Source organism: Bos javanicus, chromosome 17 (genome assembly GCF_032452875.1).
Source record: "Bos javanicus breed banteng chromosome 17, ARS-OSU_banteng_1.0, whole genome shotgun sequence".
Taxonomy (NCBI): domain Eukaryota; kingdom Metazoa; phylum Chordata; class Mammalia; order Artiodactyla; family Bovidae; genus Bos; species Bos javanicus.
Window position 1 is genome coordinate 36421201 of NC_083884.1, and position 288358 is coordinate 36709558.

Sequence of the window (288358 nt, forward strand, 5' to 3'; positions counted from 1 at the left end):
TGACACATATCTGTTGGGGGATAAATTTCCAGGGTAAGCATGAATGATTTTAATTTCATGACACACCACTTTTCTAGAATCAAAATGTATTTAGAAGCTCTTGGATTTTACAATTTTGCATTCTTAGTTTTATAGATTAAAGAGCTTTGTAGATTAAAGATTATTTATATCAAAGCCTTGATTGTATAGGGAAGTGGAAATAGTATCCCAGAGTGGTGAAGTAAACCACTAGTTCACAGTTAGTTAAACAGAGTAAAACAGAGCTCAGAAAGCACATTCCAATAACATACATCTCTGACTCTGAACATTTGAGCATTTTCTTGTGTAATTCTTCATGCTTCAGGTTTTGCTTTTCATATGATATGCTTTGAGGAAATCCAAGCTTCAGCAAAAATCTAGGACTAATTGGCTTATGCGAGTGAACATTCTGATCTGGAACACATCTTGTCAGAAGAAAGAGCGGAATAATTAGACACAGTTTATGCTGGATGAAATTTAAATAAAGATAAATCTAGAAGTACTTCCTTAGAGTTAGTAAAGCTACTGTTGTATTATTTGTTCAAAGATTATTTTTTCCAATAGGAAAACATTTTTATCTTAATCCCTGTCAGAAGACCTAACGCTATTCTCAGAGACACAAATTTTTCAAATTAGGGACTTTAATGTTTTCAGATACACTTAGCATTTAAAAAATGTTAGTCAAATCACCTTTGCTTCACACCAGTAAACAATTCTCTGAATTTTTATTTTTTTATTACAGTCAAGTAATTCTCCTACATGAAGTGTGTGTGTGTGTATGTATATGTGTATATATATATATATATATATATAAACATATATGCTTCCCAGGTGTGTGTGTATATGTATATGTGAGTATATATATATAGGTTTCTCAGGTGTACCCAGGGATCAAACTTGCCATCATATGTTGGCAATAACAGCCAATGCTGGAGATGTAAGAGACTCAGGTTTGATCCCTGGGTTGGGAAGATCCCCTGGAGGAGGAAATGGCAACCCACTCCAGTATTCTTGCTGGGAGAGTTCCATTGCCAGAGGAGCCTGGTGGGCTACAGTCCATAGTATTGCAAAGAATTGGACACCTTTGAAGTGACTGAGAGTGCATGCATATATGTGTGTGTGTATATATATATATATATATATTATTTCAAATGAATTCATGTTTGAAGCAAAATTTAATTCATCCCTTTCTATATCTTTACCAGTAAAGTAGGGATGTTTGGGGACAGTGTTTCCATGTCTCTTTTAAGATTTAAATTTCTTGAGACATTCTGTGTTCATTTATCCTTTGAGAGCTAAGAAATGATCTCATCTATAAGCCAGTGGACTCTCACAATGTTGTCATAGTCCTCGGTGCTTTCCCTAGATTACCTAACATAACAAATATTTCTTGACATTAGAGTTGACAGTATTTCATTAAATATTCAACTGGACATTCACTTTATCGTATTCTATTTTTCAACTATATATATATATATATACACACACAATTGTGTGTGTGTGTTAGCCAGACAGTCATGTCCGACTCTTTGTGACCTTGTGGACTGAGCTGTAGCCCTCCAAGCTTCTCTGCTCATGGACTTCTCCAGCAAGAATGCTGGAGTGGGTTGCCATTTCCTTCTCTAGGGGATCTACCTGACCCAGAGATGGAACCTGGATCTTCTGTATTGCAGGTAGTTTCTTTACTGTCTGAGCCACCAGGGATGAGGCATATATATCACTGAATACTCTTTACTGCAATATTTAGGAAGCTGTGACCTATTAGGTATGATACATCATTTTTCATTTTATGCTGTAATTAGGTGCTTATTTGTTTTCCCTTCATTTCTATATAGGGTGAGCCCATTTATCCCAAAGATAGAGAATCAAATCTCTTCAAGTACCAGGAGGCAAGATCTGAATAATCTTAGATTTTCTTTCAGAGAAAATACAGGGAAAGATATTTAAAAAGCAGTGTGACTTTTTTTTTTCAATATAAAAGCTTTTTTGAATTAATAAATTATTTTTCTCTATACAGTTCTCTAAGATATAAATTATACATAAATGTAACTACTGCTGTATTATATATGTATATATATATGTATATATATATGTGTGTGTGTATATATATATATATATACTATCTTTCATATTTGTAGCTTATTTTGACTATTTCATTAAAAAATTATCTGCTAGTACACATAAACTCTTTAAAGGAAGCATGATGGTTAATTTCATGTGTCAATTTTCCTGGGCAATGGTGCCCAAAGTGTTAGTCAAACATTATTCTGGATGTTTCTGTGAAGGCATTTTTTGGATGAGATTAGCATTTAACTTGGTGGACTTGAGTAAAGCAGTCCTCATATGACGTTAGTACTCATCCTAAATGTTGAAAACTTTAATAAAGACCAACGTTCTGAAAGATAGAAGAAATTCTTCTAGACACACAGTCTCTGAACTCTGCCATTTTTTCCTGGATCTCTAGCCTACTGCCCTATAGTGCAAATTTTGGATATATCAAGTCTTCATTATCACATGATCTGATTCCTTAAAAATCTCTCTCTCTCTTAGTAAGAAATGGAAAAAATATATATATAAAATTAATATCATGTACTATGCATGACATACATAAATATGTATAATATATAATAAAATGTGTATTAAACATAACAAAATAGGTATTAAGTGTATTACACACATGTATATATACACACACATACATCCTGTTGACTCTATTTCTCTGGAAAACTATAACACTGATAAAAATGGATTTACAACATTAACAATTCCTTAATGTCACCTTTCCTAATCTTCTTATTTTTAGTAAGATAATTAACATCTGACACAAATATAGATACTATTTTTATTTGAATTATAAATGTGACCTGCAACTTTATTTAAGCTAGGTTAAATTTGAAACTAAACATTGAGCTGTTGTGTAGAATTCTCCTTGGTTAAATGGCTTTGCTCCCTTCCTTTTCATTTTTTTCAACCTCTGATGATAAAGGAGCTTTGCATCTTACCAGGGACTCAGGAGAAAAATGTTATTAGCAGGAGTTTTCTATGAGAAAATTGCGTTGAGCCATATGGCTTTCCAAATCTCACTATTACATACAAATGGGGACTTTAGAAGAGTCGAGGGAAATAAATGCCTCATATCCACAGTGGAAATTATTTGAGACATCTAAGGAGGAGGATCAGACAATATTAATGTTAGTGTTTCCAGAGATGTCTTTAGATTTTGCTTTGAAGATATGTGATGAAAACACATGAAAACTGTAACTTTTATTGAGTGTTTAAGAAACTTTATTATATATTATTATATATTAATGATAATTTTAAAGGATTTCATGCAGCTGTAAGATGAAAAATAATCCAATTTTGATAAAATAAAAAAATAATATCTGCTACAATTAACGGTTTCAAGAGGTCCATGAACACAGCTAATAGCTATTCACCTCTGGCAATTTCACAAATAATTGCTTGCTTTGCCTAGGCCATCATGTCCTTCCATTGCCATTACTATTAACACCATTAATTGTCTATTGGCTGTTTCAATTAGTACAGATGTCACAGCAATAATTAGATACTCTGCTCATTTTTCTCCTCAACTGTCCCATTTTATTTCTCTAATTCCAGTTAAGGAATTTAGGACTATCCCATTTGGGGCTGTTCTTCTGTTTAGTTCATCATAATTGATTGGGTAAACACAAATTGATTTAATTTTGCCTATTTCTTGCTACTAATTTTCATATCCTCATTAGATTTCATTCAACATTATTATTCAAAGATTATTTCTCATTCAGGATTCCCAAAGTAAGCCTATTGAATCAAAGGAATTCAGTGTCAAAGCAGTCTTTAAGAATATATTATTCATATTATTGGCCTGATACTCAGCAGTGTCTACATAATTTGTAGACTTCAGTAGTAAGTGAAAATATAGGATTTCTTGTCCAAAAAATTAAGAATTTCAGGACAGTGCCTGCAGAGTATGAACTAATGTTATGGTCCTTCTGAGCATAGGGCCCTCTGCAATTGGCCAGTTCATATGCATAAAGCCAGACTGAATTCTTCCCATATCATCTTAACCATGTGGTTATTGGGCCTCTATTTACACACTTTCAGAGACAGAAAACACACTACTTATCAAAGCCAACCATCTTCAGTTCAACAGTTGCATCTATTAGAGGGTTCTTCCTTATTCTTTCAGGGTGGGAAGTATGATGGCACATGATGAACTAGTGAAGCTTCTAAAATTATTGTTGTTTATTACTAGATTTTTTTCCCTCACATTTCTCCCTTGCATCCAGTGTTTCAAAGGCAAATGTGGGAAAGGAACTAAGATGATGTGAGCATCCCTCCAACTACATTACTTTCACTCCATTGATCTTCTTTACTAATTAGATCTCTTTTCTCTCCTGAAACTAGAAGGAGCAACACTTTTAACAATACATCTAGTATAAATTTTTAAAAGGAAAAAATAGGGTAAGAAATGAGGGGTAAAATGGGACATGATGCCATTGAACCTAGTGGCTCTTGGATGCAAATTATTTTGAGAACACATAGTTTCAGAAATATAGATATTGATAGAAATTCCAAATGTAAACTTCATTGTCAAACTAAATACAATCCGGATCTCTTATTCATTGTTGTTAGAGCAATGAAAACAACTAGAGATCTGTTCTGTTTGAGGTACCTTTGATTAGGTAACTAGATGTATTATTTTCACATATCTACCCTTAATGAAAACATTAATATTACTAATATTTTCACATTCATTTCTTTGATCACTACATGGGTTAACGCCATTAGTTTAGGCACTTCAAAATGGCATTTGTACCCCATGCTTTTTTAAATCCTGTTATATATGCTTAGGGCTTCCCCAGTGGCTCAGACAGAAGACACTAGTTTGATCCCTGGGTCAGAAAGATCCCCTGGAGAAAGGAATCCACTCCAATATTCTTGCTTGGATGATTTCATGGACAGAGGAGCCTGGTGGGCTACAGTCCATGGGATCGTAAAGAGTAGGACATGACTGAGAGACTTTGACTTTCACTTTTTCATGCATACTTAACATGATCTCTTTCTCCTTGTCTGTTATAAGAAATCTTATTTATCTCTGTAAGACTTTTACTGCCCTCCTAATTTTGAATCCTTCTCTCTCTCCCCAATTATATATAACCTCCTCCTCATTTGAATTCCTATAAATATTGATTTGCTTTTTCCTCAATGTATTTCTTATTTTATCTAACTTCTACACTGAAAGAAAAATTGGAGGTCGTCCTTATAGCATATAGCATAGCTTTCAATGAACATTTACTTTATTTATTGTGCAAAATATAATTAATCATAATTTTACTCATTGAGTTTGATAAATACTTACTGAATTTATTTATAATGCATGTAAAAAAGGAAAAAAGAAACCACATAAACCCCAAATCATAAAGAAAACAGTACTGCTTGGTTTTACATATATTCAGATAGCTATCTCTATCTTTATACATATACATATGTATTTTGGGGCTTTAAAGTAAAATAAATATTAGTTTTTGACACAAAACTAATTCATAAATCATATAAGAATGTTTTCACAATGACTAATATTTGTTGATTTTTCTTCTCCTTCTGGAACCCATATAATGTGAATGCGAATATATTTGATATTGTCTCAGAGGTAATTTGAACTATCCTCATGTTTAAAATTTCTTTTTTTCTTTTTGCTGTTCCAATTCTCTGATTTCCATGATTCTGTTTCCCAAATTGGTGATCCTTTCTTCTGTCCATTGAATTTGCTATTGATTCTCTCTAGTGCATTTCATTTTAATTTCAGTTTTTTTTCAATATGTATATGGTCAATTAATCTATGATATTTAAGGCATGAATAAACAGTGGAGAAAATACATCTCTTCAATAAATGGTGTCAGGAAAACTGGACAGTTATATTCAAAATAATAAAACTAACTCACTTTCTTATACCATATACAAAAGTAAATTTAAGATGGATTAAAGACTTAAATGTAATACTTGAAAAACTATAGTATTCCTATAAGAAAACATAGGTGGTGTAATCATTGACATTAGTCTTCAGTTTAGTTCAGTCATTCAGTCGTGTCCGACTCTTTGCGACCCCATGAATCGCAGCACGCCAGGCCTCCCTGTCCATCACCAACTCCAGGAGTTCACTCAAACTCACGTCCATTGAGTCGGTGATGCCATCCAGCCATCTCATCCTCCGTTGTCCCCTTCTTCTCCTGTCCCCAATCCCTCCCAGCATCAGGGTCTTTTCCAATGAGTCAACTCTTCACATGAGGTGGCCAAAGTATTGGAGCTTCAGCCTCAGCATCAGTCCCTCCAATGAACACCCAGGACTGATCTCCTTTATATGGACTGGTTGAATCTCCTTGCAGTCCAAGGGACTCTCAAGAGTCTTCTCCAACACCACAGTTCAAAAGCATCAATTCTTCGGCACTCAGCTTTCTTCACAGTCCAACTCTCACATCCTTCCATGACCACAGGAAAAACCATAGCCTTGACTAGATGGACCTTTGTTGGCAAAGTAATGTCTCTGCTTTTCAATATGCTATCTAGGTTGGTCATAAATTTTCTTCCAAGGAGTAAGCGTCTTTTAATTTCATGGCTGCAATCACCATCTGCAGTGATTTTGGAGCCCCCCAAAATAAAGTCTGACACTGTTTTCACTGTTTCCCTATCTGTTTCCCATGAAGTGATGGGACCAGATGCCATGGTCTTAGTTTTCTGAATGTTCAGCTCTAAGCCAACTTTTTCACTCTCCTCTTTCACTTTCATCAAGAGGATTTTTAGTTTCTCTTCACTTTCTGCCAACGGGTGGTGTCATCTGCATATATGAGATTATTGATATTTCTCTCAGCAATCTTGATTCCAGCTTGTGCTTCTTCCAGCCCAGCGTTTCTCATGATGTACTTTGCATAGAAGTTAAATAAGCAGGATGACAATATACAGCCTTGACGTACTCCTTTTCCTATTTGGAACCAGTGTGTGCTCCACGTCCAGTTCTAACTGTTGCTTCCTGACCTGCATATAGGTTTCTCAAGAGGCAGGTCAGGTGGTCTTGTATTCCCATCTCTTTCAGAATTTTCCACAGTTTATTAGTCTTACCAATATATTTTTGAATCTGTTTCCTCAGGAAATGGAAACAAAAGCCAAAATAAATGAGACTACACCAAACTAAACAGATTTCACACATAAGAAAAAACTATGAAAAAAATAAAAAGTTGCCTACTGAGTGAGAGAGAATATGTGCCATGATAAGTCCATAAGCATTGATATCCAAAATATATAAAGAATTTAAACTACTCAAAAATAATAAAACAATCTGATAAAAAAATTGACAGAGACCCAAAATGGACATTTTTTTTTAAGACATAAAGGTAGCAAAAGACACATAAAAAGACACTCATCATCACTAAGCATCAGGGAAATGCAACTCAAAACCACAATGAGATATAACTCATGCTTGTCAAAATGGACATTGCCCAAAAAGGTAAGTTGGACCATAAGGAAGGCTGAGCACCAAAGAATTAATGTTTTTGAATTGTGGTGCTGGACACTCTTGAGAGTCCCTTGGACAGCAAGGAGATCAAACCAGTCAATCCTAAAGGAAATCAACCATAAATATTCATGGGAAGGACTGATACTGAAGCTGAAGCTCTAATAATTTGGCCTCCTGACATGAAGAGCCTACTCATTGGAAAAGAAATTGATGCTGGGTAAGATGGAGGGCAGGAGAGAAGCGGGCAGCAGTGAATGAGATAGTTAGATAGCATCACTGACTCAATGCACATGAGTTTGAGCAAACCCCAGGAGATAGTGAAGGACAAAGAAGCTTAGTGTGCTGCAGTTCATGTGGTTGAGAAGAGTCGGACATGACTTAGTGATTGAACAACAACAAAGCCAGGATGTGGATAAAAGAGAACCCTGCACACTATTGATGGTAGTATAAATTGATGGATTCAATATGGAAAGCAGTAGGGAGGTTCTTCAAGAAATTAAAAATGGAACTTACTCAAGCAAACAAAAACACTAATTCAAAAAGTTACAAGCACATCAATGTTTATTGCAGCATTATTCTCAGTAGTCAAGATATGGAAGCAACTTGTGTCCATTGATAAATAAAGAAAATATGATAATGTGATATGTGTATAGATACAAAACTGAAAGTTACTCATCCACCAAAAATAATGAAACCTTGCAATTTGTAACAACGTGAGTGAAACTAGAGTGTATCATGTTAAGGGAAAAGGTCAGGCAGGGGAAGACAAATACTATATTATTTTGGGTTCCCTGGTAGCTCAGCTGGTAAAGAATCTGCCTGCAATGCAAGAGACCTGGGTTTGGTCCCTGGGTTGGGAAGATCCCCTGGAGAAGGGAAAGGCTACCCACTCCAGTATTCTGGCCTGGAGAATTCGATGGACTGTATAGTCCATGGGGTCATATTATTTTACTTTAAATTAGAAGCAATGTATTAATATAAGAAAACAGACAAACAAAATCCTCTCATAAATACAGAGAAAAAAAAAATTCGTCAATGCCAGAGGGGAGACAATGGGAAGTTGGGCAAAATAGGTGAAGGAGATTAACAGGTACAAACCTCCAAATATAAAATAAATAAGTCACAAAGATGTACATAATACAGAATATAATAATAATGTAATCAATTTGTATGGTGACAGATGGTGACTAGGTTTTTCCTGGTAATACATGAAAATAGGGAATCAATATGCTGTACACCTGAAACTAATATAATATTGTAAGTCAATATTCTGCATTAAAAATTGATTTTTAAAAACAATGAAATTTTGTGGTCACAGTGGCATAAGCTAAGTGACTATTGATGCTTACGTACAGACGAAGCAGTACTGAAAAAAATTTTGTTCCATTTTGAGCAAATTTGTTATACTGAAATGGAGAATTTTTACCTAAATCCTCTATGTTTCTTAACAATTTTTATTGAAGTATAGTTGATTTACGATGTTGTGTTAGTTTCAGGTGTACAGAAAAGTGACTCAGTTATACATATATCTGCTCTTTTTTAGATTCTTTTCCCATACAGGTCTGTATAATTTAAACTTACTAATAAAAATAATACATTTCACCAATACATTTTAAATAACTTCAAATTATTTAAACTTTAAATTGAAGAAATATTTGTTACTATGGCTATCAGAATCATTTTTTCACCATTTTAATGACTTTTAATGAGCCTTTGCAGATATTTACATGGATTTATTTTTTCTCATTATTTGCTGATTCTATTCTATCCTTTATAGTAGATTAATCCTAATAGAATGATATGCTTAAACATTTCAATGCCAAATTTTGAAGTAATGATGTATTATGTTTTCTCATAGATAATGAGAAACCGCTGTCAGTTATAATTTAATAAAGATATATATTTCATTTCTTATTTATATGCATTTTATTAAATGAACATTGATTGAGTTTTACTATGCCCTAGGAAGATACTCGGAGAAGGCACTGGCGACCCAGTCCAGTACTCTTGCCTGGAAAATCCCATGGATGGAGGAGCCTGGTAGGCTGCAGTCCATGGGGTCGCTAAGAGTCGGACACGACTGAGCGATTTCACTTTCGCTTTTCATTTTCATGCATTGGAGAAGGAAATGGCAACCCACTCCAGTGTTCTTGCCTGGAGAATCCCAGGGACGGGAGCCTCGTGGGCTGCCGTCTATGGGGTCGCACAGAGTCGGACACTACTGAAGCGACTTAGCAGCAGCAGCAGGAAGATACATACTATACATCTATAGTATGTATAGATGTATAGTATGTATATAGTATGTAGTATAGTATATATGTATATATGTGTGTGTTTATGTATATATATAATTTGTAAAAAGATATAATTGTCATATAAATGTATGATTTAAATATAAACAGATAACTGAGCATATATGTTAGTGCTATTGAAGATAACTTACTGTAGTTCTGTGAATAAAGAAAACAGAACAACTTCCTGAAGGGAATTGAGGGGCCATGCAGAAGTGATGTTTAATGTTTGATCCAAGGAAGAAATGTTGAGGACCTACACTTGGGTGGTGACAGGTGGGTGGTAAGAATAGCATGAATTTGAGAGAAAAGTGTGAGGGAGAATTGACAGCTTTGGTGACAGAGTATTTTGCTGCCAATCACAGTAAAAGTGCTTTATTATAAGAAATATGTAATATAAAATACATACACTATCGCTAAGTATTGGTATTCTCAGTTTAGCAATTATCTTAAGGTGTTTAATCACTTTTATATAGCTCATGATTAAAGAGAATGTGAGGTTGAAATATTGATAATAAAAATAGGAAACATTTGTTTATGCAAAATATTGGAATTTCACAATCTGTACAGAAGACAACTCTTTCAGAGGAGACTTAGGTCCAGGAACATAGTGGCAGAATCCAGGACTCCTGACTCTGTTGATCTGAGGCATGAAAATTGACTTAAGTCATTTCATTGTATCACTGAAGTATGTTTATATATTTTTGGAGTAATATTTATTCCTAATTTATTAGTACCCAGGACACACCACATTCAACTGTGCTATATAATAGACCTGTGGTAAATATTTGATGAGTGAAGACATGCTTCAGAGAGAACCAAAGTAAATTGTGAATGTATCATTTCCATTCACCTACTATTTTGGGGGGGGGCTGTAGAAGTGTGATCGGTCCCTAGTGTAGTACATTATGAAAGAAACAGAATTATACCATTCTTAGATTTTACCTTCTTGTTGAAGAAAAATGGAAAACCAAAAGATGATGCAGCAAAATAAATCAGTATCTAAAATAAAATGCATAGCAAACAAAAGAGATTTTGAAAGCTTAATTGGGAAAGGAAAAGTAACAAGAAATTTAAAACATATAGGCACACAGAAAGAGGTCAAATTAGTTTGATGTTTGTAATGACATCTAAAGAAATAAGACTGGAATATATCAAACTTGATTTTGTTTTTAACTGTTTTAAATATAACTAAAATGATTACAATTCTGTAAAGATAAGTAGTTTTTATTAAAAGAGAATGAATTTAAAAAGATAAATAATAGAGCACTTTTGAATTGAGGTAATCTCAGGTGAAAAAAAATTTTTTTCTAGTTTCCAGATCAACATGTTCAGTTTTTTTACAAAGGCAAAACAGAATGCAATATTTATGAAGATGGGGAAAAATACACCCAGGCAGTGTATCAACACTTACTGCAGGGAGTTCTGTGTCAGCCATGGTGGTCTGTGGGACGTTTTGGAGGCAAGGATGTATGCAGCACCATGGTCAGAGTGAGTGCATTCAGAAGTAGAGTATCCTTTCTGGCTCCAAGTGCACTCCAGTGAGTTGTGCAGATCTGGTCTGCCCCGCTTTGAGTACAGGACAGAATGAGGAATGATTCAGTGTTGTGCCAGACTTCAGAAATGGCCCTCGCAGAATCTGTGAGGTTTCAATACACAGATCATCCTGCCCGGGGGTGTCTGGGCTGCTTTGATAACAGAATTAAATTGGCCTCTGAAGAAGGTATGATCTGTTGGTAAAAGCATTTCACAGAAGTGATTTTCCCTCTAGTTCTTCATTTATCAACAAAAATACCAATAGAGATGGAAAATAAAATCATGAAATTATAATCTTCTGAGTGAGGGAATTGAGACACCTAGAGGGTTCTTAAAAATGGTATTTTAAATAATGGGCTTCATAGAAGACCCCATATTAAAAAAGAATTAGAAAATTATCCCATACTTGGAAGTTTGACAATAGGAGAGCAAGTAAAATTGAGAGTCTAGATAAAGTTATATGTGGTTAGTGTATGTTATCATGTTTCTAACATTAAAGAAAAAAAAAAAACTTTGAAGTGCAGTTACATTTATTTATCTGAGCACTCTCTCTGTTTTTTTTTTTTTTCTTTTAAAGATGTAAATGCACTTATCCAGCTGGAAAAAGAGCTATAATGTTGCAGATTATATTATTAGTTACACAGATTCCCAGAAGATGCAGAGAGAATTTTAAAGTTAAGAAAATATCCAAGTTCAAAGAAACTTTGGCCACCTGATGTGAAGAGCCGACTCATTGGAAAAAACTCTCCTGACTGGAAAGACTGAAGGCAAGAGGATAAGGGGGTGACAGAGGTTGAGATAGTTGTATAACATCACTGACTCAATGGACTTTAGTAAGCAAACTCCAGGAGATGGGAAAAGACAGGGAACCCTGACATGCTGCAGTCCACGGGTTGCAAAGAGTAAGACACAACTTAGCGACTAAACAACAACAATAATATGTAAAGAAAGAGCAGAATTCACTGAAGGAAAAGTGAATTTTTACATTGTCTGCTCCTTTATCTCCTTGTTAATATAGGCAGACTTTGGAAGTCTGGTTTTAATGACATAGTTGGTGGCATTTTTAGGCTTTATAGACTTTTGACAGACGGAATCATAAATTTGTTGATTTAATATCCTTAAACCTAAAATATTCCAGATGCAGATGTAATATAATAAGCGTTTATGGCATAGTTAGGATTAGTTATGATGTATTTTAATATTTTTATCCTTATAACTGGATTCATTTTGGATATCAAAATATTGTCATGGTCTGTTATAAAAGGACCTAAATTAATCTGATGAAAGCATCATCTGCCTATATGCAAATTTAAGAAGGGTTTTTCTAATTGATGTGCCAAATTCCACACAGTGTAACTAAATTGCCACAGGAGATTTAAAGCAATTATATGAGCAATCTAGTCAAGGCAAAGTTATATCATCAACAAATATTTATGGAGTGTCCACTGAGTGCCTAGCTTTATATGAATTGCTATAAATTTGTTTTCATCTCTGGAAGTAGATTGGGATGGTAAGGACTGAAATGGGAGAGAAGAAAGTACAGAGGGCAAAATTCCCATTAAAAAAGGATTTAGATTCTAAGTCTATAAAAAAGATAAGCTAGGAATTTAAAGAAATAAATTCTTATTTATACTTTGATTTATTATATTTTCTGGTAATTCTAAAATAGGACATGTGCTATTTTTTTACAAAGTCTACTAAGATTAGTTTTTTTACTTTAAGGAAGATTATAGCACTCATATAGGTATATTGAGTCATTTTACAGTTAAATTTTGAGTGAGATATTCTAAAAAAGGAAGAAAAAGGTGATGTGTGTGCTGATTTAGAGGACCTATTGTATTTTCATTTTTGGTAGGAGAAGAAAACTTCAGACAAAATGATCATTCTCTTCTTAAAGTATTTGTCTTATACACATAGATCTCTAAAATAAGATCTTACATTTATGTCTTTTTTTTCTGTACAAACTTTTAAAAATATACAGTTAGAAATACATTTCATATCATGGCCCATTTATTGCAATGTACACAGATGTTGCTAAGAGACCATGTGATGTGTTGTGATAGTTTCTATTCTACTTCATTCTCTTTATTTCGTCTACAAGTTCAAAAATACACTGCATTTATTTCATTACCCACCAATGGGTACTGACACAAGATTTGGAAATGATTTTTCTAGAATTTTGAGAATAAGCACAAAAATTAAGAAAAAAATAGACAATGGAAATTGAGCAATAAATGCATGGATCCAAATCCTAAATACACAATGGAAGTTCTTGTATTCCTAAGAATTGTATTTTACTGCTAGTTATATTTTAAAAATTTTCATGGTAACAAACCACTTGTTAATAGACTTCAGTAGGACATTTCAAAATAGTTTGTAAATAAGCACAGCACCTCTAGTGGTTAACCTGCTTTTAATTTTCTCCCTGAAGCCAGGCAAGCTGAGATTAATGAGTTGTAAGGCATCTTTGTACTTCTCTGTATATTAACATAGGCTGCACTGTGACAGAGTGTGCATGCGAATCCATCCATATTGTTCAGTAGAACAGCAGACAGTGCTTCCAGTTTATGGATCAAGTTGGCATTTCAGACTGACTGTCCTACTTGTGTGATTCCTTAGTAGCCATCATTAATTCTTCATCCAGAAAGATAAATAAAAGTATCATAATTTTTCCAAGGACACATTTGAATATATTCAGCACTACCAAATTAACATTGTTTCCTTTTCTTTTAATATATGTACAGGTAATATACACACATATAGATCTTGCATAATGTAATGATTAAAATGATTATAGGAATGAATTATAAAATACAGCAAGTGTGACCCTTTGAAAGTTGTGTTGAAAATAGATATGGGAGCTATGGCAACCAGATCTAGACTATCTGTATTGAACTTCAACTCATTTTGAATAATACTGAAGGAGAAAAAGAGGTCCATAAGTTTGAGAGCATCTCATTTTCCAACAGAACCCATGAATATGAATGTAATATCTTCCTGCTTGAAAACAAAAAGAAAACTGCTGTCAAAACCCACATTTTTTAATTCTTATTTTTTCAAAGGAAATTTATTTTTTATTGTAAAAGATTTCCTTTATTTTTCATATTTGTTTCTGATCGTAGCTTTAATTAATGTCATATCACATAGCTCTATGTTAAATCATTATAAAGCACATAATGATAGAATTATAATTATAAAATAATAATCTCATTTTGAAGTGAAGTGAAGTTGCTCAGTTGTGTCCAACTCTTTGTGACCCTGTGGACTGTAGCCCACCAGGCTCCTCCGTCTATGGGATTCTCCAGGCAAGAATACTGGAGTGGGTTGCCATTTCCTTCTCCAGGGGATCTTCCTGACTCAGGGATCGAACCCAAGTCTCCTGCATTTCAAGCAGATGCTTTAACCTCTGAGCCACATTATAAAGCACATAATGATAGAATTATAATTATAAAATAATAATCTCATTTTAAAGTCATCTAAAAAGCAGCATTTTCTAAGCATGGTGGAGGGGAAGTGATGGACAATTTAATGAAGATGGCTAAAGAAATACAAATAGCTTTGGCTATTAAAAAGGCAGATTAATAAAAAATCTTTATATTCTATTTTTTCTGGAGAATTTGCTAAAGTTTGGATGATTGTAAAAGTTATTTTTGGCTTATTTTTGTCTGCATTAATTGTTTTTATTTTGACTGTTATGATAATAATAAACAAAATGGAATAATGAGAGCGACTGTATCAGGATTTCTGGGAAAAAAATATGTTTAGGGAATGTAAAGATTCTAGAAATGTAAACTGAGGAAGCCATGGCCTGTAGTGTACATGGAAAAGGTCATGTGTTTAAATGGAATTAGTATTTATTAAATAACAGAGAATCTAAATACTTAAATGTTGGAAGAAAGAATTGTAAAATGAAACAGAAGTTAGATAGCTTAACTGAGGGTGTCTTTGACACCTCCAAGTCCTTACACCTGAACACATAGAGCGCACAGCAAACAGACTCTGCCCCCAACAGCACAAGCTCTATCCACTGAGATAATAATTAGGAATGAAATAAATATATCAAGACTAAAAGGGGAGAGGAGAAAGAGTGATGTGGAACACTAAATCTGTTAAAGGGCTGATTAATATGTGAGAGATTGGGGGCAACCACCAGAAAGAGCAAGTCTAAGAAAGATTGCATCATGAAAGTGAGATTTATGGTATTGCAAGAAAAAAGAAGAGATTCAATTGCTATATATATATATGTAAATCCTTTGCAATTTCTCGACTTTTTAAATATATTGTTATTGTTGTTCAGTCACTCAGTCATGTCCGACTCTTTGTGATCTCATGGACTGCAGCATGCCAGGCTTCCCTGTCCTTCAACATCTCCTGGAGCCTACTCAAACTCATGTCCATTGAGTCAGTGATGCCATCCAGCCATCTTGACCTCTGTCATCCACTTCTCCTCCTGCCTTCAATGTTTCCCAGCGTCAGCATCTTTTCCAATGTGTTGGCTCTTTGCATCAGGTGACCAAAGTATTGGAGCTTCAGCTTCACCATCAGTCCTTCCAATAAATATTCAGGATTGATTTCCTTTATGACTGACAGGTTGATCTTGCAGTCCAAGGGACTCTCAAGAGTCTTCTCCAACCACAGTTCAAAAGCATCAGTTCTTTAGCACTCATCCTTCTTTATGGTCCAACTCTCACATCCACACATGAGTACTGGGAAAACCATAGCTTTGACTAGATGGACCTTTGTTGGCAAAGCAATGTCTCTGCTTTTTAATATGCTGCCTAGGTTGGTCATAGCTTTTCTTCCAAGGAGCAAGCGTCATTTCATTTTATGGCTGTAGTCACTGTCTGTAGTGATTTTGGAGCCCAGTAAAATAAAGTCTGTCACAGTTTCCACTGTACCCCATCTATTTGCCATGAACTGATGGGACTGGATGCCATGATCTTAGTTTTTGAATGTTGAGTTTTAAGCCAGCTTTTTCCACTCTCCTCTTTTACCTTCATCAAGAGGCTCTTTAGTACCTCTTCGCTTTCTACCATAAAGTGGTGTTATCTGCATATCTGAGGATAATGATATTTCTCCCAGCAACCTTGACTCCAGCTTGTGGTTGATCCAGCCTAACATTTCGCATGATTTACTCTGCATGTAAGTTAAATAAGCAAGGTAACAATATACAGCCTTGATGTACTCCTTTCCCAATTTTGAACCAATCCATTGTTCCATGTCTGGTTCTCACTTGCTTCTTGATCTGCATACAAGTTTTGCAGGAGGTGGAAAAGGTGCTCTGGTATTCCCATCTCTTGAAGAATTTTCCACAGTTTGTTGTGATTAACACAGTCAAAGGCTTTAGTGTAGTCAATGAAGCAGAAGTAGATGTTTTTCTGGAATTCTCTAGCTTTTTCTATAATCCAACGGATGTTGGCAATGTGATCTCTGGTTCCTCTGCCTTTTCTAAATCCAGCTGGAACATCTGGAAGTTCTTGGTTCACATACTGGTGAAGACTAGCTTGGAGAATACTGGTATGTGTGGATATATATATATATATATATATATATATATATATATTTTTTTTTTAAACAAAAAACTCAGATCAACAACATGTAACATGAACAACAAACAACATGTAACAGTAAAGAAAATTGTAGAAACCATTAATTAGAGCCCATTTTGGTGCAAAAAGCAGCTGAAAAAGAGTGTCCAGAAAAAGGGCAATGGAGTTGGCAATATATGCTAGGGATTTTATTTTGATTTCCATTTATTTTTAAATATTTCAAGTATTTTTTCCAAGTTGTCTGTGATATTCTGAGCAAGATGTCTACTAATAGGTGTGGCTGGATAATATCTTGCTATTTTTCTTTTTCTCTTGGTACTTACAAGTCCCCAAGAGAAATGCTGACTCTGTACTTATTATCTTCTAACAAGTTTGTGATGTATTGAACAGAGAGAATAGAAGTAGTACACATATCTTTTCTGGTGTTTGACTTCATAGGAATTTATGCATACTCAAAAATAAGTATTGTGGTTTTGGAAAAAGCAATTTACCCATACAATTAATGGTTTTCCTCAAGTTGAGAGAAAGAGAAGTGTGAGTGTGGTAGATGGCAAGAAAGAAAATAGGCTAAGTAGCTCCTAAGAGGCAGCAAGAACCTATGCTGAATATGCAAGACCACATGCAAAATTACAAGATAAAGATTCTGTGTCTGAAGCGTGGGACAGGAACATTATAAAACAAACATATTAGAAAGATAAGCTGATAACAATAAAAAAAATGGAGGTCAGTAATCTATTTCCATCTCTAAAGAGTTGAAATTGCAAAAGATACCATAATGGTGGTAAAATCCCAGAAACAAGTAAGTTTAAATTTAGTAAAAGTTGACTTTTCATTTTTCTCATCAGATTTGAAGAATGTGAACTCATAGTTAGAAATCAAGTTATAAAAAACAGGTGGCACTAATGGTAAAGAACTCATTTGCCAAATGCAGGAGACATAAGAGACACAGGTTCAATCCCTGGATGGGGAAGATTCCTGGAGAAGGGCATGGCAACCCACTCCAGTATTCTTGCCCGGAGAATCCCCTGGACAGAAGAGCCTGGTGGGCTACCGCCCATAGGATCACTAAGATTTGGACGCAACTGAAGTGACTTAGCACAATATTGTAAAAGCAACTATATTCCAATAAAAATTAATTTAAAAAAGTAATATTGTATATCTTTGAGTTTTCTGTGATTCACTCCTATACACCTGCTAAATCTAAGTAGAAAACAAAGCATGATGGGTGCGGAAAGATGGTGGCTTGTTATCCTAGGAGTTAATCTGATTCTGCCCATCTTCAGGGCTTTCGTTGTTAAAATAAACTTGTTCTCTTTAATAGCTCCCTTTAAAAAAAATCTTTTATTTTGTATTGGTTAGAGCCAATTAACAATCAATGTTGTGATAGTTTCAGGTGAACAGTGAAAGGACTCAGCCATACACACATATATATATATATATATCCATTCTTCCCCACACCTATCTCCAATCCAGGGTGCCACATAACATTTAACAGAGTTACATGTGCTATATAGCAGGTTCTTGCTGGTTATTCATTTTAAGTATAGCAATGTGTTCATGCCTATCCCAAACTCCCTTCCCTCCATCCTTCCCCCTAGAAACCATAAGCTCATTCTTGAAGTCTGTAATTCTGTTGCTATTTTATAAGTAATTTAATTTGTATCATTTCTTTCTAGATTCCACATGTAAGGGATGTCATATGATATTTCTCCTTCTCTGACTTCACTCAGTATGACACTCTCTAGATCTATCCATTTTGCTACAAATAGCATTATCTCATTCTTTTTTTATGGCTAATATTCCATTGTATGTATGTAGCACATTTTCTTTGTCCATTTCTCTATTGATGGGCTTTTAGGTTGCTTCCATGTCTTGACAATTGTAAAATGCTACAATGAAATATATTGGGGTGCATGTTTCCTTTTGGATCATGTTTTCCTCAGGATTTATGCCCTAGAGTGGGGTTGCATGATTATATGTTAGTCTATTTTCAGTTTTTAAAGGAATTTCCATGCTATTCTCCATAGTGGCTGTACCAATTTACATTCCCACCAACGGTGTGAGAGGGTTCCCTTCTCTCCATGTCTATCTCAGTATTTATTGTTTGTAGATTTTTTTGATGATAGCCATTCTGGCTGGTGTGAGGTGATATCTCACTGCAGTTTTGATGTATATTTCTGTAATAATTAGTGATATTCAATATCATTTCATGTGCCTATTGGCCATCTTATGTCATCTCTGGAGAAATGTCTGTTTAGGTCTCCTGCCCATTTTTTGAGTGGGTGTTTTATTTTGATGCTGCTAAGCATCATGGGCTATTTTTAAATTTTGGAGATTAATCTTTATTGGTCACATTATTTGCAAATATTTTCTCCTAATCTATAAAATGTCTTTTCATTTGTTTATTGTTTCCTTCACTATGCAAAAGCTTTTGAGTTTAAGTAGATATATTTGTTCTATTTTTATTTCCATTATTCTGGGAGATGGATCAAGAAAGGTATCTCCATGGGTTATGTCTGAGAGTGTTTTGCCTATGTTTTCATGTAGGATTTTAATAGTGCTTGTTCTCACATTTAGGTCTTTAAACCATTTTGAGCTTATTTTTGTGTATGGAGGTAAAGAATGATCTAATTTAATTTTTTTACATGTAGCTGTACAGTTTTCCCAGCACCATTTGTGAAAGATATTGTCTCTGCTGCTGTTTAGTTGGTTCAGTGATGTCTGACTCTGTGCTACCCTATGGAATGTAGCCCTCCAGGTACCTCTCTCCATGGGAATCTCCAGGTAAGAATACTGGAATGGGTTGCCATTACTTCTCCAGGGAGAGACTGTCTACAACATTATATATAGACTCGCCTCCTTTGTCATGACTAATTGTCGATAGGTGCATGGACTTATTTCAGCGTTTCTATTCTGTTGCATTGATTTAGATTTCTATTTTTGTGCCAGTACCATGCTGTTTTGATAACTGTAGCTATGTAGTACAGTCTGAAGTCAGGCAGCCTGATTCCTCCAGCTCCATTTTTCTTTCCCAAAATTGCTTTGTCTATTTGGGAACTTTTTTGTTTCTATACAAACTTTGAAATTTTGTTGTTGTTGTTGTTCTAGTTAACAACTACCTTTTAAACTTGACTGTTTCAGAGCTTAGATAACTCCTATAAGTGTTTTTATGCACTTATTTCTCATATGAGAAACTATGATATAAGTTCAGTTCAGTTCAGTTGCTCAGTCGTGTCTGACTCTTTGCGACCCCATGAATCACAGCACGCCAGGCCTCCCTGTCCATCACCAACTCCCAGAGTTCACTCAGACTCACGTCCATCGAGTCAGTGATGCCATCCAGCCATCTCATCCTCTGTCGTCTCCTTCCCCTCCTGCCCCCAATCCCTCCCAGCATCAGAGTCTTTTCCAATGAGTCAACTCTTCGCATGAGGTGGCCAAAGTATTGGAGTTTCAGCTTTAGCATCAGTCCTTCCAATGAACACCCAGGACTCGTCTCCTTTAGAACGAACTAGTTGGATCTCCTTGTTGTCCAAGGGACTCGCAAGGGTCTTCTCCAGCACCACAGTTCAAAAGCATCAATTCTTTGGCACTCAGCCTTCTCCAGAGTCCAACTCACACATCCATACATGACCACTGGAAAAACCAGAGCCTTGACTAGACGGAACTTTGTTGGCAAAGTAATGTCTCTGCTTTTCAATATGCTATCTAGGTTGGTCATAACTTTCCTTTCAAGGAGTAAGTGTCTTTTAATTTCATGGCTGCAATAACCATCTGCAGTAATTTTGGAGCCCAGAAAAATAAAGTCTGACACTGTTTCCACTGTTTCCCTATCCATTTCCCATGAAGTGATGGGACCAGATGCCATGATCTTCGTTTTCTGAATGTTGAGCTTTAAGCCAACTTTTTCACTCTCCTCTTTCACTTTCATCAAGAGGATTTTGAGTTCCTCTTCACTTTCTGCCATAAGGGTGGTGTCATCTGCATATCTGAGGTTATTGATATTTCTCCCGGCAATCTTGATTCCAGGTTGTGCTTCTTCCAGCCCAGCATTTCTCATGATGTACTCTGCATGGAAGTTAAATAAGCAGGAAGACAATATACAGCCTTGACGTACTCCTTTTCCTATTTGGAACCAGTCTGTTGTTCCATGTCCAGTTCTCACTGTTGCTTCCTGACCTGCACACAGGTTTCTCAAGAGGCAGGTCAGGTGGTCTGGTATTCCCATTTCTTTCAGAATTTTCCACAGTTTCTTGTGACCCACACAGTCAAAGGCTTTGGCATAGTCAATAAAGCAGAATAGATGTTTTTCTGGAACTCTCTTGCTTTTTCCATGATCCAGCAGATGTTGGCAATTTGATCTCTGGTTCCTCTGCCTTTTCTAAAACCAGCTTGAATATTTGGAAGTTCATGATTCATGTATTGCTGAAGCCTGGCTTGGAGAATTTTGAGCATTACTTTACTAGCGTGTGAGATGAGTGCAATTGTGTGGTAGTTTGAGCATTCTTTGGCATTGCCTTTCTTTGGGATTAGAATGAAAACTGACCTTTTCGAGTCCTGTGGCCACTGCTGAGTTTTCCAAATATGCTGGCATATTGAGTGCAGCACTTTCACAGCATCATCTTTCAGGATTTGAAATAGCTCAACTGGAATTCCATCACCTCCACTAGCTTTGCTCATAGTGATACTTTCTAGGGCCCACTTGACTTCACATTCCAGGATGTCTGGCTCTAGGTGAATGATCACATCATCATGGTTATCTGGGTCATGAAGATCTTTTTTGTACAGTTCTTCTGTGTATTCTTGCCATCTCTTCTTACTATTTTCTGCTTCTGTTAGGTCTAAACCATTTCTGTGCTTTATCGAGCCCATCTTTGCATGAAATGTTCCCTTGGTATCTCTAATTTTCTTGAAGATATCTCTAGTCTTTCCCATTCTGTTGGTTTCCTCTGTTTCTTTACAGTGATCAGTGAGGAAGGCTTTCTTATCTCTTCTTGCTATTCTTTGGACCTCTGCATTCAAATGGGAATATTTTTCCTTTTCTCCTTTGCTTTTCACTTCTCTTCTTTTCACAGCTGTGTAAGGTCTCCTCAGACAGCCATTTTGCTTTTTGCATTTCTTTTCCTTTGGGGATGGTCTTGATCCCTGTCTCGTGTACAATGTCACGAACCTACATCCATAGTTCATCAGGCACTCTGTCTATCAGATCTAGTCCCTTAATTCTATTTGTCCCTTCCACTGTATAATCATAAGTGATTTCATTTAGGTCATACCTGAATGGTCTAGTGGTTTTCCCTACTTTCTTCAGTTTAAGTCTGAATTTGGCAATAAGGAGTTCATGATCCAAGCTACAGTTAGCTCCCAGTCTTGTTTTTCTCACTGTCTTTGGCTGCAAAGAATATAATCCATCTGATTTCGATGTTGACCATCTGGTGATGTCCATGTGTAGAGTCTTCTCTTGTGTTGTTGGAAGAGGGTGTTTGCTATGACCAGTGTGTTCTCTTGGCAAAACTCTATTAGCCTTTGCCCTGCTTCATTCTGTACTCCAAGGCCAAATTTGTCTGTTACTCCAGGTGTTTCTTGACTTCCTACTTTTGCATTCCAGTCCCCTATAATGCAAAGGACATCTTTTTTGGGGGTGTTAGTTCTAAAAGTTCTTGTAGGTCTTCATAGAACTGTTATATAAGGGTGCTGGTTAATTTCTAGAGCTTGAAAACCTGACACTTCTGAGTTTATTCTATTTACATGTTTATATGACTGCTGAATTTTGGAAGAGTCAGAGGGGGATAGCCATCAGTTAAGCTAACTAAACTAAACTAACTAAACTATAATTCAGTTACTCAGTTGCTTAGTCATTTCTGACTCTTTGTGAGCCCATAGGTCATAGCCTGCCAGGTTCCTCTGTCCATGGGATTTTCTTGGCAAGAATAGTGGAGTGGGTTGCCATGCCCTACTCCAGGTGATTTTTGATTCAGGGAATGAACCCATGTCTTCTGCATCTTCTGCATTACAGGTGGATTCTTCCACTGAGCCACTGGGGAAGTAAGTAAATTATTGGGTTTTATTCCATGACACCCACTCATAACCTTTGAAGAATTTTTTCTTTATACAATTGATTTACATTTCAAATATTTGACATTTAATAAGCAGTATAACATAGGCATATGAAGACTGTAGCTAATATTGGTTTTCTTTATTTAGTTAGATACTTTCTTATATTAAAAGTATTTAAAATTGTATTAAAGAAGAAGAATAAGTTTACTTCTGTGCATAAATGAAACACAGAATGAAGGGAGAAGTATACATACTTTCAGCAGAGACCTAAGTGGAACAGAGAAAAACATTGAGGCAGTAGAATTGCTCATTCATTTTCTGAGACCTGAGGTAAAAAGGGGGCTTCCCAGGTGGCATTAGTGGTAAAAAAATCCACTTGACAATGCGGGAGACATAAGAGACATGGATTCAATCCCTGCATCAGGGAGATCCCTTGGAGGAGGGCATGGCAATCCCTAGTGTTCTTGCCTGGAGAATCCCATGGACAGAGGAGCCTGTCAGGCTATGGTCCATAGGGTTGCAAAGAGTCAGACATGACTGGAGTGACTTAGCATGCACTCACAAGATAAGAAGACTGCTGTATGGGATTACTTATTTGTTGTTTCCAGACAGTAGGAAACATATAACAAAATATGAAGATTTAAATTTAGAACCAATATATTTTGCAGATTGTCTTACTAAAGACTCAAAGTTACATGTAGTTTAAAAAAGGCATTCATTAAATATAAAAAATTACTATGAAAATGTCATTTCTTTACTATATAAAAGTAAAAGTATATTATTTCTACCAAGTATAGAAAATATAATGAATTCATTAAAACAAAAATTTATATTTACTTAAATTTAAGAAAATGAAGTGATTATCTCCAAGACAGTGTACAGAGAGAAAACAAAGGGGTAATCTCTTAGCCCTAAAATTTCTAGATAGTTTTTTTTTTTCCAAATGAAAGTGAGAATTTACCTTGAACTGTATTGTGAAAAGCATAAGGGTTTTGTGTGTTTGTTGTTCCCACAAAAGCCATAATAAAGGAAAGTTACAATTAAGAAGATGGGGAGATTATAAGTACTTGATATGATAAAATGAAGGTCATAAATGATTGTGAAAAGTATAATGTCACTTTTCCAGTGATTGAGATTGAATACATATTAAAAGGATATGGAGATTTTTTCTTTTGGGTAACATGGAGAACTTCATATTAAAAACTAATAGCTACAAGACCTTTAGAAGATCTCAGAAAATGAACATTTAGAGGAAATTTCCTTTTGGTCCACTGGTAAAGACTCTGAACTTCCATTACATGGGACACATGTTTGATCCCTGGTTGAGGAATTAAGGCCCTCCATGCTGTTCATGTGGGTGAAATAAGTAAATAAAATAATGAACATCCATCATGATCATTTCACAATTTATACAAATATTGCATTAGTATATTGTACACCTAAAACTAATATAATATTGCATGAAAATTATACCTCAATAAAAAAATTTTAAAAAGAATACCCAACTTTCCAGAAAAGTAGAGACATCATTCAACATTAAGAATCAAAAATTAAGGCAAAATTGAAACTCAGAGTGATTTGCTATTGTGAACATTTTAGCTGTTTTAAAATTTTAGAGGAAGCTTGTATATCCAGGCAACTTTGATTTTAATGAACAGTAGAGACAGGGTTAATTACCTTGAGCTATTGAAAAAGAGATCTTGAAACTAAAATCCTTGAAAAAAAGATAGGAAACAGTGTAAAGGAAGAATAGAAACAATTCACCATTTAAAACAAACAACAGCAACAAAAAAGCTCACATAGAACTTGTCAGCCTTGGCTCATTCTCTAGGTGAAAAAAAATGTTTTCCTTTTTCAAAGATTTATAAGAACTTGCCTGTCTTCATACAGGATCGTGTTCAAATCTATACTAATGCATCACCATTGGAAACATAGTGTCCTGTTAGTTCTAAATTACCTTTCTTTTGAATACAATCCAATACAATGAAGAAATCATATTATTTCTTAGAAAAATTAAGAGTCTGAGGAAATCTCAAATTATAATTTATATGTAAGACTTCCCCAAAACAATTCAGATAATCAGAGTACTTAGGAGGGCTCACAAGTTGCAAGAAAATAGCAAAAAAGCATAGCCAGTACTGAGGGATCTAATGAAGCCAATTCTTTGAGTCTTATATTTTCTCAAAGAAGAAAGCACTCTGAGTGCAAATTGCAAGGATTAAGGCTAAGACCAAATAGTATATAGAAAGTGCGGAAGCTGAGCAGCAAAGGAAAAAGTGCGTAGGGGAACCCAAAGAACAGGAAAAAGAAAAACAAACATCAAACATCAAATAAACCTTCTGAAAGAAAATGCATTTCTTGGGATGCAAGGATTTTGCCCCTTGGTACTGCCTTCTTAGTTACTGAAGGAGCTCAGAGCTGGCAAAAGAACACTTCTTAAACCTGGGAAATTCTTAAGAGGCATAAGAAATATAACCTTTCAAATATGCCAAATATCAGCCAAAGAACAGGTCAGTGTAACAACAGAGGGACAGCCCTTGACATAGAAAGACAGAACTTCCCATGAAGGTTCACTGGACTCAATCTCACCTCGACAGGAATATTTTGTGAAAAGCTGATCTAGAAAAAGAAAATTATTTCAAAAATGAATAGGAAAAAGAAGTGGCACATAAAGACTTTGAGTGGAAAGAGCAAGTGTTTTTGTGAGAGAGATAAGACTAAAGGTAAAAAATAGCCACATTTCTTCCTGGCTAATTTTTAGAGACAACTAAAATTCTCCCCTGAAGAAAATTCATCTTATGTTGAAAAGACACAAAATCTATCTGGAAAAGTTGATTCTAAAGAGTAAAAATGAAGATAATTTCTAGAAATATTACAGGCCATCAGAGGAGACTTCACTTTCCTATTTTTCAAGGAGTACAAAACTTTCAGATATCTTTAAGAAGATGAGGTTTTTTAATAAAAGACTGAGAAAGTATAATTAAGTTGTAAATTCTTGATAAAGTGGGAGAATTCAGCTCACACTGATACTGAAAAATAAGGGGTGCCTCTTGCACTTCTTAGTAAAGAATAAAGAAAAAAACAGAAGCAGACATTGGTATGTTCATAGGTAGGCTTACTCTCAAGAAGATTGAAATGTTTATGACAGTTTCCATTTTCATGATGAAATATGAGGTAATTATCAGCTCAAATTGGGTACCTTATCATGATAAGGGATGAGGGAGGCTTGAACAGTAAGAAAGAAGGTGAAAATGTCACTGTACAGAAGAAGTATAAAGTTAAGGATGCATCATTTATAAAAAATGATACTTAACAGCAGGAGAAGAGGATATTACATGGTATGAGAGAAAACTTGAAATATCATGCTTCTTACAGAAGTTATAATTTTCCTAATGCTTAATACTCATAATATAGTACTTTATAATAATCATAAAAATCATTAGTACATAAATTAAAATGAATTACATTCCACACTCCCAAACCCACAACCTATATGTTCAGATGACTTCCCACTGAATCCAGATGGCAAATGTTAGTAGTTTGAAGGTGTCACCTTAGAAAAGATTTTCTATTGATGCATCGATGTAGATGCATATGTATAAATATGCATTACTTATCAATATATTTATTTCTAGCATCTAATTTATTTTCTTTTACAAAATAGTTCTTTCTTTTTCAGTGTGTTTTACCTATTTCATTCTTATAATGCTTCTATGGTACCTATAATACAAATAGATTATGCTTTACATCCTTTCCTATTTCCAAAGATTCAAATAATTGCTAGATTTACTATTAAGATTACAAAAGTGATTTTATGAGCAGTTTGCATATATGTTTACATGCACTGGTGAATTCAACTCAAAAGAGATTGAATTAATGTCATTTTCTGGAATCTGTTATTTTTAAGTATTTTGTGTGACATTTATCAGAGTATGCTTACGTGTGTTCTTTTATTACACTTTTGTACCATTTCTTGTGAAAATAGCAGATATTTTGCCTATGTTAATTGATGCAAGTTACAAGATAAACTTGATTTTAACTAAGCCTGGTTTAGATAAAGTTAAATTTCTCAAAATCTTCTCAAAAATGTGCATGTGAACTTGACTCTATTCTGAGCCCTGACCCTCCTTCTGATGGTAGACCATGGTATTGCTCTTCCTACTGTTCATGACACCAATTGTCTCACTGTATCTCACTGTCTGCACTGCTCATTGAACCCAGGGTAGGCAAGGCATGAAATAAGAGGCTGGAAGAAGATTCAAGGAGCCATAGGAACTGCAGACACGTTTATTCTTTTCTGGCTGGCACAGTAGACCTAACAGCAGATTAACATAACACAGCATAACTGCACACAACCTCTCTCCTGGCTGACACAGGATCCATAACAGTATTCTTGCTATATTCTCTCCTCTCATGGCTGGACCCAACACACAAAGCCATGATGCAACAGTAATGCCACCACTTTATGGGTGGAGCTTATATATCCCCACTGCAAAAAGTAGCCTGTGACCAAGTGAATACCTCATGATGTGTATGCAGTGGTATAAATGATCTCAGCTGTTACATAGTCATTATTTATAAACTCTGGGGCGAGAGAGCCTAAACACACCATCTTGGCTAATTTGCTCTCTCCCCACAGTCACCAAAGAATGTCTATAGGATTATTTGGAATAGTGTATCTTCATTCTGAAGAGCAGACTTGGTAAACATATTAACATATAGTACCCATAAATAATAGGTATATATACATTGTATACCATATATATATATATAATATTATGTTTATAATTAGTTACAGGAGACAAAGAATTGGATACAAATATTTGTGTATATGTGGAGTATCTATGATTCAATACAAAAGAAATTGATGAGATTTATTGCTCTCATGAAGGGAACCAGGATAGAAATAAAGGCTTAATTTTACTTTTCATCAACTGATCTTTTGAAGATTTGCATTTTTAGGGTATCACACATATGCACTATTTCAATAATAACAATTATAAAATGCATTGAAGTAAAATTATGTGGGTAATTTTATACCCATTCTGCCTTTCAAGAATAAATTTTCTAACCTCTTGTCTGTTTTTATTTCAACATATAATAGTATCAACAAAAGAACTAGCGTTTTAAAAACTCTGAACAATATTAATGTTGGTTCAGTTCAGTTCAGTCGCTCAGTCATGTCCAACACTTTGCGACCCCATGAACCGCAGCACGCCAGGCCTCCCTGTCCATCACCAACTCCCAGAGTCCACCCAAACCCATGTCCATTGAGTCGGTGATGCCATCCAACCATTTCATCCTCTGTCGTCCCCTTCTCCTCCTGCCCTCAATCTTTCCCATCATCAGAGTCTTTTCAAATTAGTTAGCTCTTCTCATGAGGTGGCCAAAGTATTGGAGTTTCAGCTTCAGCATCAGTCCCTCCAATGAACACCCAGGACTGATCTCCTTTAGGATGGATTGGTTGGATCTCCTTGGAGTCCAAGGGACTCTCAAGAGTCTTCTCCAACCACAGTTCAAAAGCATCAATTCTTCTGCACTCATCTTTCTTCACAGTCCAACTCTCACATCCATACATTACCACTGGAAAAACCATAGCCTTGACTATATGGACCTTTGTTGGCAAAGTAATGTCTCTGCTTTTTAATATGCTGTCTAGGTTGATCATAACTTTCTTAGGTCTTAATATATGTTAAAATATTTAATTCTCACATCCTGTCATCTGTGTATGAAAGTGACATGATTAGTGTACTTTTTAAAAGAGCACAATTAGTATGTCAAATAATTTACTAAAAGCTGAACAATTTTAGTTTATAGAGCAAAATTTGAATCCTGCTCTCACTGACTACACAATAATATTACAGGTAATGTGTTTAAATGACATTGAAAATATGGAAATAACATTAAGGTAAATGTATAAGAAAAGAGAATGTATTTCAGAATAACTGTATATAAACAATGCTAAATCGCTTCAGTTGTGTCCGATTCTGTGCAACCCCAGAGACGGCAGCCCACCAGGCTCCCCCGTCCCTGGGATTCTCCAGGCAAGAACACTGGAGTGGGTTGCCATTTCCTTCTCCATTGCATGAAAGTGAAAAGTGAAAGTGAAGCCGCTCAATCGTGTCCGACTCTTAGCGGCCCCATGGACTGCAGCCCACAAGGCTCCTACATCCATGGGATTTTTCAGGCAAGAGTACTGGAGTGGGGTGCCATTGCCTTCTCCGATATAATCAATAAGAGAAGCTTAATCAACAGGAGAGAAATCAGGTGGAAGAGAAAAACAATAAGAAACAAGTGTATTCCTGGAACTACTAGATTTTAAGAAAGCAAAAAAAAAAAAAAAAAGTAGAATACAGCAATAGTGAAACATCAAGGTGGAAGTATGTGAAGTGAGAACTGAAAATACATCAGACAGGAACAAAAGAGAGAGGAACCAGAATGCATTATTCAAGTCATAAAATTGCAGAGAACAATAAAAATATCTGAGTCACAAGCAAAAATCAGAATCGAGTGAGCCATGTAACAAATATGTCAAAGTGAATTATTGCCTTAATATCATACACATTCAAAAAGGTAGGTGATAATTAACATACAATATAAAAGTAATGGCTAACCCCTAGGTATAAAACACAACAATCTGAACACAGGAGTCAATAATTAAAAAAAAAAAGAAAGAAAGAAAGAACAATTCCCATTGTGGAATGTGTGTGTGTGTGTGTGTGTGTGTGTGTATGTGTGTAACAATTGACATTTAGTACAAAATGTAAAATTTCTATTAAGGTGTGAAGGTAAACAACAGAAACTTCAAGAATCAAAAGTCAGTGACAAGTAAACCAAAAAGCAATATACACATTAATAAACCTATAAAAAAGAACCTTAAAAAGCTAGAATTATATAGTTCACAGTAAGAAAATTTAATATTGTTTTAAATTCAGGAGAAAGAAAGTGATTACCAGGAAATTCATAAGTTCTAGTAACTCAAGATGGAATTTTGGGGTATTTCTTTGAAGTTATGTGAAAATGACAATATTATCAGTATAGCTTGCTGCTTGTATGTGTGTTTGTGTGACAAGATAATTTCATAAATAATTGGAAGTTCTAGGAAAAAAGCTTCCTTTCTATGTAGCAGACCTTAACAAGCATAAGGAAATTAAAATTGTTAGAAGTAAATTATGCATAATGGAAGATTAATGAGGAGATAAATTAGGACTCAATAAAGGGAAATTAATTTTGAAAATGACAAAGGAGGATAAGAGAAGTAGAGGAATTAAGTTGGTTGTGTTAACGTATGTATTAAAATATGAATAATGATTTAGGAAGATATAGAATCTGTATATGAAAGAGAAAAATAATAGTACAGCAGTTTCAAAGAAAGATAATCCTGAAGGAGGAGAAGATGGAAAGCAGAGAGAGAAATACATTTGAGACTAAGAAAATTATATGCATAGGGAAAAGAAAAAACACAAATGTATGAAATATGCATGAGTTTTTAAAAAGAAGCATAAAGAGGAGATGGAAAACATCAAAGATCTAAAACTTAAATAATCCCTTCTTTGTGAATAATCAGCCTATCTCATCTTCTAAGAACTCTTCATTTAGATGATCTCCAGTCCTATTTCCACAAAGAAAGGAAACTCCCAACTATCAAACATCTGTGTATTTTTCTGAGTTTCAAACCTTTTATGCATTGAGGAAAACAAGGTTGTATGAGGCACAGATGTGGAGCCACGGAGGTGTGCCTAGCAGAGCCTGGTATGACTGGGAGCCAGTTGCACTATAGGCGTCCATGATGGACAGGTTTTTAAATACATATTGTTTTTTCTTTCTTAAAACAGATATTTATACTAGTGTAGGCCAAAAATAAAGGTTTACAGATTTAAGTGGATGTAGCAATAGATTATGACAGTTAACCCATTTAAAAAAAAATACTACCAATCCCCCAAATAAAATATCATTCATAGCAAAAACATCCATCTTGTTTCAAGATTACTTGCCCTTGACTCTCCCAACAGGTAGCATTATTTTGTCTTTAAAAACCAAAGATCAATTTTTTTGTGCTTATTTTTGAAAAAACAATATGGAACAGTGTAAATATACATACCTTTATAATTTACCTTTTTCACTCAATAGGGTATTTAAGCAATTCAACTATGCTCTTGGATAGAGCAGTAGTTTCTTTTTACAGTTGTATAATACTCTATTTTAAGAATGTATCACATTAAACATACATTTTATGTTAATATAAATTAAGTTATTCACCTCTGAGGTATTATGGCTGTGACAAAAATTTATAGGATGTAACTTTGGAAGAAAAATATTACCAAGTTGATTTAGGTAAGTCAACTAGCTTGTAAGGTATGTATATATTAAACTTAATGGATGCCATTGATTGTTTTTCCCTATAGTGACTTTAACAATTTCCTGACCAACTGTCTGTGTAAGAGAGGACAGAAATATATAAAGCTTGTTCATTCACATAGTAGAAAACTCAGTATTGCTAAGATGCCAATCCTCCTTAAATTGATCTACAGATTTGATGCAACCCTAACTTAAATGTCTAACATACTTTTGTCTTGGTAGAATTTTACAAGCTGAATCTAAAAGTTATAGGACTATAAAATACTTTAAGAAAATAACCTTGAAATAGTAAAATAATGTTAAGATATTCATTACTGTATTTTAAGAATTACTAAGAAGTTACAGTAATCAAGATAGAATTCCATTGGCCTAGAGTTAATGCTGGTGCACTAGTAAAGAACTTACCTGACAACACAGGAGACTTAACGAGACGTGGGTTCAATCCTTGGGTTGAGACAATTTCCTGGAGGAGGGCATGGCAACCCACTCCAGTATTCTTGCCTGGAAAATCCCATGGACAGAGGATCCTGGTTGGCTACAGTCTTTAGGGGTCACACAAAGTCAGATAAGACTGAAGCGACTTAGCACACACGCACATATGATTAAAAAATATATCAGAACAAAATAGAGTATTCAGAAATAGACTCATATATATATATATACTGTGAAAATAAACAACCCTCCCCAATTTCCTCCTAAAATCTAATAAAAGCTGACCTCCCCTTTGTGTCTTCAGATTTGCCTGTGATTCACCACGGTTTGCTTGTCCTCAACTGCAGTTCTGCTATTCCCGAATAAACTGATTTTGCTTGTAAAATAACTGGCTATTTATTTTTGAGGTTGATTTACTGTTCTCTTTGTGTACGCAAGCTCCACTGTCTTTGTGTTTCAATCTGCTTTTATGAAGCTTCCTGGTAAGTCACCCATTCTGTTCAAAAGAGGGAATAAAATAATTCCTGGTGTTTTAGAACAAGTTTTGGAAAACAGAGCTCCTCATAATTAACATGCTTTACAGAATTCAAAGGCAAGATAGATTCCACCTACTTCTTGGAAAATGGAGTTGTGTCTTCTGGAAAAAGTGAGTGTACTTTTAGATAATTTAGAATTATAATGGCCTTTCTAGAGAATCTTTGTTTAGATACGTCCACATTAAGGGGTAACCTTAAAAGAGAGGATCTCAAAATTCTCAGTGGATGGAAAGTATTCTTGATTGATTGATACACATAAGCTTCTAAAAATTGAAATGACTTACAGTGCAAATAAAACATCTTTAGTAAAAATGCTTTGGCCATCTGAGCATCAGGGGAGTTTGTAATTTTCTTGGGCTTTGTATCGCTGCAGCAAAAATTTGAAGTGATGGATGGACCAGTGTTGCAGCTACGTGTAACAGCTCAGTTTTATTTGGCAAGCAGAGGAGAATACATCCTCGAGGCGTGAGGGCAGGCTGATCCAAAAGATGCTAAGAGAAGAGAAGTCTCCAGCTCAATTTTGGCTCCTCTTTTTAATGTTTTTTTTTCCTCCCCCGAGCCTTCCCTATGTAAATTGGGCTAGCCGTGAGGCCTGTTTGTTTTACATGAGGACCCACTCTGGTCCTTGGACTTTCCTTTGTTCTATTTTCGCATGCTTTTCCCTTCTTTGTCTTTTTAGCCGCCGCCACTCTGGACTCCTTTTTCCTATTCTAATTACCTAACATTTCCCCCTCAAGAGATGTGAGGACCAATTTTTTGGGAATAGGGGCGTTGAGGTCTCTCTGGCTATTTCCTGCTGAACTGGGATGACGAGGGTCATTGGGCCTCCCCCTCTTGCTAGTCTCAAGCCTCAGAGTCCTTATAGCGGTGTCCATCTAAGGGTGAGTGATGTTTTACATGGTCAGCTGTAGTTTTATATATCCTTGTTGAACTGGCACTGCATGTTGTAGCTTGCTGAGATAAGCTGGGCAGACACAAAATGGGTTGGACAATCGACAATACATGGAGCAATCAAAACCAGCATCTATATGGTGATAACAGGGATTAGTAGGGGCATTAGCCAACTCCAAATTCCCCATTGCCAGGAGAAGGATCCCCCAAAGAGAGATCGTAGCCACCCTGAGAACTCTCTAGCTCGTTCATTGAGATCCTGTAGGATCTTAATGTTTTTCTTGAGGACTGTGAGACTTTCTTTAAAAGTTGAGGTATTAGCTGGAGGTATTTACCCAGAAACAACATGTCTCATTCAAGATGGCACAAGTCCCTCCTTGTTCATGGATCAGGAGATCTATCTCCTGTCTTATTTTGGAGTACAACCCCTGCCAAGCTGTGTTGGCTCTTTAGAAAGAGAAATCTTATCCCCAGAAACTTAATTTGGGGGGTGTTCACTAGAATGACATTCATTTGTAGCTCTGAATAGGTATCTGAGATCTCCCAGGGGCTCACAGGTGTATTTCTGTTTTCTTGACTCGTGAGTAGTGAATCCAGGAGTCGTGTCCTGGAACCTTGACTACTATGGAGGTAGAAAGTCTTGAAGAGTAGCCCCCTTCCATGTGGGCTAGAGTTGAGCCTTTGGGGACCCATGTTTCCAGACTTTAATCAGCACTTGAGTCCCTGGAGCATATAGTGATGGCTCTTTAGCATCTTTTGGGTCCTGGTTGACAGCCCACAAGTATCTTGTTGGAATTGCCCAACGGCCATGGTATAAGACTGGAGGGTCTAAGCCTCTGGATCTAGAAAGAGGTCATTGACATAAACAAATGATCTCCCACATGGCCTCTTTTAAGGACTAAGGTCAACCTGTTCCTTAGGGGCAATGCAGGTGTGGAGGAGAACTATTGGTAAAGTCTCCTTCCATCCCTGGGAGATCTCTTGGGTTATCTTTTTTTATTACTGATTATAAGAATTGGTTGGCTCTTTCTGCTTTTCCTGAAGACTGAGGCCTCCAGGCATAATAAAGATAATAAGTAATGCCCAATGCTTTTGAGACCCCTTGGATGACCTTAGAAGTAAATGATGTCTTATTGTCACTTTGTAATGACCTGGGCAGATCAAATCTCAGAATGATTTCATGGAGCAGTTTTTTTTTAAACCACCTCCTCAGCCTTCTCAGACTGAGTGGGAAAGCCTTCAATCCATCCTGTGAACATATCTATCATGACTAATAGGTATTTATACCCCTGAGAAACTGGCATCTTGGTGAAGTCCATCTGCCAGTCCTCTCCCGGGTAAGTCTCACATCATTGGACAGGCTGGGCCAGCTGGGTTCTTTAAGCTTCCTGGGGGTTGCTTAATTGGCAAGTGGGACAAGAGGAGACCACTTGTCTTATAGTCATTTGTAGGCCTGTTCCTCTGAAGGACCTTTTTAGTAATCTTTGAAAGGCCTTCTCCCCTAAATGAGTGGTGGAACATAAAGAGTTAACCAACTTCCATTGGAGGTGCCCAGGCAGAAAAAGGAGTCCCTCCTTTCAGAACCACCTCATATGATCTTGAAAGCTCTTACTCTTAGCTTTAAGAGTCTAATCTTCAGTTTATGAAGGAGTTTCTGGCAAATTAGTCTGTGGAACGAAGGTGGCAACTTCTATTATGTCATTGTTTTGTAATGCTGCTCTCTTAGCTGCCTGATCAGCTGCTTGGTTCCCTCATGCCACTTCTGTGCTCCCTTTGTGGTGTCCTTTATAGTGGGAGACTGAAACCTTAGCAAGCAGATGAACTGCTTCCAAGAGCCTAAGGATTTGATCACCATATTTGACTGGGGACCCTTGGGTGGACAAGTGGCCTCTTTCTTTCCAAATAGAAAAGCATGTGCTTGTAGCACCAGAAAGGTATACTTGGAGTCAGTGTAAATGGCTACTCTTTTCCCTTTTCCCAGCTCTACAACTTGAGTCAGGGCTATGAACTCAGCTAATTGGACTGAAGTCGCTGGTGGCAAAGTTTAGCCTCTGTGGTCTCAAAATTGGAGACTACTGCTTATCCAGCTTTTCTTTTTCCATCCAAGACAAAGCTGCTTCCATCAGTGTACCAGATTTCCTCAGGATTGGCCAGAGGATCTTCTGACAATCCCTCTCAGGGTTTTGCCCAGTGGTCCTAAGTTTCTAGGCAAGAGTGAAAGGGGAGAGAGCTCTCAGGGGTAGACAGGAGGGTAGCTGGGTTAAGAACTTCACAAGGGGATATAGCCAGGCCTGGGTTTTCCATCAGCACTACTTGATATCAGAGGATCCTTTGATCAGATTTCCATAAGTGGCTTCTCCCATTCAGGAGTTGTTTACTTGGTGGCTGGTAAAAATAGTTTGCCTCCAAAAGAGAGTTTTAAAGCATCTTCTATCAGGACTGCAGTAGCTGCAAGATTTTGAAGGCAGGGAAAGATCTCTTCCCAAGAAGGGAATAGGACACTCAGTAACCATCAGAAACTGGTGGAAAGTATTTGTCCATTCCAGCTACAAAGAAGTGCTCAGGTCAATCTTTTTGTAATTGTTTTTCTTGTAGCACTCCAAATGGTGCAGGTTTGGGAAGAGAAGGCTCCAGATCAGGAAGTCAGGACAGAGTATGTAGTCCCTGTGTCAACCAAGAAATTCTCGGGCCTACCTGCCACATCCAGTTGCACCCTTGGCTCTAGTCCTGTGATGGTTATCTGTGACAGGCAGGCTGGCTGGAGCAGGCTGTTTCAGTCCTTTTGAACCATCATGAGGGAAGGCTTGGTGCTTGATCTTGAGGCTCCTGGGTCCCAAGGTCAGAGTGCCACTCAATGTCCCAATTGATGGCAGTTGTAGCAAGTCATTTTAGGACACTAGTCATGGTTTGGACACTCTTTGGCCCAATGTCCTGCCTGTCTACAGATTAGGCATTTGCCTCGTGCCTTGTCCTTTAAGGACATGGGTTTGTCATAGGGCTTCCCTGGAAGGCGGCCAGCATCTGGGCATGACTTGTCTCTTTCCTTTTCTCCCTCTCCTGGGCCTTGGCCTCCCTCTCTTGTTCTGTTATAAAAGGTATTGGTGGCTGTCTGGACTATCTCATCTAAAGAGGCAGCAGGGTCCTGCTGCTGTAGATGTTGTAATTTTATTGTGATGTCTGATGCACATTGAGAGAGGAATTTGCCCTTTAAAATCACCTGTCCCTTGTAAGAGTCTAAGTCCAGACTGGTAAATTTTTGCAAGGCCTCTTTCAACCTTTCCAGAAAGGGAATGGGTTTCTCGCTGGGCTCCTGAGTTATTGCTAAGATCCGGGTATAGCTGATTACTTTTTGCTGGGCTTCTTTAGGTCCTGCCTTTATACAGATCAGAAAATGGTCCCTTTCTCAGACGTGCTCAGGGTCATTATAATTCCAATTAGGATCAGAGGAGGGGACTGCAGTTTCTCCTGCTGCTACAGCTGCTAGGTCGCTTCAGTCGTGTCCAACTCTGTGCCACCCCATAGATGGCAGCCCACCAGGCTCCCCAATTCCTGGGATTCTCCGGGCAAGAATATTGGAGTGGGTTACCATTTCCTTCTCCAGCAGTTTCCCCTACTGGGTATTTATTGCTTGACATGTGAAGCCCCATAGCCTACCTTTGGGCTTCCTTTAAGACCCTAGCATGCTCAGGGTCAGATAAAGTTGGACTAAATAGGACCATTATGTCCTTCCACATCAATTCAAAAGCCAAGGTAATGTGTTGGAATATAGATATATTTGCCTGTTTCATCTGTATAGCTTCTCAGATCTTGTTTGATCTGTCTTTATTGCTAAGAGGGATAAGGGCTTATGGACGTGGGTTGGACCAAATTCTCCTCCAGTTTCAACTAAGGGACATACTCGAGTTGGCTTTTGTGAAGGGGATGGGCCCAGATGGACACATTTGGATACAAGGAAGGAGCACCAGGCAACTCAGGAGCTGTGGGAGGTGAGCCTTTACTGGGGGCTTCCTTATCTTGATTGTTTGTGCCTAACAGCATTTGCCTAGTAGGATTACTTTTAGGGCATACAACAACCCCATACTTAAGACAGAATTCCTTCATATCTCTTAGTTGGAAGAAAATTTGGACATAGGGGAACTCTGTCCATTTCCCTTGTCTTTTGCAGAATATGTCTAGCTGCTGGATAGTATTATAATTTAAACTCCTATCTGCAGGCCAGTGTTCCTTGTCCCCTAGAGGATACTGTGGCCATGCAGTGGCACAAAAGAATTTTAAGCAACTTCTATTTAGGATTAGAGGATTGAATAGCTTACACTTATAAAGGTGTCTGTTGGGAAGTGGATTGGTTATTTCCTATCTAAAAGACAGTGATGATAGGGAGGAAAAAAAAAAAAATTCTTATAGGCATCCTTCTACTTCCATGGGTGGACTTCCTTAGGGGTGAGTCTTTTTTTAAGCTTATCCTACCCAGTACTGTTGCAACCTGAGAGCCAGGCATCCATGGGTCAGGGTGAAGATCTCCAGGCAGGCTGAGGCATGATCCTAGAGATCAAATTCCCAGGCAGGTCGAGACATGTCAACCTCCTGGGACCCCCGGACTGGCAGATCCCTGAGCAGGCGTGACAAAATTTTGAAGACCAGACCCTAGGCAGGTCAAGGCAAGTCGACCTCCTGGGACCCCTGAACTGGGAATTGGGCATCCCCAAGATCTCCAGTGTGACCAGTGCTGGGTAGGATTAAGGGGTTGTAATCTTAAGTCATTGCTCATTTGTCCACTGTGGATGGGAATAAATATCATGATGTAAAGTAATCCAAGCCTGTGCCCTGAGACTGCCAATGTGGTGCAACAGCCATAAGCCTTTTACTTATTGCTCTGAGGGAATGAAAGTCACTAATTTCCTCCCCTAGTCCTCCATAAGAGCAGTTTAGGGTGTCTCCAATGATAAACATTTCATTGTCATAGACCCACTTTAGGTAATAACAGAAGTAATGACAAATGAGTGGGTTATCTGGTCCTGTTAGGGGCATTGAGAGTATTTTAATAATAAGTGGGGTGGAGCAATGTTGCCTACAAGGGGGTGGGGGGGAGGGATCTTGGTTGCAGGAGTAAGTAACTGGCTTAAGGACAAATTGATAAGAGGCAACAGACCAGATGTTCCATAAAGGTGGAGCAGAGATTTGACCCAGGGATATGTTTGTAACTTTAGGAGAAGGGTGGTAACAGTTTGGGCCCAAAGGGCCTGCAGGGCTAACTCCCAAAGTGGCAAACATTATCCCTGGAAGCCCAAATGCCCTTGAAGGGATGCCACTAACAGATGGGCTTCTAGCAGACACTGTGTGCCTGTCACATTGTGTGCCCACCTTAGCAGGTTCACTGAGAGTTGCTATTGTTGCACATGTTGTAGGAAACATGGAAGTTCAAGGCCTGAATATCTAGAGGGATTGGAGATTATACAGTATTTCTCTCCCAAAAGCCAGTTATTTTCTGGTTGTCCCTCCAGAATATTTTAGAGGCAGCATTGTGGGCCCTGACAGGGCTCAGGAAAAAAGTGTGAAACAGGAGGGAAGGGGGGCAGGGCACAATTTTGGAAGAATGAGATAGCCCAAGGGCATAACATAAACTGATTAAAATCAAATGGGTCCAAGGTGACAAGTCAAATTCAACTAAACCTTGATCCTCAATCTGCAAGCTAAATGACACACCCAGAGGTGCCAGGACAGTTCCAAGGCATTGTCAAAAGATGGAGGAGTGGGTAGTTCCCCAGTTGTTGGAATGATTCTCCCACTCATTCACGTATGAAATCACCCAACATGCAAAAACCAACCACACCACATTCCATGGCCTCGACACTCACCCTCTGCAATGGCCCATACCCTGCAGAATGTGCTTTTCTCTGAATCTGAGCAAATCTACCTCTTAGCTATGCTGTGTCTCTCACTGAATTTTTTGCAATGAGACATCAAGAGCCTGAGCTTCATTAGGTCCTAAAACCAGGCACTGTAGGTTTTGGCTGGGCTCAAGTTCAGGGAAAGAGAAGCTGAAGGACGGGAGGAAAAAGCAGTGGGAAAAATGTGCCAAGGAATCCCTTTCATAACCTGCCAGAAAATCTGCTAAATACCTGACCTGTGCTCAGTTTTCATTGGCCTGATCCTTGGCACAAAGAACATTCAGGACAGAAGAACCTCCACTTGCTTGGGCAACAGCTACTAAGTAGCCCCTGCCAGAGTTACTCAGTTGCACCCACTGCCACTCACCTGTTCGTGAGGGGTTCAAGGAAACAAGAAATGAGAGATTGTAAAGGAATTAAGATTTTGTTAGCCGTATGTCCTTACAGCCATTGGAGTGAGGACCTTTTACCTTAACCCGAGTTCTCCTGTAATCTGAGACTGAGCCACATGAGCTTTCTGCTGAGTTTGTTTTTGCTGTCCTGGTTTCTAGCTCACTCGGCTTCTTGTCACTTCCACTGTGCTGGGTTTTCTTCATGTTCAGCTTCTACTGTGGGAACTTTTCCCGAGTTGGGCTTCTGCTGTGCTTGGCTTCCCCCTCACAGGGGGTGAGCCGTGGTTGTTTCAGCCAGGTTAAATCCGAGTCATGGCACCATACATGTTGAGGGAGTTTGTAATTGCTTTGATTCTGTCTTGTCGCAGCAAAAATTTGAAGCCACGGACGGACCAGTGTTACAGCTCAGTTTTATTTGGCAAGCAAAGGACTGAACTGAACTGACAAGGCTTATTTATTTCAACCAAATTATCCATTTAATAAAATGGGAGAAATGAAAATCTTTCAATATTTAGTTTGCAACAACTAGTATTTTAAATGGGAGGGGGGAAAAAAAGCCTCAATTCTTACCTCAAAGATGTAACAAACAAAAAGATAAATATGAAATATAGACCTAAAAGTAAAAGTTAAAACTAAAATTTATTGAAGAAATCAGTATATCATCAATGCAAACTTGTGTTACTCGCTCCGTCGTGTCTGACACTTTGTGACTCCATGGACTGTAGCCCTTCAGGCTTCTCTGTCCATGAAATTCTCCAGGCAAGAATAATGGAGTGGGTTGCCATTTTCTCCTCCAGGGAAACTTTTCCTCCTCCGTGCAAACTTAGATTAGGCAAAATATCTTAAACAGAGTAGTCATCATAAAAATAAACTTTAAAACAACAACAACAACAAAAAATTCTGAAATTTTGAATGACATTTAAAGAAAAATAAACTTCAATTTGAGAAAAGATATTTGCAATATTCTTCTTGGATATAAAATATATCTAAAATGCATAGGAAGCGTGCATGCTCAGTTGCTCCGTTGTGTCCAACTCTTTGTGACCCCATGGGCTGTAGACCACCAGACTCCTCTGTCCATGGAATTCTCCAGGCAAGAATACTTGAGTGGGTTATCTTCATGACCCAGGGGTTGAACCCACATCTCCTGCATTGGCAGGTGGGTTCTTTACTACTGAGCCAGCTGAGAAGCCCATCAAATGTATGAATTACACTTTATAAAAGACTTTCAACCCAAATTTTAAAATATCAAAAATAAATCAGTAAACACATTACCAAAGAAGATATGTATTGTGACTACATACACATAGCAGTGACTAAAATTTACAAGGAAAAAAATAGCAATAATTTCCAAGAATGTGGAGCAATTGGAACTATCATATAATGTCCTTGAGAAAATGGAATGGTAAAACTAATTTGGAAAACACTTTAGCACATTTTTTTTTAAGTTAAAAATAGCATAGCCTCTCATCCAGGGATGAAATAAGAGATGAAATTATACACTTTAAAGGAGATTTTTATAAGACTGAATATATAAGCCTTATTCACAATAGCCAAAATATCTGAAGCAAAAGAATGTCTTTCATCAGATGAATAAATAACCATAATATACTATGTTTATACATATATATGTATACTACTGTACTGTATAGGTATTATGTTGAGCAAATAAGTCAAATACAAACTAGAACATATTGTGTGATTCCATTTATATAAATACTAGAAGAGGTAAAATTATTTAACTGTACATATGAATTTGATTTATTTTGAAGTGTGTAAATTATATGTCAGTTTACATAAAAGGAAAAGGGATATAGAGTAGAAATACATTAAAAGTATTAACTTGATTTTTGTATTTTGACAAGTAAGCTATGTTTTACATTATTTTCCAGTTTTATTGAGAAATAATTGATATATATCAGTGTGTAAGTTTAAGGCATGCAAGACAATGATTTGACTGACATATATTGTGAAATGATCACCATAATAGGCTCAGCTAACATCTATCTTTTAATATAGAAGCAATAAAAATTTTTTTAAAGAAAATACTGTTTTCCTTTTGATGATAACTCTTCAGATTTAGTCTCGTTATAATTTCCTTAATATTATACAGCAGTGTTAACTATGGCTATTCTATTGTACATTATATCCCTAGCAATTATTTACTTTATAACTAGAAGTTTGTAACTTCTGACCACCTTCTTTCAATTTCCCCTACCCCAAATTTGCTTCTGATAACTAAAAGTCTGATCTCTTTTTCTATTATTTTGTGTTTGCTGTTCACTCAGTCATGTCCAACACTTAGCGATCCCATGAACTACAGCATGCCAAACTTCCCTGTGCTTCACCATCTCCTACAGTTTTCTCAAACTCATGTCCACTGAATTGGTGATGGCATTCAACCATCTCATCCTCTGTTACCCCCTTCTCCTGCCTTCAATCTTTCCCAGCATCAGGATCTTTTCTAATGAGTCAGCTCTTTGCCTCAGGTGGCCAAAGGATTTTGTGTTTAGATTTCACATATAAATGGATGGCGTTTGCCTTTCTCTGTCTGACTTGTTTCAGGTAACATAATGCTTTCAAAATTAATTCATGTTGTTGCAAATAGTGGGAATTTTTCTTATTTTATGGTGGAATAAAAGACCAATCCCATGGAAAAGAAATGCAAAAAAGCAAAATGGCTGTCTGGGTGGGGGAGGGGGGGCTTACAAATAGCTGTGAAAAGAAGAGAAGTGAAAAGCAAAGGAGAAAAGGAAAGATATAAACATCTGAATGCAGAGTTCCAAAGAATAGCAAGAAGAGATAAGAAAGCCTTCTTCAGCGATCAATGCAAAGAAATAGAGGAAAACAACAGAATGGGAAAGACTAGAGTACTCTTCAAGAAAATCAGAGATACCAAAGGAACATTTCATGCAAAGATGGGCTCGATTAAGCAGAGAAACTGTATGGACCTAACAGAAGCAGAAGATATTAAGAAGAGATGGGAAGAATACACAGAAGAACTGTACAAAAAAGATATTTACGACCCAGATAATCACGATGGTGTGATCACTGACCTAGACCCAGACATCCTGGAATGTGAAGTCAAGTGGGCCTTAGAAAGCATCACTATTAACAAAGCTAGAGGAGGTGATAGAATTCCAGTTGAGCTATTCCAAATCCTGAAAGATGATGCTGTGAAAGTGCTGCACTCGATATGCCAGCAAATTTGGAAAACTCAGCATTGGCCACAGGACTCAAAAAGGTCAGTTTTCATTCCAATCCCAAAGAAAGGCAATGCCAAAGAATGCTCAAACTACCACACAATTGCACTCATCTCACACGCTAGTAAAGCAATGCTCAAAATTCTCCAAGCCAGGCTTCAGCAATATGTGAACTGTGAACTTCCTGATGTTCAAGCTGGTTTTAGAAAAGGCAGAGGAACCAGAGATCAAATTACCAACATCTGCTGGATCATTGAAAAAGCAAGAGAGTTCCAGAAAAACATCTATTTCTGCTTTATTGACTATGCCAAAGCCTTTGATTGTATGGATCACAATAAACTGTGGAAAATTCTGAAAGATATGGGAATACCAGACCACCCGATCTGCCTCTTGAGAAATCTGTATGCAGGTCAGGAAGCAACAGTGAGAACTGGACATGGAACAACAGACTGGTTCCAAATAGGAAAAGGAGTACGTTAAGGCTGTATATTGTCACCCTGCTTATTTAACTTCCATGCAGAGCACATCATGAGAATCGCTGGACTGGAAGAAACACAAGCTGGAATCAAGTTTGCCGGGAGAAATATCAATAACCTCAGATATGCAGATGACACCACCCTTATGGCAGAAAGTGAAGAGGAACTCAAAAGCCTCTTGATGAAAGTGGAAGTGGAGAGTGAAAAAGTTGGCTTAAAGCTCAACATTCAGAAAACGAAGATCATGGCATCCGGTCCCATCACTTCATGGGAAATAAATGGGGAAACAGTGGAAACAGTGTCAGACTTTATTTTTCTGGGTTCCAAAATCACTACAGTTGGTGACTGCAGCCATGAAATTAAAAGATGCTTACTCCTTGGAAGGAAAGTTATGACCAACCTAGATAGCATATTCAAAAGCAGAGACATTACTTTGCCAACAAAGGTCCGTCTAGTCAAGGCTATGGTTTTTCCTGTGGTCATGTATGGGTGTGAGAGTTGGACTGTGAAGAAAGCTGAGTGCCGAAGAATTGATGCTTTTGAACGGTGGTGTTGGAGAAGACTCTTGAGAGTCCCTTGGACTGCAAGGAGATCCAACCAGTCCATGCTGAAGGAGATCAGCCCTGGGATTTCTTTGGAAGGAATGATGCTAAAGCTGAAACTCCAGTACTTTGGCCACCTCGTGCGAAGAGTTGACTCACTGAAAAGACTCTGATGCTGGGAGGGATTGGGGGCAGGAGGAGAAGGGGACAACAGAGGATGAGATGGCTGGATGGCATCACTGACTCGATGGACGTGAGTCTGAGTGAACTCTGGGAGTTGGTGATGGACAGGGAGGCCTGGCGTGCTGCGACTGATCTGATCTGAATATTCCGTTTGTGTGTGCTAAGGCTCTTCAGTCATGTGTGGCTCTTTGTGACCCTATGGACTGTAGCCCAGTCTCCTCTGTCCATGGGATTCTCCAGGGAAGAATACTGAAGTGGGTTGCTATGCCCTTCTCTGGCTTCCCTGGTGGCTCAGATGGTTAAGCATCTGCCTGCAATGCAGGAGATCTGGGTTCAATCCCTGGGTCACGAAGATCCCCTGGAGAAGGAAATGGCAACGCACTTCAATACTCTTGCCTGTACAATTCCATGGAGAGAGGAGCCTGGTTGGCTACAGTCCATGGGTTTGCAAAGAGTCAGACACGACTGAGCAACTTCATTTTCTTTTCTTTTTTTCTATGCCCTTCTCCAGGGTATCTTTCCCACCCTAGGAGCAAACTGGTTTCTCTTATGTCTCCTGCATTGGCAGGTGGATTCTTTACCACTAGTGCCACCTGTGAAGCCCAAAATTTTAAAAGGAGAATGAAAAACATCCTGTCTTTGGTTTTCATCATTAAGGAATGAAAAAGTAGCCTTCCATTTTTTTTCTTTTTTATGGTGGAATAATATTCCTTTAGGGATGCCCTGAGGCTTCCCTGGTGGCTCAGCAGTAAAGAATCAACATGGGTTTGTTCTCTGTTTTGGGAAGATCCCCTGGAGAAGAAAATGGTAACCCATTTCAGTATTCTTGCCTGGGAAATCTCATGAACAGAGGAGCCTGGAAGGCTACAGTGTATGGGAACACAAAGAATTGACTTAGCAACTAAAATAACAATATTCCCTTAGGTATATATACCACTACTTCTTTATTCATTCAACAATGAACACATAAGTTATTTTTATGTCTTAGATATTCAAAATAATGTTGCTATAAACATGGGAGTACAAACACGTTTTTATTTCCTTTGGATGATTCTCAGAAGTGGGATTGCTATATCATATAGTAGTTCAATCTTTATTTATTTTTTTAGTATCCTTCATATTGTTTTCCATAATAACTGCATAAATTTACATTCCCACAACATTGCATAATATCCACCACACCCCACCCCCCCGTTTTCTTTTTTAACCATATCCGTGTCAGAATTTGTTAGCTCTTATCATTTTGCTGATGGCCATTCTAACAGGTGTGAAGTGATATCTCATTGTGATTTTAATTTTTATTTCCCTAAGTACTAATGATGTGCAACTTTTGATGTACCTGTTGACCTTCTTTGGAGAAATGTCTATTTAGATCCTATGCCCAACTTGAAATAGCTTATTTGGTTTCTTGTTATTAAGTTGTATGAGTTCTTACAGATGTTGTGAGTATTAGCTTATCAAATATATAGTTTGCATTTTTTTATTCCATGGCTTTTAAGTTGACTTTTTTTAATGTAGTCTCAATTGTTTATATTTTATTTTCTTGTCTGGGTTCAGGATTCTAATCCAAAAAATGAGTCTTTAAGGAGATTTATTCCTATGTTTTCATCTAGGAATTTCATGGTTTTAGGTCTTACATTTAAGTCTTTAATCCATTTGGAATTAATTTTTGTGAGTGATTTAAGATATTGGTCTACTTTCATTCTTTTATCTGTGACTATACAATTAACCCAGTGCCATTTAGCCATTTATTGAAAAGACTATTCCCTCCCCCCACCCCCACCCCCGAGAAGTCTTGGCTCCCTTGGCAAATACTAATTGACCATAATGCATTTGGGTTTATTTCTGGTCTTTCAATTCTCTTCTATTGGCTGGCCTATTTGTCTGTTTTGAGTCAATACTATGTTGTTTTGATAAGTATAACTTTATAGTAAAACTTGAAATTAGGAAGTATGATAGTGAATTCTGCTCTGTTCTTTCTCAAGTTTTGTTTGGCAAAGCAGGGTCTTTTGTGTTTCATGTAAATTTTAGAAATATTTTATTTTTACTTTATAAAAAATGACATTGGGACCTTGATTGGGATTTCATTGAACCTATAAATGACTTTTGAAAATATTGATTTGACATTTTAACAACATTCATTCTTCTAATCCATGAACCTAATCCTTTATTTTTTTGCATCTTCTTTGATTTCTTTTTTCAGTATCTTATAGTTTTCAGAGTAGAGATCTTTCACTCTCTAGTTAAATTTATTCATAAGTATTTTATGATTCACCATTTTTTCCTTAACAAATAGGTTTGTGACAATCCTGCATGAAGCATCAACAGCATTTTGCCAATAGAATTTGCTCCTTTAGTTTCTATGTCATAATTTGGTAATTTTCACAATATGTTATATGCTTTCATTATTATTTTGCTTTTGAAAAGTGAGAATGAAAGTGTTAGTCTCTCAGTAGTGTCTGACTCTTTGCGACTGCATGGACGGTAGCCTGCCAGGCTCCTCCATCCCTGGAATTCTCCAGGCAAGACTACTGGAGTGGTTTGCCATTCTGTTCTCCAGGGATCTTCCCAACTCAGGAATAGAATCCAGGTCTTTTGAATTGCAAGCAGATTCTTTACCATCTGAGCCATAGGGAATCTGTAATCAGTAATCATGATGTTGCTACTGCTAAATCGCTTCAGTCGTGTCTGACTTTGTGCGACCCGAGACAGCAGCCCATCAGGCTCCACCGTCCTTGGGATTCTCCAGGCAAGAACACTGGAGTGGGTTGACATTTCCTTCTCCAATGCATGAAAGGGAAAAGTGAAAGTGAAGTCGCTCAGTCGTGTCTGACTCTTAGCGACCCCATGGACTGCAGCCTACCAGGCTCCTCTGTCCATGGTATTTTCCAGGCAAGAGTACTGGAGTGGGGTGCCATTGTCTTCTCCGAATCATGATGTTACTGTTGTGATTATTTAGGGACACAATCAACTGCGCCCGTATACATATTATGTATGTTCTGACTGTTTCACTCACTGACCATTTCCCCATTTTCCTTCCTCTCCTCAGGCCTCCCTATTCCTTGAGACAAAACCATGTTCAGATTAGGTTATTAGAAACTTTGAAATGGCCTCTGAGTATTCAAGTGAAAGGAAGAGTTAAGCTTAGTGAGGAAGGCATTTTGAAACTCATTGGCTAAGGTGGTCCTAAGATGGCAGAGGAATTGGAGGGGAGACCACTTTCTTCCCCACAAATTCATCAAAAGAACATTTGAGCACCAAGCAAATTCCACAGAACAACTTCTGAATGCAGGCAGAGGACATCAGGCACCCAGAAAAGCAGCCCATTGTCTTCGAAAGGAAGTAGGACAAAATATAAAAGATAAAAAGAGAGACAAAAGAGGTAGGGATTGAGATGTGTCCCGGGAAGGGAGTCTTAAGAAAGAGCGAAGTTTCCAAACACCAGGAAACACTCTCTCTGGCGGGTCTGTGGTGAGCCTTGGAATCTCAGAGGGCAAGATAACTGGGAGGAAAAGTAAATAAATAATTAAAACCCACAGATTACACGCCTAGCAGAAACTCCCAGCAGTGCAACAGCCCAGAGGCTTGCATCCCCCATTAGCAAGCGGGGGCGTGACAGGGAGGCACAGGTTGCATTGCTTAGGTTAATGACCAGGCCTGAATGCCCTGAGGGCAATCTGAGGGAACTAGCTTGAGATAGCAACCCAGACTGTGGGATAGCTATCCCGTGATCCCTATCCTGCGAAAAGCCCTAACCACCGCCAGGCACGCTCACAGAACAAAGGACTGAGCAGAGCTAGCTGGCTGAGGACCGGCCCTTCCCCCGCCAGAGACAGGCAGACAAGGGCAGCCAATGTTGAAAGTGGGCAATTGCAGCCCCAGAGAGGCATTCTGTACCAAACTGAAAGCAGACTTCATTGCTAACCAAGACTTCCTGGGATTCTGGATGCTCGACATCCGCCAGGAGGGTCGCAGCCAGAGATCAGCTTCCCAGAAGTGACACACGGCACACCTGAGAAGGCCCGCCCGTTGTACACCCAGAAAACCGAGTAGCTGTGACGGGGGAGTGGATAAGTTGCAGCCTTCAACTGGGGGCGACTGTGCTCGCCAAGCACCTGGTCATCTGAGCTGCTCGGACCTGGGACGGGCACAAAACTCAGGCCCAACCAAGTCTGTGCCTTTGTGGAATACCCGAGAACCTGAACCTGAGTGGCTTAGACCTGGGATGTGCAAACCAGGGCCCGCATCAGACAGTTCCCAGCAGAGCAACCTAGAGTCTGAGCAGTGTAGACTGGGAAAGCACACACGCTGTGAGTGGGGCAAATCCAGTGTGGCTGAATCACTGTGAACACATGCCAGTGATATTTGTTTGCAATGTTCCTCCCTCCCCAAAGAATGACTGAACAAGTGAGCCTAAAATAAAAATTAAAAAGTGACCACCAACTGTGCCCCTTGTGTCAGGGCAGAAATTAGACACTGAAGAGACCAGCAAGCAGAAGAATATAAAATAAACAGAGGGAACCGCTTTGGAAGTGACAGGTGCAATAGATTAAAACCCTGTAGTTAGCACTGACTACATAGGAAGGGGCCTATAGACCGTGAGAAGTACAAGCTGAAACAAGGAACTATCTGAAAATGAACTGACCTCACACTGTCCACAACAGCTCCAGAGAAAGTCAGATATATTTTTACTATTATCATTTTTTAAGTTAAAAAATTATGTTATTTAATTTATTTATTGTTATTTTAAAGTTCCCATTACTCCTTTTGAAGGAGGAAACAGACAAAGCTGGGCTCCATCTTAGGCCAGGCTGTGAACATTAGCTACCTGCATGGTCACCCTCCCAGTAGATTCTGAAATTTGTGTCCGGCATCTATAGAAATGGCATACCAATGGAAAACCAGACCCCCCAATAAAAGAGCCTCAGGACTTGTACTTGAACTCTCCATTGCCTAAAAGAATATGCTAATTATCTCTGTAACAGAACAAAGTGGTAAATTCCATTATGTTTATCGGGATATGACCACAGGCCTATTGATAAATATCCACTGTTTATCTAGTCTTGTGACACATGAATCATGGGTTAACTTTGATCATATCTCTCTTTTACCTTGTCCAGACTAGTTTCAAGGAATTTGGGGAGGTGGGTTTGAGCAAGTACACTTAGGGTATATAAGGTTTTCACAAAAACTGGTGGGGGTCCTTGGCTAAGAGGAACTCTGCCTTGGGCCTGCCGGTGTAATAAACTGTACTCAACTATCTGCATTGTCCTTCTGAGTGAGTTTGTTTACCAGAACGCGTGGCTACAACACTTTAATTTTCATTTTTATAATCTACTATTACCTTGCAAAAAAAAAAAAAAAAGACCCTACGTTTAAAGCAAACTTCATATATATGTATATATATATATATTTTTTTAATAATTTCTGTGACTTTGTGTTTTTTGTTTGGCTTTTTTTTTTTTTTTAATACTGTATTTTTGAGAATCTAACCTCTACTCAAGATTTTTAATCTTTGCCTTTTTGGTATCTGTTATCAACTTTGTACCCTTAAGATTGAACCCAATCTTCAATACCCATTTTTACTTGGAAGTGAGATCACTGGCCTGATGGCTCTCTCCCCCTTTTGACTCTCCTTTTCCACCACCAGATCACCTCTATCTCTCCCCTCCCCCTTTTCTTCTCTATCCAACTCTGTGAATCTCTTTGTGTGTTCTGGGCTATGGAGAACACTTAGGGAACAGATTACTGGCTGGATCTGTCTCTCTCTTTCTGATTCCCCTTTTATCCTCCTGGCCACCTCTTTCTCCTTCCTCCCTCTTCTCTTCTCTGTGTAACTCCATGAACCTCTCTGAGGGATCCAGACTGTGGAGAGCACATAGGGAAGTGATTACTGCCTAGCTTGCTCTCTCCTCTTTTGAGGAGATTCCCCATCGTCTCCTCCTGGTCACCTCTATCTCCCCACCTCCCTCTTCTCTTCTCCATGTAACTCTGTGTAACTCTCTGGGTGTCCCTCACTGTGGAGAAACTTTTCATCATTAACCTAGATGTTTTATCATCGGTGCTGTATAGATGAGGAAGTCTTGAGGCTACTCAAAGAATAAGACTGAAAACCAGAGGCAGGAAGCTTAAGTCCAAATCTTGAGAACGCCAGAGAACTCCTGAATCCAGGGAACATTAATGGGTAGGAGCTCATCAAATGCCTCCATACTTACACTGAAACCCAACACCACCCATGGGCCAACAAGCTCCAGAGCAAGACATACCACGCAAATTCTCCAGCAACACAGGAACATAACACTGAGCCTCAATATACAGGCTGACCAAAGTCACACCAAAGCCACTGACATCTCAAAACTTATTACTGGACACTTCATTGCACTCCAGAAATAAGAAATCCAGTTCCACCCACCAGAACACCGACACAAGCTTCCCTAACCAGAAAACCTTGACAAGCCACCTGTCCAACCCCACCCACAGCAAGGAACCTACACAATAAAGAGGAACCACCAACTGCCAGAATACAGAAAGGCCACCCCAAACACAGCAATATAAACAAGATGAAAAGGCAGAGAAATACCCAGCAGGTAAAGAAACAGGATAAATGCCCACCAAACCAAACAAAAGAGGAAGAGATAGGGAATCTACCTGATAAAGAATCCTGAACAATGATAGTGAGTTAGTTCAGTTCAGTTCAGTTCAGTTTCTCAGTCATGTCTGACTCTTTGCGACCCCATGAATCGCAGCACACCAGGCCTCGCTGTCCATCACCAACTCCCAGAGTTCACTCAGACTCATGTCAATTGAGTCAGTGATGCCATCCAGCCATCTCATCCTCTGTCGTCCCCTTCTCCTCCTGCCCCCAATCCCTCCCAGCATCAGAGACTTTTCCAATGCGTCAACTCTTCGCATGAGGTGGCCAAAGTACTGGAGTTTCAGCTTTAGCATCATTCTTTCCAAAGAAATCCCAGGGCTGATCTCCTTCAGAATGGACTGGTTGGATTTCCTTGCAGTCCAAGGGACTCTCAAGAGTCTTCTCCAACACCACAGTTCAAAAGCATCAATTCTTTGGCACTCAGCTTTCTACACAGTCCAACTCTCACACCCATATATGATCACTGGAAAAACCATAGCCTTGACTAGATGGATATTTGTTGGCAAAGTAATGTCTCTGCTTTTCAATATGCTATCTAGGTTGGTCATAACTTTCCTTCCAAGGAGGAAGCGTCTTTTAATTTCATAGCTGCAATCACCATCTGCAGTGATTTTGGAGCCCCCCAAAAACAAAGTCTGACACTGTTTCCATTGTTTCCTCAACTATTTCCCAGGAAGTGATGGGACCAGATGCTATGATCTTCGTTTTCTGAATGTTGAGCTTTAAGACAACTTTTTCACTCTCCTCTTTCACTTTCATCAAGAGGCTTTTTAGTTCCTCTTCACTTTCTGCCATAAGGGTGGTGTCATCTGCATATCTGAGGTTATTGATATTTCTCCCAGCAATCTTGATTCCAGCTTCTGCTTCCTCCAGCCCAGCATTTCTCATGATGTACTCTGCATATAAGTTAAATAAGCAGGGTGACTATACAGCCTTGACATACTCCTTTTCCTATTTGGAACCAGTCTGTTGTTCCATGTCCAGTTCTAACTGTTGGTACCTGACCTGCATATAGGTTTCTCAAGAGGCAGGTCAGGTGGTCTGGTATTCCCATCTCTTTCAGAATTTTCCACAGTTTATTGTGATCCACACAGTCAAAGGCATTGGCATAGTCAATAAAGTATAAATAGATGTTTTTCTGGAACTCTCTTGCTTTTTCGATGATCCAGCAGATGTTGGCAATTTGATCTCTGGTTCCTCTGCCTTTTCTAAAACCAGCTTGAACATCTGGAGGTTCATGGTTCATGTATTGCTGAAGCCTGGCTTGGAGAATTTTGAGCATTACTTTACTAGCATGTGAGATGAGTGCAATTGTGCGGTAGTATGAGCATTCTTTGGCATTGCCTTTCTTTGGGATTGGAATGAAAACTGACCTTTTCGAGTCCTGTGGCCACTGCTGAGTTTTCCAAATTTGCTGGCATATTGAGTGCAGCACTTTCACAGCATCATCTTTCAGGATTTGAAACAGCTCAACTGGAATTCCATCAGCTCCACTAGCTTTGTTCGTAGTGATGCTTTCTAAGGCCCACTTGACTTCACATTCCAGGATATCTGGTTCTAGGTGAGTGATCACACCATCATGATTATCTTGGTCGTGAAGATCTGTTTTGTACAGTTCTCCTGTGTATTCTTGCCACCTCTTCTTAATATCTTCTGCGTCTGTTAGGTCCATACCATTCCTGTCCTTTATTGAGCCCATCTTTGCATGAAATGTTCCCTTGGTATCTCTAATATTCTTGAAGAGATCTCTAGTCTTTCCTATTATGTTGTTTTACTCTTATTTCTTTGCACTGATCGCTGAGGAAGGCTTTCGTATGCCTCCTTGCTATTCTTTGAACTCCATATTCAAATGCTAATTCTTTCCTTTTCTCATTTGCTTTTCACTTCACTTCTTTTCATAGCTATTTGTAAGGCCTCCCCCAACAGCCATTTTTTTTTTTTTCATTTCTTTTCCATGGGGTTGGTCTTGATCCCTGTCTTCTGTACAATGTCATGAACCTCCATCCATAGTTCATCAGGCACTCTGTCTATCAGATCTAGTCCCTTAAATCTATTTCTCACTTCCACTGTATGATCATAAGGGATTTGATTTAGGTCATACCTGAATGGGCTAGTGGTTTTCCCTACTTTCTTCAATTTAAGTCTGGATTTGGTAATAAGGAGTTCATGATCTGAGCCACAGTCAGCTCCTGGTCTTGTTTTTGCTGACTGTGTAGAGCTTCTCCGTCTTTGGCTGCAAAGAATATAATCAATCTGATTTCGGTGTTGACCATCTGGTGATGTCCATGTATAGAGTTTTCTTTTGTGTTGTTGGAAGAGGGTGCTTGTTATGACCAGTGAGTTCTCTTGGCAAAACTCTATTAGCCTTTACCCTGCTTCATTCTGTATTCCAAGGCCAAATTTGCCTGTTTCCCTAGGTGTTTCTTGACTTCCTACTTTTGCATTCCAGTCCCCTATAGTGAAAAGGGCATCTATTTTGGGTGTTAGTTCTAAAAGGTCTTGTAGGTCTTCATAGAACAGTTCAACTTCAGCTTCTTCAGCATTACCAGTTGGGGAATAGGCTTGGATTGCTGTGATATTGAATGGCTTGCCTTGGAAACGAACAGGGATCATTCTGTCGTTTTTGAGATTGCATCCAAGTACTGCATTTTGAACTCTTTTGTTGACCATGATGGCTACTTCATTTCTTCTAAGGGATTCCTGTCCACAATAATAGATATAATGGTCATCTGAGGTAAATTCACCCATTCCAGTCCGTTTTAGTTCACTGATTCCTAGAATGTTGACGTTCACTCTTGCCATCCCCTGTTTGACCACTTCCAATTTGCTTTGATTCAGGGACCTGACATGCCAGGTTCCTACGCAGTATTGATCTTTATACCATCAGACTTTACTTCCATCACCAGTCACATCCACAACTGGGTATTGTTTTTGCTTTGGCTCCATCCCTTCATTCTTTCTGGAGGTATATCTCCACTGATCTCCAGTAGCATATTGGGCACCTACTGACCTCGGGAGTTCCTCTTTCAGTATCCTATCATTTTGCATATTCATACTGTTCATGGGGTTCTCAAGGCGAGAATACTGAAGTGGTTTGCCATAACTCTCTTTAATTCTATGAAGGCCAAGAGAGGTGAGGAAGCTGCCAAAGAAGAGTTTGAAGCTAGTAGAGTTTGGATCATGTGGTTTAAGAAAAGAAGCCATATCCCTAATTTCTCCATAATATCTAAAAGCAAAGTAAGTGCTGATGTAGAATCTATAATGAGCTATCCAGAAGAACTAAGAACTAACTAACTAATAATTAACAAAGGTGACTGCACTAAACAGCAGATTGACAGTGTAGACAAAATAACCTTCTATTGGAAGAAGATGCCATATAAGAACTTCAGAGGTAGAAAGGAAAAGTCAGTTGCCATCTTCAAAACACAAGCTATTTTCTTGTTAGGGGCTAATGAATCTGATGACTTTAACTTGAAGCCAGTGCTCATTTACTTTGAAATGTAAATAAGCACTTTGAAAATCCCAAGTCCCTTAAACATTATGTTAAATCTACTCTACTTGTGCTCCGTGAAGGGAATAAAAAAGCTTGGATTGCAATACATTTATTTACAACATGCTTTACTGAATATTTTAAACTCACTCTTGAGACCTACTGCTCAGGAAAAAATATTCCTTTCAAAATATAACTATTCACTGACAAGGCACCTGGTCACCCAATTGTTCTTTTAGAAATGGACAATGAGATTAATATTGTTTTCAGGGCTGCTAGCACAGCAATCTTTCTGCAGCCCATGGATCAAGCAGTAATTTTGATCTTCAGGTCTTATTTTTTAAGGAATACATTTTTTTTAAGTCTATAGCTGCCTTTTAGTGATTCCTCTGATGAAGCTGGGCTTTCTTGGAAGGGTTCACCATTTTAGATGCCATTAAGGAAGGGTATTTGTGATTCATGGAAAGAGGTAAAAATATAGACACTAAGAGAAGTTTGAAAAATGTTGATTCCAACCCTCATGGATAACTTTAAGGGTTCAAGATTTCAGTAGAGAAAGTAGCTATAGATGTAGTGGAAATAACAAAAGAACTAGAATTAGAAGTGGACCCTGAAAATATAAATATGTGAATCGCTACAGTCTCATCATAAAACTTGCATATATGCAGAGTTGCTTCTTATGGGTAAGCAATGAAAAGTGATTTCTTGAGATATGATCTACTTCTGGTGAAAATGAAATGAATTGTGTTGAAATAACAATATAGGATTGGAATATTTAAAAATTTTAGTTGATAAAGTGGCAGTGTTTGAGAGGAATGTCTGCAATTTTGAAAGTAGTCCTACTGTGAGTAAAATGCTGTCAACCAGTGTTGTATGCTATAGAGAAATTGTTCCCAAACAGGAGAGACAATTAATGCAGCAAACTTCATTATTGTCTTAATTTATTTCCACCACCAGCTGATCCTGCAGCAACCACCACCCTGATCATTTAGTAGCCATTGACTTTAAGAGCAAGACCCTCCACCAGGAAAAAGATTATGAGTCATCGAAGGCTCAGATAATGGTTAGCATTTTTACAATAAATTAATATCTTTTTTAAAAAATTACTAGAATATAATCGTTTTACAATGTTGTGTTAGTTTCTGCTGTACAACGATGTGAATCAGCCATATGTATATATACATCCCCTCCCTCTTAGATCTCCTTCCCTCCCTCAACTCCTTCCATACTTCTAGGTCACCACATAGCACAAACTGAGTGCTCTGTGCAATGGAGTAGGTTCCCACTAGCTCTCTGTTTTACAAAGCATGATAGTGCATGTATGTCAACCTTTTTTTTTTTTTGGTTTATTTCCCACCACTACAGTATGTTAATCTTAATGTCTCAGTTCATCCTCAAAACATGTATGTGGAATCTAGAAAGATGGTACAGATGAACGTAATTGCAGGACAGGAGTAGAGGCGCAGACATAGGGAATGGATGTGTAAGCAACAACTTATTTTCATTTTTTGTTTGTTTTTTCTTTTTTATTATAAATTTATTTAATTGGAGGCTATTTACTTTACAATATTGTATTGGTTTTGCCAAACAAATTATATTTAGAATAAAATATGTACATGGCTATTCCACACTTACAGTATAGTATAAACAAAATTTTTATATGTACTGGAAAGCCAAAAAATACTATATGATGGTCTATTCTCAGTATTTACTTTATTACAGTAATCTGGAACAAAACTCACAATTTCTCCAAGGTATGCCCATATTTTGAATATGCCATCCCATCCTCTCTTGGCCTGAAAGTTTCTGATGAGAAATTGTGTTATGGGAAGTTCTCTTGTATACTGCTTCTCTATTTCCTCTTGCTGCTTTTGTGATTCTTTCTTTGTCTTTGACTTCTGACAGTTTAATTATAATGTGTATCAGTGTAGCCCTATTTGGGTTCAACATATTTAGGACATCTTTGGGCCTCATGGATCTGGTTATCTGAGGAAGTTTTCAGCCATTATTGCTTTAAATATATTTTCTGTCTCTTTCTCTATTTCTTCTCCTTCTGGAATTCCCACAATGCAGGTGTTGCTTCTTTTCATTCTGATCCATAGTTTCTACAGTTTTTCCCTTGTTTTCAGTATTTTTCCTTTTTGCCCAACTATCTGGGTAATTTTTCAGTGTATCACCTCCAGATGGTTATTTCTTTTTTCTGCATGTAGAGTTTACTTTTGAAATTGTCTAATTAACTCTACAGTGCAATTACTATTTTTTTCAGCTTTGAGATTTATGTCTTTAAGTTCTAAAATAAACATAAATTTATTTATTTTTTTAAATGGGTTTCTGTTTCCTTGTTGAACTTCTCATTTTGTTCTTGCATTATTTTCCTAAATTTGTTTAGTTATCCATCTGTGTTTTCTTGTGGTTCACTAAACTTACTCAAGAGGAGTATTCTGAATTCTTTGTCTGACAATTCATAGATATCCTTTTCTTTATGGTTAATTGTTGGGGATTTATTAGTTTATTTTGATGGTGTAATTTTTACCTGATTTTTTTTTTTCATGATCCTTGATTCTTCAGATTGGTATCTGCAAATTTGGATAATTGAGTTTCTCTTCTAGACTTTATAGGTTTGCAATGTCAGAGACAGTTCTTCATCAGTCAACTCAGTTTGGGTGTCTGTGTGTGTCTGCTGATAATATTTGGGCAAGTGGGGTTTGCTATTATGATCTGTTTTGGAGTGAAACAATTGTTCAATCTCTGAGGATAGAAATGGTGATTGTGTCACAAGCTGAGAATAAATAAGACTGCAGGCTTTGTTCCTTATCTAAGCAAGTGTCTAGGATAGACTTTACCTTACCTGGGCTCTCTGGTAAGGTTTGCTAGATAATTGAAATTTATTACTATACTCAGTAATAAATGGATCTATAAACTAGCTTCCCTGTAGGACGGGACCCAGGGCCTGCAAAGTTTATTGTTTGAAGACCTGAATCAGGCTAGAGTGTTCACCGAATTACCTGGTCAGGTGAGATCCTTGGCTTTTCTCTACAGATAGAAAAGCCTGCTCTCTGCTCAAGTGCCACTGTACTTCTGAATGGGCTACACAGCTTCCATGTGCTCTGGTTAGGTTCACTGGTTGGGCAAGCTGAATGTTGAATGGGGTTTCAAATGAGATTTCTTGCCTAGGCTCAGTAGGGAAAGCAGTTCTAAAGCTGGTAAAGCTCTTTGCTTGCTGTCTGAACTCAAGCCAATTTTCTCCCCTAGTTCCCTAGTTGAATAGAGCCACAAGATGTTGCTCTGCAAAATATCGTTATTACTCTGCCTGTTCATCTCTCAGCTTAAGTTCCTCTGGGCCGCACAGCTCCCAAGAGTACAGGTGAAGCCAAAAGACATTCTCCACAATGGCTAAGACTATGACTCAGTCTCATTGCCTGGGCATAAGGGGGAAAGGCCACTCCAGGCTACCTTCATTTTCCCAAACAGGCCCTCCATTTGGGAGGGGCTGGAAGCTACCTGAAGTCCTGACTATGACTTAATCTGCCCACCTGTGTTTAGTAAGAAAATGTTCCATATTTAGTATAGGAACAAAGGCTCTGGGGGCAATAGTTTTGTCTGCCCGCCTCTGGGTTTAAGTGCCACTAAGTCATACTGCTTCCAGGAGTTGTAACCAGACAGATACTAGTCAGAATACACTTTTGACAAGCAAAATTATTGGATGCATCTACCAATGGGATGTTGAAATCATTCAAGAATATTAAGGGTAGAAGATAGACTGAGATAGATATCAACATTTCAGTGAATGGGGTCATGACTATAACATCTGTAGCTAAAGGCAAAGTGCAAAGGCACAGTATAATTTCAGATTTTATTAGCTTCAATGGGTTGTTTATTTTTTATTTTTATTTTTTGCTAATAAAAGAAAGGGTGAGGTGGTAATGGTATGGAATGATAGCATTTTCTATACTGTTTGATTGCTAATATTATGTTTCTAGGACTGTGAGAAGAGCTGTTTGCAGATGATATCAGTTAGGTGATCATAGATGATCATGAACCAATGATTAAATACAACAATGATTTAAATACAAATATTTGTATTTAAACTCCAGTAGACTGAAGGAAGACCTATGTGCATAGTCACTGTAGCTATTGCTTGAATTAGCATCAATGCACAAGTCTGAAAAATATTTGAGTGTCCTGCAAAAAGACATTATTTTGAGCATTGAGACAGTCTTTAGTTAATGAATGGAAATAGTGGGAAAATTTACTGACATAAGGGACCCAGAATAAGATGGAAAAAAAATCGTTGTGAAGGACAGAATTGGGAGAAAAGAAAAGGTGATAGATTGGGCTCAAGAACATTACAAGCCACTTGGGAATAAGAGAAATCTAAAAAATGGGATACTGGGACTCTAAGTTTTGAATGTTGACTATTGTAAAGAAAGTAAGTGGTACATTTGGTTTAGTATCAGCAGTTTCTTCAGTGAGAGTGGACACTGGAGTCAATGGCCATTTCCTGATATGAAAGCCAAGGCTGAACCTTTTCTTTACTTTTCCTATGATGACAGCAACCTTTGTAGCTCCACTCTCTGTGTCCAGGGAGCTCAGACTGGTAGTAGCATCTGTTTATGAGAGGTACTAAAAATAATATCTCATACATTTCCTAGACTAAAACAATAGAACAGTGAACAGAAAGATGACTTACCTGATTATTAACCATGTTATCTGAATATGAGAACTTTTTATCTGAATATAAATTCAATTTAAAAATCCAAAGATCCACCTTGTATATATCATTTCTATTAAAATTTTCTGTCAATTGTCAAATAAATATCTACTGACTGCCTGTGATGTGTTCAGTCTTATCCTTAGAGATGAAGATATAATGGTGAACAAAAAATAAGCAGTCACAGATTTTAGGATCTTAGAAAGCTTTAAATTTAATATAAGGACAGGAGACAGACATTAATCAAATGAATATAAACAAATGTATAGTTACAAATTAGTATACATACATACTCAATGGAGAGGGACATAAATAATAAGAGTATGACAACATTAACAACAAGAAGAAAAGAATTACCTTAGGGGGAAAGCAAAAGTTTCCTGAGAAGATTACATTTCTAGTGAGATGTGAAAATGGAGAATTGTTGATTATGTTTAAGTGGCTGGGGAAGGTCATGTAACATGATACCAAGCAAAGAGCAATGATTAGGCAAAGAATCTGGAATGGGAGGGAACATGAGATTTTACACATTTGAAAAAGTCATGTCTAGCTAGGGCATGGACAGAGTGTGTTTGGGATGAGAATGTGAAAGTGAAAGTTGATCAGGCATGTCTGACTCTTTGCCACCCCATGTACTGTACAGTCCGTGGAATTCTTCAGGCCAGAATACTAGAGTGGGTAGCCTTTCCGTTCTCCAGGGGATCTTCCCAACCCAGGGATTGAATCCAGGTCTCCCACATCGCAGGAGCATTCTTTAACCAGCTGAGCCACCAGGGAAGCCCAAGATGAGAATAGGGAAATAGAAAGAGGTAGGCTACAGAGTCTGATAGACCATATTGAGGATTTATTTTTGTCTGTTTCCCTGAGAGTAGTCAGAAACTAGTGCAAGGTTTCAGAAAGGATTTATGAGATTGTATTTGCATTTTGCAAAGATTACTGACTGCAGTGTAGATTGCAGGAGGAGGAAGCTGGATGCCAGGAGACTAATAAGGAAGCTGTTATCATAGCCTAGGGCTTCCCTGGTGGCTCAGCTGGTAAAGAATCCACCTGCAATGTGAGAGACCTGGGTTTGATCCCTGGGTTGGGAAGATCCCATGGAGAAGGGAATGGCAACCCACTCCAATATTCTGGCCTGGAGAATTCCATGAACTGTATAGTAAATGGGATCTCAAAAAGTCGGACATGGCTGAGCAACTTTCACTTTCACTTTATCTTAGCCCAGGCCAAGCTGATAGTAACTTGGACCCTGGACAATTTGAATTGTACCAGTAAGAACTGGCATTCTGAATTCCGTTTAAACTCTTCCAAATAGTTTCAATGACACACTGGTATTTTAAAATATTAATGATTTTAACATTTCATATAAGTACACAGTTTAGACATTTCTACCAAACACAACATTAGGCTTAATTGTAGCTGCCTTTTCACTGACTCAAATTAAAATTGCATAATTTTACTTATGCTGATTTAAATTATATTTATTTCACAAATATTTCTTCATTATTAACTTCTCTTGTACTTTCTTTCTATACATACAACTGTCCCTGTTATTCACTCAAATAGCACCCTTTTGGGTATGATTGGCATAATAGCTACTTAACATTGGAAAATAAATATTTCATTTATGTGAAATACGTTCAACTTACTTGATAAAATATTACTATATACTATATAGGAATTCCTATATTCCCTGAAACTGTTCTTCTGAAAATGATGTTTTACTAAGAAATTTTGACACTTTTTTTCCTGGTCACTTTCTTTTTCATTTTACTGCCACATTTACCACTTCATAGCCCATGCAATTTTGCTTTCATAGAATGGAGACAGACTGTGGATTGCTCTGTCTGTATCAGAATAGCTGCTGCCCTATTTAGCTACTGCAGACAATTAACTCATTTTAGAAAACATTTTACTAGGCAGAAGTGGAGAACAAAGAAACTAAAAGGTCTTTGGATATATATTTTTTTAACTAATAAGACATTTCTAGGAAATCTTGTAAAATAAGATTCACATTTTTTTTTATGGTAAAAGATAGTAAAGAGTATTTTCATGCATGTCAGATAGCCCAATATTCATGAAAGAGCAAATGCTGTATGGTCACAGTACGTGTGTTCAAGTTTTGACCCAGTCACTTTCTAAGTGTGTGAAGTTCACTTAATATTCTGCCTCCATTTCCTCATTAGTAGATGGGTACAATACCACTCTACTTTTCATAGAGTAGAATTGATGCTTTTGAACTGTGGTGTTGGAGAAGACTCTTGAGAGTCCCTTGGACTGCAAGGAGATCCAACCAGTCCATTCTGAAGGAGATCAGCCCTGGGATTTCTTTGGAAGCAATGATGCTAAAGGTGAAACTCCAGTCCTTTGGCCACTTCATGCAAAGAGTTGACTCATTGGAAAAGACTCTGATGCTGGGAGGGATTAGGGGCAGGAGGAGAAGGGGACGACAGAGGATGAGATGGCTGGATGGCATCACTGACTCGATGGACATGAGTTTCGGTAAACTCCAGGAGTTGGTGACGGACAGGGAGGCCTGGCGTGCTGCAGTCCATGGGGTCACACAGAGTCAGACACTACTGAGCAACTGGACTGAACTTAACTGAACCACTCTACTACCTCATAGAGTTATTGAGAAGAAGGAAGGTCTTATAGGATTTCATGTCTAGTAGAAGGATGGTAGCCTTTGGGAACTTTAGAAGATGTGCTTATTTATCTAGTAGTTGTTAACATTAGTAGGACCATGTCACTGTAGAGTTGGAACAAAACTTAAAATCTGTGTTCTACCATATGTAGAGTGCAATAATTAATGTACTGTTAAGTACTCAGAGTTATAGCTCACAGGAAGCTGAATGTGAAAATGAAGTTGTTCAGTCGTGTCTGACTTTTTGCGACCCCGTGGACTGTAGCCCACTAGGCTCCTCCATCCATGGGATTCTCCAAGCAAGACTACTTGTGCAGGTTGCCATTTCCTTCTCAGGGGATCTTCCCAACCCAGGGATTGAACCCGGGTCTCCTGTATTGTAGGCAGAAGCTTTACCATCTGAGCTACCTGAACCCTAGCAAATGGCTAGCATGTAGGCATCATTCAATACATTCAGGCCTGTTCTTAACCCCTCATTTTATCTTATTTAGTTTTTGCCACCAAAGTATAAGGACTTCCCAGATGGTGTTAGTGGTAAAGAATCTGTCTGCCAATGCAGGAAATGCAACAGAAGTGGGATTGATCCCTGGGTTGGGAAGATGCCCTGGAGAAGGAAGTGGCAACTCACTCTAGTTTCTTGCCCAGAAAAGTTCATGGGCAGAGGAGCCTGGTGAGCTACAGTCCGTGGGGTCACAAAGAGTCAGACATGACTGAGCACACAAACACACACCACACTGCAAGGTACTTTTATCCCCATTTTATAGTTAAAGAAACACGCTTTAAAAATTTCTTATGGAACATGGTAAAAGACCACAAAACTAGTAAGTGCAAAATCTAGATTCAAAGCCAGGTGTTTTGAGTTTTAAACTTGTCCTATTTCCTACTAAAAATTATATTAAAACGTTGGTTATATTATTCTCAGTCCATTGCAATTTATATCTACTTGATTCATACTGCAAATAAACTATATTTCATTCATATTTCATTCTACTTTGTAGGCATGGTTACTAGCTGCAAGCCAAGTCAGTGGCTGATGACAGTCACTGATGACTCTCACTGATGATCAGTCAGTGACTGATGAGAATATCCAGGGTAGTTGAAAGGCTCTTAGACTGTTTCCTTTTGCTAGTATTTAAAAATATGTGGCAAAGATGATGGCTATATTTTGCTTCAAATAGACCAAAGGAACAATTGGAAAATAACTCGAGCTCAATAGCATTTATACATATCATTTTTAAATCTAATATGCAAAATCTTTCCTTTTATTCACAAAGACTCACTGAATGAATAAAATAATTTAAATTAATTGAACTTTCATTGTTTTGGTTAGATATTTAACAGTCTGTTTACTTTTTTCAAATCCTATTGGATTTGTTTTTATTAATTGATCATTTTGTATTTTATTCTTTCAATATGAAATGCACCTCTATCACACATATTAAAACTTATCTTCTAAAATATTCATTTTTATTGAACAAAATTATAAGTTTATTTGTACTGAATGTGTTAAATTATGATTTGTAGGATCTTTTGTAAAGGAAGTCATCTATATACTCTCGTATTTAATATGAATGACTCAGTTCAGTTCAGTTCAGTTCAGCCCCTCAGTCATGTCCAACTGTTTGTGACCCATGGACTGCAGCACGCCAGGCCTCCCTGTCCATCACCAACTTCCGGAGTTTACTCAAACTTATGTCCACTGAGTTGGTGATGCCATCCAACCATCTCATCCTATGTCATCCCCTTCTCCTCCTGCCGTCAATCTTTCCCAGCATTAGGGTCTTTTCTAATGAGTCGGTTCTTCGCATCAGGTGGCCAAAGTATTGGAGCTTCAGCTTCAGCATCAGCCCTTGCAATGAACATTCAGGACTGATTTCCTTCAGAATGGACTGGTTGGATCTCCTTGCAGTCCAAGGGACTCTCAAGAGTCTTCTCCAACACCACAATTCAAAAGCATCAATTCTTTGGCACTCAGCTTTCTTTATAGTCCAACTCTCACATCCATACATGACCACTGGAAAAACCATAGCTTTGACTAGATGGACCTTTGTTGGCAAAGTATTTAATATGCTGTCTAGGTTGGTCATAGGTTTTCTTATAAGGAGTAAGTGTCTTTTAATTTCATGGCTGCAGTCACCATCTGTAGTGATTTTGGAGCCCCCAAATATAAAATTTCTCACTGTCTCAATGTCTCACTGTCTCTATGGAGACAAATAGATTTCCCCATCTATTTGCCATGAGGTGATGGGATGGATGCCATGATCTTAGTTTTCTGAATGCTGAGTTTTAAGACAACTTTTTCACTCTCCTCTTTCACTTTATTCAAGATGCCATTTAGTTCTTCTTTGCTTTCTGCCATCTGTGTATTTGAGGTTATTGATATTTCTCCGGGAAATCTTGATTCCAGCTTGTGCTTCATCCAGCCTGGCATTTTGCATGATGTACTCTGCATAGAAGTTAAATGTTGGTCAGTTTATTATTGTCCCAGAGGTCTCTGATAATGTGCTCTTTTCTTATCATTCTTATTTCTTTATTCTGCTCTGCAGCAGTTAATTCCACCATTCTATCTTCCAGCTCACTTATCTGCTCTTCTGCCTCAGTTATTCTGCTATGGACTCTCTCTAGTCTATTTTTTATTTTAGTTATTGTGTTATTCATCACTGTTTGTTTATTCTTTAGTTCTTCTAGGTCCTTGTTAAACTTTTCTTGTATCTTCTTGATCCATGCTTCCATTCTTTTTCTGAGATCTTGGATCATCTTTATTATCATTATTTTCAATTCTTTTTCATATAGATTATCTATTTTCTCTTTATGTATTTGGTGCTGTGGGTTTTTTACCTTGTTCCTTCATCTGCAAGATGTGAAGTTGTTAGCTCTCTTCTTAGGTTTAGATCCATTTGGCTGGTTCCCATGTTGTCCTCTATTAAGTTGCTTCTGATGTAATATCATTCTTGGCAGTATCTCTTAATTGTGACCCTGGTCCCATTTCTAAACTCACTTTTCTGCATTATTTCTCTGGTTGCAGACTTTACACTACTCCCACAAATACTATGACTTGGATGAAATCCATTATACGTAATAGCCTTTGTGATTATTGACCAAGTGTGGTGTCACCACTCTGGCATCATGTAAAAACCAGTGACTTCACACCCAGTCATAGAAGTAGATCTGAAGTGATCTAAAGGAATCATGGTGAGTTGGTCTACATTTATCACATCAGTTAATGCAGGGCTAAGTCCATCAGCTCACAGATTTTACATGGCAAAAATTGATTATTTTAGAGTGAAGTGTAGAATGCTGGCTGGAAATTCTTGTACACAGTCTCCTTCTGGATAATATTGGTAATTCTGTAGTCTGGTACTACTGCTGTCTCTTAGTACAAGTCCAGGAAATATACAAGCAAATGTGAGTTTAGCAGAAGGAGAAAGACTGGAGAAATGAGTCAGTGACATGATTAAACCGAACTTTAACTTTTAGTTACTTAGGGAACTGACATTCTCTGAATGCTTAAGCTAGTATCAGTTGTTATGTACTATTTACTACCAAAAAAGTCCTACCAAAATATTCTGCCCTGTTTCACTCTGTTTTAAGCAAAGCCCTGAAAAACTTTTCACGTACCTTTGCAAATACAAGGTTTTTGTTTTCTTTATTGAAAAGAAGAAATTTAATTCACAACCAATTCATTTGCTTTTTCCAACAATAATCATAACATTGTTGAGTAACATCACGCTTAATTGTTTTCTCTCCCTGGAAGAAAAACAGTGTTCAAAATTCTGAGTAAGTTGAAGAAATGGAGATAAGACATACATAACTCAGATTCATTTGAGCCTACAACAGTCTTCAGAGCCAAGTACTGTAGAACTTTGTGAGTGGGGCCAAGCTATGAGATACCCCAGTCAATATGTCTAAACTCATTCTCTTTCTGGTTTCTTTTTAATTGTGGTGAAATAAACAGAACATAAAATATAGCGTCTTGACCAATTTTAAACATACAGTCTGTGGGCATTAAGCTCATTCACATTGTTGTGCAACTATTACCAGAATCCATCTTCACAATAGTTTTCATCTTGCAATACTAAAAATCTGTACCAAATAAACTTTAAGCAGAAAATCCTCATTCCCCATCCTCCCATTTGCTAGCTAGAGAACATATGCTTGTTCACTTTGAATAGTGGCATAGAAAAGTGATAAAATGAGATTATATATATGCAGATTTATAGACCTATGTTGTTGTTATTGTTCGTTTGCTAAGTCATGACCAACTTACTCTTTGCAGTCCCAGGCACTGTACCATGCCAGTCTCCTCTGTCTTTCACTATCTCCCAGAGGTTTCTCAGATACATGTTCATTGAGTGAGTGACACTATCTAACCATCTTATCCTCTGCTACCCCTTTCTCCTTTTGCCTTCAATCTCTATCATCATCAGTGTCTTTTTCAGTGAATTGACTCTTCACATAAGGTTGCCAAATTATTGGAGTTTCAGCTTCAGCAAGACTCTGTGCAATGAATGTTCAAGGTTGATTTTCTTTAGAATAGACTTGTTTGATAATCTTGCAGCCCAAGAGACTTTTAAGAGTCTTCTCCTGCACCACAATTTGAAAGCATCAGTTTTTCGGTACTCAGTCTTTTTTATGGTCCAACTCTAACATCAATACATGACTACTGGAAAAACCATAGCTCTGACTATCTTGACATTGTCAGCAAAGTGATGTCTCTGTTTTTAATAGCCTGTTTAAGTTTGTCATACCTTTTGTTGCAGGCATCAAGTGTCTTTTAATTTCATGGCTTCAGTCACCATCCACAGTGATTTTGGAGCCCAAGAAAATAAAAATCTGTCACTGCTTCCACTTTTTCCCCTTCTCTTTGCCATAATATGATGAGGCCAGATGCCATAATCTTAGTTTTTTTTTGAGTTTTAGACAGCTTTTTCACCCTCCTCTTTCAACCTCATCAAGAGGCTCTTTAGTTTCTCTTCACTTTCTGCCATTAGAGTGGTATCATTTGCATATTTGAGGTTGCTGATATTTCTGGCAGTAATGATGATTCCAGGTTGTGATTCACGCAGCCCAGAATTTTGCATGGTGTACTCTGCATATAAATTAAATAAACAGGGTGACAGTAAACAGCCTTATCATACTCATTTCCCAATTTTGAACCAGTCTATTTTTCCATATCTGGTTCTAACTGTTGCTTCTTGACTCACATACAGGTTTCTCAGGAGACTTGTAAAGTGGTTTGGTACTCCCATTTCTTTAGGAATTTTCCAGTTTGTTATGATCCACACAAAGGCTTTAGCATAATCAGTGAAGGAGAAGTAGGTGTTTTTCTGAAATTTCCTGGCTTTATCCATTATTCAATAAATGTTGGCAATTTACTCTCTGATTCCTCTACCTCTTTGAAACCCAACTTGCACATCTAGAAGTTCTCGGTTCATATACTTTTGAAACCTTGCTTTAAAGGACTTTGAGTATAACTTTGCTAGCATGTGAAATGAGCACAGTAGTTGGAACATTCTTTGGCATTGCCTTCCTTTGGAATTGGAATGAAAACTGACCTTTTCCCATCCTGTGGCCAATGATAAGATTTCCAAACTTGTTGACAAAGTGAGTGCAGCACTTTAACAGCGTCATCTTTTAGGATTTTAAATAACATAGCTAGAATTCCATCACCTCCACTATAGTTTTGTTTGTAGTAATGCTTCCTAAGGCCCACTTGACTTCATACTCCAGGATATCCAGCTCCGAGTGAGTGACCCCACCATCATGGTTATCTGGGTCATTAAGACCTTTCTTGTATAGTTCTTCCATGTATTCTTGCTACTGCTTCTTAATCTCTCCTGTTTCTGTCCTTTATCATGCTGACCCTTCCATCAAATATTTCCTTGATACCTCCAGTTTTTTTTGAAGAGATCTCTGTCTTTTCCATTCAATTGTTTTCATCTATCTCTTTGCATTGTTCATTTAAGATGGCCTTCTTATCTCTTCTTGCTCTTCTCTGAAACTCTGTATTCAGTTGCATATATCTTTTTCTTTCTCCTTTACCTTTTGCTTTTCTTATTTCCTCAATTATTTGTAAAGCCTCCTCAGATAACTACTTCACCTTCTTGTATTTCTTTTCCTTTGAGACAGCTTTGGTCACCACCTCCTGTAAAATGTTATGAACATCTGTCCATAGTTCTTCAGGCACTCTGCCTGCAAAATCTAATACCTGTAATCTATTTGTCACCTCCACTATATAATCATAAGGGATTTGATTAGGTCATACCTGAATGGCCTAGTGGTTTTAACTACTTTATTCAATTTAAGCCTGAGGTTTGCAATAGGAAGCTCATGATTTGAGTCACAGTCAGATCCAGGTCTTGTTTTTACTACATGTATAGAGTTTCTCTATCTGTGGCTGCAAAGCGCATACTCAGTCTGTTTTCAGTATTGACTGTCTGCTGATGTCCATGTGTAGAGACACCTCTTGGGTTGTTTAAAATGGTTGTTTGCCATGACAAGTGTGTTCTTTTGACAAAACTGTTAGCTTTTGCCTTGATTCATTTTGTTCTCCAAGGCCAAATTTGCCTGTTTTCCCATGTATCTTTCGGAGAAGGCGATGGCATCCCACTCCAGTACTCTTGCATGGGAAATCCCATGGATGGATGAGCCTGAAAGGCTACAGTCCATGGGGTCACGAAGAGTTGGACACGACTGAGCGACTTCACTTTCACTTTTCACTTTAATGCACTGGAGAAGGAAATGGCAACCCACTCCATTATTCTTGCCTGGAGAATCCCAGGGACGGGAGCCTGGTGGGCCACCATCTATGGGGTCGCAGAGTCGGACACAACTGATGTGACTTAGCAGCGGCAGCAGCAGCCAGGTATCTTTTGGATTTTTACTTTTGCATTGCAATCTCTTATGGTGAAAAGGACATCTTTTTATTTTTTTGGTGTTAGTTCTAAAAGGTGTTGTGAGTCTTCATAGAGACAGTCAATTTCAGCTTCTCTGGCATCAGTGGTTGAAGCACAGACTTGGATTGCTGTGATATTGAATGGTTTTGTTTGGAAATGAATCGAGATCATTCTGTTCTGAGATTGTACCCAATTACTGCATTGTGACTCTTTGGTTGATTACGAAGGCTACTCCAATTGTTGCCGAGGGATTCTTGCCCACAGTAGTGTACATAATGGTCATCTGAATTAAATTCTTCCCTTCCTGTCCATTTTTGTTCACTTCTTAAGATGTCCATGTTCAATCTTGCCATCTCCTACTTTACCATGTCCTATTTGCCTTGACTCATGGACCCAACATTCCAGGTTCCTATGCAATATTGCTCTTTACAGCACTGTTCTTTCACCACCAGACACATCCATAACTGAGCATCATTTCCAGTTTGGCCCAGCCACTTCATTCTTACCAGATCTATTAGCAATTGCCCTTTACTCTTCCCCAAAAACATATTGGACACCCTCTGACCTGGAGGGTACTTCTTCCAGGGTTATATCTTTTTGCCTTTTCATACAGTCCATAGATTTCTCCAGGTAAGAATATTGCAGTGGGTTGCCATTATCCCCTCCAGTGGATCATGATTTGTCAGAACTCTCCACTATGATCCATTCTTTTTGGGTGGTTTTGCGTGGCATGGCTCATAGCTTCATTGAGTTGTGCAAATCCCTTCTAAGCTACAAGGCTTCAATCCATGAAGGAGATGTAGACCTATAATCATATAGAAGATGGCTACCTGTCTGCAACAGAATGTGGAGTTAAACATTGTTGGAGAGTGAAAGCTACATTCAGATGCGATTCAATTAATTTGTATTCAGTTATATGATTAATGAGTATACTGCTGCTGCTGCTAAGTGGCTTCAGTTGTGTCCGACTCTGTGCGACCCCATAGACGGCAGCCCACCAGGCTCCTCCATCCCTGGGATTCTCCAGGCAAGGATACTGGAGTGGGTTGCCATTTCCTTCTCCAATGCATGCATGCATGCTAAGCCACTTCAGTTGTGTCTGATTCTATGCGACCCTATGGACAGCAGCCCGCCAGGCTCCTCTGCCCACAGGATTCTCTAGGCAAGAATACTGGAGTGGGTTGCCATTTCCTTCTTCAGTGATTAATGAGTATAAATGTAATCAAAGTTTAGAGAAGAGAAAAATCAGTGTGGATTGGAGTGTTGGAACAAAGCTTCATACAAAAAGTGGTGTTTTAGTTTGGAACCCTTCATCTTGTGACACCCTGTGAACTTAGGTTAAAAAGCTAAGAAAAAGAGTGAATTCAGAAGAATGGGATTAAGATTAGTGAAAGATTTAATATTGGGTCAAGTTTTAAGCAAATAGTAAATTTTAAGTCATATAATAATTCAAAATATTTGTTAGCCTGTAAATTATATGAGTGAATATGTAGACAGGAACTTGAAAAATTGCATGTCTGAGGAAGTAATCAAAATGGATAAGTATCATTTCATTCTTGCCCTTGTTACATGTTGATATTTGGGAAAAAAATCAGACATCTAATTATTGTAATCTTATTCAACACCATTTATTTTCCAGCTGTCAATCCTGTAACATGTATTTGATTTCAATATCAAGGTGTTAAATTTCCTTGAGACACTCATCATTTATGTTTGCTCTCTGAGCTATTTGCTTTCCTTCTTGTCTTCTCTGTATTGTAAAGGAGATAAAGTGAAAGAGATTTATGTCTGACTAAATTTTAGCATCTGTTTCATCCTCCCATTATGTTGCTATTCTATGTGTAGTGCTGTTGCTGAAAAATTGCCCTTGTCAGCAAGAAAAATTGCTTAGCAATATGATCTAATATATTTCTCTTGTTCTTAAGGCACAGATCTTTCTAGTAAACATATTGCATGGATGAGTTTCATGTAATCTAATAAACACCTTATGAAAATACCACTAATTAGCAGAATGTTTACTATGGACCCTATAATTGAGGACCTGTTTGCCTTTTCTGCATGTTCTAAGGGACATTTTCTCTTAGATCACATCTAACTGACAATAAATTAATGCTTAGGAAGGAAAGTTTTCATTAAATTCTTTAAAATTTTATAAGTGTCTTACCTGGTAAAACCAAAGATTTTAATCCCAAGGTGCCTACACTTTGCCCCCTGCAAATAAACCGTGCACACTCGACTGTTTCAGCCCTCCTTTTCGAGGAGGAATAGTAAGAATATTAAGAGTTGAAATTCTTGGCTGTGGATGGAAAAGAGTGATAGTGTTGATTTTCCTTTGGTGGGAAAAGTAATATCACCAAATCATTGAAGGTGGATGGCTACGTAGGTTGTGGAGTCTCTATAGCTCTTAGGGTTATCTCTGATGCTCGCCTGGAGAGCCCAGGTGGCTGTGAGGTTGAAGCTCACTTTGGTTTATTTTCAAGTGTGGACAGCAGGTAGTGTTCACAGGGTGTAGAGTCATTCTGCAGATTCCTATATGACTTCCACTTTTTTTCTGTCAACTAGCCCCTTTGCCCTTGTAATACTGCTCTCCCCACAGCCTGGATGGCTCAGGTAAGTACCTCACAATCATCAGTTGAATCTTGCGTTTGATGTTCATTTGGCTCAGAGGGTAAAGCATCTGCCCGCAATGCGGGACACTGGGTTCAATCCCTGGGTTGGGAAGATACTCTGGAGAATGGCAACCCATTCCAGGACTCTTGCCTGGAAAATCCCATAGACAGAGACGCCTGGTAGGCTACAGTCCATGCGGTCACAAAGAGTTGGACACGACTGAGCGACTTCACTTTCACTTTAGCTTTTCTTAAACCTGCTGCTGCTGCTAAGTCGCTCCAGTCGTGTCCAACTCTGTGTGACCCCATAGACGGCAGCCCACCAGGCTACCCTGTCCCTGGGATTCTCCAGGCAAGAACACTGGAGTGGGTTGCCATTTCCTTCTCCAGTGCATGAAAGTGAAAAGTGAAAGTGAAGTCGCTCAGTCGAGTCCGACTCTTAGTGACCCCATGGACTGCAGCCTATTAGGCTCCTCCATCCATGGGATTTTCCATTAAACCTGCTAGTATACTAATAAGCAAACTTTGAACAAGAAGTATACAAATGTTGGAGAAATGTCAATCAATCCAACAAAAGTGGCCTGAATAAACAGGTGGACAAATAATGAGATTTCCCCTTCCAGGTGAGTACAACCTAAGGCCAGAGCAGGGTTTTGAGTATGTGGTATATTAAATGGAAGGACAAATGAATAGATACTATAACTTTATGCCTTAGAGCATCAACAGGAAATCATTCTCTGTTTTTAAAGTCCAAGACATTTCCATTGTTTATTTAGAGCACAAGATGATGGTGTTCAGCCAGGGAACATCTTATTAAAAGTATAGGGCCATTTGGGAAATTGCACATTCTTGGAGTGTATGAGGGTGAATAGGATTAGGATTCGTAAAGAAGTCAGTTGCTTGTTATGAAAAACTTATCAGTTTTCCTGACACTCATCTCTTGCTCAAGCAGAATTCCAAGTGAGAATGCTGGTCTAAACTGGCCAACTTACAACACCATTAAGTATTTCAGGATAACTCAGAACATTAAAATAAACAAACAACACACACACAGCAACAAACTTTTCATTTACTCTGATGTACCTTGTTAGGCTTTCACAGCAATGGATTTATGTTAGCACCTAAAACACTGAATTTGTATTTTTTAAAATTATAAATCTGCCTTTTAAACTGGATTAAAATTGTCTAGCACAGGCATAAAAAGTAGAATATTTAACAAACTAAGCAGTCCTGATGAAACATGCCACAAAATTCTTTATTTGAAAACATTTACTTCTGAGGGGTGAAAATTTGCTAAACATTTATAGCTGCATGTGAAAGTGCTTACCTCTTATAGGCTAAGAGGTGAGGGGAAAAGCAAGATGCAAAGAGTATGATAATTCATTAGTGTATTTATGATTCTTGATATGTTTTTCAGTTATTATGTTAAATGATGTTTATTTTTTTAATTTTCTAATTGAAACATAGTTGATTTACAATGCTGTGTTAATTGTTACTGTACAGCAAAGTGATTCAGTTATATATACATTTTAAAAATACTTTTCCATTATGTTTTATCACAAGACATTTAAAATGGTTCCCTGTGCTATACAGTAGAACCTTACTGTTAATCCATCCTATATGTAATAGTTTGCATTTGCTAACACCAAGCTCTTGGTCTGTGCCTTTCACACAGACCACCCTCTGCTTAGCAACCACAAGTCTGTTCTCTATGTCTGTGTCGATTTCATGAGAGTTCATTTGTCACATTTTAGTGATATATGTATTTGTCTTTCTCTTTCTAACTTATTTAACTTATCTGATAATCTCTGGTTGCACTCAGGTTGCTGCAAGTGGCATTATTCCTTTTTTTTTTCTAAAACTGAATAGCATTCTCTAAATTATTTTTAAAACTTAGTTTAAACAAAAAGTTCTTTGGGGAGGGCATTTAACTCCCCCCCCCAACTTTATTCAGGTATAATTGACAACATTTTCTATATTTAAGTTGTACATCGTGCCTTTTAAGATATACACTGTGATAATTTAATATACACTGTAAAATGATTACCATAGTCATGTTCATGAACACATCCATTACCTCACACAGTGATTTGTGTCTGTATGTGATAAGAACACTTACAATCGAATCTCTTAGCAAATTTCAAGTATAGAGTACAGTATTATTAACTCTGATTACCATGCTGAACATTATATTCCCAGCTCTCACGCGTCTTAAAACTGAAAGTTTGTCATTCTGATCAGCATTTCCCCATTTCTTCCACTTCTTAACCATTTCAATTCAGTTCAGTTCAGTCGCTCAGTCCTGACTCTTTGTGACCCTGTGGACTCCAGGCCTCCCTGTCCATCACCAACTCCCAGAGCCTACTCAAACTCATGTCCATCCAGCCATCTCATCCTCTGTTGTCCCCTTCTCCTCCCACCTTCAATCTTTCCCAGGATCAGGGTCTTTTCAAATGAGTTAGCTCTTCACATCAGGTGGCCAAAGTATTGGAGTTTCAACTTCAACATCAGTCCTTCCAATGAATATTCAGGACTGATTGTCTTTAGGATGGACTTGTTGGATCTCCTTGCAGTCCAAGGGACCCTCAAAAGTCTTCTCCAACACCACAGTTCAAAAGCATAAATTCTTCAGCGCTCAGCTTTCTTTGTAGTCCAGCTCTTACATCCATACATGACTACTGGAAAAACCATAGCTTTGACTAGACAGACCTTTGTTGGCAAAGTAATGTCTCTGCTTTTTAATATGCTGTCTAGGTTGGTCATAGCTTTTCTTCCAAGGAGCAAGCACCTTTTAATTTCATGGCTGCAGTCACCATCTGCAGTGATTTTGCTCAACCACTGGCCACCACCATTCTACTTACTCTCAGATTTGAGTTCAGTTTCTTCAGATTTCATATATAAGTGAGATCACACAGTTAATACATCATTTTTTCAGATTAATAAAATTAATTAATAGGTCAGTACATATTATACAAAATTTATGTTAATATTTGATAATTATTGATATTTTGCTTTCTAAACCTTTTCTAGTCAAGTCATATAATATATATATGGAATTGATTTTAAAATCACTTGCTGCTCTATGTGTAGGAATAGTTAGTATATCAGTTTCAGATTTTATCTCCAAAACTATCTCATAAAGACATAATCTATCACTTTCTAGTCTCACAGAATTAACCACACTTAACCTGGGGCAAATGATTTTGTTCTAATTTCAAAAGACTAGATGAAACATCTTATATTTAGCCAAATGATTATCCTCCAAGATACTGAGGGAAAAAATTCTGTTTGTACTCCTATCTATTACTACTTAGTTTGGGGAAACAAAAATAATTAGGAAAAAGAAAATTACTCATGTTATAGAAATAAAATAACTTTGTTAATTGCACTTATTAAATTTCCTTATGAAAAACTACAACCTACCAAATTGTAATCTAAACCAAGTGAACTTATAATGCTTCTCATTGATAGGTTATTAATTTGAGGAGAAAAACTGAGTATGAAGGAACTTGATAGAATGATTATGTTTACAGACTACACCATATACTTGTGCATATAGTTGATAAAATTAAATCATATGTTTAGTAAATATACACAGACACACATACATTATAATCTAAATGCTACTTTCATGAACACACACAGAATATTAAGGGTACTTTATCCATAACAATTGTTTTCTTTATCATACAAAAACAATTTTTAACATAATTATTTCAAAATCCACAACATTACTGAATTAAGTACTTGGGGCTGCCTTATAGAACAGTTATTTAAGCATCAGCATTTTATAGATATTGAAAAGTATATAATGATATTAAGAACGTGGACCAAATGAACAAACAAACTGTAATGTAGTAGCCACTAACTGTATTTATTAGATCTTTAAAAGCATGTGATATTAGATGGGGGAGCTTCCCTGGTGGCTCAGTGATAAAAAATCCACTTGCAATGCAAGAGCCATAGGAGACGTGGGTTCCATCCTTGGGTTGGGAAGATCCCCTGGAGAACGGCATGGCAACGCACTTCAGTATTCTTGCCTGGAGAATCCATGAACAGACAAGCCTGGCAGGCTATTGTCCATAAGGTTGCAAAGAGTCAGACACGACTGAAGTGACTTAGTATGCGCTCACAATGTTAGATGGGACATAGGAAAAAAAAAATGAGAGAAATAATTGTTACAATTATTAAAAAGTATCCATTTGCTATTTCTGTTAATTTATCATTCTTATTTACCAAATTATGTTATTTTGTGTATTTCTCATAGGTTTTCTTATGGCTGTGTAATCATGTTTTCCTTTCTCTCTCTTGTCTTTGAATATACAATGATGCTCTTTGCTGACAGTGGCCGCGACCTTTGATTTGAATGTCATCAGAGTGAGCAAAGCACATTCCAATACATCCTTTCTAGAGGTCATATCTCATTGTCTCTCTCAATTTTTTCTGCTGACTCTTTGAAACCTGGCAGTAATTGCCCTGCCCCTTACTGTCAATGATTCTTCCAATAATTGGCATATATTACATATAAGAGGTGTCTTCCTATTAGGTTCTGTCTGTTTCAAAAGTAAAAATAAATAAAGAAATAGCTATGAATTGTGAACATATTTGTTCATGTGATATGCAATATTTAGCAAGTGAAAATTTTTCTAATCAATAGTTTTCTTTTCTACTGGAAAATTAAGTCTCAGAATATTCACCCTGTAACACCTTTGTGAAGGATGGAGAAAATGATCAGAACTCAGAAAGGGATGCAGGAATAGCATAACTCTATACATTCAGAAAACTAAGATCATGGCATCTGGTCCCATCACTTCATGACAAATAGATGGGGAAACAGTGGAAACAGTGGCTGACTTTATTTTTCTGGGCTCCAAAATCACTACAGATGGTGATTGCAGCCATGAAATTAAAAGACGCTTCCTCCTTGGAAGGAAAATTATGACCAACCTAGACAGCGTATTAAAAAGCAGAGACATCACTTTGCCAGCAAAGGTCCATCTAGTCAAGGCTATGGTTTTTCCAGTGGTCATGTATGGATGTGAGAGTTGGACTGTGAAGAAAGCTGAGTGCCGAAGAATTGATGCTTTTGAACTGTGGTGTTGCAGAAGACTCTTGAGAGTCCCTTGGACTGCAAGGAAATCCAACCAGTCCATTCTGAAGGAGATCAGTCCTGGGTGTTCATTGGAAGGAATGATGTTGAAGCTGAAACTACAATAACTTAGGCCACCTGATGTGAAGAACTGACTCATTTGAGAAGACCCTGATGCTGGGAAAGATTGAGGGCAGGAGGAGAAGGGGACGACAGAGGATGAGATGGTTGGATGGCATCATCGGCTTGATGGACATGGGTTTGGGTGGACTCCGGGAGTTGGTGATGGACCGGGAGGCCTGGCATGCTGTGGTTCATGGGGTCACAGTGTCGGACACGACTGAGTGACTGAACTGAACTGAACTGATCTCCATTCCCTTTCCTTTGCCTGTTTGCTGCTTATTCCTTCTCTCTTCTATCTTATACTTTCTGAGTGCAGTAAATTTTGTAGTAGTTAGCAACAGAATGTTAGGGAGCAGCAGTACAAGGGGTGGCTTGATGGTGATAGGAAATGAATGCAGTGGTATTTGGTGAGGGCATTATAAGTGTGAAGCAACACAGGCCTGGCTAAAGCAAGGGCCTGGACAGTGGAAATGGACAGCTGAAAGGAAAACTGTGGGACAGAATGGATAAAACTAACAACATCTGTGCAAGAATTGAAGCTTAAAATATTTAATAAAAGGATGTAATAAAAGGTAGGAGAATATTAGGATTTAATAAAAGGTAGGAGAATAGTAGGATTTAATAAAAGGTAGGAGAATAGTAGATTAGATTAATAATATAGAGAAATTTAACAACAAATATGATTCTTTGTATTTATCTTTGTTCTTTGAACCACTATTCCAGGGAACAGACCGGTACAATATCCTCTGTGCATTGTACTCTGTAGTCCTGTGTCTACTATTTGGGGAATACAGTAATGAATAAGGCAGAGAAACCCTTGCCCTTATGCATCTTATATTCTACATCAGGGGTTACCAAATATCTTCTGTAAAAGACCAGATAGAGTACATTTTAGGCTTTGCTGAATATTAGGTCTTTATCTTAGTAGCACTAAATCTGCCCAAAGGCAATAATTAAACATATCAACATATGTATTTTCTAATAAGACTTCTATATATGGATGTGCATGTGTGCTCAGTTGTTCAGTTGTGTCTGATTCTTTGAGAGCCCGTGGACTGTATCCTCTCAAGATCCTCTGTCCATGGAATTTTCCAAGCAAGAATAGTAGAGTGAATTGCCATTTTCTACTCCTGACCCAGGGATCAAACACATATCTTCCACGTCTCCCACATTGGCAGGTAGATTCTTTACCACTGTGCCACCTGGAAAGCCCTTATGTATGAACCCTAATATATAAATTTTATATAATTTTTTTGAAAGCACCACAAAATACCATTTCTCTTTTAATCCTTTTTTCAACCATTTGAAAATGAAAATAGCAGGTTTAGGTCATACAAAAGTAGGAAAAGTGAAATGGATTTGGCAAGCACTTCTAGGTCTACATTCCACATGAGAAATCTGACTTAGCTTATGATGAGCCTGGATGCTGTGGGCCATCCTCGAGCAGATATTTAGAAAATATTTGAAAGAGTAGAAGGTGGAAGGAATAAGGTCAGGTGTAAACATGGAGAGTTAGTAATCCAGCACAAGAGAATTCAGAGCAAGGAAGAGAGAGACAAAGGAAGACTGGAAGGAGTGCAGTGAGCCCCAGGATTTAAATTTGCATTAGAACTTAAAAAACCAACTGATTTCCTTTCATATTAGATTCCAGAAAAGGGAAAAATCAGACTAATATTCTACAGAGAAGAAAAAAAAGATTTTTGAAACTAAGACACATAATTTGATATAAAGCAGTTCACTCAGAGATCAATAATGTTTAAAACAGTTTAAAATTAATATTATCTTTTACCTAGACCTTCTCATAGCACCACATGAAAAGATATCAGGACATCAAAAGTGAGGGAAAAAACAGCATGACTGCTAAATAGTCTGATCCATATTTCAGACTTTAGAATAAAACTGAGAAAATGCAGCTTATCATGAAATATTCTTAAAAATGAATCAATTAACTCTTTACTATGGTTTTGTGAATAAAATCTATGGTCCAATCTTTCTTACTATTTCATGATAGATTGTTGAATTATTTTTAATGATTGTTAGCTTGTGCAAGAAAACTTTATCACATTATTCATCACCATAGGATATTTATACTCAATTTTTCCTCATAGTAATAGAATACTTTCCTGATGATTATACATTTTGGTCACCATCTTAGACACGTCCTTTTCCCTCTTCTTCAATATACAAATTTCTTACAAGTCTGTAAACTCTATTCCTCAGTGTGTATTTAACACTGCAGAAAATGTGTTTTTTGTGACATATCAAGTACATTGGACAATTTGAATCATTAGTACCTGCTGCCATCTTGAGTTTAACTGATGGCCAAAAAGCAAAGTGATATAAAAGTCTTACTTTCCGCAAAATTTTTCTTGGCTGAGTGCTATCAGTGTCAGAAGGTAAAAGCAAAATATTTTATTTTAACTCCATCATTTCTAATGGCAGTTGCTTCACCTGACATGTTTTTGGGAAATTGGGGTGAGGGAGAATGAATGGAGAGAGAAGTATAACAGAAATTTGAGTAAAAGCAATGTAAGAAATTAAACCCAACAAAACTTTTTACAACCCCTTATAAATTACTCTTTCTCAGTTCACTCACTCAGTCGTGTCCGACTCTTTGTGACCCCGTGAACTGCAGCACTCCAGGCCTCCCTGTCCATCACCAACTCCTAGAATTTACCCAAACTCATGTCCATCGAGTCAGTGATGCCATCCAACCATCTCATCCTATGTTGTCACCTTCTTCTCCTGCCCTCAATATTTCCCAGCATCAGGGTCTTTTTAAATGAGTCAGCTCTTCGCATCATGTGGCCAAAGTATTAGAGTTTCAGCATCAACATCAGTCCTTCCAATGAACACCCTGGACTGAACTCGTTTAGGATGGACTAGTTGGCTCTCCTTGCAGTCCAAGGGACTCTCAAGAGTCTTCTCCAACACCACAGTTCAAAAGCACTAATTCTTCTGTGCTCAGCTTTCCTTATAGTCCAAGTCTCAAATCTATACATGACCACTGGAAAAACCATAGCCTTGACTAGATGGGCCTTTGTTGACAAAGTAATGTCTCTGTTTCTTAACATGCTGTCTAGGTTGGTCATAACTTTCCTTCCAAGGAGTAAGAATCTTTTAATTTCATGGCTGCAATCACCATCTGCAGTGATTTTGGAACCCCCCAAAATAAAGTCTGACACTGTTTCCACTGTTTCCCCATCTGTTTCCCCTGAAGTGATGGGATCGGATGCCATGATCTTAGTTTTCTAAAGGTTGAGCTTTAAGCCAATTTTTTCACACTCCTCTTTCACTTTCATCAAGAGGCTCTTTAGTTCCTCTTTACTTTCTGCCATAATGGTGGTGTCATCTGCATATCTGAGATTATTGATATTTCTCCTGGCAATCTTGATTCCATCTTGTGCTTCCTCCAGCCCAGCATTTCTCATGATGTACTCTGCATATAAGCTAAATAAGCATGGTGACAATATACAGCCTTGACGTACTCCTTTTCCTATTTGGAACCAGTCTGCTGTTCCATGTCCAGTGCTAACTGTTGCTTCTTGACCTGCATACAGGTTTATCAAGAGGCAGGTCAGATGGTCTAGTATATAATTACTCTTTAGACAGATTATAATATGTTGAAAAGAACTGTCCCCATTTAAAAAGTTAGAGACTCCAAACTATAAAACTGTACCTTTTACTTAATGTAAATTTAGCATACTAGATTCTGTAGTCATCATAATAACTGAAGCTATGAGTGTGACTTGAAGCTTAAAAAAGCTTTGAACCTATCATGAATGCACCTTCCTGTAAAGGGCACGCCCATCTGTAAAACCGATGCCCTATTTCTAGTCTTCCTTGACTCTCGCACTATTGGGACATTATATGTTCTGGAAAATTTAGTACTCTTGAAGACCTCAATATAAATTCACAAGGATGACAACAGCTTTGGCTGAGAATCATGACTTGGTCTGGAGCATGTGGACTTGAGCCAATGGAGTCTGACTTATGCCTAATTAGAAAGAGGTTCTCATTTCGTTTGCCAAAAAAAGCACAAACAAACAGGCAGAGAGAGGGAGACAAATAGAGACTACTTGAGGAAAAGAAAATCCCCCAAATTCCAAAAGATATTTTCAAGATACTATTTAGAGGGACAATAAATTCTTTGTGATATAGTTTATCCTTTCTTCTTTAAATTCAAATTCATCATATAACATTTCACTTATGTTATAAATCCTTATTGTGCTACATAAAAGTCTCTTTTATTTTGAAGCATAATAGAAACAAAGACTTAGGTAATAATCTAAGAACTTATCAAAAATAGTCATTTTCAATAAGTGTGATTTATCAGCAATATGGATAAGTGATTTATTTGTAAAATGAAACCCTTGTAAAATGAAATGTTTGTTTATAAGGAAATAATCAGTAGGTTTTTAAAGAATTTATCATTATACTTCCTTATAAAGATAACTAATAATCTATCTATTACACCTTAAATTCCCTGAAATATTAGGAATAGCAACATAAAGCTTTATTGTGTAGAGTATACATTATTAGTTGATGAAATCTGGAAAAACAAAAAATAAATACAGGAAGATTTCTTTTGATCTATTATAGTGCCAATCATTTAGGATGGAGACAAAATTATAATACAAACCCACACTAGCTTTGAGAGAGAAATTTTTCATCTTTGCAGGAAGTACTATGTTTTTGCAGCTTAGCCAGAGAGTGTTACTATAGTATTATTTTATATTAAATTAAATCTACTTTATTTCCTTGGTCTAAGAAAACCAAAACTATTATGACTTTTTCAGAAAGAATGTTGGCCATTGTTTGGCTTAAACTTCTTGCTACAATGTGCCAGATAGAATTTAGGTTGTATATTATGTATGAAAACAATAAATTTGAGTGACAGAAATTTTGGAGGAAATAAAAACATACCTTCTGTGATGGTTAATTTTATGTGTCAGCTTGACTGGGCCACAGAGTGCCCACTTATTTGGTTAAACATGATTCTGTATGTGTCTCTGAGGTTGTTTGGGGATGAAATTAGCATGTGCATCATTGTCTTTCCCACCATGCTTGGGCCTCATCCAATCCACTAAAAGGCTGAATAGAAAGAGAAGAGTGAGGGAGGGTCTGCTCTCTCTCTGCATGACCATCACTGAACAGGAATATAGGTCTCCCATGCTCTTGGACATGAATTCAGACTGGAACTAACAATATTGGTCTGTTCTCTCAGGCTTTGAACCTCGACTGAAACTATACCGTGAGCTTTCCTGGCTATAAAATATCACAGTGATACTTTACGTTGATGGCATGACCATTGGACCCAGTGACAAAGAAGTAGTACTACCTTAGATTTATTGTTCAGATATTTGTGTGTGAGGGTAAGAAGTAAAACTGACAAAAATTCAGAGGCTTCTACCTGTTTCTAGGTTCTAAGGGTCCAGTAAGACTTGTCAACATATCTCCTCTACACCAAAGGACCAGTTGTATCGGCCCCCTCCTCTAACCAAAAAAGAGGGCCGATGTGTGATGGGCTCCTGGATTTTAGAATAAATAAACACTCATTTATGTGTGCTTCTCTGGCCCATTTATGCAGTGGCTCGAAAGGCAGCTGGTATTGAGGGGAGTCAAGAACAAGAAAAGGCTCTACCAGTGGTTCAGACTGCCGTGTAAGCTTCTTCACCCCTTCTGCCAAATGATGCAGCAGATCCACTGATGCTTGATGGACGATGGGGATGCTATTTGGTGCCACTGGCAGACACTTACAGGTGAATTGCTGAGCAGTCCCTTAGAATTTTGGAGTAAAGCCCTGTCTTCCTTTGCAGATACCCACTCTCTTTTTGAAGGTGAGGGCAGGGAAACAATCTTGGCCTGCTACTGGGCCTTAGCAGAGAATGAAGGCTAAGCATGAATCAAGTAACCAGAGGACCTGGGATGCCCATTATGAAGTGAGTATTATCTGGCCGGCCAAGCCATAGGTTGGGCAAGGACATCAGTGCTACATCGTCTTATGGAAGTGGTTTATATATGATTGGGACTGAGCCCTGAAAGCACAAGTAGGGTACATGAAGAAGTGGCCCAAATGCCCATGGTTCCCTCTCCTGCTACTCTCATTCTCTTCCCCAGCCTGCACTTATGCTTCATGGGGAGCTCCACATGGTCAGTTAGAATAGGAAGAGAAGACTTGGGCCTGGCTTACAGGTGGGTCTGCATGGTATGCAGGGACCACCTGGAAGTGGACAGCTGCAGTGCTACTGCCCCTCTCTGGGATGTCCCTGAAGGACAGGGGTAAAGGAAATCCTCTAGGTGGGAAGGACCTTGAGCAGGGCTCCTGGTTATTAACTTCATATGGGAGAAATAGTCAGACATGTATAATATACTTATTTATGTACTGTGACAAATGGTTTGGCTGGATGGTCAGGGCCTTGGAAGAAACATCTTTGAAAAGTGGTGACAGAAAATTTGGGGAGGAGGACTATGTGGATAACTTTCTCTGAATAAGCAAAAAGCATAAACACATTTGTGCCCCAGGTGAATACTCACTGAAGGGTGGCCTCTGCTGTGAAGTGAAAGTCGCTGTCGTGTCTGACTCTTTGCGACCCCATGGACTGTACACTTCATGGAATTCTCTAGGCCATAATACTGGAGTGGGTAGCCTTTCCTTTCTTCAGGGGATCTTCCCAACCCAGGGATTGAATCCATGTCTCCTGCATTGTAGGTGGATTCTTTACCAGCTGAGCCACAAGGGAAGCCCAGGCCTCAGCTGGGGAGGATTTTAATAATCAAGATGATAAGATGGCCTGTTCTGTGGATACCAGTCAACCTCTTTCCTCAGTCACCCCTATCACCCAAAGAGCTCATGGACAAAGTGTTCATGGTGGCAGGGATGGAAGTGACACATGGGCTTCAGTCACAGACTTCACCCAGGCTGACCTGGCTACAGGTACTGCCGAGTGCTCAGTCTGCCAGCTGCAGAGACCAAGCCAATATGGCACCATTCCCTGGAGTGAGCATCCAGGTACCTTCGACTGATACTTACTCTGATATGGGTTTGCATTCGCTGCATGCAATACTTCTGCCCAAACTATCATCCATAGACTTATTGAATGTCTTATCTGCCATCATAATATTCTACATAGCATTGCTTCTGATCGAGGAACTCACTTCACAGAAAAAGAAATGTGGCAATGGGCTTAGGCTCATGGACTTCCTGGTCTCAATGGTGGAATGGTGTTTTGAAGACTCAAGTGTGATGTCAGTTAGGTGGCAATACTTTGAACAGCTGGTTATATGTTGGTTGTATGTGATCTGAATCAGTGTCCAATATATTGTTTTGTTTCCTCTGTAGCCAGGAATCATAGACCTAAGAATCAAGGCATGAAAATGCAAGTAGCATGACCAACCATTACCTCTAGTGATCCACTAGAAAAATATTTGCTTTCTGTTCCTATGATGTTGTCCTCTGCTTGCCTATAGATCTTAGCTTCAAAGGGAGAAATACTTCCCAAAGAAATAGAGCAATGATTCCATTGACCAAGAAGTTGACTGCCATGCATCTTTTTGGGTCTCTCCTGATTGTTAATTAACAGGCAGAGTTACTTGCTGGTTGTTGTGATTAATACTGACTGTCCGGGGAATTGGACTTCTACTCCACAATGGAAGTATAAAAGAGGATATCTGGAATACAGGAGACCTCCATGTCTTATTATTCCCATGTCCTGTGATTAAAGTCAATGAAAAACTTGAGTCTTAAGGGAAAAAAAAGTTGGATCATTTCACCATGTAAAAGCTATGTTTTGCTAAAGTGATTGCTAAATGTAAAGGAAATAAAGAATAGGTAGTGAATAAAGGTAGTTATAAATATCAGTTACTGTTACATGACCAGTTAACAGATAGGCAGATTATAACTGTCATGAGTATTTCCTTCTTATTTTGTTATGAATATATGTGTGTATATTCAACAAATACCATTTTCCCTTCTTTTTTTCACTTATTATGTAACATAAACAGGCTTTCCAGGTGGCTCAGTGAGTAGAGAACCTGCCTGCAATGCAGGAGATGCTGGAGACATGGGTTCAATTCCTGTGTCAGGAAGATCCCCTGGAGAAGGGCATGGTAATCCACTCCAGTATTCTTGCCTGGAGAATCCCATGGGCAGAGAAACCTGGTGGGCTACAGACCATGGGATTGCAAAGAATCAGACATGACTGAAGTGACTGAGCATAGCACATGTAACATAAGAGGCAATGACTTTATATAATAGGAGGTTCATGCATGTGTGTGTGCTCAGTCACTTCAGTCATGTTCAACTCTCTGCGACCCCATGGACTATAGCCAGTAGGCTCCCCTGTATAATAATGTGTAGCTATTATTAATTTTGCATCATAATGTTTAGGTTCTGGATTTCAAGGGGAAAAAAGTAATCACTCAAAGATGTTACCTACTCATCTAGGCAAATGGTTAATTGTGCTCTCAGTTGTAAACTGGATAGTTGTATTCTGTCAGGCAGAATTAGGATCTTGTTGTTATCTTCATTTGGAGATTTGCTGAGATTTAAGGAGGTGCCAAGTTGACAATGAGTGATGATTAATTGTATAAGTCTTGTTGATTGAGCCCCGATGTGTATAGATATCTGGTAAACAGTAGTGTTATGTGTGTGTTTGTGGTGGGGAGATGTTTCTTTTAATTAGATTAACTTTTGAATTGGTAAAGCAGATTGCCCTCCCAGATGTGTATAGGTCTCATTCAATTCTTTGATGGCCTGAATAGAAGGAAAGGCAGATGTGGATTTCTGCCTTCATATTCATATCATCAGCTCTCCTGGTTCTCAGGCCTTCAGATTGGGATTAGAATTGGACCATAGGCTCCCCCAATCCTGCAGGTTGCCAACCTGGGGACTTCTTTAACCTCTGTAACCATGGGAGCCAATTTCTTAAAATAAATCTCTTTGTGTATACAATAAATACATAGTAATCTTCCCTGATTTACTATGGGGTTATGTCCCCATAAAGCCATCACAGGTTGAAAATTTATTAAATTGAAAGTGCATTTAATATACTTAACCTGCCAAATGTCACAGCTTAGCCCAGTCTACCTTAAAAGTGCTCAGAATAGTTACCACAATCTGAAATTGGGTAAAATCATCTAACACAAAGCCTATTTTATAATACAGTAATGACTATATGCTATAATTGATTGAATACTATACTGAAAGTGGGAAGCAGAATGGTTGTCCGGGAACAGATGGTTTGTATCTTCGGTTTACCCTCCTTACTTGATGCTACAGGACAGGCCACTGCCCAGAATCACTAGAGAGATCTTACCACATACACTGTTCCCCTGGGAAAAGTTACAATTCAACATCTGAAGTGTGCTTTCTACTGATATGTATTGTTTTCATACCATCATGATTTTGAAAAATTATGTCAGAAAACCACCTATGTATATAAATTCTATTGACTCCGTTTTTCTGGAGAAACTAGATTTATTAATCTATTTTGAGACTTCTTGAATATCCTTTATTATTTTATAAGAAAACATAAGCTCTCCACAGAGGGCATCTCAGAGATATTCTGGGTATTTCTATAAGGTAGAGAAATAACAAGTAAGTGATTTAGACCTCGGCCAAAGATCCATGGGGATAGAAGTGATCACTAATGGAAGATAACAGTCATACTGTTTAAAAAGGATATATTTATCTTGCTTATGTGCTCATAAACAGGGAAATAATATCTAAAAATTATGAACTGCACTTATTTCTGATACTTGTATGGTAAAGATAACTAGTTAAATTTAAATTCAAATTTATTAGCTTCAAAAAAAAATACTAGAGTTTGCTTAGCATTTGAAAAGTTTCTTTCATAGGTCTAAAAGGTTAGGGAGGAGGGAGGAGGGTTCAGGATGAGGAACACATGAATACCTATGGCAGATTCATTTTGATATATGGCAAAACCAATACAATATTGTAAAGTTAAATAAAATAAAATTTAAAAAAAGTGAAAAAAAAGAAAAATAAATAAATTTTTAGTAGAATTCACCTGTGTGTGGAGGGAATAAACATTTTATTATTTCATTTAAAATAAACATTTTATTATTTTACTTTTAAAATAAAGTAAAAAAGTCTGATTTAAGTTTCCTTTTGGATATTATTTTCCTGTTTAATAGTGTGTATGGATAAATGTACATATATAACTGAATTACTTTGTTGCACACCTAAAACTGACACAACATTGTAAATCAACTGCTCCAACACAAAATAAAAAATAAATGAAAAAACAAATACCACCACCACCAAAAAAAAAAAAACACACAAAAATTACAATGAAATAGTTAATTGATAGAAAAGAAATGTATAATAATTTTAGATTGATTCTTACTTATTTTCACTTATTTTGAATAACACAGTCACCTTTTACTTACTGGTCATGGTCTGATGAAATATTAGAAATAACCATCCAAAATTCTTGATACTGATTCTTCATTTGCTGAAGAATAAATTGCACTTTCTGAGTATCAGTTTTGTGGTTGATCCTCACCCTCTTGTGTGTCTGTTCCTCCAGTGGCACTCCCCCACCCCAAATCTCTTTGCCCACTGATCCTGACATAGTTGATTGACTTGAGTTGACCACTCCATCTCATGCCCATTTTGTTCCCTCTGTTTGGATTTCCTTAACTCATTTCTTAAGTGAACATATATCCAGCAGAATGTAGTCATGCAATGTGCTATGCTCAGTCAGTCATGTACAACTCTTTGTGAACCCATGGTCTGTGGCCCGCCAGGTTCCTCTGTCCACGGAATTTTCCAGGCAAGGATACTGGAATGGATCGAGTTTAATTTTTGCCAGATGTCTTGATTCATCAAAAAAGTTTCAGTTCAGTTCAGTCGCTCAGTCGTGTCCGACTATTCCTGACCCCATGAATTGCAGCACGCCAGGCCTCCCTGTCCATCACCAACTCCTGGAGTTCACTCAGACTCACATCCATCGAGTCAGTGATGTCATCCAGCCATCTCATCCTCTGTCGTCCCCTTCTCCTCCTGCCCCCAATCCCTCCCAGCATCAGAGTCTTTTCCAATGAGTGAACTCTTCGCATGAGGTGGCCAAAGTACTGGAGTTTCAGCTTCAGAATCATTCCCTCCAAAGAAATCCCAGGGCTGATCTCCTTCAGAATGGACTGGTTGGATGTCCTTGCAGTCCAAGGGACTCTCAAGAGTCTTCTCCAACACCACCGTTCAAAAGCATCAATTCTTCGGCGCTCAGCCTTCTTCACAGTCCAACTCTCACATCCATACATGACCACAGGAAAAACCATAGCCTTGACTAGACGAACCTTTGTTGGCAAAGTAATGTCTCTGCTTTTGATAATGCTATCTAGAGGGTCATAACTTTCCTTCCAAGGAGTAAGCGTCTTTTAATTTCATGGCTGCAGTCACCATCTGCAGTGATTTTGGAGTCCAAAAAAATAAAGTCTGACGCTGTTTCCACTGTTTCCCCATCTATTTCCCATGAAGTGATGGGGCCGGATGCCATGATCTTCGTTTTCTGAATGTTGAGCTTTAAGCCAACTTTTTCACTCTCCTCTTTCACTTTCATCAAGAGGCTTTTGAGTTCCTCTTCACTTTCTGCCATAAGGGTGGTGTCATCTGCATATCTGAGGTTATTGATATTTCTCCTGGCAATCTTGATTCCAGCTTGTGTTTCTTCCAGCCCAGTGTTTCTCATGATGTACTCTGCATATAAGTTAAATAAGCAGGGTGATGATATACAGCCTTGACGTACTCCTTTTTCTATTTGGAATCAGTCTGTTGTTCCATGTCCAGTTCTAACTGTTGCTTCCTGACCTGCATACAGATTTCTCAAGAGGCAGGTCAGGTGGTCTGGTATTCCCATCTCTTTCAGAATTTTCCACAGTTTATTGTGATCCACACAGTCAAAGGCTTTGGCATAGTCAAGAAAGCAGAAATAGATGTTTTTCTGGAACTCTCTTGCTTTTTTGATGATCCAGTGGATGTTGGCAATTTGATCTCTGGTTCCTCTGCCTTTTCTAAAACCAGCTTGAACATCAGGAAGTTCACGGTTCATATATTGCTGAAGCCTGGCTTGGAGAATTTTGAGCATTACTTTACTAGCGTGTGAGATGAGTGCAATTGTGCATTAGTTTAAGCATTCTTTGGCATTGCCTTTCTTTGGGATTGGAATGAAAACTGACCTTTTCGAGTCCTGTGGCCACTGCTGAGTTTTCCAAATTTGCTGGCATATTGAGTGCAGCACTTTCACAGCATCATCTTTCAGGATTTGAAATAGCTCAACTGGAATTCCATCACTTCCACTAGCTTTGTTCCCAGTGATGCTTTCTAAGGCCCACTTGACTTCACATTCCAGGATGTCTGGCTCTAGGTCAGTGATCACACCATCGTGATTATCTGGGTCGTGAAGATCTTTTTTGTACAGTTCTTCTGTGTATTCTTGCCACCTCTTCTTAATATCTTCTGCTTCTATTAGGTCCATACCATTTCTGTCCTTTATCGAGCCCATCTTTGCATGAAATATTCCCTTGGTATCTCTAATTTTCTCGAAGAGATCTCTAGTCTTACCCATTCTGTTGTTTTCCTCTATTTCTTTGCATTGATCGCTGAAGAAGGCTTTCTTATCTCTTCTTGCTAGTCTTTGGAACTCTGCATTCAGATGCTTATATCTTTCCTTTTCTACTTTGCTTTTCACTTCTCTTGTTTTCACAGCTATTTACAAATAGCTGTGACGGCCATTCTGCTTTTTTGCATTTCTTTTCCATGGGGATGGTCTTGATCCCTGTCTCCTGTACAATGTCACGAACCTCATTCCATAGTTCATCAGGCACTCTATCTATCAGATCTAGGCCCTTAAATCTATTTCTCACTTCCACTGTATAATTATGAGGGATTTGATTTAGGTCATACCTGAATGGTCTAGTGGTTTCCCCTACTTTCTTCAATTTAAGTCTGAATTTGGCAATAAGGAGTTCATGATCTGAGCCACAGTCAGCTCCTGGTCTTTTTTTGGTTGACTGTATAGAGCTTCTCCATCTTTGGCTGCAAAGAATATAATCAATCTGATTTCGGTGTTGACCATCTGGTGATGTCCATGTGTAGAGTCTTCTCTTGTGTTGTTGGAAGAGGGTTTTTGCTATGACCCAGTGCATTTTCTTGGCAAAACTCTATTAGTCTTTGCCCTGCTTCTTTCTGTATTCCAAGGCCAAATTTGTTACTCCAGGTGTTTCTTGACTTTCTACTTTTGCATTCCAGTCCCCTATAATGAAAAGGAAATCTTTTTTGGGTGTTAGTTCTAAAAGGTCTTGTAGGTCTTCATAGAACCTTTCAACTTCAGCTTCTTCAGCATTACTGGTTGGGGCATAGACTTGGATTACTGTGATATTGAATGGTTTGCCTTGGAAACAAACAGAGATCATTCTGTAGTTTTTGAGACTGCATTCAAGTACTGCATTTTGGACTCTTGTTGACCATTATGGCCACTCCATTTCTTCTGAAGGATTCCTGCCCGCAGTAGTAGATATAATGGTCATCTGAATTAAATTCACCCATTCCAGTCCATTTCAGTTCGCTGATTCCTAGAATGTCGACATTCACTCTTGCCATCTCTTGTTTGCCACTCCCAATTTGCCTCGATTCATGGACCTGACATTCCAGGTTCCTATGCAATATTGCTCTTTACAGCATCGGACCTTGCTTCTATCACCAGTCACATCCACAGCTGGGTATTGTTTTTCCTTTGGCTCCATTCCTTCATTCTTTCTGGAGTTATTTCTCCACTGATCTCCAGTAGCATATTCAGCCCCTACTGACCTGGGGAGTTCCTCTTTCAGTATCCTATCATTTTGCCTTTTCATACTGTTCATGGGATTCTCAAGGCAAGAATACTGAAGTGGTTTGCCATTCCCTTCTCCAGTGGACCACATTCTGCCAGATCTCTCCACCATGACCTGCCCGTCTTGGGTTGCCCCACGGGCATGCCTTAGTTTCGTTGAGTTGGACAAGGCTGTGGTCCTAGTGTGATTAGATTGACTAGTTTTCTGTGAGTATGGTTTCAGTGTGTCTGCCCTCTGATGCCCTCCTGCAACACCTACCATCTTACTTGGGTTTCTCTTACCTTGGGCGTGGGGTATCTCTTCATGGCTGCTCCAGCAAAGCATAGCTACTGCAACTTACCTTGGATGGTATCTCCTCACCGCCACCCTTCCTGACCTTCAAGGTGGGATAGTTCCTCTAGGCCCTCCTGCACCCACGCAGCCAATGCTCCTTGGACGTGGGGTTGGTCCTCCCGGCCGCCACCCCTGGCCTTGGGCATGGGGTTGGTCCACCTGGACACCACCCCTGGCCTTGGGCTTAAGGTAGCTCCTCTCGGCCGCCGCCCCTGACCTGGGACTTGGGTAGCTCTTTTCGGCCGTTCCTGCACCATTGCAGCCTGGCACTCTCGGCCACTGCCCCTGACCTCGGACGCGGGGTAGCTGCTCTCGGCCGCGCTTAGTGCACTGGTCGCAGCCACCGCCGCCGTGCTTAGTGTGCTGGTCACAGCTGCCGCCGCCGCCGCAGCCATGAAACAATCCTATAAATATATAATATTATTTAACTTTTTATATACAGAAGGAAATTTAGGGAAAACTTGCCAAAGAGACTCATTAGACTAATCCTAGAAGTATGGCCTTAAAATTAGCAAAGCTTTGAGAATAGCAGAGAATTCAATCATAAGCCATTTAGATATATTAGAAGGAAAAAATGTAAGCATAACTGATATCATATAAAAATTTATTTATAATCGAATTTACAGGGTTCAGACTCCTCACAGTACATAAGCACTTAGTAATAATGGATATGATATTAAAGTTATTCATGTAAGCTTTGAAAGCAAAGCTTACTAAGGTTTTAAAGTTATGAAATTTCTGTTATTACAACTGTAAACAGGTCTCATGTTTTCCAATCAGTACTGGAAGCAAGAATCTTTTGATCTGCATCTTGGGCAAATTCTCTGGTCAATATAACATCTGAGCTAACTGGGAAGATGCTTCATCCTGGTGTTTTCATTGATTTTAAGTTCAAAACAAGGGAAAAAAAATAGAAATCTCTGGTGACAGAAGTCAACATAATGGTTTTCTCTTTGGGATGTTGATGGGGAAGGCTATAAAAGCATCTTCCATGCTGCTGATTCTACTATTTTTTGTTCTGCGTGCTGATTATTTAGTCACATAAATTTTTTGAAAATTCATTAAACCATGCATTTAGACTTTCACAATTGTCTTTATGTATGATATACATCAATGAAAAATAGAAGAAAATTGCTTTGGTTGATAACCACAAACATATCAACTGGCTGCCTTCAGTTATTCATTTAAAATTATTTTTATTATACCATGGTTTTTCTTCTGTTGCATAAATATTTCAGACTGGAAAAGTTAAATATAAACTTCAAAATGGAGAAGCAAATCAGTAGTAGTAATAATTATGTTACAAAATGTGTTTAGTTTCTAAGTGTGTGCAATATTTAAAATGCTTTACTTAAAAATAGGTTAATATTGACATTTTAATTTAAGATGTTTAATTGTAAAAAATGATTTATAGTGTAGTTTAAATAGTAATCTTAGAAATTACATAAAGCTGTATATATACACACTTCAGAGGGATGAATAGTCAACATATTTATAAACTGAATTTATTATTTGTACAAAAACATTTAAATTTTAAAGGGTTTATTAGTAAATGTGAAGTAATACTTATAAAGCTAATACAATACAGTAAATTATAAATGCAGTATCTAAACATTAATGTTAAACTATGACAACCAGTTGTTAAACCAGTAGTTCAACAACTTGAGGTTTATTTGTTTTCTGCACTAAGGAAGTGAACTCTAAAATAACTGTGGAATACCCCTCAGTTAGGATGAAACAAGGAAGTTTTTTTATTTGTAAAACACACACTTGGACTGAATGGTTCTGAAGTGGCCATGGCAAGTAGATGTGTTGATTTTCCTGAGGTGAGGCTATAGGAGTATAGGGTTCACTGACTGTTGCTACTAGATGAAGGCAGCTTAGCAACAGAGTATCTCTGATCTGTGTTCAGGGGTCATGATCAATCATACAATAAGTCATCCATGAGGAAGTAGCAGTGCCTCCAAGAAGAGGGTTGATGCAATACTTGAGAACTGCAGCATGACCTTGGAGAAACAATTTCCTGTTAACTTTGCCGCTGACTTTAACCGTGTCTTTTATAGCAATCTGATTAATGTCAGGATCGATTTTCATGTTTGCAGTCCCAAGCTGACTTCATTTACTCTTTCAGTTTCAGATTCGTTTTTTTTTTCAAATTAGTTTTCAGATCAGGTCACAACTCTTAACTTTCTTTCCTTTTTCTTCCTTCTTTCTCCCATTCATCCTTCCCTTCCTTCCTCTCTTCCTTGCATCCTTTCTTCCCTCTTTCCCTTCCTCCCGCCATCCCTTTTTTCCTTCCTTTCCCCTTTTCTTTTTGGAACGAAGGGATGGAATTAACATACACAAACTTTTTTCTCTCTCGTATTTACTTTGTCCTCAAAAGCAAAGAACATGTCTCAACAGACTGCTGTTTGTACTCACCTCAAAATGTTGATGAGACTCTGGAGAATCCAAGACAGAGGTAGTTGTTTAGAGGGGAATCAGAAACTTCATTTTGGTCCTAAAAAGTAAGATCTATTTTTGGCCCTAAAGGGCAAAAACAATTATGACTGAGTGATTGATATTCACAGCCATGGTTTTTGCAAGCAACAAAACATCCCTCCTGGTGTTAAATTTCAATCAGTTTGAAACCAAATCATACATAGTAACATTCTAGTTGACTAAAACCTCAAACTAATGTGGCCTATACCACTCAGAATTTTTATTTTAAAATTAAGATATAAGCAAAGACATTGACAAGAAAGCTATGATTATAGAAACAACAAAACACACTTAACTTGCAAGGCTTGAGTTTTCCTAGAGGAAAAACCTCTCGGGAAGGGGCAATGGGAAACCAGTGTTCACTGCATACTTTCAGTGGGGCCTGAACCTCCCTGAGTTAGAGGAGACCGCCAGCAAGAGCTCTGAAAAAATCCAGTCACACACTACTCCAATTGCAAAACATGCCATTTATTCAGTTCAGTTCAGTCGCTCAGTCATGTCCGACTCTTTGTGATCTCATGGACTGCACCTTGCCAGGCCTCCTTGTCCATCACCAACCCCCAGAGTTCACCCTAACTCATGTCCATTGAGTCGGTGATGCCATTCAACCATCTCATCCTCCGTTGTCCCCTTCTCCTCCTGCCTTCAATCTTTCCCAGCATCAGGATCTTTTCAAATGAGTCATTTCTTTGAATCAGGTGGCCAAAGTATTGGAATTTCAGCTTCAACATCAGTCCTTCCAATGAACACTCAAGATTGATCTCCTTTAGGATGGACTGGTTGGATCTCCATGCTGTCAAAGGGACTCTCAAGAGTCTTCTCCAACACCACAGTTCAAAAGCATCAAATTTTCAATGCTCAGCTTTCTTTATCGTCCAACTCTCACATCCATACATACCATTTACTAAACGTTGCGTAATTATGGCCACAATACATCTTAGTGGTCCATCTCTTCTTGTTAGCTTTGGATTCTAATGAATGCTTTCCTCTTTATGCCATGTGAATGAATTTCTTAAATATTCCTAATGTTAGAGTTCTAACCCCTGAGACTGAAAGACCTTCTCAGTCTTTAAAGCAGCTGTTCAGTTATATAAATGACAACTAGTCTATTTATCTATAAATTATTGATAACTTTCCCACCCATAACCAGGGACTAGTCTGTATATAGATGGGTAACCCAAGTGGGTATAATGAGAACTAATCCTTTGTCTTATTTGCAGGATTTGCCTGGTCTATCTCCCTCCTCATCTCCCTAACTGCCTCAACACATCTCATCTCTGTCACTGATAGTTAAGAAGAGATGATATAAGTCTGGATCTGTTGGTGGCCTGTCTGCATGAGGAGTGGAAAAATATGCCAGAGATCAGAGGAAATATCAAAAGCAATAAGAAAGTAGGCTTATATGAAAATATGAGACTAGATCTTGATAAGTTTATTTGAGCTTGTGAATCCAACAGTGTCTGATGGAGAAAACCTCCAGATTTTTCAGAAGTCTGAGCTAATATTTTATAACTTTTTCAAGATTTACTTTCCAAATGAAATTTTCTTCCTCTGATACCAGAAAGAATAGCACTCATGGAAATGACTCAGCAAAACAAAATGAAAGTGAAAATCACTCAGTCGTGTCTGACTCTTTGCAACCCCATGGATTATACAATCAATGGAATTCTCCAGGCAAGAATACTGGAGTGGTTAACCATTCCCTTCTCCAGGGGATATTCCCAACTCGGGGATCAAATCCAGGTCTCCTGCATTGCAGGTGATTCTTTACCAGCTGAACCACAAGGGAAGCCCAAGAATACTGGAGTGGGTCGCCTATCCCTTCTCCAGTGGATCTTCCCAACCCAGGAACAGAACCGGGGTCTCCAGCATTGCATGCCAATTCTTGACCAACTGAGCTATCAGGGAAGCCCATAAAACAAAATGACTTATGCTCTATAATGATTCTTCCTCACACACCCATAATATAGACACTTTTAGGAGAAAATCAAAATAGCTTAGTCCACATTCACCTAAATACATTTAAGTTCTGGTCATAGGGATTCTATAGACAATTTTTTTTTAAAAGGAAACCTTGCTGGAAATATTTCTCAAATGCTTATTGTATGCAAAAGGAATCCAAATTTAAATTAAAAATATTCCTCTTTTTCTCTAGGGAGCATTGTAATTTTGGGTCCTCCAACAAACGGATCTTATTAGAGGATTAGAACTGAAAGATATTACTGGGAGGAATAATTTCCTGTGGAAAAAAAGGAGAAAGAGCCAGAGAAGGGGAAAATAGAAGGTGTGACCATTGTAAAGCTGAAAGGGAAGGAAAAAGGAATAAGTATGAAATTACTGCCCAAAGCTGTCCGTTAAATGAGCCCTGCAACTCAGAGAAGTGAACTGCCTAGCCAGGGAAGCTTAGCTTCAGTAGGTGCTCACAGATGTATCCAGAGGAATCTGAGTAGTGGGAGTTGCTAGTCAACTCTGCTGCCTGCAGCAGGAGACTAGATGAGTACATTTTCATAGTCACACATAAAACTAAATGTAACAATGAACTAGAAGAGAAAAAGCATGATAATGAGGTTAACAAAACCGTGATATCAACACAAATACACACACACACACAAACTTGAAATTAAATTTAAGAGAAAACTAATATTTAAGGAATTAAGGAAAGCTACAAAAGAAAAAACAATATTTGACTTCGACTTGAAAGACAAATAAGTTTTCCATAGCACAAGAAGTGGAAGAATGACTTTCCAAGCAAAGGAACCAGATAACTAGAGCATGGAGACATTGGAATACAGGGCTGGGTGGGGGCATCCACTGATGGTCCTGGTATAGTTAGGTAACAGTTTGGACTAGATTGAGAAAAATGTATCATGCAAGTGAAAGTGAAAGTGAAGTCAGTCAGTCGTGTCCGACTCTTTGCGACCCCATGGACTGTAGCCTATCAAGCTCCTCCATCCATGGGATTTTCCAGGCAAGAGTGCTGGAGTGGATTGCCATTTCCTTCTCCAGGGGATCTTCCCAACCCAGGACTGGAAAAGGTCAGTTTTCATTCCAATCCCAAAGAAAGGCAATGCCAAAGAATGCTAAAACTACTGTACAATTGCACTCATCTCACATGCTAGTAAAGTAATGCTCAAAATTCTCCAAGCCAGGCTTCAATAATACATGAACTGTGAACTTCCAGATATTCTAGCTGGTTTTAGAAAAGGCAGAGGAACCAGAGAACAAATTGCCCATATCTGCTGGATCATCAAAAAAGCAAGAGAGTTCCAGAAAAACATCTATTTCTGCTTTATTGACTATGCCAAAAACTTTGACTGTGTGGATCACAATAAATTGTGGAAAATTCTTAAAGAGATGGGAATACCAGACAACCTGACCTGCTTCTTGAGAAATCCGCGTGCAGGTCAGGAAGCAACAGTTAGAACTGGACATGAAACAATAGACTGGTTCCAAATAGAAAAAGGAGTACGTCAAGGCTGTATTTTGTCACCATGCTTATTTAACTTATATGCAGAAGACATCATGAGAAACACTGGGCTGGAAATAGCACAAGCTGGAGTCAAGATGCCAGGAGAAATATCAATAACCTCAGATATGCAGATGACACCACCCTTATGGCAGAAAGTGAAGAGGAACTCAAAAGCCTCTTGATTAAAGTGAAAGAGGAGAGTGAAAAAGTTGGCTTAAAGCTCAACATTCAGAAAACTACGACCATGGCATCTGGTCCCATCACTTCATGGGAAACAGATGAGGAAATAGTAGGCTTTATTTTGGGGGGCTCCAAAATCATTGCAGATGGTGACTGCAGCCATGAAATTAAAAAATGCTTACCCTTGGTAGAAAAGTTATGACCAACCTAGACAGCATATTAAAAAGCAGAGACATTGCCAACAGAGGTCCGTCTAGTCAAGGCTATGGTTTTTCCCGTAGTCATGTATGCATGTGAGAGTTGGACTATAAAGAACTTGAGCACTGAAGAATCGATGCTTTTGATCTGTGGTGTTGGAGAACACTCTTGAGAGTCCTTTGGACTTCAAGAAGATCCAACCAGTCCATCCTAAATGAAATCAGTCCTGAATACTCATTGGAAGGATTGATGTTGAAGCTGAAATTCCAATACTTTGGCCACCTGATTCAAAGAAATGACTCATTTGAAAAGACCCTGATGCTGGGAAAGATTGAAGGCAGGAGGAGAAGTTGATGACAGAGGATGAGATGGTTGGATGGCATCACCAACCCAATGAACATGAGTTTGAGTAGACTCCTGGAGTTGGTGATGGACAGGGAGGCCTGGTGTGCTGCAGTCCATGAGGTCGCAAAGTCGGATACAACTGAGTGACTGAACTGATACTGACAGACTGAATCTTAAGATTAAATTATTACATGGCTATCAGGCTCTATTAGAATATATTTATTGCTTCTTGTATGTTATATATTTCCCTATTTTGCTTATTTTTTAAAGAAGGAGCCTCCAAGGAATTAATAGGAAATTAAAGGAGATAGACAGCATATGAAAATGCAGAGACATGCTTTGTCAACAAAGGTCCATCTAGTTAAGGCCATGGTTTTTCCAGGGGTCATGTATGGATGTGAGAGTTGGACTGTGAAGAAAGCTGAGTGCCGAAGAATTGATGCTTTTGAACTGTGGTGTTGGAGAAGACTCTTGAGAGTCCCTTGGACTGCAAGGAGATTCAACCAGTCCATCCTAAAGGAGATCAGTCCTGTGTGTTCATTGGAAGGACTGATGTTGAAGCTGAAACTCCATTACTTTGGCCACCTGATGCAAAGAGCTGAGTCATTTGAAAAGACCCTGATGCTGGGAAAGATTGAGGCCAGGAGGAGAAGGGGACGACAGAGGATAAGATGGTTGGATCGCATCACCGACTCAATGGACATGGGGTTGGGTGGACTCCGGGAGTTGGTGATGGACAGGGAGGCCTGGAATGCTGTGGTTCATGGGGTCACAAAGTGTCGGACATGACTGAGCGACTGAACTGAACTGAAAGGAGATGAAAGCTTATAGTTATTCTGGGTACTCTATGAATGAGAATGTTCCTGGTTTATCTTTTACCTTGATTGACTCATGGATTGAATCAAATGTTAAGATTTGCTTTTCTTCTGAATTTTAAAGGCTTTCCTCTCTTGTCTTCCCTTATTTGTTGCTTCTGAGAACCAAACTATCATTCAGATTGCCTCTCATTGTTTTGGGAATTCTTTCTTCCTTTTCTTATAAAGCTTTTTCTATCTTTTTTTCTCATTTGAGGTGCTAGGGAAATACTTCGCCATTTTCAAATTGGGAAAGGATGCTCCTCAGTTCTGGAGAGTTATGTGCTTGATTTGCTATGGTCAAAGCAGTATCATCATAACCACCTTCTATCTGCTTCTCATGGGAAAAGAGAATGATCAAAATCCCCTTCCCAATGAATTATGAGTTAGACTTTGTCAATGAGAGGTACTCCAGGGACTGCTGTATGCACATACAAATGGTAGACTTTTTATGCAGGATGGCAAGCACTAAAATCAACAGCAGTGGTCTACCTTCCTTGAGATTCTTAAATTACATTTGGTTGGTGCAAAAATAATTGCAGTTTTGAATTGTTGAAACTGGAATGCATTCTTAAATAAATGTGGTTATGTTATAAACCATTTTAATGTGCATTTCTTGCTATTTTTTGCTAGTGACTTATTACTTGTTAGTTATATTTGTTTTAGGTTATAGAGATGACATTAAACAAAAAGAAAATTTGAGCAATTTTCTTATTTGAGTTCAAAATGTAAAGCAGCAGATGTAACCTGCAACACCAACAACGCATTTGTCCCAGGAACTGCTAATGAACATACAGGCAGTGGTGATTCAAGAAGTTTTGCAAAGGAAGCCAGAGGCTTGAAGATGAAGAGAATAGTGGCCAGCCACCAGAAGCTGACAACAACAAATTGAGAGCAATCATCAAAGCTGATCCTCTTACAACTACATGAGAAGCTGCTGAAGAACTCAATGTTGACCATTCTATGGTCATTTGGCATTTGAGGCAAATTGGAAAGGTGAAAAAGCTTGATAAGTGGGTGCTTCATGAGTGGACTGAAAATCAGAAAGATCGTCATTTTGAAGCATGTCCTCTTTATTCTACACAACAACAAAGAACCATTTCTCAATAAGATGGTGACTTGTGACAAAAAGTGGATTTTATGTAGCAATCGACAATGCCCAGCTCAGTGGTTGGACTGAGAGCTCCAAAGCACTTCCCAAAGCCAAACATGAACCCAAAACAGTCATGGTCACTTGCCGGTGGTCTGCTGCTTGTTTGCTCCACTAAGCTTTCTGAATCCCAGCGAAACCATTACATCTGAGAAGTATGCTCAGCAAATCGATGGGACATACTGGAAACTGCAATGTGTGCCGCTGGCATTGGTCAACAGAAAAGACACAATTCTTCAGCATGACAATGCCTGACTGGAAGTTGCACAGCCAAGGCTTCAGAAGTTGAATGAATTGGGCTACGAGGTTTTGCATCATGGGCCATATTCACCTGGCCTCTCACCAGCTAACACTTCTTTAAGCATCTCAACAACTTTTTAAAGGGAAAATGCTTCCACCACCAGCAGGAGGCAGTAAATGTTTTCCACGAGTTTGTCGAATCTCAAAGCATGGATTTTTACACTACAGGAATAAATTAACTTATTTCTCATTGGCAAAAATGTAATGAGTAACGGTTCATATTTTCATTAATAAAGATGTGTTTGAGCCTAGTCATAATGATTTAAAATTCACAGTCCAAAACCACAATTACTTTTGTACCAACATAATAATAGCTGCCAGGCACTGACTTTGCAGTTGAATCTGAAAGAAGTGGCTTCCCTTGAGCCTATTCAGTTAAGTTCAGTTCAGTTGCTAAGTGGTGTCCGACTCTTTGCGACCCCATGGACTGCAGCGCTCCAGGCTTCCCTGTCCATCACCAACTCCCAGAGCTTTCTCAAACTCATGTCCATTGAGTTGGTGATGCCATTCAGTCATCTCATCCTCTGTAGTCCCCTTCTCCTCCCACCTTCAATCATTTCTAGCACCAGGGTCTTTTCAAATGAGTCAGTTTTTCACATCAGGTGGCCAAAGTATTGCAGTTTCAGCTTCAGCATCAGTCCTTCCAATTAGGTGCCAGATATTTTCTGAAAATCTCCCACCTTGGCACTTCAGGAAAAAGTGGTCAATATCCATGAGAATTCTAAGACTTGAGATGGGTGTGTAGCAAGGTCCTGGGTGTCACCTCCTTCTATTCAGTTTCCTCTACCCTTGTGTTTTCAGTCCTTACAAGCGTATGTGCATCTTTAATTTTTTTGTACTGAAAAACGTCCTACTTAGAATATCAAGATTGGCTTCTCTTTTCCTGAACAAACTTGGCTGAAGCACATTCTTTTGATATTTCCTCGATAAGGTTCTCCTTATGATTCTCTTTGCCTACTTTTTCTAGAACCTCTGTTCTATCATTTCATCAATTTTATTCTTAGATTGAGGCTTTTTTGTTTGTTTGTTTTTGCTTGATTTTCTATAGTGTTTTTCATTTCTTTTTACTTTAGTTGTGCACTTAGGAAGTTTTCTTGATCTCCTTTGATCATTTTATTACTTTTTTTTTCCATTTTAGCTATAAAATTGTTCACTTTCTGATCTCAAATTGACTTTCTTTTATTGGTTCCCATTATTTTATAGATAGTGTATCTTTTCAAGGATATTTAATTGCTATAAATTTTATTTGTGTTTACCTCCTATTCCCAGCATTACCTTTTCTACTATTGACATATTTTATTTAAATTAGGGTCTATACTAAGGGAGGCATTCCACAAATGTCTTGTGACATTTGGAGTCTGATTTCAGAATTAAAAAAAGCTCAGTGAAAGCTATATTGCTGGAGATGATGAATGGATGGATTTTGATAAAAGTTGCTAAGTTACAGAGCTATTTTAAAAAGTTTCCTTAATTACCAATATTCAGGGAGCTTTCTTGGCACTTTTTAAGAATAATTTTCCATTTCTCCCAGGAGTCTATACTTGGCTAGAAACATTCTGTGAGTTGGAAGAGAGAAGTCTGAGGTTCCCTTTGTTGAATGTGAAAAAATTTAATTGATCTCTTAGTTTCTACTCCATAACTCAGTCCTTCCATCTGTCATTTTTGATGTGCCTGAAGGAGAGAATATATTGTTCAATGTCTATAGAGAATAAACTTGTCTTATGCCTGGTGATGGGACACTTCAGCCCAAACTCTTCCAATACCTGCTTTTTTTTTTTTGTTTTTGCAACTCATGAGTCTCATTTAGTATTTTCTTTAAAAACTATAGTTTATCTCTTTTCTGCCTATCCTTTTACCATCCTGTCTCCTTTTTATCTGCAAAAATATAGTTAACATCTCCCATCTACTGAAGTCACCTCTTACATTTTATTTGAACTGGTAGTTTTATATCCTTTAAAATCTATATATTGCCATTTTGTGGATGTCTTGGGAGAGAAAACAGAAATATACATGGTTAATCTTCCATGTTCATTTGAAACCCCAGAGCCTATTACTTATTCTCTATGATCCACTGCTCCATGGTCTTACTTATTCTGGGGAGCAGAGATGTGTTAGAGTAGGGACTGAAGGAAGAGAGGTTAAGCTTCACAAGTAAATTCCTCTTCCTCTAAGTAATTAGACAACTTAGACCACATGCTCGGACTTACAGAATCTCTTTTAACTCTTATTCCACAAGATCACTGGAAGCTCCACAGCTAGGGGACAAAACTCACGTGATTAGTGTCTGGTTGTGCTGTCCTCCTAATTAACTATGTGGCCTTATCATTTGTCCCACCTGAACATCCAAAAGCTGCTGAAATCAAAGCAAATAAAACCATGTCTCATCTTCTTCTGTGTCAGCACCACTGGCATCCTGGAGGCCTTACCTATCCCACATCACCCTACCATTTCTCCATGGCTGCTGATGTCCCATGTTGGGTTGTGCAGACCTTGGGCAGGAGTTGCCACCTAGAGTCACAAATAAGAAATTAGGAGAGCTCTTCCTTTCTCAGCTTTCCCCCCTGCCTGTTAGAGTTTTGAACCTGCCAGTGAAATCAGGAACCAAGCATCTGAACTCATAATAGCATTCTTTGATATATTCATTAATAGTGGAAGTATATTTTAAAATATATTTTGATAAGCATGTCTCTTATAGTATATCTTATATTTCATTTACCTTTTACTGACAGTTATTACTGACAAAAATGCTCTCTACTTTGAGCTGCCCAGGCCTATATTAGATATGCAAGAGAAGTTGAGAAAATGAAAGAATATAATGAAAATAATACAAAATAACATAAACATTACTATACACCTCTTATCATGGTATCAGCTTTTCTCTTGCATGCTCCTGAGTCCCACATGAGAAGCTGGGTGATCTGTGAACATATTATAACTTCTCCCTAACAACCCAATAATGCATGGAGGCTTCCTTCCAGATTTCTTTCACATTAGAGAGAAGGAAAGTTATTAGAAGGTCAGAAGCTGTCATACCTTAATTTCCTCAATTTAACATTTCTTTTATGTAAATAAATAAATAAAAATAATTTCCCACATTGAAAATCCTTTATAAACCACTGTATTATGCATCTAGAATAAATATAGTAGAATATACAATGGTTGCAAGTGTATAATTTTATACTGTAAGTATTTAAAATGTGCAAATAGCATGACATATTTTCATTCATTATTTTTTTCATTTTCTAGTTTTGGCAACTTTGATAAAAGTAAATTACGTTTCCTTCTGAATTTTCACTTGATTTTCTAGAGGGCAGAATGCCAATATAAACAAATGAAAAACACTTCCTTCAAAGTGGGCAAGTCAGAAATGCATGCTGTGTCTGGTAGCAGAATTAGAGTCTTTTAACTGTAGAAGTTAAATTGCTTCTTTTCTAAATACAATATTAAAGTGTGTGCAATTATTAAGTCACAATTGAATAGATATGAATATTTTGCCAACATCAAACACTGCCTGCAGTGTGCTTGAATAGCTATTCCTGAAATACAATGCAAAAAAGAAATCTAAATTATGTATTAAATTCTTAAATTGTTTAGTGTCTCTTATTTTAAGAAGGTTTTCTCATTTATCCACAGCTATCAATTTTGGATTAACTCAAGGATTAATTATCCATTTTATGATTTGTCCATACTTTCCCCTCCTCCCTATTTCTGTCTGCCTGTTGGCCGTTTTCCTATTAGATGACATCTGAGTCATGGCCTGGAAAAGAATTTAATGTAGGTTGAAACACAAAATGCCTCTATGAGAGGGCTGAATAGTACTAGAATTAACATTTCTATCTGAATCTAAATTAGTCTGTAATCATTTCTATGTCATATCCACACACATCAGTCAAAAATGTTCCGTGAGAAGAATTTTCATCCAAATACGGACAATAAGTCAATGAGTAAAGCAAGCTAGTTAGTTGTTTAAAATCATATATCACAATTCAAAAGGTGAGAAAAGAATACCTATTCTTTTATGCCTGTGTGGAAAAACTTCTAAATAACTTTAGAAATTATTTTACATAAAAGGGAAAATATAGATATTATTTTTTGTTACACAATGGAAAAATCTAAGTATTCTTTCAGAGACATAGAAAAAAGAAATGAACACAGAGTCATCTGCCAGGTGCTCCCCTGATTGCCCAGTGGTTAAGAATCTGCCTTGCAATACAGGGCATATGGGATTGATCCCTGGGCAGGGAAACATGATCCCACATGCCATGGAGCAACTAAGTCCATGTGCTGCAACTGCTGAAGCCGAGGAGCTCTGGAGCCCCTGCACCACAATTAGAGAGCCTGCTTGCCACAACTTCTGAGCCTGTGCACTCCAAAGGCCATGATCCACATCTAGAGAGCCCGTGCACTGCAACGAAGAATCCCACAGAACGCAATGAAGATCCTGCATGCTGCAACTAAGACTGATATGGCCAAATAAATAAATATTAAAAAAAGAATCATCTCCAATAATCATGTGAACATTTGGTGGCAGCTCACTGTGTTTAATCTCCAACTGACCTGGAGATTAAAATATAATATCCTTTTAACACACGAAAATATTTAATCTGTTTATATTGGCCTAACACTAAATAAACAAAAATAAAACCAAACAATACCGAGATTGTTATGGTGTTTTTCATGCCACGGTTTGTGGCTGTCATGTTAATTGACATGTTTCAAATGCCACTTCTCTTGGAATTCGAGTTTGGTACCTCACTGCCAACCACATTGAAGTTAATGTGCCAGGAGGAAATAAACAAACACACCTGTCTTTAGGTCTTAGTTGGGGGAGAGAAAGTTGATTTCAAGTCTCAGCAATTACATTTTTCATGATTTAAATCTACTTTAATACTAGGAAATGGCTTTCCCCTTAATATTTATTCATATTTAGTCAAAAATTGTTGTATAAAAACTATGCTTGTGTATTGTGCTATTAAAAATATTTTCTTTTATGACTTCAAGACATGTCTCTGGATTTTATTTTATTAATGAAAATCAGGAAAATCATTCTTCAAAATTATATTGATTAAAAGTATTAGTGACAGCGAGAAGACCTTGCCTCTGCGTTCTCCCCTACTTCTGAATTGATATTTATGATAAGCTTTTATACTTATCTTTTCTATATTCTATAGATTCTATAGAAAAGATGTTCAATTTTAAAATAAAATATATTCAATTGTAAAATCAAGTCATAATTACCACCTGTTTCACTTAAAGGAAGTTATAAAAGTTCTGGAGATGAAAGCCTTCAAATATTTTGATCTCTCTAGATCAAAGTTGCTTCATAAATATGAAGTAGTTTTATTTCTTTAAATAAATTGAAGAATATGTGCATTGTATTTAAAGTAACTATGCCTCATCACTTGCCACTCCTTATAAATACAAAATAATCTAATTAGCACAGTGGTTCTTCTGCTTGAAACTGCTTTATGAAATATGAAGAGACAAGGGTATCCTTCAGCATACATAGAAATAAACTCCTGGAAATTTTGAGGGGAAATGGCTTTTACTTCTCTGCTGTTCTTAGTATATTTGTGAGATTAGTATTCCTTTGCAGTTAAATATTCTATGCCATAGCTTGAAAATTGAACTGAAAGAAAATATTCTACTAATTAAAACAAAGGAAGTTATATTCTTTTATCAGTTATAAAGTTATCTTCCTACAAATACTTGAAAATAACAAGAAATTAACTTGCAAATTGTTTTTAGATAAGTTTAAGTACAGTTGTCCACTGTAAAGTAATTAAAGGAAAAATTGCAACAGCATCAGGAAGACCCTGCATGAGTGCTCAGTTGCTTCAGTCATGTCAGACTCTTTGCAACCCCAGGGACTGAAGCCTGCCAGGCTCCTCTGACCATGGGGTTCTCCAGGCAAGAATACTGGAGTGGATCGCCATGCCTTCCTCAAGGGAATCTTCCCAACTCAGGGATTGAACCCGCGGCTCCTGTGGCTTCTGAGACTCCTGCATTGCAGGCGGATTCTTTACCCACTGAGACACCTGGGAAACCCCTTAGGAAGACCAGCATCACTGACAATGTAGGAAAGATGGCCATGGTGATAATCTGTCACCCTTCAGTGGCAAGGCATCTGAATCTTCTTTGACATTTGAGGTCTTCCCCAGCACATGAATTGTGCAGAGGCAGAGTGTGTCATCCACTAGAGAAGTTGAAAATGAGGGACCAACTCACTTTCCCAACATCCTTCACAGCCAAGATGCAAGCACATGAGCCAAGCTGTGCCAAGGAAACGCAGTAACCTCAGAATTAAAGTGGGAAGCTAGTGCCACATGCACACTTGACCTGAGGGACTCTTATGGGCATCAGTGGCAGCACTGGTATCCAGAAATATATAATTGGCCATGCCAGGTACAGTATTTAGCATCTTACCAGCTTGGCAATTATGTTCTCAGACAACTAATCACAGTGCAAATTTGAATGTAACCTTCCTGTCTGTGTAACCTCAAATTTAATTTTGTATTGACTCTGGCAGTTATGAAACACTTATAGAAACATTTCTTCTATAATCAGAGAGAGATGGTATTATGTGGCTTGTAATTGAGGATCCTAAGTGATTCAAAATGGAATTAATAGCTATATGGTATTGCTCTTTTACCACATTAAAATTCACTTAACACAACATGGTGACAAAATATTGTTATTTTAATACCCAGAATGAAAAAGATCAGCAAGTTATTTTAATAAAATATTAGGAAATGGGTTGGATTATCTCAATGAGGTCTTAATAAATAAAAAAAAAGATTTCATTCTAAGAAAAACATTTCGGCCTATATTTGTGGGGAAAAAAAGGATAACCCTTAGAGTATATCAAATAAATTGGTATTTGGCTGTTTTACTTTTCATCATGTGGGTTTAGATAAGTCATTTAAACTCTCTGACTCCTGATTTACTCCTTCATATGGAAAATAAGACAGAGACTCTTTATGTCACGTGATTGTTGGCTTAGAGGTAATATATTTCACATGTTTACCATAGTGTCTGGAGCATGACAGGTATCCATAAAATTATATAATATATTACTGGATATGAATGAATTATCTTCTCAAACTGTCCTTTCTGGTATGAGTTTTAGTTCTGGTGTGTTCTTAAACACCTACACATGCACCTCAGTGTTCATTGCAGCCCTATTTACAACAGCCAGGACATGGAAGCAACCTGGATGTTCACCAACAGATGAACGGATAAAGAAGATGTAGTACATACAATGGAATATAAAAAGGCTAAAAGGAACTCAGTCATAAAGAGGAACAAATTTGATCATTTATTGATGTAGGTGGACCAGAGACTGCCATACAGAGTGAAGTAAGTCAGAAAGGAGAAGTCAGAAAGTAAGTCAGAAAAGAGGAGAAGGGGACGACAGAGGATGAGATGGCTGGATGGCATCACTGACTCGATGGACGTGAGTCTGAGTGAACTCCGGGAGTTGGTGATGGACAGGGAGGCCTGGCGTGCTGCGATTCACGGGGTCACAAATAGTCGGACACGACTGAGCGACTGAACTGAACTGAAGTCAGAAAGAGAAAATTAAATACTGCATATTAACACATCTATGTGAAAAGCGAACATATGTTAATGCATATATATGGAATTTAGAAAAATGGTATAGATGATCTTATTTGAAAAACAGAAATAGAGATATAGAGAACAAATGAATGGAGGAGGAAAAGGGGGATAGTGGGATGTATTAGGAGATTGGGATTGACATGTATACACTATTAATACTATGTGTTAAATAGATAAGTAATGAGAACCTAGTGTACAGCACAAGGAGCTCTACTCAGTGCTCTGTGCAGACCTAAATGTGAAGAAAAAGGGGGATATATGTGCACATATAGTTGATTCAATTTGATGTACAGTAGAAACTAATACAACATTGTAAAGCCACCATATTCCAATAAAAATGAATTTTAAAAAATCTACAAGGGGGATTCTGAGCTGGGCTGTACATGTGGCACCCCTTGGATATTACACCCAGTGTTCCTAGCTGATGGTTTGAAGTCTCTGCTATATTGCTGACTAAAGTTTTTATCCCTCTTTGTCCTTCAAGAAGAAGATAGAGATGTAGACTGGGAATATTCTAGATTGTGCACACTGTGTTATAAAACAAGAAAAACATGTTTGTATACTGTGACTCATCATTCATGTTTGCATTTTGAATCTTTCCTAACCAACTGTGGCCAACACTGTAAGCTGGCCCCCTATGATGATTTTTCCATTTTACTTGTTGATTGCTTAAACTCAAGCTGAAAATCTATGAAATAATGTATATTATCTGTTCCCAAGCTTTCAACATGATTCTTCAGATTGACTTTAGTTACCTTTGATACAATATTAGACTGACGGTTTCCTTGCCAGGTGTTCTGAAAAGATATTCTAGACTTGTAATTTCTATTCCAGTTACATCTCTGTCTCTATTCACAGTCTCACTTTCAAGAATACAGAATATAACAGAATCTGAATTACCCATAGTTATTCACTGGTTTAATTCCACATTTCATGTGTGATATTCTCATTTAACAATACCAATACTACTTACAACCATTATGATTCAAAAAAGAAATTGTAAGTAGTTTTGGTCCTTTTACTCCATTTAAATACTGTATATGAATTATCAGAGTATATGGACTTTACACAGAGTTTCTCTGTCTTAAAACTCTCAGTTTTTATACTAAACACAAATCTTTATCTACTGCTCACAGTGAGTGCTTATGTCAATGTCTGACCAGTTATTTTGTTTCTTTGAGATCTGAGCTCTAGTAGATTCCTCTTCCAAGTTACCTGTAACTTATATTCTTGTAAACCAGTTTAGCTTCAAAAAATCCTTCGTTCACATTTTCATTCCTTGCAACACCAGATATATTTATTTTGGCAAAACAAATTGTTATTGAAAACTCTGACAATTCAAATCTGGCTATTTCTCCTGTGGTTTATTTTTCATCTCATTGAAAAGATTTGATCTTTTCACTTGGCTATTTTAAAATGTCTCTCTTGCTCCCCCTATTCCTCTCCCTCCTTCTTCTTCCTTGCATTTTCTTTTCTCTCTTTTTTTTTTTTAAATCTGATAATTATACTGGAATTTATCTTGTTGGTTTTTCTGGGTCAATAATATTAGATAAGAGTTCTTCTAAATGTACTTTTATCTTTTTTTTTTTTTTTGAGAGGGGAGCTTCTTTGAGCTATAGATTTTGTTCATTGATTTTTTTTTTCAGGAATTTTATTATAAGTTTTAATATTTTTTCTTTATTTGTTGAGCTACATATGTATCTGTGTGCTATTCATGCCTGTTTATTTTGAGTTTAGTCTTCATTTCTGAAATGGTGTTTTCCTTTTATTTAAATACCCCATATCAGAGTTTTCCAATTCTAATTTTTATGCTATTCTATCAAATCATATCATTTGAAATATGTGTTGCTTATTTTGCCATAATGTTCATTTGTTCTGTGGTCCTGTTTTTCTAGAAGCTTTTCTTGGTCTATAGCAGTGCTGTTCTACACTTCACTGTTTGAGAATTCCTAGTCAATCCCTTTTCTCCAAAATCACATATTCAATAGTCCGAAACCATTGTTTCAAGTGCTCCCTAGCTCGTGGCCAGTGTGCTTCCATAATCTAAGTTAGATTCTCTATCTTGACTCAAATTATCCTGAGTTGTTTTCTTTATATGTTCACCTTCCACCTCTCCCCGACACCTCTAACAACAACAACAAAAGTTGGGAGGAGTAAGATATTAAATCCACACAAGCAAATCTCACTAAATTTTTTATGAGAATTGACAGAATGATTGCATTATACATTCTTCTATTTAAGATTAATCTTGTATATGTCTGTTCATTGGAAGGACTAATGCTGAAGTTGAAACTCCAATACTTTGGCCACCTTATGCGAAAAAGAGTTGACTCATTGGAAAAGACCCTGATGCTGGGAGGGATTGGGGGCAGGAGAAGAAGGGAACGATAGAGGATGAGATGGCTGGATGGCATCACCCACTCAATGGACATGAGTTTGGGTAAATTCTGGGAGTTGATGATGGACAGGGAGGCCTGGCGTGCTGCGATTCATGGGGTTGCAAAGAGACGGACATGATTGAGTGACTGAACTGAACTGATGTCTGATATCACAGGTATTTTTAAGTCATAGAACCAATGATGGAATCCAAGTAGTGGTGAAGTGATGAGCATTATCTCAGTGGAATTCCCTATTTACCCATATCTTCTTCTCTAAAAGAATGTTCATCAATGCTTTCAAGCAAGAGAGGAAACACTGTGCTCTAACATAAGGCATTTCTAGCTGGTACATTGTTCTATGTTGGTAATAGAAGTAATAATATTCCCTTATTCTATCTGATCTAATCATCATTTTAAATTTTAAAAAAGTTTTCTTTTTGAATTCCCTTGCCAATATTTTATAGATACACAGAAAATGTAGAGCATCAGGATACTTCTTACTTCAAATAAATGAAGAGGATAACAATGATTAAGTAAAAATTAGTCTTGCATCCCCTAAAGTGATATTTTATAGCTTTCTGTGAATAGCAATCTCTGACTGACTTGCAAATATTAATTAAAATCTAAAAAAGGACTTTCATTTAGTTCATTTTTCTTTATCAAAATAAAACATTTTTTTCTCTTCTGGTAGCCTAAATTATATTACTTTATGGACACAGTTCATTGATAGCTGTATATTGATTATATTCACACACACACACATACATACATATAAATATATATGCACACACACTGCTAAGCTCCTAAGTCACTTCAGTCGTGTCTGACTCTGTGTGACCCCATAGATGGCAGCCCACCAGTCTCCCCCATCCCTGGGATTCTCCAGGCAAGAACACTGGAGTAGGTTGCCATTTCCTTCTCCAATGCATGAAAATGAAAAGTGAAAGTGAAGTCACTCAGTCATGTCCGATTCTTAGCGACCCCATGGACTGCAGCCCACCAGGCTCCTCCACCCATGGGATTTTCCAGGCAAGAGTACTGGAGTGGGGTCCCATTTCCTTCTCCATACACACACAGTGATTAAATAAGTATATTCTATATTTACCTACAGAACAACAAATACAGGCACTAATCTTCTAGCACCATGAAGGAAGAGATATTTGTTTCAGTAGTAATATCCAGTACCACAAAATTTGTAAAGATATTTGGGCTTCCCAGGTGATAATGGTTTAAAGAACCTGTCTGACAATGCAGGTGACACATGAGATGCGGGTTCGATCCTTCAGCTGGGAAGATCCCCTGGATGAGGGTATGGCAATCCACTCCAGTATTCTTGCCTGGAGAACCTCATGGAGAGAGGAGCCTGGTGGACTACGGTCAATAGGGTTACTAAGAGTTGGACGCTACTGAAATGACTTAGCACACACCACAAACTTTATCTGGAACATATTTTGTTCTCCATAAATTATTCTTGAATGATTGTTCCTAATATATCACTTCCTTTCCTCCAACTTCCTCACAGGGGGGAAAAAAACAGACAATATCATTGATTATGATGTTGGATATGGTGTTTGATTTTGCCTAACATTGTGCTTCATTCAGGATTTGGAGATCTGGAAGAATAACATGCATAGAAGAATATAGTATATGTTGAAAAACAGTGTGTACTACATAAGATTTGCATGAATGTATTTGGTTGTGGTTGCAAGTCCCACTGTTAGTACTTGAAAGAGCTGGATTATGCATTGTGCAAGGGCTCTTTGGGTGCAATAAAGTGAATAAATACTAAATTTAAGAAGAACCCCAATTTTTACTACCCATGTGACATATTTTTACACACTAACCCATACAACTTCTCAGCCCCCTTTTACTCTGAAGATATCATTGAAGACTAAATTGACTAAAGATCACAGTCTTCACCTGATTTAAATCTTCCACCCAGAAACTCAAATAGGTCATATGCTGAAGGGTTGATAAACAATAACATTTATACTTGAAGGGGAACTGCTTTCATCTGAGCTGTTTCTGTTTACTTCAAAACAATTAATCATAGTAACATTAAACTCCCTATACTTGTCCCAGGTTGGCAGTTTGTATGATCAACTGCCAACTTCACATCCAACAATTTGTAATTTTTTGTTTCCAGTACTACTCACAGGCTGTTCAGAGTCACAGCCAGAGGAAGTGTCATGTCTGTATCTCAAGAACCCTCTTCCTCATTCTTGGCCTAAGACAGAAGAGATCTAGCTAGTGCTTGGTTAGACAGTCAGCAATTCTTGGTTGTCCTGAGAAACATGCTTTACTATTTTGTGTGCTAATTGCTCAGTCGTGTCCAATTCTTTGTGACCCCATGGACTGTATGTAGTCCACAAGTCTCCTCTGTCCATGGAATTCCCCAGGCAAGAATACTAGAGTGGATTGTCATGCCCTCCTCCAGGGGATCTTCCCAGCCCAGAGATCAATCTCAGGTCTCCTGCAATGCAGGCAGATTCTTTACTATCCGAGCCACCACAGAAGGATAAAACAAAAGATACAACTTGAATAACTAACTTCTTTTACTAGAACAAGGACTTTGCTTTTTCCAAAATCTGACTGTGAATAAAAAAGAAAATAAACACTGAAAAAAATATATTCTGATCTGATTTATTTTCATAGATAATAATTAGATGATCCTCTGACATTTTTTCAGCTCAGATTTCAAGTCCATTAGTGTTGGCAATAGGGATTATTTATTTATAACTGATCATTTTTATAATTCCCTTTAGGTTTATCTTCAATAATATTTTGTTTTAAATGGATTATCTAGTATCACATTTTTGTTCCTGCATTTACTTTTTCATTCCTTCACTGTTACTCCAATTGCATATAATTAATTAATTATTTATTTATTTTTTATTTATTTTATCAAAGCATGGTTGATTTATAATATTGTGTTAATTTCTGCTGTACAACAGTGATTCAGTTATGCATATATATATATATATATATATATATAATTTTACATGTTATTTTCCATTGTGGTTTATCACAGGGTATTGAACACAGAGTTGTGATGCTGATCTTGGTCCTGGCATGAGGATAAGCTCAGAATGTGAGTCCCTTCAATGCTTGGGAATAGGCATGGGATGTAAATGAGAAATCAACTTTAATTTTTATAGGTTGCTAGCATGTTTGTCTGCTTATTTTTCATTGATCTTATTTATCTCTAATGCCAATTAAAAAAAAAAAGTGTTCTGCTTGCTAGTAATCAATTTACCAACCAAGGCATTTCATATTCTCAAAAACTCTACCACCATTTTAGCTGCATCTTAGTATGCACAAAATTATTAATTTCCATTAATTCTTTCCATTAAGGAACCAACTTCTTTTGTCTGCTTGTTCTTCTCTGCTCTCAGTATAATGAATATATCTAATAATTTATTCTGCTGAGGTGATGGTTGTGACAGCAAGAGAAGTATCCTAACTTTCCAGTGATTCTCAGTCTTAGTCATATAATGAATGGACTATTGTGAATCATAACATCTTCCTAGTGGTTAAAACATTTGTTACTGGGCCAATTTTCTAATGTTTGTGATACATGATTCCAAAATAACGATTGGGATCCCTTCATTAGGCAGGAGGACTATCTATTCGGGGTTTTGTTTCCTTCTGTAGAGCACCTTGAACCTGCCATAGATACATTATTTCAATGTAATTATGGAATAATTAATTATATATGCCCCACTGATGAGATGTAGAGACCACAAAACACTAAATTCATAGTTAAGTGTACTGGTAGAAAAATAATCAAAAACTAATAATCAGTTTCTGAACTCATAGGAATCTAATGAAAATTGCAATATCCTTTTAAAAGGTAAAACTTTCGAGACCCTTTAAAACATCATTTGGATTTTCTTCCAATTTCTAAGCAATATAATGAAGACGTTTTAGAAAATTCTAATAAATATCATATTTCTTACAGCATGTACCTAGACCACATTTTGGTCAGAAACTGCAGGTGAGCACAATCTCTCCCCTGAAATCTGTAGATGTAGGGTGGTTGGCTATGAAAATCATAAGGGATGTTATTCTCAGGTGAGATTATATTCCATGGCCAAGGGCAAATAACTATACTGGTCACTTGACTTGTTTCTAAAGATTTGTGTCTAATGAGGAAGAGGCATGGGAAGGAGTTGTGAAAATTATTTTATTTGATGACTTTCAGTGTACCTGTGGGCCAACTATGCCAGTATCCTTTGATGTCAGGATTAATAATAGTTCACTGCTCTGAACTGGGCTTTTAGATTTAATTAGGTCCCATTTTCTTATTTTTGTTTTTATTTTCATTATGCTAGAAGATGGGTCAAATAAGATCTTGTTGTGATTTATTTGAAAGAGTGTTCTGCCTGTGTTTTCCTCTAAGAGTTATACATAGTCCAGCCTTCCATTTAGGTCTTTAACCCATTTTGTGTGTATTTTTGTGTACGATGTTAGGGATTGTTTTAGTTTCATTCCTTTACATATAGCTGTCCAGCTTTTCAGCAAAACTTATTGAAGAGACTGTCTCTTCCACATTGCATATTCTTGCGTCCTTTGTCATAGATTAGGTGACCCTAGGTACATAGGTTTGGGATGGGAGAGAGGTCCATGAGGGAGGGGATATATGTGTGTATATATATATATATAGATAGATAGCTGATTTGAGTTTTCCTGATGGCTCAAATGGTAAAGAATCCACCTGCAATGTAAAAGACCTGGGTTCGATCCCTGGGTTGGGAAGATCCCCTGGAGAAGGGCATAGCCACCACTTTAGTATTCTTGCCTGGAGGATCCCCATGGACAGAGGAGCCTGGTGGGCTAGAGACCACGGGGTTGCAAAGAGTTGGACACAACTAAGCGACTAAGCACGAAGCTGATTCACTTTGCTGTACATCAGAAACTAATACAACATTGTAAAAAACTATACCTCAGTAAAAGAGATACAAAACATAAAAAAAAAAAAATTAGTTGAAATTTAAGCAAATTCAGCCACATCCACAAAAAGCCCAAAACAAAACAAACAAACAAATTTCATTAATTATAAAAGAGCCAGGTTCCTTTGAGGAAGAGCCCTTCAAAGTCATAACAAACCTTTAAAATAAATATCAGTCCAATTCTTCCCCAAAGACACTTTTTAAAATTCAATGTACTCTACTTGTAGAAAAGAAAAATCCAAGATCCTTTGAAAGCTGTGGAATTTCAGCTGACACGAAACACCACCAAGGGCCTATCCCCACTTAGTTTAGATACATAAGCAGGCTAGATGATACATGACCTGCTGTTACAAGTCCACCCCCTGGGTGTCTCACTGTCCTGCAGGCCAAACTTGTGGTTATTTCCATAGTCCCTAAATGTATAATTGGGAAAAATATAATTAGTAGCTGGCAGAGCTATCACAATGGTTTCTAGGCTCAGGGAATGAGAGTCATCCTGGTAGGAAAAGCCAGATGGAAATCTCTGAAACGTCCCCCTCTTCCTAGAGAAGATAATAAATCAGCATTAGTGTCATGTCCCATGTAGAAATGCAGAAATCAGTGTTTTAAAGCATGCTGTGTTACAAGTCCTCATCACAATTTATTTAATTCACCAGTCTGGTCACTGCAAAAATCAGATGGATATTGACAGAAGACAGTGGACCACTTAAACATAATGAAGTGGTAGTCCCACTGCTGTGAGAGATGGGATATCTTTATTAGAAAAGATTTAATCAGTTCTGGAAATTGTATGTAGTTAATGATCTGGTGATGTGCTATTTTCAGACCCCATGAAGAAAGAAGATCAGAGCCAGGACACATTCAGTGTCTTGCTCCAGAGCTGTGATAACATTCCTACACAGTTTTAAATAGAGTCAAAGAAAATTTGTTCACCTTGACATTCTCTAGATCAGATTCTCTTTTGATGAATGATATTGAGGGGGCCTGATGCGCAGAAATAAGCAAGTTTTTTCACTTCCTTGCTAAGATTCACGTGTGACTAAGAGTCAAAAATAAATCCTGGGATGATTCAGGGACCTGTCACATGGGTGACCTTGTAAAGTCTCTAAAAGCCTGGAGATGCCAGAACATTCCTTCAATGAAAATATAAATTATTATATTTTACCTCTCCTAACACGGTAAAGGGAATAGCACTCTGTAGGCATTTTTGGATTTTGGAGAAGGGCATAGCTCTTTTGGAATTCTTTTCAATCTATTTATTAGAAAATTTGGGGACTTCTCTGGTAGTCCAGTAGTTAAGAATCCACCTCCCAATGCTGGGGTTGTCAGTTCCATCCCTGGTGGGGGAACTAAGATCTCACATGCCACCAGACAACTAAGCCTGTGTGATGCAAAGAGAGAGAAGCTATAACGCAGCAACGAAGAATCTGTACACTGCAACTAAGGTCCAATGCAGCCATGAATAAGTAAGTAAGTAAATAGATATCAGATAATTCAAAGGTTGCCAACTTTTAGTGGACCCAGAGCAAGACAGGGCTCTGCAGCAGGTCTGGGCTTTGGTAAATCTGTCCTTCAGCTCAGTCACTTTAGTCATTTTATTTGATAGACTCAAAGGTGCTAGGAGTGAATGAGCATATTGTATAGTGTCTCTGGAAACAATAATAAGGGAATAACAGTGAAAACTCATGTTTCTAGAGAAGCATTGTCATTTGTGTAGCAGAAACCAGCAGCTTTTGACATGCTACCAGGTCCCAGTAGATGAGGAATCCTTGATGATGGAACAGTAAGTGACTATGAAATCAGAGTTGACCCTTGTGAACTCGAAGTACCAGACATGCCAGGTTGTAAGTTGGGTACTGATGGAGTCTAATCAAATGTAGAGGGTATAAGTAATAAAAATAATTGTGTGTGTCTAGGTCATCTCTCTTTGTTATGCACTGATGTTGTTTTTCAGTCATCCAGTTGCGTCCAACTCTTTGTGACCCCCATGGACTGCAGCATGCCAGGTCTCCCTGTCCCTCACCATATCCCGAAGTTTGCCCAAGTTCATGTGCGTTGCATCGGTGATGCCATCCAGCCATCTCATCTTCTGATGCTCTCTTCTCGTTCTGCCCTCAATCTTTCCCAGCATCAGGGGATTTTCCAATGAGTCAGCTATTCACATCTGATGACCATAATACTGGAGCTTCAGCTTTAGCATCAGTCCTATCAACAATTATTCAGAGTTTATTCCTTTTAGGATGTTTGGTTTGACCTTCTTGCTGTCCAAGAGACTCTTGGGAGTCTTCATCAGCACCACAGTTCAAAGGCATCCATTTGTTGGCGTTCTGCCTTCTTTACAGTCCAGCTTTCACAACCGTATGTGATCACTGGGAAGACCATAACCTCGACTATACAGACCTTTGTCAGCAGAGTAATATCTCTGCTTTTCGACAAACTGTCTAGGTTTGTCAGAGCTTTCCTGCCAAGAAGCAATTGTCTTCTGATTACATGGCTGCAGTCATCATCCACAGTGATTTTAGAGCACAGGAAGAGGAAATATGTCACTACTTTTACAATTTCCCCTTATGTTTGCCATGAAGTAATGGGGCCAGATGCCATGATCTTAGATTTTTAATATTTAGTCTTAAGCCAGCTCTTTCACTCTCCTTCTTCACCCTCGTCAAGAAGCTCTTTAGTTCCTCTTTGCTTTTGGCCATTAGAGTGGTATCATCCACATATCTGAGGTTGTTGAAATTTCTCCCACCTATCTTGATTCCAGCTTGTAACTCATCCAGCCTGGTATTTCTCATGATGTGCTCAGCATATAGGTTAAACAAACACAGTGACAGCGGACAGCCCTGTCGTACTCCTTTCTCAGTCTTGAACCAATCAGTTGTTCCACACAGAGTTCTAACTGTTGCTTCTTGGCCTGCATACAGGTTTCTCAGGAGACAGATAAGATGGTCTGTATTCCTATCTCTTTAAGAGCTTCCACAGTTTTTTATGATCCACACAGTCAAAGGCTTTAGTGTAGTCCATGAAACAGAGGTAGATGTTTTTCTGGAATGCCCTAGATTTCTCTACGATCCAGTGGATATTGGCAATTTGATCTCTGGTTTCTCTGCCCAGCTGGGACATCTGGAAGTTCTTGGTTCCCATAATGCTGGAGCCTAGCATGCAAGATTTTAAGCATGACCTTACTAGCATGGGAGATGAGTGCAATTGCTCAATGGTTAGAACATTCTTTAGTATTACTCTTCTTGGGGATTGGGATGAGGGTTGACCTTTTCCAGTCCTATAGCTACTGCTGGGTCTTCCAGATTTGCTGATATATTGAATGCAACACCTTGATGGCATCATCCTTTAGGGTTTTGAATAGCTATACTGGAATTTCATCACATCTACTAGTTTTATTAGCAGCATGCTTCCCAAGGCCTACTTGACTTCACACTCCAGAATGTCTGGCTCCAGGTGACTGACCCTACTATTGTAGTAATCTCGTTCGTTAAGATCTTCTTTGCATTGTTCTACCATGTAGTCCTTCCATCTCTTCTTGATCTCTTAGCTTCTACTAGGTCTCTACTGTTTCTGTCCTTTATTGTGCCCATCTTTGGGCAAAATGTAAATAAAATTTATTTTCTAAACTATAAGAAGCAGCAAAATCATTACAGACAAATTGAGTTCACTATTTATAATATTCAAAAGCAAAATAGAATTAAATAACACTTAAATAATGTCCACCAGGATACAGAATCTGAGTGCTGCATGCTTCAGGTTAATTTTATCTGAGTCACAGCTGGGGACACTAAGCATTCTTGATAGCAGTCTAGTTTAACAGCCTCTTCTACATTCTTGACCCCAATCACCTGGTGATGTAGGGGATCTTCAGATATTCCAGCTGCGTCCTTTCATTGTCCCAGATTTTGACTGTGCTATTCTGCGCCCTGTGGTTTGTGACCAATTAGTTGTCACTCTGGTTCTGCACTTTCAGAAAATTTCCATTTTACTCTTGGGCAAGAGGTATCATCATGATGAGGTTCATAGCATATGTGAGCCAAAGGTTTCAAGAGAACTCCCTCTGCTCTCTTCTACATATACACCAATGTTCCTGTGCAATTATGAAAATATAGTTGGGATCTTTCACAATCTTCCTTCTTATTACCTGTGTTGGATCCATCTCAAGACTAAATCATAAATCTCCTAAAACTTCTAGAATTCACTCACTTCTCTCTATTTCACTCATTATTGTCCTAATTGAAGCTACCATTATCTCTTGCAACGGACAACTACGTATACATTGTGCCTGTCCCAGCTCTTATCTGCATTCCCTCATTCGTAGCCAGATGCTATTTTTGAAATATGAATGTGACCTGTCCATTCTCTTTCCCTCCTACCTCATTGATTCACATTCAGGTCATTCCAAGGCTTAGCACAGTGCTTAGTCCTTAGAGCCGTCAGTCCCTGGGGCTCCACACAGTCTTTGTTTCTGGCAGCCACTCTATTTGTAATGCTTTTCCTCCACACTCTCCCTGTGATTATCTCCTAATCATCCTACAGGTTCAGCTGTCACATACACATGCAAGCCTTCTATGAGTCTCCACATGCTGTCATAGTATCCTGTTGTTGTTGTTGTTCAGTCACTCAGTCGTGTCCGACTCTTTGCGACCCCATGGACCGAAACATGCCAGAATTCCCTGTGCTTCAATATCTCGCAGTTTGCTCAAACTCATTTCCATCGAGTCAATGATACCATCCAACCATCTCATCCTCTATTGCCCTCTTCTTTTCTTGCCCTTAATCTTTCCTAGCATCAGGGCTTTTCCATGTATCATGTACTTGCCCTAATTAGCTCATCATTTAATTTTTGGTTGATTATGTGTTTACTTCCCTCATTCAACTGTCAGTTCCATGTGGTAAGGGCTGGATTCACTCACTACTGTATTCTTACATACTGGCCTGTAATACACTTCTGTTGAAAAAATTGCCTAAGAATTTTACCTTGCATAGAATACTTCTACCTCAATACTTCATACTAGTTCAGAAAGCAAATGTGAGAAATTCCTGTTGTCCCTTTTCTCCTGCACTTATGAGATAATAGGAAGGTAGATTTTCAAAGTACAGAGTGAGCCTATGTTGGGAGAGTGTGAGAGGCTGCAATAATGATGTTAAAGTTGGTGAATTAGGGAATATGCTAGAGTCCAGGAAATCAAATGGTGGCCCATGGAGTTAATGAAGGAAGGGAATGCTGTTCAGTCACCAAGTTTTGTCCAACTTTTTGCAACCCCATGGCCTGCAGAACGCCAGGCTTCCCTGTCCTTCACTATCTCTCAGAGTTTACCCAAGTTCATGTCCATTGCATCAGTGATGCCACCCAACCATCTTATCCTCTGTCACCGTCTTCTCCTTTTCATTTTTTCTTCCCTTTAATCTTGTGTGGGAGCAGGCACTTCTAGGTTTAAAAAAAATGGAGAGAATTGAATGAATCAGAACTTTTGGTGCACAGCCCATTTACAACCTGAGGACTCTGTTTATTAAAGACAGGCTCTTGGACAACATTTTTCAGAACTGTGTCTCAAAAACACTTGTGTTTCATGAAAGGGCAAGGAAAAATACCTTCTCCCTGAAGGAGAAGATATTTTCATAAGAGTGTTTTATGTACATTATAGAAAATTGTTGGATTTACTCCAAGTAAATTATTCATCATTTTTTCCCTTGGCAAAGCTGAGATTTTAAAGTAACGGCTAAGTTTTTGCTTCATCTCCATAACATAACTTTTAAAATGTTTCCAGTAATGTTTTAAAATATGTTTCAGAATTTATGTTAGCAATAACAGCTACTCATAAAATTATTGAAATCCTTAAATATATTTTGAATAATAAGCCATCCATTCTTTCACAATTACAAGTTTACTGTCTAGTAGAAAAATATAATTTAAAAAGTGTTACCTATGCTGCTGCTGCTGCTGCTAAGTCACTTCAGTCGTGTCCGACTCTGTGCGACCCCATAGACGGCAGCCCACCAGGCTTCCACGTCCCTGGGATTCTCCAGGCAGGAACACTGGAGTGGGTTGCCATTTCCTTCTCCAATGCATGAAAGTGAAAAGTGAAAGTGAAGTCGCTCAGTTGTGTCCGACTCTAGCGACCCCATGGACTGCAGCCTACCGGGCTCCTCTGTCCACGGGATTTTCCAGGCAAAAGTACTGGAGTGGGGTGCCATTGCCTTCTCTGGTTACCTATGCATGAGCTTAATTTCCCCAGGTCTTAACTGTCTGTGGTTTACATTAGCAATATTGACTTGAGATCCATGGACATTTACCTACAACTTGTCATGGAAGTCCTTAGGATCCTGCATATTTCCCCTTAAATACTTATTCATTATTCATGTGCAGGATTTTTTTTTTTTGAAGGTCCCAAGAGATTTCTTATTTGCCTGTTATGTGTGCAGCTATCTCACTGAGTACTGTTCTGCCAGCTCCCTGGTAGCTTGACCATTGTTCAGCAGGCAGTGCAGTGTCCTTCTTGGCAGAGTGAGGACCGTTCTGAGTACAGTGTTTTCACCTCAATGGGCATCTCCACCACACTGTTAGGCACGTGGATGCTGCCTTGGGACAAGTCTCCTTCAACAGGTGCTGCCACTACTGTACTGAGTACCATGGTCTCAGTCTCTGCTGCTCCTGCAGCTGCTTTCCCCTTTGTGCATCCACGGAAATGCCTTGAGACAGCAGTGGGTCTAAAGCTAATTTGCTCTACTGCTGGAAAAATGCAGAAGAAGGCATCTTTCCCCTCATAATACATCCTTTTAGATTTAGAAAACCTTTTGCCAGGTACCTTGTCTTACATAGTTTTAGGCAGTCATTCTTTCCTCTACTTATTTTGTCTTATTTACACTATCATATACTTTTTTCTATAGTTCTCAAGCATGAATCCATTAGAGATTATGCTGTGGTACAAACTTCAGCGTACTACCTCTGATCACAACCTTAATACAAAGGTTGTATTTGTATTTGTATGGTTTTGGTTGTGGCAGATTACGTTGTTTTTGTTCAGTTGCACAATTGCATCTGTCTCTTTGCGACCCCATGGACTGCAGCATACCAGGCCTCTCTGTCCTTCACCATCTCCCAGAGCTTGCTGAAGCTCATGTCCATCAATTCGGTGATGCCATCCAACCATCTCATCCTCTGTCACCCTCTTCTCCTCTGGCCTCAATCTTTCCCAGCATCAAGGTCTTTTCTAATGAGTCAACTCTTCACATCAGGTGGCCAAAGTATTGGAATTTCAGCTTCAGCATCAGTCCTTCTGATGAATATTCAGGACCTTTACGATTGACTGGTTTGATCTCCTTGCAGTCCAAGGACTCTCAAGAGTCTACTCCTTACCACAGTTAAAAAGCATCAATTCTTTGGCACTCAGCCTTCTTTATGGTCCAACTCTCATATCCCTGCATGACTACTGGAAAAACCAGAGCTGTGATTACACAGATATTTGTTGGCAAAGTAATGTCTCTGCTTTTTAATACACTGTCTAGGTTTCTCATGGCTTTTGTTCCAAGGAGCAAGCGTCTTTTAATTTCATGGCTGCAGTCATCATGTACAGTGATTTTGGAGCCTTGTTTCCCCATCTATTTCCCATGAAGAGATGGGACCAGATGCCATGATCTTAGTCTTTGAATGTTGAATTTTAAGCTAGCGCTTTCACTCTCCTGTTTCATCAACAGGCTCTTTAGTTCATCTTCGCTTTCTGCTATAAAGGTGGTGTAATTCTCCCAGCAATCTTGATTCCAGCTTGTGCCATCCAGGCCAACATTTCACATGCTATACTCTACATGGAAGTTAAATAAGTAGGGTCACAGTATACAGCTGTGATGTACTCTTTTCCCAGGTTTGAAAGTGAATCATGATATGTATGTTTTCAAATTCTTTGAATCAGTTAGTGAGTGTCTCCCAACTCTACCACAATTACAATCAATGTGCAGAAAGAATAACATTTTAGAGAGCTCTCTTCAAAATTATTGTGATAAGATTACTGACTTGAAATATTCTCCCCCAAAGACAATATTGATTAAAAAAAAAAAAAGGTAATGTAATGTGGAACACACACACAACACAAAAGTAAATAGATTAATTAATTAAAACCACAACCTCATGTATCTTATAACACAATTTATTTCATGTAAACAGATCTTCAAAATCAAATTAGGGTGACTGTTGTGTCTGTGGTTCGTTTACCACCATTGAAAATCTTAGTTCAATTGCAAAGATAAAAATAGCACGTAATATATATTATGAAATACATTATAAAAATTGTTAGAGAAACAATATTTTCATTGATTATAGCACTTACTATCAGCAGTTCAAGGTAAATTTTCCTAAAAATGAAAAAATAAAGTACAATTTGTAATTCAAAATAATCTAAAAATATTAATGAGATTTTCTTGATCTGTGGATAGAATGGAAAAATCTGACCTCAGGATCGATTCTGATAGCATTAACAACTAAGTTAAAAAGATCGGCAATAACTAACTCATGATGACTTAGGTGACTACCCAGACTTAGGCCAAACTTCACAAAAGGACATGAAGTTTCTCCACAAATCTGCCCTCACCTCAGACAGCAGCTGCAAATTTGGGGATTCCCAGACACCCACAGTCCTGGCCAGCTGGCTTCAAATTTGAGAGTTTCTGCTGTCTCTTCAGTTCAATAATGCACTAAAATGACTCATTGAAGCTGCTGACAGTACTATACTTACAAATGCAGTTTCATTGTAGCAATGAGGATACAAATCAGCACCTACCAAAAGAAGAGATGCCTGGGGTGTCTCTTCTAGAGATATGTAGAGATTTTATTGAGGTTTCATTATGTAGACATGATTGATCAAATCTTTGTCTGTGTCACTGACTCTGTCTACATTCCCTTTCATTCCCTGGATGTTGTGCTGATATCAGGCGGCTCAAAGTCCCAACCTTTTAACCATGTGATCTTTCTGCCAGTCCTCATCTTGATATCATCATTCAGAATACACTGTCTAGGAGCCCACACTGAGTCACCTCATTAACATGAACTACTTACTAAATAGAAAATGAATAACAATATTCTATCACTTGGGAAATCCACCAAATTTAGAGACTCCCTTTCAGCAACCTGAGACAAAGGCTAACCAAATTCTTTATTATACAATAGAAAATCTGACCATGAGATTTCTTTCTTTTGTTTAACCTTTCTTTTTCAAATTTCTTTTAGCCAGTGATTAAAAATTCCTCTTGATTTATAGCAATTTACTCTATTTGTGGATTTTAGTAAAATCCACATATATTAAACTGCCTCAGACATCCTTTTTGACCTTTCCATTACAATTTCATTATCTTATTCCTATCAGAACATTGTATAAATCTGTGTTTTCTGAGTTGTTACATTTTCAACATTTATGCAACAAACAAACTAAAAGAAAACCACATTACAGCATGCCATAATTACACTTTTGAAAGCTAATGACAAAAATAAAATCTTGAAAGCAGTCAGGGTTAAATAATATAATACTTGTAGGGGAAAGTCAATTCAAATGATATCTGATTTCTCATCTGAAGCCATGGAGGCCAGAAGGAAGTGGCATGATGTTTTTTATGTGCTGAAATAAAATAATTGTCAACCATGGGTTCTATATTTGCTGAAATTATCTTTCAGGAGTGAAAGAATAAACATTTTCTTATAAAGAAAAGTTGAGAGAATTTGTAAATAGCAGTCTTACTCTTAAAAACTGGCTAAAGGATTTCTTCTAGTTGTATTACATGGGTCCACACAACAGACTGTTTCTTGAGCTTTTATATGAGTACTTCTACAAAATACTTCTTATAAGTTTATATATGAGCATGTAAATATATGATTTATATCATATTTGATTAGTGAAATTAAAATAAAATTCCATGTGATTCTTATAGCAGCATTTAAAACCGAGGAAAGTAAAAGGACTTAAATGGAAGGGATTGTACCACCTTGATTCGAAGGTACCAGGAGACTATTATTTGCCACATGTTGCTTTATCAAAAGCTTCATTTTCATTTTAGATTTGAAGGATTTGTTAACAAAAGAAACTACTCATTACACACACAAATAATTTCAATATTTAATAGAAGATTCTTTAACTTAATTTCAATATACAGTCATTAAAAGGAAAGAAATAGAAACAAAATAGAGAGATAATAGCTGATACATCACCACTTTGGGCTGACACTTACATTTAGATTTTAACAGCCCTGGGAAGACCCATGTAACAACAGTCTGGGGTCCCAACTGTAAAAGGATCCCAGGCAGTGCATTCGCCTCTATGATGAGACTTCAAATTATAGTTTTGGAGGCTCCCATAAACTAGTATTATCATCAGTTTGCATGTAAAAATGCAGCTCTGGTTTTTCTTGAACTTTTACAATGCTATTAGTTTCACCTTGTGAGTCACAAGGCTTCTTAGACCCTGGTTGGGGCTGGTGGCCAGGCCCCTAGGGGCTTAAGAGATTCCCAGACCCACTTCCTTTATTATCCAAAGTGTGGCCTGACATGCTGGTCATAATTGGTGTGCTTGCATGCAGACACTTAGTCCAGGTAGGTCAGAAGTTGGTCAGAAGTCAGTCAGTAGCCCACTCTCCCACTTCTGAAGCTTGAACAAGGTTCATTTTTTTTCAGCTGCTCAGTCGTGACACATGTGTGTATTATAATATACAGGGATGGAAAGTAATTGGTGAGTTTTACCAGAAAAAATGATGTATTGTGGCTTACATTAAAACAAAACTTATGCTGCTGAATGGATAATTAATTCCCTGGGGATAAGGGACACACACACACACACACACACACACACACACACACACACACACACAGACACACAGACACACACACATTTTGGAGGTTATTACAGTGATCTATGTGAAAAGCATCTTGACAAGGTTGTAGTGTTAAAGTTGATGGGAAATGGTAGATTATGGATATCTTAAAAGTAGTACTATGAATATTTGGTGGTCTGGACAGTCTAACAAGTCAGCAGGGCTTCCCAGGTGGCTCAGTGGTAAAAGAATCCATCTGCCAATGCAAGAGATGTGGGTTCCATCCCTGGGTCAGGAAGATTCCCTGGAGAAGGGAATGGCAATCCAGTCCAGTATTCTTGTCTGGAGAATCCCACAAACAGAGAAGCCTAGTGGGCTATAGTCCATGGGGTCACAAAGAGTCAGACATGACTGAGTGACTGAGCACACACACATATCTTAAAGATAGTACTATGAATATTTGGTGGTATATTGAATAAGGCTGTGAGTTCCAAGAAAAAGAAAAGGATGACCTTAAGAGTCTTGATCTAAGCCAAAATATGTCATTGCCCTTTATCCAAATCAAAAGTCTATGATAAAATCTTATTAATGACTCTTCAATGACACTTAGATATCGAGCTATATAGAACTTTTAAAATATGTAAATCAAGACTACAGAGTATAAAATAAAACAGGAATATAGATAATTTTTTTTCTGTCTCATGAATTACATAGTAACATCAGAACCATGAGACAGGGTAAGTTCACAGGAATAGCTGAGTACAGAGAGAAGAGAAATGCTATAAGGATTAACTCTGATGACACCCAAAGTTAATCAACCATGAAGATGAAAGTTACTGAGAAAAACAGATTGAAAAAGACAAACAAATGAAGTATGAGAATTGAGAAAGAAGCATTCTGGAATCTAACTTTTGGGGGAAAAAAGATTTCGAGAATAAGTTGTCGATCTCTTATTACAAATGCTACTGGAAAAGCAAATGATGTGACTGGGACTGACAGTTTTATTAATCTGCATCTGATTGTCAGGTCTAAGAATAAAGTCAATGTCCATAAATCTCTATGAGGTGATTTAATCCTATAATGATTGAATGATAGATCCTATTTTGATAAGATGTATGAAATCCAGTGCAGCTGAAAGAATATAAAGCCATTTCCTGTCCACTCCCCTGCCTGTATCCTGTACATCCTTTCTCTCTCTAGGCTTTGGTGTTGCAATCAGAAAATATATAAAATGTCTTAATTCATAGGCTTGGATTTTGAGGTAAATACAATAATGACTTTCTGTTCTTCAATGAGAATCTTTTAAAATCAAAGCAATACTGCAACGAAGAGAACTAAGGACGCTGTCAAGGGAACAGTGCCATACACTTGATCCTCCACATCCACTGTGCCTGAGCAAAGTTCTGTGAGAAAGCTATAAACACAAAATGCAGCAGCAACCATACAATTCTGGGGCTAAATGTTCCACTAAAAATCTATCATTTCTCCTTGACAGAGATTCAGGTACTGTGAAGATGCAAAGATCCTGTCTCAGTAAAATTAGATTATGCCTGATAAATGATGACTGCTGCTGCTACTGCTGCTGCTGCTAAGTTGCTTCAGTCGTGTCCGACTCTGTGCCACCCCATAGACAGCAGCCCACCAGGCTCTCCCATCCATGGGATTCTCCAGGCAAGAACACTGGAGTGGGTTGCCATTGCCTTCCCAATGCATGAAAGTGAAAAGTGAAAGTGAAGTCGCTTAGTCGTGTCCAACTCTTAGCCACCCCATGGACTGCAGCCTACCAGGCTCCTCAGTCCATGGGATTTTCCAGGCAAGAGTACTGGAGTGGGGTGCCATTGCCTTCTCCTGGTTAATGGTAACTGTATGCATCAAACTATGGATTTAAGAAGTGAATTAAAACATCACTCAAGCAGATGGGTCAGGAGATCAAAGATGGGTGATTTCCCACACCTCTTTTCTGTTGAAACATTGATTCTGGGTAGACTGTTTCCAAGCATGTGATTTATACAAAAAAATACAGCAGAAGTAGAGTTAATATCTTATCTTGAAGACACAATGATATTGTGTCAATTGGAAAACATAACTCTGGATACAGTCTACAATAGAAAGCAAAAAAATTAAAAAGTTAATTTCAATTTCAACTTAAAAAAGGCAGAATGTCATAAGAACGATGAAAGCTCAAGATCATAGACTGAGGTAAAAAGATAACAGAGTTACAAAAGGAAAAATTGTATGAACAATAAAATTATAAAAGGAAAATGTATGCTGATAGTGCTAAAAAAACTAGGACATAGTATAAAAAGAGTGTCAGTACATTATAGCAAAAATAAATAGAAAATTAAACAATCAAGAACTGCCCTATAAAAAAATTAAATTAAAATGATAGTGAACAAAATCTATAATCACTAAGTCTCGGTGATTATAACAAACAGATGATAGTAGTTATGAGTTAGAGGTCTTCCCATAAATGATCAAATATTATTATAAACTTTCAAGATAGAGAAATTTGACCTAAAGAATATTATGTTAAAAATGCAGTTTCTAATTAACATAAATACTTATTCCAAAAATTAATGACTCAGAAATTTTATCTTACAGGATTTTATAGTTTTAAGAAGGAAAATAAGGTACATATCATAAGCATCTCTTTGTGACTCTTTGCAACCCCATGACAGCATGTCATGTCATGTCGCCCCCTGGTGACAGCACGCCAGGCCTCCCTGTCCATCACCAACTCTCGGAGTTCACTCGAACTCATGTTCATCGAGTTGGTGATGCCATCCAGTCATCTCATCCTCTGTCGTCCCCTTCTCCTCCTGCCCCCAATCCCTCCCATCATCAGGGTCTTTTTCCAATGAGTCAACTCTTCGTACCTCCATGATACTCCAACATATTGGAGTTTCAGCTTCAGCATCAGTCCTTCCAATGAACACCTAGGACTGATCTCCTTTAAGATGGACTGGTTGGATCTCCTTGAAGTCCAAGGGACTCTCAAGTCTTCTCCAACACCACAGTTCAAAAGTATCAATTCTTCAGTGCTCAGCTTTCTTCACAGTCCAATTCTCACATCCATACATGACCACTGGAAAAACCATAGCCTTGACTAGATGGACCTTTGTTGGCAAAATAATATCTCTGCTTTTCAATATGCTATCTAGGTTGATCAAAAGCATACATACACATACACAGACATACACACATATATAAGCTGTCCGAGACTTGGATCAAAATTTATATTTTAAAAATAAGGTGGGGGTGACGGTACAAAAGTGATTGCTTATAACCAACATAATCCAATTAATACTTAATATATTTTACAATTAAATATAAATATGAAAGTATTCTTTGAAGCAAAAAGATGGGATATAAATTGTGAGAGTATCATAACAATGATCTCAGTTCTGAACCTTAGCTTGGGCTTCCCTGATAGCTCAGGTGGTAAAGAATCCACCTGCCATGCAGGAGTCCCCAGTTCGATTCCTAGGTTGGGAAGATCTGATGGAGAAGGGATAGGTTACCCTCTCCAGTTTTCTTGAGCTTCTCTTATGGCTCAGCTGGTAAAGAATTTGCCTGCAATGCAGGACACTTGGGTTTGATTCCTGGGTTGGGAAGATTCCCTGGAGAAGGGAAAGAATACCGACTCTGTTATTCTGGCCTGGAGAATTCCATGAACTGTATAGTCCATGGGGTTGCAAAGGGTTAGACATGACTAAGCGACTTTCACTTTCAGTTTGGGCATAATCATTAACAATAGAGACTTTTCAGTAAGATGAACCTATTTTGAATTCCAGCTTTATTTTTTACTGGATTTGTATTGAGATGTTATGTATGCTCTGTCATTTAATTCTAAAGTGTGGTAAATTATGACAAAATACCAAAATGATTGCTGCTAATATCAGAATCAAATATACGAAATTTTGTTTGGAATCCATTTATTACCTAATGAATTACATTTCTGTCACTTGATCATGGAAATTACCCTTCTTATTCAGCTCATACTTAATGCTGTTCTTATACAGTCTGTCCTCATTAAATAAGAGTATCTACTGTGTACATCCAAATTTATGGTTTGTTGGGTAAGATGTAACTTTTTCATGATGGGCAACTCAGGTTGCCTTGTGGCTTGTTGTCACCTGACCAAATGTTTAGTCTCTGCTGAGGCTTAGCATTACATCTCAAAAGGAGAAGAATTAACTGCAGGGGATAGATCACTTTGCTCCAAAACCTTAAGGGTCTGTGCTGTGCTATGATTCACCTGTGCGTCTTTCCTAAGGCTCCATGGCATTTCTATCTACCATAGAAACTTCAGGCAGCACTGAATCTACTGAGTCATAAGGCCCAAGGGTCCAAGTAGCTTTCACCATGATATAGAACTGAAGCAGCAACTGTCTTGTTCTGGGAGACCTCAAAACTATCTGCTTCTCAAACTCAAAAATGTATTATGGGAGTGTGCCTGAACAAATTATATGTTGCCTGGAAGATGCAAAGAGGCCACATGGCATTATTAGTTGTAGAAGAAGAAGATTTAGTAATATATATTTTTTTCTTTTGAAGGAATATCACAACATGCCCTATTCTGAGTGTCAATAAACCACAGCCTGTGAACCAAATCAAGTTTACTGCCTATTTTGTAATGAAAGCTACTGGAGAAACAGCCAAATTCATTTCTTCACATATTACCTGTGGCTATTTCGTGTCATAGCAGCAGATTTGAGTAGTTATGATAGAGATGTATGGCTAAGCCTAAAATATTTGCTATTTGCCCTTTAAAAAATAGTGTGTCAAACCCTGTTCAAGACTGCTGGACACTGAGAAATTTCATCGACTGACAAGACATTGTATTTTGTGTGTTTATTTCCCTCATTCTGACATGCATGTGTCATATCAACGTATCTATTGTAATTGCTACTTTCAGCTCATCAGAGTGCAATCAGCATGATATCATCAATTTAATGAACCAATTTGATAATCTGTGAACTAGAGACATATAATTCCTTATGACAGAAGAACTGTACAAAAAAGATCTTCACGACCCAGATAATCACAATGGTGTGATCACTGACCTAGAGCCAGACATCCTGAAATGTGAAGTCAAGTGGGCCTTAGAAAGCATCACTACGAACAAAGCTAGTGGAGGTGATGGAATTCCAGTTGAGCTATTCCAAATCCTGAAAGATGATGCTGTGAAAGTGCTGCACTCAATATGCCAGCAAATTTGGAAAACTCAGCAGTGGCCACAGGACTGGAAAAGGTCAGTTTTCATTCCAATCCCAAAGAAAGGCAATGCCAAAGAATGCTCAAACTACCGCACAATTGCATTCATCTCACACGCTAGTAAAGTAATGCTCAAAATTTTCCAAGCCAGGCTTCAGCAATATGTGAACCGTGAACTTCCTGATGTTCAAGCTGGTTTTGGAAAAGGCAGACGAACCAGAGATCAAATTGCCAACATCTGCTGGATCATCAAAAAAGCAAGAGAGTTCCAGAAAAACATCTATTTCTGCTTTATTGACTATGCCAAAGCCTTTGACTGTGTGGATCACAGTAAACTGTGGAAAACTCTGAAGAGATGGGAATACCAGACCACCTGATCTGCCTCTTGAGAAATTTGTATGCAGGTCAGGAAGCAACAGTTAGAACTGGACATGGAACAACAGACTGGTTCCAAATAGGAAAGGGAGTACAACAAGGCTGTATCTTGTCACCCTGCTTATTTAACTTATATGCAGAGTACATCATGAGAAACGCTGGGCTGGAAGAAACACAAGCTGGAATCAAGATTGCCAGGAGAAATATCAATAACCTCAGATATGCAGATGACACCACCCTTATGGCAGAAAGTGAAGAGGAACTCAAAAGCCTCTTGATGAAAGTGAAAGAGGAGAGTGAAAAAGTTGGCTTAAAGCTCAACATTCAGAAAACGAAGATCATGGCATCCGGTCCCATCACTTCATGGGAAATAGATGGGAAACAGTGGAAACAGTGTCAGACTTTATTTTTCTGGGCTCTAAAATCACTGCAGATGGTGACTGCAGCCATGAAATTAAAAGACACTTACTCCTTGGAAGGAAAGTTACGACCAACCTAGATAGCATATTGAAAAGCAGAGACATTACTTTACCAACAAAGATCCGTCTAGTCAAAGCTATGGTTTTTCCTGTGGTCATGTATGGATGTGAGAGTTGGACTGTGAAGAAGGCTGAGCGCCGAAGAATTGATGCTTTTGAACTGTGGTGTTGGAGAAGACTCTTGAGAGTCCCTTGGACTGCAAGGAGATCCAACCAGTCCATTCTGAAGGAGATCAGCCCTGGGATTTCTTTGGAGGGAATGATGCTAAAGCTGAAACTCCAGTACTTTGGCCACCTCATGCGAAGTTGACTCACTGGAAAAGACTCTGATGCTGGGAGGGATGGGGGCAGGAGGAGAAGGGGACGACAGAGGATGAGATGGCTGGATAGCATCACTGACTCGATGGACATGAGTCTGAGTGAACTCCGGGAGTTGGTGATGGACAGGGAGGCCTGGCATGCTGCGATTCATGGGGTCACAAAGAGTCGGACACGACTGAGTGACTGATCTGATCTGATCTGATGACTAGATTTTGCTACAGGTCTGGTCTGTTGAAATAACCTGAGGCACAATAGAGAAGCTATATTGCTGGACTCACCAACTGAAAGCAAAGTGTTTCTGATGATATTTACTCCCAGGTATAGAGAAGAAGGTGTTGTTGAGTTCAGTAGCTGTATACAAGCACTGGAGGATGTGTTCTTTACTGAAGCAATGCAACTATATCTGAAACAGCAACTTCAGTTGAAGTCACCACCTTTCAAATTCATAATAATTCACCATCACTATTTGAAATACATCTCTTTTGTGTACAGTTAAAATAGGTACACTAAATGTGAAGTGATAGAACCACTACTCCTGCCTCTTTCAAGACCTTACTGGTGGCACTAATCTGTCATTTTCCCAGGAATTCAAGTCTTCTTGGATTTACTATTTTGGTAGGTTGAGGAAGTTCTTTTGACTTCTGTTGGCTTTTTGCTACAAGATTAGCTTCATGATACACATTAAGGAACTAATACAAGATTTGGACAGTTGATATGTATATCTATTCCTATTAAGCATCTTAGAACTTGGATTATCATGAGATAGGACCAAGGATGGATGAAGATCACTGAGAGACAAACCTTAGATGAAATTTAGAGAGATCACCTACATATAATCTGCTCCTTGTCCGACTAGTGGACCTCAGTGGTGTTTTGGTATTTAAAAATCTGTGTAAATTAGAGACAGCTTACAACAATTTCAAAAGTGTCTAATTATTTTCCATTCCCCAGTACTCAGTGCTATGGTCTGAACAGTGAACTCCCCCTAATTCCCATGTTGGAAGCTCTAAACTCAGCATGATGGCATTTGGAGGTGGCCCTTTGGGAGATTATTATGTTTGTATGAGGTCACAAGGGTGGGGCCCTTATGGTAGATTCAATGCCCTGACAAGAGTCCAGAGCTTGTTCACTCTCTGCCATGTGAGGACACAACCAGATTGTAGCCATCTATCACCAAAGAAGAGAGTCCTCACCACAAACAGACCACACTAGTACCTTGATCTTGAACTTCCAGTTGCCAAAATTATGAAAAATAAATAAATTTCTGTTGCTTAAGCCACTCAGTCTATGGTATTTTGTTATGGCAGTCCAAGCTGACTAAGATAGATTTTGGTACTGACAGTGGGGTGCTGTAGTAATAAATATCTGAAATGTGGACGTTGCTTTGAAACTGGGTAATGGATAGAGGCTAGAAAGGTTCAAGGTCATGCTGGAAATATCCACATTATGAGCAGTTCTAGTGAGTTCTCAAACAGAAATGAGGATCATGTTATTGGAAACATGTTAAAGGAAAGGTGGTATTTGTAATGAAGTGTCAATGAATTTGCCAGAACAATGTTGTAGCATTTTGTGGAAGACAGGATGCATAAGCAATGAAATTAGATATTTAGCTGAGGACATTTCTAAGCAAAGTGCTGAAGAAGTACCTTGATTCCTCCTGACCACTTATATAAAATGTGGGAGGACAGAGATGAATTAAAATATAAATTGTTAAATTAAAAGGAACCAGAAATTGATGAATGGAAAAACTTTCACTCTATTCAATTAAAAAAAAGTGAGAAAACATGTTCTGAGAACATCAAGGGTGAGACTAGACTATTGCTTGATAAAGAACTTATGGGATTATAGATGCAGAAGCACTACCAGTTTGAACTGAAGGGCACAGATGGAGTAAGATGAAAGAAAGAATCTTGGAGTTGACTTGGCAGCTTGTTAATGGGAATGAAAATTGATGAGAATAAATATGGTCTTCAGCTGCATTGCAGTGTCTTCAGTTATGACTGTGTTCACAGAGAAGGACTTCTGCTCAAATGTAGACTATGTTAACATTCAGTAAACCTGAATGGAGTCACACAAGACTTCATTACATGTCTTGTTATCTGTATGGATCAAATATTTGTTTAAAAAATTATGTAAGAAACTACAACAGAAATATTTTAAAAAATGGTACAACTCAGAGTCCAGTGACATTTTAATTCTCCATCTGGAATCACAGATACTAAGAAATTCAAGAAGCAAATATGTGCTCGGACTCAGAGGAGCAATAATATGGATAGGACAGATATTACACATGGAAAGGAAAAGGTAACCAGTCTACAGGAACTCACATACATTCTTGGATAATTGATTTTAATGGCTGAGCAAAAGAAAACTTTTAAGTAAAATATTTTTTATTGTTAGAAAAAATACTTTGATTTTTTGGTGAAAATTTGTCACCCAAGTATTAAAGTATACATTTTAGAATAAAGGTTTTAAAATCATGGCAGAAGCTGTTATAAGTTTATATAGTAAAACCTTTCCTAAATAATGTCACATCATACTTTCTTAGGTTCTTGACCTTAACTTTGTGCTTTAGAGTAACTACTTCCTCTACTTTTGCCATTTTAAATAAATGGAAATATTTCAAATAAATGGGAATTAATAACACAGTAACCAGTTGACATATACAATATTTCTTTCCTGCTCCATACAGATGTGGTTTAATATGTTTCAATATAAAAGCCAAATGGCATTGCTGCTGTTGCTGCATGGCACCCCACTCCAGTACTCTTGCCTGGAAAATCCCCTGGACGGAGGAGCCTGGTGGGCTGCAGTCCATGGGGTCGCCAAGAGTCGGACACGACTGAGCGACTTCACTTTCACTTTCACTTTCAAATGGCATTAAACTAAGTTTAATTCTTAAGCTCTTCATTTGAAGGTAAGACTTTCAGTCTATTGATACTTAAATACAAGCTTAAAAATGTCAATAATTCTGAAATTAAGACTAATATGTTACTTGGTGGTGACGCAAAAAGTTTAACTGACCACAAGTTAGAAATTAAAATTGGATGTCATTTTCTTTAGCAATTTTATTTTTAATGCCACCATGAAATGAATAAAATGCTGTTTCCCTATTTAACATGATAGGAGGAAAAAGGTTTACATCAGAAAGAAACTATACCAGCAGTGTCTACAGTTGCTAATATTACTTCATGGAAGAGATCTTTCTCACCAAATTTTAAACAAATTTTACTAAATTTTTATTTTGCAATTACTTTGAAACAACTAACACACACACAGAAAAAAACTTTTTGAATATTTTTATTCCTCCTCCAATATTGAATGTGTTCTCTTGTTTTTTTTTAATAATTGAAGTATAATTAATTTACAATGATAAGTTAGTTTTGGGTGTACAGCCAACTGATCCAATTATATTGTGTGTGTATACATATATAAATTATTACAAAATATTGAGTGTAGTTCCTTGTGCTACACAGTAGGAACTTGTTGTTTATCTGTTTCTCACATACTAGTGTGCATCTCTTAATCCCAAACTCCGAGTTTATCCCTACACCCCCTTCGCATTTGGTAACCATTAGTTTGTTTTCTATGTCTGTGGATCTATTTTGTAAATAAGTTCATTTGCACCATTTTTTTAAGATTCCACATATAAGTGATATCATATGATATTTGTTTTAGTATGATAATCCTAGGTTCATCCAGGTTGTTCTAAATATCCCATTGTACATACATACCACATCTCCTGTATCCATTCATCTAACAATGGATGTTTAGGTTGCTTCAATGTCTTGGCTATTATAAATGGGTTCCCTTATTAATAAAAAATTCAAAGAAACCAATTTTAGAAGAAGATAGTGTCAAATATCTGTAAAACTCCATCATCTGTTTATGAGCAACTTCATTACAGTTTTTGAATCTGGAAGCTACCTGTTAAGAGACATGAGTGAAGTAGGATTAGTGAGAAAATCAGGAGAACCTGGTGAGATGAAACATAAGAGGAATCACAGGTAAAAGCTCAGATACCAATTTCTGCTCTGCTCCTTCTTAGCTATGTAATTTTGCATATTGTCCATTTTCTTTATTTTATTTAACTGGTGAATGCTGTAAAATATTTTTTGTCCTATCTCACAGGGTTTTTCAGATGGTTGCTATAAGGGTTCATGAAAATTTATATGCAAATTACAACATAATTTGAAAATCACTCAATATTTTGTACAAATAAAATTAATATTATTATTTAAATCTTATATATTTTTGGTGACATAGTGAATACATAGAAGTAAATCATATGCCCCAGAACAAAGCTATTGGCTTTATCAGATTAATTGTGAAACCTAATTAGGTAAAGGAGGAACTTGTTTTAAATTATGTCAAAGAAATTTCATTAAGAAGGAAGCACATCATTAGGGTGATTGCATATGTTGTATTAAGACACTAAAAAGACCCAAGAAACAAGAATGTTTCAGGATGCTCTTATTTTCGACTTGCATACCTGAATAGCTGGCAGGTTTGGTTTAGTATGTAATATTAAACAGAGCAAGAAATAAATTTACTTTCAAATTCTTACTTAGCCACTTACTATCTATGTGACCTTGAGGGAAATTACGCTGCTTTGAAGTTCAATGTTTTTAAATCTCTAAAATAGAGATGATAGCAAGACTAACAATAATACTAGTAACATGAGAAGCTAACACGGAGTGTTGGTTGATTGCAGGAGGTACTGTACCCAGTGCTTTCTGTAGGGAATAATCATATGTAGGCTTGCTATAGAGAATGAAGAATATTTTATGTGTAAAAGATTTACTATTCTCTGGAAATTGTATGTGCTAAACGAAAGACAGGAACATTTATTTTTATCAATTTGAGATAAAGGGCTATGTTATTTGGTTTTGGGGTAAATAGATCATATGAATTCTGACTCTGAGATAAACTAGGTTATTTTAAAATAATTAACCTCTGTAAGCCTCATTTTTCCTACTTCCAAAAGATAAATGTGCATATGCATGTAACTCACTTCAGTTGTGTCCAACTCTTTGCAACCCTATGGATTGTAGCCTGCCAAGCTCCTCTGTCCATGGGATTCTCCATGCATGAATACTGGAGTTGGTTGCCATTTCCTTCTCCAAGCGATCATCCCAATCCAGGGATAAAACCTGCACCTCTTATGTTTCCTGAATTGGCAGGCAGTTTTTTTTTTTATCACTAGCACTATCTGGGATGCCCCAAACATGAATAATAGCATCTGAATTAAAATGCTTTTAAATAATTTTTATAATGCTGTTTTTTCATAAAGAGTCATAAAGAGTCAAAACAAGTATTTGCATTTTATGTAAATTAGTGTATTTTTCAGGTTTAAGATTGTGAAGCACTTTGGAAAAAAGTCAAATATTGATCAGTGTTGTACTGTGTCTGGTCTTATTTTGGAAAGTTCTGAAATACAGTGTTTTTTCTTTAATGTGATAAATTGCTTAGGAAGGGTAGTTTCACTTGAAATCAATAGTACTTGGTTTTCAATTCATTTTTTCACATTTGACATTAAAAATAGATTTTTTATCTGTCAATTCATTCTTTAGTGATTTATCAACTCACAAACACAGGTATTTTTAAAAATCTTTACGAATGATCTGGGGAAAAATTACTTGGAAGAAAAAATTAAGATAACTTCTGACTTAATATTCATTCTTTCCTATTCCAAAATAAGATATTATTTTTAATAAAAGGTATGAAATTATTAAAAATAGAGGACATGATACATATTGAGGTATACTCAGGTGGCACTCAGTCATTTGAATATCTCAGAGGTCCAGATTCAAGTGTAAGCAAGAGATAATCAATCAATGCCTGATTTCAGTATTGGAAAGCCATCTGCAGTGCTCCGAGTTTTAAACGATGGTTTTTGGTTTGTATGTACAGGTTGGGCTCGCTTGGCTAATGAGGAAAAAATGTGGCGAGGAGGGAAATCACCTTTATAGTTTAGAAAATGAAATTAGAAATAAAAGATTTAGGTCATTTGGATACATACTGTTACAGAGTATTCTACTACATGCTATTCAAAAAAAAAAAAAAGGAAGAGAAGAAAAAGTACTGAGAAGTAAATCGAATATAGACCTGGTGTTTACCCTTGAGAATTTTCTTTTAGAGATAGACAACATTTGTGCTGACACCAAAAATAAAATATTTAAAAGATGAGGACATGTGGGCAGTCAGGCAATCCTGGAAATAATTTCAAAGATGTTTCCTCTGGCTCAAAATGTGCATGTGAGTTTAGTGATATGTCACTATTGATGTAGTAGGCTATTAGTCAAAGTGAATTGACTGAAGTCTGGATCAACAGAAAGACAATTTCCAAAAGGGGAAATGCACATCCAAGCATTACCCTTTCTGATTTTTTCCCCATGTTTCGTAGTTCTAAAATGTTTCCAAAGTCTTATTTCTATGTTTCTCTCAGAACCTATGTACCCTGAAATTTATTTCCTGTTTTGTATGCTGACTGCTTCCCTAGGTTTATCAAGTCAGGGGATTTCCTATCAATGTGTTATTCATTTTTAAAACAAGTGTTTGTTACTTTTTCCTATTTGTGGGATTCTGAGCCAGAAATTTAAAGTTAAATAAGATACAGTCCTTGTCCTATCAAACTCAGAGTCTTATTATTTTCACCAAAAGGTAGAAAGTCATTTGAGATACAGAGAAGGGAGTCAGAGAAGTCTTTACAAAGAAGAGAACTTTTTAATGCTGTTTGATAATTAAGTAGGACTCCTTGGGAAGAGAATTCTGAAGAAAAATACATTTTAAAAGTGTCCAAGCTTAAAATTCATTATTTGTGAAGTACCTGTGAAACTGGAAGTAAATTTAATATAGTTGGAACACAGGATTTTTGAGGAGAAGCAGGAAATAAAATATGAAATAAGTTCACATCATATATTAGCTTGTTATGGCTACTGTAAAACATTATTACAAACATAATGAAACAACACAGATTTATTATTTTATAATCCTGCAGTTCAGAAGTTTGACAATGAGGCTAACTTCAAGATTCAGCAGTACTGCTTTTCTTTGTGGATTTCTCTGGGGGGAATTCATGCCCTTACTCATTTGGATTGCTGGCAGGGATCTTTGTCTTGCAGCAGTAGGGCTGTGGTCCCTATTTCCTGGATGCTTGTCCAATCCAGTCTGACAATTGTCTCTTGACCTATTTTCTCCAGTTTCAAAGCAGCAATCATGGATCAAGTTCCTGTACTCTCAGAATCACTTATGACCTAGTGGAGGTGGGATGAATGGGGTCCCAGGGAGGAAAGGGAGGCTCAAGAGGGAGGGGATATATATATAATTATGACTGACATGCATTTTTGTACAGCAGAAACCAACACAACATTGTAAAGCAATTTTCCAACAATTACAAAGCACAAAAAGTCTCCTGCCTCTTCTTCCACTGTCACATGTCTTTCATTGACTCTTCTGTCCTTCCTTCTGTATTTCTGGACCCATTTGATTTCATTGGTTCCACGTGGATAATACAGGGCCCTCTCCTTTGCAGGTCATCTGATGAGCAACTTAATTCCCTTTTGAGGGGTAAAGTAACATATATACAGATTCAAGGGATTAAGTCTTCGACATCTTTGCAGGGAAATTATTCTGCCTATTATGGGTCACATTTGTCATGTTTGTTTAAAGAAAAAAAATGAGCTTATATTTCATTTCAGATTCTTTACTGTACATTTGTATATTCAAACTTCCTATTTCTTTTTCACCTAATTCTAGCATGTTATATAAAAAACTCCACATTTTGTTTATATTATGAAATTAATTAGCACATACATATGCATACTATTCTATAATTATTATTTTAAACCTCTATTGTGTTAGTTTTTATTTAATGCTTTAATTCTCATGTTTTCCCCTTCTCTCACCTTAGTCAGCACCACTAGAAGTTTTTCCTTCTTGCTGATCTTTTCCAAAAACTTATAATTTGTTCTCTAAGCCTTATTTATTGGAGAAGGAAATGGCAACCCACTCCAGTGTTCTTGCCTGGAGAATCCTAGGGACAGGGGAGCCTGGTGGGCTGCCGTCTATGGGGTCACACAGAGTCGGACATGACTGAAGTGACTTAGCAGCAGCAGCAGCATATGGAGTCTCTGTTGAAAACTAGATCTCAGGGTGATGAGACGGGAGCAAACCATACAATTTTGGGGCTAAATGTTCCACTAAAAATCTATCATTTCTCCTTGACAGAGATTCAGGTACTGTGAAGATGCAAAGATCCTGTCTCAGTAAAATTAGATTATGCCTGATAAATGATGACTGCTGCTGCTACTGCTGCTGCTGCTAAGTCACTTCAGTGACTAGATGGACCTTTGTAGGCAAAATAATGTCTTTGCTTTTTAATATGTTGTCAAGGTTGGTCATAATATTTCTTCCAAGGAATGCTAAGCGTCTTTTAATTTCATGGTTTTTTTTTTGTTGTTGTTGCCAAGGGATGAGAAAACTTTTTGAATGAGATCTAAAAAGCACAAACAAGAACATGAAAAACAGATTTGACAACACACACATAAACTATCTTCACTGACAGTCTCTGTAACCAAAGTCACAGATAAACTAGTGAAAGACATTTCTAAATATCTCTAAATTCTAAAAAGCTAAAAAGATTAATAATATAAATAAGAAATAGCTCTAATTACCGAACAATAAAAAAGAAAATATTTAACAGCAATATTGACAAAGACACGAACAAGAAATTTGTAAGTGTTGTAGCCTGATGGCTATGCAAACTTCATAAGTAACCAGAATAAATGTAAATGAAAACATCAGAGTGAAAAAAATTAGAAATATGTATACAATCCACTGGTGATAAAAGTATGAAGAAAGGAAATCCTTGACAGCACTTAAGGAAACTAAACATATATATACTTTAAGATTCAATAATCTTACTCTTGAGTAATGCATTCCCAAAGGAAGGAAAATTTCTTAAAGGGCCTGAGAAGACTAATGACAAAGTATTTGTGGAAAATTTCTTGTCATGGAAGGGGCTCTATCTCTAAGCATATAGATAACAAGTGAGAATATAACAGATAACAAATGCTCATAACAGATATGAGCAGTAGAGGAAAGAGTAAAATCCGTATAGCACCATAGATAGGTCTCAAAAATCTGTAGGAATGAGAAAAATAGTAAAGTCTGAAAGTTTAATAGCATTTGTGTAAATTAAAATGACACATTCATGAACAACAACTATTATTTTGCAATAAAAATTGCATATTAAATACATACACTGAACATATTAGATTGACCCTTATAGAAAAGAGGGGAAGAAATAGTTATTAATATTTGAAAAAAAGAAAACAAGATACAATTTGTTTACATCAGAAAACTTCATCATAATAGTTTAAACACTTAAATATTCCCTTTTTACTTTAATGTAAAGTGGATTCAGAATTAGGCAGAGATCCGGTCCCATCACTTCATGGGAAATAGATTGGGAAACAGTGGAAACACTGTCAGACTATTTTTTGGGGCTCCAAAATCACTGCAGATGGTGACTGCAGCCATGAAATTAAAAGATGCTTACTCCTTGGAAGGAAAGTTATGACTAACCTAGATAGCATATTCAAAAGCAGAGACGTTACTTTGCCAACAAAGGTTCGTCTAGTCAAGGCTATGGTTTTTCCTGTGGTCGTGTATGGATGTGAGAGTTGGACTGTGAAGAAAGCTGAGCGCCGAAGAATTGATGCTTTTGAACTGTGGTGTTGGAGAAGACTCTTGAGAGGAATGATGCTAAAGCTGAAACTCCGGTACTTTGGCCACCTCATGCAAAGAGTTGACTCATTGGAAAAGACTCTGATTCTGGGAGGGATTGGGGGCAGGAGGAGAAGGGGACGACAGAGGATGAGATGGCTGGATGGCATCACTGACTTGATGGACGTTGAGTCTGGGTGAACTCTGGGAGCTGGTGATGGACAGGGAGGCCTGGTGTGCTACGATTCATGGGGTCGCAAAGAGTCTGACACGACTGAGTGACTGGACTGAACTGAACTGAACTGAAATTAGTATAATACCTCATGATATCATCAATCCTTTAAACTCTGTCTGGAGATGTAACTGTGTTCATGGCTGCAATATATCTGTTTCACTTCCAGTTTTGGTACATATATTCTGGCTGGGAAGAAAAGTAAGACATGGAAACCAAGCACAAAAAACAAATGTCAACTAAATCTGGCTTTATTAAAGGTAGTGATATTTTGTTAATTTTGGCATAATCTTGAGGACCATGAAATGTGTATTCTCCAATATTTAATTTTCCTTTTTAAAAATCATTTGCACAATAATGCCCAGACTTTTTCAGTTTACAAAGTTTAATTAATAATCAACAAATGCTGTACATATTATTACAGAACTGTGATATATTTAAATTTTAATAAAATATCAACAGTCTCATGTATCATGAAAAATTCAGCATATTTTTAACCAAATATGCTTATTCACAATAAAACATTAGCTTTTTCAGAAGATCCTTTTCATTTAAGAAGGTGGCAATTTATTGTATCAGTATTAGGATTCCTAGGTAGCATGCTAGTGGATTTACTATTTCTTTCAAAGATAATTTTTTCCTTTATATCCTGTTCTACAAAATGTGTTTAAAAATCTAATTTCTAATACTTATTGACCTCTGCCTCATGTTGTTAATATATATTATCTCATTCAACCTTTGAAACAACCTCTTGAAGCAGGGACTATTATTCTCCTAGTTTACGAAGAGGAGATTAAGGTGGACAGGATAAAGTATTTGACTGGGCCATGAAGCTAAACGGAGGTGGAAACAGATTGGCCTCAGGAAGGAAATTCTCTCACCATGCCTTCTCTCAGGGATTTGTGTTCCTCTTTGTTTCAGCTTAAGGTATGATTTTACCAAAGGTAGAACCTGAGTGTGATGCTTTTGTAATAAGTGTCAGTGATTGAAATCTGTTTAGTCCTCACTTCTTGCTCATCGTTAGTGTGAGAAAAGAGTTGTGTGAAAAGAATGAAACAAGTATCATTCAGAGCACAAAAAGATTGCCTTCCTTTTGGGCTTTCAGAAAGCCAATGAAAAGATTTTCCTCCATGAGTTTAAAAATATCTGGCACCTTACAAGTGACTTATGAAAATAGGCTGAATAAATTCTGAAAACAGAGTGATTGCAAAGTTTATTTGCTTCTATGGGAACATAACAAAGAAGCCAGAAGCAAGCAAATTCAGTTTATCCTGTTGCTTGTGTGTCAGAGACGCCCCTGAGGTGTCTTATAATAATGTTCTATGAATAATTCTGTCTTAACAACCCAGGTTTAATAAGGACAAGTAATTCTGTTTGTCACACTGCAAACTGAAGGAGTGTTTCAGTATAAAATTCTAAAAATTGTAGCCAATATTGAACGAGTGAATGATATTAAATAATGAACTAGTGTATTTTTTTTTTTTTTTCTATATTGGATCACCTTAAAAGCAATTGTTCTCTGCTAAACCTTTCAACCCACAGTATTATAATCAGGTAAAATTATGCCTTCATCAACTTCCTCAACTTGCACTATCCAGTTTTATTTTACTCTTGTGTATCACACTGTAAGTAACATCAAATATTTAAAAAGTTAAGGTTTAAAAACATTTAATATGTTTCAATTTCTTCAGTAAGGTGAGTAAAGAAAAATGGCATTCTTTTCACATATAGGCTAAATAAAATTGCTAAAATTAAACACTTTAAAATTTTTTCAGTAATGTTGAAATGGTGCTGTTGTTCAATTTCTAAATCATGTCCAACTCTTTGCAACTCCATGGACTGTAGCATGCTAGGCTCCTGGCAGATAGCTCTGTTATCTCCTGGAGTTGTTCAGATTCATGTCCGTTGACTTGGTGATGCTATCTAACCATCTCATCCTCTGCTGCCTCCTTCTTGTTTTGTCTTTATTCTCTCCCAGCATCAGGGCCTTTTCCAATGAGTTGGCTCTTTACATCAGGTGGCCAAAGTACTGGAGCTTCAACTTCAGCATCTGTCCTTTCAATGAATATTCAGTATTTATTTCCTCTAAAATTGACTGGTTTGATCTCTTTGCAGTCCAAAGGATTCTCAAGAGTCTTCTCCAGCACCACAATTCAAAAGCATCAATTCTTTGGCCCTCAGCCTGCTTTATGGTCCAACTCTCACATCCATATATGACTACTGGAAAAACCATAGCTTCGACTATGTGGATATATATTTGGAAAGTGATGCCTCTGCTTTTGAATATGCTGTCTAGGTTTGTCTTAGCTTTCCTTCTAAGGAGTAAGCATTTTTTAATTTTATGACTGCAGTCATGGTTGTTTTGCTGAAAATTTTCACTTTCATCTCAGGTTCAAAGAATTTGTTAACAAAATAAGCCACTTGCTATATACAAATAAATAATACAAATATTTATTAGAGAATTATCTAGTTTACTTTCAATATACTAACATTAAAAGAAAAGAGAAATAGAAACAGCAGAGGATACATCACCAAATTGGGTTTTGACCAGCATCCAGACTTAAATAGTGCTGGGACGTCCCTTGTCACAGCACATATGGATTCCTAACTGGGAAAAGGCCCCAGGCAGCATGTCAGCTGCATGGGTGAGATTTCAGACTGCAGTTCAGTGTTCCCATTTATAATCCTAGGAAACAAACTGATATTATCATCAATCTGTGAGCAAAACTGCAGCTCTGGTATAATGTTAATTTTTACAATGCTGTTTGCTTTGTTCTGCAGATTTTGGAATGTTGCGAAGTGTGGGGATTGGTTGTCCAGACCTCCTCCAGGAACTTAAATTCCAAGATCAGCTTCCTATCTGTCTACTGTGTTTCTCTTCAGACACTCACAGCAGGTGCGGCTGACATCCAGAGCAGTGTCTAGGTAGGTCAGAAGCAAGGTCAGAGGTCTGCTCTGCTCTGTCTCTGAAGCCTAAACAAGACTATTTAATTTCCCTAACAATGGTCCACAATGATTTTGGAGCCCAAGAAAATAAAATCTGTCACTCTTTCCATGTTTTCCCCCTCTATTTGCTGTGAAGTGATTGGACCAGATGCCATGATCTTATTTCAGTAAATATAAAATTTGAAAAAGCTGCTATAAATATAATAAAAAGTAAGTAGAACAAAATTTTCATTACTAGTATAGTATTACCTTTAACTTTTTGCCTTTGATACACTCTATAGTATCAACTCAATAAATTGGCCATATTTAATATCATTTCCTAGTATACTTCTTGAGGATGAGATGATAACATCAATATATTTTGGAAAGTCTCCAATAGGAATGGAGTTTAGTGTCTAAAAATACTTTAGGTGTTCACCTTCTCAAACAAAATAGACAATGAAATGCAGCTAAATTCCCTGTAATAATATATCTTCTCCACTTCCCTTCAAACCACCACTGCACAGGTCTGAGTCTTCCTTTCTGCCTGTTGACAACATATTATGCAGTCAGTTGCAATTATCACCAGTTTTACTCTTCCTCAGTCACAACAGGTACATAATTTCTTCACAAGACCCTAGAAATGAAACAAAGGAAGCAAAGTGATGAGGGGGAATAGGTACCCTGGGAATGCATGCAACAGATGTGATACTTTGGACCTGTGTGAAAATCCTCCTTCTCCCCATACTTCTGCTTTATGATCAGTGATGTTACTGTGCAGTCCAGCTATGTTTAGGTACATACTCTGTTTAATGGGCAGTGGGAAGTCTTGTAGATGGATGAGAATTAGTATCTACTCTGACTGAATAGTGAGACACATATAGAGAACTGGCATATCCTTGAGACACGATGAAGAATGTGCATTGCTATTCTTTCCAAGAGAAATCAGCCTTTTGTTTGTTGTGGTGAAGGAGGAAACAGACAGAACAGGCTCCATCTTGAAAGCAGGACTCCATCTTGGGTCGGACTGTGGACTTTGAGATATATGCCCAGTATCTATGGAAATAACTTATCAACTGGAAGAATCAGACTCCCAGGATAGAAGAGCCCCAGGGCTCATACCTAGACTCTCCTTCGTCTAAAAGAATACCCTAATTATCTGTGTAACCAAATAGAATCATAAATTCTATTATGCTTATTGGGATATGACCACAGGCCTATTGATAATTGTCACTGTTAACTACCTAGGCTTCAATTCAGTTCAGTCGCTCAGTTGTGTACGAGTCTTTGTGACCCCATGAATTGCAGCACGCCAGGCCTCCCTGTCCATCACCATCTCCCGGAGTTCACTCAAACTCACATCCATCGAGGCAGTGATGCCATCCAGCCATCTCATCCTCTGTCGTCCCCTTCTCCTCCTGCCCCCATCCCTCCCAGCATCAGAGTCTTTTCCAATGAGTCAACTCTTCACATGAGGTGGCCAAAGTACTGGAGATTCAGCTTTAGCATCATTCCTTTCAAAGAAATCCCAGGACTGATCTCCTTCAGAATGGACTGGTTGGATCTCCTTGCAGTGCAAGGGACTCTCAAGAGTCTTCTCCAACACCACAGTTCAAAAGCATCAATTCTTTGGCACTCAGCCTTCTTCACAGTCCAACTCTCACATACATACATGACCACTGGAAAAACCATAGCCTTGACTAGATGGACCTTTGTAGGCAATGCAATGTCTCTGCTTTTCAATATGCTATCTAGGTCGGTCATAACTTTTCTTCCAAGGAGTAAGTGTCTTTTAATTTCATGGCTGCAGTCACCATCTGCAGTGATTTTGGAGCCCCCCAAAATAAAGTCTGACACTTAAGGCATACAAATCACATGTTTAAGGCATATGAACCAAGGGTGAACTTTAATCGTATCTTTCTTTTCCTTTACTCAGACTAGTTTCAGAGAATTTGGGGAAGTGGGTTTGATGACGTACACTTAGGGTATATAAGGTTTTCACAAAAACTGGTCGGGGTCCTTGGCTAAGAGGAGATTCTGCCTTGGGCCCACCAGTGTAATAAACTGCACTCCACTATCTGCATTGTTCTTCTGAGTGAGTTTGTTTCCCAGAATGCGTGGCTACAACAGCAGAGTGATTTCCAATAGATGACTGCCTAGCAAGTGTTAAGGTATATATTTTGTTCTCCAATAAAGGGAGCATAGTTGACAAATTTTGCAATTTGAAATTTTATTAAGTTTATAATCATCCACTCTATCCATCTTTTTCAGTCCAAACAGATAGGCTAAATGGTGATCTTAAAAGGCTAATCACCTGTAAACCTTTCACATCTTTGATGTAGTTCTAGCATTTGATTGCCCCAGGGTATGACACTGCTTTTTCTTATAGTAGGTAACATGTAATACATCTTCTTGGCCCTTTAAACCAAAACGTTTATGCAATGGATCATAGAACCAATGAATAGATTCTATACTGTCTTCAAATATCGACTCCAACTGCATCCTCAGAAGTTAAAGGTTAACAATTCTAAAGATTTGGGGTCCCACTGTTTCAACCAAGAGTCAGACTCAAACTTCAAGTCTATTTATTAATATACCATAATGTAAACATGAGATTTGAGACCATGGTCTTCCCTTAAGAGTATGCAGACTCCACTTCCCTCCAAGGGTCCTCAGTATCTGTAGTTCACATCTGGAAAATAGAAAGGCTCTAATGATCTGCCACTTGAGAATCTCATCATTTTCATTCAAATCAGGAAACTGTATTCAGTGCATAATCACTAACCTGTATCTTTAGGTACAACTACTAAAAGAAAGTTTTCTTATATTACTACTCTCCTCACTAATACAGTTTTCAAAAAAGTATGCTATAATACTCTTGGGAAGAGGTAGGGTAGGATGGAAGAAGAGTCACATGATACAGCTCCTCTAACATTTAAATCTCCTTTAATTGTTCCCATTATATAATGCAATTAATTTTTAGAATCCAGATTATATTTAGTATAGGCCAACATGAAGTCTAAGTGTTTGTCAACCAAACAAGTGAATAACAGACCACTTGAGAATCCACGTTTCTCTTATTGGCTCCTTTCCCTACAAATATAGTACAATCTAATGCTTTCAGACTGTAATATAACCTTCACATCTATTCCCCATATAGAGTGGAAAATACCTGTAATCCTTTTGGTGCTTGGGGCATTTTCAGTTCAGTTCAGTTCAGTCACTTAGTTGTGTCTGACTCTTTGAGACCTCATGGACCAAAGCACACCAGGCCTCCCTGTGCATCACCAACTCTCAGAGTTTACCTGAACTCATGTCCACTGATTCAGTGATGCCATCTAACTGTCTCATTCTCTGTCATCCCCTTCTTCTCCAGCCTTCAATCATTCCAGGCATCAGAGTCTTTTCAAATGAGTCAGCTCTTTGCATCAGGTGGCCAAAATATTGGAGTTTCAACATCAGTCTTTCCAATGAACATTCAGGACTTATCTCCTTTAGGGTGGACTGGTTGGATCTCCCTGTTGTCCAAGGGACTCTCAAGAGTCTTCTCCAACACCACAGTTCAAAAGTATCAATTCTTTGGCGCTCAGCTTTCTTTACAGTCCAACTCTCATATCCATACATGACTACTGGAAAAACCATAGCCTTGACTAGATGGACATTTGTTGGCAAAATAATGTCTCTGCTTTTTAATATGCATCTAGGTTGGTCATAACTTTCCTTCCAAGGAGTAAGCGTCTTTTAATTTCATAGCTACAGTCAACATCTGCAGTGATTTTGGAGCCCCCCCTCCCCCCAAAAAAAAAGCCAGTCACTGTTTTCACTGTTTCCCCAGCTATTTCCCATGAAGTGATGGGACCGGATGCCATGATCTTCGTTTTCTGAATGTTGAGCTTTAAGCCAACCTTTTCACTCTCCTCTTTCACTTTCATCAAGAGGCTTTTTAGTTCCTCTTCACTTTCTGCCTTAAGGGTGATGTCATCTGCATATCTGAGGTTGTTGATATTTCTCCTGGCAATCTTGATTCCAGCTTGTGCTTCCTCCAGCCCAGCGTGTCTCATGATGTACTCTGCATAGAAGTTAAATAAGTAGGGTGACAAGATACCGCCTTGTTGTACTGCTTTTCCTATTTGGAACCAGTCTGCTGTTCCATGTCCAGTTCTAACTGTTGCTTCCTGACCTGCATACAGATTTCTCAAGAGACAGGTCAGGTGGTCTGATATTCCCATCTCTTTCAGAATTTTCCACAGTTTATTGTGATCCACACAGTCAAAGGCTTTGGCATAGTCAATAAAGCAGAAATATATGTTTTTCTGGAATGTTTGCTTTTTCGGTGATCCAGTGGATGTTGGCAGTTTGATCTCTGGTTCCTCTGCCTTTTCTAAAACCAGCTTGAACATCTGGAATTTCATGGTTCATGTATTGCTTAAGCCTAGCTTGGAGAATTTTGAGCATTGCTTTACTAGCATGTGCTGCTGCTAAGTCACTTCAGTCCTGTCCGACTCTGTGTGACCCCATAGATGGCAGCCCACCAGGCTGCTCTGTCCCTGGGATTCTCCAGGCAAGAATACTGGGGTGGGTTGCCAGTGTAAGATGAGTGTAATTGTGGAGTAGTTTGAACATTGTTTGGCATTGCCATTCTTTGGGATTGGAATGAAAACTGACCTTTTCCAGTCCTGTGGCCACTGCTGAGTTTTCCAGGTTGTTGGCATATTGAGTGCAACACTTTCACAGTATCATCTTTTAGGATTTGAAATAGCTCAACTGGAATTTCATCACCTCCACTAGCTTTGTTTGTAGTGATACTTCCTAAGGCCCACTTCAGTTCACATTCCAGGATGTCTGGCTCTAGGTGAATGATCACACCATCATGATCATATGGGTCATGAAGATCTTTTTTGTACAGTTCGTCTGTGTAGTCTTACCACATCTTCTTAATATCTCTGCTTCTCTCTTAGGTCCATACTATTTCTGTGCTTTATTGAGCCCATCTTTGCATGAAATGTCCCCTTGGTATCTCTAATTTTCTTGAAGAGATCTCTAGTCTTTTCCATTCTATTGTTTTCCTCTATTTCTTTGCACTGATTGCTGAGGAAGGCTTTCTTATTTCTCCTTGCTATTCTTTGGAGCTCTGCATTCTGCTTATATTTTTCCTTTTTTCCTTTGCTTTTCACTTCTCTTCTTTTCACAGCTATTTGTAAGGCCTCCTCAGACAGCCATTTTGCTTTTTAGCATTTCTTTTCCATGGGGATGGTCTTGATCCCTATCTCCTGTACAATGTCACGAACCTCCATCCATAGTTCATTTTGGAAGGTGCCAAATAAATAATGTGCCAACTATGAGTTCCCATCATTATAAGACATCCAACCAAATTCTCCCACAGTAGGAACCTTCTCTCGAGAAGCCAAATGTGAAAGTAGTGCCACCTCAGAAAGGAAATTTGTGAGGAGTTAATTTGAGCAATATTCTTCGTGTCCTAAATTACTAATCAGGAAATATCCTTCACAACTCTTGGGCCAGAGTTTTTAAATTCAGCAGACTGTAGGACTGGACTCTTTGAAACATGGCTATCTGAACTATATTGGCTTATTCCTTCAGGTTATAACAGATTTAATGGACCAAGTGGATTAAGCAATAAATATTCATTTCTCACAGTTCTAGAAGACAAAGAACCCAAGAACAGTGTGCCAGCCAACTTGATATCTTTTGAGGACCTTTTTCCTGGTCTGTAGGTGGCCATCTTCTTCTTATTTTCTCACACGGCTGTTACTTGGTGAATGTACTAGATAAAGAGAGAGACACAGAGAAAAAGAGTAGGAGTGAGAGGGACTCTTGGGGGAAGGAGATGGAGAGGGAGGGTGGGAGAGAGAACATTTTACTGTCTCTTCTTACAAGGGCTTAATCTTATTTTGAGGACCCCATCTCCCAAAAGCCCCACCTCCAACTACCATCATATTGAGGATTAGGGCTTTAACATATGAATTTGAGGAGGAAAACAAACTTTCAGTCCATACATTGGCCCTGAGCATGTAATAGAAAAATAGTTTTTAATTAGAAATTTTAAAGGCATTCTCTTTTTCTGACCATTGCACTATGAGGTTCTCACTTTCTATTTTTTATATTCTCAAATACACTTAGAGCAACCAGGTCAGCACATATCTAACTTACATAAAATACTTGGAGGTTTAGAAAGTGTCTTAAAGCACATGGGAAAACATGTAAGGCTATATATTTCGATGAAAAATCTAGAAGTCTCTCTCCTTACCTTTCAATCCAGAATGAGTCTTCTCTTTTAAAGGAGTTTTTTTTTTTTTTTTAAACTACTGCATAGAAAAGAATCTTGTTTAATAAAGATGATTGCTTGTTTTTTTAGGAAATTTTACTATAACTAAAATAGGTGGCACCAAAGAACACCCATTTGTTTACTTTTCTATAGTCCATAATGGTCAAAATTTGTGTACTTCTAGGATTATAATGAGAGAAGAAATTCCACAAATTGAGTTTCAAAGCAGGTATACATATACATATATATATATGTGTATATATATATATGTGTGTGTGTGTGTGTGTATACATGTATACACACACACACACACACACACGCATATAGAGTTGGCCAAACAACTCATTTGCATTTTTACTTGGATAACTTTGTAAAGAAATTTATAATTTCTGGCATCTAACAAATAGATGTTGATTTTTGAAACTATCTCTGAGAGATAGTGAAGGATAGGGAAGCCTGGCATACTGCAATCCATGAGGTCAGAAAGAGCTGGACACAACTTAGTGACTGAACAAAATATATGTGTGTGTGTATATAACACAAACAAGATATTGACATTGATGCATTCTATTGACCATATTCAAGCTTTTCCTTTCTACTTGTATTCACTTTTCTTTCTATGTATATGTGTGTAAGTCTTTTACAAATTTATCATATATCTAGTTCCATATACCCACAGTCATGTCAAGATACCAAGAAGTTCCATCATCTAAAGGATCCCTTATGTTGCTCTTTTATGACCACACTGAACCCTAACCCTCTCCCTGTCCCTACCTGCTGAAATCTACTGCTCTATTCTTCATTTATCAGACTGTGCCATTGCAAAAATATTATTTAAGTAGAATTCCACATTATGTAATTTGTGTTTCCTTCTTTCATACTGTCTCAGGATTCACCCAAGGTGTTGTGTATGTGAATTTCTTTTGTTTTTATTTTACAGTAATATTCCGTACTATATATACACAACAATTTGCCTAAACACCAGCATATTTACCCACTGAAAGACATCTGAACTTTTTTTCAGTTTTGCAATTATAAATAAAGCTGCTGTGTGCATTGGTGTATAGGATTTTGTGTGAACATATTTTCATGTCTCTGGCATGAATACTCAGGAGTACAATTTATGAATCATATGGGAATTTCAGTTTTAATTTTATAAGAAATTTTCAGACTGTTTCCCACATTGACTGTGGCACTTTACATTCCCAATATTTATATTTAAGCTATTCACATTCTCCACATCCTTTCTGATATTTGGGGCATTCCCTACATTTTTAACCATTCTGATAGTGATGCCTTACTGTGGATTTGTTTGCATTTACCTGATAGCTACTGATGTTGAAAATCTTTTCATGTGCTCATTTGCCACTTGTATCTCCTTTTTAGTGAAATATTGCTCACATTTTATTGTTTACTTTTGAATTGGATTTTTTCTTAACTGTTGAGTTTTAATATAGTTGAAGTACCAGTGCTTTATCAAGTATGTGATTTGCACATATCTTCTCCTAGTTGAAGCTAGTCTTTTAATCCTTTTTGTATCAACTTTCACAAACCATATTGGGCTTCCCTGGTGGCTTACATGGTAGAGAATCTGCTTGCAATGAAGGAGCCACAGGAGAAGTGGGTTTGATTCCTGGATCAAGAAGATCCTCGGGAGGAGGGAGTGGCTACCCACTACAGTGTTCTTGTCTGGAGAATCCCATGGGCAAAGGAGCCTGGTGGGCTACAATCCATGGGGTCTCAAAGAATTGGACACTCCTGAGCAACTAACACTTTTAGTTTTCATTTTACAAACCATGTTAATCTGCTGCAGTAAGGTAAGAGAAACACGTATTCTGCAGCTAATCTGTGGGATTCTAATGTGGCTCTCAAAGACACCGGCCTCAGTTTTTTAAGAAAACAATGTTTTACAGAAAAGCCAGTGCTGTTGGTCAAATGCTCTTTGCCCTCAGGGACCTGACAGGATTGAGATGAGTGGTGGTGAGTTTGCTCTGGCCTAAACTGGGTCCACCTGTCAATGAAGCTGGCAGGTGCAGTGACCCTTGGGCAGCTGACAGGCCCCCTCTATGACTGTGACAATAGCAGAGGCTATTTCTCCAGCTCTCTGGTTTGCTGATTTTTTTATTTTGTTTTTGCTTTTTTCTTTTAAGAAGACAATAATAAGCTTTATGTTATTACATGTAGACAAATGACCATTTTATTTCAATTCAATTCATCAGTTTTTTCTTTTATAGATCATGCTTTTGGTATCGATAAGAATGCTTGTCATAGGCCTAGATCTCAAAGGTTTTCTCCTGTTTTTTTTCCCTAAAATTTTTATACTTTTGCATTTTACATTTAAGTTCCAGATGTCTTTTGTATTAATTTTTGTATAAGGTGTGAGATTCAGACTGAGGTTCTGTTTGTTTTTTCATTCTGAGTGTCCAACTTTCTTGTTGGTTGTTTGAAATGACTATTCTCTTTCTTCTGTTGAATTGCTTTTGCCTCTTTTCTTTTCAAAGATCATTTGAGCATGTTTGTTTGGAAGTATTTCCAGATAATCTATTATATTCCATTGATCTGTGCTTCTAGTTCTCTAATAGTACCACATGGGCTTTTCTACTGTAGCTATATAATAAGTAAAGGTCCAGCTAGTCAAGGCTATGGTTTTTCCTGTGGTCATGTATGGATGTGAGAGTTGGACTGTGAAGAAGGCTGAGCGCCGAAGAATTGATGCTTTTGAACTGTGGTGTTGGAGAAGACTCTTGAGAGTCCCCTGGACTGCAAGGAGATCCAACCAGTCAATTCTGAAGGAGATCGGCCCTGGGATTTCTTTGGAAGGAATGATGCTAAAGCTGAAACTCCAGTACTTTGGCCACCTCATGTGAAGAGTTGACTCATTGGAAAAGACGCTGATGTGAGATTGGGGTCAGGAGGAGAAGGGACGACAGAGGATGAGATGGCTGGATGGCATCACTGACTCGATGGACATGAGTCTGCGTGAACTCCGGGAGTTGGTGATGTACAGGGAGGCCTGGCGTGCTGCGATTCATGGGGTCGCAAAGAGTCGGACACGACTGAGCAACTGAACTAAACTGAAAAATTATGTATGGTAAGTTCTCCCCTCCTCCTTTATTTATTTATTTATTTTTTGTTTTGGCAAGGTAAAGACTATTACAATTATTCTAGAATAGGCTTGTCTAAGTCTATAACAGTCTTTGTTAGAATATTGATAAGAATTGTATTAAATCCCTAGACTAATTTGACATCTTTCCTATGTTCAGCCTTCCAGTCCAAGAACACTGTATGTCTCTCCATTTATTTATATCTTTGATTTCTTTCATTAGCCTTTTGTAATTATCAGTATACAGATTTTATATATGGGCTATTAAATGTATGATTAGGCATTTTATATTTTGGTGCATTATTTATTATATCTTTAATTTCAGTTTCTGTGTGTTAGTGTTGGTATACAGAAATTGATTGATTGTGTTTTGATCTTGTATACTGCAACCAACTGAACTAACTTCATTTTGCTAGGCTTCCTGTTTTTTTGTCAGGTAGGATAGTTGTTATACTCTATGTAAATATTTATATCTGCATATATAGTTGCATTTCTTCTTTTCCAAATTCTATTGTTAAAATTTATTTTTCTTTCCTCATTTCAGTGTCTAGACCTTCCCAACCTATGGTGATTAAGGAGAGTGGCCGGCTTTCTCCTGTTCCCAATATATGGGAAATATATTTAGTTTTTAATCTCTAAAAAATGATACTAGCCAGACAAGAATGCCACAAGAAAAGAAAATTACAGGCAAATATCCCTGATGAACATAGAGGCAAAAATCTTCAGAAAATTATAGCAAAAGAAATTCAGCAATATGCTAAGAAGATCAAACACCATGATCAAGTAGAATTTACTCTAGGGAAGCAAAGTTTGCAAACCAATCAGTGTGTCATATCACATTAACAAAACAAAGGAAAATAATCATATGATCATCTAAATAAAGTTAGAAAAAAACATTTTACAATCAATATTTTGAGATCAATACTCTCAATAAAGTGGGTATAAAAGGAAAGCACCTCAAAATATAAAAGGCCGTTTAAGACATGCCAACAGCTAACATCACACTCAACAATGAAAACTGAAAGCTTTCTTTTTAAGATTAAGAAGAATATAAGAACGCTCACTATCACCACTCTTATTCAGTATAGTATTGAAAGTCCTATCCAGAGCAATTAGTCACAAGAAAGAAAGAAAAGGATTTCAAATTAGAAAGGAAGAAGTAAAACTGTCACTATTTGCTGATGACATGATACTATGTATGGAAAACACTAGAGACTCCATCAAAACTGTTAAAACTAATAATTGTCAGTAAAATTACAGGAAACAAAATTAATATGCAAAAGTGAGTTGCATTTCTATACACTAATAATGAGCTATCAGAAAGAAAAGTTACCAAAATAATCCCATTTATAACTGCATCAAAAAAAAAAAAAAACCCACCTAGAAATATGTTTAACTAAAGAGCTGAAAGACCAGTAGATTGATATTGAAAACTGTGGGATATTAAGTAAATAAACTGAAGAGGCACAAATAAATGAAAAGATATTCCTCGTGAATTAGAAGAATAAATATTGTTAAATGTCCATAGTACCCAAAGCAATATACAGACTCAATGCAACCTATAAAAATTCCAATGGCATTTTTCACAGAAGTAAACACACAAACCTAAAATCTGTATAGAACTGAAAAAGACCATGAATAGCTGAAGCAGCCTTGAGAAAGAATAATGCTGGAGGCCTTATATTCTCTGAATTCAAACTATATCATGAAGATATATTAATTAAAACAATATATTACTGACATAAAAACAGACACATAAATCAATGGAATATAATAAAAAACCCAGAAATAAGCCCATGCATATATGGTCAATTAATTTATCACAAGGGAGCCAAGAATATAATGAGGAAATCTTATACCATAAAGAAAAATTAACTCAAAATGGATTAACAACTTGGATGTAAGACCTGAAACCATGAAACATCTAGAAGAAAATATATGTGGTAAACTCTTTGACATTTATCTTGACTATGATTTCTTGATTCTGAAACCAAAAGCAAAATCAACAAAAGCACATATAAATAAGTAGTACCTCACTAAACCCAAAAGCTTATGCACGCAAAGGAAACCATAATGAAAATGAAAAGACAGCCAACTAACTGAGAGAAAATATTTGCAATGATATATATGATAAGGGGCTAATCTCCAAAATATATAAAGAACTCATATAATTCAAAAGCAAACTAAGTAATTTTATTTAAAAACTGGCAGAAAATCTGAATAGACATTTTTCCAAAGACAACATACAGATCACCAATAGAAACATAAAAACTTACTGAACATCACTGATTATGAGGGAAATGCAAATCAAACCACAATGAGATGTTACTCACACCTGTCAGAATGGTATTATAAAAGACAGGAAATAAAAAGTGTTGGCAAGTATTTGGAGAAAAGGAAACACTTATGCACTGTTAGTGAGAATGTAAACTGGTGCAGCCTCTATGGAAAACAGTACAGAGTTTCCCTCCAAAATTAAAACTAGAACTAATATGAACCAGAAGTGGAACTTCTGCTTATTAATCCACAGGAAAGAAAACCACTAACTCAAAAAAAAGTACATATTTCCCCATTCAATGTGAATATAAAAAATTGTCCATTCATGAGTGAATTAATAAAAAGTATATCTATATATAGATATAAAAGAATATCAAGGAATATCTTTCAGCCATAGAAAAAAATGAAATCTTACATTTTATGACAACATGGATGAACCTAGAGGGCATTATATTAAGTAAAATAAGTCATGTAGAGAAAGATAAATACTGTATGATATGTTTTATATGTGGAATCTAAAGATAAATAAATATAAAACCAAGCTCATTGACTCCGAAGACAGATTGATGATTGCCAGAGGAAGGTGGTGGGACTAATGGGAGAAATAGGTGAAATTTTATGTTTTAAGTAAATTGAATGAATGAATGAATAGAAAAGCTATTTTAGAAGAATAAGGTAATACCGATCCTCTCTTCATTTCTACATTACTACCACATTGTCTTTATTTATATGAAATACAGCTGTTCATCATTTTATCCATTATGACTTATGCAAACATATGAAATTCTTACTGTTTTCAAGGTCAAGTTAATATATTAATTTTTATGATATGACTTCATTCTTTCTTTTTAGCCCTGTTCATTATGTCTTAACATGATGCAAAATACATTTATTTGTATCTGTAATATCTAAATAGTTTGCTATAGAAATTTAAATATAGATAAATATATAAAGTAATGTAGGATACTGAAATACTTCATAGATCACTGCCTTGTCTTGGTTAAGAGGCTTGTGCAACTCAGTGAAGCTATGAGTTATGCTGTGCAGGGCCAACCAAAATAGACAGGTCATTTTGGAAAGTTCTGACAAAATATGATCCACTGGAAGAGGGAATGTAAACCACTCCAGTAGTCTTTCCATGAGATCCCCATGAACTGTATAAAAAGACAAAAAGATATAACACTGAAAGACAACCCCCCACCCCCTTTTTGGAAGGTGTCCAATATGTTAGTAGAGAAGAGCAGAGGGCAACTACTAATAGCTTCACAAAGAATGAAGCAGCTGGGCAAAAGCAGAAAAAGCACTCAGTTGTGAATGTGTGATGAAAATAAAATCAAATGCTGTAAAGAACAGTATTGCATAGGAACCTGGAATGTTAGGTCCATGAATCAAGGTAAATTGGACATGGTCAAACAGGAGATGACAAGAGTGAACATCAACATCTTGAGAATCAGTGAACTAAAATGTACAGAAATGGGTAAATTTAATTCAGATGACTATTATATCTACTACTGTGGACAAGAATTTAGAATTTACTGGATTTAGAAAAGGCAGAGGAACCAGAGATCAAATTGCCAACATCTGTTGGATCATCAAAAAAGCAAGAGAGTTGCAGAAAAACATCTACCTCTGCTTCATTGACTATGCCAAAGCCTTTGACTGCATGGATCACAACAAACTGTGAAACTGTGGAATATTATTCAAGAGATGAGAATACCAGACCACCTGACCTGCCTCTTGAGAAACATGTATGCAGGTCAAGAAGCAACAGAATTGGACATGGAACAATGGACTGTTTCCAAATTGGGGAAAAAAAGTATGTCAAGGCTGTATATTATCATCCTGCTTATTTACTGAATTTAGAAAAGGCAGAGAAAATGTTGAGCTAGATGAATCACAAGCTGGCATTCAGATTGCCAAGAGACATATCAACAACCTCAGATATGCAGATGATACAGCTGTAATGGCAGAAAGTCAAGAGGAACTAAAGCATCTCTTGATGAAGGTAAAGAGGAGAGTGAAAAACCTGGCTTAAAATTCAGCGTTCAAAAAACTAAGATCGTGGCATCCTGTCCCATCACTCCTTGAAAAATAGATGGGGAAACAATGGAAACAGTGACAGACTTTATTTTCTTAGACTCCAAAATCAGTGCAGATGGTAACTGCAGTCATGAAATTAAAAGACACTTGCTGCTTGGAAGGAATGCCATAGCAAATCTATACAGTGTATTAAAAAGCAGAGACATTACATTGCCAATAAAGGTCTGTATAGTCAAAGCTACATATTTTCCAGTAGTCATGTATGGATGTGAGAGTTGGACTATAAAGAAAGCTGAGCACTGAAGAACTGATGCTTTTGAACTGTGGTGTTGGAGAAGATTCTTGAAACTCCCTTGGACAGCAGGGAGATCGAACAAATCAGTCCTGAAGGAAATCAGTCCTGTATACTCATTGGAAGGACTGATGCTGAAGCTGAATTTCCAATACTTTGGCCATCTGATGGGAACAGCTGACCCATTTGAAAAGACACTGATGCTGGGAAAGATTGAAGGCAGAAGGAGAAGGCAACAAAGAATAAGATGGCTGGATGGTATCACTGATTCAATGGACAATGAACTTGGACAAACTCTGGGAGATAGTGAGGGACAGGGAGCCCCAGTGTGCTGCAGATCATGGCATCACAGAGAGTCAGACACAACTTGGCAACCAAACAACAACAACAATAAAGATACCCAAATGTTCTATCTTCAACGATTATTATGTTGGTGCAAGCACAGTTAGTTTTGGACCATGAATTCTAAATCATTTTAGCTAGACTCAAATGAATTTTTATTAATCAAAATATATAATCAAACATTTTTGCTGAGAAATTAAGTTTGCTTATCCTCATAGAATAAAAATTTGTGATTCAGGATTTGGCAAAGACTTGGAAAGCATTTTCTGCACCCTGCTGGTTGTGGAAGTGTTTTCCCTTCAGAAAGGTGTCAAGATGCTTGAAGAAGTAAGAGGTCAGGTGAATACGGTGGATGAGGCAAAATTTTGTAGCCCCATTCATTCAACTTTTGAAGTGTGAGTTGTGCAATGTGTGATCTGGCGTTGTCATGGAGAAGAATTGGGCCCACTCTGTTGCCAATGCTGGCTTCAGGCTTTGCAGTTTTCATTGTATCTCATCAATTTGCTGAGCATACTTCTTAGATGAAACAGTTTTGGCCAGATTCAGAAGGCTGTAGTGGATCAGACTGGCAGCAGACCACCAAACAGTGACCACGAACTTTTTTTTTTTTGGTGCAAATTTGGCTTTGGGAAGTGTTTAGGAGCTTCTTTTCAGTCTAACCACTGAGTTGGTTGTTGCCAGTTATCATATACAATCCACTTTTAATCACTTAAGAAATGGTTCATTATTGTTACATAGGATAAGAGAAGATGACACTTCAAAATGCTGACTTTTTTTTATTTGCAGTCAGCTCATGAGGCATCCACTTATCAAGCTTTTTCACCTTTCCAATTTGCTTCAAATACCAAATGATCATAAAATGGTCCTTGCTGAATTCTTCAGCAATTTCTTGTGTAGCTATGAGGATCAGCTTTGATGATTGCTCTCATTGGTCATTGCCAACTTCCAGTGGCCAGCCACTACACTCCTCATCTTCAAGGTGCTCATCTCCTTTGCAAAATTTCTTGAACCACCACTGCACTGTATGTTCCTGGGTTAAATGCATTGTTGATGTTTCAAGTTGTCTCTGATGATTTACAATTCATTTTAAAGAATATCACTCAACTTTGCTTTTTGCCTAACATCATTTCCATACTCCAAATATAAAATAAACAGTAAGTAATGTCATTAGCAAAAAAAAAAAAAAAGAGTAAAAAATGTGCATTACAATGATCTACAACTTAACCATATTTATTTAGAATGTATTCCAGTATCAAATGGCAAATTTCAACAATGCAAAAACTGCAATTACTTTTGCACCAACCTAATAAATTCTCATATCTTGTGCCTCCTTTAATCTCTTTAAACTCTCACTCTCCTAAACTGCTTTAAATGAAATCCCAATTATCATTTAGTTCAGTCATAAATATTTGGGCATATATTTATGAACTAAAAGATAAATTACTTTCAGGAAATAATGTGGTGGTAAATAAATATGTGTTTCAGAATTTATTGAAAAGTGTCTTTTGATTGAAATCAGTGAAAAGGAACTGTGTTAGCCTTCCATGATAATTACATGAAATCATCAAAAGTCATTATTAAAAGCTAATTTACCTTAACATAATTTCTATCATCATTACTGAATCCAATGTCATGACTGTTTAGAGGATTGGGATGGGGTAGGGGAAGGGGGTTCAAAAAGGAGGGCATGTATGCATAATTATGGCTTATTCATGTTGTTTTACAGCAGAAACCAATACAACATTGTAAAGCAATTTTTCTCCAATTAAAAAATAGTTTGAAAAAAGTTAAAAAAAAAAAAACTTCAATATCATGAAATCCTCTATGACTCATTCAATTGAATAAGGGTTCCTCTAAAAGAAAAAAAAAAATACACAGTTATAGTTGTTTACAAAACATATTTATCAAGTTGCTGTAATGCATTTTTATCTCTAACCTGCTAAAATTTTTAAAATCATGTATGGGTACTGAATTTTGTATGCCTTTATGTGTCAGTTGACATAGTCATAGTTTTTTTCTTCTTTAACTTATTGATATAATTTATTGCATTGTTTGATTTTAGAGTTGAAACAACCTTGCATATTGGGAGTAAATCTCACTTGGTTACTGTGTATAATCTTTTTTTCCTGTATGATGCCAGATTTGGTTTGCTAGAGTATTGTTCAAGATTCTTCTCTCTATATTAATCTATAGCTTTCTTCTCTTGTGTTACCTTTGTCTCTGGAATCAGTATAATACTGATCCCACATGAGTTGGTAAAAATTATTTCCTTTTATAATTTCTGAAAGAGATTGTATATACATTTTAATTTTTTCAAGTATGTTTATTAGAATTCTCCAGTGGGTCTATAGATTTATTTTCTTGGAGTTTTAAATTATTCATTCAATTTATTTTATGGTAATATAGATGTTGAGATTATCTATCCCAATTTAGTAGAATTTTTGTAGTTTCTGGCTTTCACAGAAAAATTGACCCATTCCTTCCAAGTTCATAGTCATTCCATTTTATCTCTGTTATTAATGGCTATAATATCTTTGGCTATCTATTAATGGCTATAATTTTTTCTTTGCTTAGAAGTTTGGTCTAGAGGATAAAACATAGTCTCTCTGCTTCTTATAATTTTTATCCACTTTCAGGACATATTCTATACCACACACATATATTTCTGTGTTTTTTGAAGAAACAAATTCTAAATTATATTGTTGTTAATATGGGAAGAAGAATTTTGATAAGTAATCCTCAGACTTATTTAAGAGAAATAATGTTTTAGGGATGAAAAATTACAATAATGTAATTGCTTATTGAGTCACTAATCAAACTACGAGAAAAGAAAAATCTGAAAAATTTTCAACTGCCTGTGATCAGATCTAGAAATGAGGGGAATGAGACTCTGTGAGAGGAATTAGCACATGCAAGTCATGACACCAGTTAAATAAGGCAATTAGGTAAGGTATCAAGTGGGACAACAATCCAGGCTTAGAAAAGGGTGCAATGCAGTAACTAAATTGTCAAAACTAGTGTACAAAGATGTTCAAATAACTGTTATATTTATTAGGTGCTGTTGATATTTAAGAATCAAATTATATTGGAAAAATAATGTATATTTTGATGTAATCTATCTTATATGATTTCTACAAGTATCATGCTGGCTTAAGCAAAAATATTACAGTGGTTACACATACACATGGATAATAATATTGATGATAGTACTAGACATAGCCTAATGAATGGAGCTGAATACTCATGTACTAGGCACTCATAAGCAATTTATATGCATTGCCCCATTTTATTATCCTTCAAATTACATGAGATTGATGCAACAAGGAAATGATTATTTTCCTTAGGAGAATTATTTTCTGGACTACATTAATATAAATTGATATGAATCCAACTACTCTAAGTTTGTGTAAGCCCTGAGTTTTCTGATTTTCTTCTATTTATTAATATTTTAATCGATTTTTCTACTAGTTATATGATCATTATAAAGCATTATGTAGACTCTTTTTGACAACATACACTAGAAAAATGAATGGACGCGATTCACCCAGCTTATTGTGTTTTAGCAGAGAAATGAGAGAGCCCTAGCCCTAAAAAGATGTTAAAATATACTTCTATAGCATTAGACTAGTGTAGCATTAGTTCATGAATAAAAAATGAGATCAAAGAAACAGAAGTGAGAATCTACAAACCACAAGTCTGATTTTAATAGAAAAAAAAATTAAATATTCAAAAGAAAAACTAGGGCAATTATCACATACTTGGATGTAAAACAAAGATATATGTTTCCTTCTCAATTTCATCAAATGAGTTCAATATGAATCAAAGTGAAAAAAAGGATACTAATAAAATGGAAAATAAAACACTACATTTATCAGGAAAAAAAAAATGTTTGATATATTTTAGTTACTATTACCGTAACCAAGCAGGGCCCTATGAGGCCTTACTTCCCAGAATAGACTCCCACACATGTCTTCCACCTGTAGAAAATCTGAATAAATGTAATCAAAGAAGTGAGAAAATGAAGAAAGGAAAATAGTCAAGCAAAACAAATTAGTAATATTTTAGCCACTAAACAAAGTCAAGGACTTTTAGTTCTGCCTTAAGGACTATAGATAAATTCTGACCCATTTCAGCTAACTTCTAACAACATGTCCTTTGAGATGTTTTGCTGGTACTGAAACCCTCACCAGGTGAAAGAAATTAACTGTAGGCTGTGCACAAGCATATAAGCCCAGACCAGTTGGAGCCAGAGGGTTGATGATGCTAGCTCTCAGTTATCTCACCACCAGTTGATCAGAACATCCGTGAGCTGACCACACCCTGCTCCTTGAACACTATAAGACTTCACTAGCCTCTTTCTTGAGGATATTATCATCATCATCTTTTCTGCTTCATTCAAATGTATGTCTCCATGTTTTTATTTGGCACTGGTGAACAGAGGCCAAGTGTAGGCAACATTACTATGCTATAAAACAGTTATTAAGTGTCCACTAAAAAAGACTCACACTATGAAGGTTGTGAGTTAAATTTTATTTGGGGCAAAATGAGGACTGCAGCCTGGGAGACAACACCTGCGATATCTCTGAGAAACTGCCCCAAAGAGGTAGTAGGGGAAGGTCAATATACAAGATTTTGGTGAAGGAAGAGTTCAATGTAATCAAATTCTCATTTTACAAAAAGTTGTCTGCTAGTCATGAGGAGGTGATGTCATCATGAAAGGATTTAGTGCTTTTCTAAATATGAGGAGATGCAACGATTGCATCTCTTGTAGACACTTGGAGAACTCAAAGTGTGGACAATTCTTAAAGAGTTTGGAATTCTATACCTGTCGGAAGCCACGTTAGGCCTTACTGACAAAATGGAGGCACAGTCCCCAGTCCCCTCTCCTCATTCCGCAGGCATGGATCCCGGGATGAAGGAGTTAGGCCTTGTAATTCTGATTTGTCTTTTCCTCTCCTCGGCTGAGTTGACTGAAAAGGAATATTAAGGTGCTTATTGTTCTTGAGAGGAGCATGAGAAGGCACAAAGCCTTCCGCAGTTGGGCTCAGAAAATAATTTGTGAAGTTAATCATTGACATTTGTTCAAGGACTTTTACAAAAGAGTGTTCCAGGATGAGCACATAGGCCATAGCTTGAGGCCATGGGAGGGATTGATATCTGGAGCCTATTTGTGACGAGAATGTTTATGGCAAAGGAGTTTACTGAATTTAGGGCTTAGAAATAATTTAGTTAGAAGTTAAAGATTTAAGGAATGTTGTAAAGTTAGCATATTTTACTATAGCTTATGGAAGTTAGGAATTTTTAGAGACACTATAGCTGGAAGCCTTTTTAAGAGATAGTGAGCTCAGGATGTCAGGGGCAAACAGGATTTAGGAAGATAAGTAGTAAACTGAGGAATGTAGCATGAGTTACAATGTATTCTCAAGTTAACTATAGGACATATTAGAAGAGGTAGATAATAGATGATAAGGCTGATTTCGAGAGAATCCCTGAAGCAGGAACTCTGTTTGAAGAGCAACAATGATTTATGGAGATAATAAATCTGGGAGAGGGGGAACTGAAAATGTCAAACCTCTGGCCTAATGTTTTTGTAAAAATATAAAAGAGAATCTTAAACTTGGAATAAACAGCAGTCCATAGAAAACTGAGAGGCTGTCTCATTGGCCGACACCGTTCACTCTTCAGGTTGAATCCCTGGTTGCTGGAGTTGGACTCCGCATATACCCTCTTAACTGTCCCAGAGAAACCTGTATGCAGGTCAAGAAGAAACATTAGAACTGAACATGGGACAACAAACTGGTTCAAAATTGGGAAAGGAGTACATCAAGGCTATATATTGCCACCCTGCTTATTTAACTTAAATGCAAAATACATCATGCAAAAGCTGGGCTAGATGAACCACAAAATGGAACCAAGATTCCTGGGAGAAATATCAACAACCTTAGACGTGCAGATGATGCCACCCTAATGGCAGAAAGTGAAGAGAAACTAAAGAGCCTCTTGATGAAGATCAAAGAGGAGAGTGAAAAAACTGGCTTAAAACTCAGCATTCAAAAAACTAAGATTATGGCATCCAGTCCCATCACTCCATGGCAAATGGATGGGAGAAAATGGGAAGAGTGACAGATTTTATTTTCTCGGGCTTCACAATCACTGTGGATGGTGAATGCAGCCATGACATTAAAAATGCTTGCTCCTTGGAAAAAAGGTATGTCAAACATAAGACGGCATGTTAAAAAACAGACAAACTTTGCTGACAAATGTCCATATAGTCAAGGCTATGGTTTTTCCAGTAGTGTGTATGGATCATACATAAAGAAGGCTGAGGGCTAAAGAGTTGATGCTTTCGAAGAGTAGTGGAAAAGACTCTTGAGAGTCCCTTGGACAGCAAGGAGATCAAATCAGTCAATCCTAAAGGAAGAGAACTCTGAATATTCATTGGAAAAACATATGCTGAAGTTGAAGTTCCAATACTTTGGCCACCTGATGCAAAGAGCCAGCTCATTGGAAAAGACTTTGATACAGGGAAAGATCGAGGGCAAGAGGAGAAAGGAGCAACAGAGAATGAGTTGATTGGAAGGCGTCACTGACCAATGGACATGAGTTTGATATCCAACACCTCTCTGAAACAGTGAAGGACAGGGAAGCCTGCTGTGCTGCAGTTCATGGGGTTGCAAAGAGTTAGACAGGACTTAGAGACCGAACAACAACAACAAAGGATTGGGATCTTGAAATCAGTTCCTGAAAATAACTATTGCAAGACCTGTTCTCCAGTTTCCTTAGAGTACAAAGTGATTCATTCTCTACTCTGAGCTGCCTTCAGGGCGAGTCAAAGGTCAACAGCTGCAGAAGTACAGGATTCAGTCCTCACAGAGGTAGATGGCAAAGGCCCTTTGCAAGCACCACTTTGTAGCTGACATTATCAAAAGATCAGAAAGAAAAATATATGAAGAATAAAAGCAGTAGATTTGACAGCAAAAACTACAATCAAAATGGAAGCAGAGAGATCAAAGTTAAAGAAACTAAAGAAAGCAAGTGCATCATAGCCAGTATCATGGGTGAAAGATCACTCTAATATATTTAACAAATAAAGAGATTTTATAAATCAATATGAAAAGTTTATGTGTGAAATAGAAAAATAGCATATAAATGAAATAGATTAATTAGAAAAGGAAACATATCAAAGACAAATAAGTAAATGTGACATATTTGACCTTGCTAGTAAGTAAATCAAAGAGTCATATGAGATATAACTTACCTGCAACATTTCTTTTATAAATGACATAGAACACTATCATAGATTATAGTGCAGAGGGTCAACTTTGATATTATATCAAATATATTGCTATATATATTATAATATAAGTTGATATTATATCCCATTTGATATAAAAGACACTTCAGGCTCATGACCTTTATTCTGTCAATTCAATTTCAGCAATTTATCTTCAGTTAAAATGAGAAGTGTGTAAAGTGTGATTATAAAGACATACTGGAGCAGTTTATCCCAGTGAAAAGATGGAAAAATTTACATGTTTTTCAACAGGAGATTGGTTAAATTAATCATGATATGTTTAAGAGGAAATATCCATTGGTCACAATGATGACAATAAATTTATATACTCATTAATAAGCAAAAAATATATACAATAGACACCAGCAGTATTTCTCTTTTTTTTTTAATTTAATTTATTGACTCTACTTTTATAGAGCCAGATCCAGATCCACATGTTTTCTCCTAAATGGCATGGTTATAAATGCCACCTTTGGAAAAACCCAGTGGGTGATTTTCTACACACACATATGAACTCACTTATAAAAATACATTTTTCTGTCAAATCTTTTACCAGGTATGATAGTTGACAAAATGGTTCTCTACACATATTTAAATTAATTTGATCAAAAAGTGGTTATACAAGGTCATTTTGAGAGAAAATATTAAATGTTATAAAGATGCAAACCATATATATAATTTTTATAATTTAGACTCATTGTGAGGAAATTAGACAAAAATGAATAGTCTTTACATTAATACTGTTGACAAATATCTCCTATATAAGTTATGAACTTACAAGAGATGCACTTATTTAAAACCTTGCATACACTTTAGCTTGTTAATAAGTTTTCCTTGAACTTGCATAAACACAGGTTTTCTGATACTTCTGGAAGTAAATATCTCTTAGATGACGTTCAAAGTGAATTAGCCTATAGTACATTTCACAGGGACTTGAACATTGTAAATTAGTCAAGTAATTGTATCTTCGTTTGTATGACTCCTGGCATTTCATTAAATCCTGTAGGGTGGTGTAAAGGTTACAACTTTAAAGAGAGTACTTCTGGAATGAAATTTAAATTCTTTGCCACAAGGCAAAAAAGTTTAAGTGGAAGATATTAATTCTTGCATTTTTTTCAGAATTAAAATATATGTATATATAGATACCTGAAATATGTTCACCAAAAATATTGGTTTGCAAATATGTCTCAGAATTGAAGGAAATGTGACTTGACTCATGTATGTAGCTGCTGCTGCTAAGTCACTTCAGTCCTGTCCAACTCTGAGCCCACCAGGCTCCCCCGTCCCTGGGATTCTCCAGAAAAGAACACTGGAGTGGGTTGCCATTCTCTCCACCAATGCATGAAAGTGAAAAGTGAAAGTGAAGTCACTCAGTCGTGTCCGACTCTAGCGACCCCATGGACTGCAGCCTACCAGACTCCTCCGTCCATGGGATTTTCCAGGCAAGAACACTGGAATGGGTTGCCATTTCCTCCTCCATGTATGTAGCAATTACCAGTAAAAGATTTTAAAGATTTGTCATTCTTCAGAACTAACCTTGGTTGTTGAGCACAAAAGTGTTAGCACAAGATTCTGTGCACAATGAGCCCAAACAAACCAAAGAGTCTGGACCAGAGAAAGATTTTTCACAAGGCCACACAAGGAGAAGAGTGACTGCAACCCCCAAAACCCTGATCTCTCAACGAGCTTCAGCAAAGCGTTTTTAAAGCTCTGGTGAGGGAGGAGAGGTAGCAGACTGTGTGATCAGCTTGTACACAATTCTCTGATTAGCTGATGGTGGATGGTGTCACAGGAGTTAACATTCTCCTTTGACTCCAGGAGGGTTGAGGCTGTGTACTCATCGTCATTGAGTAGTTAACATTTTCCATTTTCAGGGAGGTTTTCACATCTGTATAACAACTCAGGAAATGTGTATCATATACGGTTACCTGGATACTCCAGGAAGGAAGTATTACTATGAACAAAGCTAGCGGAGGTGACGGAATTCCACCTGAGCTATTTAACATTCTAAAAGATGGTGCTATTAAAGTGTTTCACTCAGTCCATCAGCAAATTTGGAAAAGTCAGCAGTGGTCACAGGACCGGAAAACGTCAGGTTTCATTACAATCCCAAAGAATGATAGTGCCAAAGAATGTTCAGCCTACCATACAATTCTGTTCATTTCACATATTAGTAAGATAATGATCAAAATCCTTCAAGCTAGCCTTCAGCAGTACCTGGGTCGAGAACTTCCAAATGTACAAACTGAGTTTCAAAGAGGCAGAAGAACCAGAGACCAGATTGGCATCATTCATAAGATCATGGAAAAAGCAAAGGAATTAAAAAATATTTATATACTTCTGCCTCATTGACTACACTAAAACCTTTGTGTGGATCACAACAAATTGTGGAAAATTATTAAAGAGATAGGAGTACCAGACCACTTTACCTGTCTCCTGAGAAACTTGTATGCAGGTAGCAGGTCAAGAAGCAACAGTTCAAACTGGACATGGAACAATAGAATGGTTCAAAATTGGGAAAGGAACATGTCAAGGCTGTATATTGTCACCGTGCTTATTAACTTATATGTAGGATGCATTATGGGAAATGCCAGGCTGAATGAATTACAAGTTGGAATCAAGATTGCCCGGAGAAATATCAACAACCTCAGATATGCAAATAATACCACTTTCATGGCAGAAAGTGAAGAGGAACTAAAGAGCCTCTTGATGAAGGTGAAAGTGGAGAGTTTCACAAAAAGAGGAGAGTTTTTGGTTTAAAATTCAGCATTTAAAAAACTAAGATTATGGTATCTAGTCTCATCACTCCATGGCAAATAGATGGGGAAAAAAGTGGAAACAGTGACAGATTTTACTTTCTTGGGCTCCAAAACCACTGTGGATGGTGACTGCAGTCACAAAATTAAAAGATGCTTGGTTCTTAGAAGAAAAGCTGTGACAAACCTAGACAGTGTGTTAAAAAACAGAGACATCACTTTGCTGACAAAGGTCTATATATTCAAAGATGCAGTTTTTCCCAATAGTCATGCATAGAGGTGAGAGTTGAACAGTAAAGTAGGCTGAGTGCTGAAGAATTGATGTTTTTGAATTGTGGTGCTGGAGGAGACTCTTGAAAGTACTGTGGACTGCAAGGAGATCAAATCAGTCAATCCTACAGAAAATCAACCCTGAATGTTCATTGGAAGGACTGATGCTGAAGCTGAAACTCCAATAGTTTGGCCACTTGATAAGAGCAAATTCAGTAGAAAAGACCCTAATGCTAGGAAAGATTGAAGGCAGGAGGAGAAGGGGGTGACAGAGGCTGAGATGGTTCAGTAGCATCACCTACTCAATGGACATGAATTTGAGCAAACTCCAGGAGATAGTGGAGGACAGAGGAGCCTGGCACACTGCTGTCCATAAGGTCGCAAGGAGTTGGACACGACTTAGTGACTGAACACATCCAGGTACTTCAGAGAAGAGCTAAAGCAGAGGATATATAGGAAGGCTCCATAGGGTCCTGGTCAGTAATGAAGGAAGGTAAAGCTGGGGCTGAGGTCTATTTCAAGAGGGAAGAAGTAAAGGGAGATAAAATCCCAGAGAAAACTACATGTATAGGAGGTTTTACTTCATTCTTATCCCTTTTTAAAACAAAGTTATCAATATTTGTTATCTATATCTGTTCTTATTTAAGACATAGTATTTGAATAGTCAAAGGGACTGCAAACTACTACTACTACGTGTCTGATTTTTTAGTATTGTCCTCATGGGTAAGAAGGGATCCAAATTGCAGAGGTGCTGCTGTCAAAACCTCTTTGGTGATGGTTTATGAAACGTCATATAAGTTTTCCAGCACAAAAGAGAGTCTGCATTTTATGTCTTTGTCTCCTGGATAAATACGTTTTTCCGCTTTAGTTAGATACCCAGTTAAGTTTTAAGTGAACTTAACTGCTTTTTGTAAATTTGTTTTTTTTATTTCATCCATATATCCAGTATTTTGTTAGGTAACAAAGCTGACTTCAGAATGAGTGTCTCTAGCTCCCTGAGGTGGGGTGGAGGGGTGCTGGTGACGTGGGCAGGTTCTTGGTCATGTGACCTGTGCAATCTAACTCACCAGGATATCCCCCTGGGAGGGCTTCACACCTGCTTCATGCTCTGCTGTTACCATCTTTAAATTCTGAATAATTTTGAACCAGAGGCCCTGCATTTTCATTCCTCACTCAGTTCAGTCACTCAGTCATGTCCGACTCTTTGTGAGCCCGTGGACTGTAGCACTCCAGGCTTCCCTGTCCATCACCAACTCCCAGAGCTTGCTCAAACTCATGTCCATCGAGTCGTGATGCCATCCAACCATCTCATACACTTTTGTCCCTTTTCCTCCTGCCTTCAATCTTTCCCAGCATCAGGGTCTTTTCTAATGAGTCAATTCTTTGCATCAGGTGGCCAAAGTATTGAAATTTCAGCTTCGGCATCAATCCTTCCAATGAATATTCAGGATTGATTTCCTTTAAGATTGACTGGTTTGATCTCCTTGCAATCCAAGGGACTCTCAAGAGTCTTCTCCAGCACCGCAGTTCAAAAACATCAATTCTTCAGCGCTCAGCTTTCTTTATAGTCAAACTCTCACATCCATACATGACTACTGGAAAAACCATAGCTTTCAGTAGACGGACCTTTGTCGCCAAAATAATGTGTCTGCTTTTTAATATGCTGTCTATGTTGGTCAAAGCTTTTCTTCCAAGGAGCAAACTTCTTTTAATTTTGTGGCTGCAGTCACCATCTGCAGTAATTTTGGAGCCCCCCAAAAATAAAGTCACTGTTTTGATTGTTTCCTCATCTATTTGTCATGAAGTGATGGGACCGGATGCCATGATCTTAGTTGTTTGAACGTTGAATTTTAAGTCAGCTTTTTCACTCTCACTTTCAAGCGGCTCTTTAGTTCCTTTTTGCTTTCTGCCATAAGGATGGTTTCATCTGCATATCTGAGGTTATTGGGCCCTTCAAATTATGTGGTCAGCCCTATTCACTCCTTGAAGGTAAACATGACGTGCAGACAGTTGAGATTGAGTTTGTGGATTTGGTCATAATATAACACTTATAGAGAACTTTTCTAGACTCAGAATGTTTTAACTATTAACATTTGAAACTTTTATAGACTCCTAGAAGGTTTGCTTTTGAACTGTGGCATTGGAGAAGACTCTTGAGAGTCCCTTGGACTGCAAGGAGATCCAACCAGTCCATTCTGAAGGAGATCAGCCCTGGGATTTCTTTGGAAGGAATGATGCTAAAGCTGAAACTCCAGTACTTTGGCCACCTCCTGCGAAGAGTTGACTCATTGGAAAAGACTCTGATGCTGGGAGGGATTGGGGGCAGGAGGAGAAGGGGACAACAGAGGATGAGATGGCTGGATGGCATCACTGACTCGATGGACGTGAGTCTGAGTGAACTCTGGGAGTTGGTGATGGACAGGGAGGCCTTGGCGTGCTGCGATTCATTGGGCTGCAAAGAGTCGGACGCGACTGAGCGACTGAACTGAACTGAACTGAGAAGGTTGTCAAATTAATAGAGAGAAATCATGTGTGCCCTTCCCCCAGTGATAACATCTTAAGTAGCAATTGAGCAATAGAGCCCCCAAACTGAGAAACAGACCTTGGTACAATCTAAGACCTTACTCAGATTTCACCAGTTTTTCCTGAACTCAGGTACCAATCAGTGTGTGTGTATACACAGTGTGTGTGTGTGTGTGTGTGTGTGTGTTTCTCTGCAATTTTATCACTTAGGATTCATGGGACTAACCCCAGAAGCAAAATAGACTGTTCAAGCCCCTTCTTTAATATCATTTAATGCAGGAGTTTTTATTTTAAAGACATGACAATTTATGTAAACAAAATAACTTATGCATTACATATGACACTAACTTTAGCTTTTACTTTATGTTAGAGACCATTTAATTCTTTTTCAAACATTAACACTTTCATCCATTTTAGAAACCTATGAAGCAGATACTATTATTCTCATTTCACAGATGAGGATATTGATGTATGTATCATCAAAATATGTGAAATCCTACTTCCTTAACCTATGGAGGCTGTGCTGTCTATTTATTTGATATAAAGAGTCACTATTTATTTGCTATTTATTCATCTTTAAACTTTTCCAGATATTTATTAATTTAAAATAAAATTTAAATTATTATATGAAAAATTATTTCTTTGTTTGCACCCTTGCCCATAAATCCCAATTGCATGTACTTAGTCACTAAGTCGTGTCCAACTCTTTGCGACCCAATGGACTATAGCCCGTCAGGTACCTCTGTACAAGGGGATTCTCCGGGCAAGAATACTGGAGAGGGTTGCCATTCCCTCCTCCAGGGAATCTGCATACTAGTTTTTAAAATATGTTCTTTTAAATAAGCAAGTATTTGCCAAAATACTAATATAAGTGACTAATATTTTGTGTGTGTCTGTCCTCAGTCATGTCCAACTTTTTGCAACCACATGGACTATAGCCCAGCAGATTCCTTTGTCCATGGGATTTTCCAGGCAAGAATATTGGAGTCAGTTGCCATTTCCTTCTCCAGAGGGTTTTCCTAGCCTAGGGATGGAACCCATGAAACCTCCCAAGTGTCTTGCGTTGCAGGCAGAGTCTTTACTGCTGAGTCACTGAGGAAGCCCAGTTAATATTTTTTCCATCTCAAAGTCTTTATTTATGATATTTTAAACCTGTAAATCAATTTATGAAATATAGCTTTTAGATTATGCAGTGAAAAAACAAAGGCATTATCACCTTCCAAGAAGCCAAGATTCAAGGAAATAATTATAAATTGGTCAGTTAAGGTTGCTTTAAATTCCTGAGTTGATTATGGAAATCATTTATCCTATAAATACATTATTTTCTACTTGATGTAGGGAAGTTAAATTTTATAATAAATTAATCATTATCATATATTGAAAACAGTCTATTTAAGTGTTTAGACCAATTTCCACATTCAGACTGATTTCCAGTCCAAAAACTATGAAATAAGTTATTTTCCAAGGACTAGGCTGTAAATTCGAGCCTTAGATATTATGTATGCTATATCTGAATGTGTACAACTGACATGCACTATATGATTTAAGTTTAAATACTTCACAGAAATTCTTAAATTAGATGTGTGCTTAGGAATGATATTTTGGCTTTATTATTTTTTAGAGAATACTAGAGGACAGAAGTATTTGGAGGCTTGGGCTATAGTATATAATATTCTTTGCTGTAAAATATGGCGGTTTTATTTGAGGTTCTGATGACCACTTATTTCTAAAAATATAAAATGTTATGATAAATCTGGTCTGCTACAAAAAAAAGACTTTCAGTGTTAGATTGTGCTTGTCAGGGCAGTAGGGAATGTTAATTCAATAATACATCCTGTGTGCTTTCTTTTTATATATGCATGAAAATCAGAGAAGTAAAAATATGGTCTTAAAACATGACAGGGAGAAGGCAATGGCACCCCACTCCAGTACTGTTGCTCAGAAAATCCCATGGATGGAGGAGCCTGGTGGGCTACAGGCCATGGGGTCGCTAAGAGCCAGACACGACTGAGTGACTTCACTTTCACTTTCCACTTTCCACTTTTATGCATTGGAGAAGGAAATGGCAACCCACTGCAGTGTTCTTGCCTGGAGAATCCCATGGACAGAGAAGCCTGGTAGGCTGCAGTCCACGGGGTCGCACAGAGTCGGACACAACTGAAGCGACTTGGCAGCAAAACATGGCAAGAAGACATAGACTAAAGAAAGTTAAATGGTGGTCACAGGATATATAAATTTGATTTTGAATTTTATTAAGTGCTCTGGGAATATATGAGGCTTTTCATATTTCTAGTGCACAATCATACACTTGAGAGAAAATATGCAAACTCATTTGAAAACCCAGGATTCCTTATCCTTCAATAACAGGAAAATGACCCCATGGTTCTTATCTTCAGCTTAAGAGAAACCCTTCTGAGATCATAATACTCACAATCTATGCATCCCAAAATGTAGCTTGCATTCTTTGCCATCACTCATTCATGTTGACAACTCACATTCTGAAATACACATTTCAACTAGCCTCAGGACCTCATGCTGTCTCCCATCACTATTCTGCAAGATTAAATGTTATACATATGCATATATCCATTCTTTTCCAGATTCTTTTCCCATTTAGGTTGTTATAGAATACTAAGTAGAATTCTCTGTGCTATATGTAGGCCCTTGTTGATTATTTTTCTTATAGCAGTGTGTAAACATCAGTCCCCAATTCCTAATTTATCATTTCCCTCAACCTTTCCGCTTTGATAACTGTAACTTATGCATATGTAAAACTGAATCAGTTTGCTATACACCTGAAAATAATACAACACTGTAAATCAACTATAATATAAAATAAAAACAATTTAAAAATCCCAAAAAAGAGTAATCCAGCTTCCAACAGTCTTCCTGGGAATTGTCCGTGTTCAGTAGTTTCCTCAGATGTGCGTTACTCACTCAGTCGTGTCTGAGTCTATGTGACCTCATGGACTGTATTCCACCTCTGTCCATGGAATTCTCCAGGAGAGAACACTGGAGTGGGTTGCCATTCCCTTCTCCAGGAGATATTCTGGACCCAGGGAATGAACCTGGGTCTCCTGCATTGCAGGCAGACTCTTTACTGTCTGGGCCACCAGGGAAGCCCATAGTTGCTTTGAATACCAAATACCTGGAGCTGAACTAGGGGTATTTGAGACTAAACAGTTCAAGCTTTGTCTCTCACTAGATAATCTTTTGTCACATCCTAAAACAAGAACGTTGATATCCCCGTTCCTTTCTAATTTTCTGATGTGTTATTGCCTGGTTGTTATTATACTTTCCCAACCCTGTATCCTTCAGTATGGAATTGGTGTGCTTTCCTATCCTTTGTATTTTTGTATTCAAAGTCTAACTTAACTGTTTAATTGCAAAATAGTCTGAAAATGATCAATTCTTTCACATGTTTTGAGTTTTAGTACCTAGTCAATAATTATTAAAGTTACATGTAACTGTGTATTTTCAAATTTAAGGGGGCACCATTCTGTCTGACTTTGGGGACATTGCTTATTGAATTTTTGCTTTTTAGAAAACCTTTTAATTTGCATTTTAATTTACTTGATCAATCACTTAAAAAATCAATCAGTTTTTTAATGTCTCCCATATTGTGAAAGAGAATTTGTTTTCTTTTTTTCAGGTATGCCTTCCATTATTAGATTATCAACTTGAAACACAAATTTTAGTTAATGAAACAATTGATTGTCATGCAAAATTTCATATCACTGATAATATTCACTTTCCCTCCATGTTTATTTTTGTCTAATAAATCTATCTGTGCTCTTTTATGATTGCTTTTTTCCCCTACTATGATTGCTTTTCCCCCTCCCTTGGGGCTCACTGGAAGGGTTTGCAATCACTGACCCCATTTCTCAGGTCTTCCCCTCATGGGAGACATTTCATGATCACCTTTTGTCCCATGGTGCTGGGAGCCTTATCCCAGTTCAGGCAAAAATTCTTGATATTTCATTCCAGGTTTTAAGTTTTGGACCAGACCCAATCAATAATTAGAATTCTCTGGATTCTGTCTGACTATTAATATTATCCAGGAAACGTTACCCCTCATTGCTTCTTCCTAAACCTAAAATTGCACTATTACAATTATTTCCTCAAAAGTGTCTAGCCATAGATGTTTTGTTGGAGACTTGATTTACATATCGATTACAAATTAGACAGAATGTAAGTAATGCAGCTGGTAACCCTGACAATGACATAGTGCAGCAGATACAAAGCATGATTTGAAAACAAGAAAAAATTTAAACAATAACTAGTATAATTAGTTGAAATCCAGTTGTAATAATTGAGAGACCAAAGGAGAATAGCTGATCTGATGATCTATTCGCAGTTTCACTGTACTGGCCGTGCATACTCAGCATGCATGGCTTAATCTTTGAGACAAGCACATGTTACTGCAAGGATCAACCAAATAGAGAGAAAAAGAGAAATATATCGAGTTTGCTCACAAAGGTATAATTTACCACGTTCCTGTAAATCATAATTAAGGATAAACTTTTCCTTACATTTGGAAAACAGATTTAAACCAGTAATCCTTTCATAAAAAAATGCAAATTCATTCACCTGTTTACTCAGTTCTATGTAACCAGTTCTTTTTATTTACAGCTTTATGAAGTTGTCAGGTTTCCTATTAGAATTTTTAGATTTCTTAGCCACTTCAGGGTTACTGAAATCAGAAAATTGTATTTATCCAAAAGTCCTTTTTATAGATCTTGAAGAGGAGAAAATTTTGCAAAGGCAGAGTGAAACTGTTGACAAAATGACTTAAAAAAAGATAATTTAAATCTGATTATAGTGCAATTGACAAGGCAATCTGGTTACTGCTGTGACATACAACACTTTCAGAAAATAGCTGGAATTATGACCAATAATATTCTACCAGGATATATTAGATCATTAGGAACTGCATATAATCTCTAGAATATCTCTATCATTTATTACATAACTTAAAATTTATTACTCATTTGATAACAACTCTTACAGATTAATATACCAAGTGAACTTAATCAGTTTGATAGCTCCCTTTGGGGTGTATCAGGGACTCTTGGAAGCACCCCAAGATTAGCTATAGGTCAAAGGAACTTCATTATAACTTGATGTGGGAAGCTTTGTCAAAGGAACATCAAGAAATATTTTAAAATATAGCAGGACCACAGGTCATTGTGAAAATTAGCCAAAGTGACAATAAAAGATTTCAAAGGCAAGTACAGATTACTTAAAAGGTAAACAAACTTAAAATCTGTTATCAAAGGAAGTTTAGCATCTTCAGAAAACTTGTCTGTTTTATAGGGGAAAAAAGCCAAATTTATACTTTGCACCAACTTACTTTAAAGGTTCACTTACTCAAACTTGTTTTAAACTTAGTCAATTCTGACTGATCATATACAAAATCCTTTTTGGGGCCCATTTTCCACAAACCTTTCATTACTTAACTTATTTTAACATCTCTCTCTGGAGAGATCATAAAATATATTTCTAAAGGTTCACTCAAGATTCTTATCTCATTTGTACTTTCTTTCCTCAAAAGTTTCTTTACATTGAGTTACTTTCCTTGCTGACAAATTTTCTTATTTAGCTTATATCAAACCTAGGCATAATGAAAGTATTATACTTAATATTTAATGTTGATGACTCAAGGCATGTATTATAAAAAATAATTTAAGCCTGAATACCAGGTACTAATTTAATATTGAATATTTCCCAGTTCACATGAACCTGAAATTTACTTACTTAATCTCTCTTGTATTTAAAATTGTTTGGTTTGTAAGTGCTTCCTTTTATTTAAGCCAATTAAATAGAGCTCTTTTACAAATCAACTGCAGCAATGTTATCTAAAGACAAAGACACATACAGACACACAAACAGTGAGGCCTCAGTTCTTATTTTTATTTCAATCCTGAGTCAGGTACAGCAGTATAAAACCCATCAGTCTACAAAGGAGGCTGGGTTAAAAATGGGCTTCTCACAGATGGAACAAGACAGGTTCACTTGGCTAGATGGCTAAATATTAAAAAAAAAATTAAAAAAGCATTTAGGATTTCTATTACCTTGGATAAGCTGATTTAAATTTTTCCCATTTTAAAATTGCATTCCAAAGGACAGAAGAAATGAGACCAGATAGGACATTTGCATCTCAAAGACATATAGAAATACGTATTTCTCCTTAGGAAGTCTTCATTTCCCTTCACAGCAGGAGCTCCCAAAATTGGAGCTAAAATTCCCTACTGTCAAATTTACCCAGAATTCCTATCAGTTCACTTCAGTTCAGTTCAATTCAGTTGCTCAGTCGTGTCCGACTCTTTGTGACCCCATGAATTGCAGCACACCAGGCCTCCCTGTCCATCACCAACTCCCGGAGTTCACTCAGACTCATGTCCATCGAGTCAGTGATGCCATCCAGCCATCTCATCCTCTGTCGTCCCCTTTTCCTCCTGCCCCCAATCCCTCCCAGCATCAGAGTCTTTTCCAATGAGTCAACTCTTCGCATGAGGTGGCCAAAGTACTGGAGTTTCAGCTTCAGCATCATTCCCTCCAAAGAAATCCCAGGGCTGATCTCCTTCAGAATGGACTGGTTGGATGTCCTTGCAGTCCAAGGGACTCTCAAGAGTCTTCTCCAACACCACAGTTCAAAAGCATCAATTCTTCGGCGCTCAGCCTTCTTCACAGTCCAACTCTCACATCCATGCAGGGTAGATTATAATCAGATCCAAGGGAGTCACTGGGCCTGTTTATTATTAGAGTGTTCCTCTCCTTCTCCTGTATGAGAGGCTCCTATCTTCCTTCTACTATTCCATAGTTTAGGGGAATATCTCTTCCAATGCCCATTTTCCTTGCAATAAGCACACTTTCCTTCTGTAGTGGTGGTTTACCTTCCTTTAGTGTCCTCCCCTTTAATGCTGCTGCCAGAAAAGCTGTCTTCTGTTTTTTATTTTCTTGCTTCTGCCATTGCTTCCTGTTGTTGAATACTTTTAAAGCTACATCTACTGACTGAGAAGGGAGTTTAATTTCCCTTGGGTTTCCTTTTGGATCACTGCATCATAAAGTGGCATTCCTCTGACTTCTTTTCCTCCTGACGTAATAGCATAAATGCGTCTCTATATGGAATTGCCTCTCTCTTCCCTACTCTTCTGCAGAACATTTCTAACTGTGAGATTGTGCAATAATTGAGTGAGCCATTCAGGGGCCATCACTCTTCTGATCCTCATCTTATTATAAAAGTAAATCGTATCTTTCTTAGTCATTGGCTTCTGGCTATATTTTGCCCATTTTTTAAATATAGCCCTCAAAGGCATATACTTTTTCGGGGTAGATGGAGTACTCCCCATTTATGTAAGTTCGATAACACTAAAACACAAAAGATACAGGCAAATTTCAGCAAAAAGTGGCACAAACAAATCACATCAAAGCTTCCCTGGTGGCTCAGATGGTAAAGAATCCATCTGCAATGTGGGATACCTGAGTTTGATCCCTGGGTTAGGGAGATCCCCTGGAGAAGGGCATGGGAACCCACTCCCATTCTTTGCTGAAGAATCCCTATGGACAGAAGAGTCTTGCAGCCTATAGTCCATGTGGTCTCAAAGAGTCAGACATGACTGAGCGACTAAGCACCCACACACACAGACAAACCAGCTTCCAATTCAGGTAAATAAGTTTACTCTACAAAACAAATGATTCCAACTAGGAACTAGTTCTTCAATGAACTGATTCCCATTTAGATACTCCAACAACATCTCCTGCCTAAAAGAGGGTATCCCAATTAAATTGGACGGTCCCATAAAGAACAAGCCAAAACTGAGGGAAGAATATGTTCCCAGTGTGCACATCAGAATGATCTACCCTACAAAAATCAAGCCTGTGAACATATGACACAGAAAGGCACACCAAACCAAAAACGAGCCCACTATTGAACTCAGTAGACTTACCCTTGGGATCTAGTCAGCTGACTCAGAAATTTGTCAGTTCCTTGTCTCAACTGCCAAGTGCTGGGTGAAGCCGGTGGCGTTTTCAGGGTATCTTGAAGGAAAGGTCCTCAGGACAAATGGTCCCGGCAAGCTGCTTAGGGTCTTGTCTCAATACTACATTATCTAGGCCGGCTAGCCACGAGTGGCAAGGCTTCATTCAGTACTGGCGGGCCCAATTTGTTACTGAGTCCAAGCTCACTCTACTCACTGTACAATAGCCCAATAAATCTGGGAGATGAGGTGCTGAGGCAAGGAACATGACTTTATTCAGAGAGATGGCTGACTGAAAAAATGGCAGACAAATATCTCAAAATAACTATCTTGTCCAGGCCTGGATGTCAGGTTCTTTTATGTATCAGAAATGGGGGCAAGTAAGGAGACAAAGTAAAAAAGACCATTTGCAAACATCTACTAGAATGGCAAGCCTCAAGACGGGGAAGTTTAATTTCTTTCTTCCTGCAATCTACAGGTGGAGATAATTATGATGAAAGGCATTTTAGTTTAACAGTTAGGGTGAGAGGGCCAGGATTCCCTGAGGCAGGCAATCATGTATGCTTATAATAACCAAAACGACAAAACAAGCCCTGAAGAGAGAAGAATAGATTCATGGAGTCAAAATTAACCCTTCCTGGTTATATTTCTCTGATTTAAAAAAAAATTATTTATTTTAATTGGAGGCTAATTACTTTACAATATTGTAGTGATTTTGCCATACATTGACATGAATCAGCCATGAGTGTACATGTGTTCCCTGATTTTAACCCTTGTTTTTGCCATTTTTGTTATCATAGTGGTACATAATGACCTGCCTCAGAGAACACTGCCCCCTTTTTCTGACCCTTAAACTAAAATCAGTCAGTTCAGTGCAGTCACTCCATTGTGTCCAGCTCTTTGCGACCCCATGGACTGTAGCACGCCAGGCTTCCATGTCCATCACCAACTTCCGGAGCTTGCTCAAACTCATGTGCATCAACAATCTCATTCTCTGTTGTCCCTTTCTGCTCCTGCCTTCAGTCCTTCCCAGCATCAGGGTCTTTTCAAATGAGTCAGTTCTTCACATCAGGTTCCCAAATATTGGAGCTTCAGCTTCAGCATCAGTCCTTCCAATGAATATTCAGGACTGATTTCCTTTAGGATTGACTGGTTTGATTGCCTTGCAGTCCAAGGGACTCTCAAAAGTCTTCTCCAACACACAGTTCAAAAGCATCAATTCTTTGGTGCTCAGCTTTCTTCATGGTCCAACTCTCACATCCATACATGACTATTGGAAAAACCATAGTTTCAACCAGATGGACCTTTGTTGGCAAAGTAATGTGACTGCTTTTTAATATGCTATTAATGTTGGGCATAGCTTTTCTTCCACGGAACAAGCCTCTTTTAATTTCATGGCTGCAGTCACCATCTATAGTGATTTTGGAGCCCAAGAAAATGAAGTCTGCCACTGTTTCCACTCTTTCCCCATCTATTTGCCATGAAGTGATGGGACTGGATACCATGATCTTATTTTTCTGAATGTTGAGTTTTCAGTCAGATTTTTCACTCTCCTCTTTCACTTTCATTGAGAGGCTCTTTAGTTCCTCTTCAGTTTTTGCCATAAGGGTGGTGTCATCTTTGTTTCTGAGGTTATTGATATTTCTCCTGGCAATCTTGATTCCAGCCTGTGCTTCATCCAGCTCAGCATTTCGTATGATGTATTCTGCATATAAATAAAAAGCAGGGTGACAATTTATAGTCTTCACTTTCCCAATTTGGAACCAGTCTGTTGTTTCATGTCCAGTTCTAACTGTTGCTTTCTGACCTGCATACAGATTTCTCAGGATGCGGGTCAGGTGGTTTGATAGTCCCATCTTTTGAAGAATTTCCCACAGTTTGTTGTGTTCCTCACAGTCAAAGGCTTTAGCATAGTCAATAAAGCAGAAGTAGATGTTCTTTGGAGCTCTTTTCTTTTTCTATGATCCAACGGATGCTGGCAATTTGATCTCTGGTTCCTCTGCCTTTTCTAAATCCAGCTTGAACATCTGGAAGTTCTCGGTTATTCCAGAACGGTTGACTCGTTTAGAAAAAATTGAGCATTACTTTGTTAGCCTGTGAGATGAGTGCAATTGTGTGGTAGCTTGAACATTCTTTGACATTATTTTTCTTTGGGATTGGAATGAAAACTGATCTTTTCTAGTCCTGTGGCCACTGCTGAGTTTTCCAAATTTGCTGGCATATTGAGTGCAGCACTTTCACAGCATCATCTTTCAGGATTTGAAATAGCTCAACTGGAATTCCATCACCTCCACTAGCTTTGTTCATAGTGATGCTTCCTAAGGCCCACTTAACTTCACATTCCAGGATGTCTGGCTCTAGGAGAGTGATCACACCATCGTGATTATCTTGGTCGTGAAGCTCTTTTTTGTACAGTTCTTCTGTGTATTCTTGCCTCCTCTTCTTAATATCTTCTGCTTCTGTTAGGTCTATACCATTCCTGTCCTTTATTGAGCTCATCTTTGCATGAAATGTGCCCTTGGTACCTCTAATTTTCTTGAAGAGATTTCTAGTCTCTTCCCATCCTATTGTTTTCCTCTATCTCTTTGCATTGATCACTTAGGAAGGCTTTCTTATCTCTCCTTGCTATTCTTTGGAACTCTGCATTCAGATGGGTATATCTTTCCTTCTTCATTTTTCACTTCTCTTCTTTTCTTAGATATTTGTAAGGCCTTCTCAGACAGCCATTTTGCTTTTTTGCATTTCTTTTTCTTGGGGATGGTCTTGATCCCTGTCTCCTGTACAATGTCAAGGACCTCCATTCATAGTTCGTCAGGCACTCTATCAGATCTAGTCCCTTAAATATATTTATCACTTCCACTGTATAATCATCTAAGGGATTTGATTTAGATTGTACCTGGATGGTCTAGTGGTTTTCCCTACTTTCTTTAATTTCAGTCTGAATTTGGCAATAAGGAGTTCATGATCTGAGCCACCATCAGCTCCCAGTCTTGTTTTAGATGACTGTTTAGAGCTTCTCTATCTTCAGCCACAAATAATATAATCAATCTGATTTCTGTATTGACCATCTGGTGATGTCCATGTGTAGAGTCGTCTCCTGTGTTGTTAGAAGAAGGTGCTTGCTATGACCAGTACATTCTCTGGCAGAACTCTGTTAACCTTGCCTTGCTGCATTTTGTACTCCAAGGCCAAAATTGCCTGTTATTCCTGATATCTCTTGACTTCCTACTTTTGCATTCCAGTCCCCTATGATGAAAAGGACATTTTTTCTTTTTGATGTTAGTTCTAGAATGTCTTGTAGGTCATCCTAGAACCATTTAGCTTCAGCTTCTTTGGCGTTAGTGGTAGTGGCATAGACTTGGATTACTCCGATATTGAATGATTGCCTTGGAAATGAATAGAGATCTTTCTGTCATTTTTGAGATTGCATCCAAGTACTTCACTTTGGACTCTTTTGTTGACTATTAGGGCTACTGTATTTCTTCTAAGGATTCTTGCCCACAGTAGTAGATGTAATGGTCCTCTGACTTAAATTCCCCTATTCTAGTACATTTTAGTTCAGTGATTCCTAAAATGTCGATGCTCACTCTTTGCAAAAGTGTTTACAAAGTATTGTCTTCCATACCTGCATGGCCATTAAGCTATCAGCAAAATCCCTAAGAGGCAGTCAAAGTTCTGTGAGGGACTGAGCTCTGTAACTTTTAGCACAGTCTTTATCTTTGATGTCTGGGAATTTTATCTTTTTATATATTCTACTAGCATTTAAAGCAATGTGTGCTAAATGTTTTCACTAGTTTTTCAAGATTTGTGTACATTCTTAGCTGATACCTGAATTTTTTTCTAATGAACCCACTTCGTTTTCATCCCACTCCATTAGGAATTTTTACTCTTTTTTTTTTTAAACATATCCTATCATACAGCCAGGAGGGGAATTCTTGTTCATCTGTATTTCCGTCCTGTTTTCCAAACACTGATATTACAACCTCCAAACAAAGTCCTCACCTTGGAACCGTTGAACTTATCATCAACATCATCATCATCTTGAGTGCCTGATATCAATCTAGGGAAAAAAGTCTAAGAACTTTGCACGTACTCATTCACTTACTGCTAGGAAATAATTACTACTACTGTGCCCATTTTGTAAGTGTGGACTCTGAGGTATAGAGTGAGTAAATAATGTGGTCAAGCGAGTATTTGATGAAGTCAGGATTTGAATCTAGAAAATCTGTTTTCAGGGTCCATGTTTATAATAACTATTTTATGTGTTTTACTTCCTAGTGTTCTGTTCTGATTAAAAACCTGAATTGTATTCCTCATTAAATGGTAAATTCTCTCCTAGCACTTCAGTTGTATTTTTTAAAGCATCATTTGTATTTTTAAAGTCTAATTTAGCTAGTCAATATTTCTTATTTATTTATTTTTATTGAAATATATTGGGGTACAATATTATGTTAGTTTCATGTATACAATTCAATATTTAAATACATTATGAAGTGATCAGCATGATAAGCCTAGTAACCATCTGTTCCAGTACAAGCTTACTACAGTATTATTGACCATATTCTTTATGCTGTTTAATACATCTCCTTAACTTGTTTATTTGTACCTTGAACTTGTCTTCATTCACAAATTAATTCTGTTCTCTTGTAAGATTGCTATTCCTTGTAATTATTTGATTTACATAATTAACTTGCTTATTGTCTTACACTGCAAATAGAAAATATTAAATAGCTGTGTTTTGTTCTGTGTGGTGCATCTGGGTTTCAGGAGCAGATCAGTGACTTAACAGGTCTACTTGTACTTGGAGAAATGATAATGCAGTTCTCAATTAAAAAGGAAATGACCTTGTGTCTGATTTTTTATATTAATCAGAGAAGACAATCATGGGTTTCATAGCAAATATTTAACAACTTGAGAAGTATGAAATGTTTGCTCAGAGTGAAAATTGTTCTTGTAATCAGGTCAAATATTTATAGCAAATATATCTTAATATTTAAATACAGTTTAACATTTTTATATTTGTAACCTAGGTATACTTGTAAAACTTAATCCTTGCAGCTAACTAAATACCATTAAGAGAAATAATCAACTATGTTTTACTTGATTTTATGTGGCATACCACAGGTCTATTTAAAAATATCAACATAGATATAAAATGTACTTTTTAGATCAAAAAAGTTTGCAGGCCACTGTAGTTAAATTATATTGGCAAATAAAAGCCCAAATTAACCTCAAAAAAAAATCAACATAGATAATCTGCCAGTTTATACTAAAATTTTAAAATATTGATTAGATTTGATGCCTGTTAAATTACATACAGTCCAACTAACAGCAAAATTTTGGTAAATACAATATATACTGAGAGAATTTAATGTTTAATTGACTTACTCATTTACCATAGAATTTTACTCTAACTATATAAAACATACTAGCCATCTCAAAGCAGAAAAGGAATATGAAGTGGCAGAAAGTTTGAATAAAATGGAAAAAAATGTTTTCACCAATTACCAGCTCAACCATTTAATCTACAAGCATTCATACCAAGTTTTAATGTCTGCTGAATTTGTCATTTTAAGAATCCAGCTTCTCAGCTGAAATGTTCTTAAAAGTACTCTGGAGGTTCCAGAAGCATCAGCATTTTATCTCTGTATCCACTTATTTATTTATTGTGTTTATGGGGAGACTTGGTCTTTTACTTTGTAGGTGGCTTTATTTTGTGATGTAAGATAAAAAGGCATCTGAGCAGCATATTCTACTCCTCCCTGAGGAAGAAACGAAACTGATTATAATCTTATCTACTGTATTTTCAAGAGTGTCACTTTTTTTGTTTGTCTGTTTGTTTTGCTATTATTACAGCATTGTGGACATACCTAAAAGAAACACACAAACAAACAAAAAACCTACGTGGTGATTAGCTTTATTTTTATAAAATGTATTTTCTTTAATGCTTTATTTCTACAGTTAAAGGTCCAGTTTGTTCTTAATGTAACTTAAAATAGTTCAGCTAATAATACCTCATTGTTGTTGATGTCGACGACAATGAAGGTAGGCTATCCGTATTTTCTTTTTCTTTATTAATTAATCCATTAAATTTGAATTCCGTGGAAGTATATATTGTATTGCAAAGAAGGAAGTTCCATTCAAGTAAGACATGCATAAAACTGTTAAAATTGAGTCCACATATTTCTATACATTTTACTTCTATCAAAGTTAGAACAATTTTAGGCTTAAATTGATTTTCTAATCTTCTGATAAAATGGTAAGCAGTTTAATCAGGTCAGTGGTCAAGCAGAAACCCCTATCTGTAACCAGAGGTTGCTGTTTTTGCCTTTGACTTTGTGACTCATCTATTAATTGTTTGTTTGGAGTTGAATACAATTGCATTAGCATGAAACATTAATTTTGGATTAACATATAAACATACATAGCAGCCTAAGAGTATAGATATTTTTGACAGTACACAAACCAACCTCATACTTCTATTAATACAGTGGTCATGGGTAAAATACCAAGCACAATATGTAATGCAGTATATTTAAATTATCCTGGACATTACTACTTGTGAACTTCAGTGCTCACAGAAATAATACTGCAATACTCTCAGCTTCTTGGTGTTTTGGGAGGACAATATCCTGCTATACTTCCTTTGGAAATTTGCAATTGATTGCAAGATGCAGTGAAAACAGCAGTTTGTACCTAAATCACCTTTAAGGAAATTTGTAAGCAACTTATTAAAACCATTAACCAACAGCACAAAGAAGACTTAGAGTTTTTCCTGTTGTATATGACTATTCTTTGAGAAATATTTCAGTATTAAATATGTTTAAAACTCAAGTTGAAAAAATATTTTGAAGGCAAATAATTTGTAAGAAAACAGAACAAATTGCTTAATGAAAAAACATGTGTGTGTGCTGTCACTTCAGTTGTGTCTGACTCTGTGATTCTCTGAACTGTAGCCCACTAGGCACCTCTGTCCACGGGATTCTCCAGGCAAGGATACTGTAGTGGGCTGCCATGCCCTTCTTCAAGGTATCTTCCCAACCCTGGGATCGAACCCACGTCTCTTATGTCTCCTGCTTTGGCAGGTGGGTTCTTTACCACTAGCAGCAGCTGGGAAGTCCATCCGTATATATGCAAATAAAGGTCAATATTTTGAGGGGAAGAACTGGTTTGAGTTTTCTATCACTAGTATCAACTTCTTCAATTTCCTACCTATGCTGCTGCTGCTAAGTCGCTTCAGTTGTGTCCGACTCTGTGCAACCCCATAGGCAGCCCACAAGGCTCCTCTGTTCCTGGGACTCTCCAGGCAAGAACACTGGAGTGGGTTGCCATTTCCTTCTCCAATGCATGAAAGTGAAAAGTGAAAGTGAAGTCGCTCAGTCATGTCTGACTCTTAGCGACCCCATGGTCTGCAGCCTACCAGGCTCCTCCGTCCATGGGATTTTCCAGGCAAGAGTACTGGAGTGGGTTGCCATTGCTTTCTCTGTTCCTACCTATAGTTGCAAGAAAATAAAGATTTATTGTGTATTCCAGGATTCATTGTTCTTCACTGCTTTTTCCCCTTAAATCCTTTTTGAAAGTGAAAGTGTTATTTGCTCAGTCATGTCTGACTTTGTGCCACCTCATGGACTGTAACCCTCCAGGCTCCTCCATCCAAGGGATTCTCCAGGCTATAAAATTGGAGTGGGTTGCCATTTCCTTCTCCAGGTGATCTTCCTGACACAGGCACTGAACATGGGTCTCCAAAATTGCAGGCAGATTCTTTACCATCTAAACCACCAGGGAAGCCCCTAAATCCTTAGTGTCTGGTTTATTTTTTAATTTAAGATGAGGTGTTGAAGCAGATTTCATTTTTAGTCAGAACTTTGTTTACCAACTATACATAAGTGACTCTCGAATTTATGTCTTCACTCCTGAGTTTTTTTTTTTTTTGGCTTCTATACTTATACAGTCAGTGGATTCCTTCAAGTTATCTCTAGAATACTCAACAGTGCCTCACATTCACTGTAGCCAAGACTAAGCCTGAAATATCAAGCCTGTTTCTCATCTCAGTGACAGTGTGCCTAACCAACTCTTGTTCAAGTCAGAAACCTTATAATCTTGATGATGTCCTGCTCATAGAACAGCCAGTCTGTCATCAAGTCTACCTTATATAGCTTGCTAATATCTCTTGAATATCTCTTCAATAGTAAATGCCTTTCCCCTTATGGTAACACTACACTAGCCCAGTGTTTTATCAAGGCAAAGCGCCTGCTAAAGCTAATGGTCTCCTGTTTAGCTCCTTCATACCTACATATTTTATCCAATGTAGTTACCACACTGAAGCCACAGAGACAACATCAAAAATGCAAATCTGAGCTTGCCAACGCACTCCTCTTTTAATTCCTCAAATCTTGTCATGGTTCATGGAATAAAGAGTCAAACCTTACAATGGTTTCAAAATTCTGTATCATTTAGGCAACTTGAGTCTGGTTTTCATGTGTTCTTTGTTTTAGATACAAAAACCAAAAACCTCTCAGCATTTTTTTTGTTCCAAAATGCTGTAACCATTGCATTTCCAATCCCTGTAAAACTGCTACATCCTCCGTGTAGATGATACTCTTACATTTTTTTCTTAATTAATTTCCACTTAACCTTCAGTTCACTGTTCACTTTTACTTTCTTTAAGGGGCCTTCTCTAAGGCTAGGACTAAAATATTCCAGAGCCCTTGGTTTTATGGCCCCATTCTTTTCTTTCATAGCACTTAACTATAGTTTACAATTTAGAATTTGACATTACCTAATTACTTTCTGTTACCACACATGGTTTTGGTTTTAAGTTTTATATGGCCTGAAGTCATATCTATTTTTTCCACTACTGAATTTTTTGGCCATAATTAATTGCCTGGAAATCACCAAATATACATATTTTGCTTCAAAAATAATTTTGAAATTTTACTAATTTGTTACCTGTTCACAGTTACCCACATACTATGATACCCATAAGAGACTGTGTTTCTGAAATTGGGTGTGTGAACCCCTGAATAAATAACCTAAAGAATTATCATTATGAAATTACACACCTGATTATACCAAGCCAGAATATAAGCAAACAATTTTCTCTTTCTTTCACATTGCTTCTTCCTGAAATCATTGCTTGTAATCTTTAGGTCAGAAGAGATCCCTATGTCCCTGTAAAAGTTATCATTTTGCATCTGGTCAGTTTCTTCCATTTACTTTTCAAAGTGGAAATATTTTATTAAAAAAAAAAGAAGAGGAAGAAAGCAGTTGAAGAGCTGAGAAGGAATAAAAAAGGCAGTTTCCAAAATTGTGCACTTGATTAATATTCTTGTGAGATATCCTCCTAAATAATCAGATTCCCAAACCAATTTTCTACATGAACTAAGCAGTGAAGGTCATAGGAAATGTCCTTAAAGCTCCACTCCTTTCTCACAGTAGTAAAAAGAGGGCAGTGCATTGTGATGCAGATTTGCTGCAGTGTTCAGCCCAGTTCTCTAGCAGACAGTTTCCCATGAATATCATTATCCTGCCCATAAAAAGAAGTACAGGTAGTAATGGGCAAAACACCACCCACAGGAAGATGAAAAGCCCTCCCAGATAGCAAGCTCGAACACCTGACATTTGAATGTTTTGGAATTACCAACAGGTGCAGGGAAGCAAGACAATAAAGATATTAGGTTACGGTTTAAGGAATTAGGAAGAGAGTTTAGTATTACCACTGAGAGATATTGAACTGAGCTTGGTATTTGGCAAAGGTTATACATTTGAGAGCTACAATAAAATATGAAAGGTTGTGGAAATGAGTGTACTAATCAAAACTGGTATTGAGAACACGTCTTAAAGGTCTTTCTTTAAAAAAATGTAACATACAGTAAATGAGGCAGTTTCATAGCATTATGTTCTTCCAAAATAAAGTCTTAAAGTGAAAATATATGTACTTTATGGCATTCAGCATATATGATACTAAGGCATTATTTTAATACTAAGTATTCTCAAAATGAAAGTGGATGCACTTTTAATTAATAACTGAACTGCTTTGAATTTATTTATGCAATCTAATATGAACTATATATTAAATTATAAGGTCTACTAATAAATCACTTTTGCTTTCAAAAGAAAAATAAAGTTCAGATCTAAAATCTAGGAATTCTGAATGAATAATAAACATACAAGAGTCAGACTTACATTACGTTTACATAATTTTAATGAGAAATATGCCAAGATAAACATTCTATATCTAATATTTTGTCATCGTAACCATTCTAAGTCATTAATATCAAAGGAGAATATTAATTTTGAAGCAAATGTTCTTTATTGGTATTAAGAAATCAGTGATTATTTGTTACTTATTTTAAACTTTAAATGAATTGCTGTTTAAAGTGATCAGTAAGTATTCTGACTTTAAAATGTCACAACTTTTTGGATGATAAAACAACAATTATAAACTCTGGACAAAATAGAAAATAAAACAACTTGAGGTCTCTGATGAGTGAATAAATACAGGGAAAATTTGGAGGAATTCAGTCTGAAAGTAAGTGACACATATGAATGTATTTCCTATTTGAGGTCACAGAGTGGCTGAAATGCCAACCAGAAATACAGCTGTATTTCTAGAAATAAGAACCAAGGGAAGGAGCCTCAGAGAACAAAGATCATCAGAAAGTGACCAGCAAACTCTGGGAAGAAAAGAATCAGAGAAAGAAACTCCATATTCTGTATATAAGTTCCCTAAGATTGTGTACTTGTGCAGAAACAAACAAAAAATCTGAAAGCAGTGTGATTTGAGATCTGAGCTCACCAAAGACATAGCCGGTTTTTGGTCCAACCTAAATTTTGCTAGACAAAACATCAACTAGCTTCAGAACAATGTAAAATAATTCAGAATATTCACAATACAAGGTTCCCAGTGTCCAGGATAAAATCCCAAATCATCGGACATATAAAAAGCTGAATAAAATGGAAGATTTTTCTTGAGAAAGTGAAGAGCAGCAGATAAAAAACTACCCAGATATGAGTTTGTCAAAGACTTCAAAGCAGTTTTTAATATTTGTAATTGATACAAATGAACTAAATATAGAAAATTTAAACAAATAAGTAGAAACAATTTTTAAAGAAAAATTTAGAATGGAAAAATATAGTCTCTGAAATGAAATATTGAGAAGGAAGTCTTACTGGCAGAAAGAAGATTTCAAAGGAGAGATTCAGGAAGTTTGAAGACAGATTAATAGAGATAATATCTAATTTGAAGAGGAGAGGAAAAAATTAATGAATAAAATTGTCAATGGCCTTGAGACACGTGGCATATACCCAAGAAGCTTTGACCATTTGTATTAATTGATATGACAAGGTGAATGACAGAACTGAACAAATAAAGTGTTTACACAAATAATTGTTGGATATCCCCAAAATTAGAAAAAAAAAAAAAGACAGATTTATAGATTCAATAAGTTCATCAAGATCCAAACAGGATAAATAGAAACACTCACACACACACACACACCCCCCCAAGCACCTCAAAGTTAAACTACTAAAAGCCAATATTAGTAGAAATGCCAGAAATCACATAGAAAAAATATATACATTAAATATAGATGGGGCTTCTCTGATAGCTCAGTTGAGAAAGAATCCTCCTGCAAGGCAGGAGACCCTGGTTTGATTCCTGGGTCAGGGCAATCCCCTGGCGAAGGGAAAGGCTACCTACTTCAGTATTCTGGCCTGGAAATTCCATGGACTGTATAGTTCAAGGGATCGGAAAGAGTAGGACATGAGAGTGACTTTCACTTTCATGAAAGTAAAATATACATGAACAATTATTAGAATGATTTTTGGCATTTCTGCAGAAAATATGTAGGCCAAAAGAGAGTGAAGAAACCTTTTTATGATTAAAAGAAATAAAGGGCAAAGGTAAAACATATTCTAATATAGACAATCAAAGAGAAACTATTGATCCAAATAAGAGAGAGAAATGTTAAATTCTTATAATTTAATTAATTATTTCAGATAGAAGTTTTGATTATTAAGAATAATGAACATAATAAATGGTGAATATCTGAGTGAACATAAATATAAACATCTATGTATAAATTATGTATACATATACCAACCAACTGTATATAAAATGAATATATATATATAAATATGTGTGTGTATATATAAAACTATACCAATCAAAGTAAAGCACACTTTTTAAAACAAATAACAGGTCCATTCTAAAGTTGATAAAGAGATAAATTTGCAAAATAAATTTAAATAAATGAACAAACTTGGGAGGAAAAGCAATACCCAATTTTAGAATATAAATTTATAGTATCAGAACCCTGGGTTCACAGGTTTTCTCTGAAAGGGAGCAGACAGTGAGTACTTTAACATTTGCAATCTCTATATATTGTCTTTTCACAATTACTATGGCAGAGTTCTGCCACTGTAGAATGAAAGCTGCATAGATAATTATCTAAACAAATAGGATTGCTTAGCTGTAATAGAACTTTATAAAAATTGGCAGCAGTGGGCTCAATTTCCTTGTGGGCTATGGTTTGCTGACCCTTATCAAGACTGTGGAATTTGTCAAAAGGCTAAACTTATACATTGATAGAACAAAATAAAGTCCATAATGCTGATATGGTCAGTTTTCAACAAAGGTGCTAAATCAATTCATTGATAAACTTTTGATAGTTGTTTCTTGATATAGTTATAATTTTCATTTCCTAAGTAATGATATTGAAAGTATTTTGTCTTTAAGCAATTTATTAAAGTGCTAAAACCTACTTTTGATGAAAATTTTAGAAGTCTGGCAGAGCAAAGACTTGATGCAAATGTGGAGCACTACAAAACTCTTGTATATTGATGATTAGAGTGTAAATTACACATGATTTTAGAAATTGATATAGAAATTTCTTAAAATGTTCAACAAACACCTACCATATAATCCAATAATTTTATGTCTAGTTATTTACACAAGGGAAATAAGAAAATTCCAAGGAAAGACTTACACATGAATGTTCACAGATTTCTTCTAATAGCCCAGCTTGGAAAAATGAGGACAGAGGGAATTATGAACTCTAAAGAGGAATAAGGGATCTTTTAGGCATAATATAAATGTTCTATATTTTGATTCTGGTGGTAGTGATTTTATAGAAGTATGCAATTTAAAAAATTCATCACATTTTTAATGGTAAACATATGCAGTTTACCATATGCAATTCACATCTCAGCTAAGTTCATATAAGCAAAAATTGTATAATAAATATATTATTATATTGTAGTCGAATTTAAGTGTTTATAATGTAACAATGCAGTATAAAAAACTGTAGTTTTATTCTGTTTCAATATTTTAAAGAACTTTTGTGGAATAATAGCCTAACAACTTATAGTGAGATGAAATCCTTCATGCTAAAATTCTAAGACTGGCCTTGGGTGATGATTTCATTGATAAAAAAGAAGCTCCAGTTTTGTAACAGTCAGAGTCCATTCAGTAACAGAAATCACATAGAAGTTTGAAAAAAGGAATATTTAGTATAAAGATTATTTGATCTTTAGCAAAGAATTGGACTAACTAGTAACATGATTGCCAACTAGGATAAAGAGAACAGAGAACTAGCAGTTGTAAGAATAAAGAGTAACAGGGTCTGATGATAAGAATATCCTTACTTCATGACCTTAAATGACAGATAAAAACAATAAAGTAATATGCCAAATACCAATAAATAAAACACAGCCTAATTTGATCTTACATGTAACTTTATCTTAAGGATTAACAACCAGTCTTAATCCTTTGTTTATTGTTTTGCTATAAACAGAACAAACACTTGACAATAGTGTCTAACATAAATTTATGCACAAACACCTTACTTTCTAGTTTTTCTACTTATAGCTGATTCCATTTTCATATGCAGTCTTTACAGTGTTTTATATTACTTTCCTCAAAGAAATGGAGAACAAAATGGCAACCCACTCCAATATTCTAGCCTAGAGAATTCCATGGACAGAGGAGCCTGGTGAGCTATAGTCCATGGGGTTGCAAAGAACCAGACACGACTGAGCAACTAGTACACCTCAAATAAAAAAGACATTTTGATTACACATTATTTTCTATACTACAGAACAGTGATTTGCTTTTCTGTAGTTACAGAATACAGCTGTCCTCAAGAGATCATCTAATATGATCATGCATCCTTACATCACATAGCTGATTCTATTAAAGTTTTGAAGCACAACAGTAGTTCTTATTCTGTAACAGTTCAGTCTCCTAAATGGATTTCCTACTTTCCATTACTCTGTTTTATCTTAAACCTAGCCTCTCATAATCCAATTTGTGTATGTTACTAGACATTATTACTTCATGTTCATTGGGATCAATACTTGGCTGACTGAGGTAAAGCATTGACAATAGAAGATCAGTAGCAAAATTATACTACATATCATTAATATTTTTTTTATTTAAAACATTAAAAAGTATATTTTTTCAACATATTTTATATAGAGTCAATTTCCCCTTAGGCATAATCTTAATAATGACTAACATTCATCATCATTGATTTATAGAGTAAACCCATGGAACATCACCTACAGTATTCAGCTGGGTTCTCTGAGCTAAGAAAAGATGATGGCAAAGTAATCTGAATTCATTAGAATTCTGTATGCTCATTATTTTTCTCTAATCTTTTATGTCTTTTCTATTCTTTCTAAAAAATTATTTATGTATTTTTGGCCATGCCAGGTCTTTGTTGGAGTGCACAGGCTTTCTCTATTTGCGGGGAGGTGGAGCTACCCTCCAGCTGCGGTGCACAGGCTTCTCATTGTGATGGCTTCTCTTGCTGCAGAGCATAGGCTCGGTAGTTGTGGTACTCAGGCTTAGTTGCTTCTTGGCATGTGGGATCCTCCCAGATCAGGGATTGAACCCATGTCCCCTGCATTGCATGGTGGATTCTTAACCACTGGACCACCAGGGAAGTTCTTTTTCTGTTCTTAAATGTAGTTATATTTTAGTAACTTACCTTTGTGAAGTAAATACAGAGTTAGTAGAATTTACAAAACTTGCATAATCAAATAAATGATAATATTTTTTTTTTCATTTCCTCTGTTGGCTTATGTAATACATGCTACATGCATGGCTCCTACCCTGGGCTTCACGTTGAGTTTCTCAGACTTTGGTTGGTTGTTTGGTACACGTTGAATGTTTGTGGCATCAACCATTTTTCCAACAACATTGTCTCATAGTCTCTATGTCAGATTTTGGCAATTTTCTCAATATTTCCACCTTTTTCATTATCATCTTTGTTACACTCATCTGTCAGCAGACCTTGCTGAAGGTGTCACCGATGGTAGAGCCCTACAGTGCACTCTGTCCATCAGCTCTTAGAAAACACAAATGAGACCTGTTGCATTGATAATGAGGGCCATCTGCTACAGGAATCTAAAGCTGACCACACCACTTGTGCTTTCCAGTCCAGCTCAATGCTGATCTGTGACAGCCAGATATGAGCATGGTGCTCTTCCCTTGCCTGCATGTCTTCATCCCACTGACCAGCAGGGGCAGCCAGCAAAACCGGGTCCTCAAGGTGCCCAAGCTCACTCACCAGATGTTCCACTCCAAGAACTCAATGGCCACCTGTGACTCCCACCATGGTTACTGCCTGACCTTGGCTGCTAGGTTCAGGGGAAGCATGTCCATGCAGGTGGGCAGTCAACTACTTAACTCCAAAACAAGAACAGCAGCTAGTATTTACAAAACAGACTTATAGGCATAGAAAACAAACTTACGGTTACACAGGGGAAAGGAGAGGAGGGGTAAATTAGGAATTTGGGTTAACAGATACTACTATATATAAAATAGATTAGCAACAAGGACCTACTGTATACCACAGGAAACTATATCTAGTATCTTGTAATAGCCTATAATGTAAAATAATCTAAAAAGAATATATATGTGTGTGTGATTGTGTACGATTCACTTTGCTATACACCTGAAACACTGTACATCAACTATACTTCGATTTAAAATGATAAAGTAAAAAGAAAGAACTGCGGGTATTTTTGTCAAGTAAATCCCCAGCTACGTGAAAGCAGCTGTCTGTGACCTCCCACCCCAGGGGGTATAAAAGTCCACTACCTTCGTTGGTAATAGCCCTGCCACCCTGCGGTGTTCAAGCGTATTTCTGAGAAGTTCATAATCATGTGCAGAGCAAGGTGCACTGGTTAACCAGCAAGGGTTGGATGAAATGAAGTTCCCCCAGACTGACATGAAAGACTCCGCATCAAAGTATCAGCAATACAAGGATACAGTGACCAAGGAGTCACAAGGACAAGCTGCTTTATTTTATAAAATTGTCACAGCCACCCAATCTTCGGCAACCACCACCTTGATCACCCAGCCGCCACCAACATCAAGGCAACAGCCTCCACCAGCAATTTTATTATGACACACTGAAAGCTCAGATGATGGTTAGCATTTTTAGCAAATACTAAAAGTATTTTTTCTTGTTTTAATTAAACAATTTGGCAGTCTCAAGTCTTAGTTGCTGCAGTCGGGATCTTTGTTACATTATGTGGGACCTTTTGTTGTAGCACTTGGACTCTCTAGTTGTGGTGTGAGGGCTCAGCAGCTGTGACTCACAGAAGTCAGTTGCTCTATGGCATGTGGGATCTTAGTTCCCTGACTAGGGATCACACCTGTGTCCTCTGCATTGCAAGGTGGCTTCCTAACCACTGGATCACCAGGGAAATCCCAGCAAAGTGTTTTTTAAATTAAGGTACGCACATTTGTTTTTAGACATAATGTTACTGCACTTAGGCTATTAGTGTAAATATAACTTTTATATTTAGTGGGAACCCCCAAAATTCATGTGACTCACTTTATTGTGGGATTCATTTTATTGCAGTGATCTGGAATCTAACCTGCAACATCTCCAAGGTACGCCTATATTTCTTTAAATTAAGTAGTGCTATTATAAATACAACTAACATAAATGAATCAAACAAAATAAAATCAGAGTGAGCATATATTTCATCAGATAAAGTTGTTCCTTAGCAAGTTATTCCTTAGTTGTTCCTAGTGAATAGCATAGTAAATGTCACCATTAAGTACCAGTCAACACCATGGAATTTTCCAGGCAAGATACTGGAGTGGGTTGCCATTTCCTTCTCCAGAGGATCTTCCCGACACAGGGATCCAACCCAGGTCTCTGCATTGAAGGAAGATTCTTTATCACTTGAGTCACAGGTGGTAAAGTCACAATACAGAAAATTAATAATAGTAAAAATGACAAAGTATTTTGTGTTAAAATTGTTTTTGAGAGTTTCTATTTACTTACTCTTCTGGTTCCAATATACACTAACAACATTGATCACTTATATATTTAATGGATTTCTGCAAATATATGCAATATAAAGACATGTGGCATGCTTTATTGAAAAAAAAAAAACCAATTTCAGAAATATTTACAGAACCATACACGTATGTAATCATTTACTCAACCATGGATTTAATCTCTTCTTTTACACTGGACAGTGTGCTAACTCTTATAATCAGAAGGATGGAAGAGTTCAAATTCTGGGTGCATTCAAGTCCAGATTCACTTACTAAATTAGTGATTTGAAATAAAGTCACTTTCTTATTCTAATTTCCTTCTGTAAGATGGAAAGTATACATTGATTTGATGAAAATGAAATGAGTTAGCATGAGGATGAACCTCTCACAAATAGTAATATAAATAATTGTTGACAATACCTGTTTTTGTCAACACAGTTTTTTTTTTTAATAATGCTTAAAGTAGGTAAGAAAAAGGAGAGATAAAAGAAAAATGAGAGATAAGGTTAATTTCAAACTATATTCAGGCTTGAGAGACACTGACCAAATAAGAGGAAGAGGAAAAATCTTGAGGTTTCTGAAGAACAGGGGCAGTCAGTATAAATTGCCTTGGTAAGCATTTTCTTGGTTTGCTTTGCTCACTTCACTTTCAGATAAGAAATAATTATGACAGAGGCAAAGCCATCAGCACTGAAGAGAAGAATCATAAAATGTCCCTAGACACATAAAATGAAGGCCTTATTAAGCCAAGAAAATATTGATTAAGCTAAACCAGTATTCATCCATGAAAATTTCCAAGGCACAGTATGCATGCATGGTCTTTAGTTTGTAGAGTTAGTTATCACAGACCTCCTTTTATATATTCTTCTCTGGAAAATGTCTCCTCCATTTTTAAAACACATGCTCATTATTGTCATTGGAGAAGACAGATACTGGAAAAGATTGAAGGCAGGAGGAGAAGGCGATGACAGAAGATGAGATGTTTGGATGGCATCACTGACTTGATGTACATGAGTTGAGCAAGCTCTGGGTGTTGGTGATGGATAGGAAAGTCTGGCGTGCTGCAGTCCATTGGGTTGCAAAGAGTCGGACATGCCTGAGCCACTGAACCGAACTGATCAATGACATAAAGGACACGGACAGAATGAATAAATACACACAAAAGCCATTATTCCATTTCTAGAAAAAACACTTCACACTGATTTTAGTTCTTGTAATATTAAAGTGAATTATTTTTGTTTTCAAATTACTCTCTTATGGTCAACCCTGCGATAAAATGCTAATTAAAAAAAGATACATTCATGCCTCTTGCTTGAAGTATACCCTAAGTCTTCATCAAGAATTTCTCTTGTGAGGTTTATTTTGTTTTCTTCAATTACAAGTTTTAAGGTCAATGTTTTGAAACTTTAGTGTCTTTCAGCTTTTTAAACTAGTATTTTACCCTTAGATAATAATTTTCTCCTTCTAGGTTCATAACATGATGTTGGGCTACTATTATTAGTCAGGCTTCCCTGGTTGCTTAGATGGTAAAAAAAAATCTGCCTGCAATACAGTTGGGCTACTATGAACAAGGCCAAATGTAGCTGAGGCAAGAACTGGATATTATTGGGTAAATCTTACATAGGTTTTGTTTGGCAGAAGTATATTTAAGCATAGTTCAGTTCAGTTCAGTCACTCAGTTGTGTCCGACTCTTTCCGACCCCATGAATTGCAGCATGCCAGGCCTCCCTGTCCATCACCAACTCCTGGAGTTCACCCAAACTCATGTCCATCCACTCGGTGATTCCATCCAGCCACCTCATCCTCTGTCGTCCCCTTCTCCTCTTGCCCCCAATCCCTCCCAGCATCAGCGTCTTTTCCAATGAGTCAACTCTTCGCATGAGGTGGCCAAAGTACTGGAGTTTCAGCTTTAGCATCATTCCTTCCAAAAAAACACCCAGGACTGATCTCCTTTAGAATGGACTGGTTGGATCTCTTTGCAGTCCAAGGGACTCTCAAGAGTCTTCTCCAATACCGCAGTTCAAAAGTATTAGCAGTAATTAAATCGAGAAAAAGGGCTAATACATTTATTAAACAAATACTTATATTAGGTAGGTGCAAATGAAATTGTGGCTTTTGCATTGTTGAAATTTGTCATTCTATATTGGAATATGTCCTCAATAAATGTGGTTATGTTATACATCATTTTAATATGCATTTCCCTCTTTTTGAGTTTTTTTTCTAATGATTTATTACTCACTGTTTATTTTATATTTATTTTAGATTATGAAAATGATGTCAGACAAAAAGCAAATTAGAGTAATTTTCTTATTTGAGTTCAAAATAGTTCATAAGGCAGCAGAGACAACTCACAATATCAATAGCGCATTTAGCCACAGAACTGCTAACTAACATACAATGCAGTGGTGGTTCAAGGAGTTTTACAGAGGAGACAGAGCCTTGAAGATGAGGAGTGTAGTGGCCAGTCATCAGAAGTTGACAACAACCAACTGAGAGCCATCATCGAAGCTGATCTTCTTACAAGTACACAAGAATTTGACGAAGAACTCAATGTCAACCAGCCCGATGGTTGTTCAGCATTTGAAGCAAATTGGAAAGGTGATAAAGCTAGACAGTGGGTGCCTCATGAGCTGACCACAAATCAAAATACTTGTCATTTTAAAGTTTCATCTTATCTGATTCTAAGCAACAATGAACTATTTCTCAATTGGATTGTGACATGCAACAAAAAGTGGATTTTATATGACAAAGTGGCTACCAGTTCAGTGGTTGGACTGAGAAGAAACTCCAAAGCACTTCCAAAGCCAAGTTTGCACCAAAAAGAAGGGCACAGTCACTGTTTAATGGTCTGCTGGTCTGATCCACTACAGCTTCCTGAATCCCGGTGAAACCGTTATATCTAAGTATGCTCAGCAAATTGATGAGATGCCCCGAGAGCTGCAATGCCTGTGGCTGACATTGGTCCACAGAATGGGCCCTATTCTCCACGACAACACCTAACTGCACATTGCACAATTAGCACTTCAAAAGTTGTGTGTACCTATGACTGATTCATGTTGATGTATGGAGAAACCAACACAATATTGTAAAACAATTACTCTTCAATTAAATATACATATATTTAAAAGTTGAACAAATTGGGCTATGAAGTTTTGCCTCATCTGCCATATTCACCTGACCTTTTGCCAACTGACTACCACTTTTTCAAGCATCTCAACAACTTTTTGCAGGGAATATGCTTCCACAACCAGCAGGAGGCAGAAAATGATTTCCAAGAGTTCATCAAATCCCAAAGCATGGATTTTTATGCTACAGGAATAAGCAAACATTTCGCATTGGTAAAAATATGTTGATTGTAATCATTCCTATTTTGATTAATAAAGATGTGTTTGGGCCTACTTATAATGATTTGAAATTCATGGTTCAAAACTGCAATTCCTTTTGCCCCAACCTAATAGGCAAGTATCCATGTGCCAGACACTTTTCTATGTGTTGAGGATAAAGAAGAGAATAAAATGCACAAAAATCCCTGCCACTTTAAGCACACTTTAAGCACACTTAAAGCACACTTTAAGAGTGCTGAAAAGATATATTTTTTCCTTGCTTTATGAATCTAAGTTTATAAGTAATAGGCAATCATGAGATTGGTTATAGAGGATTTCAGTGAATTTTAGGTAATTCAAACCAATTTTATGCAACACAATTTCATGCAGGATGGAGCAGACAGAAGTCTAACTCAAACAAGCACCACAGATCAGCATCCAAAGACTAAATATAATAGAGCAGGATGAATAAGGAATGAGCTTGGTACCAATAGTGAACCTGGGGTGGAAATAGGAATACTAGATGCCCTGTGTCTCAGTCTTATCCTCCCTCAGAATACAAAAACAAATCGTCAAGCAAAGCAAGGCTTACCACAGAGTTTCCTAGATGATTGAAGCAGCTCTCTGGCAAGGTGGCACATTTAAAAGTGGAATTCAAAATTTATACACTTTCTCCTTTCAAGTCAACTTTTAGAAATCAATTACTCTAGATAGTTTATATTTTTCATTGAAAAGACGAAAGTTCAGATTTAGTTTTAATTGTCATTATAGAAAATAGTAAAATCTCCTAGTTCTATATTTTCTATTGAATTATCAATTATGTGGAACAAGCAACTGTTTCTGCATTGTTGTCATAGGAGGTTAAAATTACGAAGAAAGCTAATTCATCCCTGAAAAACTACAGTTAAATCACAGGAAGCACGACATTTGGAGATTCTAGGGTAAGGCGACATTCACTTTGTCCTTCAGATTGTTGCTTCTGTACAAACATGGCTTTTTGGTTGGAATTTGTGTTTGACAGCCCTGTAATGTAATTTTTCAGAATGTGTTGAAGTGGAACCCAATATCGTTGGTCTTGTGCAGTAGATTTTCTGCCTGATGAAACATACCATTACTGTTCTTTGTATTTTTACAACCAATAAAAAATGGATTATTTCAATTTTTGGAGTTCTTAAAAGAACACATAATTTTCCAGAAAATAAAGATCATGTGGCAGCTCCTATATTTGTTCATGATTGAGCATTGATTGACTTTCATCTATAAAAAGTTGCCTATGTAGAGTTCCATTTTGGTACTACTTGTCCCAGCAGTTGAATCCCAGGGATGGGGGAGCCTGGTGGGCTGCCGTCTATGGGGTCGCACAGAGTCGGACATGACTGAAGCGACTTAACAGCAACAACAGCAGCATATTGGCTTAAGGAATACATGTGATTGGAAGGAAAACTCTGTGAGATGATTTAAAGGGTGTTCATGTAAACCTCACTCGTAAGTACAGAGAATCGATAAGGCATTTTACAATATAAAAGCAATTCATAATCTAAGAAGAGAAATGAAGTTGAGTCAAATAAAAATGCCAAGTGAAAAAACATTGAGGTCTGTAGGGAAAAGAAAGCAGAGATAGGCTGAGGACTTTGGAGCTAAGAGGTCAGGTGTAGGTCATGTGCTATTAGAGGAACACATAGGTTTGTCTGGCTGGGAATCTAACATAAAAAAGATTTATAACTTAACTTCTTCCATCAGGTTAATCAAGATTACCTTTGTGACTATGAATCTTTGACAATTTGAAAAAGAGTCTGTTATTGGACATTATTTCAATTTTCAAATGTTTTTCAAATTGCTTTTTGCCACCTGTCTGTGTCACCTTAAATCTATCTCTTGACATTTGAATTGTAACTTTAATCAATCTATTAAGTACAGTGAACTTGGGAATAAAATAAATAAAATACCTTATTATTATAAGAGAGATCTAAACAGCAGTGAGTTTTTGATATAATAAACATATAAAAATTCTTATTTGTATTCATCCTCTATCAATACTTTTAAACATGAAGATATTATATATAGATAAAATCATGATGCTGAAATGATAGTCAAGTTATGTAAAAAAATGGACATCTTAGAACTTCAGCATAAGATGTCATCATATAAGATTAATTATTTTTCATAATTGGAACACATGCATAAGGTGTTAGCACAGAAGTATTATTAATTAGATTACCTGGACTATATATTGTGGTCCAAACTGTGTAATCAAGCTTGTTTTTTTTAAAAAAAAACTTTCATTAATTTTTCTGATGGGCTCTGGGAAGCTTGGGATTCCTTGGTTGCTCAGTGGTAAAGAATCTGCCACCAGGCAGGAGACCTGGGTTAAGAAGATCCCAAGGAGAAGGAAATGGCAACCTACTCCAGTACTTTTCCCTGGGAAATGCCATGGACAGAGGAGCCTGGCAGGCTACAGTCTAAGGAGTCACAAAAGAGTATACAACTTAGTGACTAAACAACAACCAGGATGCTTAGACAGATACAAGAACCTCCTGGTATTTCCCAAGCTTACCTTAATCAGGTAACCATCCATGTGAAGTCATTTGAAAATGAAGCAAGCATAAACTTCTGGGCCTTTTTAAAGAGAATGTAAAACATTCACTTTGCTTGAGTCAGAGCTATTCCATGTGGTTTCACAGAGCTATTCCGTGTGGTTTTCATGTGAATTAAATGAGATAATACACCCAGGGGCTTAGTATACTGCCTAGTTTGATACGTTTTATAGTTCCCCATCCTGAACCCTATACCATAGTGCACCAGCCCCAAGCATCCAGCATCGTGCATTGAACCTGGACTGGCATCTCGTTTCATACATGACATTTCACATGTTTCAATGCCATTCTGAGTCCATAAGCCTGTTCTATACATCAGTGTCTCTTTTGCTGTCTCGTATACAGGGTTATCGTTACCATCTTTCTAAATTCCATATATATGCGTTAGTATACCCTTCTGGCTTACTTCACTCTGTACAATAGGCTCCAGTTTCATCCACCTCATTAGAACTGATTCAAATGTATTCTTTTTAATGGCTGAGTAATACTCCATTGTGTATATGTACCACAGCTTTTGATACGTTTTATAGTTAAACACTATTTCTATACCTTACAGTTTTAAGGTAAAATTTAAATTTCTCATGCTATACAGCAGTTCAGCACCAAGATATCTATGCAAAGGAAATTAAAATTTTGTTTACATAACTACATACACCCAAATACTCACAGTGGTATTATTCATAACAGTCAAGGGCTAGAAATGTCTCCATTTCCATCAACTGGTAAATGATAAATAAAATGTGTGTGCTGGTTGCATATTGTATCACATAAACTCCAAGTGCATTTAAAACCTAAGAACATGATCTTATTTGGGAAATATGTTATTCACAGATGTAACCAGTTAAACAAGGTCATGCTAAATTAACTTGGATCCTAATCCAATGATTGGCATTTTAAAAATTCTTTATATTTTAAATTTATTTATTCTAATTAAAGGATGATTAATTTACAATATTGTGATGGTTTTTGTCTTACATCAATGTGAATCAGTCATAGGTATACATGTGTGCCCTCCATCCTGAAACCCCTCCAACCTCCCTCTCCATCCTATTCCTCCAGGTTGTCACAGAGCACAAGTTTTGTGTGCCCTGTGTCATACATCAAACTCACACTGGTTTTCTGGTTTACATAGGATAATGTATGTGTTTCAAGGCTATTCTCTCAAATCATACCACCCTCTGATGTTAAAAGGAAATAGAGGAGACACAGACAAGCTGGAAGAACTCCATTGATAATGGAGATAGAGACTGGAGTAATGCCTTTATCATCCCTGAAACACCAAGGATTCCTGGCAACACCATTCAGATACAAAAAGAAGTACATTATCCACATATAATAAAGTATGGATGAGTTTCAAAATACTGTGTTAATAGAAAGAAACCAGACTTAAAAGATCATATACTGCATGGTTCTATTTATATGGAAGGTCTGCCTGTAGAGGTAGGAAGTATAGATTAGCTGTTTTCTGGCAAAGCAGGTGAGAAGTATTGTCTGCAAATGAACAGAAAAAAAATCTCTCTGGTGACGACAATGTCAAACTGAATTGTTTTGATGTACATCTCTTCAAATTTACTAATAATCATTGAATTATGTAGATACATGAGTAAATTTTATGTTTATTATACTTCAATACAATTCTATTTATTATAAAGAAGAAAAGTTGCTGTGAAGAAGAGTAATAAAAATAATTAAAGTGAAAAATGATGTTGTACCTGACAATGTAAATAAGAGTGACAGATTGGGGGAAAAATCTATAAATCTAGACTCTTTTTATCCTGGATAGTTTTTACTTGTTTTTCAAATCCTTAAAAATGTGTATTTTGTTTTTAAATCAATGCATACATCATCTAGACAGAAATCAATAGAGAAATAGCAGACTTCAACAACAAATTAGATCAGATTAACCAAACATATAGAGAATATTTCATTCAAAAGCAGTAAAATATACATTCTTCTCAAGAGCACATGAAACATTATCTATAGGATGTGACATGTTAGGTTACAAAACAAGTCTGAATAGATTCCATAAAGTTGAAGTCATATCACACATTTTCTCTGACCACAAAAGTGTGAAACTAGAAATCAATTGCAAGAAAAAAATGATAAAACCACAAAAAAGGATTAAACTACATGATCTTGAACAACTAATTGGTCATCAAATTTATTAAAGGAGAATGAAAAAATTCCTAGATACAAATGGAAACAGAGCCCCAAATATCTATGGGGTTCAGAAAAGTGAGTCTAAGAGGAAAGTTCATAGCAATGCAGGCCTACGTCAATAAACTAGCAAAATCTCAAATAAATAACCTAACTTTACATACAGAGGAACTAGAAATAAAAGAACAAACAAACCCTCAAATTAGTATAAGGAAGGAAATATTATAGATGAGAATGAAAATGAGCACAATCAAGACCAAAAAAATGTAGAAGGATCAATGAAACTACGATAAAAACTAGTTGTTTGAAAAAGTATACAAAATGGACAAACCTTTAGCTAGACCGACCAAGGAAGAAAGGGAGGGGAATCAAATAAAATCATAAGTGAAAAGTGGAAATTACAACTGAAACCACAGAAATACAAAGGATAATAGACTATTTTGAAAATGGGCAACGTAAAAGAAAGGGGCAATTTCCTAAATTATCCCTTCGAAGATAAACAATCTTCTAAGATTAAATCATGAAGAAATACAAAATCTGAATTACATGAATTACTAGTAAGGGGATTGAAACAGTAATCCATAGTCTGTCAACAACACCAAAAAAAACCCAGACCAAACTGGTTCACTGTCAAAGTCTACAAACTATTCACAGAAGATTTAATGCTTATTCTTCCAAAATCCTTAAAAAAAAAAACAAGCACAGGAAACCATCCAGCACATTTTAGAATGTCAGCATCACCCAGATACCAAAACCAGATGAAGATATAACAACAACAAAAATTTACAGGCTAATAAAGTGAAGTGAAGTTGCTCAGTCGTGTCTGACTCTTTGCAACCCCATGGACTGTAGCCTACCAGGCTCCTCAGTCCATGGGATTTTCCAAGAAAGAGTACTGGAGTAGGTTGCCATTTCCTTTTCCAGGGGATCTTCCTGACCCAGGGATCGAACCTGGGTCTCCCACATTGTAGGCAGATGCTTTACTGTCTGAGCTACCAGGGAAGCCCACAGGCTAATAAGCTTACTGTTAAATAAATGCATAATTCTCAACAAAATATTAGCAAATCAAGTCTAACAATAAATTAAAAGGATCATATATCACGTTGGATTTATTCCAAGGATGCTAAAATGACTCAGCATCTGCAAATCAGCCAAGATGATATAACACATTAACAAAACGAAGGATTAAACTTGTATTATCATGTCAATAGTTGTAGAAAAAATATTTGACAAAATTTAACAACTGCATCATTTAAAAAATCTCTCAACAAAACTGGTATAGAACAAACATGCCTCAACATAGTAAAGGCCATATATGAAAAATCTACCATTAACATCATACTCAAAAATGAAGTGCTGAAAACCTTATTATTAAGATAAGAAATAAGACAAGGATATACATTCTACTGTTGTGGTCCTTTAATGGACCGGAACCTGGTGGTCTGGAGTTGAGATAAGAAAGTGAAAGAGAGAAAGAAGCTAATATTCCCTGGTTGACGCAGAGAACCAATAAAACCCTAGAACAGGACTTGCACTGCTCACGAAGGCACAGGGTACCCTCTCAAGGAGGTCTTGAAAGCCTGGGCAGGAGAGTGAGCTCAGTGCATTTCCATCCTCCAGAGAATCAGCCAGAGGGAGGGAGATAGAGAGAGAGAGAGAAAGAAAGACACGGGGACCCAAGCCTCTGGTGGAGGAAGAGTGTTTTAATGATCTTTCTGTGAGTGTATATAGGCTTTGTACAAGGAATTTCTTTCGACAATGATAAAGATCAGAAAACCAAATGTACAACAACTGTTATCAAAGGATTACGGGATTAACAATGGTCATAAGGTCAGGAGACAATCATATCTCAAGAAAGAGGATCGAGACTAAGCAGTTTTGTCCTAAGGAGAATGTTTACTGAAGGAGATTCATGCATGTGTTTTATCCTATGACCTCAGTCCTGGGAGCAGCATGCCGTTCCACTGGTTCCTGTTGCCAGGAACTGATAAGGAATGGAGGATTTATGAGAAACAGCATGCAGAAATACTCCTGTTAAACATTCCCTGACACTCTACCACTTTTACTTAACATTACCTATGAAGTATTTGATACAATCAGACAAGATAAGAAGATCAAAGGCATACAAATTGAAAAAGAAGCAAAATTGTCACTGTTTGCAGCTGACATGATCCTATATACAGAAAATCTTAAGCACGCAACCAAAATTTAAGGAAGTCATTTAAATTTAATGTATATGAAATGCATATACAGAAATATGTGGCATTTATATGTATAAATAATGGACCATCAGAAAGAGAAGCTAAGAAAATAATTACATTTACAAATGCACCAAAAAGAATAAAATACTTTGGAACAAATTTTACCAAGTAGATGAAAGACTTGTACTCTGAAAACTGCAGAACACTGATGAAAGAAATTGAAGACAACTCAGATAAATAGAAAAATATTCTTTATAAATTGGAAGGATTAATAATATTAATGTCTATACTACTCAAAACAATTTAAATATTTAGTGTAATAACTATCAAAATTCCAATGTCATTTTTCTCAGAAACCCTAATCCTAAAATCTGTGTTAAACCAAAAAATACCCTAAATAGAGCAATCTTTAGAAAGGAGAACAAAGCCAGAGGTATCACCTTTCTTGACTTCAAACTGTTAATACTAAGTTATAGTAATCAAAACGATATGGCCCCAGCACAAAAACAGACGCCAAAATCAATGCATCAGAACAGAAATCTCAAAAATAAGCTAGGCTTACATGGTCAATTAATATTATGACAAGAATTCAAAGATAGATAGAGGGAAAGTCAGTGTTTTTAATAAAAGGTGTTGAGAAAATTGGACAGCTACATGCAAAAGAATGAAATTATACTACTTTATCATGCCATCTGTAAAATGGCAAAATACTTAAATGTAAGACCTGAAAACATTAAACTCCTAGAAGAAGATACGGATGACAATCTCACAGACATTGGTCTTAGAGATGTTTTTGTGGATCTACCTCTACACCAAGGACAACAAAGCAAAAGTAAAACAAATAGGACTATAGCAAACTAAAAACAATAAAGGAGTGATCAACAAAAAGAAAAAGTAACTTTCTGAATGGGAGAAAATAATTGCAAATCATGTATAGAGTAAGAGATTACTAGTCAAAAATATAAAGAACTCATGGAATTCAACAACACTGACATCAAGAAACATCCTTATTAAAAATGGGAAGGGAATCTGAATCGACATCTTTTTCCAGAGATAACATACAGATGGTCAAGAGATACATGAAAAGATATTCAACATCACTAATCATTCAGTTCAGTTCAGTCGCTCAGTTGTATCTGACTCTTTGCGACCCCATGAATTGCTGCATGCCAGACCTCCCTGTCCATCACCAGCTCCCAGAGTTCACCCAAACTCATGTGCTCCGACTCAGTGATGTCATCCAGGCATCTAATCCTCTGTCGTCCCCTTCTCCTCCTGTTCCCAATCCTTCCCAGCATCAGGGTCTTTTCCAATGAGTCAAGCCTTCACATGAGGTGGCCAAAGTATTGGAGTTTCAGCCTCAGCATCAGTCCTTCAAATGAACACTCAGGACTGATCTCCTTTAGGATGGACTGATTGGATCTCCTTGCAGGGGACTCTCAAGAATCTTCTCCAACACCATAGTTCAAAAGCATCAATTCCTCAGGCTCAGCTTTCTTCACAGTCCAACTCTCACATCCATACATGACCACTGGAAAAACCATAGCCTTGACTAAATGGACCTTTGTTGGCAAAGGAATGTCTCTGCTTTTGAATATGCTGTCTAGGTTGGTCATAACTTTCCTTCCAAGGAGTAAGCATCTTTTAATTTCATGGCTGCAATCAGCATCTGCAGTGATTTTGGAGCCCCCAAAAATAAAGTCTGACACTGTTTCCACTGTTTCCGCAACTATTTCCCATGAAGTGATGGGACCAGATGCCATGATCCAATCATTAGGGAACTGTAAATCAAAATCACAATGAGATATCACCTCATACCTGTTAGAATGACTATTATCAAGAAGACAATCACTAATGAGTTTTGGAGAGGATGCAGAGAAAAGGGATCTTTTGTATACTGTTGTTGGGACTATAATCTGGTGCAGCCACTTTGGAAAAAGTATGGACAGTCCTCAAACAATCACGAATAGAACTACCATATGACTTACTATTACATACTTGAGTATTTATCCAAAGAACATAAAAACAGATTCAAAAAGATTCATTATTTACAATAATGTTTACTGTAGCATTATTTATAACAGCCGAGATATGGAAACAACTTGCATCCATGGATGGATAAATGGGTAACAATAAGTGTATCTATGTGCAAGTGAATACTGCTCAGCCATATAAAAGAATGAAATCCTGTAATTTGTGACAACATAGATGGAGCGTGAAGGTTTTTATATTCAGTGAAATGTTAGACAGAGAAAGACAAATACTGTATGATTTCATTCATATGAGGAAAACCAAGCAGACAAAATATAAAACAAACTCACATACACAGAGAATATCCATACAGAAAACATTCTATTTATTATGTGCCAATATGCCATAAAATCTGGAGCATAACAAAATCTCTTGTATTTGAGGAGACTGTTCTGAGTGGTATATAAAAGAATTAGCACTTCAAATCAGCTAGATAAACAGAGGGAAATTATCAATATTTAAATATAAAGCATGATTTACATAAAATCCTCAATCCTCAAATCCCTTACTTTGCAATAAAGTAAATGTGTGACACTTTTGTTCTACAAAATACCTACTCGATTTTTGCTCATTTGTTGCCCCCACTTCCTCCAGTATAACCTGTAAGTTGGGCCCAAATACAAACTTTATTTTGTCTAGTCATGCCATTTTCAACTATCTGTCTATCTATCTACCTATATTTTACACATACATTGGGTTGGCCAAAAAGTTCATTTGGATTCTTCGATAAGATGTTACAGAGAAATCAAAGCAAACTTTTTGGCCAACCCAATATAAATATGTTTATATTAGGTCAATAAATCAAAAACTCCACTCAGTTTAATTAAAATATATTCTAGTCCCATAAGTACTAAATATGCATTTATACCCTATGCAGTTATGATGCATGGCTTTCCCTGTTCAATTCTTCCATATTTCTTGCATCACCTAGGCTAAGTAGAACAGAGAGTAACAGATATCATGGTAGGGGCTGCACATGAGAAAAAGCAGTCTCATTATAGAACCTATTCTTGCCAGGGAAATCTTATAGGAAAGGCTAAACCACTTTGTGTAATAAATAGTAGATTGCTACACATTTTTTGTAACTTCAACAAATTGACCTTTAAAAAAATTGTTATGTTCTATAATATCGAGTAATATCGAGTAAAGTTTAATATCGAGTAAAGTTTAGGGAATACATGTTTCTAGGTGCAATGTTCATAGAAATTTCATTGATTTTTTCTTTTAATTAGGAATAATTTTTTATAATACAATTTAACTCATATCGCTGGTGATAAGGGCAGTTCGGCAGATAACAGAAACACAATTGGAAGAAATTAGATGCAGTCGTTTCTATAAGTATAAGAAAGCCATCTTGTAGAATCATTGTGGAAGTACAGTAGATATTAAATGTCAAAAAGGCTAAGGATATTAATAAAAATAGATATTAATAGAGAATGAAAAGTTAATAAAACCACTAGGCAATGTGATCATAGTCTATAAAATAGGAATCTGATGTGCAGACAGCTGCTGTGTCACTTTGCTGTGGAGATCAAGCAGCTACACCTGCTTTTTCCTTCCTGGAGGGGAAGAGGGCATAGGGCCAGCTAATCACCTGGCACCAAAGAATGTGATAAACAGTCTGTGTGTGTGTGTACAGATGAAAAAGAAAATAAAGAAAAGCAACATGTTTCTAAGTTTGTGCTGAGCTGTGCTTAGTCACGACTCAGTCATGTCTGACTCTTTGCGACTGTATGGACTGTAGCCTGCCAGGGCTACAGTCCTATCCTCTGTCCATGGGATCCTCCAGGCAAGAATACTGGAGTGGATTGCTATGCCCTCCTCCAGGGGATCTTCCCAACCCAGGAATCGAACCCAGGTCTCCTGCATTGTAGGCAGATTCTTTACCAACTGAGCCACCAGGGAAGCCCTTCTAAGTTTTTAGGTTGAAGCTTATTCAATTAAAATGTACAAGTTTATAACACAATATGACTTAGAGAATTCATCCAGCAAAGGATGTACTAATCATTTGGAAAATTGATGAATGATCTTTAAGGTTTCTTCTGGTTCAAAAAGTCTGATTTCATATCTTCAATTGAATAAGCCTTGGTGTTTTATGGGCTTCCCTGGTGGCTCAGGTGGTAAAGAATCCAATCTGCCTGTAATGTAGGGAGGCCTGGGGTCAATTGCTGGGTCTGGAAGATGCCCTGGAGAAGGGAATGGCAACTCACTCCAGTATTCCTGCCTGGGAAATCCCATGGACAGAAGAATCTGGTGGTCTACAATCCATGGGGTCAGTACAAGTTTTCAGACATGACTTTGTGACTAACACTTTTTATCATTTTATACTTATTCTTACACATTCAATTGTATATTATACATACAAAATTTTCTTTGATTACAAACCCTCTGCTTTGAGAAAGTTTTTCTTAAGTATAATGCTCGAGTTCAGTGTCACTTATGTCTTCAAAATTACACAGTAAAATATACACACTATATTTGAGGAGTTTCTCTATAGTGATGAAACAGACAAAATAAAAACACAATGAAATAGTTTAAAATAGGACATTTCATTAGAAACCCTCAGAAACAATGAACTGAGAAATTTGCATAAGTAATTAAATAAATATGTAAACTATAGTTCATACAAAGTAATAATTCACTTATACACACTTGGATTTAAAAAAAGTAACTTTAATTTGCATATGATTAAATCATTTAAGCTGATTGTATTTTAATAAGAAATACTTCATTTTACAATGCTTAAACAGTATTATATGAGAAGGCTCTCCTTTATCGGTTTACAAATATGTGCTTTTGCATTTATTTCAAGTTTTGCAGGCTGCGATTTAGATGATGGTTAAGAAGCAGTAATGCAAGACATGAGCAAATTCATTCTAAAGACTGAATTAGTTCTGTTTAAGGCTCTTACCATTATTCACCGTGTTCTGTATAATCTGCATTTCATTTCCTATACTTTTGCTCTTCTCTTTTTTGTCTTTCCACGGAATAAATAAGTAAAGGCCTTTAAAATAGAAGAAACAATACATCTATTATTGATCCATTCTGATCATTATTCTCCCTCTCTCAGTCCCTAACAATTACAATATAACATGCTATTTATGTTTAGGAACAAGCATAATAAGCACTGTATATTTTAGTTTCATTATTAAGAACCTGAAACTAAATGGCAAAAGCAGGCAAAGCATGGATTCTACAAATGTGGTGTGCAATTTCTTTCATATGCTTTCTCTTTGCACTTGCAAATTGGATAAATGCAGCCATAGGTGTTTTGACAGCTAATTAAATGTGAATATGTGCAATTACATGTCAGTTTACTACTACCATGGAAATAAGATGGGGTTTGCATTATTTGCACTGAAATACATTAACTTCTGTTACTTACAAACCTGATTTTATAATGCATACTGAAATATTCACATTGAAATTGCCATTGTGGGGAGGTTACATACATAGGTGTTTACTACTTATTGAAAGCATATTTTTATAAATCTCATATAATGACAAATCTGTGAAAAGCAAATAATGTTATTTTGGAAATAAATTTGAAGGCATTAGCTTTTTCATTATTTTTAGCTTTTATCTTTTGTAAAAATTCTTATGGAAAGAACACACTGTAGAGCTTTTAGAGTACTTATAGTTGTTAGAAAACATATGCTGTTACTAAATTGGCATTCCATTATCTTGAGTTAGACACAGAGACTGGGAGTAATAATTCAGCTTCTGAGTTATGACGGAAGATGATATGGCCCAGAATTTTATATGTATCAAAATTTAGCCTAAACTGAGCCCAAATTCAGCAAAACATCTTAAATTTCAAACAGCATAATTAACTATATTCTTCCATCCTGCATTCCCCTATAAGGTTGATCATAATGTTAGGTAGTTAGAATAAGAAAAGGGAGTCCAAAATGGTAGTGGCTAAAAGATGAAGAAGGGAAAAGCCCACGAAAATAGAACAAAGGAAGGTCCAAGGACCAGAGTGAGAACCTCAGGTAAAATGGTCTTCCTGGCTAACCCAATTTACATAGGGCAGGCTGAGGGGGAGGAGAAAAAATATATAAAAAGCCAGGAGCTTCTCTTCTCTTCTTGTCTTTTGGGTTGGGCCACCCTCAGACCTCAAGGATGTATTTTCCTTTGCTTTCTAAATAAAACTGAGCTATAACACTGGTCTGTCCATCACTTCAAATTTTTGCTGTGGTGAGACAGAACCAAGGAAATTACATAATCCCCCAACAATAAAATATGTGAAAAATGTAGAGAACATAAGGTGATCATAAAAAGAGGAGTAGGGGTTTAAAATGGGGAATCAGTTAGAATAATAAAAATGCATGACATAAATGCAATATAAACAAACAATAGGTCATAGATTTGACTCTAAGCTTTATAAATTAAAATGAAATGACAAATTAAGTAGATTGATAATGCACCATGACCACAGAATAGAAACAAAACAATTGCCTCTTTTACATGAAAAATCAATTTTTCTTGAAGTTACCTGTAAAAAGACACCACTATAATTAACAATGCCTTTAAAAAAAGGATTATAGAGAAATTGAAGGTTTTTTCCTAACTTCTCTCAATAAAATGTTAATGAGACTCATATTATGTTCCATAAAACATAATTTCCAAAGGGCAATCATGAATGGCAAAATCTAAGCTCTCTACTCAATGGACATGAGTTTGAGCAAGCTCTGGGAATTGATGATGGACAGAGAGGCCTGCAGAGGTGCTGCAGTTCATGGGCTTGCAAAGAGTTGGACACTACTGAGCGACTGAACTGAACTGAAGCTCTATACTGGACTGGTCAAATTATAATGTAGATATTTATTGAATATCTTTCAAAATTTCCTCATAGATACTTTTATTTCTCAAAAAATGTACAGCCTATATAAATGTGTTAACAATATATGGCTAATATCCTGATTTAGCTTTGGCTAAAGAGTTTCCATAATTACCTTTGGGAAACCATATATTTTACTCAGAAGCTTTTTCCCATCCTGCCATTACCCTGAAGGGCAGTGATTTGTCCTAACCCCTCAGCATGAAAAAAAATAATGAAACTATTAGTTGCTTAGTAGTGTCAGATTCTTTATCACCCCATGGATGGCAGCACGTCAGGCTTACTGTTCTTCACTATCACTATCACTTGGAGAAGGAAATGGCAACCCACTCCAGTACTGTTGCCTGGAAAGTCCCATGGACTGAGAAGCCTGGTAGGTTACAATCCATGGGGTCACAAAGAGTTGGACATGACTGAGCGACTTCACTACCGCTAACTTTTGGAGTTTGTTCAAACTCATGTCCATCAAGTTGGTGATGCCATCCAACCATCTCTTACTCTGTCACCCCCTTCTCCTACCTTCAATCTTTCCCAGCATCAGGGTCTTTTCCAGTGAGTCAGTACTTCACATCAGGTGGCCAAAGTATTTGAATTTTAGCTTCAGCATCAGTCCTTCCAAAGAATATTCAGGACTGATTTCCTTTAGGATGGACTAGTTGTGTGTCCTTGCAGTCCAAGGGACTCTCAAGAGTCTTCTCCAACTCCACAGTTCAAAAACAATTCTTCAGTAATGTTCCGAGGGTCACCCTTAGGAACTAGGAGTAGTTCCTGGACTACAGTTAATGAGACAACAGATACTTCAGTGAGACACTCGCAAGGAACAGAAATCTACCTTTGAAATAACAGGCATGAGCTTGGAGAAGAATCCTGAGCTTCAGATAAGAAGTCATTAAGCTGATAACTTGATTTCAGTGTGAGCAGACTCCAACTGTGCTGTGCCAAACTGATAAACAGAAATATGTGCTAACCAATATGTGCTGTTATAAGCCACTCAATTTGTGTTAATTTGTTATGCTTTGATAGAAAACTAATGCAGGCATGTCCATCCATCTTATTTTCCAGCAGGCCATTATTAGTAACTCATTTTCATACTCAATTTTTGTGCCAAATCGCTTTATTTCATCATTTCATAATTAGCCAAAAAATTAGTTTCTGTTCTTCAGTTTTTCACAGAAACATATCTGCAAATAAAAATGAATTTTCCTTTTCTTTTCCATTTAAAAATGTTTATGCCAGCTCAATACTTTTGATAATTATTAAAAAAATAATGTTAGTTACAAAAGTAATTGCAAACAGTCTTATAGCAGACACTGTTGTCACCATCCCTATTTTTGCTTTTTCTGTTTTTTACTGGGATTACCCAAAACCCTCTGTTTGAGAGCTATTTTAAGCTGCAGAAATAGGTACAGTCATTATATAGATCATGGCGTACATGCTGAGGATGATTACTACTTACCTACTTTAACAAATTACTTCAAAATAGTGGCTTAACTATTACAAATGTATTATTTTACAGTTCTGTAGGTAGAGATCTAACAGTGTCACTGAGCTAAAAATCAATGTGTTGGCAACATCGTGTTCCTTTGGGGAGAGAGGAGGATAATCTATTTCTTTGCTTTCCCACTTGCTGGGGGCTGTCCATATCCTTAGCTTATGCTCTCTTTGCTCCATATTTAAACCCATAACAGTGAGTTATGTATTTATCGGTCACTCTGACCTGACTCTTTCTTTCCCTGTCTTCCTCTTTGTCAGCAGCCCTCAAACTTTTTGGCACCAGGAACCAATTTCATGGAGGACAATTTTCACACAGACCAAGGTGGGGATGATTTTAGGATGATTCAAGCACACTACAATTATTATTATATCAGCTCCACTTCATATGATCAAGAGCTGATAAAATAATAAATAAAAGTAATGTGCTTGATTCATCCCCAAACCATCTCCACCTTGGTCTGTGGGAAACTTATCTTCCATGAAACTGGTTCCTGGTGATTAATTATACTGGACTCAGGAGGATAACACAGGATAATCTCCTTATTTTAAGACCAAGTGAATCACAAGTTTAATTCCATAGGCAATGTTAATTTCTCTTTGCCATGTAACATAAAATAGTCACAGATTTGAGGATTAGGACATGGACATCTTTGGTGAGGGGGGACAAATTCTCTCTAGAAGAATATATCCCAGCTTTTCATCCTTAGGATGGTACAACTCTAAGATCTGATCCTCACAGTTTTCATGGGTTACAAGTGGGGTCAAGGCCCCGTTGCACTTATTCATATATTCACTGTTTTCAGATCAGTTTTTAAAATCCTTTTTTCTCTGTTATTGAGATAAAGAGCTTAACTAAGACAATCAGTAGCATAAGCCCCCTTGGGAATAGACCCTTACACTGGAATTCTATGACTAGATTACTCACTGGTCAGATGGTTAGCAAGAAATTCATTGCTGTTGTAATCATCCCTAATATACATAAGATTTACCAATTATTTATATTTTCACTTGAGAATGGGGATATAAAAGGATGCATATTGGAAAAGGGATGCACTGTTTAATGCAGTAGAATGAGAACTTCAAAACTAAGGGAGGAATGGCAATGATAAGGATTGAGACATTGTTTGACAGTTGTCAATGGCCATAGAAATTTTGAAGGAAATAATAGTCTGAGTCCAGCAAACTATTGATCCAAGGCATAGTGTGAAAGCTGAAAGGCTATAATTTTGTTGTTTAAAGAAATACTCATCTCCTACGGGTAAATTCAAACTATGATGGAAATCAGGCCCAGGCTTTGATAGCCAAAGTAGTAGAATTAAAAAGGAAACTTAAGTTAAATTGCTGGTTCCTATGCTAAAATATTTTGAAAAGAGGGGAACTCAGAGACCTAGGATTGATGTTTTGGGGGAAGTGCTTGAAAACTGAATTCACAAATCTTCTAAATGTTTTGAGTTGGCAGAAATGGCTCTTTTCCTTTTGTTAGGAGTACACAGTCTCTCATTTCCTTAAGACAATGAATAGCTCTCAGTTGAGAAAGATGCTTTGCATGATAATGCTTAAGGTCTTCCATATCTTTCACTCACTCTTTTCATTGTTTCTACATCAATAGCAAGAATAGAACATTAGCATCACTGGGCCCCAAAGGACCATCTCTGCTCTGAGAAGAAAAAATCTATTCGCCAGGGAGCTGACAAATGTGATTAGCATACACTGGCAGCAACTGCAAGTTAATGCCTGGAAGCAAAACTGGTTGGGGCTGGATCAGTGAAGGAAGGATACAAGAATGGAAAGGGAAGTTTCTTAATATTGGTGAATATTCTGAGGACTCAAAATTTATCATGTTGGTAAGGATGTTTGAAGTCATAATATGTACCTGGAACAGCTATTTGAAGCTTGGAAACAATGACGGTTAATGAATGAGTTAGAGCTGCCATAACTGTCTTGGCAACGTACAGATTTTCTACTCAAATGGCTCTGAAATGTAGGCATGTTGGAATGAATGTCACCTAAGACCTGAGCACCTGATGGCTAAGAATGATTCCCACGGTGATCCAGGAAGCACCCCTTCATACAAAAATAAGAAATGTACTAGTGAAGCATTGGCATATCTGAGAAAGCTAGTGGTGGCTGTCCTCTGTGGGAAAGGATTGATAGTAAGATATACAACTTTAATTTGTCTTCCTAAAGTTAGTGCAGAGGTCAAGATTCTGGAAGAGTAGACTCTGGGTGTCAATTTATGATCATTAGGTGCAAGATGACTGTCAATCCATATGCACTTTAACCATAGGATTCACTGACTGTGACAAGAGACCAGAAGCAAAATAGATGGGCAGTTAATTAGGTTATTGCTTGACACAATTAACCTGAAAAAAATCAAAAGTGAAGGAATGTGAAACAAAAGAAGGCTGATGTTAAATATCACAATGAACAATCACAATCCACTGAGAGTTTTCAGACTTGAGCTATTTCTCAGCTTAGACCCCAGTAACTAAACTGGAAGCCAGATACCTTTGAGGAAGTACAAAATATAGCAAATATCAATAATCACTACTCTTCCCTCAAAAGGACCCAAGCCCATTTATGAGAGTAACAATCCACTGGGAAAGGAAAACACAAGGAATTTCATGGACTGGTTGGATGCAGGATATTAGCTGATGTTAATATCACAGGAATCAAAATAACACAGTGCTCTAACTATAAAGCACTGGTGACTGACAGAATCAAAGTCCAAAACCATCTCATCATAGGTCTAATGGTCTACTGAAGAATGCTATAACAGTTTCCCCACGCTTGATTTTATCATAGGAATAGATAGACAACAATGACTTACTCACATGGCTTCTCTGACCTGTGAAGTCATTCACATTATAATAATAATAAAAAAAGACCAAGTGAACATTTTTAAATTGTTCCTCTTCCTTCATCTCAAACCAGGACAAAATAATAAATCAGAAACAACATCTTATTACAGTTGAAATGGAAAATATCAGAGGTATGTTCAAATAATTAAAGGATGTAAGACCAGTAGTTACCATCATATCAGTATTTAGTTTATAGCTTTGATGTTTACAGAAATCTGAAGGATCACAGGCAGATCTAAATTTAACTAGTTTCAGCTGCTGTCCACAGTTACTATTATTTTTTTAATAAAAATGATTAACTTAGACTTTGAATTTACTGCTAATCTAATAACTGGGTTCTTTTTGATTTCTTTGAGAAAGGATAATTAAAGAGGGTTTACCTGCATATTTACAGTATTTCCCCAGGTTAAGGCCACTTTCCTGCTCCACCATGATATCCAGTTGGACAGCTACAACACAGACTTTATGGCCTTTCAAAGAAAAAAATTCACTTTCTCTAGTCCATGCTGAAACATCCCTTCTAATGTAATGAAAAGTTATTTCATCTTGCACATCCTACCTCTAATAAGAGCATGGAGCTCTCTGATCCTCTTTATCTTTTGAAGGTAATATATAAATCACTTAGGCTTACTACTTCAACCCATTTATTGGGTGAGTCATAAAGCTACAAATTTTAAATGGGCCTGAGCAAGAGAGTGTTCTGCAAGACATTCAGAATGATGTTCAAATGACTCCAATTTAGTTCATATGACCCAGCAGATGCCAGAACATAAAAGGAATAAAAGTCCAATGTGTGGACTCTCTGGCCAGTCTAAATAGGAGCTTTGCAGGGATGAATATACTCCAGGGTGTGATTCAGAGTCATGCTGCTATAGCAAGGAATCATCCATCACTTGAAAATCAGCACTTGATAACGCTACTGGGCCCTAGTAGACACTCTATGTGACCTTCACACACCATTTGCCTATGTCCAGAATTGGGGCATCTTAAACTGCATATTGTAAGATCCACCATCTCAAAAATTTAAATATAAACAGCATCACTCTCATAAACTGAAATTGGTACACTCAGGCAGGGAGCAAGCAGATGCAGAGGATAAGAGGCTCAGATCTCATGTGTTACCAGATTCTTCCCTTTTAGCTAACCCTGATATCCTTCTGTGGGCTTCCGAGGTGGTGCTAGTAGTAAAGAACTTGCCTGCCAATACAGAAGACATAAGAGATGCGAGTTCGATCCATAAGTCAGAAAGATCCCCTGGAGGAGGGCATGGCAACCCATTCCAGTATTTTTGCCTGGAGAATCCCCGTGTACAGAGAGCCTGGGGGGGGCGGTGGCTATAGTCCATAAGATCTCACAGAGTCAGACATGACTGAAGAGACAGCATGCTCATAGCCTTCTGAGCAGTTTCCTATAACAAGAGGAGAATATCTGAGATTGAGTCTCAATATACCAAAGTGAACTGAAAATGAACTGTTGCTCTACTACTTAATAGGCCCCCAAGAGACAGAAAGAAATCTTTCCAAACCTTTCAGCTGCTCATCAACCTGATACAGGGGAAGTAATTAAAGATAAAAAGATAAGTAGAGTATGTGTTTTGACTCCTGAATAGGAGGGAATTATCTGACTGGATTGTCAGGGACCTTAAAATAAAGCAAGAAGAAGGTTTGATGATGGACCCACAGAAAATAGAACAAAATGTGTAGATCTTTGTGTCTTTTCTCAATGTCCATCATGACATAAAATGAACTTTCAGTTGTGAGAGTAGCTGAATCAGCTTTCATGTTGGAGAGACATGCTAGGTCACCATGTCCCACAAGAGTAGAATTGACTCCTGGGCTTTTGATATAGTTGCATTGGTATCAAATTGATTTTATTAGACCTCTTGTATCCTGGAGACAGAGGTACTTCCTCTTCTCTGGGATTGATATACATGCCAGATTTAACTTTGTCTTCTTATCCAGGATGGCCAGCAGCACTCTGTGAAATTTTCAGAGTATTTGATTTATAACAAAATGTTACATAAGAACACTTGGATAAAAATATTGCTTCATAACGAAGAAGATACAGCAATTGACAATGTCTTAGGATCCTTTTTTCCATCAGAAAAAGTTTCTTTTACTAGCTTATCTGAAAGATGGTAGCACGAAAGAATATTTCAGTGGAATTTAAAAGGTACAGCTAAAGGTTCAGATCAGTTCAGTTGCTCAGTCTGAATCTTTGCAACCCCATGGACTACAGCATGCCAGGCTTCCCTGGGCATCATCAACTCTCAGATCCTGCTCAAAATTATGTCCATTGAGTCGGTGATGACATCCAATCATCTCATCCTCTGTTGTCCCCTTCTTCTCCTGCCTTCAATCTTTTGCAACATCAGGGTCTTTTCCAGTGAGTCAGTTCTTTGCATCAGGAGGCCAACGGATTGGAGCTTCAGCTTCAGCATCAGTCTTCCAATGATTATTCAGGACTGATTTCCTTTATGATTGACTGGTTTGATCTTGCAGTCCAAGAGACTTTCAGGAGTCTTCTCCAACACCACAGTTCAAAAGCATCAGTTCTTCAGCACTCAGCTTTCTTTATGGTCCAACTCTCACATATATACATGACTACTGGAAAAACCATAGCTTTCACTAGATGAACCTTTGTTGGTGAAGTAATGTCTCTGCTTTTTAATATGCTGTCTAGGTTGGCCATAGCATTTCTTCCAAAGAGCAAGAGTCTTTTGATTTCATGGCTGCAGTAACCATCTGCAGTGATTTTGGAGTTCAAGAAAATAAAGTCTGCCACTGTTTCCATTGTTTCTCTATTTGCCATAAAGTGATGGGACCAGATGCCATGATCTTAGCTTTCTGAATGTTGAGTTTTAAGCCAACTTTTCCACTCTCCTCTTTTATCTTCATCAAGAGGCTCTTTAGTTCCTCTTTGCTTACTGCCATTAGAGTGGTGTTACCTGTATATCTGAGGTTGTTGATATTTCTTCCAGTAATCTTGTTTCCAGCTTGTGCTTCATCCAGCCTAGCATTTCTCATGATGTACTCTGCATATAAGTCAAATAAGGAGGATGACAACATATAGCCTTGACATATTCCTTTCCCAATTTGGAACCAGTCCATTGTTCAATGTCCAGTTCTAACCATTGCTTCTTGAACTGCATACAGATTTCTCAGGAGGCAGGAAAGGTGGTCTGATATTCCTATCTCTTAAAGAATTTTCCACAGTTTGTTGTGATCCATACAGTCAAAGGCTTTGGCGTAGTTAATAAAGCAGATGTTTTTCTAGAAATCTCTTCCTTTTTTTATGATGCAATGGATGTTGGCAATTTGGTCTCTTGTTCCTCTGCCTTTTCTAAATCCAGGTTGAACATCTGGAAGTTCTTGGTCCACACACTGTTGAAGCCTGTCTTGGAGAATGTTGGGCATTACTTTGCTAGCGTGTGAGATGAGTGCAATTGTGCAGTAGTTTTCACATTCTTTGTCATTGCTTTTCTTTGGGATTGGAATGAAAACTGACCTTTTCCAGTCCTGTGGTCACTGCTGAGTTTTCCATGTTTGCTGGCATATTGAGTGCAGCACTTTAACAGCTTCATCTTTTAGGACTTAAAATAACTAAGCAGGAATTCCATCACCTCCACTAGCTTTGTTTGTAGAGATGCTTCCTAAGGTCCACTTGACTTTGAACTCCAGATGTCTAGCTCTAGGTAGTGATCACACCATCGTGGTTATCTGGATCATTAAGGTCTTTTTTTGTATAGTTCTTCTGTGTGTTCTTGCCACCTTTTTTTTTAATATCTTCTGCTTCTGTAGGTCCATACCATTTCTGTCCTTTATCGAGCCCATCATTGCATGAAATGTTCCTGTGGTATCTCTGGTTTTCTTGAAGAGATCTCTAGTCTTTCACATTTTATTGATTTCCTCCATTTCTTTTCTTTGATCACTTATAAAGGCTTATCTCTCTTTAGCTAAGCAACTAAGGCTTAGTGGTGACATTTTGCAGGAATGAACAACTTACTATCTATGTATATAGAATGGGAAAGATTAGTGATCTCTTCAAGAAAATTTTAGATATCAAGAGAACATTTCATGCAAGGATGGGCACATTCTTGTATGAAAAGGACTGTGTGAAAGCAGAGGAGATTAAGAAGAGGTGACAAGAAAGAAAAAGAAAACTATAGAAAAAAAGGGGTTTAATGATTTGCATAATCATGATGGTGTGGTCACTCAACTAGAGGTAGACATCTTAGAGTGAAGTCACATGGGCCTTAGGAAGCTTTACTAACAAACTGAGAACAAAGCCAACAGAGATAATGGAATTCCAGGTGAGCTATTTCAAATCCTAAAAGATGACACTGTTAAAGTGCTGCACTCAGTGTGTTAGCAAATTTGAAAAACTCAACTGTGGCTACATGACTGGAACAGTTCAGTTTTCATTCCAATCTCAAAGAAAGGCAATGCCAAAGAATGTTCAAACTGCTGTTCAATTGTGTTCATTTCACATGCTAAGAAGATTATGCTCAAAATCTTTCAAGGCAGGCTTTAGCAATACATGAACCAAGAACTCCCAAAAGTACAAGCTGCATTTAGAAAAGGCAAAGGAAACAGAGATTAAATTGCCAACATTCATTGGATGATGGAGAAAGCAAGGGAATCCCAGAAAAACATCTGCTACATTGACTATGCTAATACCTTATGGATCACAGTGAACTGTGGAAAATTCTTAAAAAGATGGGAATACCAGACCTCCTTACCTGTTTCCTGAGAAACCTGTATGCAGGTCAAGAAACTACAGATAAAACCTTACATGGAACAACTGACTGGTTGAAAATTTGGAAAGGAATACAATAAGGCTATATACTGTCACCCTGCTTATTTAACTTCTATGTAGAATACATCATGCACAATGACTGACTGGATGAATCACAAGCTTGAATCAAGATTACCTGGAGAAATATCAACAACCTCAGATATGAAACTGATACCATTCTAATGGCAGAAGATGAAGAAGAACTAAAGAGGGCCTTGATGAAGGTGAAAGAGGAGAGTGAAAAAGTTGGCTGAAAACTCAGCATTCAAAAAACTAAGATCATGGCAACCAATCCCATCATCATGGCACATATAAGGGGGAAAAGTACAAATAATGACAGATTTTATTTTCTTGGGGTCCAAAATCACTGTGGACATTGTTTGAAGCCATGAAATTAAAAGCCACTTGCTCCTCAGATGGAAAGTTAAGTCACCTAGACAATCTATTAAAAAGCAGAGACATCACTTTGCCGACGAATGTCCATATAGTCTAAGCTATGGTTTTTCCAATTGTTATGTTTGTATCTGAGAGCTGGACCATGAAGAAGGCTGAGTGTCAAAGAACTGATGCTTTTGAATTGTGATGCTGGAGAAGACTCTTGAGAGTCCCTTGGACTGCCAGGAGATTAAACCAGTCAGTCCTAAAGGAAATCAACTCTGAATACTCATTGGAAGGACTGATAATGAAGCTGAAACTTCCATATTTTGGCCACCTGATATGAAGAGCTTACTCATTGGAAAACACCCTGATGCTGGGAAAGATTGAAGGCAGGAGGAGAAGGGGATGACAGAGGATAGATTGTTAGATATCTTCACTGACTCAATAGATATGAATTTGAGCAAACTCCAGGAGATAGTGGAAAACAGAGGAGACTGGCATACTACAGTCTATGAGGTTGCAAAGAGATGGACGTCACTTAGTGACTGAACAACAACAACATATGTGTATATGCATGCATTCATGCTCACTCATATATGACTCTCTGAGACTTATGAACTGTAGCTGGTCAGGCTCCTCTGTCCATGGGATTCTCCAAGCAAGAATGTTAGAGTGGGTTGCCAAATCCTCCTCCAGACAATCTACCTGATTCAGGGATCAAACCCATGTTTTTTATGTGACTGTATTGGCAGGAGGATCTTTACAACTAGCACCACCTGGGAAGCCTGTATATGTGTGTGTGTGTATGTATATATATATATTTATATATATATAATCAAGGGTTGTTATTTGTTGCTTGATTCCAACAACTGAAACACACTGGTCCAGAAAAATTTTTTAAATGTAGAATTTTGTGTGGCCCCTTTAATCATTAATATCAGTGATCTATTTTGAAATTTGCACTGGAAAAATACTTCTTGAATTAAAGCTTCTAGCCCTTAGGTGATAGATGCTGCAACTAGGCAATAGTAATGGCAAATCATTAAGACTGAGGCAGAAGGTGGAGGGAGATGCAGTGGTTGTGTTTATTCCTAACAGGGATGAGTTCTCTATCACTGATATGATTAGGAATTCCAGGTGCATGATGATAATAGAAAGCAACAACTATGCAAATAGTTTACTATTGTTTTTGACTTTTAGACAGTGTGCACTTTTATTGTCAAATCTACAGAAGAACACTGTCATCTGCGTGTGTGCACGCTAAGTCACTTCAGTCATATCTGATTCTTTGCAACCCTCTGGACTATAGCTCACTAGGTTCCTCTGCCCATGGGATTCTCCAGGAAGAATATTGGAGTGGTTGCCATTCCCTCCTCCAGGGGATCTGCCCAACTCAGGGATCAAACCCATATCTCTTACGGTCTCCTCTCCTGCATTGGCAGACAGGTTCTTTAACACTAGCACCACCTGGAAAGCCCTTGATATACCTCTGGTCAACAGTAAAGTTTCCACTAAACCAGTAGCTATAACTGCTACATAGTCACAGCTCAGATGGTAAAGAATTCACCTGCAATCCATGAGACCTGGTTCAATCCCTGGGTTGTGAAGATCCCCTAAGGAAGATCCCACTCCAGTATTCTTGCCTGGAGAATTCCCATGGACAGAGGAGCCTGGAAGTCTACAGTCCATGGGGTCACAAAGAGTTGGACATAACTTAGTGACTAAGCACATGCCTCTGGACTAGCAAGCAATGAAGCAACTTACTGTAGAGGCAGTAATAATTAACTGAGAGTTTCATTGAAGATAGTGGCTGATTCTTCATAACCAAGGCAGGAAGAATTACACATAAAACTCAAGCACTTACTTAGTAGATGTTTCCTGTTTTTTTCTTGCTCAGTGTTAATCATTAACAGATAAACACAGCAACCATGTCCCCACAAGGGCCCAATAGCCAGAGGCTAAGCTCTTTAGGGCTGAAAGTCTGAGTTACTACGTGTGAAGAGCAGCCTGCACTAGATCAAGCGCTGGCTGTGAAGGGAAATCTAGAATGTGTAATAGAGCAGGGAGATGTTGGTTTTTATAAATTCCAGTTTGGGAACCAACTAGATCAATAATGCCTAGTGGTATAATTTTTATCTCTAATTCTTCTTTGGTAAGTTTTTGTTTTTAATTAACAACTTCTGACTGACTACTGCCTTGATAAGTTAATGACAAAATAGTATTACGGAGGCATGTGTGGGTCTGACTAATGCAAAGAATGGAAAGTAAAAGACAATAGCAGAACTAAACAGACACGTACATGCTATTCTTAATGCAATCTTCTGAGACCTAATAGGAACTACTCACCTTGCTACAGGAGAATGCTCAGCCATAGCTGGGCCAAAATAAATTGCCACAAAATAATTTCTTATGAGCAGCCCTGAACTAATGGCAGATGAGAACGGTATATAAATACCCCAATTTCCTCACGGTTATAGACCACCATAACCACCCCAAGATTTCCATATCTTTATCACTGGAAACTGAATATATTGTTACATGGAAGGGAGAAAGTGCAAATGAAATTATAGTTGCTAATCAGCTGACCTTAAAATAAAGAGATTATCCTGGATTAATTGGGCTTCCCTGGTTGTTCAGACAGTAAAGAATCTACCTGCAATGCAGGAAACCTGGCTTTGATCCCTACTTGGGGAAGATCCCCTGGAAAAGGGAATGGCTAACCTCTCCAGTATTCTTGCCTGGAGAATTTTCCATGGACAGAGGAGCTTGGTGGGCTGCAGACCATGGAGCTGCAAAGAGTCAGACACTACTGACCAGCTAACACACACACAAATGAAAAGGGACCTTTAAATATGGAAGAGAGACAGAGGAGAGAGTGATGGAAGAAAGACAGAGGAGAGAGTGATGGAAGAAAGATCAAACACTGCTGCTGCTTGGTGGATGGAAGAACACAGCAGAGAAATGAGGATGGCTTCAGAAAGCGGAAAAAGTAAGGAACATATCTCCCCCAAGGCCTTCAGAATCAGGAAGATAGCCCTGCCAATGACCTTGGTTATGTGAAACTCATTTGGGCACGTATAAAATAATAATTTTGAGTTGTGTGGACTGGTTCCAAATTGTGAAAGGAGTAAGACAAGGTTGTATATTATCACCCTGTTTATTTAACTTATATGTGGAGTACATCATGTGAAATGCTGGGCTGGATGTAGCACAGATGGAATCAAGATTTACAGGAGAAATATCAATAACCTTAGACATGCATATGATATGAGCCTTATGACACAAAGTGAAGAGGAACTAAAGAGCCTCTTGATGAAAGTGAAAGAGGAGATGGGAAAAAGCTGGGTTAAAACTCAACATTCAAAAAACAAAGATCATGGCATCCGGTCCCAGCACTTCACGGCAAATAGATGGGGATACAACGGAAAGTGTGAGTATTTTCTTAGGCTCCAAAATTACTGCAGACAGTGACTGCAGTCATGAAATTAAAAGACACTTTCTCTTTGGAAGAAAAGCTATGGCCAACCTAGACAGCATATTAAAAAGCAGAGACATTACTTCGCCAACAAAGGTCTGTCTAGTCAAAGCTATATATATATATATATATATATATATATATATATATATATTTTCCCCCAGGAGTCACATATGGATGTGAGAGTTGGATCATAAAGAAAGCTGAGCGATGATGAAGAATTGAAGCTTTTGAGCAGTGCTGTTGGAGAAGACTCTTGAGAATCCTTTGGACTACAAGGAGATCCAACCAGTGAACCCTAAAGGAAATCAGACCCAAATATTCATTGGAAGAACTGATACTGACTGAAGTTCCAAATCTTCAGCCACCTGATGCAAAGAACTGACGCCTTCAAAAAGACCCTGATTCTGGGAAAGACTGAAGACAGGAGAAGAAGGGGATGACAGAGGATGAGATGGTTGGATGGCATCACCAACTTGATGGACTTGAGTTTGAGCAAGCTCCAGGAGTTGGTGATGGACAGGGAAGCCTGGTGTGCTGCCATCTGTGGGGTTGCAAAGAGTCAGACATGACTGAGCATCTGAACTGAACTGAAGATTATAATTTTGAGTTGTTTAAACAATGCTTTGCTTTTGTAATATGTTATGAGACTTATAGGAAAAGATACACACTTTTTGTAGGAAAAGATACACACTTTTTGTAGGAAAAGTCTGAGGCTGACAAGTACCTCTCATGGGTACCATCGAGTAAACTAGTCATTTCCTCACTCTCTCAGGCTCCATTTCCTACACATCCTACTTCCACTCTGCACTACTGATGTTTCCCAAGATTATCTGACAATAAAATTATTGCTTTAAAATCCATATCTGATGGTCTACTTCTGGGAAAATTCACCCCAAAACAGGAGTTGTTCTTTTGCTACCATCAGTGGAAATATTTATGTTGTCTCATCTAAGCCTGATGCTGGTTTTCTAGTTTGGAATCTCAGGTGTTCTTTCAGTCTTGGAACCTCAGATGTTCTTACTGAAGCAAATTGCTACCATACCTTGGGTGTTGTACGTGAGAGGCCCCCATCTGTGAGGCTGGCTGAGTTGGTAATCCTTACTCTGACGTACAAATAGCTGAATACATTTTAAACTAATGTAACTTGGGAATCAAATTGTGTGTCTACGGAGGTTACAACAACAGCAGACTGGAAATGTAAAGTATATAAATATTCTATCAGCTATTTATTGTATCCTCTAGTAAGATCTTCTGTCTGTATGTGTATATATGCAAATTTAATTGCAAAATGAACAAACCTCAGGCCTTTTCAGCAATGATCCATAATTTTGCACATCTTAAGAATGTTTAAGCATCTCTAAACATATGTATAGAAGGTAAACCACAAAATATGTAGAGATTCTACAAGAGTTATTTTTCTGTTTCCAGTTCATATCTGATCATGAAGTATAGTATATATGAGAAAATTTCTCAGGAAGTAAATTTAGAGAAAATGAAAATGCTCTGAGAGATATGGCAGTGATCACTGTGTTGCTTCCAATTTCTTCTTCTTTTTTCCAAATGGATCTGCTCACTTTAGTCATCTTTCCAACAGAATGAATGGAGTATGCTACAAGGGGACAGTTTGTTACAATTGCTATTTATTCAATGACTGTTGTATCCATATGTCTATTAATAAATATATGTATATCATAATTATCATCTATTTATTTTATTTTTTGTGGGGGGGGGAATCCTTGAAATACATCATTTTCTATTTTCCTTGCCTGAGATTTAGGCTAATATGGTGTCATTTCATTTTCATTTAAAATTTTAACTGTTTCTATAATGAGAATTATATCAATAAGAAAGAGGAAAGGTCTGGAGAGAGAATGGGACAATAAAAACTAGTTTTCCTTAAGCCTTATTTGGGCTTCCCAAGTGGCACTAGTGGTAAAGAACCCACCTGCCAGTGCAGGAGATGTAAGAAGCATGGGTTCGATCCCTGAGTAGGGAAGTTCCCCTGGAAGAGGATATGACAACCCAATCCAGCATTCTTGCTTGGAGAATCCCATGGACAGAGGAGCTTTGCCAGCTAGCGTACATAGGATTGCAAAGAGTTGGACACAACTGAAGCAACTTAGCATATACATACACAAGCCTCATTTAGCTTCCAGTATTTATCAACCTTATGAATAATACATTATCAACTGTAGACTAACATACCAGAGAAGGACAAGAGATTTTTGTTGATATCATCTGAATGAATTTTGTACTTTTGAAAATAATAGGCAATAAGGAGAATTTTTAAATATTGTTTTTTTCTATTACAATATACTATAGGAGTTTATACTTTAAGAAATAATGATTGAAATTCATTTTTTCTTCATGTCTTGTGAGCATGCTTTACATTAGTTTTCCTAATAATGACTAAAGCTTTTCTTTTAGAAAATTGAAAACATAACATAACCCATTAAATGATAAATTTAAAGCTCTGGAAGATAAACATATCAATCTATAACATATTCCATTGCTTATAATATATTTTTATAAAACATATGAGTTATATACAAAATATAATTAGTTAATATTGTATATGTTCACATTATTGGCCATTGAATTGAACACTCCAGGTGGCAAATGGCATAAAAAGGAGATTTTGTAAATGATTCATTTGTTTACCAAGATTCTGCATTCGTGCCTGCTAAGTCACTTCAGTCATGTCCCATTCTTTGTGACCCTGTGGACTATAGCCTGCCAAGCCCCTCTAGCCATAGGATTCTCTAGGCAAGAATATGGGAGTGGATTGTCATGCCCTCTTCCAGAGGATCTTCCCGACACAGCGACAGAAACTCAGTCTTTTATATCTTCTGCGTTGGTAGGTGGATTCTTTACCACTAGCATACCAGGGAAATGCCTTATCAAGATTCTACTTTGTTACTTTTTGTTATTATTCTTTTTTTAATGTTTAAAGGAAAAACTGTTTCATTTTACTCTGCTGTTCAATTAATTAGCTCTTGGCTAAAGAAAAAAAAATGTGAAAATGGAATATTAAATCAAATTGTTGTCCCAAATTAGAAATAAATTCAAAAGCAACAGTGTGTTTTGGAAACAAGAAGACAGCTTTATTGCTTCCAGAGTTTGTAAATTGGGGACATGTAGTCCTTGCCTGGAGAATCCCAGGGACGGGGAGCCTGGTGGGCTGCCATCTATGGGGTCGCACAGAGTCGGACACGACTGAAGTGACTTGGCAGTCTTTGGCAGCAACCAAAAGTATGCTCTCAGGGAGTTGAATGGGGACAAAAACCATGGAAACCACAGCTGGGAAACTTGTAAGGGACTGGGTGAACTTGACAACCTGACTGCAAGGCCTTGATAATTGGTTGTAGTCAGGACATTTTCTTAAGGGATTTCTGAGCAGGAATCAAGAGTCAAAAGTTTGTATATTTTCAGTTCATGGTTTTTCTTAAAACACAAAGTACAGTACCCCAGATCTGTCATGAAGGCCTGGTTCCATTTTATTCTGGGTCCCTCCTAACCACACAAGATCCATTGTTAGTTCTTTCCTCAGGGGATTTTAATTTTATCCTCGCATTTACCCATTTTTATTAAAATCTGCCTAAAGCAGTGTGGATGTTCAAAGTGGGTTTCAAATGTCCCTTTTCATTCCCTGTGAAGCATGGTTATCTGCCCTGGAGCGATCTTTACCCACAGAGGGACCTGAGGCTCATGGGGTCTTAAGCAGCCAAGTGAGCAAATTGGGCTATGCAGACAGTGTGTGCTGGGCATCTCTTTACAAGTTTATTGGGGTTTTAGGACAGAGTTTGGTCCTTGCTTACCTGGAGTCATTGGCCATTCAGTGTGGAGAGTCTGAAGAGGCAGGGACAATGTTTATGTGTTGGAGACAGGATGCGTATGCTGGAAGGTAGTCAGATGACAAAAGAAGTTAAACAGTTTAATAAGTAGGACCCAAATAAAGATCAGTCACACTGGGAGAAGGCAATTTAAACTAAGGAATTAAAAGACTAGGACTGGAAGTCCTAGGACTCCTAGTCCTAGGAGCAATCTGAAAATTTGGTCACTGAGCATGGCTGTACTAGTCTGATATGGTTCCTTGGGAAAACTCCACTCAAATGGTTTCTTCTCTACCTGGTGTGGATGTCTTTTCTTTTATGTTTCTTTTTTTAAGGAGAGTTTGAAGTCAGCTGTCCTCTCTATAGACTAGTCCGGTGGAAAGGCCTTTCTTTGAGTAGAAAATAGGAATCCAAGAATCTTCTCCCTTCAGCTTTGTTGTACATGAGCTAGTTAAGAGTACCTGATTAGGATCCCTCTATCTAGATTGGGCAAACCCCTTTAAATCAGGAGTTCTCAATTCCCCTTTCTTGGGCCACACAGCAGGAGATGAGCAGTGGGGCAAGTGATCAAAACTTCATCTGCTGCTCTCTATAGCTTGCATTACCATTTGAACTGTTGCCCCCTCACCCCTACCTCTGCAGTCCATGGGAAACTTGTCTTTGATGAAACTGATCCCTGGTGCCCGGTCCCCAGGTTGAGGACCTCTGCTCTAAATGATGTATTTTCCAGGATGCATAATCTCTTGTCATGGGACATCTGGTCTTCAATCAAAGGTAAATTATAGTGATAGGCTTCAGAAACCAGCTTAGACTGTACTTTTAATAGCCTAATTAAACTTTATAATAATGTAACACAGTAACAAGGAACTATCTAGGAATTGAGTCTCAGGCAGTAAATATCAAACCTTAAAGACAATTAACATTAGAACTTAATGTTCACTGAAACATTTTTTCTGTCTAAAATAACTTTATTTTTACTAAATATAGCCAAATTAAGACTAATTTATTTGCAAAATAAGTCTGGTTTTAGTAAATGTGGCCTGATTAATTATGTAAGTGTAATGAGAATAGCAACTGATCACCTAGGCTCCTTTAATTTACCTTTGCTAAAAGTTTCATAAGGAATCTTAAAACTTTTAAAGTCTCTCAAGGCCAGCAAAGTCATGTTAAAGATCACATTTTGTCTCAAATGCCTGCAGTTTTGGGTGAATTTCTTTCTTTTCAAGTACTCAACATATCTTCGGGTTCTCAGATTTGTCAAGAAATTGCTTTTCTTAATCACCTGCTAAAGCTGCTGGGAACCCTGTGGGCAAAGCATCAGACTGTTTTACCATGAAGCTTTGTTTTTCATTGGAGTATAATTGCTTTATAATTAATAATAGTAATAAATAAAAAAGCATAATTGTTTTATAATGTGTTAGTCTCTGCTGTTGGTTAAGGAAATGGCAACCCACTCCAGTGTTCTTGCCTGGAGAATCCCAGGGACGGGAGAGCCTGGTGGGCTGCCATCTCTGGGGTCGCACAGAGTCGGACATGACTGAAGTGACTTAGCAGCAGTCTCTGCTGTGCAGTGAAGTTAATTAACTACAAGTACACATATATACCCTCCCTCTTGGACCTCCCTCCTACCCCATCTCCAATCCCACCCTTCTAGGTCACCAGAGTGCCCTGAGCTGAGCTCCCTGTGCTATACAGCACGTTTCCACTAGCTATCTATTTTACTTATGGTAGTGTATATATGTCAATCCCAATCTCCCAATTTATCCCACCCCACCTACCCTTCCTTTCTGTGTCCATATGCTCATTCTCTACATCTCTGTCTCTATTCCTGCCCAGGAAATCGGTTCATCTGTAACAGTATTCTAGAATCCATATATATGCCTTAATATACAATATCTGTTTTTCTTTTTTTTCCCTAACTTCTTTCACTCTGTATGATAGACTGAAGGTCTATCCACATCTCGACCTAACTTCATTCCCTTTTTATGACTAAGTAATATTGCGTTGTATGTATGTACCACATCTTTATCCATTTGTGGCTCTGTAAAATCCATTTTTGTTCTTTAAAACTGTCTGGTCATATCTGAGTCTAGGCATGTCTCTCTCAAACATATTATTCCTGTCAAAGCCTTGAAATATAATCAATGCTTCCCATTGTGTCTTGTTTTAAGGAGAACAGATTCTTATTGAACTTGTGTAAATAACTATGTTGCCATAAAAATAAGAATACTCAACTAAGATTTTCCAAATTCTGGAGGATCAGAGAAAAAGTTAAACGTTTAATCTTTGTTTGCAAAGATGTACTTTCTCAAATTGTTACAAGTCATGATTAGCTTAAGGGAAAAGTTTTTCATAACTGGAAAATAAAGATTAAAAAGTTATATTTCAGACAAAAATTATAATCATATTAATTAGCTTATTCATTTCTATACACCTAATTCTTGTTGATATTGCTTTTTTGTTAGTGGTCTATGAAGCCATCAGATCTTCAGTTAGAATTCTGTAATTTCTTACCCAGCTTAATGAGTGCATGCTCAGTCACTCAGTTATGTCAAACTCGTTGCGACTTTCTAGACTGTAGCCCACTAGGCTCCTCTGTCTGTGGGATTTTCCAGACAAGAATACTAGAATGTGTTGTCATTTCCTCCTTCCAGGAGATCTGAACCTGCATCTCCTGCATCTCACGCATTATTAGGTGGATTCTTTACCACTGAACCACCTGGGGAGTATGATCTAAAAGTTGTCAAAAATGTTTATTTCTCAAAAATCCATTTTATGAATCTTTTTGAAAGTCCTCATTTTCCTCAAACAGTAGAACAATAGCTGGCTATAAATGACAGAAGACTTAAAATGGCATGGCAAAGCATCTAATTACAATGCTCTTGATGAATACATTTGACTATTTCTGCAACATGCATTTAAAAATAATAGCTAGAATTATAACATTATACCAGGATATGTACAGCTTTTGTTGGTGTTGTTCAGTTGCTCAATTGTGTCTGACTCCTTGCGACCTCATGGTCTCATAGACTGCCAGGGTTCCCTGTCCTTCACTATCTGTACAAACTCATGTCCATCAAGTCGAGTGATGCCAGTCGAGTGATGCCATCTCATCCTCTGTCGTTCCCTTCACCTGTCTTCAATCTTTCCCAGTATCAAGGTATTTTCCAGTGAGTCAGCTCTTCATATCAGGTAGCCAAAGTATTGGAGCTTCAGTTTCAGCATCAATCCTTCTGATGAATATTCAGTGATGATTTCCTTTAGGATTGACTGGTTTGATCTCCTTGCAGTTCAAGGGACTCTCAAGAGTGTTCTTCAATACCACAGTTCAAAGGTATCAATTCTTCAGTATTAACCTTTTTTATTGTCCAGCTCTCACATTGGTATATGACTACTGGAAAAAAAACAACTTTCACTACAGGGACCTTTGCCTGCAAAGTAATAGCTCTGCTTTTTAATACACTGTCTAGATTTGTCATTGCTTTACTTTCAAGGAGCAAGCATCTTTTAATTTCATGGCTGCAGTCACCATCCACAGTGATTTTGGAGACCAAGAAAATAAAGTCTTTGATTATTTCCATTGTTTCCCCATCTATTTGCCACGAAGTGATGGAATCAGATGCCATGATCTTAGTTTTCTGAATGTTGAGTTTTAAGCCAACTTTTTCACTTTCCTCTTTCAACTTCATCAAGAGGCTTTAAATTCCTGTTCACTTTCTGCCATAATGGTGGTATCATCTGCATATCTGAGGTTATTGGTATTTCTCCCAGCAATCTTGATTCCAGCTTGTGCTTCATCAGCCTGGCATTTCACATGATGTACTCTGCATATAGGTTAACCAAGCAGGGTGATAATATACAGCCTTGATGTACTTTTTCACAATTTGCAACCATTCTGTTTTTCCATGTCTGGTTCTAAGTGTTGCTTCCTGACTTGCATAAAAATTTCTCAAGAGGCAGGTCAGGTGGTCTGGTATTCCTATCTCTTGAAGAATTTTCCACAGTTTGTTGTGATCTGCACAGTCAAAGGCTTTAACATAGTCAATGAAGGAGTAGTAGATGTCTTTCTGGAATTCTCTAGCTTTTACTATGATCCAGTGGATGTTGGCAATTTGATCTCTGGTTTGTTTGCCTTTTTTAAATCCAGCTTATATATCTGGAAGTTCTCAATTCACATACTGTAAAAGCCTCGCTTGAAGGATTTTGAGCATTCCTTTGCTAGCATATGAAATGAGTACAACTGTGTTGTTGTCTGAACATTCTTTGGGATTGAAATGAAAACTGACCTTTTCGAGTCCTGCAGCCACAGTCCTGCTGAGTTTTCCACATTGGCTGGCACATTGAGTGCAACATTTTAAAGCATCATCATATTTTAGGATTTGAAATGGTTCAGCTGTAATTCCATTATTTCCTTCTTCTGTGTATTCTTGCCATCTCTTCTTAATATCTTCTGTTTCCTTCAGTCCATACTATTTCTGTGCTTTATTGTTCCTGTTTCTGCATGAAATATTCCCTTGGTACCTCTAGTTTTCTTGAAGAGATCTCTCATGTTTCTCATTCTATTGTTTTCCTCTATTTCTTTCCATTGTTCACTTAAAAAGCCTTGCTTATCTCTTCTTGCTATTCTCTGGAACTCTGCATTCAGATGGGTATACAGATTTTAGGGACCTCATATAATTTCAAGGACATTTATATTAATAAACTTACCCATACAATATAACCTAAGAAGTTTCATCATTTGATAATGCTTCCCATGTAACATAACAAATAAGCCTAATTATTTTAATTTCTCTGAAATGATTCAGTGACCCTCCGAATCTTCCCAAAGTTAGTGAGAAGTCAAAAAAAATTTATTTAAAATCTGATTTGTGGAATTCTGTCAAAGATATCAAAAGGTTTAAAAAAATATTTGGTCAAATAGGATTATAGGTTACTATGAAACAATACTTATTCACATAACCAAAGATGTAATAAAATATTTCAGTACATAAACACAGGAAACTTCAACAGCTAAAAGGTAAAGAAGCTTTATATTATGTATAAAAAACAGATCAATAGTCCAGAAAAATTTTGCTTCCATAACAGAGAAAATCAAATTCTAGTTTTGCGTCAGCTCACTTTTAATATCACAATGTATATACTTAATTTATGTTAATAAATTTAATTACTTAATTAAATTTATTCTAATCATAATCAGTTCTGACCACACATGAAATGATATTTTCAGGGTTTCTTCTCCACAAGCATTCTAAAACTTCCTTTTTGACCTTCAGATTTTTTTACTATGTTTTTCTTTTTTCTTAGTCTACTTTCATAACTGTAGGAAAAAATTAATATTTTTTTCTTTAATAAAATGCTTAAAAAAGTTTTCCTTATTATATTGTAGTTTTAATTATATATATTATTCAGAATTCTTAATCTTTAAAAACTTTAATTTATAATGTAAACTAAGAATGAGCAAATATTAACTCTCATTAGCATTCTTTAGATTGGCAAACTTATACTTACTATTTATAAATTCTAAAAACATATGCATTTTTATAGAAAATTTCTCAATATGGTACCAAATATTTTTATCAATAGTTCTAAATACCTTTTTGTCTCTGTGAAAGAAAGCCTGTGTTCAGTAATTGTTGTTTAGTCACTCAGTCATGTCTTACTCTTTGCAATCCTATGGACTGCAGCATGCCAGGCTCCCCTATCTCTCACCATTTCCCAGAGCTTGCTCAAACTCATGTCCATTGAGTCAGTGATGCCATTCAACCATCTGTCCTCTGTCATCCCCTTCTCCTCCTGCCTTCAATCTTTCCCAGCATCAGGGTCTTTTCTAATGAGTTTACTCTTTGTATCAGGTGGCCAAAGGATTAGAGCTTCAGTTTCAGCATCAGTCCTTCTAATGAATATTTAGGATCAATTTCCTTGAGGACTGACTGGTTTGCCTTGCAGTCCTAGGGACTCTCAAGAGTCTTCTCCAGCACCACAGCTCAAAAGCACAAGTTCTTTGGTGTTCAGCTTTCTTTACGGTCCAATTATCACTTCCACACATGACTAGCGGAAAAACCATAGCTTTGACTATATGGACCTTTGTCAGCAAAGTAATGGCTCTTTTCTTCCAAGGAGCAAGTGTCTTTTAATTTTGTGTCTGCAGTCACAGTCAATAGTGATTTGGGAGCCCAAGAAAATAAAACCTGTTACTGTTTCCACTGTTTCCATTTTCCCAGTTTTGAACCAGTCCATTGTTTCATGTCCAGTTCTAACTGTTGCTTCTGGACATGCATACAGGTTTCTCAGGAGGCAGGTAAGCTGGTTTGGTATCCCTATCTCTTCAAGAATTATCCACAATTTGTTGTGATCTACACAGTCAAAGGCTTTAACACAGTCAATAAAGCAGAAGTAAATGTTCAGTAATTAATGTTTCAGTATTTTATTGTGTTTGGAAATGAGCAAAACATTATTTAATTTAGTAAAACTCTAAAGTTTCAAGTTACTGGTTGGGGCATAGACTTGGATTACTGTGATATTGAATGGTTTGCCTTGGAAACGAACAGAGATCATTCTGTCGTTTTTGAAATTGCATCCAAGTACTGCATTTCAGACTCTTTTGTTGACCATGATGGCTACTCCATTTCTTCTGAGGGATTCCTGCCTGCAGTAGTAGATATAATGGTCATCTGAGTTAAATTCATCCATTCCAGTCCATTTTAGTTTGCTGATTCCTAGAATGTCTACACTCACTCTTGCCATTTCTTGTTTGACCACTTCCAATTTGCCTTGATTCATGGACCTGACATTCCAGGTTCCTATGCAATATTGCTCTTTACAGCATCAGACCTTGCTTCTATCACCAGTCACATCCACAGCTGGGTATTGTTTTTGCTTTGGCTCCATCCCTTCATTCTTTCTGGAGGTATTTCTCCACTGATCTCCAGTAGCATGTTGGGCCCCTACTGACCTGTGGAGTTCCTCTTTCAGTATCCTATCATTTTGCCTTTTCATACTGTTCATGGGGTTCTCAAGGCAAGAATACTGAAGTGGTTTGCCATTCCCTTCTCCAGTGGGCCACATTCTGTCAGATCTCTCCACCATGATCTGCCTGTCTTGGGTTGCCCCACAGGCATGGCTTAGTTTCACTGAGTTAGACAAGGCTGTGGTCCTAGTGTGATTAGATTGACTAGTTTTCTGTGAGTATGGCTTCAGTGTGTCTGCCTTCTGATGCCCTCTTGCAACACCTACCATCTTACTTGGGTTTTTCTTACCTTGGGCATGGGGTATCTCTTCAAGGCTGTAGAAGCTAAAGTTGAACCGTTCTATGAAGATCTACAAGACCTTTTAGAACTAACACCCCAAAAAGATGTCCTTTTCATTATAGGGGACTGGAATGCAAAAGTAGGAAGTCAAGAAATATCTGGAGGAACAGGCAAATTAAGCCTTGGAATAAGGAATGAAGCAGGGCAAAGACTAACAGTTTTGCCAAGAAAATGTACTGGTCATAGCAAACACCCTCTTCCAACAACACAAGAGAAGACTCTATACATGGACATCACCAGATGGTCAACACCGAAATCAGATTGATTATATTCTTTGCAGCCAAAGATGGAGAAGCTCTATACAGTCAACCAAAACAAGACCAGGAGCTGACTGTGGCTCAGATCATGAACTCCTTATTGCCAAATTCAGAATTAAATTGAAGAAAGTAGGGAAAACCACTAGACCATTCAGGTATGACCTAAATCAAATCCCTTATAATTATACAGTGGAAGTGAGAAATAGATTTAAGGGCCTAGATCTGTTAGATGGAGTGCCTGATGAACTATGGAATGAGGTCCGTGACACTGTACAGGAGACAGGGATCAAAACCATCCCCAAGGAAAAGAAATGCAAAAAAGCAAAATGGCTGTCTGGGGAGGCCTTACAAATAGCTGTGAAAAGAAGAAAAGCAAAAAGCAAAGGAGAAAAGGAAAGATATAAGCATCTTAATGCAGAGTTCCAAAGAATAGCAAGAAGAGATAAGAAAGCCTTCCTCAGCATCAATGCAAAGAAATAGAGGAAAACAACAGAATGGGAAAGACTAGAGATCTCTTCAAGAAAATTAGAGATACCAAAGGAATATTTCATGCAAAGATGGGCTCGATAAAGGACAGAAATGGTATGGACCTAACAGAAGCATAAGATATTAAGAAGAGGTGGCAAGAATACACAGAAGAACTATACAAAAAAGATCTTCATGACCCAGATAATCACGATGGTGTGATCACTGACCTAGAGCCAGACATCCTGGAATGTGAAGTCAAGTGGGCCTTAGGAAGCATCACTATGAACAAAGCTAGTGGAGGTGATGGAATTCCAGTTGAGCTCTTTCAAATCCTGAAAGATGATGCTGTGAAAGTGCTGCACTCAATATGCCAGCAAATTTGGAAAACTCAGCAGTGGCCACAGGACTGGAAAAGGTCAGTTTTCATTCCAATCCCAAAGAAAGGCAATGCCAAAGAATGCTCAAACTACCGCACAATTGCACTCATCTCACATGCTAGTAAACTACTGCTCAAAATTCTCCAAGCCAGGCTTCAGCAATATGTGAACGGTGAACTTCCTGATGTTCAAGCTGGTTTTAGAAAAGGCAGAGGAACCAGAGATCAAATTGCCAACATCCACTGGATCATGGAAAAAGCAAGAGAGTTCCAGAAAAACATCTATTCTGCTTTATTGGCTATGCCAAAGCCTTTGACTGTGTGGATCACAATAAACTGTGGAAAATTCTGAAAGACATGGGAATACCAGACCACCTGATATGCCTCTTGAGAAATTTGTATGCAGGTTAGGAAGCAACAGTTAGAACTGGACATGGAACAACAGACTGGTTCCAAATACGAAAAGGAGTATGTCAAGGCTGTATATTATCACCCTGCTTACTTAACTTATATGCAGAGTATATCATGAGAAACGCTGGGCTGGAAGAAACACAAGCTGGAATCAAGATTGCTGGGAGAAATATCAATAACGTCAGATATGCTGATGACACCACCCTTATGGCAGAAAGTGAAGAGGAACTCAAAAGCCTCTTGATGAAAGTGAAAGTGGAGAGTGAAAAAGTTGGCCTAAAGCTCAACATTCAGAAAACGAAGATCATGGCATCTGGTCCCATCACTTCATGGGAAATAGATGGGGAAACAGTGGAAATAGTGTCAGACTTTATTTTTTTGGGCTCCAAAATCACTGCAGACGGTGACTGCAGCCATGAAATTAAAAGACGCTTACTCCTTGGAAGGAAAGTTATGACCAACCTAGATAGCATATTCAAAAGCAGAGACATTACTTTGCCAACAAAGGTCTGTCTAGTCAAGGCTATGGTTTTTCCAGTGGTCATATATGGATGTGAGAGTTGGACTGTGAAGAAGGCTGAGTGCCGAAGAATTGATGCTTTTGAACTGTGGTGTTGGAGAAGACTCTTGAGAGTCTCTTGGACTGCAAGGAGATCCAACCAGTCCATTCTGAAGTAGATTAGCCCTGAGAATTCTTCGGAGGGAATGATTCTGAAGCTGAAACTCCAATACTTTGGCCACCTCATGCGAAGAGTTGACTCATTGGAAAAGACTCTGATGCTGGGAAGGATTGGGGGCAGGAGGAGAAGGGGACGACAGAGGATGAGATGGCTGGATGGCATCACTGACTCGATGGGCATGAGTCTGAGTGAATTCCAGGAGTTGGTGATAGACAGGGAGGCCTGGCGTTCTGCCATTCATGGGTTTGTGAAGAGTCAGACATGACTGAGCAACTGAACTGAACTGAACTAAAGTGAACTGAAAGTTTCAAGTTAACAATAAAGTCTAGATAAACTAATTTTATGTAGACATATCACAGGACATAAATATTGTTATACAGTTCACCAGAGAACTCTTATGCCGTTTGCACTAAATTTACTTACAAAAAGTCATCATACGACATTTTTGTTGACAAATTCTGTAACGTAGATAACATGAGCTTATTGAGCTTCAGTAAACCTAAGTACAACACAACTATTATACTTAATTTTGATTACTTGAAAGACACATCTACATTAATTAAAACAGCAAATTTAACCTAACTGTAATATAAATATTAATTTAATATTGAAATTGCCCAGATTATATGAACCTGAAACTTATTTGGGGGTAGTTTCTATTATATTCTTAATAATTTATTTAAGCATTAATTTCCTTTAAACCAATTAAAATGTAAATTATTTGCAAACTAATTTTGTCAGTACCATCCTAAGGTAAAAACATATTTATAAGCTTTTATAATCTCCATATATAGACCTTCATGCATCTTGATAGATACAGATATCTCTTTTTTTTTTAATTTGTTTTAAAACTTAATCATGAATCAGGTATTAAAATATAAAATTCATCAATTATAAATAGCAGTTGGCATAAATTAAGTTTATTCAATTGAGTTAAAAAAAGTTTTGTTTTTCCTTTTTCCCTCTGTCCCAAGAATTCTAGGTGGTCTAGATAAGCGTTTCGTGAGGAAAATTTGTAGAACATTTACATTTCAAAGGCAAAGAGAGATAAATGTAAACTTTCCCCAGAAGGACTTTTGTTCCTTCAGGGTCAAAATTTTGAAAAGACGTTTTATCAAGTTGACTTTCTTTAACTACATACACAAAAGTACATTTTGAATTTTCAAAGAGCCCCATCTCAGTCATTTTGTAGCACAATCTCCCTTAGCTTATATTTAAGTAAATACTTTTGAAACAGGAGAGAAGGGGACAGGGCACACACTTCAAAAGAATAACATAGTCCAAGGATCTGACGTAAATTGATTAAAACCAAGTAAGTCCAAGATGACAGAATCTACTTCCACTAGACCTCAAGCCTCAGTACACACCCATCCCATCATAATGCATGAGAAAGCTGATTGACACACCCACCGATGCCATGGCAATTCTGAGGCCAACCATCAAAATCCAAAAAGAGGACACTGGCCCAATTCCTGGAAATCTTCATCCCTTACCTGAAATAGTTGGAATAATCATTCCCCTCAATAGCCTATGAAATTACCCAGCCCATAAAAACTAACTATAACATATTTCAATGCTTCTCTTGTCTTCTGAAATGACCCACATTCTTTCTATGGAGTGTGTTTCTATCTAAATAAATCCACCTCTTACCTATCACTTTGTCTCTCACTGAATTCTTTCTGCAATGAGACATCAAGAACCTGAGCTTCATTAAGTCCTGAAACCAGGACTGTGTGTGATCTCAGCTAAAAGGCTGTGGGTTTTGGACATTTTAAAAATCCAAACTTGATTTTAGCCAGGTTCAAGTCCCAGCACTGTAGATTCAAGTCCTGATCTGATTATATGGTTTTACTTGCAAGATAAATTTCATATGTACAAAAACTCAGCTGGGGTCTTAGTTGGACGATGGCTGCCTGTTGTCCTCTCTGTTTTTCCTGTTTGAGTGACTTTATTTTTCATTTTAATGTTGGTTTATCAAGACAAAATTACTGTTGAAAACTGTGTGTTGGGCTAGTGTGTTGTTTATTAGCTTACCTCCTTTAGGTGTCACCCTGGAGTCGTTTCAGCTCTTTTATGTGTCTTTGTTTCTACCTCTTTTATTTTTTCTTTGTTTCTACCATGTCACAAGTGCCATGCTACTAGGAGTACTAGGTGATCAATCCTTATGTATACATGTTAGAACAATTTAGTAATTAATAAGTAGATTTCCCTTTGGGACTGGTGCATGCTATCAAGATATGCTTGTCTTATTTTCCCAAGTTTTTCAATTGCCCGAGAAAGCAAAGGCCTCTGTGGTGCTTTCATTTTTATTCTAAAAATTCTGTTGAAATAGCCAGTTTGAGAAAGGCTGCCAGGTAAGTCCCGTAGCTTATCACATAGTCTGAATTTTCCTGGTATCTTTCACCTGAGAAAATTTCTATTGTCTTTCCAGTGAGTAACCTCCTCAGTGTCACTAGGTCACAAGTCCTTTTTCCTTATTTGACTTAATTTGGAAAGGGGCAATTAGGGGTGGGGGAGGCAGAGGAAAAATATAGTGGGGAGGGAGTGGAACAGCATAAGAAAAAGAAGGGGCAGTAGGATGAAGTTGAGCAGCATTTTTGTTAAGGACTAGCCTTTTCTAACTTTTCCAATGGATTGATTAATTTAGAACTATTTTCTTTCAGTGAGGCATAAGGGCAAAATGGATTCTTGATTTTTTGAAACCCTCAAAATACTAATTAAAATAAATTTTCTATTGAATTTGATGAGTCCAATATCCTTGTCTTTGTAACTGAACACACAAACCAATTTAGAGGTATCAAGTAGATCCCATGGCTCAACAAAGTTTTAAAATATTTTGTTCTGGAGGGAGGTTGGTCACCTGTAGTCTCTTTAGAACAGATGAAAGAAGGGGGAAGGGGCAGGGCACGGTTGTTAAAAGAATATGATGTACATAGAACATGACAGAATCTGATTAGAACCAAGTAGGTCCAAGATGAAGGAAGATTTGACTTCCAGTAGATTTTGCCTCATTATATGCTCACTCTAATACATTAAATGGCATACCTACCAATGCCATGACAACTCTTAGGCTAACCATTAAAGTCCAAAAAGTTGGCTGTGGCCCTATTTCTGAAAATGCCCACTCCTTCCTCAAAATAATTGGAATAATGCTTCCATTATTTAGCTTATGAAATTCATCCCATAAAAACTAACCATACCATTTTGGGGCTCTCTCACCTTCTGAGGTGCCCATACTCTGTCTGTTGAGTGTGTTTCTTTCTAAATAAATCCACTTCTTATGTATCACTTCATCTCCAAATTCTTTCATAATAAAGCAAGATCCTCAAATTCATCAGAAACACAGGAGTTCCCCATTTGTCAGTTCAGTTCAGTCGCTCAGTCGTGTCTGACTCTTCGCGACCCCATGAATCGCAGCATGCCAGGCCTCCCTGTCCATCACCAACTCCCAGAGTTCACTCAGACTCGTGTCCATCGAGTCAGTGATGCCATCCAGCAATCTCATCCTCGGTCGTTCCCTTCTCCTCCTGTCCCCAATCCCTCCCAGCATCAGAGTCTTTTCCAATGAGTCAACTCTTCACATGAGGTGGCCAAAGTACTGGAGTTTCAGCTTTAGCATCATTCCTTCCATAGAAATCCCAGGGCTGATCTCCTTCAGAATGGACTGGTTGGATCTCCTTGCAGTCCAAGGGACTCTCAAGAGTCTTCTCCAACACCACAGTTCAAAGGCATCAATTCCTCGACGCTCAGTCTTCTTCACAGTCCAACTCTCACATCCGTACATGACCACTGGAAAAACCATAGCCTTGACTAGATGAACCTTTGTTGGCAAAGTAATGTCTCTGTTTTTCAATATGCTATCTAGGTTGGTCATAACTTTCCTTTCAAAGAGCAAGCATCTTTTAATTTCATGGCTGCAGTCACCATCTGCAGTGATTTTGGAGCCCAAAAAAATAAAGTCTGACACTATTTCCACTGTTTCCCCATCTATTTCCCATGAAGTGTTGGGACCAGATGCCATGATCTTCATTTTCTGAATGTTGAGCTTTAAGCCAACTTTTTTACTCTCTACTTTCACTTTCATCAAGAGGCTTTTGAGTTCCTCTTCACTTTCTGCCATAAGGGTGGTGTCATCTGCATATCTGACGTTATTGATATTTCTCCCAGCAATCTTGATTCCAGCTTGTGTTTCTTCCAGTCCAGTGTTTCTCATGATGTACTCTGCATATAAGTTAAATAAGCAGGGTGACAATATACAGCCTTGATGTACTCCTTTTCGTATTTGGAACCAGTCTGTTGTTCCATGTCCAGTTCTAACTGTTGCTTCCTGACCTGCATACAAGTTTCTCAAGAGGCAGATCAGGTGGTCTGGTATTCCAATCTCTTTCAGAATTTTCCACAGTTTATTGTGATCCACACAGTCAAAGGCTTTGACCTGTGTTCTTCATCTATTAACAGAGAAGTGGAAATTGCCGTTACCTATAAATTTTCTTCTAGGACCATTGAGTTATTCCACTAAATTCCATCCTTATGAAGGCCAGAAAAACTTTATGTCTTATAATAGAAAACTGGAAAAAAACATTGTCTATAAATCCCCTATCAAGGACCAATGAGGCCCAAGCTAATGGGAAAGGAGACCAGAAAAGCAAAAGAAATTGATCAAGATATGGAAAGCCTTGGATTTCCTGGCCAATTCTCAACACTGACAAGGAGCAACTGAGCTCAAGGGGCTGCTCATGGAGGTACCATGACTTTGTCTGGGATGGTATGGGTGTGTTTGGTAATTGCTACAGATCCCACTTCTGACACCAGAGAATATCATCCTAAATTAGAAATAAATTCCAGAAAGTAATCAGAGTGGTATTGAAACAAGAGGGCAGCTTCGTTGTTTCCAGAGTTTACTTGGGATGCATAGCTTTCAACAGTAATTGAAAGCATGTTTCAGGGGAGGTGAACTGCAGACAAGGGGTTTTAAAGGGAAAAACTGCAGAAACCATAGATAGGAAACTCCTAAAGGGATTGGGTGACCTTGACAGCATGACTGAAAGTCCTTGAAGATTGAGTATATCAGCAATTTTGGTTAGGGACTTTCTAAGCAGCAAACTTGACAAACTCACAGGTTTATGTAATTTCAACTTGTGGCTTTTCTAAAAACACAGAGTTTGTGACTGAACTCCAGGTCTGTTGTGAACACCTGGCTCCATCCAGTTTATCTTGGATCCCAACATTAAAAGTATGTTTATAGCTCTTCCACTTTCCAAATATTTCTTGCTTAAAGACTAGTGAGTAATCTCCATTTCTAACTAGAAGGCTATAACTTTCATACTAAGATTCTGTTTCAGTGTAATGAAGTGACAATTTTTAGGTAAATACTACTCTGCATAGAGGACATTAGTTACAAGATGGCAGAGAAGAAGGATGTGTGCTCACCTTCTCCTTCGAGAATACCAAAATTGCAATTACCTGCTGAACAACAAGCAACAGGAGGATATTGGAACTCACCCTAAAAAGATACCCCACATTTAAGGACAAAGAAGAAGCATAAATCATACAGTAGGAGGGGTATAATCACATTAAAATCAAGCCCCATTCCAACAGCAGACTCTAGGAGGCCAAAACAAAACATTGTCCATGCCAGGACCCAGGGAAAAGGAGCAATGATCTGCACAAGAGACTGAGCCACACCTGCCTGTGAGAGATTGAGGGTCTCCTGTGGAGGCATGGTCAGCAGCGGCCTGCCTCAGAGACAGGGGCACTGGCAGCAGCTTTCCTATGAGGCATGGCTTGTGGCATAAGTCTTCTTAGAGGATGCCACTATTAGCCTGACCATAGAGCTTCTGTGTGGGCAACCCACAAACTGGAGAACAATTATACCAAAGAACTTCTTGCACTCAACTAAAGGTTCAAGGCTCCACATTAGATTTCTCAACCTGGGGAACTGGCAAAGGAGTTGGGAATGCCAAGGGGACCTGAATTGAAGGTCAGTGGGATTTGATTGCAGAACTTCCAGAGAACTTGGGAAACAGACTCTTGGAGGGCACAAACAAAATCTTGCTCCCAGCAGAGTCAGGAGAAAGGAGCAGTGATCCCTAAAGACACTGAGCCAGACTTGCCTGTGAGTGTTTGAGAGTCTCCAGCAGAGGCACGGGCTGACAGCAGCCTGCTGCAGGGTCAGAGGCACTGGCAGCAGCAGACCTGGGAGGAGCAACATGTTGGCATAAGTTCTCTTGGAGGAGGTTGCTATTTGTGCTACCATAGAGTCTATAGTCCTATCATAGACACAGCAAACTTCAAGACAGGGCTGCCTCAGGCAAAATTTAAGGGCAAGAGCACAGCCTTACCCATCAGCAAAAAATTTGATTAAAGATTTACTGAACATTGCCCTGCCCACCAGAGCAAGATCCAGATTTCGCCACAGCCCGTCCGTCATGTCAGGAAGTTTGCACGAGCTTCTTATCTTTATCCATCAGATGGCAGACAAAAGAAGTAAGAACTTTAACCCCATGATCTTGAGAAGGAAAACCACAATCACAGAAAGCTAACCAAAATGATCACGTGTAACTCAAAGAAACAACGAGCCATGCCATGCAGGGCCACCCAAGATGAATGGATCATGGTGGAAAGTTCTGACAAAACGTGGGTCACTAAAGAAAGGAATGGCAAACCATTTCAGCATTCTTGCCTTAAGGACCCCATGAACAGTATAAAAAGGTAAAAATATATGACACTAGAAGATGAACCCTCCAGGTCAGTAGGTATCCAATATGATACTTGGGGAAAGCAGAGAAATAGCTCTGGAAAGAATGAAGAAGCTGAGTCAAAGAGGAAATGACACCCAGATGTGGATGTGTCTGGTGGAGAAAGTAAAGTCCAATGCTGGAAAAAAAAAATATTGCCATAGTAACTTAGATGGTCAGATCCATGAATCAAGGTAAACAGGAGATGGCAAGAGTGAACATCAGATTTAAGGAATCAATGGGTGGGAATGAGAGAATTTGATTCAGATGACCATTATATCTACTACTGTGGGCAAGAATCCCTTAGAAAAAAATGGAGTAACCCTTGAGTTGACAAAAGAGGCTGAAATGCAATACTTGGGTGCCATCTCAAAAATGACAGAATGATATGGGTTTATTTCCAAGGCAAACCATTCAGCATCACAGTAATCCAAGTCTATGCCTCAACCATGAATGCTGAAGAAGCGGAAGTCAAATGGTTCAATGGAGACCTACAAGAACTTCTAGAACTAAAACCAAAAATAGATGTCCTTTTCCTTACAGGGGACTGGAATGCAAAAGTAGTAACAGGGAAGTTTGGCTTTGAATTACTAAATTGAAGCAGGGCAAAGGCCAACAGAGTTTTGCCAAGAGAACACACTGGTCATGGCAAACACCACCTTCCAACAAAACAAGGGACACCTCTACACATGGACATCACCAGATGATCAATAATGAAATCAGATTGATTATATTCTTTGCCACAATAGATGGTGAAACTCTGTACAGTCAGAAAGAAAAGACTGGGTGCTGAGTGTTTCTCAGATCATGAGCTCCTTATTGCAAAATTCAGACTTAGACTGAAGAAGGTAGGGAAAACCACTAGACCATTCAGGTATGACCTAAATGAAATCCCTTATGATTATACAGTGTGTGCTCAGTTGCTTCAGTAATATCTGACTCTTTATGGACTGTAGCCTGCCAGGCTCCTTTGTCCAAAGGATTTGCCAGGGAAGAATACTGGGGTGGATTGCCTTGCCCTACTCCACAGTATCTTGTCATCCCAGGGACTGAACCCACATCTCTATGATTTCTGAATTGGCAAGTGGGTTCTTTATCATTAGTGTCACATGGGAAGCCCAGGATTATACAGTGGAAATGACAAAAAGATAGCAGGAATTAAATCTGATCGAGTGCCTGAAGAACTATGGGGAGAAGTCCATAACATTGTATAGGAAGCGGTAAGCAAAACCATCCTAAAGAAAAAGAAATGCCAGAAAACAAAGTTGTTGTCTGAAGAGGCTTTACAAATAGCTGAGAAAAGAAGAGAACCAAAAGGCAAAGGGAAAATGGAAAGATATACCCAACTGAACTCAGAGTTCAAAAGAATAACAAAAGAAAGATAGGAAAGTCTTCTTAAGTGAACAATGCACAAATTAGAGGAAAACAATAGAATGAGAAGACTAGAGATCGCTTAAAAAAATTAGAGATATCAAGGGAACATTTCATTCAAAGATGGGCACAAAAAAAGACAGAAATGGTAAGGACCTAACAGAAGCAGAATATATTAAGAAGAGGTGGCAAGAATACACAAGAACTGTACAAGAAAGATGTTAATAACCTGTCTAACTACGTTGGTGTGGCCACTCTCTAAGAACCAGACATCCTGGAATGTGAAGTCAGATGGGACATAGGAAGCATTACTTTGGACAAAACTAGTGGAGGTAATGGAATTCCAGGTGAGCTATTTCAAATTCAAAAAGATGCTGCTGCTAAAGTGCTACACTCAATATGTCAGCAAATGAAAAAAAATTCATCAGTGGCCAGAAGACTGGAAAAGGTCAGTTTTCGTTCCAATTCCAAAGAAGGGCAAAGCCAAAGAATGTTCAAACTATTGTACAATGGTGCTCATCTCACATTCTAGAAAGATTATGGTCAAAATTCTTCAAGTTAGCCTTCACAAGTACTTGAACTGAGAACTTCCAGATATACAAGCTGGATTTAGAAAAGGCAGAGAAACCAGAGATCAAATTGCCAACATCCGCCGGATTATTGAAAAAGCAAGGGGATTCTAGAAAAACATCTACTTCTGCTTCATTGACTACTCCTTTGACTGACTACAGTCTTTGACTGTGTGGATTCCAATAAACTGTGAAGAATTCTTAAAGAGACGGGAATACCAGAGCACCTTACCTGCATCCTGAGAAACTTGTATCCAGGTCAAGAAGCAAGAGTTAGAACAGGACATGGAACAGTAGACTGGTGAAAAATTGGGAAAAGAGTGCATCAAGGCTGTATATTGTGACCCTGCTTACTTAACTTATATGCAGAGTATATCATGCAAAAGGCCATGCTGAATGAATCCCAAGCTGGAATCAAACTGCCAGGAGAAATATCAATAATCTTAGGTATACAGATGATATCACTTTAATGGCAGAAAGAGAGCATGAAGTAAAGAGTATCCTGATGAAGGTGTAGAGGAGAGTGAAAAGCTGGCTTAAAATTCAACTTTCTGAAAACAAAGATCATGGCATCTGGTCCCATCACTTCATGGAAGATAGATGGGTAAACAGTGGAAACAGTGACAGACTTTATTTTGAGGGGCTCCAAAATCACTGCAGATGGTGACTGCTGCCATGAAATTAAAAGGCACTTGCTCCTTGAAAGAAAAGCTATGGCCAACCTAGACAACATATTAAAAAGCAGAGACATTACTCTGCCAACAAAGGTCCATCCAGTCAAAGCTAGGTTTTTCCAGTAATCATGCATGGATGTGAGAGCTGGACCATAAAGAAAGCTGAGTGCCAAAGAATTGATGATTTTGAACTGTGGTGTTGGAGAAGACTCTTGAAAGTCCCTTGGACTGCAAGGAGATCCAACCAGTACATCCTAAAGGAATTCAGTCCCGAATATTCATTGAAAGGACTGATGTTGAAGCTGAAACTCCAATACTTTGGCCACCTGATGAGAAGTACTGACTCATTTGAAAAGACCCTGATGCCAGGAAAGATTGAAGGCAGGAGGAGAAGGGGACGACAAAGGACGAGATGGTTGGATGGCATCACTGACTCAATGGACATGAGTTTGAGTAATTTCCGAGAGTTGGTGATGGACAGGGAAGCCTGGCATGCTGCAGTCCATGGGGTCACAAAGAGTCAGGCACAACTGAGTGACTGAACTGAATACTCTGAATTCCCTTTCATTGGAAGGACTGGTGCTGAACTGAAGTTCCAACTGGCTTCCTGATACTAAGGACTGATTCACTGGAAAAAACCCTGATGCTGGGAAATACTGAAGGTGGAAGGAGAAGGGGACGACAGAAGATGAGATTGTTGGATGGCATCACTGACTCCATGGAAATGAGTTTGAGTAAGCTCTGGGAGTTGGTGAAGGACAGGGAGGCCTGGCATGCTGCAGTCCATGAGGTCACAAAGAGTCGGACACAAATGAGTGACTGCACTGAACTGATATGATATAATATATCATATTATATCATATATCATATATTATATATATAATATATTAATTATAATATGATATAATATACATCATATATTATATATATAATATAACGTAACATTATAATGCTATAACAAAATGCTATATTATTATGGCAAATATAAATCTGACTAAATTAAATATTATTTGAAAAAAAATGAATGGATTCACCTAATATTTCTCATTTTAGTGCATTAATCTATGCATTAATCTACAGATGAATTTGTGTTTTTCATATTATTTTGTACACACTTATTTGAAGAACTATTAATATTTATCAAACTTCAGATCATTAGTGAAACAATGCCAATGCACTATTAAAATGCTTTTCAAACTGAAATCTAAGGTTGATTTAAAGCATAAGATTAAGTAAAGGAGGAATTAGAGACATCAGAAATCTAATGTGTTTGTATCTGACTGGTAATTCTGTATTGTATGTGGTGTGTGTGTGTGTGTGTATGTGTGTATGTGTGAGTGAGTGCATTTGTCTTTTATTAAGGTATTGTTACTTGATATGTAAGACAAATTGTTTTATATGATCAAAGGAGATACACTGTAAAACACTGATTAGTGATAAAAATTCACTTTGCTGTTTGGATCACTACTGAGTATCAATTGAATTTTTTTCTGATTTTTTTTTGAGTCAATAAAATCTTTGTTTAAATTAACTATTTTATAAGAGCATAAATATAAAATGATAAAATTTGCAGTGTAATTTGTTTTTTGTTTTTTACAGAGTTAATGTTTTATTCTTTTGGAACTTTTAGGACTTCAAGCTCAGGAGATAGCATCTCAGGTAACTTTGAGAGAACTACTCTGAGGAGGTGTGGGAGGAATCAGATTATCTAGACATTTTCAATAAAGGGCTTCCCTGGTGGCTTAGAAGTTAAAGCATCAGCCTCCAATGAGGGAGACCTGGGTTCAATCCCTGGGTCGGGAAGATCCCCTGGAGAAGGAAATGGCAACCCACTCCAGTACACTTGCCTGGAAAATCCCATGGATGGAGGAAGCTGGTGGGCTACAGTCCATGGGGTCACAAAGAGTTGGACATGACTGAGCAACTTCACTTTTCAATCTGAATATCAAAAATTTTTTTGTGTGTGTGAATAAAGAAAACCAGGTATCCAGTGTCCAGGAATTTAGCGCTTTTCTATATATGAGAATATGTAAGAGTTTGAGCTCAATGAAATCATTCATTTCATGTGCATCTCAGCTATCTGGGACGCAGTGACATGTGTTTTTCACATCCTGAGTTCCAATGGGAACTTATCTCCTTGGTCCAAGGCTGTAGTGTAAAATTGTATAAACTATGCTCAGTGTGTGTGTGCTTAGTTGTTCAGTTGTGTCCGACTCTGTGACTCTGTGGGCTGCAGAATGCCAGGCTTCCCTGTCCTTCACCATCTCCCCGAGCTTGTTCAAACCTGTGTTCATTCAGTCGGTGATGCCATCCAACTACCTCATCCTTTGTCGTCCCCTTCTCCTCCTGCCTTCAATGCTTCCCAGCATCAAGATCTTTTCCAATGAGTTGGCTCTTTGCATCAGGTGACCAAGGTATTGGAGCTTCAGCTTCAGCATCAATCTGTCCAATGAATATTCAGGGTTTATTTCCTTTAGGATGGACTGGTTTGTTCCCCTTGCAGTCCAAGGGACTCTCAAGAGTCTTCTCCAGCACCACATTTCAAAGGCATCAATTTGTAATTAAAGTAGCTGTTTATATTTTAGTCAGATTTGTTCTTCCTTTATTATTTTATTAGGTGTTTTAATTTGTTACAAATTTTAGAATTGTATTGCTAATATTTATTATAGAAAAGTGAAATAGAAGTTGTGATGACAAATATCTTTTTTTTCCCATGTACGGTAGAGAGCATTGTATAGTTCATCACTGAATAAGATGTTAGTTTTAGTGTTTATTTTCTAATAGATATTCTTTATCAGATTGAGGATATACATTTAACTCATAGCTTGATGATAGTTCCATATTGATTGGTTGATAAATTTTGCATTTTCTGCAGCTTTTGGAAGGATCACTTTTTTTTCCCCTGATTTATTGGTTAATGTCATAAATTACATTACATTTCAATGCTAAGACAAATTTTTATTCCAGAGATAAACACACTAGGTCACAACATGGAGCTCTTTATGTATTGTTGGATTTTATTCATATGTTATTAATGATGCTGACATCTTAATTTATAAAGGATGATGACCTGTAATTTATTTCTTTTAGTGTCTGAGTCAACTTCATGCTAATGCTACATTGGCTTTGGCCTCTTAAACTGAGAATTTTCCCTTTTTCTCTATTATTACAAAATTGTATGTAAAATCAGTATTAGTTTTCCTATGAATACTTAAAAGGCAACCAGTGTAGCCACCTGGAATTGGAGCTTTCTTCACAAATAGTCATCCTTATTCAGTTCAGTTCAGTCACTCAGTCGTGTCCAACTATTTGCGGCCCCATGAATCGCAGCATGCCAAGCCTCTCTATCCATCACCAACTGCCAGAGTCTACCCAAACCCATGTACATTGAGTCAGTGATGCCATCCAACCATCTCATCCTCTGTCGTTCCTTTCTCCTCCTGCCTTCAATCTTTCCCAGCATCAGGGTCTTTTCAAATAAGTCAGCTCTTCACATCAGATGGCCAAAGTATTGGAGTTTCAGCCACTGTTTCCACTGTTTCCCCACCTATTTGCCATGAAGTGATAGGACCAGATGCCATGATCTTAGTTTTCTGAATGTTGAGCTTTAGGCTAACTTTTTCACTCTCCTCTTTTGCTTTCATCAAGAGGCTCTTTAGTTTTTCTTAACTTTCTGCCATAACGGTGGTGTCATCTGCATATCTGAGGTTATTGATATTTCTCTTGGCAATTTTGATTCCAGCTTGTGCTTCATCCAGCCCAGCGATTCTCATGATGTACTCTGCATATAAGTTAAATAAGCAGGGTGACAATATACAGCCTTGACGTACTCCTTTTCCTTTTTGGAACCAGTCTGTTGTTCCATGTCCATTTCTAACTATTGCCTCCTGACCTGCACACAGGTTTCTCAAGAGGCAGGTCACATGGTCTGGTATTCCCATCTACTTCAGAATTTTCCACAGTTTATTGTGATCCACACAGTCAAAGGCTTTGGCATAGTCAATAAAGCAGAAATAGATGTTTTTCTGGAACTCTCTTGCTTTTTCGATGATGCAGTGGATGTTGGCAATTTGATCTCTGGTTCCTCTGCCTTTTCTAAAACCAGCTTGAACATCTGGAAGTTCACGGTTCATGTATTGCTGAAGCCTGGCTTGAATTCTGAGCATTACTTTACTAGTGTGTGAGATGAGTGCAATTGTGTGGTAGTTTGAGCATTCTTTGGCATTGCCTTTCTTTGGGATTGGAATGAAAACTGACCTTTTCCAGTCCTGTGGCCACTGCTGAGTTTCCAAATTTTCTGGCATATTGAGTGCAGCATTTTCACAGCATCATGTTTTAGGATTTGAAATAGCTCAATGGGAATTCCATTACCTCCACTAAATTTGTTTGTAGTGATGCTTCCTAAGGCCCACTTGACTTCACATTCCAGGATGTCTGGCTCTAAATGAATGTGAGTGATCACACCATCATGATTATCTGGGTTGTGAAGATCTTTTTGTACAGTTCTGTGCACTTGTGCCACCTCTTCTTAATATCTTCTGCTTCTGTTAGGTCTATACCATTTCTGTGCTTTATTGAGCCCATCTTTGCATGAAATGTTCCCTTGGTATCTCTAATTTTCTTGAAGAGATCTCTAGTCTTTCCCATTCTATTGTTTTCCTCTATTCTTTGCATTGATCGCTGAGGAAGTCTTTCTTATGTCTCCTTGCTATTCTTTGGAACTGTACATTCGATGCTTATATCTTTCCTTTTCTCCTTTGCTTTTTACTTCTCTTCATTTCACAGCTATTTGTAAGGCCTCCTCAGACAGCCATTTTGCCTTTTTGCATTTCTTTTTCTTGGGCATGGTCTTGATTCCTGTCTCCTGTACAATGTCATGAACCTCTATCCATAGTTCATCAGGCACTCTATCAAAGCTAGTCCCTTAAATATATTTCTCACTTCTACTGTATAGTCATAAGGGATTTAAGTTAGGTCATATTTGAGTGTTCTAGTGGTTTCCCCTACTTTTTTCTATTTAAGCCTGAATTTGGCAATAAGGAGTTCATGGTCTGAGCCACAGTCAGCTCCTGGTCTTGTTTTTGCTGACTGTATAGAGCTTCTCCATCTTTGGCTGCAAAGAATATAATCTATCTGATTTTGGTGTTGACCATCTGGTGATGTCCATGTGTAGAGTCTTTTCTTGTGTTTTTGGAAGAGAGTGTTTGCTATAAGCAGTATGTTCTCTTGGCAGAACTCTGTTAGCCTTTGCCTTGCTTCATTCTGTACTCCAAGGCCAAATTTGCCTGTTTCTCCAGATGTTTCTTGACTTCCTACTTTTGCATTCCAGTCCCCCATTCTTATTACTCAGCCATAAAAAAGATGAAATAATATCATCTGTAGCAACATGGATGTATTTAGAGATTATCCTACTAAGTGAATTAAGTCACAAAGAGGAAGGAATATCATATTATTTAACTTTTATGTAGAATCTAAAAATGGTATGATGAACTTATTTACAAAACAGAAACAAGCTCACACATATAGAAAACACATTTATGGTTTAAAGGGGATAGGAGGGATAAATTAGCAGTTGAGGATTAACAGATACACAACACCATACATAAAAGAGTTAAACAACAAGGTCCTACTGTATATCACCTATCTTGTAATGATCTTTGGTGAAAAAGAATCTACCCATCTATAGCTATCTGAATCATTTTACTGTACACCAGAAACAATCAAAACATTGGAAATCAAATATATTTCAATTAAAAATAAATGTCATTCTTTCTTTTTGGTTAGGTTTTTGTTTGTTTGATTTTAATTAAAAAATAAAATTAATTTGCTGGAAATATTTATTACTATGTTAGTGCTGTATGTTTTTCAAGGAAATTGCCTATTTTTTATTGTCTTTAAAGTTCTTTTCTTATCCTTTCTTGCATATAGTTTCTGTAGTAAGATTTCTTCCTTAATTTGTCATATTGACAACTGGTTTTCTTTTGTTCTTGAGTAGTTCTTTTAGGAGTTAATGAATTTTTAATCTTTTTAAAGAAATATCATTGTGCTTTATTAATTTTTCCTTTTTTTTTCATATTTCATTGATTGGAATTCTTATGTTTATTTTCTTTTTTCTAACTTCTCTGGGTTTAATTTGCTTTTTCATTATTTTCTAGTTTGAGAATGGCAACTCACTCCAGTATTCCAGCCTGAAAAATCCCATTGGCAGAGGAATCTGGCAGGTTGCAGTCCTTTTATACAAGGTGAATGACTTCTGTGAGGCACAATGGCATGTGAAGGGGATAATATGTAAATTAGTCACAAAGAGTCAGACATGACTGAGTGACGAACACTTTCACTTTCACTTCACTATGATGGAGAATTTATATCATAAATTTTGTTTTTCTTAGTATGAAAACTAGATTTACAGCTAAAATTTTCCCTGTAAGCACTGACTTACTGTATCCTGTAATTTTCATTTGTGTTTAAATTTCTGTTCAGTTTGAAATAACTTTTATATTTCCTTGTAATTTTTTCTTTAAAATTTGACTTATGTAAAAATATGTGGTTAATTTCCAAATATTTGTAGATTTTCCAGAAAGTTATTGTGATTGATTTCTGATTTAATTCTGTTGTGCTCAGAGAACATGCTCTGTAAGATTTCAGTCTTGTAAAATTTATTCAGAATTATTTAGTGGCCAAGAATATAGTCTATGAAAATCCTTTAATTCTTTTAGACATTTTCTCATTTATTTAAATTTTATATCATTATGGATATTGACATTGAGAGTTTTCTTTTCCCTATTACTTTATATTTTAATATTATGGTGTGTTTTTCTTTTCATCTGAATAATATTCTTTTTGAAGTCCAGTTTGTCTAAGATTTACATAATCACCCAGCATTCTTGCATTTACTTTTAAAGAATATATTAGTTTATAATTGGAAACAGCTTACAAAAATGCCTGACATATAGCCAGTGATAAGTAAAAGAAAAATAACCCCATAATTTCCAGTGATAACTTTTAACCCATATAAACTAATTTACATATTATCCCCTTCACATGCCATTGTGCCTCACAGGAGTCATTCACCTTGTATAAAATGCTTTCCCTAAGTCAACTTTTATCTGAGTCTTCCTCATTTTTCTATAGCATTTCCTCTTTCCACAACATTTCCTACAAAGTGGACTTTCCTTTCTCTAACCTCCTGTAACCCCTAATATCTCTCTCTTACCCATACTTGTCATTTTCTGCCTATGATGTAATTTAGGATTTATGTTTCTTTTTTGCTCATCATTAGACTATACAGTCTACTCTCTGTGTCCACAGGTTCTGTATCCTTAGATTCAATCAGCCATAACTTGAAAAATACTTTTTAAAAAATTTATAAAGTTCAAAAAAGCTTGAATTTGCTTCATACCAGCAACATACTGTACTTTTAACTATTTGCATAATATTTGAATATTAGGCATTTTCAGTATAACAATATAGAGATGATTTAAAGTTTATAAGAAGATGTGAGTAGGTTATATACAAATGCTATCCTATTTTCATATAAGTAATTTGAGCACCCATGGATTTTTATATCAGTAGCTGAGTATGGGGTATTGGAACCAATTCCCATGGAAACCGAGAGATGACTGTATGCTATTCTTTTGTTAGAATGTACTCACTTTACTCGTGTTCCTCTTTTCTCATAACAACAATTGCTTAGTCAACATTTTTTGTTGTTGCTTTGCTTTTTGATTCAGTTACAGTTAGCACTTCTAAGAATTGCCTTTGGTATATGGAGAAGGATAGAGAAGCAATAGAGCAATAAAATGGCAATGTGTAACCAAAATCAGAGACCATAGCAGAACATTTCTCTGCCACGACCAGTTGAGTAGTGCAGAAGTTATTTTAATCTCCTTCATAGTTTTACCTATGCCTATTTGCAACAATGTTGGTGAAATAAGATGGATGCAGAATCATGACATGGGAAATATGGAGTTTTTTTACAGCTAGTCCTCCATTATTTATTATTCCAGTCAATGTTTTTGATGATAGTGATGATGATGATGGTGGTGATGTTGAGGAGAAGAAGGATGCTCTACACATATGTAAGATGTGCCTTGAAGTTTGTATATGCTTCATATACATACTAATTCTTTACTCCTCAAACAATTCTAGCATTTAGTTACTGTCATTCACTTTTCCACAGCAGGAAATTGAGAGTGAAGTAGGAAATAAGAAGCCCAAGAACTGTTAGGTCTTAAAAGTCAGTCACTTTTTGAACCAGTGATTTAAACTCTGGAGTACATATGCATGTGTAGCATTCATCTTTCTTTGATTTGTCACAAATAGAGCAGCAGCATCTCTAACCCTCTAAATCTTCAGAAGTGAGATAAAGAGGCTGATGTAAAAGTTCTGATTTGTCCTGTGAACCTACCAAATGCCTTCACTATGTCTGTATAAAGTGATAAAGTGTTAGCCCTTTGTAACTGCTACAGGCACAATTTCCTTAAATAAAAGAGTAGATAAATAACCAATGTAAATGCCATTTATTCATTAAAATCCTACACCACAAAATATCTACTCATTATCTCAATGGCTAATATACTCTAGCGTGTTCATATATATCATAAAACATAATAAAATGGATAATGGATATAGTCTGCTTAATAATATAGCTGCAATTTGAATTTCTATTTAATGACATGAATAGAAGCACATTTCTCTGAATAAAATAGTAAAATGTCAGATTATGGCTCAACAAAGAACTGAGTTATTATATAAAGGAAATTTAATGAATCATCCAAAATAGCATAAAAATTTTTTTCACATTTGTTTTCTATTTGAATTATATCTTCCATTTCCAAGAACAAAGTTAGCATATCTGATATCTCTCAACACAGCTTTCCACTAGAATGGTTATAAGATATATTTTATCAAATTACTATTTAGAGATAATAGTTCATGATTTTGTCATGATAAGACTCTTCCATTGCATTTTAAAGTGAGCTATTAATAAGCCAAAATGTAAAATAAAAATGTTTTCCCCTCTTTATTTTTTAACAATGAAAATGTCTTATAGGTTTTTAATATAAAAATCTCCAACAAAACAATTCTCCTAAAATGCTAATCTAATATAATGCAAGTTAGAGTTATTGCACTTTAAAATATAAAAACAAAATGCTCACAAATTTCAAGTACTCTAACCCAGGGCATACTTCATTCTGTTTATGTCTTAAGTGTAACATTAAATGCATATCTGCAAAAGAAATCCGTGGCATTCAATCTAAGCAAAGACATTTTCTGGAAAGCATTATAAAACCGAGTGAAACCTATTGCTGTGAAGTCACCCAGAATAAAATGGCAACATTGAAATTTTTTATGAAGTTTCGTATTGTGAAGCCTGACGAATGTCATGTAGGAAATTTTCCCTAGCATCCTCCTTTCCCTTTGTGTTCCTCCTCTCTCCAAGAAATGGTCAGAGCACCTCAGGATTTAAGGAATAAGATAAGATAGCTCACTAAATCATTGATGTAATTCATTTCTAAATTTTAAGAATAAACATTTGTTGGTACCCATGAAAACATAGGTTGTACAAATGTGTATTTCTAAATCTAATAATGAATAATACCTTTCTTCAAAATCTATGTTAAACAAGGTATGTAGGAATCAGCAATAAAATGCACTTTTAATTATTATTTTGAGCATAATTACTTGTGATTTGGAAAAACAAAGATTAATAAATCTCAACATATGTCTGAAATGCTACATATGTGCATGCTGCTGCTGCTGCTAAGTCACTTCAGTCGTGTCCGACTCTGTGCGACTCCATACACGGCAGCCCACCAGGCTCCCCTGTCCCTGGGATTCTCCAGGCAAGACCACTGGAGTGGGTTGCCATTTCCTTCTCCAATCCATGAAAGTGAAAAGTGAAAGTGAAGTTGCTCAGTCGAGTCTGACTCTTAGCGACCCCATGGACTGCAGCCTACCAGGCTCCTCCATCCATGGGATTTTCCAGGCAAGAGTACTGGAGTGGGGTGCCATTGCCTTCTCCAAAATATGTGGATACTTATAGTTATAAAGAGTGTTGAATTAACTGTGAGCTATGTTTTATTTTATATGAATACATATCTTTCAGATATATCTGATACTCAGAAACAAATGGCAAAGACTTTGGGAAAATAAACTTTAATTTTTGTTTTAACAGTCTCAATGCATATATTTCAATGAATTTTTCTTTATGCTGTTTTATTGCATTTGTTATGTCAAAGATCAAATAGATGGAGATAAGAATGAAAAGGGGATGGCTTTCTTCCCAAAACTAGTAATAAGAAGATTCAAGCTGTTAGTAGAAGAGCAAATATAATTTTCAAAATTCAATCTTAGTCAACATTTCTGCACAGTTAAGGAAGTGGGAATACCAGACCACCTGACCTGCCTCTTGAGAAATCTGTATGCAGGTCAGGAAGCAACATTTAGAACTGGACATGGAACAATAGGCTGGTTCCAAATAGGAAAAGGAGTTCATCAAGGCTGTATATTGTCACCCTGCTTATTTAACTTACATGCAGAGTACATCATGAGAAACACTGGACTAGAAGAAACACAAGCTGGCATTCAGATTGCCAAGAGACATATAAACAACCTCAGATATGCAGATGACACCACCCTTATGGCAGAAAGTGAAGAGGAACTAAAGAGCCTCTTGATGAAAGTGAAAGTGGAGAGTGAAAAAGTTGGCTTAAAGCTCAGCATTCAGAAAACGAAGATCATGGCATCCAGTCCCATCACTTTATGGGAGATAGATGGGGAAACAGTGGAAACAGTGTCAGACTTTATTTTTGGGGGCTCCAAAATCACTGCAGATGGTGACTGCAGCCATGAAATTAAAAGATGCTTACTCCTTGGAAGGAAAGTTATGACCAGCCTAGATAGCATATTGAAAAGTAGAGACGTTACTTTGTCAACAAAGGTCCATCTAGTCAAGGCTATGGTTTTTCCTGTGGTCATGTATGGATGTGAGAGTTGGACTGTGAAGAAGGCTGAGCACCAAAGAATTGATGCTTTTGAACTGTGGTGTTGGAGAAGACTCTTGAGAGTCTCTTGGACTGCAAGGAGATCCAACCAGTCCATTCTGAAGGAGATCAGCCCTGGGATTTCTTTGAAAAGACTGATGCTAAAGCTGAAACTCCAGTCCTTTGGCCACCTCATGTGAAGGGTTGACTCATTGGAAAAGACTCTGATGCTGGGAGGGATTGGGGGCAGGAGGAGAAGGGGACGACAGAGGATGAGATGGCTGGATGGCATCACTGACTCGATGGTTGTGAGTCTGAGTGAACTCCGGGAGTTGGTGATGGACAGGGAGGCCTGGCATGCTGCAATTCATGGGGTCGCAAAGAGTAGGACATGACTGAGCGACTGAACTGAACTGAACTGAAAATGATAATGTTAAAAAGACCCTGTTTATTTAACTTTTATGCAGGGTTTATCATGCAAAATTCTGGGCTCTGTGAATCACAAGCTGGAATCAAGATTGCTGGGAGAAATATCAACAGTCTCAGATATGCAGGTGATACCACTCTAATGTCAGAAAGTGAAGAGGAACTTGATGAAGGTGAATGGAGAGTGAAGAAGCTAACTTGAAACTCAACATTAGAAAAACAACGACCATGGCAGCCAGTTCCATCACTTCATGGCAAATAGAAGGGGAACAAATGGAAGCAGTGACAGATTTTGCTTCTTGGGATCCAAAATCATTGCAGATAGTGAATGCAGCCATGAAATTAAGACACTTGTTTTTTGGAAGGAAAGTTATAACAAACATAGAAGTGAAGTGAAATGAAAGTCGTTCAGTCGTGTCTGACTCTTTGCAACCCCATGGAGTCCATGGAATTCTCCAGGCCAGAGTATCAGAGTGGGCAGCCATTCCCTTCTCCAGGGGATCTTCCCAACCCAGCGATTGAACCCAGGAGACATCACTTTGTCGACAGAGGTCTGTATAGTCAAAGTTATGGTTTTTCCAGTAGTCCTGCAGGGATATGAGAATTGGACCATAAAGAAGGCTGAGCACCAAAGAGTTGATGCTTTCAAACTGTGGTGCTGGAGAAAACTCTTGAGAGTCCTCTGGACTGCAAGGAGATCAAACCAATTGTAAGGGAAATCAATATTCATTGAAAAGACTGATGCTGAAGCTGAAACTCCAATACTTTGGTCACTAGATTTGAAGAGCTGACTCATTGGAAAAGTCTTCGATGCTGGAAAAGATTGAAGGCAAAAGGAGAAATCAGCAGAGAATGAAATTGTTAGATAGTATTACCAACTCAGATGGATATGAATCTGAGCAAATTCTGAGAGATAGTGAAGGACAGGGAAGCCTGGTATTCTGCAGTCCATGGGGTTGCAGAGACAGACATGACCTGGTGTCTGAACAAGAGTGACATTTAAATTAATAATCTGGTTTTTTTCTCCCTCATTTTTCAATAATACTTATATAATTTCATTTACCTACATTATCAAAGTGGTAAGCATATTTTGGAAGATATTGGAAAAATATTTTTTTTTGTATTTTATGTATCTTTATTTTCATTGTTATATTAAAATAAAGATGGTTTATGTTCTACATCAAAGTAATTCACTCTAGCTTTTTTACTTATTAAAAAGCATTCATTTTATCACTATACAATTATATTTTTTTAACCTGAAACTGATATCAGGTTATATATTGATTATATCTCAATAAAAAAGGCAAAGAAAAGCATGAAATCAAAACTTAATGAAAAAATCTGCTTCTATAATTTTTCCAGGAGGTCTCTAGAGAAATTTTGATTCAAATTATATAGTTTTGCTCTGGTTCTGGATTAAGACCATCATCTCTAGTAGGAGCAAATGTTTCATGATTTGCCATCATCAGTTCTCATTAGAAAATATATATCTAGAATAACCATTGTATCAGTAAAAATATTTCCCAACATTACTTGTATGTTTTATCAAGACATGGTTGGCCAAATAAATTGCAATCATAATATTATTAAATAATTAAATATTAATATGTATATAAAATCAGCCCCTTTCCTCTTAACAGTGTTTCAGTTATTCAGAAGTTTAACCAAATAAGAACCAAAATTTTCCTAAATTAAAAGTCCATGACCCTTTACTAGATACTTTATACACTTAACCCCATATCCTAGAGATTATCAGATAGCATATCATCTCCATTTCTGTGCTTTTTGCTCCTCTCTTTCTAGTCAATGATCCCACTGCTTTTGGTGATTGAACTTCTTTTATACCATATCTCTTCCTTACAGAATCCATATTCAACTTGGAAGGTTGAATTCCACTTTGTTTACTGGACAAGACTCCACCGTGAAAAGTTTTAACCAATCAGAACCACTTAAGGTAAAAATACTGGAGTCTACTCTGGTGTCAGTGTGTTTTTAACAGGAGTGGAAACAACAATGATTTCCCAAGTGTGGGAGACCAGTATTTCAATTTCAACTGGTCTGATTCCTAACATATACAGGAGACTTGTAATGTGTTGTTTCACTTGTAACCTAATGTATGACTTAAATGAAAGCACAAATAATTTTTTGAAAATATTCTGAATAGCCAAATAGTAACTTCTGAACAGCCAAAACTGTAATGATTTCTATCACATAGAAAAACTCAAATTTTTTATTTAAAATATATTTTATTAGTCAAAAATCTAAAAAAATAAAGTAACTTTCAGTGGCTCTTGTATCAGTAAATAAATACTACTGTATAAATTTACAAATGTAGTATGGTTGTGTACACGCTCAGTTGTTCAGTGGTGTCCAGCTCTTTGGGACCCCATGAACTGTAGCTCTCCAGGCTTCTCTGTCCATGTTATTTTCCAGGCAAGTATATTCTTGAGAAACCTATATGCCGGTCAGGAAGCAACAGTTAGAACTGGACATGGAACAACAGACTGCTTCCAAATTGGAAAGGGAGTACGTCAAGGCTGTATATTGTCACCCTGCTTATTTAACTTACATGCAGAGTACATCATGAGAAACGCTGGGCTGGATGAAGCACAAGCTGGAATCAAGATTGCTGGGAGAAATATCAATAACGCCAGATATGCAGATGACACCACCCTTATGGAAGAAAGTGAAGAGGAACTAAAAAGCCTCTTGATGAAAGTGAAAGAGGAGATTGAAAAAGTTGGCTTAAAGCTCAACATTCAGAAAATGAAGATCATGGCATCTGGTCCCATCACCACATGGGAAATAGATGGGGAAACAGTGGAAACAGTGTCAGACTATTTTTTTGGGCTCCAAAATCACTGCAGATGATGACTGCAGCCATGAAATTAAAAGACGCTTACTCCTTGGAAGGAAAGTTATGACCAACCTAGATAGCATATTGTAAAGTAGAGACATTACTTTGCCAACAAAGGTCCGTCTAGTCAAGGCTATGGTTTTTCCAGTGGCCATGTATGGATGTGAGAGTTGGACTGTGAAGAAAGCTGAGCGCTGAAGAATTGATGCTTTTGAACTGTGGTGTTGGAGAAGACTCTTGAGAGTCCCTTGGACTGCAAGGAGATCCAACCAGTCCGTTCTGAAGGAGATCAGCCCTGGGATTTCTTTGGAAGGACTGATGCTAAAGCTGAAACTCCAGTACTTTGGCCACCTCATGTGAAGAGTTGACTTATTGGAAAAGACTGATGCTGGGAGGGATTGGGGGCAGGAGGAAAAGGGGCCGACAGAGGATGAGATGGCTGGATGGCATCACCAACTCGATGGACATGAGTTTGAGTGAACTCCGGGAGATGGTGATGGACAGGGAGGCCTGGCGTGCTGTGATTCATGGGGTCACAAAGATTCGGACACGACTGAGCGGCTGAACTGAACTGATTCTGGAGTATGTTGCCATTTCCTATTCCAGAGGATCTCTCTGACCCAAGGGTTGAATCTGCATCTCCTGTATCTCCCGTATTGGCAGGTGGATTCTTCACCACTGAGCTACCGGCTAATTCTCTGGAAATGTTAAAAAAAAAAAAAAAAGCTAGTAAATAATGGTAATGCTCTTGAATATATACATTCTGCCTGGGATAAATAATAGAATCTCATTTTTGGTATTACTATATCAATTTTCAAAATATTAATTTTATCTCCTATTTAATTGTTTATAAATATTAGGCTTCAAATATTATTTTTGTCATCACCTTATTATAATCTTGCAAAAGTATGAAGCCCCTCACACATTTTAAAATTGACATCTATTATTTTTCATTGTAAGTTTAATAGTTGCAAAGGCTATTTTCTAACCTACTTTGTATTGTATGTTTTTTCTTAAAATTTTGAAGGTGTTGATTTAACTTATTAAAATTATAAATTATGTCATGGTGCTATTTAATTGGCAAAGAAAGCCCTTATTATCAAGCAAATCAGCCAAATCAGTCTAAGTTTCAGTCATGAGAAAAATTCTGAACTCATTTTCAATTCAACTAAGCCTGCTGATAGGTATCCCCCAGACAACAGTCTCACTTTGAGGCTTTTATTCTAATGTAACCCTTACCTTGAATATGTAGCCTGGATGAAAGAAGTCACACCCCAAACACAAATCCTTTTTTAAAATGCAAATATTCTTTCACAGGAGAGATTTTAACCTAGAAGTTTCAACATGGAAAATGTATCTCAGACACCAAGCTCCTGGATGGCAGAGGGTCACTTTTCTTCTGAAGAGTGGGAGAATGACTATTGTAAGAGAGGGAAAGGGGAAAGAAAACACGATGCATGGCATGTTCTCAGTATGGCCATGCTTAGGAAATTCTACTTTTGAAAGTTGAGAATCTGATACAGATTCTCATAAAATTACTTGTGGATGTGCTGCAATATGACTGTATCTCAGTGCTTTTGCAAGACTAAATTTAATGGTCCATGCTCCTTATAACATATTCGGTATATGCCTTATTTGACAGTACCAAGAGAAAATCTATTTGTTGAATGACTATCTTTTAATATTGTATTCTATTTTCCTATGAAATATAATTATGCCTCATATTTAGAAGCTAAAATGACAATTTAGCACTTGCTATTTAGATAACTAAGATATTTACTTGGCTGCTGCTGCTGCTGCTAAGTCGCTTCAGTCGTGTTCGACTCTGTGCGATCCCATAGACGGCAGCTCACCAGGCTCCGCCGTCCCTGGGATTCTCCAGGCAAGAACACTGGAGTGGGTTGCCATTTCCTTCTCCAGTGCATGAAAGTGAAAAGTGAAAGTGAAGTCGCTCAGTCGTGCCCAACTGTTAGCGACCCCATGGACTGCAGCCCACCAGGCTCCTCCATCCATGGGATTTTCCAGGCAAGAGTGCTGGAGTGGGGTGCCATTGCCTTCTCCGATTTACTTGACTACCCCTTTTAATTACCCTACCAACTCTAACATACCAATTATCACTCCAATTTAAAACTAGGATTTGAATTCATATTTGTTTAATCTCAGCAAATCTCTATCTTATTCTTGAAGTGATTTATTTTTAAAGAAATGCAATTAAAGTAAACCTTAAACCATTAACTTAATTAATGGTTTACTTTAATTGTATTGGGCTTCTCTGATGGCTCAGATGATAAGACTCTGTCTGCAGTGCAGGAGACCCAGGTTCAATCCCTGTGTAGGGAAGATCCTGAAATGGTGACCCACTCCAGTATTCTTGACTGGAGAATTCTATGGAGAGAGGAGCTTGGTGGGCTACAGTCCATGGGGTGGTAAAGAGTCAGGCATAACTGAGTGACTAGCCTTTCACTTTTTCACTTTTATTAATTTAATTTAAATATAACTGAAAATCTTAATTTATATATTTATATACATTTATTCCTCAAAACTAAATTTTAATTAAAATGCATGTGATGATAAACATATTTTTTCCAAAATTTTAAATCTCCAGGATTTGAAGATGTCATATTAAAGAAACCTTACATTTGAGTTATAAAAGGATTAGAAATATTATATATTTTTATTGAATATTTTGTGGTTTTAAAGACAGTCATCATATATTCTTATTTATAATTTTGCATCTAAACTTAGATTGCATTTAGCCTATAGTAAAAAATAGGTTTATCCAATTTTTCAGTTGCTGTATGGATGAAAGATATAGAATAAAAACATATTGGGCAGTGGGTGCTAGTAGATTAAAAAATACCTCCAAAACAAAACAAAAGCCTAGCTTTAATACTTTACTTGTAAAATCTCCTAAAATAATCAATTTCAAGTTACTAAGTGAGTTGTTGAGTAATACATAGTTGCACTCCATTATATAGTAACATCACTTTACTGATGCAATGGATCTATGTGACTTTAAACATTCCAGTGAAAGTAAAATCTTATAATAATAAAACAATCAGTTCAGTCTCTCAGTTGTGTCCAACTCTGCGATTCCATGAATCGCAGCACGCCAGGCCTCCCTGTTCATCACCAACTCCCGGAGTTCACTCAGACTCATTGAGTACTAATCTCTGTTTTTAACATAATTTAATGATAAATTTATAAAAATAAGTTGTAATAATTACTGTGTTTAGCAACCAAGTTGTAGAACTCCTGAAACGGTAATTATTTGTTAAAGCCGTAATAATGTTTCTCCTCTCATCTGCCTGGGGAACATAAAACTATTTGTCTGCTAAGAATAGTTCACGTACTCTAGGTGAACAGAATAAAACATGGGTGTGTGTGGATGAAAGATACAAATATATTCGAGTTGAGACTGGCAAACATGCGATCAGCGCTTAAAGTTAGACTGAGGTGAGAACTTCACTGTTGAGCCCTTTTAATGATATACCCTTTAAATGAGTAGTTGTTGATATAAGACAACATATTATTGTGAATCTAGTAATCTTGGAAAATAACTAAAATCAATGACAATTCTTGCTCATGCAACAAAGTAAGAAAGGGAAAGAAAGGGAGACATAAAACTTACTTTGTTTGCAGATAATATGATCATCTATGCAGAAAACCTGAAAAAAAATTAACAATTCTTAGAACTGATAAGTGGTTACAGCAAGATACAATGTTAATATATGAAAATCAATTGCTTTCCTATATGCTAATAATGAACAAGTAGAATTTGAAATTTAAAACTCAATACCATATGCAACAGCACCTATAAATATTAAATTCTTACCCATCAAAGAGAAGGCAATGGCACCCCACTCCAGTACCCTTGCCTGGAAAATCCCATGGATGGAGGAGCCTGGTGGGCTGCAGTCCATGGGGTCGCTAAGAGTCAGACACGACTGAGCGACTTCACTTTCACTTTTCAGTTTCATGCACTGGAGAAGGAAATGGCAACCCACTCCGGTGTTCTTGCCTGGAGAATCCCAGGGACAGTGGGGCCTGGTGGGCTGCCATCTGTGGGGTTGCACAGAGTCAGACACGACTGAAATGACTTAGCAGCAGTAGCAGTACAAAACTGATATAAAGACAACTACAAAACTTTGATGAGCAGAATCAAAGGACTAAATAAATGGAGAGATATTCCATGTTCATGGATGTGCTTAGTTTCTTAGTCATGTCTGACTCTTTGTAGTCTGCCAGACGCTTCTATCCGTGGGAATTCTCAAGGCAAAAATACTGGGAGTGTGTTGCCATGCCCTCCTCCAGGGGATCTTCCCAATGTAGGTGGATTTTTTAAAGGCTTAATACAGTCAAGATGTCAATTCCTGTCAATTTGATCTACAGATTCAATGCAATCCCAGTCAAAATTCTGGCAATTTATTTTATGGATATTGACAGCAGATTCTAAAGTCTATATTAAGAAGCAAAAGACTCAGAATAGCCTATATAATGTTAAAAGAGAAGAGCAAATTTGAAAGACCAATGCCAGATGACTTCAAAACTTACTATAGAGTTATAGTAATCAAGCTGATATGTTATTGACAGTAGTATAGATTAACAGGTCGGTGGAACAGAGAGCCCGTAAGTTATCCCTGGTAAACACAGTTAACTGACTTCTGTCAAAGGAACAAAGGCAATAGAGTGAAGGAAAGAATGTTTTATTCCCCCAAATTTGTGAATTTTCCTGTTTATTTCTGTTTCTAACTTCATCCCGTTGATATATAGAGACAGATCCCATATCCCATTTACATTTCAAATCTATTGAGACTTACTGTGTGGCCTAAAATAAAGTGTATTCTGGGAAACATTCTGTGTACACTAAAGAATGTGTAGCTGTCGTTGAGTATTCTGTATACATCTATTAAACTCTTCAAGTTCTTTGTTTTCTTACTTATGTTCTATCCAGTTGTTCTACCATTATTGAAGATGGCATATTGAATGGGAAGCAAAGGATGGGGGATGGGCTATTGAGAATGTACTATTATATATTATTTCCTTCAATTTTTGCTTCATATATTTTGCTGACAGATATATTTATGTTCAAAATTGTTATATTTTCTTGCTATATTGAACATTTTATAATCTTATAGTCTTTTGTCTTATAAACTTTTGATTTAAAATTGATCTTGTCTGATATTTGTATAGTCATTCCTTGTCTCTTTTGGTTATTATTGGTGTGTGGTATCTTTTTCTGTTTACATTTAAAATCATTGCTGATAAGATAATAATACTTCTGCCATTTTGCTGTTTTTCCATATGTCATTAGCAATGTTTGTCTTTCTTTTCCTGCATTATTTTGTTCTTTTCTGCTTAGTTGATTTTTTGTTGTAAAAATGCTTACTTTTCTTTTTTATTTGCTTTTGAGTACTCATCTCACACGCTAGTAAAGTAATGCTCAAAATTCTCCAAGCCAGGCTTCAGCAATATGTGAACTGTGAACTTGCTGATGTTCAAGCTGGTTTTAGAAAAGGCAGAGGAACCAGAGATCAAATTGCCAACATCCACTGGATTACAGAAAAAGCAAGAGAGTTCCAAAAAAGCATCTATTTCTGCTGTATTGACTATGCCAAAGCCTTTGACTGTGTGGATCACAATAAACTGTGGAAAATTCTGAAAGATATGGGAATACCAGACACCTGATCTGCCTCTTGAGAAATTTGTATGCAGGTCAGGAAGCAACAGTTAGAACTGGACATGGAACAACAGACTGGTTCCAAATAGGAAAAGGAGTTCGTCAAGGCTGTATATTGTCACCCTGTTTATTTAACTTATATGCAGATTACATCATGAGAAACCCTGGACTGGAAGAAACACAAGCTTGAATCAAGATTGCTGGGAGAAATATCAATAACGTCAGATATGCAGATGACACCACCCTTATGGCAGAAAGTGAAGAAGAACTAAAAAGCCTCTTGATGAAAGTGAAAGAGGAGAGTAAAAAAGTTGGCTTAAAGCTCAACATTCAGAAAACGAAGATCATGGCATCTGCTCCCATCACTTCATGGCAAATAGATGGGGAAACAGTGGAAACAATGACTGACTTTTATTTTGCAGGGGCGGGGGGTGCTCCAAAATCACTGCAGATGTAGACTTCAGCTATAAAATTAAAAGACGCTTACTCCTTGGAAGGAAAGTTATGGCCAACCTAGATAGCATATTCAAAAGCAGAGACTTACTTTTCCAACAAAGGTCCGTCTAGTCAAGGCTATGTTTTTTACAGTAGTCATGTATGGATGTGAGAGTTGGACTGTGAAGAAAGCTGAGCGTCGAAGAATTGATGCTTTTGAACTGTGGTGTTGGAGAAGACTCTTGAGAGTCCCTTGGACTGCAAGGACATCCAACCAGTCCATTCTGAAAGAGATCAGTCCTGGAATTTCTTTGGAAGGAATGATGCTAAAGCTGAAACTCCAGTATTTTGGCCACCTCATGCGAAGAGGTGACTCATTGGAAAAGACTCTGATGTTGGGAGGGATTGGGGGCAAGAAGAGAAGGGGACGACAGAGGATGAGATGGCTGGATGGCATCACTGACTCGATGGACGTGAGTCTCAGTGAACTCCGGGGGTTGGTGATGGACAGGGAGGCCTGGCGTGCTGCGATTCATGGGGTCGCAAAGAGTCGGACATGACTGAGTGACTGAACTGATCTGATCTGATCTGATTGTATAGCTATTTTCTTTGTGAGATTACACTTTCCATCCTCAAGTTACAACATTTAAGTTGCATTTAAAGCAGTTTACTTTTAGTAACACACACAGACTCTGTCCTTTTATAGCTCCAGCCCCATCCCCATTCCTCTCCATTGTTGATATCACAAAATTTGATCTTTACAATGTGTGCCGCAAAATACAAGCTGATCATTATTTAAAATCATTAATCCCTTAAATTAATTAATCTCTCATCAATCTCTTAGAACACAAAGTGTAGAATTACAAACCAAAGTTGAAATAATACCAGCTTTTAGATGAATATTTTTTAATGTATTGGTTTCTCACATTATACAGAACACAAAATGTGGAGTGACATATACCACTTCTATGTTGTCACTACCTTTTGCAATTATGAATGTATATCTTTACTGAGATATTTGTTTCTTCATAAGGATTCAAATTACTGTCTAATGTTTTTAAATTGCAGCTGATAGGACTTCCTTCAACATTTCTTTTAGGGACAGTCTAATAAAAAAAAAAAAGATTCTTTGAGATTCTGAAATTTCTGAATTTTCCCTCACTTTGGAAGGATAGATATATGGTTCTTGCTTGACAGTTTCAGATTATTTTTAACATTTTGCATGTTAGTCAACTGCTTTTGGCTTCCAAAGTTTCTAATGAGAAATCTGCTGATAATCTTATTAGGTTTTTCAATTTAGCTGCTTTCAAATTTCTCTTCCTTTTGGCTTTTGAAATTCATTTATGATGTATCTCTGTATAGGTCCCTATAAGTTCATCTCACTTGTAGTTTGTTGAAATTTCTGAATGCTTATATTCATGTCTTTATAAAACTGGGGAAGTTTTAAGCCATTAGTTCTTCAAATATTTTCTTTGCTCCTTTCTGCCTTTTCTGAATGTGCTCCTTTTCCTGAGAATTTCTGGTGACTTTTCAATTTCTCCTATGTATTTTGTTCCTCTTGTCTTTTTTCTTTCATTACATTTTATTGGAATGTAGTTGCTTTGCAATGTTGTATTAGCTTCTGGTGTACAGCAAAATGCTTCAGTTTTATGTGTACATATACCCACTCTTTTTCAGGTTTCCTTCCAAAGTAGGTCACCACAGATCACTGACTAGGATTCTGTGTACTAAACAGTAGGTTGTAACTATCTATTTTATATGTAGCAGGGTGCATATCTCAATCCCAACCTCCCAATTCATCCTGCCTCCCCCTTCCCAATTTAGAAATCATAAGTTTGGACCCTACATCTATGACTATATTTTTGCTTTGCCAATTAGTTCATCTGTACTATTTTTCTAGATTCCACATATAAGTGATACTATACAATACTTGTTTTTATCTTTTTGATTTAATTCACTCTGTATGATAATCTCTAGTTCCATCCATGTCTCTGAAAATGGCACTATTGTGTTCCATTTTATTTTGAGTAATATGCCACAGTATACAAGTACTGTATCTTCTTTATCCATTCCTCTGCCATGGACATTTTGGTTGCTTTCATGTCTTGGTTATTGTTAAGAGTGCTGCAATGAACATCAGAGTACATGCATACTTCTGAATTATAATTTTCTCTGGATAAATGCCTAGGAATGGGTTTACAGGGTCATATCTTAGCTCTATCATTAGTTTCTTAAGGAACCTCCATATTGTTCTCCGTAGTAGCTTTACCAATTTACATTCCCACTGACAGTGTAGGAGGGTTTCCTTTCATCCACACTCTCTCCATCATTATTGTTTGAATACTTTTTCATGATGGCCATTCTGACAGGTGTGAGGAGATAACTTCATTATAGTTTTATTTGCATTTCTCTAATAATTAGGATGTTGAACATCTTTTCATGTGTTTGCTGGCCATCTGTGTGTGATCTTTGGATAAATGTGTGCTTAGATCTTCAGCCCATTTTTTGATTGGTGGTTTGTTCTTTGATATTAAGCTACATGAACTGTTTGTGTATATTGGAAATTAAACCCTTATTGGTTTCATTTGCAAAGATATTCTCCCATTCTAAGGGTGATATTTTTGTTTTCTTCATAGCTTCCTTTGCTGTGCAAAAGGTTTAAAGTTTAATTAGGTCCCATTTGTTTTTATTTTCATCATTCTAAGAGGTGGTCCAAGAAAGATCATACTGTGATTTACTTTTAAGAGTGTTCTGCCTATGATTTCCTCTAAGAATTTTATAGTATATGGCCTTATATTTATGTCTTTGTTCAAGTCTGACTGTATTTTTATTTATGGTGTTATGGAGTGTTCTAATTTTACATGTAGTTGTCCAGTTTTCCAAGCCACACTATTGAAGATACTGTCTTTTCTCCATTGTAGATTCTTGCCTCCTTTGTCATAGATTAATTGACCATAGATAAGTGGGTTTATGTCTGGATTTTCTAATTTCTTTCATACATCTATATTTCTGTTTTTGTGCCAGTATCATACCATCATGATTGCTATAAGTTTGTAGTATAGTCTGAAGTTGGGAAGCTCATTCTTTCAGCTCCGTTTTTCTTTCTCAAGATTGCTTTGGCTATTTGAGGTCTTTTGTGTTTAAAATTAAAATTTCCATACAAATTTTAATCTTTTTTTTGGTTCTAATTCTGTGAAAAATTACACTGGTAACATAATAGGGATTGCATTGAATCTTCAGATTGCTTTGGATATTCTACTTATTTTCATGATATTGACTCTTTCAATCCAAGAACATGATTTATCTCTCCATCTGTTTGTGTTGTCTTTAATTTCTTTCATCAGCATCTTATTGTTTTCCACATACAGATCTTTTGCCTCCTTAGGTAGGCTTATTCCTAGGTATTTTGTTCTTTTTGTAGTGATAGTAAATGGGATTATAGCCTTAATGTCTGTGTTAGTGTATATAAATTCAAGAGATTTCTGTGTATTAAGCTTGTATCCTGTAACTTTATCAAATTTATTGACTAGCTCTAGTAGCTTTCTGGTGGTATCTCTAGGATTTTTTTAATGTACAAGCAGTGACATTTTTGCTTCTTATCAATTTGGACTCATTTTATTTCTTTTCCTACTCTCATTGTTGTAACTAGGATTTCCAAAGCTATGTTGAATAATAGTGGTGACAGTGGACATCCTTGTCTTGTTCCAGATCTTGGAGGAAATATTTTAATTTTTCACCATTGAAAATTATATTTCCTGTGGATTTGTTATATACAGCCTTTATTATATTGAGGTAGTTTCCCTAAGGGCTCCCCTGGTGGCTCAGTGGTAAAGAATCTGCCTGTGAATGCAGAAGATGAAGGTTTGATCCTTGGGTCATGAAGATTCCCTGGAGAAGAAAATGGCAACCAATTCTAGTATTCTTGCCTAGGAAATCCCAGGAACAGAGAGGCATGGTGGTCTCCATGGGTTTACAAAAGAGTCAGACATGACTCAGTGACTAAACAATAACAACAGTTGCACTTGATACCCATTTTCTCAAGAACTTCTATCATTAATGGGTGTTGAATTTTGTCAAATTCTTTATCTTATCTATTAAGATGATAACATGGCTTTTATTCTTCAATTTGTTAATATGGTGCAGCACATTGTTTAATGTGTGTATATTGAAGAATCCTTGCGTTCTGAGATAAAACCCACTTGATCATTGTGTATGATCCTTTTAATGTGTTGATGGATTCTTTCGTTAGTACTTTGTTGAAGATTTTTGCATTTTGTTCATCTGTATTCCATGATAATGATCTATAGTTTTCTTTTTGTGTGTGGTATCCTATGTTTTGGTATTAGGGTAGCCTTGTAAAAGGAGCTTGGGAGTTTTTCTTCCTCTGTCAGTTTTGGGAAGAATTTGAGAAGAATAGGTGTTATTTTTCTCTAAATATTTGATAGAATTTGTGCCATTTGATCTGGGACTTTGTTTGTGGGAAGATTTTAAACACAATTTCAATTTCATAACTTATGATTGGTAAATCCATATATTCTATTTCTTCATGGTTCACCTTTGGGAGGTTATATCTTTCTAAGAATTTGCCCATTTCTTCCAGGTTGTCCATTTTATTGGCATAAAATTGCTAGTAGTATTCTCTTATGATCCTTTGCATTTCTGTGGTGTCAGTTGTAACTTCTCCCTTTTCATTTCTAACTTTATTGATTTGAAATCTCTCCCCCCACTTTTTTTTCTTGATGACACTGGTTAATAACTTCTCAATTTGCTTATCTTCCCAAAGAAGCAGCTTTTGGTTTCATTGATCTTTGCTATCATTTTCTTTGTTTCCATTCATTTATGTCAGCCTGACTTTTATGATTCTTTTCCTTCTACTAACTTTGGGTTTTTTATTGTTATTGTTGTTTTTATTCTTTCTCTTTTTTTTCCTGTATATGTAAACAGAGGTTGTTTATTTGAGGTTTCTCTTATTGGAGAGGTAGGGTTGTATTGCTGTAAAATTCCCTCTTCAGTTCAGTTCAGTTCAGTTGCTCAGTCATGTCCGACTCTTTGTGATCCCAATGACTGCAGCATGCCAGGCCTACCTGTCCATCACCAACTCCTGGAATTTACTCAAACTCACGTCCCTTGAGTCAGTGATGCAATCCAACCATCTCATCCTCTGTCATTCACTTCTCCTCCCGCCTTCAATTTTTTCAAATGAGTCAGCTCTTCACATTAGCTGGCCAAAGTATTGGAGTTTTAGCTTCAACATCAGTCCTTCCAGTGAACACCCAGGACTGATCTCCTTTAGGATGGACTGGTTGGATCTCCTTGCAGTCCAAGGGACTCTCAAGAGTCTTCTCCAACACCACAGTGCAAAAGCATCAATTCTTCAGTGCTCAGCTTTCTTTATAGTACAACTCTCACATCCATATATGACTACTGGAAAAACCATAGCCTTGACCAGATGGACCTTTCTTGACAAAGTAATGTCTCTGCTTTTTAATATGCTGTCTAGGTTGGTCATAACTTTCCTTCCAAAGAGCAAGCATCTTTTAATTTCATGGCTGCAGTCACCATCTGCAGTGATTTTGGAGCCCCCCAAAATAAAGTCTGCCACTGTTTCCACTGTTTCCCCATCTATTTGACATGAAGTGATGGGACCAGATACCATGATCTTAGTTTTCTGAATGTTTAGCTTTAAGCCAACTTTTTCATTCTTCTCTTTCACTTTCATCAAGAGGCTCTTTAGTTCTTCTTCACTTTCTGCCATAAGGGTGGTGTCATCTGCATATCTGAGGTTATTGATAATTCTCTCAGCAATCTTGTTCCAACTTGTGTTTCATCCAGCCCAGTGTTTCTCATGATGTATTCTGCATATAAGTTAAATAATCAGGGTGATGATATATAACCTTGAGATACTCCTTTCTTGATTTGGAACCAGTCTGTTCCATGTCCAGTTCTAACTGTTGCTTCCTGACCTGCATACAGATTTCTCAATAGGCAGATCAGGTGGTCTGGTTTTCCCATGTCTTTCAGAATTTTCCAGTTTGTGTGATCCACACAGTCAAAGGATTTGGCATAGTCAATAAGGAGAAATATATGCTTTTCTGGAACTCTCTTGCTTTTTTGATGATCCAGTGGATGTTGGCAATTTGATCTTTGGTTCCTCTGCCTTTTCTAAAACCAGCTTGAACATTCTGGTTCAAGTTGTTCTTGAACAGCTGGAAGTTCACAGTTCACATGTTGTTGAAGCCCAGCTTGGAGAATTTTGAGCATTACTTTGCTAGTGTGTGAGATGAGTGCAATTGTGCAGTAGTTTGAGCATTCTTTGGCATTGCCTTTCTTTGGGATTGGAATGAAAACTGACCTTTTCCAGTCCTGTGGCCACTGCTGAGTTTTCCAAATTTGCTGCTGTATCGAGTGTAGCACTTTCATAGCATCATCTTTTAGGGTTTGAAATAGCTCAATTGGAATTCTATCACCTCCACTAGCATTGTTCATAGTGACACTTCTTAAGGCTCACTTGACTTCACATTACAGAATATCTGGCTCTAGGCAAGTGATCACACCATCATGATCATCTGGTCCTGAAGATCTTTTTTGTACAGTTCTTCTGTGTATTCTTGCCACTTCTTCTTAATATCTTCTCCTTCTGTTAGGTCCATACCATTTCTGACCTTTATTGTGCCCATTTTTGCATGAAATGTTCCCTTGCTATCTTAATTTTCTTGAAGAGACCTCTAGTCTTTCCCATTCTATTGTTTTCCTCTATTTCTTTGCATTTATCACTGAGGAAGGCTTTCTTATCTCTCCTTGCTATTCTTTGGAATTCTGCATTCAAATGGGTATATCTTTCCTTTTCTCCTTTGCCTTTCACTTCTCTTCTTTTCATAGCTGTTTGTAGGGCTTCCTCAAACAAGCATTTTGCCTTTTTCCTTTTTTTTTTTTCCCTTGGGAATGGTCTTGATCACTGCCTCCTCTACAATGTCATAAACTGCCATCCATAGTTCTTCAGGCACTCTGGCTATCAGATCTAATACCTTGAATCTATTTGTCATTTCCACTGTATAGTCATAAGCAATTTCATTTAGGTCTTACCTGAATGGTCTAGTGGTTTTTCTTGTTTTCTTCAATTTAAGTCTGAATAAGTCTTACCCTCCTCCATCAGAGGTTAGACAGACTGAAAACCACAGTCACAGAAAACTAACCAATCTAATCACATGGACCACAGCCTTGTCTAACTCAATGAAACTATGACCCATGCCATGTACGCCCCCCCCCCCCCAAGATGGACAGGTCATGGTGGAGATTTCTGACAAAACTTGTTCCACTGCTGAAGGAAATGGCAAACCACTTCAGTATTCTTTCCATGAGAACCCCATGAACAGTATGAAAAGGCAAAAAATAGCACACTGAAAGATGGAATCCCTAGGTTGGTAGGGCCCAATATGCTACTGGAGATCAGTGGAGAACTAACTCCAGAAAGAATGAAGAGATGGAGCTAAAGCAAAAACAACAGCTAGCTGTGAATGTGACTGGTGATGGAATTAAAGTCCAATGGTATGAAGAGCAATATTGCATAGGAACCTGGAATGTTAGGTCCACGAATCAAGGCAAATTGGAAGTGGTCAAACAGGAGATGGCAAGAGTAAACATTGACATTTTATAAATTAGTGAACTAAAATGGACTGAAATGGGTGAATTTAACTCAGATGACCGTTATATCTACAACTGTGGGCAAGAATCCCTTAGAAGAAAAGGAGTAGCCATCATAGTCAACAAAAGAATCCTAAATGCTTGCTTGGATGCTATCTCAAAAATAGCAGAATGATCTCTGTTCGTTTCTAAGGAAAATCATTCAAAATCAGAGTAATCCAAGTCTATGCCCTGATCAGTAATGCTGAAGAGGCTGAAATTGAACGGTTCTATGAAGACCTACAAGACTTTCTAGAACTAACACCCCATAAAAGATGTCTTTTTCATTATAGGGGGCTGGAATGCAAAAGTAGGAAGTCAAGAAATACCTGGAATAATGGGCAAATTTGGCCTGGAATACAGAATGAAGCAAGTCAAAGGCTAATAGAGTTTTGCCAAGAGAATACACTGGTTATACCAAACACCCTCTTCCAACAACACAAGAGGACTCTACACATGGACTTCACCTGCTGATCAATACCAAAATCAGATTGATTATATTCTTTGCAGCCAAAGATGGAGAAGTTGTATACAGTCAGCAAAAACAAGACCTGGAGCTGACTATGGCTCAGATCATGAACTCCGAATGCTAAATTCAGGATTCTACTTACCCTACTACAAACTCATCAGAAGAATGTCCATGAGGTGATTATGCCCTCCTTGGAAAATTAATATAAAACTTCTCATTATATTCTCCAAGTTGATGGACACATGGTTACAAGGGCTTGAGCCCACTGTGATCCCCTTTGCCTGGCAAAGCAATGTGCTGTTCCTAGTCACTCAGTCCTGTCCAACTCTCTGTGACCCCATCAACTGTAGCCCACCAGCCTCCTCTTTCTATGAGGATTCTCCTGGCAAGACTGCTGGAGTGAGTTGCCATGCCCTCCTCCAGGGGATCTTCCCAACCTAAGGATCAAACCCAGGTCTCCTGCGTTGCAGGCAGATTATTTACCATATGAGTGAGTCATCAGGGAAGCCCGGCAAAGCAATAAAGCTATCCTTTTCTACCTCACCCAAAATTCTGTCTGAATTTGACTCAACACATATGTACAGAGAAGCTGAGTTTTGGACATCAATATAACAACAGTATCTGCTTGTTTCTTCACCCTTTGTGATCAGAAGGAGCAATCAGCAATTGAAGGATAACTCTTCATTATTTAAAGGCAGAATCCTTTTTCTCACCCTGACTCCTGCATGCTGATTGCAGTGTGCTCCAGGATATTGTTCAGCACTACCTGCCACTGGGCTAAGAGATGGTGGAGAGGTAGCTGCTACCAAGCTAATAGTTGAAATTGACAAAAGTTAACTACAATTCTCAATCAAGCTTTCCCCTGGAACTTGCAAACCTTCAATACACTAAGATCTCCAATCGACTTACTGCAGATAGATTATGAAGTGCAATTGTTGTTTAGGAAGAGACACAGGCTCCCAGCATTTCCTATTTCACCATCTTCCCTAAATCCTCACGTTTTAATGATCTCAATTGGTTTTTAAACAGAAACCTGGGCACCATGGCTTGGCTAAGTTGAAACAAGAACTTCATCATCATAGACTCTAGCCAAGAGCATGTTAAAACAAAAGTCTGGTGACCATTTTCTCTGCAGTTTTGAAGAAGATTTTTCTGTGTTGGGCAGCTTGCATTCAGAGAGTTTATCCACAGAAATGCAGAGGAAGAAAAATTCAAGAAACAAGGTGATCATCTATAAAAGTCTAGCTGGAAATATCTTGAACGATACACAAGAGGATCACCTGAAGTTACTATGGAATCTTAACACAATTTTGGGATGGGGTGGGTAACCAAAGAAGCAATATCTGCAGTGATGCAGGAAACCAAACAAAAAGACAATGCTGACTTGATCCTGGAACAAGCTCCCTGATAGTAAACGCCACCTTTACTCTTCAATGTCAAACTCAAAGAATAAGCAATATATTTATGAAAGAATGGATTAAGAAGTTCTCCATTGCCCTTATCTTTCCTCTCCCTTGTTCTTTCCCAGAAGAGTCAGGCACTTTGAGAAGGCAAATGAGGAAGGATGGGAGTGATTCAGTAAGGAATCTAGACAGACTAAAGTCTAAAATGTTCTGCCTGAAGCAAGCTCCAGTGATGCAAGTAGGGGTAACTATGGTTTTATATAAGATTTAACCTTAAATAAGTGTGACTGAACTCTAAGGACTGATTCAGATCTGTAACTATATCTTAAGAGTTATTATAAACCATTGTTCTTATCAGTAGTGACCAGAGAAGGGTCAGAATCTTCAACTAAGGGAAGAGGAAGAACTTGCTCCATATTATACATTTAGAAGTTAGGTTAGAAGAGAAAACACACACAAACACACACACACACACACACACACACTTTCTGATTATTTATTATGAATTTTTTTCCTCAAAAAAAGATGCAAATTTAAATGACAATACTTTAAAAAGTCAGAGTCTATGTTGCCATACTGTATAATCTATAATTTTTCAGATTAACTGATAGCAATAAAGAACAGAAAAGACATTGAACAATTACAGTATCAAAAGTAAAAGAAAAATCCTGCATTTATGAACTCTTACCCATAAATCTTGCTAGCTTATGACAGACTGTGTAAAATTGTTCTTTAAATTTTTCTTTAAATATTTAAATTGTTCTTTAAATATTTAAATCTTTTAAATGTTCACTTCTCTTGATTTAACTCTATGCCACTTCTAAGTGTTTACCTATTTCTCTACTTATTTTTCCCTCAGTTCATAGAAAGAAAATTTGGTATTTTCAATGATATAATCACATGCATCTGCACATTTAAATGACTGGGACCAAATAATGTGAGTCTTAAGAATATCACAAAAGTAATTTATATTGGAAATATATTGGTAAATTATATATAACATCTTACTGATACAATTATTTTGTGTACTTATCACAAGGCACATTTTGTAACATGAATTATAATGCTCTATAGACAAAGAAGCAGAAGTAAAAAGAAAAATAGTATAGAATTTTGGCATGAAATACTACTATAAACACGTGTATGTGTAGAAATCCTATAAAGCACATTGCTTAACTCAGAAGACCATTATTCTATATATCTTCAGTACCTCATATTGTAGTAGTTAACTTCTATGAAATACTCCATACCTAAATGTTATTGGGCACAAAAGATTGTTTCTGTATTTCCAAAGAAGAAATATCAGCTACTTCGAGAAAATATTTGCAGGTTTGAAGGGGTCCTTGAGTTTGGAAAGTGTCACTGCTGCTAGACTTTGTCCTGAAAGTCACCTCCTAGAATCTCATGTGTCCTGTCATGGTGTGATTATGTTATCATGTTGCTAAAAGAAATGATTCCTATCAGCTTCAGTGAGTTCTTATCCACAGTTCATCTTCTTGTTCCCACCCTCAATGTGTATATTGAACAAGGTTAAATCTGGTCAAGGTTACTAGATAAATGGGCTTTGGAGAGGGATAGTGAAGTGGACAATCAGAATTTAACAAGGGGAAAATAAAGTACTTCAGACTTTTGACAACTGAGTGCTGTCCAAATAAATTCTCTAGGTGTTAAACTGTTGGGAGAGCATCATCAACTGAAAATGTAATTTTGATCTTAAGGTTGCTATTGTTACCTTCAACTGACCTATATATTAGTGTGCATCCACATCATAGGGAATGCAATGATTCTGAATTGGAACAGAAGTCTCAGCGTCATTGCCATTGTGTTTCTTCTATAACCTTCACTGCAATGTGCCTTCTTGTTCAATTAGAAATCTGTCTATTTTTCTTCAAACATCTAGAGGACTTAGTGTATCTGTCAATTTACCTAACAGATAATGAGTGCTGAATAACTGCACCTAAGGCAAAGATATCTTATATGTTTTCTTGCCATATTATTTCTCTATTCACAAAAAAAAGGTTTCAGTTTGAATGGATCAGTTTGAAGGACATTCTAGTGCGAATATGAAAAGTTTTAACAAGGCTAGGCTATCAGTGCTTATGAGACTTGTTCCATTAACTTTTGCTTTTTTTATTATGAAAATGATAATGACTACAGCTGCTCATTTAGGAAAATCTCTGTGAAGAAATGTTTTATTCTCACTCTTCAGTATCAAGACAAAGAATTTATGCTAAGATCTGAGAAGGTCTAGAGCATACAGTTTCAGCCCATTCTGTGGTAGGCATCAGCAACTGATTTTTATTATTTTTGTTGTTTGATTTTTTTTCTTTTTCTTTTTCTTTTTTGGCTGACTGTTGGTGAACATACATCTTCATGCCACTGAAGCATTAAATTATATTACTTCAACTTAGTTATTTTTAGCTATGGTAATTATGAGTTCAAGAAAGAGAACTTAGTGAACCACATTTATGACTCAGCTATTTTTTATTTTGATGTTAAAATTTGGTTCTAGAGCCTCAACTTATAAAGCACTACTTCATTGGCTTTTCCACTATTTGCTCCCACTCATTTGAAGACTACATTGGATGGGAAGGTGGTTACATCAACATAAGTTTATTCATTTCTCTATTTTCTGATTTTTTAATAATTCATATTATCTTTTCAATATGACAGTTTAATAGCATCCTATCATTGCTTCTATAGTATATATTTTTATATTGGGACCTCTTCTTCCATAGCTAGTAGAAGTTATTTAATTTCCTTAGCTTTGCTTTAAAGTATAAGTCTTATGATTTTTACACAAATTAGAAAATAACCTCATCTCATTGTTCCAGTAAGCCTTAAAGGATTCAGCACTTTTCATCACCATAGCAACTAGGAGCCTAAACAGGAAGAAGGTTAAATATCTATAAAACTCTGACTATAATTTGATATATCTGTTTCACAAGGTCTTCTCTCTCATCTTTCCAAATATCAAAAATCACAAGACATCTTCTGTCAAACATGTGGAAAAATACTATATATTTATACTTCTTAGAAATTACAGGGACTTGGCAGTGTGTATTTTAAAATGGATTTAGAAAAGTAGGTGGAAAATTATACTTCAGATCATTTCAATTAAATTTAATTTTTAAAAAGAATGAAAAAATTTTAAAGCAAATATTTAAGCTGGTATTTTGTGCCAGGATATTTCTTCTCAATTGTTTGAATGATGCAGGAATATTTGCAGGTCAATCAGATTCTTTATTTTAAACTTGAAGATGTGGCAATATGCAATAGAAGTATAATTCAAAAACAAGGTGTGTTTTAGGCATTGCTATTCAGTGAATCATTTTTATGACAAAAATTATAATAAGCTAGGAATGGTGCAAAATCCATCTCTTTAAACAAAGCTAGAAAATCATATTAATTTATACCATCCTCATTACAATCCTAATTCAGTCACTTCACATTACTTTCTGTCCAGGTTGATATGCACATTCACAGTCATTGTCAGATTTCTATTACTACCTTTCCCTGTCATTTATCATTAGTGTAGGAAAGAAAGTCAACGTGATAAGGAATATATAAAGGGAATATAGTGAGTAAAATGAAGTGTTTCAAATAATATTCCTTGCCTATTATGGTGCTTATAAGTTAGGAAAAGAATGTTATTTCCTTTTTTGTTTCCTTTCTAATATTATTATAACATTGTTCATATGACAAACATGCTAATGAGATATTATTAAGCAATGTATAATTATGAACAATTTATAAATTAGCAAAGTCAGTTAAAAGCTAGCCTCTTATCCCAATTCCCTTCTCAGAGTTCATAGAGATGGGAAAAGTACAGAACTGTGATGAAAGACTCAGGTGAAGTTATACTATGGGAAATTGAGCCTGATCCTATGCTGCTTTCCATTATTGAAGCCCAGATCAAAATGAACCCTTGAAAGGCTGAGATGGAGAAAGATTTTCTATCTAGAAAAGTCAAAGAGACCAGTTAATAATGTAGGCTTTTAGGCATGGTTCACATCATTATCAACCATGATGGTTCACATCATTATCAAGCATGATGGGCAATCTGTTCTCCAAGTCAGGTACTCTATCCTTCCATATTTTTAGCTATTAAATCCATTAGGTTATCCCAATAATTGCTGTAAAACTGGCAATATGGACTTTAAGGAAAATAATAAAGTAAGACAGTGAATGACATAGACCCTCTCTTATTGTCTATAAAACTACTGCTTGGATTTTCAGAAAAAAAAAAAAAATATATATATATATACATACCTTGGAAAAGAAAAACATGCAGCCAGGATAGGAATATGATTGGTTATTTCAAATGTCAATATATGTAAATTTAGAGTCATTAGTTGTTTGCATGAGGATGGTAACAGTACTATGTATAACTCAAAACATAAAATTCATCAGAAGCCTCTAACTTCAGAGGAGAACATGAATCAATGATATGCACCCAGGATATAATAAAAATGTACCAGATATTCAGATCAAAATCCAATGTGTATCCAAGGCAATATTTTGGTCAATGTTTTTACTGGCAATTAATAAAACAGAGATATCATCACCATTAAATATACTCTTATCTTCCAAAATGGAAAAGCAAAACTAACAACGCTTTTGAAAAGTGTTCCTTATTAAAATTGAGACATTTTCATCATGTTGAATATGCTTTCTTAATTCTCAATATCCATTTGCTTCTCCTATATGCCTTGCTCTATGTCTAAAAACTAATTTTCCAGCATCTCTTGCTAGATATTCAAGATGCAGATTAGCTGTTACTGATTTTATGAACTTAGAAGACATAGAAGGCAGAAAGGAAGCCAAGACCATCTGACTGATGTTTTATTCTTTTATTCAGCAAGAAAAACCTACGAGGGCATAGGTATCTCCTTCAGTCAACACCTTTCTGAGTGCTTAAGGCAACTGCAGATTTAGGGTGGCATTTTCATCCTGACTTTCTTATCCCGTAACCAATAGGTTCAGTAGTGACTTCCTGATTTTTGCTCATGCAGCCTTTCCAATTATTTTGTAAAATTCCTAGATTAAAGGTCTTTCTGTTTAAAGTATCTGGAATAATTTTGATTTTTGGAAGAAAATCTAACTAATATAAAGCAACAAAAAGTAGAAAATGATGTTAGTCTATTTGTATGTTCAAACCAATCTTTTTTTTTTTTTCAGAGCAAACTACATTTACTGTGAAATAGAAAGAAGTACTAGAAAAAAACACAAAGGAAAAAGTCTTTCTTCAATATCTTGGTCTATAATTTTCCAGTTATGGTTCAGGATTGGTGTGTCTGCGATGGAACTATTAAATACGGAATGTTTTCCCTTGATCACTAAGGGAGCAATATGAACAGGGTTTCAACATCACTCTTCCTGTGATCTATCCCCTTGGGATCCAAAAAGTAAATGAAAGACATCATTAAAAAATATCATAGTAAAGAATATTAAATATGTACCATTGAAAATTCAGCATTCTTTTTTTTGGAAAAAGAAAGGAAGCATAGAAGACTACAGAGAAAAGGGGATTAAGTGTGAACCACTGGAAAATTCTACATTAAAAAAGAAAACATGAAATCACTGATAATTGTGAAAAGAAGCATGCATTGATTATATTGCTTATACAAAACTTTTTATTATCTTATGAAAAAATTAAGTTTAGAGAAAGAAATATGATTGCCAAAGCTATTAAACAAGGGCATCATGGGAGGCTCTACTCAGTGATATCATTCAGATGCAAGCCTATTAACAAGTCACCATCTTGTTGATCTGTTTCTAATAGTTTGTAAATAATAAAACATAAAAGGAAGCATTGTAGAGCCTTGCTACTCTTTAAACAAATTCCAGATACTGGTCCAACAGGAACATTAAGAAAACTCGCAACTTTTAATGAATCAGACAGTCTGAAAAGCATTGATTCTTCTACCTACAGTACTCTGTCTAGAATTTTCTTCAGTGTGGGTCTTTCAGTTCAGTTCAGTCACTCAGTCATGTCCAACTCTTTCTGACCCCATGGACTGCAGCATGCCAGGCTTCTCTGTCTATCACCAGCTCCCAGAACTTGCTCAAACTCATGTCCATCAAGTCAGGGAGGCCATCCAACCTCTCATCCTCTGTCATCCCCTTCTCCTCCTGCCTTCAGTTTTTTCCCAGTATCAGGGTCTTTTCTAATGAGTCAGTTCTTCGCATCAGGTGGCCAAAGTATTGGAGCTTCAGCATCAGTCCTTCCAATGACTACTTAGGATTGATTTCCTTTAGCATTGACTGGTCTGATCTCCTTGCAGTCCAAGAGACTCTCTCAAGAGTCTTCTCCAACACCACAGTTCAAAAGCATCATTTCTCTGAAGGGTATTTGCACTGGAACTAGAGTTTTGGGATGAGAGTTTATTTTCATTCAGCATTTTAAAAGTGTTCTGTTTTGTTTTCTTCTGTTGAGAAGTCAGATTGAAAATTACTGTCCATTAAATTTTATTTTCTCAATCAATTACAAAGGATATAAAGCATACAGAGTGTGCCTTTGCAGTAGAATTAAACTAGAACCCAGTAACAACAACAACAAAAAACCGTAGAAAATATTTAATGCTTAGAAATTAAGCAATACACTCCTAGTTAATTCATGTGTCAAGGAACAAATCATAGTGGGCTTTAAATAACACTGTGAAATGATGTTAATAAAAAATATTTCATGTCAAACCTCAACTGATTCAATTAGGTAATCTTAATAGATAATCTCTTTAAAACATATAATAAAATGACTGACTCAGGACTGAAAATCAATGAACCAAGAATTCTCCTTAGAATTTAGAAAAATAAATAGCAAATTAAAGTAAAAGTGTGGAAAGAATGAAAGTCAATAGAAGAAATTAAAAGAAACACAGTATATAGAGTTGTTAAATGAAAAGTTGCTTTTTCAACTTTTTTTATAAAAAAAAAGATATATCATTAGAAACAATTTGAGAAGTAGATAGAGAAGGTATATCTTAATGAATTAGAGCACTGGTATTTAGAAAGATTACTATAGGACTTAGAATTATTATGGTCTTCCCAGGTGACACAGTTGTAAAGAATCTGCCTGCAATGCAGGAGTTGAGTTGGGGGTTCTATCCCTGAGTCAGGAAGAGCCCCTGGAGAAGGAAATGGCAACCCACTCCAGTATTCTTGCCTGAGAAATTCCATGGAAAGAGGAGCCTGGAGTGTTATAGTCCATGGGGTTGCAAGAGTCGGACACAACTCAGTGAATAAATAAAAATGACAGGATACTATCTTTACAAATGTCACCTCACTTAAGCAAATGCAGGTATGAGGCAGGGTTTTAACATTCTTGTTTTGTCAATAAAGACATCAAATTCCACAAAGTTAGTTGACTAGGGTCACAGCCAATTAATCACAGAATTAATGTTCAAATCTGTTACTATCCTAAATCACACATAGAGGAAATGTGCATATATGGGTCAAAGCCATTTAAAAATTTAAGATAAAACTTACCTCAATTTCTCTAACATTATTAACATCAGTGTTAGTTTTGGAGAAACAAAACTCCCTTAAGTGTGTGCAGGATGCCATTGGTGGCATTCGTGAATTCCAGCTGCCTCCCTGGGTCACCACACCTTTTCCAACAATCCAAATTGCTTTCAGTTATAAGTTGTGTCAGAGCTCTTGATGGGACATCAGTGTCTTTAATGCACCAAGAGAATCAGCTCATCGCAAACCTTCTCTAATATTTATTTCTATAGTTTACCCGAGTAAAAGGAACAGCCAAGCAGGAATGCCAATTATTTTTTATTGGTCTTTCCATCTAACTTTTAGGCTAGAGGGAAAACAACAGGATCTGTAAACATTAAACTCACATTAGAGTTCTGCATTCTCTTCCAATTACTGTTTATTTTCCTAAAATTCTGGTGATTCATATCCCCATCTGCACTGTTTACCAGTGTCTCTCTCATCACTCTTATTTATTCTCTAACCACCACCCACTGTTCTCGTTTTATTTACCTACTCCAGGTGCTGGGAATGTTACCCTGTTTCACTATATTGTGCAGGCAGAGGATGAAATAATAAGCTCAAAGATATTTTCAAATTCACAGCTTTTCCTTCATGTGAGAGAGGGCTTTGCACATGTCTGAACTGTGGAGAGATCTAATTTGTATTCCTCTTATGCTGAGCAATTCCCCACAGAGTCCTGAGCAATCAATTGTACACTGTAGCAGTGAGACTAGCCAGGCTCCTCCCATGGCTGACATTTCATTGATTATCTCAAGAATGTCCTTGTATCACTTTCTATTCTTGTTGATGAAACATTTGACAAATTGTGTCCCTGTTCTGTGTTTCATTCTTTTTCTCATTCTTTAGATTAGGAATAGGAGATAGCTTAAAATTTTTATATAATTTGCTTCTTTCTTGTTTTATTTTCCCTTTAATATCAATAGTACAAAATATTTACCTTTTGTGTGTGACTTTCTTAAACATATTTAGACTATTTCTAAACTTGTGACGATCCTTTAATGTGGTACAGAATAAACTATATATCTAAATAATTTAAATTAGCATTTGTACTGTTAATGTTATGAGCAATTTCTTCCCAAGATAATTTATTTCCTCCTTTAATTAGAGCAGGAAAGATTGCTAAATTGGTAACAAAGTGCAATTATCTTTCTGTGGCTTCTCTGAACATCTGTATACAGTTAGATGTTAATGTATCTTATTTAGATTGGAAAGCTTTTTATTTCCCTTGACAATTCCAATAAGTTAAATATTATTCATATAAACATATGCTATTTTAAGTTAAATGAGAAAATTATTGATTTCATTATTAAAAAAGGCTTTAATTTTAATGAGATGATATAGTTGATGCTCCAAATGT